This window comes from Globicephala melas, chromosome 2 (genome assembly GCF_963455315.2).
Source record: "Globicephala melas chromosome 2, mGloMel1.2, whole genome shotgun sequence".
NCBI lineage: Eukaryota > Metazoa > Chordata > Mammalia > Artiodactyla > Delphinidae > Globicephala > Globicephala melas.
Window position 1 is genome coordinate 23,865,677 of NC_083315.2, and position 288,358 is coordinate 24,154,034.

At 42.9% G+C, this 288,358-nt stretch overlaps 1 protein-coding gene and 1 pseudogene across 5 annotated transcripts; one reads left to right on the top strand and one right to left on the bottom strand.

The window, feature by feature from the left end:
- The first annotated feature begins 16,334 nt into the window (after positions 1-16,334).
- Positions 16,335-225,678, top strand: SFMBT2 (Scm like with four mbt domains 2). 5 transcript variants are annotated; one of them, XM_060293330.1, is made up of 21 exons: positions 16,335-16,422; positions 36,575-36,726; positions 51,607-51,701; positions 54,352-54,592; positions 113,220-113,308; positions 114,961-115,207; positions 122,562-122,659; positions 144,313-144,414; positions 148,543-148,690; positions 163,898-163,980; positions 170,342-170,468; positions 180,416-180,529; positions 183,390-183,432; positions 185,242-185,312; positions 187,923-188,062; positions 200,978-201,087; positions 206,847-207,022; positions 209,089-209,255; positions 209,642-209,905; positions 210,661-210,789; positions 220,812-225,678. In XM_060293330.1, the coding sequence occupies exons 2-21, from the start codon at positions 36,627-36,629 to the stop codon at positions 220,950-220,952; spliced, it is 2,685 nt and encodes an 894-aa protein (XP_060149313.1). In that variant the 5' UTR covers positions 16,335-16,422; positions 36,575-36,626; the 3' UTR covers positions 220,953-225,678. The 5 variants fall into 5 exon arrangements, with proteins under 5 accessions (XP_060149313.1, XP_030692769.1, XP_060149315.1 ...); XM_030836909.2 differs by lacking the exon at positions 16,335-16,422 and adding an exon at positions 16,750-16,886; XM_060293332.1 differs by lacking the exon at positions 16,335-16,422 and adding an exon at positions 18,515-18,576.
- Positions 225,679-248,459: 22,781 nt separating this feature from the next.
- On the bottom strand, positions 248,460-249,495 carry LOC115842340 (solute carrier family 25 member 36-like; annotated as a pseudogene).
- Between the last annotated feature and the right edge of the window lie 38,863 nt (positions 249,496-288,358).

Below are 288,358 nucleotides of genomic sequence, written 5' to 3' on the forward strand. Positions count from 1 at the left end.
TATCACCGGGCAGACTATAATACAGTGATGAAAGGTATATTCAAAAGGTGAAGCCTTCAGGGAATTAAGCACCGTGTCATCGACAAGACTACTAAGATTCATGTTGTAAAAACTTTAAATCAAATATCGTCCATAAGACTGAGTAAAATGAGATAGATCAGTCACATTATAACCTAAATGTAAGCCTTCTAGGAATCCCCCCAAACCTTTCAAGGACTCATGTTTTCCTCGTGCCTCTTGACATATCATAATTCATGCTTCATTTTTGACTCAGAAAACCCTTTCCATCCTTCCTTATAGACCCCTTTTATACCCTTCCTTATAGACTTTTTGCTTCCTAGTCTCCCTGCCTTGGGTTTCGGGGGATAAGAAAGGAAGATGCCATGTATGTTTGTCTACATAACTTCAGTTTAATTGGAACTTCACTTTGTGCTTGATAACTCTCCCTCAAAAAAATGGCTTATTTCTTTGGTCAATACACAGCCCATTTGGTGCAGAAAGCATCCAACTTTTGCAAAGTCTTGGGAAATATCATGTTTCATTTTGTCAAGGACAAATAACTGAAGCCAAAATATTCTTTCTGAAGACGACCTTGAGAGGTTGGCTCCGGAATGATAATTCCAGCTCTGACGGTAATTTCCTACACGGCATCCACCATTCTCTGCAAAAATACATGCATAGTGAACCACCAGGGATATGGTGGTCTGAAGGGACCATGGGTTCCTGGAAGTGTCTCTGGTCTTTCATTTTTTTCCAGTAGTGCTGATCGGTCTTTAGCCATAGACCATCAGGAACTCTCAAATAATAAGTCACTTGAGTGAGGAAAACAAAATTTCTTTGGAATAAATCCCAGATGAGGATCATTGTTTTTAGAATCTTGAAACTCATGGTCAATTTAAAAGGTAAACACGGACTGAACAGTCAGTGTGATAATGTAAGTGGAAGCACCCACTACATTGCTGGGTACACAGTAAGAGTTGAAAATATCCCAGGTGAATCTTTTATGCAGAAGGAAACGTGCTGAGAAAAGAGATGGATAACAATCTATTACGTGATATGGACAAATCCAACCAAATTCTCTTACGCAATGCGGGTATGAATTCAGGCGACTAGAGCTGGATGTTGTTATGAACTGAATGTTTGTGTCACCCCCAAAATTCACAGGTTGAAATTCTACTCCCCAGAGTAGATGGGGCCTTTGGGAAGTGACGAGGTCATGAGGGTAGAGTTTCATGAATGAGATTAGCTTGCTCTCATGCTGGGTGGTGTAAGGACATGGTGAGAAGGTGCAAAGTGAGCCCTCATCAGACCCTGATCTTGGAATTCCAGCCTCCAGAACTGTCCAGAAATCAATGTTTAAGCCACCCAATCTGTGGTATTTTTGGTATTAACAGGCTGAATTGACTAAGAAACAGGTCAACAACTATTTTTCTGTTCAGCTTTGTCAAACACTAACAAGTGTCGCGTTTTTCAGGCAAACTGTTGTACCTAATTACTTATCTCTAAGCATTCAGGGGGCTATTTCAATTTTCAATCTGCTTCTAAATACTAATTAATCATGAACCCCTCCCAAGAAGTTAGAATTGGGACCAACCATGTTTAAATAACCTATAATTGCTTTATCTCTCCCATGGATGAAAATATAAATGCTTCTGTCCTCCAAAAGGAAAAGAGAAAAAAATTCTAATAAATACCTAATTGATTTGATACTGTTTGGAAAATCAGTTGAGCAATGGAAATGATTGATAATCCTAGTGTACAGCTAAGATATTGCATTTCACATTTATATTTTTAGAAGAGGGTTACATTTAAAATATGGCAGTAATTATCATATCATGGAGAAAACAGCCTAAAAAAAATTTTTTTTTTGGCAGCTGTACCTGAAGACAGGGGAAAAAAACTGATGCTAGGAAAATTGCCCTCACTAAGGAAATACATTTTGCCCAAGACATTTTATCCCATTTGTAGAGATAAGCATGGCTAGGAGTATATTGATTATGGGGTTCAACTGGTTACAGAAAAGCTGAAGTTACTTCCTATTTCTACATCACCTCGAATTCCCACTTATAACCACAAAAAATATTAATATGCACAGTGGTAGTTTAGAACTCCGTGAGTAAAGCTATTTTGTATTAGTCCTTTTATATTTTCCCATTTGCATTTTAATCTTGTCTCTATGGAACATGAGCCTTTGAGTTTGGCTCCTTGGTAGCACTCAGTTTTTTCATCTGAAAAATAATGGAATTAAACTAGATCAGTGTGTCTCAAACTGTAATGGCGCATTTGAACCATCTGGGGGTGTTGATAAACTGCAGATTTGAATTCAGGAGGTTTCCGGGGTGGGACCCTGAGCACCTATCTACTCAGCTACGAAGCAGTACCAGTGATGCTGGTCCAAGGACCGTGTTTTGGTAATGATGGTAATTCACACCTTTCCTTTCCTCTTTATAAGATATGTCGTTAGACGACCCAAGGATTCCTGGGTCTGTCATCACGTTGCTTGAATTGTCTGTTGAATTTAGGACACTCGGTACCTCGACTGCTCTCAGCATCCTGGAAGAAAAAAAAGTCCAGCTTAGGTTTTTCTGTGAATTATTTACAGTGTCTCTCTGCCGTCTACATCGAATGCTGGATGTGGTTAAGTTTTAATAAAAACCACAAGCTTGGAAAAGTCTAAATTCAACTCACCTAAATTTGAGACCACAGACCCTGGCATTGATACAATGACCTCGCTATCCAGTAACTTTCTCTTTGACTCCTTGCAATGTTTTTTGAATACTCAACGAACACCTCATTAAATGGCAAGCATTCGTCATATTTCCTTCCAGTTTCTTGGACTGTGGTCTGTCACCTGTAAATGAGGCAACTCTTACTCTTACAGGTGAGGGAGTGTGGTCTAGATGCTGTAGAGCAAGAGGCAGAGATTCAGGGCTGTCCGCTCCATTGACAGCCCTGTCAATGTCAATAACTATGAAGATATCTATTTTAGGCATTACAACAAACAACAACGTTAAGTGCTGTATTGAAGCACGGTTTTATTTCTCTTTGTCTGCTATGAAATACTTTAAGAGGCTTAGGTGAAAAGTACTGGGCTACTAACATAAGCAACACCTCCCCAGAGCCCATGTGACCATCTTGGGTGAGTTATTTAATTCCTTCCATGCCTTGTATTCCTTATCCTTGTAAAATAGGGTAACTTTTTGCCAGGATTGTTAATACTGAGTTAATACCTGTCAAGTGCTTAGAACTACACTAGGCACAGAGTGAGTACCATGGAAGTGTTTGTCAACACTGCCACTTCAGATCAAACTGTCAGATCTTGTTTCAGACCATATGCACTTAGTTAGCTTTTAAGGAGTGATATATTTCTTGATTGCTGTATACAAATTATTATTTAGCAGTCATGATAATCTCTAGTATTAATAAAACCTTATAACATGAAATCTTGATATAGTATAAATATTATTTTAATTTATTTTATTGTACATAGGCGCTGTGGAGGACACAAAAATTGCATGACACCAACTCTGTCCTCAGAAAAATGTATATGCATAGTCTTATGAGGGAGAAAGACACATACTTAAATAAATGCAACATAACAAAGAAGGCCTGTTCCACACCCCAGAGTTGGGAAATATATTCAATATTTCCTGTCCACTGCTCTACTGCAAAACAAAGAAGAAAATCCAAGTCATTATATTACTACTTTGGGTCCCTGATTTCAAGTTCAAAGAGTTAATTTTAATTTTCCTGAAATTATTTTTTCAAAATGGAACCAGTATTATTGTTTTTCTGATATGGAAAAGTGTAGACTATCTCAGAAGATTAAAGAAGATAGAGGAAACAGTAATTGCCTCTGGAAGGGATTGTAAGAGGCAGGGAGTCTTAATTCTAATTGTTTTACTCTTGTGTCCTTTAAATTTTGTACCTTGTACAAGTATTATCCATGAAAAACATTTCTCTAAATTAATAGATGCACATTGTAATAGACATTACATGATATATATAGAAAGATATAAAGTAGAGAATGAAAGTACTCCAAATGCTACCATGAACACAACACTTTGGTACCCGATTCCTTCTTTAGGCATACATACGTGTATTGTTTTTACGAAGACAGGATTGTGGTATATATGATATTTTTAAAATGCTTTCCATGCCAATAAATATAAATGTACAACACTCATTTTTCATGTCTGTATTCTTATACACACCAGCCTTGGCTGGTTTAATTGACCCCGTATGGTCCTGTGAGGAACATCTTTGTACATACATATTTGTGTGATTGTCTTGTTTTCCTAGAATATACTTCTAGAAATTCAACTGCGGGGCAAAAGGTCTGCATGTGAAGTTGAGATTGAAAAGAAACATAACATGAATAAAGAAATGAGCTCTTTCCTTTCAATTCTCCGTCCACGGGAGAGAGGCGTATTGTGGTTTATAGGCAGGAGAAAAGGGATGGAGTCACTCTTGCTTCCCCATGGCTGGGAGGCGCAGGTGTTTGCCACTAGCATCACCTTCAGTACCCAGGTAGGGAAACGGTGGAAAGGATGAGAGTGGGTCTTGGCTTTAAGTTGTGAGTGAGTCCCTGGTTGAATTTCATTTCTCTTTCTCTGTTTTCCAAAAGGAAATTCACTGCTTCATCTTTGAAGTAGCATTAGCTCTCCTTCTGCTAATGGACTCCTAGGTAGTTAAGGTGAATATCGTGTTAATGCTTTCCTAAGGAGGGTGGGGCTAGAATTTGAAGGGGATCAGAAGAGCTCCTTAGATGGCTCAGCCTAGATGATAAGAAGAGGAGAGAAATGCGGGGGGGGGGGGGGGGCGGAATGGAAAATATTACATTTAGAAGGCCTCATTCAAACTTTAGTTCCCCCCTTCACCCCCCTTAATATGAGGAAACTTACACTGGAAGGTTACATCACTCATCAAACTCATAAAGCTGGTGAAAGGCTGAGCAGGAAAAGGAAGTTAAGCCTAAATTGTGGTTTAGAGTCATTTGCATTAAACCAAGCACCCTGATTAGGCTCATGTAGAGTTATTAAAGACTAGATGGTACTGCGCATGTCTTTCACCTAGGATTTGCCTTCCTGAATGGTGCAAAAGTTAGCTGGGCAGCCTTGAACTAACACCAATAGCAGCTCTAATTTTTTTTTTTTTTGCGGTACGCGGGCCTGCCACTGCTGTGGCCTCTCCCGCTGCGGAGCACAGGCTCCGGACGCGCAGACTCAGCGGCCATGGCTCACGGGCCCAGCCGCTCTGCAGCATGTGGGATCCTCGCGGACCGGAGCACAAACCCGCGTCCCCCGCGTCGGCAGGCGGACTCCCAAGCACTGCGCCACCAGGGAAGCCCAGCAGCTCTAATTTTTGCCAGCCTCCTGAATACTTGAGCCCTCCTGGGTTATTTTGAAAGGATCCACTCTCTTCAAGTGCTGGAGGATAATGTGGCATTGTATTCAAACTATTAAAGTCACTGAGGCGATAAGTCTGGGATAATGCCTGCAATCTACCTTCAAAACCTGAAAGAGAAAAAAAGTTTATGAGCAGAAAACACTTTAAACATTTTCTTTTGGAAGCGTGGGAGCTTCATGGAGAAAAGGAAGATCATTTGCAGCTCTGGCTTCAAATCCTATCTTGGAACCATGGCAAGGATCAAACAGAGGTGTTTTTTTCATAAGGTAAAGTGGGCAAGTGCGTGGGGTCGCTTGGTTTCTTGTGTGCTCACTGCAGAAGCCTTCCTCAACTTGTAAGCCTACCCTCTGCTCTCCCTCAGGGGTTCAGAAAATGCGCTGTACTTGAACATGTCCCTGGTTGATCCACATGTGCAGATTCTGTGAAATCTAGAATTTATGTAAGCCACGTTTCTTCAGCCTTATTCAGGTAGACTTTGTGGTCTTTCTTTCACCTTTTATTCAACAGCTATTTATAAAGCACCTACTATGTGCCAGGCTCTGTTCTAGGGGTGGAGGATACAGCCATAGTTAAGAGAAAGTCCCTACTTTCGTGGTGCCAACTAAAAATTGGCACTTGCCATCTGCCTCTACGAGGATGAGGTCACTGGCCACTGTAGCCGCTGACCTTCAACACAGCCTGACAGTTCAGGGCAGAGATCAGGAACGAGGCCCTCTGTGCTCCGGGAAAACCGGCAGAGCAGGCCTTCCGATAGTTAGATATTTTCAGGAGAAGATTTTATGAGCCCCAATTCTTGTATTTCCTCTCATCTAGAAAAGCACTAATCGTTAACAGTGACATCTGCTCCTTCTGAATAGCAGCGAGTCTCTGCCAACATGTGTGCTTGACGCACGTGCCCCTATTCACTAAAGTCATAAACAATACTGACCTCCCCTCCACCTCTCCGGAGCAGTTCCTCAGAGCTATCTGAGATGCTATCTCCTGGGCTACAGTCCTCATTTTGCCCCAAATAAAACTTAACTTGTTTCTTAAAAATAATATGATATGGATGATGGTAAGTCCTGTGAAGGAAAATAAAGCAGGATATAGAGGCTCTGAGGGAGGTGTGTTTTTAAATATAGAAGGAAGTAGAAACCTGGAGGAATTAAAGGAACAAGTGGGCCAGTACTTGAGCAACCGTAGTCCAGGTGGAGGAAGGGTGAAGGCAAAGGCCCTAAGAAAGGGCTGCGCTCAGCCTGTCCAAGGAACAGCTGACCCAGCTCTGGGAGAAGCCAGGGAGGGGAGCAGAGTGGACAGGACAGAGAGGCAGGCGGAAGTAGGAGGCACAGAGGCTGTGAGAGGATGTGAGATCTCACCTGGGTCAGGTGGGAAACCACTGGAGAGTTTTGGGCAGTGAATGGTGTGGCTTGATTTCCTCTTCAAGGGCTCTCTCCTGTGCCTCTGTGTAGGGACCCGACAGCTGGGGGGCAAGAGGAGAAGCAGGAAGGCTGGTTTGGGGGTCACTGCTGAGCTGGCTGACCTGGAGGCTTGGGGAGCCTGGCGGCTTGGACTAGGGAGGGAGGAGGTGATGGAGTATGGAATACATTCTGAAGGTGGGGTCGAAGCACGTTGCAGCATACAGTGACTGCCAGACTGCTATCTGTTTACCGAAACAAAACTGAAACGTACTAGGTAAAACATGAAAGTATCAGAAATGGGGACTCAACTATAGTCGTCAATATGGAAGTTTATAAATATAATGATGGATTAAAAAAATCCACCTATCTTTAGTCATTAATAATAAAATAATGTGGTATGATAAAATAACATGAATAAGTACCAGAGCAGAAAACTGGAATCAGATGGGCCATATACCATACCCAGGGGTTCATCTCCTAAGTGGCCCCGGAAGAGTCTAAATCAATACTTGGCCAAGCGTCGGCCAGTTGTGGCAACTCCACAGGCCCATATCATCGATGCCGAGATATGTCAGGTCAAGTCTAAGGCTATCCCTTGCAGAATTCCCCCTTGCTTAGGGGAGGCCAGCCTTTGCACTGCTAAAGCCATCAACTGATCAGATGAGGCCCATTGATACCATGAGGATAACCTGCTTTACTCAAGATCCACCGATTCAAATGTTTGTCCAATCCCAAAAAACACTTTCACAGAAACATCCAGAATACTGTTTGACCCAACATCAGGCACTGTGGCCCAGCTAAGTAGACACAGAAAATTAACTGTCAGAAACTCAAGTTCCTTTCACTCACACTTTTGCAAGAGGGAAGAAAGTTGAGGGGTTTAGGCATCACAGTGCTGGTTGCATTTATTTACCCCGGTTTTATCCTCAAGCTGGTGGTCTAAGGATAAACCTTTTTAAATAAATTAATTTACAAATGAATGTGCGCGCTTTTCCTGTGATAAACTGGAAAATTCACCTTTCTACTCCCGACCATGACTGCATAGGACCTTTTTACCATTAAAATTTCTGGCCTGGGGCCATGACATTGAATGCCAGGTGAACAATAAAGAAAGCCACCATAAAAAACATGAACAACAATGGGAAATTTACCTCTTGTGAAGAGGAAGGCTCACTTCTCTGAACTATTCGCTCTTTAGAGTGTCCGTCAAGGTGGACACCTTACTTTTTATTTTTGTGTGTTTTTTTTTTTTTTTTTTTGGCTGTGTCACACAGCTTGTGAGATCTTAGTTCCCCAACCAGGGACTGCACCTGGGCCCTGGGCAATGTGAGTGCGGAGTCCCAACCACTGGACCGCCAGGGAATTCCCCTCACCTTACTTTTTATTTATTTTTTTGTGGGAAAATGGACATTTTAATTTTATTTTATTTTTTCAATTTAATTTAATTAATTTTTTAATACAGTAGGTTCTTATTAGTTATCCATTTAATACAGATTAGTGTATATATGTCAATCCCAATCTCCCAATTCATCACACTTTTTAAAGCAATACAATCAGGGTTGTGTCGAGACGAAGTTGCCAGTGTACCAGCAAGTTCTCTCACAAGAGCCCAGCACTGAGGCTCAAGATGGAATAACAACAATATTAATAGTGGCTCAGACCTGCATCATTCTTTGAAGCTGGCAAAATGCTACTGCAGCGTTGGCGATGAGAAAGATTTTGAGGTCTTTACACCTCGAAGGTTCCCCAGTTTGAGAGTCATTTATCCACAGATTTTTAAGAGTACACACCACACTGCAGGGCACAGCATCCCCACATTGTTTTGTCACTAAAATTCAGTTTATAAAAATAGCTTTCTTATTAAAAGCATCGGCAGCCTGCTGCTGGGACTTCTACCCGGCAGTCTCTTTCCTCCTGTTCCAGAGCAACAAAACATAAAGTAAATAAACCCGAAGAGTGCAAGCAATGGGTCACTCAGAAGCTAGGCAAACAACCTTTGCTTTCAAAAAACAGAATCCTTATCATCCTTTTCTTCCAAGAAGCTAAAAAAGCGACAAAACTGATGACTTTCATACCATCTTTCCAAAAGTGTATGCATGATAATATCCCACTCCTTTTACAGAAGGGGAAGAAAGGGAGGTGCCTCACTCCATAGTTTACATTCAGGTCAAGGCCAAAGCCAAGACCAAATTCCACAAACATTCACTGAGCTTTTTCTGTGTACAAATTACTATGGTAAATGTCAGATTCAGGTTGTGATCTTCAGATACGTATTTTTTCACTGCGAAAAATTTGTCAGAAGCATTCTTTTAATTGACAAATGGAATGAAGAGAAAAAACCTGGCATTTTTTTAAACTAGAAAATATTGGCTCTTTCAATGTGATTTATGCTACTTTGAGTCAAGAGAAGAAAGATGGAGATATTTCTGTCTCAAAGAATTCCTGGTTTCACAGATTTTCTTTCTTTCTTTTGTTCTTTTTAGCAGCTGAAGGCACACCAACAAAAGGTTCTTAAGAAAGAACAGCCATACATTCCATTTTTATAGGTCTGTTGCTTCTAAGAGTCCAGAGCAGTTTGAAACCAGTACAAATATGAAAGCAAATAGTGGGTAGCACAGTGCTTAGAATAAAACAGACAATAACTTACAGTGACTTGGACTACAGCATTGCCTCACAACATGTCTTTTTCTATGATTTCTTTGACTCATGATTTGGGCTAGACTTGGAAAACTTAGTTTATTATTAAACAAAGCAGGAGGATTAAAGGAAATGTGTTTGTATTTTTATTTTTTAGTACCCAAGTCAAAGCTTTATATCACTGGGTATATTATTACAATACATTTCCTTAAATTCTCTCATTCCTATGAGGTAAGAAGCTATTATGTCCATTTCACAGTTGGTAAATTTGAGGCTCAGAGAAATTCATTGACTTATAAAGAATCTATTAGGGGACACCCCTGGGATTTGAATGCAAGTCTCTTCATTCCTTATACCTTTTCTCCACTATTTTGGGCTGTAGTATTATTCTATGATCCATCACATGTGAATCTGAAACAGTTTTCTAGGAGTTGGCTATTGTTGCTGTTATCTGCTTTTCGAACTGGGTGTTAAAATTCGTTAGACTTTTAGAGATGGACAACTTTTCACGGAAGTAGTATAGCATTGGTATGTGTGAACGCTTTGCTTCCAATAAGCAGAATGTAACTTCATATGAAGTTCATATGAATCAGTTGCTAGCCCCATTCTTGTTCTGGAATATTTTATTTGCATTTTCAGGAGAGGAAACTATTGAATAGTGAAGTAAGAAAGAGAAATTTAATCCAGTTTTACATAGAGACAGGTAGAGAGGGAGGAAGGAGAGAGAGACACAGAGACAGAGAGACAGACAGACCGAGACAAAGGGAAACCAAAGATGGCAGAGCTGGGATTTAAGTACAAGTCCTTCTGGCTTCCAGTCCAAGTTCTTTTTTTTTAAATTTTTGGCCGTGCCCCCAGAGTGAAAGCGCAGAGTCCTAACCATTGGACTACCAGGGAATTCCCTGCCCAAGTTCTTTCCATTCTAACGTACTGTCTTATGGGGCAGATGTGGATTCAGTAGAACCAGGGAGTTTTCTGAAGGCCCCTGGTGAGTTTGGCAAAAAGGTACCTGTTAGCTTTGAGTAATGCCTAATGCAGCCCAATCTTCAGCACGCAAACCTTTTTGCCTCTTAAATAACATGAATATAGACAGCACTCAATAAATATTTGAGGTTGATTTTTACTTACCAGGAGTTACTTTTCTTCTGTATCTAATTTTTAATACATTTACCTTGTCAAGAAATTGGCTTGGGAAACCTTGAAAAATCCTTGAGTCCCTCCCCGACAGGGTATGAAATTAAAATGAAAACCTCTAAGAACTTACCAACTTTATTTCAGAAGCATTTATAAGTGTAAAAATTAATCTTTACAGGGATAAGGAAAAAAATCACAGCACTCTACTAAAAAGCTACTTGTAATGACCCATTTTAAAAAATGGAAGAGGTTTTATTTTCCAAAGAAACATGTTATGTACTGTATATGTTATTCAAAAATGGAATGATTTCATATGAATATATTTCAGTTTACTTAAAACTAGAGCTGCCAAATTGTTATCTCTAATCAAATATAGTAAGCACTGAATTCTTCCTTTACCCCTGATAGCTGCATTCCCAACACTCCACAAAAAAACTATATAAAAAAATCTGAAAGCAAAAGTCAAAATTTGTTTCCAGTAGATGGCACTGCAAATCAAGGCTTTATTGGTCTATTAACTATTATTTCTTTGACCAGAATAATTATTTCTGTAGTGAGATGCACTAAAGAGACGTATACAGTAAAATCGAATAGGTTGGGGGCTTTGAGGCTACAATGAAGCTGCATTGTCCAGTGTCCTGACACTGATATTTCTTCTCTATTTAGTATAGTTGGGGATTTCTGAAGGTAGCAGGTGCATATAACAAAAGCTGTCTACTTGCTTTTACATGAAAACCACTTTTTGATGCGGGATTTTGGTTGCCCATTTTAATTTGTTTAGTCTATTTTATGTTATACGTCCAAGGGGACTTTTTCTACTTTTGTACAGTGCCTGATTCAATCTCACTCAGGTTAGTTAACTTGCAGAGGCAAAACTGAGCCCGGGTCATAAACCATACCCCTGACCTGTGCTGGTTTTTGGTGTGTGTATGTGTTTGTATTGGGCAATAAGTAGCCTCAGTTATAGAGAATGTAAATAATTGCAGACAACTCCAGTTCTGCCACGTAAAACGTGACACATGCTTACATGACACATGGCCACGGATCAGAGTCCTGCTTTGTATGTTAAGGAATACATGCTTAAAACATATTTAAAAACCATTTAAAGGAGACATTACACAAAACAGAGACTAGAACATATTAAATGCTATCACGTATGTAAAGACACCTAGAAGAGCGTCTGGCACAAAATAGATGCTAAATAAATCTCCCCTCCTCTTTCTACTTCTTTAATGGAGTGCAAGAGTGAAAGGCCAGGCCCTGCTCTGCAGCTGTAGGTGAGACCTCTGTCATTTCACCTCCCTGGACTCAGGCTTCCTTGCCTCTCAAAAGGGCTGGAAGCCAGGCTGCAAGATCTAGAATATTCTGCTTCATATAAAATAAGACTCACAAGTGGAGTATGTGATACTAGGCACCCAATGCAAGTAGCCTCAGAAGCTGGATGTGACTTTCGTCATAATGTTTGTTTTCTTCAGTGAAAAAGAAGCCATCAGTCAAAACTGGCACTTTCACAGCTAAACCATCTCTGCTCTTTAAATAAATGTCCTAGGAAAGTTCAGACATCACGATTTTTTTTTTTAATACACCCTGTGTGTGCGCTGTTATTTTTTTCTCTTGTCAAGGAAGGCTGAAATTTCTTCATACTGTACAGGAAGCAACGGTGGGTTTCTGGAATTTTTAGAAATGGATGAGAAAGTGCTCCAGGTGATATCTTTGTGGAGCCTTTACTCACCACTACGCTCATTTATCCATTTAAACAGTGAGCTCCATCACCCAGGCTTTTCTCAGTGACTCTCAGGTACCTCGGCTCGGACACTTAGATGGGCAAACAAAAACCCATACAGTAAATACAAAAACACAACAGTAATCTAAATGAGGCAAAAATATGACTCGAGCAATACCTTTACTGCTGATCAGGAGGGCAAAGAAGGTGTTTGCCCTACAGATCTGTTCCTTTGTTTTCCTCTTTGTGATCCCAGGGTTTACACCTTGGCTATTTTTAGTTGGTAGAGATGGTGCTGGGATATTACAGATAGCAACTTGTGGCTTTAGGTTGATAAGCACTCTTTAGAGTTTGAAAGGACTTTACAGAACATCTAGTCCAATCTCCTTTACCCATGAGAAAAGAATGGCTCAGAGACATCATTTGATTTACATAGGTCACACAGGAAATTAGTGATGAAGCGGCGATGAGGTCATTTGACTCCCAACCCAGGAGTTAAGTGCTTGAATGGGTATAGGGGAAAAGGGTGAAAAAATAAGGGAGTGTCTTCAGATTTCATTCTTAGTGACCTCAGGAGGGGTGATAGAAAAACACAATCTCACCTGGCCTAAGAGACAATGTGTTAAGATCCCAAGCCTACAGCAGAAAGAAGATTGCATACATTCTTCAAATATCTGTTTATTTTCAGGGGCTTTTGGGGGACACTTTTCCATCCTTCCGCTTTCATTTTAAGCTAATTTGTCTAATATCTCAGATTCTCTATGTTAAGGAAGCAAAATGGTTCATTTTCTTTAGGGCGTTTCCTCCTACGATAACTTAAACATGGAGTAATTATGAGCAAATTGACCGACATTCTTCTTGGTGTGAAGATTATGGTGACAAGATTTAAGTAATCATATGTCTTTAGCGTAAATAAGGTAAATAATATGCATATAGTTTTCGACTCTTCTGCAATACTTTTTGAAACACACAGAATAATGAGTGGGAAACTTTTCAACTGTTATTTTTATTCCTAAATATTTCCAGTTAGCAAATATAATTTTAATATTTTATATATTTAGCCTCATTCATAGGAAAGAATTCCAAAGTCCCTTGGAAGGCATAAATTAGATGTGTAGGTGTATTTTAAAAGTGATATAATTCATGGCGTCACCATTGTTTAGGCATGAAGTAAGTTACACTCAGTTAGTGTGATCAAAGCCTTATTTTTGCCAAGATTTTTAGAAAATGTTAACAATTTATAGAGAAATCTCGTGGCGTTTATGATGAGATTTACGTGGTTGAACTTCTCTGATTTGGAATGTATTAGACCTTCTTTACTTTGAAACAGTCCTAGTTTTTACCGAGGCTTTATCTTTGGCTAACTCTGCTGTTTTCTCTCCCTCCCACCCCACGCCTTTCTTTAATTGATTTAGGGTGGATTCTACATCTGGAGACTCACATCCCTAAAGTATCTGCTTCTGAAATAAAAATGAAAGTGGGAAGGTATTGGAATGGGATGAAGGGCCGTGTTAATTACCTCGGGGAGTCTTCGAACCAATTTCTTCTGCCTCATTGATGTCCTTGGATAGAGGAGAATGGAGACAGGATGCAAAATAACGAGCCAAGGAACGTTCAAGAAGTCACGTGGGAAAAGCAATATGAAAGTAGAAGGTTGCCGAACTTTGAGAAATTTCACCCTAGACAACGTTGAGATTCTTGGAGGTAACAATGTGATGACCATCGTGTATTGTGGCTTCATGATTTTATTTCTTAATCGCGATAACTATAAAAAATCTAAGTCCTCCACATAGTTCTCCAGACTCACGGGCAAAGTTATACAGGGGTCTGAGTACCAAAAACATAAAGAGACCCCAGTACTTTGGAGGAATCGTAAGATAATGTATACGCAGGCCATCGAGTTAGGGATTCGGTGTCCTTTTGCAATTGTTTCTTATTTTGATGAAATAACGTTCCGTTTATAATAATGACTCAAAACGGGTAAACAAACCTAGAGCCAGCGCAATGGCTGCTGCAGCTCACGTCGCCGCAGCTCTTGGAGAGGGAAAGTGCATCCTCTCCGTAAACTGGAGCCGCCCGGAAGTCCTGGCGGGGGGTGGGAGAGGAGCGATCCTCTGCCCCCTCCCGGGCCCGAGCCCCGCGGCGAGGTTTGGGGCACACAAGGGAGAACCACGGCCACCGCGGTGGACGCAGCGCGGCGGGGAGCCGGGTTGGCTGGAGGAGGGGATCCGCTCTCAGGCCCCTCTGCTGCGGCTGCGCTTCAGCGGTGCCGGAGCTGGTGACCCTGTCGAAGGGAAGGGCGCGCGGGGTGGGTCTCCCGCGCTGTAAGTCCCCTTGGGATGGCACCGTCCACCGCCCCCCTCCCTGCCTACGGGCCAGACTGTGTGTTGAAGGATCGAGAAGACGAGACCCGGAGGTAGGGTCCAGAAGCCTGCCTGGAGTCCCCATTCTGGATCCCTAGTAGCCGCGGTGCACACATGGACTCATTTGGGAGCCGTCTCAGAGTACAAGAGGGAGGCAGTTTGGAGGTGCAGGCAACAGGGTTAATGTGCAGGAGCGGGGTGTGGTCGGTTTGAGGATGCTTCGCCTTCAGTGACCTTCAGGTGAAAGGGGTCGGATGTCCCCAAGAGGAGGGTACCAGGAAGCTGGAGGGGATGCAGGCTCCGGCTGGAGTTTGAACTATGAGTCGCTTGTCCTTCCTGAGTCTCAGGTGGTACCTCGAATGAACGTGTGACAGGACGAAGGCGTTTTATACCTCGCAGAGCGCCCTCCAACATGTAGGGAAATACAGTTTGCCCAGTCTGCAAGTGCACTGCGTCTCACTGCCGCCGAAGCCCCCGAGGATCTCCGAGCTCCGCCCACCGTTTCAGTGGAGGGGCCCTCGCGACCGCGTGGCTTGGCTGGAGCAGTTTCCCGGCACGTCTCTCGCGCGGTTCTTCTAGACCAGCCGGGCCCCGCTGTCGGGGAGAGGACTCGCTAGGGCAGGACCCCGCCCGTCCCGCGCGCGCTCAGACTCTGACCTCCTCTCTCTCGGTCCTCCCCGCGCCCTGTCCCCCGCCCTGCAGAGCGTCCACCTATCCTCCGAAGACCTCTAGCGCCTGAGGTCTCCGGTCCGCGAGGACTCGCGGGGGTGGAAGGACGTGGAAGGACGGGGGAGGAAGGGCGGAGCTGCGAACTCGAAGCAGCCTGGGAGCGCAGGGTCCTCTGGCCCCCCGGCCCGGGCCAGGGGAGGGCGCGGCGAGAGACGTTCTTAAGAAGGAGATGGACACAATTGGGAGACTCTGGGGAATTTTACCCCTTGTGACAGTAGAGCAAAAACCCTGACATAACGTGTCAGTTCTCCGTTTCCCACAGAAATAAATTCTAGCCCCCAGCAGCGTCTCCTCGCTCCTTAGTACAGCAAAGCCCACCTTCGGAAGTTCTCCGTCTTGCCCACTCGGGCGTCGCCAGCATTTCCGCATTGGGTACATTACGTTCAGTCTCTGCCCAGCCGTTGCTCGGGCCGGGGAGCTCCACTTTGTCCTCCCCCCACGCCCCGGGCAAAGTGCCCGCGAACCCGCACACGCCGCCGGGAAACCCTGCCCTGCGCCCGTCTGCGCTGACCCTGTTTCACTCCCACCATCGCAGAGGGCCACGTTTTTCTCGGGCAAGATTCCTTTCCCGCCCTACAAGAGCCAGCCCAGGCCAGGTGCCCTCTGCGGTCGCCCCGGCCCGGACATTTCCCCAGGACACGCAGTGGCGACCCTCGTTACCTGTGTCCTGCCGATCTCAGCGGAGAACTGAATTTTCCGACCCCTCTGGGCTCGTTTCCCTGGAAAACCTTTCCCCGACCCCCTCCCGCCATCCCTAAGGGGCCAGGAAATGTTTCAATCTCCATAGAAAAAGCGCAGTTTAAGTGCCGGGTGGGGCGCAGTGGGCGGGACGCGGGTCGCGGAAAGAATTGGATTTCTCTCCGCTCGGAACCAGCCTTCGGCGGATAAAGCGCAAGTTTGTACATTTGGTCCACGGAGGGATTGCAAACCGACGAAACAGAAAGTGTTCCAGTGAGATGCGGAGTTTGCCCAGATTTCCCTGCAGATGGGTGTGCGGAAACGCCTGTGATGGGAACTTTGTGCAGATCGTGTATGGATGGGAGCTAAAGAAAAAAAGGGAGGGGAGCGGGGCGGGGAGGGGGCAGTGGGAGCGTGAAATGTGCCTCTGTGTGTGTGTGAGGGGGGGAATGTGCCCAGACGCGGAGGCGTCACGGGGGGGCGTCACAGCGGGGGCAATGGAAGGAGTGCGGAACGTCCCGCAGGCTAATTGGCTTAAGACGTTCTGCAAGCGCTTGGAAAAGGTCGTTGAAGGAGTTCGCTGCACACACACAAAATAATAATCTTAAAAAAGAGTGCCGGGCATGCGCACAGAGAGGATGCCATATTGGAATGAGGCTGTAGTGGGAGTCGGCGGAGTGGAGCGGGCGCGCTAGGGAGGCGGCGGGCAGGGAGCGAGCAAAGCAGAGCTAGCGGGTGAGGCCGGTGTCCCCCCCCTCCGCCCACGGCGGCGCCCGGGGTCTTGGTCCACGCCGCGGGGAGGACGAACTTCATCAGGTAGGACGCCGCGCGGTCGCTGTCCCCGCGCCCAGCCAGCCCAGCGAGCAGACCTCCGGCCCGCAGGTTGAGCGCGCCGGTCAGCTTTTTTCCAGCTCCGAAAAAAAGGGAAGCTGGAGCCAGCCCGGGGGTGGGGGGCTGGAGGAGGGGGTGCTGAGGGAGAGGAGCGAAAGGGAAGGACAGGAGGAGAAAGCGACATTACTGGAGCAGAGCCCGAAAGTCCGCTCTGCGCTCCGGGTTGTCATTTTTGCTCCCTCTGTCCCCTTCCCCCGGTCCCTCGGCTTTGCAAAGCCCGGCCTTGCGGGGGTCCGTCCGTAGTTGCAAAGTGTCCTCCTACCAGGGTGCAAGCTGTCCCCTCCCGCCGCCCACCTTCCTCATTTGTGCGCTCATTTTAGCGACGCAGCCGCCCTTGCTACCCCGCGCTCTCTCGTTGGGGTCTCTTTCTTCTTCTTCCTTTTTTTTTTTTTTTTTTGGTGTGTGTGTTTGGGGTGGCGGGGGGACGGGGGGAAGAAGATGTGGAGTGAGGACTGGAGACCAGCCATCAAGGGGGTTAAAAATCGTGGGCACATTCGGAATCCCCCCTTTGGAAACATTTGCCTGTGCAGCTGAAATGAAATTGTCAGTAGTAGTTTCGGAGCGTGCTCCCGCAGGGATGATCTTTTTGTTCTTTTTTTTTCTTTTCTTTATTATTATTTTTTCTTTTACGTTAAAGTAATATCCTGTCACTTGGGGCTTTCCTGTTGTACTCTCATATGACCTTTCAATTACTAATCTGATCTGGTTTGGGAGTTTATTTTTTTACTGTGTGTGTGTGTGTGTGTGTGTGTGTGTGTGTGTGTGTGTGTATGTGTGTGTGTGTGTTGGTAAAATCCGCCAAAAAAACAACTGTAGGAACTGCTAGATATATTTACTGATTTTTGACCCGAGGCGGCGGGAGGGGATTAACCGGAGAGAGGGGGAGCCTTAGGTGAGGGAAGTGGTTGATTTGCGGTGGCCAGACGCAAGTCCAGAGCCCGATCCGTACTCGTGTTTTCTTGGAAGCAACGGCGGCGAAGGAGTATTTAGAAGCTGTGCCAGTTTCAATATGGCGGGCTAAGGTGGCTTTTAAAAACTGAAAATAAAGGTTTTGAGGTGGGAAAAAACCCAACCGTAGGTGCCATCTCTTAGTTTCAACTCTCTTTGACTACTCCAGTAGCTGCTTTAGCGAATTAAATGGGAAAAAAGAGAGGGAATGAGCTGCCCCAGTTTTTTCCGTGGTTAGAGTCTGCGTGTGTCCAGTCCATTGCTAAAGGGCAGAGGGGTACCGCTGGCCCGGACCGGGGCATCCGAGCACAACTGCTCTGTGTGCCTTTGGATCAGTGTGCATACCTGTGTGTGCAGTTGGCGGGGAGGGTGCCAAAGAGATCCACCCTGAATTCGTGTGTGCGTCTTGGAACCAGACCCTACCATGATTTGACATGACAAACTGCTGACACGTGGTGCAAAATACATGAGGGCAGAGGGAATGATTTATTTCGGCTTTCTAGGAGACCAGTTCTCTTTCTCTGTATGCTGGATTCTGTGTGCGTAAAGCCCGGTAGGTGGAGCGGGGAGGTGCTTATTAAAAGGACTCACTGTCCAGGGTTTCGGGTGAAGTCGGACTGCAGACGTCCGTGGGGTTCTGTGTGCAGGGGGCGCGCTGCAGTTAGCGGTGGGCACCTGGTGCAGTTCGCGCCGCGCCGCGGTGGGGTGGGAGGTGGGGGGGCCGGCGTCCGGGGCATGGTGGGTGGGTGGGGGGAGTGAAAGTGCAGCGGCGGAAGGGCGGGGGCGCGCGGACCTCCGCTGCAGAGCGTGCATGGGGGAGGGGAGGAGTTGCTTTTGGAGTTGCGCTCTAGGGGCGGTGGGGGATGGGGAGAGCGTTAGCGTAAGAAAGTGTCCCTTGCTCTGATCGGGCTCCGAGAGGGCTGGATCCGCTAGGGGCCTTCTAGGCGAGCGAGCGGGGGTGTCGCCTTGGGCTTTGAGAGGGCGGCGAGGTGCCGGGGAAAGGCCGGCCTCCGGCCCGGGAGAGGGTCAGGGAGCGGAGTTTGAGGGCAAAGTCGGAGCTTGTGAGTGGAGCCCAAGGGAAAGCAAGCAAACCGAGCGCCCTTAGTTGGGAACTGGGGTCCCCGACAGGGGTCGCTAGTGGCCAGGATGCAGCCGCGGAGCGGAGGTCGCGCAACTGTGCCAGCGGGGTGGACCTGGGGGACTGGGGCCACACGGCGGCCGCGCGCCGTCCCCAGGGCCAGGCGAGGGCCGGTCCGGGGGACCTTCTCTGTGCCCGTGGCCTGATGGCGCGTCTTCCTAGTGCGCCAAGATGATTTTAAATCATAGGATTAAAAAGATAGCGCTGGCCAGGTCTGCAGTTACCGCAGAAACGTGGTCTCTGGGCATTTTCAGAGGCCTGGAGGGAGGACCGGTGGGATCAGCTTGTCTTCCCACTTAGACGGACGCCGCGCTGTCGGATAGGCCAGTCCCTCGCGGCGGCCCGTGGGTGGGGCCTGGGGGGAAGCATCACCAAGATGCGAGACCCCGCGGCAGATTTTCCCTCCGACCTGGGCGGCGGGGCTGAGCGATCCGCGACCCTCAGGCCCAGACGCTCTTCGCACCCCCAGCTCCGGGCCGAGCGCGCGGCGCGTCCCCGGCGCTCCGGTCCCGCGCGTCCCCCCGGGGACAGCTCTCCCGTGGGCTTCGCCCAAGTGGAAACCAGCCTAAGATGGCTCTGTGCTTGTAAACTGCAGTTTCAGCCGGGAACCCCTCCCCTCGTCCTCCTGACGTCGCGGCTGACAAGCGCACAATTCACTCCAACGCCCCGAAACCTGCGATTTTGCACCGAGCTGTGCGGTGGAAGCGAACATACAACCGACTGCGAAGAACATTCCACAGGATTCTCGCAGGGCCCAAGTTTTCCTTCTCTTGGGTAGGAGCGGGAGGAGGGAGGAACCGAGACGAGGCAGGAGCACGGCCGACCCCCGCCCCGAAACCGGGGCTGGGGACTTTCATGCGTATAAAACGCAGGGAGGTGCCCCGGGGACGCGGAGGGTGGCCTTGCGGAGCGATGGCCACTCTCAGGGCCGCTCGTCCTTGACCACATTGGTGGTGTCGGGAGTCCGGACACGACGCTGGGAAGCCTGGGAGGCCGTTTCCAAACTTCTGTAGACCTGCTTGCAGTTTCGCTTTCGAAATTTTCGGGATCTTTGGGTTTATAGAGTTGGGTGGGATTCCAGGAAGGGCAGGGCGCCAGGGGCTGGCCTCAGGGCTACTCGTTCCTTTCAGTGCAGAAGTGAGACTGCTCACCCACCCGGGCGTCCCCCGCGGTGCCTCCCTGGACCCCGAGCGCCGGCGCCTTTGAGGGTCTGGGGCTCCAGGCCCCGCGCTCCGCCCCGACTCCGGAGAGTTTGGTCCCCGCGCCGCGTTTTGTCGGTTCCAGCGGCGCAGCCGCGGCGGATCCGAGCCCACTGGTGGGAAACTGCCTCCGACGCGGGCAGACCCTGCCTGAATCCAGATCCATCGCCGCCGCTCTCTACCTTCCCTCACCCTTCCACCCTTGCACCGTAGCGGAGGGACCCGGGGGACCGATTGGCGTGTCTGTACCAAGCAAATGGACCCAGGTTTCACCAGGTCGGAGAAAAAGCGAAAACAGGCTCAAATTCGGCCCCGTTTCCTGGGAAGTCTTTGGGGGTGGGGAGCGAGGTGGAGCGGGTAGGTGGGGGGGAGGGGAGAGGCCTTGGTGGTCACATAGAATTGCTGGGTAGGCTGTCCTTTGAGATAGGAGATCTGCTACTTTCTCCGTTCGAAGCATTAAATTTGCACACACTCTGCTTCCTCCTTTCCATAAATAAGTAGTCTCAGATTTTTATCTTGGTTCATTGCTGGGACCCTGCCGCTGCCTGGAAGGTGGCCGGGGTGGGCGGGGGACCATACACCCATGCGCACCAGAAACCCTCCAGTCCCCTACCCAAGCTGTGCGCAGAACCCATTCCAGGGCCAGTGGAAACCACTGCCCAGTGGCAGGGCGATTCAGCAGCCCTTACCCCAGAGAAGAGTTCCATCAGCCAGTCTGTCTTGATGTGTGTTGTTCTAGAAGTGCTAGCTGAGACCTGCAGGGGTGACAAAGGAGTATTTCCCCTTTCCCATTAGGTTACCCACATCTTGAACCTCAAACGAGCCATCTGCTGGGACATGAATTTCACTAATGATGGGAGTAATTGATCAGAGAGGGCTTTTCCTCTTCATGTTTTCTTGCAGAAATTGTGGACTAAGTTTTTGGGAAACCTTGCTGGTTTCCCCAAACCAGCTTTATGATAACTAGCTTTATGATTCTTGACTTAAAAAAAAAAAAAAAGCTGGAAGCAGAAGAGGGACCTGAAGAAAGGGGAAAACCATGGTGATTTTTTTCCCTTTTCTCTTTATAGTAAGACTTTCCTTTGCTGTCCTGGGAGTGCTGTTGGGTCATCAGATCCCATTTTGCCCACTCCAGTTGAGGAGGCATTTTCCACCCTTCTCTCTGTGCCATTGTCCCCAAAGGACTTGCCAAATCTGAGCAAAAATGCTGGGTGATGGAAACATTGCTCTGAGCAGTAAGTGAATGAGACTTCCCTTGAATTGATAGACGGTGCTTTTGGGATCAGAGAAGCACATGTAGTGAAAATGCAGAAGATTTCAAAGTAAAAGAGTTCTTTTTTTTAAAATAATTTGAACAAAAGTAGTCTACTGTGGAATTTGAATTACCTCCAGTTCTAGTATTAGATACCATTTCTTTCTTAGTATTTCACTATTTTTGGAACTTTTGGAGTTCCCGTAACAGTGTAGAGGCCATAAAGGAGAACTTGTAAAAGGTTCTTGTCCCCAAAAGAAACTAGGACCATAGTTCAAGACACATTCAGTGTTTTTTTTCCTGACTGTTCTTACGTCGACATTGCCCTAGTAGTAACTGACTGTTCCCATTCTACAAGTAAGAAAAACTGGTTAGGGAAATGATACTTGTCATGACAAACCATCTGTGCATTTGTAGTGGTGACCCGTGATCTGACAGCTCTGTTTTGTAAGGAAGATTCCTGACAGAGGAGGCGATGACAGAATCAGGAGGAAGCCTGGCTTCTAGTTTCAGCGATGCTTCCATCTGGCTGTATGACCTTGGACCAGTTACTGGATGTCATCTTTCTGAGCCTCAACTTCCGTATCTACAAAATAGGTGCTTTGGACTGGAATCTCACTCAGAGATCCCCATGGTTCTATTTGGGAAAAAAAAAAAAAAAGATCTGTGGTTCGACACATCTATGCAGACCTGTTCAAGTGATTCATCTTTCAGACTCTTGTCCGGAAGGTAGGGTGGAAACATTACTGGCCATCATTACAGAGGATGTCTTTGAACGCAGGTCACTGTGCAGAAGTAACGTGGTTATTGTTAAGGGATGCAAGTTCCACCTGGGGTCATGATTTCACTTGTGCTCTGGAAAAGGAGAGGTGTAGAGAAAATCGAGGCACACCCCTCTAGCCTTCACATATAATCCCAATAATGGTAGGGCCTGGGCCAGGTCATAAAGAATACAGGCCATAAAGAAAAACCTGATTTGAGTTTGCTCTAATAATTCCTAGGACTAGAAGGGGCCGTTCCAAATAGCCCTCTCTACCCCGCCTGCCCAGACAGGGTGTGTGCTTGGACCTTATTCAATTATATTCATAGTGCGGGTGGATGGCTGCAGCCTCCAGGTAACCCAGCCAGTGAAAGAATCAGATCTGACCCTCCATTTTCCATTCCTGCCCTTCAGGCTGGGCCACTGGGCAAGTACTTCCTCTCTTTGTAAGACTGACAATGTCCTGGGACATTCTCAGAAAACTTGATCTTGTTGGCTAAACCAAGTGTTGGCTGTTTGGAGGTCCGTGTAAATAAACAAGATGTTTATAGACAGGACAGTGTACTGTAAATAAAGGAAGATACTCAATTTAGAGCTTGCGGTCTAAGAGGGAATGTTATATGATTTATATAAAGTTATCAAATAAAATCTTAAAGGATTGGTTTTGCATGATCAGTACAGCAGCGTTCTGATTAAAAGTTGCCACCATCCTACTCCCCATCTGGTTAGTCCGTAGAGAATTTTAAAACGTGCTAATTCTTCGCTATACATTGATAGTTAGGGTCCTTCATGTTACCGTAAGATGATACTCACTACTGTAAAGGTTTTGCTCTCTTGTCATGTAGGTTTCTACTCTTGTGATAAGATAGATGTCTTTGACACTGATTTAAAGAAAGAATCCATTGTGCTTTTGGTTTCATTCTTTTTGATTTTCTTAAAAACAAAAGTGACACATTTTGGTAGATGCGTTGCATTTGGTGAATTCTGAAGTGTCAGCGAGTGGCAAAGAGCTTCAGCAGTTGTGACTACAAAGGAGGGGTTTGGAGCTGGTGGGACGGGGGAAGGTGGGACAGATTTGTATCCTGTGCTATTTTTCCCCCTGCAGTTGTATTGGCTGAGAAAAGACACATTATAAGGTTATTTAAGCATCCTTTCTCATAAATTTGGCAAGTTGTTGTTTTTTTTTCTGTTTCATTCAAAACTGAATTATGAACTCAATCACTTTCAGCTACAATACGAGCATCTGAAATTCCAAGCGCAAGTTCCTACAAAGTCTCATGCAAAAGGTAATTCAAACAGATGCTCACTGAAAAAACACACACTTGGATTTGAAAGGGTTGTGGGATTACTCTGATTTGGAATTATCTGTTTACTCAGACTAATATTAAAAAAAATAGTAACTACTTATTTAAGCATCTACTATTTGCCAGCCACTCTTCGAATTGTTTGTATTTGTATATTCTCGATTTTATGAGCGTTGTCACCTCCATTTTGCACATGGGGAGATGGAAAGGGAGCCTGAGTCATTTGCTAGCAAGTTTGAGCAAGAGAGAGAGTGAGGATTTGAATCCTAGTCTTAAACTGTCTTGAAACTGTGTGTATTGATTATCTGCTATGTGTGAGACACAGCCTAGCAATTTAAGTACAATAGCTTATTTAATCATTATAGGTGAGTGCTGGTATCTTTATCGGTAATTTATTGAGGCTTTGGGGAGGTTATACAGGGCCACACAAATAGGTTTGTTTTTTTAAAATATTTTATTGAAACAGTAAGACTAGAGCATTTTCCTTTTGCATTCAGTTCAGACAGTCATGGGAGAACAGAGCTTAAGTCACTGTTTTTAAATTGTGAAGTGAAATTACGCGGTGTTCCTGGGTTGGGAAAGAATGTTGTTCATAGTCACGTGATTTGACCATTAAAGCTTTGGAAAGTGTTGAATTTCTGAAACTTCATCTTGATTTAAAAAATAATTGGGAATTCCCTGGTGGTCCAGTGGTTAGGACTCGGTGCTTTCCCTGCCGTGGGCTGGGTTCGATTTCTGGTCAGGGAACTAAGGTCCCACAAGCCACGTGGCGCGGCCAAAAAAAAAAAATTGGCTTTAATATAAGTCTGTTTTCTTCCCCCCTCCTCTCTGAAAGACACTACCCACTAAAGAGGGTGAGAATATGTTTAAAAATGTAGAAGTAGTGGAGAGTGGAAATCAGACAGCATGGAAAGCTGGGGAAGGAAGTATGAATTTTCCCTTCTAAGTAGCATTGGCCACTCGTGAGCACAGTCTCCTAGATTCTACTGAAGTTCTTGATGTTTTATTGGATTATTTTCTTCTGTGGTATGAAACTGAAGATAAAACCCCAAAGCTGTTCTCCCTGGGACGTCTAGGTCAACTCTGCTTCTCTTTGCTCCTGGGTCATCAGCTCCTTTCAGGCTCCTCCAGGGGTGAGTTGACGTCACGCTTGAAGCTGACAGCTCAAAGCCAGCTCCACTTACCCTATGTGAGTGGAAGTTGATTTCACTTCCTTAAAAGTCAAGTTCTGCCAACTCAAAGTAGCTGGATTTTCATAGAAAGTGGCTTTGGCATTATTTTAGAAAGTGCACTAAAGATGGTGTGAATACACTATGGCCGGATGGTTAGAATGAACCAGTCTTGGGAATTTAGAAACCCCAGTTCTGGTTCAGAGCTTTTCATGTGACCTTGGTCCAGTGGGTAAGACTCTGCTTCCACTGCAGGGGCCACGGGTTCGATCCCTGGTCTGGGAACTATAAGATCCTGCATGTCTCTCGGCCAATAACAACAACAAAAAAGAGTGGAATGGTAGAAAAATCTAGGGAGGTGGAGGGAAAAGCACAGTGCCACAATTTCGGTTGGATTCCTCTGGTGTTTGCATACATTTCTGTAGGGAAGACGCTGCCTTTCTAAGGGCAGAGAAGTGGACAAGGGCAGCCTTAGAATGAAGGTACGTGGGGGGTGTGGGGGGAGGTGAGGGTTTATCTGGAGAGAGTTAACCTGTGTCTTTGTGAACTGGAGGACAGGGGTCTTGAAGATGATGTTAAGAGATCCAGAGTGCAGATGTTTACTGTTCCAGGCATCCCACTTGTTTTCTTAATTAACATCATGGTTGATATTAACTCACTAGGTTAAAGTTCATCTGTTTCTAATCATAGTTATTATTATTATTATTTTTTTGCGGTACGTGGGCCTCTCACTGTTGTGGCCTCTCCCGTTGCGGAGCACAGGCTCCGGACGCGCAGGCTCAGCGGCCATGGCTCACGGGCCCAGCTGCTCCGCGGCACGTGGGATCTTCCCGGACCGGGGCACGAACCCGTGTCCCCTGCGTCGGCAGGCGGACTCTCAACCACTGCGCCACCAGGGAAGCCCCATAGTTATTCTTTCATAATGCATCATCTTTTATTTGTAAACATACAAACCGCAGATGTAAAATCACTACCCCAACCTCTAGCTGTTTGTTGCAGGCTAATGGTTGGACCCTGTTTTGCTCATTTTGCCCAGATCGATTTGCTAAGATTTCCACTGACCAGTCAGCCTGATTTTGGTCCTTTTTTGAATGCTGCAGGCCTCATCCTGCATATTTTGTCTTTGTCCATCTTATTCTCAGTTCTCAGCCTTAATTTTCCACGTGGCCTAATTAAGAAGAGGCTTTTTAAAGCCCCAGAAGATAAAAAGATGTGTGTTGGAGAGACTTACCTCCCAGGTTTTTTGATTTTTGTTTTTTGTGTTTTGGGGGCTGATTTTTCAGATATTTATCCAGTGGCAGGTGACAGGGAGAGGGCTCTTCTAGCTGAGTAGAGTTCTGGGAGGGGTCTGTCAGCCAGGTCCAGAGTCTTCCAAGAAGCATTCACCTCAGTGTGCTAACGAAACAGAAAAGAAAGTTATGCAGAACATAGCTGATGATGCTTCATACTGAAGCTGACAATTTCCCAGATCCTTCAGGGCCACACGCCTAATGGATTGAACCCCTGCCAGATGTGCTCCCCTGATTTCAGGGAAGGAGATGTGAACAGCTGGATGCCGTCATTTATTTATTTACTTTTTGTTGGCGTAGAGTTGTTTTACAATGTTGTGTTAGTTTTTACTGTACAGCAAAGCGGAGTTCCCTGTGCTATAGAGCAGGTTCTTATACCTATTTTATACGTATTCGGGTATATATGTCAATCCCAGTCTCCCAGTTCATCCCACCCCCCGGATGCCATCATTTTAATAAGGCTGATGGTTATGCAGCAACTTGTTTTTCTCTGCTCCCCTCTACCTTGGTCTCCAGCAGTCCACAGCACTGTTACTAAAAACAGCCAACTCTGGAATCAAACCTACCAGCCCTGGTTTTCTGTGTTTTTTGATGTTCTGCTTGGAGGCCAGAGAGTGGCTCAGCGGTAACAGAATGTTTGGAGCCTTGAGTTTGGGTCCTTGTCATTTATTGTCTTTAAAACTTTAACTTAAATATGCTTTATTCTTCCCAGCCAGCTTCAAAATGCAGACTTCCCTCTTCCCCTTTTCATCCCTGCACTGTGAACTAGAGCGACTTTGGGCAGTGTAGCAGATTGTACACTTTGAGTAGCCAGCTGGGCATTGGGGACCCGACCCCCGCTCTTTTACAAAAGCTTTTGGGATCCAGTTTAGACCATGGTGACTGTTTCCTTTTTTGAGCCTTTATTCCGTTGGAGCGGATGCTACATTGTTCTCTCCTACTACATACACTTTTAACCAGGAAGGTCTGGGAAAACCCAGATTTCCTGAAATGTTTGAGTGGGAGGGGAGACTTTAGGAGGCTTCTAGAACAGTCCCTGTGTTTTGCAGATGAAAACAGTGTTGCTTGTTGTTGCAGTTAAAAAGGCCAAGAGTACATTCTGCTAAGTGATGGTTACATTATGGGGTAAAACCGGATCTTCTGCAGTCTTCGGTAGGGTTTGTTACCTTTCCCAAGTTCTTTATAACCAAAGTAAATGAGGGTGTTTTTCTTGACTTTGCATAATGATTTGCAGTTGGATGGGCTCCACTTATTACTATCTGATTATTTACTATCTTATTACTCCAGTACATTTCCTTTCTGCATTTAAATGATATCACTGATACCATGTGATTGGTGCCCAGTTTTATGCATACGTAGCTGTGGCTTAAAGTCAGCACCTGAAATGCTCTTCAGTTCTTTTAGGAATCCTCAGCTCCGTTGCAGAACCCTGCAGGCTGCGGTGACTCTCTGGCCGCATCCTTCAGAGGTGGGCTTGCAGAGTCCTGATGGGTACTCTTCATCGTCGGTGTCTTAGTTGAAGGCAGGATGACCGCGTGGTATCCCCAAAGCATCACTGCTCTGCATCTGTCTTGCTCGAAGTCATCTGATTCATAAACATCCTCTCAGAAAATTAGATGCTGATGATTAGATGTTATCTATGCATGTCTAGCTTACAGAAGGGTCCTTTGTAAGGTTTCTTTACTTCTTGAGTTCTCATGACTGTGCGTACAACACATGGGCTAGCTTCCCTAAAATGACTCATGCACACGTGTGTGATGTGAGATGCAATTCTCCTGGAGAATATGAGGTTACTTAGCTTTGTTACAGCCTTGAATCGCTGCTCGAATTCATTCCTCCTAATATTTGTAGGTGACGGGGAAATCCTATGTTTGGAGTTTGTCCAAGATGTTAGCACTAAATGTCTGCGTTAATTCTGAAACATCATGCTTCTTTGATAAGGTCCCACAACCAGGCTCTTCTGTGTCAAGTACTTCATGTCAGTCATAAGCTAACCTAAGGTTGGTGTTTACCTCTGTGGCTTGGAAGTAAATTTCTGGTGTAAGAAACCCTGTATCACTACCTTGATGCAAAGACTGATTTATAGTAGATTTAACTGGGTCTTGAAAGGCCTCTGCCGTCTTGACAGTAAATAAGTAGTGAATCATACATAAATAATTGATAGATAAATAGTTAATAAATAAGTAAATGAACTTCCAGGATGGGGCACAGCTCGTCTGCAGTTGGATTAGGTGTTCTCTTCTCTCGAGCGAGTAACTTGGAAGGCTCATTTTCTCATTTTTCTCATGCCCGCTTCTGAACGACCGATTTTGCTCCGTCTGGAGTGATACGCTTGCCCTTTGGTTGGGAGGTTAAGAGGTGACAGTTAAAACCATGAATCAGAGGACACAATTTGCTATTGTGGGAATCGTAGGCCACCGCCAGCCCTGGTATTTCTTCCTCAACCTCCTCGTATCCCCTACATCTCTTATTTCCTAGGACGGAGGTATGAATCGGGATGTGAAAACTTAGCATTTCTTATGCTGGGGCAGCAGTTTGCGTCAGATTTCAATCTATTTAGAGTGAAAACCCGATGAAAACCAATTGCAAAATGGCCAGGAGATTGTGGTCCTAATCAAGGTAAATCAAGCTCTGAGCATATGGTAGATGGCAAAATTCCATGAACCTCGCGCCCCAGAGAATCAGTTCGTCTCCCTTGATGATGGAATCGGGAAGGCCTGTCTCTTCTGAGAGAGGCTGTGTTGGCTGGTGAGAGTGGGGAGAGCTGGGCTTCATCCTGCATTGTTAACAGAGTGATCTGCGTGACAGGGTGCGTGTAAAGAGAAGGGAGCCTTCCTTGATAAGTGCCTGGGCGCTTAACCCCTCTTTGCATCTTCAGAGCCATTTACAAATATGGGACTTGCAGATACTCTGTGATTCCAGGCTGTTATTTGCATGTTGCTTCTTAGGGAAATGGAAGCAGTGATTTTCAGAGATCAGGTTTTGGTCACAACGTGGGTTGTGCATCCTTCCGAATCCTCTGAGATTTTCCATTTTGATGGAAATGTTTGGAAAGGTCTTAGCTCAGATTAGGTGTCCTGTGCTCATTTTGAAATTCCTGGAGTGTGAAATGAGGCAGTTTTCTCTGTGATTTAGACATGCTAGATTTCCAAGGGCAGCTAGAGTATGTCTGGAATTCCATAAGCTTTTAGTTTAGGCCTTCACTTTTAATTTTCAGTTTGGGGAAGAGTCTCTCTTCAGAGTCACATAAAAAACAAAACAACTGCACACAGTTTTTTTCCCGTTTCTGAGTAGCAAGCTTGAAATTGTAAGCATGTTCATCGGTAGGAAAATTGCCCGTTCCTTGAACTAGTTTAAGGCAGGTCCCTTTGAAAGGACTGGATAATTGGGTAACTGAAAAGAAATGCGACATTTCTTTTATTGCTATTATAATAATGCTCACTGGAGTGAGTCCTTCTGAGTAGTACGCCTTTGGACCTTGCCTTTCAATGAATGGAGAGAAGAGTGATTTCTAATGCTAAGGTATCTTCATTAATCCAATGTAAAGTTTCACTTTTTCACCTGAACTTTGAGAATTTTGGTTTCAAAGTCTAGTTGTACAATGATAGTTTAACATGTATCACGTCTAATAAAGAAATCAAGGAGAAAAATGGGGTACTAGCACTAGCTTAGGGAAAGGAGAAAATTTATTGACACACGTCTGGAGATCTGAAATTGGGGCTGCACAGCTTTTTAGTGTTGTGGATTTAGGAGGGAGATCTTGTTTCTCAGAGCCTACACTGCAGGGAAGGAAATGACTGTGTTTCTGGGATGTTCCCTTCTAAACCAGTGTCAGGAGGTGGGAGACCCCCTCCCAGCCCTCGTGTTAGCATATGGGAGAATCCTCTTCTGTGTAATTTGACCAACCTAAGAGCAAAGACTTAAAGACACATTGGGGTTTCCTTTGGGAAGGACACAGCTGGGTCTCTGTGCAGTGGTTCCCAAGGTGTACAGTCTTCACCCCTGCGCGCTGAGATGTCAGTCAGCCTTTTCATTCCCCACTCATAAACGTGAGAAACCACAAAGTATTACCAGACTTCTGAGGTAGGCAGCTAATATAAAACAGTAGAGACCAAAACTAACCAAGGGAGAAAAATACCTGCTCTTACAAAGGAGAGAAGAAACATCTTACAAAAAAAAATCATGAATGGCCTCAGGGATATAATAGAAGATTTTACATCTATGGAACAAGGTAGGATGGAAAAAGGGAATATTCAAAGAGTTAAAAAGAGCCTCTTGAAATTAGATTGTAAAACTCCATAGAAGAGCTAGAAGAGGAATTCAAGGAAATACCCTAGATGGTAGATTAAAGAGTAAAGGGGCATAAAAGGGAAAATGAGGGAGGTTAACGAGATTCAACATTGGAATGAATATTAGAATGAAAGAACAGAGAAAACGGAGGGGAGGAAATTGGCAGTAATTCCAGGAAATATCCTGGAACTGAAGACTAGTTTCCAATCTTGAAGGAAGTCATTCAGAGCCCCCAAGCCACAAGCAGATCACCATTTGGTACCTCATTGTGAAATTTCAGAACATCAGAGGATCTGGTCATTAGGATGGGACCAGACTTCTCAACAGTGGAAGCTAGAAGACAATGTGGGGAACCCTCAGAATTCTAAGAGAGGATGTTTTCCAGTTTAGGATTTTTAACTGACATCTAGGTGATTACAGTGTTGTGTTAGTTTCAGGTGTACAGCAAAGCGATTCATATATATATTTATATATATTTGAAGATTCTTTTCCATTATAGATTATCACAGGATATTGACTATAGTTCCCTGTGCTATACAGTAGGTCCTTGTGGTTTATCTATTTTGTATATAGTAGTGTGTATCTGTTAATCCCAAACGCCTAATTTATCTCTTCCCCTGCTTCCCCTTTGATAACCGTAAGTTTTTTTTCTATGTCTGTGAGTCTGTTTCCGTTTTGTAAATAAGTTCATTTGCATCGTTTTTTAAAATTCCACATATAAGTGATATCATATGATATTTTCCTTTCTCTTCCTGACTTAGTTCATATAGTATGATAGTCACTGGGTCCATTCATGTTGCTGCAAATGGTATAATTTCATTTTCTTTTTTGTGGCTGAGTAGTATTCCATTGTATATCTGTACCACATCTCCATTATCCATTCCTCTGCTGATGGACATTTAGGCTGCTTCCATGTCTTGGCTATTGTAAATAGTGCTGCCATGAACATTGGGGTGCACGTATCTTTTCCAAATTAGAGTTTTGTCTTTTCCAGATATATGCTTGAGGAGTGGGATGGCTGGATCATATGGTAAAGAATATTTTTTACCCACCTAAACTATGGGTTAAAACGTGAGAACAGGTTAAAGACATTTTTATGCAAGACTGCACATGTTTCTACTAAATCTTTTCTTAGGAACCTTTTGAAGAATGTGCTACAGGAAAAGGTGGGAGAAAACCAAGTGAGGAAGACCTGGGACACAGAATAAGAGGAGAATCTCATAAAAGAAGTGAAGCAAGATCTCAGGATAACACCTGCTACCAGGCATAGAAGGCAGTTAGTCTAGATTAGAGCAGAACAGAAAGCCTTGGTAGAAATTACTTCAAGATGAAATTAAGAAAATACCTATATATCTCAGTTTATCGAGAGATTTAGACAATGAATGGAAAAATTGGCTTTGAAAGGGTGAAAAGTATGTAGAAAGCTAAGGTCATGGAAGAAACAAGGCCATCATTAACTCCAGGGAAAACTTGGGTGAGAAAGGAAAAGTAATCATAGTACACCACATGGATCTGCTGTAATGTCTTTTTAGAGCCATAGTAATGGGATCATACCTATTAGGAGGATGTATATATATATATGTATACACACACACACATATATATGAAAAGAGAGAGAGAGGTGATGTGAGTGGTAGAGTATCACCTGGTAAAGACAAAAACTGAACAATTAATAAGTAAGCTGTTATTCAGAGATGAGATGAATGCCAAAACAATCCGCTAATAGAGTTGGAAGTGATTGCCTCAAGGAGGAGAAGGGCAGGAGACTGCTGTTTCTTTTTTTTGGGGGGGAGGGGTGTATCATGTACAAGCCTTGTAGAATATTTGGCTTTTGAAATTATATGCAGACATAACTGATATAAAAAATCATCTGCTAGTCTATTATATCTCAATAAAGCTGGGGAAAATATCTGCTAGGAATGAGGGACCTAACACAAAGAGTTCCTAGAGATGATGTGATCCAATCTCCTCTCGACTCTTGAGAAAACTGAGGCTGGGAAAAAGAATTTGTCCAGATACATTGCTGCACGAAGAGAATGGCTCTGCCATGAACAATCAACACAATAAGTTCTTGGTACTGTAATTCTTGTCGAACTTTTACGGACAACAAGCTCACCTGACTTCAGGCAGATGGTAAAGCAAATCTTGACTTTGCAAAACAATGGCATTCAGAGAACAGGTATTCTATAAGGAAAATGATTTATAATGCAAAACTAATGCACGTTATTTAATGCAAAACCATTTCTACAAAACCCAACCTTCCTCTCCCCACATTTAAATGACTGCAGAAATATTATGTTCTCTACTGTACTTAGGATAGATACATTTTGATGAGGAACTATTTTTCTCTCTCTAAACAACCCAGGCAAAAATCTTCCTTTAATAAAGCAGTGGTTCTTAGGATGTGGTCCTTGGACCAGCAGCAATCAGCATCACCTGATTAGAGGTATCAGATGACTAGGCATTATCCCAGATCTACTGAAGCAGAAGCTCTGGGCAGGGGGCCCAGCAGTCTGAGTTTTGATACGCGCCCCCCAGGAGATTCTGCTCTTCCTTAAATTTTGAGAACCACTGAATAGTCGATGACATTAAAGGCAATGCTGACCCCCGACTTCTTTAGAAGTTAGGCTCATGGGGGTGAGTCCCCGCTGCGTGGGGATCCTTTTTCATTTCCTACAGACCTCATTCTCCTCGAGGTTTAAGCACCTGGTCAGAATTTAATGTGAACCGCGACTTTTTCGGGGGTGGTGGTGCAGAATAAACCAGAGGCAGCCTTTGGCGTTATTGATGAAAAACTTAGAGAACACTCTGAGTTCTAGAGTACAATCCAATCATCCTAATGACAAGCTTATTACAAAGGGGCGTGGTCCTTCTCGGGTGTATTTGTTGAGATTTGGGATTGGCTGTGTATCAGGGACCGTCAGATAGAGCCGTGTAAACAGGATAGAAGCTTATTTCTCTTGAAGTAATCGTCTGCAGCTGATGGCAGAACCAAGCTCTGCCATCAGTGGGGCCTTCCTCTGCGTGATCTCAGGTGGCTCTGGGGGTGACTGGTAAAGGCCTACCCCTCCTCCAAAGCGTGTGACCTTCTGGTTGAACTCATTCACTCCGCAAACTTCCCACTGGCCAGAACAGAGTGGTGCGACCACATGCAACTTCGAGGATGGCCCGGCAGTGTTTATTTTGGTTAACTAGTTAGTCCTCCCTGCACACAAAGGAGGAAATGGAAATTTGGGGTGGGAGATGCTTAACAGCCTCTGGTGCACGGTCATTTCTACCTGTGTGCAGGTTCTGGTACATTCTGTGCACAGTAGAATGCCGTGTGATGATCAAGCCATGAGTCTGGGTTCCCAGGACATGCAAAACCTTTGTCACCCCTTTATAAACCTACCTTAAATGGCCCCAAGTTCAGTGATCGCTGAACTAAGGATGGGGGAATGTATAAACAGTCATAGTTCCTATTTTGCTGACTTTTCTCAAAATTAAAGGAAAGTTTGGTGCATAGAAACACAGTCTTGTACGTGTAAGAATTTCATGGATGGTAAAGACAGGGTATTAAAAACCCAATGGGGTAGGAATGGATTATTAACTGCGGGAGGTGGTCAGCTCAGAACTGCACCGCACAAAGTATTTGAGCATAAACATACGGGGACATAGGTTAAAAATGTAAAACTTGAAACCCTAGGGAAGTTAAACTTCTGGTATCTTACAATGGGGGAGGACATTTTAGGAATACAGTTTTTAGAAGAAATAACGTGAATTATGGATTGGACTAAGTTAAAAAAAACAGCTCACGTTCCGTACATATATCAGAAGGACCCACTAAAGGGAGAATTGGGGAAAATATCTGCAAGAGTTTTGTGGGATAAGATACGTAGAGCTCTTAAAAATCCATAAAAGATACCAACAAAGTTAAAATGTGGGAAGGATGTGAGAACGCATAGTACAGTGTTCATAATGGTGAAAAATAAAAAAAAAACTTAATGGCCAGCAGTAGGGGAATGGTAAATAAACAACCTGTTCATATTATAATAAAAGTCATACAATCATTTCAAGTCAGGTTTTCAAAGAATTTTAATGATGTGGGGAAAATGCTTTCTATGTGATGTTTAAATGGAAAATGAATTAAAATTCTAAATTCCCTATGAAGTAAAAAAAAAAAAAACCCACAGAGAAGCTATCAGGAGGAGATACTATAAAAATAAAAGAGATTATCCCTGGGTGTTAGAATTACAAGTGATTTTACTTTGTTCCTTTGTAATTTTATTTTGCAAGGCTTCTAAAGAGAGTACAAAGTTGTATACCTTTTATGGGAAGGCAAAAAGTAAACATTGCCAAGGAAGCGAACGGTGACATGTCATTTGCCAAAATAAATACATTTTTGCAACCTGGGGGTAGACAGAGCCTTGCCACTTGCCCTTAAAGAATAATGTGGGGTTTTGGTGTTTATGTCGTTGCTTTTGACTTCTATTTAAAATGATGGGTCTGGTGCATTTAAATTGATCTTATTTTATAGTCACCGATTACCTTTTTATAGTATCTAGTTAGAGGCAGATGGATAGAGTTGAATCAATAGGAATCTTAAAAACTTGAAAAAAGTAAACTTTTTTCCTCCTTTAATAAGGGCTTGACTGATTTACTAATAGTTAGGTTTACAGATTTTTCCTTGAAGAAAAACTTTCTGCCTGGTTACGTTTTGAGGTGAAATGATTTTCTTGAATTTGTAAATGAATGAAAAAAGCAATAATAGTATAACATAACTTAGCTGCTAAGACTATTTCTCTTTTGAAATTGATGAAAACCAGCACATTCACTGAAAGCCTACTACATTAGGAAGATTGTGATGAAAGATTTGTGGAATATTATGGAGAAACTGCTCAGTCTCCTTTTGAAGTTCCTTAGGTTTTAAAATTCCTATTTTCTCTTTTAACTAGCTCGCTGTACTACAACCTTCAAGAGAGCCAAGAATTGGTGATGATTTAGGACATGTTCCAAACTCAAATACAATAAACTCCTGCCTGCTTAGGCAGTGGTCTGGCTGTTCACTATGGAAGCTGCTAGCCACATATGGCTTTAAAATAGATATATAATGGAATACTACTCAGCCATGAAAAAGAATGATATTTTGCTATTTGCAACAACATGGGTGGACCTGGAGGGTATTATGCTTGGTGAAGTACGTCAGACAGAGAAAGACAAATACTGTATGTTATCACTTATATATGGAATCTAAAAATATATAATAGACAAAGTGATATAACAAAACAGAAGGAGATTAACAGATGTAGAGAACAAACCAGTGGTCTCCAAGGGGGAGAGGGGATGGGGTAGGGGATTAAGAGCTACAAACTACTATGTAGTAATTTCTCAGTTTTTGTCTTAATCATGGGATGCCCTACCAGTTGGCACGTTTCTGTTTTTAGTCTGTTTCCATTCAGCCTCCCCTTGTCTGTCCATCTGTCTGGCATGCAGCTGCCCAAATGATTTTTCTGAAACAAACCTGATCATTTCCCTTCCTGGAATGAAACCCTGCAGTGCCTACTGCCACCTGCAGAGTGAAATGCAGGAATCAGGTCCTTATTTTGGCAAACCAGTCCTGAGGGGCTGACCCTTAGTAGTGAATGTGTCTGGGTATTTCATGGGCTGTGATGTACACAAACTAGATCATAGGGTTCGGTGAGAACCGGCTATAATTTTACCTGTTTTCTCACCCACTCTATCAGAATGTAAGTGTGAAATAGCCATGTTACTACAGGAAAAGTCCAGTTGGTCAAAAAGCACGTTATTTGCAAGCATTGATTCTTTAACTGGTTTTGGTAACGAATCACCTGTGAGACCGCGGACACCTTACCTGTGTGTGGGGATGCTGGGGTGGGGGCGTGTTCCTGCTTCACAGCATCCAACGAGAGAGGAGGGAGAAGCAGGGTGGTGGAGTGTCTTGCCAACGCTGCCAAGGTAGATTGGAGGTTGGCACATCGATTCTATTTATTGGTGAAAAAGTGTCCATCTTAGGGGTGATGATGACCTGTAGAAAGTGGATGCTTCTGTGCCGTGACCTTGTTGTTGACCGTGTGTAGATATGTGCTCTTTAGTCTTCAGTCCTGGTATTTTCTGTTACATGACATTGCATTTTGCCTGTTGTAATGAGGTGGTAGCAGTTCTGATGGGACACCGTTATTTTTGGAGAGTTGAAAAACGCGTGAATACAGTGTTTTCACAGTGAATTACAGTGCCCTGACTTCTGTTGTTGTTGGTTGCCCTTAGGTAACTCTTCCTTCAGGATGAATTAAGAGAGGACGATCCATAGTTGTTAAGAATGGAGAACAGCGTGTCAGCTTCTAGCATGCGGGACCCTTCGTCTTCACCCTTGGAAAAACATCAGAGCTCAGCTGACCGTAACGGAGATCTTGATTCAGGTGCGATTTTGTTTTCTAAATGCATTTGGCCTTTTGACGTCTTGACCAATATCTTCCTGAAAATGTTTAGAAAATATTGGGGCAGCTTTCTAGACCTCACATACTGCCTGTTCCTGGGATTTGTGGGCACGTTTATAAGCATATAGCAGCTCGAAAGTTATGCAAAATTTGGTTAGAAATACTGGGCACAGTGGGCTACATTATAGTGAGGTGACCCATCACTTCAAAAACTCAATGGCTTTATGATCCTGCAATCCCACTCCCGGCTATATATCCGGACAAAACTATAATTCGAAAAGATACATGCACCCTAATGTTCACAGCAGCACTACTTACAATAGCCGAGATGTGGAAGCAACCTAAATGTCCATTGACAGATGAATGGGTAAAGGAAATGTGTTACATATATACAGTGGAATATTACTCAGCCATAAAAAAGTATGAAATAATGCCATTTGCAGCAACATGGGTGGACCTGAAGATTATCATACTAAGTAAAGTAAGTCAGAGAAAAACAAATATCATATGATATCACTTGTATGTAGCATTAAAAATAGTACAAATGAACTTATTTACAAAATAGAAACACTCAAAGACACAGAAAACAAACTTATGGTTACCAAAGGAGAAAGAGGGGAAGGGATAAATTAGGAGTTTGGGATTAACAGATACACACTACTATATATAAAACAGATAAACAACAAGGACCTACTGTATAGCACAGAGAACTATATTCCGTATCCTGTAATAAACCATAATGGAAAAGAATCTGAAAAAGAATATATATATGTATAACGGAGTCACTTTGCTGTACAGCAGAAACTAACACAACATTGTAAATCAACTATACTCCAATAAAAAGAAAAAAACTCCATGGCTTAATGCAGTAAATGTTTATAAATGGTTCACACTGTTGGAGCACAGTCAGTGGATGCTCTGTCCCACGAGTCATTCCACACCCTCTTACAGGGCTGCCATCTCAACATGGTGCTTCAAGGTTTGTCCCTGTAGGGGATGAGCAGGGCTGCAGGGTCTTGAATCAGCAATTAAATACTCCAGCACAGAAGAGGCTTTTGCTCAGAACCTCTTGACCAGAATCAGTTGCGTGTTTCTTTCTTTCTTTTTTTAACATCTTTATTGGAATATAATTGTTTTACAGTGTTATGTTATTTTCTGCTGTATAACAAAGTAAATTAGCTATATGCATACGTATATCCCCATATCCCCTCTCTCTTGCGTCTCCCTCCCACTCTCCTTATCCCACCCCCTAGGTGGTCGCAAAGCACTGAGCTGATCTCCCTGTCCTGTGCCGCTGCTTCCCACTAGCTATCTATTTTACATTTGGTAGTGTATATATGTCAATGTTACTGTCTCACTTCGTCCAAGCTTACCCTTCTCCCTCCCCATGTCCTCAAGTACATTCTCTACATCTGTGTCTTTATTCCTGTCCTGCCCCTAGGTTCATCAGGACCATTTTTTTTTTTTTTTAGATTCCATATATATGTGTTAGCATATGGTATTTGTTTTTCTCTTTCTGACTTATTTCACTCTGTACGACAGACTCTAGGTCCATCCACCTCACTACAAATAACTCAATTTTGTTTCTTTTTATGGCTGAGTAATATTCCATTGTATATATGTGCCACATCTTCTTTATCCATTCATCTGTTGATGGACACTTAGGTTGCTTTCATGTTCTGGCTATTGTAAATAGTGCTGCAGTGAACATTGTGGTACATAACTCTTTTTGAATTATGGTTTTCTCAGGGTATATGCCCAATAGTGGGATTGCTGGGTCTTAATGGTAGTTGTATTTTTAGTTTTTTAAGGAACCTCCATACTGTTCTCCATAATGGCTGTATCAATTTACATTCCCACCAACAGTGCAAGAGGGTTCCCTTTTCTCCACACCCTCTCCAGCATTTATTGTTTGTAGTTTTTTTGATGTTGGCCATTCTGACCAGTGTGAGGTGATACCTCATTGTAGTTCTGATTTGCATTTCTCTAATGATTAGTCATGTTGAGCATCTTTTCATGTGTTTGTTGGCAATCTGTATATCTTCTTTAGAGAAATGTCTGTTTAGGTCTTCTGCCCATGTTTGGATGGGTTGTTTGTTTTTTTGATATTGAGCTTCATGAGCTCAATATATTTTGGAGATTAATCCTTTATCAGTTGCTTCATTTGCAAATATTTTCTCCCATTCTGAGGGTTGTCTTTTTGTCTTGTTTATGGTTTCCTTTGCTGTGCAAAAGCTTTTAAGTTTCTTTAGGTCCCATTTGTTTGTTTTTATTTCCATTTCTCTAGGAGGTGGGTCAAAAAGGATCTTGCTGTGATTTATGTCATAGAGTGTTCTGCCTATGTTTTCCTCTAAGAGTTTGATAGTTTCTGGCCTTACATTTAGGTCTTTAATCCATTTTGAGTTTATTTCTGTGTATGGTGTTAGGAAGTGCTCTAATTTCATTCTTTTACATTTAGTTGTCCAGTTTTCCCAGCACCACTTATTGAAGAGACTGTCTTTTCTCCATTGTATACTCTTGCCCCCTTTATCAAAGATAAGGTGACCGTATGTGCATGGGTTTATCTCTGGGCTTTCTATCCTGTTCCATTGATCTGTCTTTCTGTTTTTGTGCCAGTACCATACTGTCTTGATTACTGTAGCTTTGTAGCATAGTCTGAAGTCTGGAAGCCTGATTCCTCCAGCTCCGTTTTTCTTTCTCAAGATTGCTTTGGCTATTCGGGGTCTTTTTTGTTTCCATACAAATTGTGAATTTTTTTGTTCTAGTTCTGTGAAAAATGCCATTGGTAGTTTAATAGGGATTACAATGAATCTGTAGATTGCTTTGGGTAGTATAGTCATTTTCACGATGTTGGTTCTTCCAATCCAAGAACATGGTATATATCTCCATCTATTTGTATCATCTTTAATTTCTTTCATTAGTGTCTTATAGTTTTCTGCATACAGGTCTTTTTTCTCCTTAGGTAGGTTTATTCTTAGGTATTTTATTGTTTCTGTTGCAGTGGTAAATGGGAGTGTTTCCTTAATTTCTCTTCCAGATTTTTCATCATTAGTGTATAGGAATGTAAGAGATTTCTGTGCATTAATTTTGTATCCTGCTACTTTACCAAATTCATTGATTAGCTCTACTAGTTTTCTGGTAGCATCTTTGGGATTCTCTATGTACAGTACCATGTCACCTGCAAACAGTGACAGTTTTACTTCTCCTTTTCCAATTTGGATTCCTTTTATTTCCTTTTCTTCTCTGATTGCTGTGGCTAAAAATTCCAAAACTATGTTGAATAATAGTGGTGAGAGTGGGCAACCTTGTCTTTTTCCTTGTCTTAGTGGAAATGGTTTCAGTTTTTCACCATTGAGAATGACGTGGGCTGTGGGTTTGTCATATATGGCCTTTATTATGTTGAGGTAAGTTCCCTCTATGCCTACTTTCTGGAGAGTTTTTATCATTAAATGGTGTTGAATTTTGTCAAAAGCTTTTTCTGCATCCATTGAGATGTTTATATGGTTTTTCTCCTTCAATTTGTTAATATGGTTTATCACATTGATTGATTTGCGTATATTGAAGAATCCTTGCATTCCTGGGATGAACCCCACTTGATCATGGTGTATGATCCTTTTAATGTGCTGTTGGGTTCTGTTTGCTAGTATTTTGTTGAGGATTTTTGCATCTATGTTCATCAGTGATATTGGCTTGTAGTTTTCTTTTTTTGTGACATCTCTGTCTGGTTTTTGTATCAGGGTGATGGTGGCCTCGTAGAATGAGTTTGGGAGTGTTCCTCCCTCTGCTATATTTTGGAAGAGTTTGAGAAGGATAGGTGTTAGCTCTTCCCTAAATGTTCGATAGAATTCGCCTGTGAAGCCATCTGGTCCTGGGCTTTTGTTTGTTGTAACATTTTTAATCAGTTTCAATTTCAGTGCTTGTGATTGGTCTGTTTATGTTTTCTATTTCTTCCTGGTTCAGTCTCAGGAGGTTGTTCTTTTCTAAGAATTTGTCCATTTCTTTCAGGTTGTCCATTTTATTGGCATATAGTTGCTTGAAGTAATCTCTCACGATCCTTTGTATTTCTGCAGTGTCAGTTGTTACTTCTCCTTTTTCTTTCAAATTGGAGAAAGGACAGCCTCTTCCATAAGTGGTGCTGGGAAAACTGGACAGGTGCATGTAAAAGTATGAGATTAGATCACTCCCTAACACCATAAACAAAAATAAGCTCAAAATGGATTAAAGACCTAAATGTAAGTCCAGACTATCAAACTCTTAGAGGAAAACATAGGCAGAACACTCTATGACATAAATCACAGCAAGATCCTTTTTGACCTACCTCCTAGAGAAACGGAAATAAAAACAAAAATAAACAAATGGGACCTAAAGAAACTTAAAAGCTTTTGCACAGCAAAGGAAACCATAAACAAGACAAAAAGACAACCCTCAGAATGGGAGAAAATATTTGCAAATGAAGCAACTGACAAAGGACTAATCTCTAAAATTTATAAGCAGCTCATGCAGCTCAATAACAAAAAAGCAACCCAATCCAAAAATGGGCAGAAGACCTAAATAGACATTTCTCCAAAGAAGATATACAGATGGCCAACAAACACATGAAAGAATGCTCAACATCATTAATCATTAGAGAAATGCAAATCAAAACTACAATGAGATATCATCTCACACCAGTCAGAATGGCCATCATCAAAAAATCTAGAAACAGTAAATGCTGGGGAGGGTGTGGAGAAAAGGGAACACTCTTGCACTGCTGGTGGGAATGTGAATTGGTACAGCCACTATGGAGAACAGTATGGAGGTTCCTTAAAAAACTACAAATAGAACTACCATATGACCCAGCAATCCCACTACTGGGCATATACCCTGAGAAAACCATAATTCAAAAAGAGTCATGCACCAAAATGTTCATTGCAGCTCTATTTACAATAGCCCGGAGATGGAAACAACCTAAGTGTCCATCATCGGATGAATGGATAAAGAAGATGTGGCACATATATACAATGGAATATTACTCAGCCATAAAAAGAAACGAAATTGAGCTATTTGTAATGAGGTGGATGGACCTAGAGTCTGTCATACAGAGTGAAGTAAGTCAGAAAGAGAAACACAAATACCATATGCTAACACATGTATATGGAATTTAAGAAAAAAATGTCATGAAGAACCTAGGGGTAAGACAGGAATAAAGACACAGACCTACTAGAGAATGGACTTGAGGATATGGGGAGGGGGAAGGGTAAGCTGTGACAAAGCGAGAGAGTAGCATGGATATATATACACTACCAAACGTAAAATAGATAGCTAGTGGGAAGCAGCCGCATAGCACAGGGAGATCAGCTCGGTGCTTTGTGACCACCTAGAGGGGTGGGATAGGGAGGGTGGGAGGGAGGGAGATGCAAGAGGGAAGAGATATGGGAACATATGTATATGTATAACTGATTCACTTTGTTATAAAGCAGAAACTAACACACCATTGTAAAGCAATTATACTCCAATAAAGATGTAAAAATAAATAAATAAATAAATAAAAGAGGAAAAAAGAAAAGAAAAGAAAAAAAAGGCTTGGCTATGGGGGCGGAGTTTAGGCAGGGGTGGAACTTAGGCAGGGGCGGGGTTTAGGGTGGGGCTGGACCTATGCGTGTGGGGGTGGCGTTGGAGCATGGGTCGGGGCCTTGGCTCAGGACCCTCAGAGCTGGAAAAGGCCCTGGAGGTGGGGCCTAAGCGGGGCGACTTGGGGCCGGGCCTCCGCTTAGGACCTGTGCGGAAGGGGAGAGGCAGCATGTGGAAAGGAGAGCCTCTGGAGTGTGGGTTGCCTGAGTTTGGAGGTAGGGCCCTGGGCGAGGGTGTGTGGTTGGCGTTTAGGCCCAGCGCACTGGAGGGGGTCTCAGGGTGTAGAGGTGGGGCTCTGGGTGGGGGTGTAGGGGTGCGGCAGGAGGGAGGCTCCGAGGGCAGAGGATTAGGCCTGGGAGCCCAACAGGCTCCCCGGTGCCTAAGTGGACACGGAAAGCACTGGCCCCGTTCCCTTCCGTTCCTTCACGGCCCTCCTCCACTGTCTTCCCCAGGGTCTCCCCTGTCGCCGCTGGACCCCTAACCATGGGTGGGTCCCGCTGGGTGTAGGAGCTCCTCTCCTCCCCCAGCCGCCCCTCAGGGGTGCCGGTCCGGGTTTCCAGCCTTTACTTTTGCTCCCCCTTCCCTCCCTCCCACTCCCTCCGGACCCACGTGGCTGGAGGGGGCCTCGGTGGGCAGAGGCCCGGCATCTCAGCAGGTTCCTGGGGGCCCAAGTGGGCCGGGGAAACCTGACCACGCTCCCTTTTGATCCTCTGCCCTCCCAGGGGTTCCCCAGTTCCCCGCTTCGGGCAGTTCCCCGCTTCCCCTCCCTCAGCCGCTCTTCAGGGGCGCCAGTCCCGTCCCGCCTCCACTTCTCCTGCCCCTTCACTCGCCCGTGGCCCCACATCCTACCTGGTCACTGAGGGCTCTTCCGTCCCCTTAGGTGTCCGTGGTCCCCCACTGGTGCCTGGTAGGTGCCCTAGTTGTGAGGAGACGCGAATTCTGCGTCCTCCTAATAGCAATCTTGACTCCACCTCCAGTTGGCGTGTTTCTGCCACTGCAAGGGAGGTGGGGAAAATAGAATTTTCCCCCATGTGCCCGGAAAGAGAGGGCAAGAGGATCTGCCCAAGCATCGGATGCCCCTTCCCAAGACCCTTTCTTTTTTTTTTTGGCTGCACGTTGAGGCTTGTGTGGTCTTAGTTCCCCCACCAGGGATTGAACCCAGACCACGGAAGTAAAAACGCTAAGTCCTAACCACCGGACTGCCAGCGAACTCCCCCTAAGACCTTTTGAAAACCTGGAAGGAATCTTTCAGAAAAGTGCATGATGTAAAGTATTTAGGTCATGTGAATTTGCACTAAAATATTTCTCCTTGTAAGAAATCCCAAACAAAGCAAAAAGCAATCTTTGATTGAATTTCATGTTTAACCAAAGAATTTATAAATGTAACTACTGACTACTTACATGATAGTTTATTTTAAAAAGATAATTTTTTAAAAAGAAAGGATTGCGTTATTTTCATAACAGCAAATTATACAAGGACAACTCAGCACTCTGAATCGTAAACGTTTGCTGTGGTGAATTCATGTAAACAGAAAGCATTAACTCACTGGGCGATTTGACCCCCATCCAAAAGTTATGAGATGTGTCTTTGCATTTTGATGAGACCAGGCAATGACAGGATTACAGATTGCTTGATATCATTGAGTTTCTTAGATTATGTTTCTCAAATAATATCTGTACCTGGAATTATCTTTTTATCTGCAAAAAAAATCTGGAAAACCCTGAAATAATTGCCTAACTATGTTGAAAGATGTTAGTACCTGTTTCAAAAATGGCTTAGTTCTCCCCACTTGTGTTTTTCTGTACATAAAGTAGGAGTGAGAAAACTTCTTCTAAAAGGAGAGCTGAGCCTGTGTCTCCCAATGGAAATGTGGAAATTCTCTTTCAGAGAGAGCATAGCCTCATAGCTGAAGGTTCATCCTAATTATTCTACTTTTATTTAAGTACAACTATACTTTAAAAAAGTCTTTATTACGTTTGCTAAGTGAGGTTATCTTCCCACACTTGGAGTCACTGAGCTTTTAATGTATTTTTGTCGAGCACACATCTGATGCCTGTTACTGCGTTGTTTTCAGCAGTGTGTTTTCAAAGCTGTTTCAAAGCCAACCGTGTGTTGAGTTTTCATTTTCTTGCAGCTGCGGTATAACTCAAGCATGAGTAGATCCTGAAGCCATTAATGGTAACATGGTGTCGGGAATATTATTTGTACTGACTTTCTTTTGGGGCGATTCCATGACGGGGGAAAGCATGAGCGTCAGGTTTGGCACATCTTCAGTGGGGGGATGTGTGCAGTGGGGAAAACTTATCCGACACACGTGGTTAGTTCTTGCTCTTGTGTGGGGCAGCCTGCGTCAAGGTGTTAAGATCTTTAGTAGAAATAGTAACTCTAAATTACCTCTAAATGATCCTAACATTTTTCAGATCTTGGTCCTGACTCACTTTTTTTTTTCCCCTATATGCCTAACCTGTCCTTTCGCCTTGGAATTTCCCTATGTCCTTGTGTAGTGAGGAGGCATTTAGAAGGTGCCACAAAGATGGATTTCCTAGAGAGGAAACAGATTTAAGGCAGGATCTAAACCTTCGTGGCGAGCAGAGGCCGACTTGTGGAAACTCGAATCTAGTTTGGAACATAGAGATGTTAACAGAGTCAAGTATGAGTCTTCAAGTGGTTTATTTTCCCTAGGAGTTTCCTTTTAACCGGTTCATCAGTAAAATAGTTTCCGTTCTGGAATCGGTTGTGGGGCTGTTTTGTTCTGGGACCCGCTGTGACGTGCCTAGGGCTGGATGGCATCTTGGTGCCAAGGTTCTTTTCCCCAGAAGTTTCCAGATGAGATTCGTGTGTTGCATGAACCAGAGAAGGCACAGACAGCCTGCAGCTGCTTCTAAGTTGGCTGGCAGGTGCGCGAGGAGAGGTTTGTGGTCCTGAGTTCCAACTGTGTGACAGGCACTCTCTTAAGTACTTCCCACATGCTGGGTCCCTTCATCCTTCTGCAGCCCAGTGAGACAGCTGCTTTTATTAGCCCCATTTTATAGTTGAGGAAACATCGGATGACAAGTCACTTGGCTCTTGTGTTCCAGCCAGGATTTCATCTCAAGCATCCCGAGGCTCTGAAACGCTGGGCTGTCCCTGCCTTTCGGTGCAGGGAGAAGTTACCCTCATACATACGTGTTCCTGTGAGCACACTTCCCCTGCCCCTACCACCCCACACTTTATGGGACCAGGCGCACCTCAGATCCCTTCTTGTCCTCTCCTCCACTTGTCCCCCGTCCCTCTCCGGTCCCCATGTGTCATGTGACACACAACTGCATCTGCCTGAGAAGCAGCTATACTCGGGCTCTTCTCTGCCAAAGTTTTGGGGCCATAGGATGGAGTCTAATGTGGTTGCCCTGGGGGTGTGCGCATCTGGTGCTGCTGAGGTCCGCCCCCTCACCCCCAGCTGCTGCGATTCCTTGAATGATGGTCCACTTTGCTGCACTAGAAACTTCAGCTTAAAACAAATGACTCGTATGAACAGCTTTTTTATTTTTCACTTTTGCCTCTTTGCCTAAGGGAGGCTCAAAGAGTGTTGGGGTCCGTGACTGACACTCGCGTCCTGTCAGTGAAATCGGCAGCATGTAAAATTCCTCCTCCTCCTGGGGGGCGCCAAGGCTTCGCCGGTAGACAGCCTGGGCGACCCCGTTACAGGGCACAGAGAAGGAAGGGGACCGGGATTGGATTCCTGGAGTGCTCGGTTTCTCCAATTGCAATTTGCTTGCTGGTGATAAAAGCAAGCAAAATAGTGTGCTGACATAGTGATCAGTAGATTCCTTGACATTCTTTTTCCAGGCCAGCTAAATGTAATTTGCTGATGAAGTCTGCAGATAAAGTGGCATTGCACATTTAGACGGGGCAAGCCACCGAGTAAAAGAATTACCCTGGAAACGTGGGCTTGATTTTTTTTTTTTTTTTTTTTGGGACTAGGAGTATTTAACCAGAGTCCCATGGGCTCTTCTGTTTGGGAAGGAAAGGAGTCAACATTCTTAGTAGAAAAATCTGGATCTCTTACTCTTCCAGCTGGGGACTAGTTCAATGTGACTCAATAATATTTCTCCTCTTCCCCTTTTTAAAGTGTCTTTTGAATACTTGTTGCCTCCCCTAGCTAGGTGGTGGGGTGTTTAGTTTTTTCTGGAAAGTCTCTCTGGCCCTCTGGGGTCTGGGTGGCCAGGACACCCTCGAGGACCTTGTGTTCCGGTGTCTGTCCTCCGGCCCTGTCCCGTCCCCGCCCCTGCCCCCCCAGGTGTAATCTTGCAGCTGTGAACTCAGACCTAGGATTGATGTTGGCTAGTCCTTTCTGAGTTTTATCAGTACCCTGTGTCTGTTTAATGTACTCACAGTGCAAACATTTTCTAAACCTTGTGATCCTACCAACCGACTATCAGCAGTTAAAATGACAAAGATTGAATGTCTTCTTCCTTTCTCTATCCACTTAAAAAATAATATCTAGCGCACGAGAAGGTGCCCTGTAAGATTTCATTCATCGTGAACCTGCTGATTCTCTATTCCTTGACTGGGTGAGGATGACAGGTTTAATATTCTCCTCTGCAAGATTAGTCTTATTTCAGCTTGTTACATTCTACAACCCAAGATCTGATGACTTAAAAAAAGGTAATGAGTCCTGTGTTGATTCCATTTTTCACTGTAAAGTCGTTTGCACTCCCACTTGGAGTATTCTTTTTCTAGTTAACATGAACGATTCCAGTCACATACACAGCTCTCTGTGTTCTAGAATTGGATCGCCACTAAAGAACACTCCCGCCTTCTTCTGAGCTGTGACACTTCCTTAGTAGCTTTTCACAGTCTGCTTGCATGACATCGTGGGGAGATGCCTCTGACCATTTCCGATGCGGAGAAAAGAGGCCGTCAGAGTTTCCTTGATAAAGTGTTTATGGGTTTAAGAAGTTTATGAATCAGCTGTAAATATTTGCTCTGGGTTTATGAGACCTCCACTCATAAACATGGCGTGTCTGTCTCTTGCTCTTGGAAATGTCTTTAGAGAATCAGCTGCTCAGGGAGGGCATAGGTGGCGGAGGAAGTGTTAATATGTTACAGGTTCCGAAAACCCTCCATTTTGTGTTTGTTTTATTGTTAAAACAGCATACTTAGAGTTAAAGGCATAAATCTTTAAAGGCACAAAGGTTTTAATCTTTAAAATCCCATTCTAGGCCTGACTCTTGGTTGCTTTTAAAAGTGTTTGTTTTGATGGCGGAGAGCAGCAGAGTTTTCCTGAGCACTGATCTCACTGACTCATATGTGGGGCGGGGGTGGGTCCCAGTGGTACCTTTTCCTTTCTTTCTTTTTTTATGGATTTTATTTATTTATTTGTTTATTTATGTATTGGCATGTGGGATCTTAGTTCCCTGACTAGGGATGGAACCCGAGCCCTGTGCATTGGAAGTGGGGGGTCTTAACCACCAGACTGCCAGGGAGGATCCACCTTCTCCTTTCTTGATTGACGGGAGTGAATGCCGGAGTGAGCACCAAAGCTGCTGCAGCGTCTTTTATTGGGAGAAGAGACTGGAAACGTAGCTTGTAATGAATTAAAATTGGGTGGAAACAAAATTTTTGTTAACAGCCTAGATGAGAGTTTTAGGAAGGATCAAGAGCTCTGATGAAGGGTCTCAAAGTTGCAGTTGGGAGGTTTGAGCCTTGGTCTTCGCCTCACCACTGCCTCCAAGTGGTGGAATCATCAGGTCTCTTGCGGTCCTGATGAGGTTCATCACAGTGCCGCAGGCAGCTCCTAAAGGCTCAGTCTCCACCCGAGTGTCTCTGATTTGGAGGAGCCCGATCTGTTTTCAGCAGCTGGAATTCTCCAGAAACCGCTCTTCCGGGACCTAGTGCCTCGGTCGGCTCAAGGCCGAGTATCACAGCCACATCCTCTGCTGGCTCTCTCCTCCTTCTTTGCAAACAAGCCCCGGGAGCCCTGCCCCTTCTGTCCTCCTCCCCAGGGGTGGCAGCTGCCTCCCGCCCACCCCCCACCTCCTGGGTCCTCCTGCTGCCTGACTCGGCCCTGAACACATTAACGCTCACCACCACAGAGACAGATAAGCTGGCCCCGGGGCCGCCTCGGATCCTCCAGGTGGAGAAGAGGGTGATGGAGTGGGGCTGTCTGACCTGGGAAGGTGCCTCGGAGAAGTTCTGGCTTCCACCCCAGGCCACCTGCGTTGGACCCCTGCTTCGTAGCTGGACAGTTGTGCGACCTGGTAAGTCCCTTGAGGTGCCCGTCTGTCAGGGTTCCTGGAAGGCTTAAATAAGGTGCTGCATGTAAAGCAGTTAGAAGAGGGCTGACACCCCCAGTTCTCGTCACTGCTGTGACAGCCTGTGGTCTCTGGGTGGAAACGGAGGTGCCTGTCAGGGCTGGAGCTGCAGGGCCTGCAGGAGGCGTGGTTTGAGCTGCTGCTGGACGGGAGGGTGTAAAGGAGGCACAGACTTTCACTGCAACAGGTCAGCTACCCCAGAGATTCCGTACCAGGCCACCCTGGCAAGGAAACCGTGCTGCGTCCGTGCCTCCGGCTAGTGGGTCAGAAAACAGACTTGATCGCTGATGCCCAGTGCGGCTTGAGTGAAAAGGATTGTGGGCAGAACTGTTGGGTGACCCCCTGAGGCATCTTCTAGAGCCTGACTGCTTTCCCTTTGGGTTTGCCTCCCTGCCTTTAGTAGCTGGAAACCCACCTCACAGCCCTTGGTAACTGGTGGCTGCAAGACCTGCTGACTTTTTCCAGGGAACATGATTCTGATGGGAGGGCCTAAACCCCAGGGTGACTCTGCATCTCGGAAGAGCTCCAGGGGAAAGCTTTTCTCTTCAGGTGGCTTTTTCTGTTCTCGGACATTTCATGATAAACCACCTTATTAAAGTTGGAGGTGGAAGTTCTTAGCAACTTGGCTTTAGAAGACGACGTTTAAGGTAACTGCCTTTTGAGTTAGTGTCTTCTGATGTTACAAAAGCTATCCTCTTCTATCAGTTCCTGAGACCAGATAGAGTATTACAAGAAAATAACTTTCCCCACTTATAATTTATAACATTTAGGAGAAAGAAATAGTGATAGCCTCCAAGAAGTCTTTCTTCTACCCCCAGGCACTAATTCCCCCGGCCCACCTGCCGGGTTATACCACTTCTACATTAATACACGATTGATCACAGCATTTCTTCTGGGCCAATGAAATGGGCTCTTGCTAATAGAAGATACACACGTTGAACGTCAGCATCCATTGAGTGTTATGGAAAGAAAGGAGAGTCTTAACTTTTGAAGCACTAAATGGCCTGCATGTTTGGACAACCCTTACTACTGCGTGTTCCTTCCTTATAACAGCCTTGCAAATAGGTTAAAATGATGTTTACGGCTCATCAGTTTTTTCAGTGGAAACTATGACATCACATTTATGTTATCTGTATTTTAAAATGAGGTATTTGGTGCTTTTCAACTAAACCGATTATATCTTACTGTACAGTCTGAAATGTTTTGGGAATTGCTTGATTTCCTCCAAAACAGTGATGTTTTAGGAGCCACGTCGTACATTTGATTGCATTTCTCCTTGTTCCTTGTCCTTGGAGAAATGCGTGTCCTGTAGGTTTCCACCTGGGTGCCTTGTCCTGAGAGCTGTGTTTCAGGAGAAGGCAGGAGAGGGTCCCTGGACGGGGTGGGAGTGGGGTCAGCTGACAGCCGCTCAGTTCCTGTGGCTAACCGGCCGGGCGCCTCACACACCTGAGCGGTCCTTCTGGGTCTCAGTGTTTTTCCTTGAAATGACTTTGGAGTCAATGCTTTCTGAAGCCCCAATGATCTATGAGATTACTTTATAATCTCCAGCGGTTGTACTGTATATACATCAAGGTGCTCACTTGGTGCCCAGTGGTTTCCTTCACCTTGTCCTCCAACCTCCCCAAAGACCGGAGTGTCTCCAGTGGATAATCTCAAACAGGCTAACGTGCAGCAACTATGCCTTGAAGCAAATCTCATTTCATTTACTGAAGAGCCCTTAATCTTACCCTTGATTCTGTCAGGGTAGTCCAAGCAGAATTCTTCAGGGTTTTCCTTGATTTCCTTCCCTCCCCTCCCCTCCCCTCCCCTTCCCTTCCCTTCCCTTTCCTTTTTTCTTCCTTCCTTTTCCCTTCCCTTCCTTTCCTTGTTTCCCCTCCCTCCCTTTTCCCTTTCTTTTCTTTCCTTTCTTTTTTTTTTTTTTTAAAGAAAGATGTTGGGGGTAGGAGTTTATTAATTAATTAATTTATTTTTGCTGTGTTGGGTCTTCGTTTCTGTGCGAGGGCTTTCTCTAGTTGCGGCAAGCGGGGCCACTCTTCATCGCGGTGCGTGGGCCTCTCACTATCGCGGCCTCTCTTGTTGCGGAGCACAGGCTCCAGACACGCAGGCTCAGTAGTTGTGGCTCACGGGCCTAGTTGCTCTGCGGCATGTGGGATCCTCCCAGACCAGGGCTTGAACCCATGTCCCCTGCATTAGCAGGCAGACTCTCAACCACTGCGCCACCAGGGAAGCCCTCTTTCTTTCTTTCTTTTATGTGAAGTATAGTTGATTTACAATATTGTGTTAGTTTCAGGTGTACAGCAAAGTGATTTCTTTATACATATGTATATATATTCGTTTTTTTATTCTTTTCCATTATAGTTTTTTACAAGATATTGAATATAGTTCCCTGTGCTATACAGTAAATCCTTGTTGTTTATCTATTTTATGTACAGTGGTATGTATCTGTTAATCCCATACTCCTAATTTATTCCCCCCACCTTTGGTAACCATAAGTTTATTTTCTATGTCTGTGAATCTTTCTGTTTTGAAAACAAGTTCATTTGTACTATTTTTTGTATTCCACATGTAAATGATATATATGATATTTGTCTTTGTCTGACTTACTTCACTTAATATGATAATCTCTAGGTCCATCCATGTCGCTGCAAATGGCATGATTTAATTATTTTTCATGGCTGAGTAATATTCCACGGTGTATATAGACCACATCTTCTTTATCCATTCCTCTGTTGATAGACACTTAGGTTGGTTCCATGTCTTTCTTGAGTCACCTGTCTCTAAAATCAGCAAACAGAAGCTTTGCAAAGAATTCAACAGTATTCTCCTACACACTGAATTTGTTTCTCTCTTGCATGAAGGATTTTCTGGTTTATATGGAAGGCCAATGCCTTTCCATTCTTCACACTAGTATTGATATGCTTCTGTTTTTTGTTCTTTTTTTTTTTTGTCTTTCGACAGAAGAAGGCTCAAGCTTGGAAGAAACCGGCTTTAACTGGGGAGAGTATCTGGAAGAGACGGGGACCAGTGCAGCTCCTCACACATCGTTCAAACATGTGGGTGACCTCCTTTCTCCTTCTGATCTGTCTGTGGGGGTGGGAAGGGTGTCTTCAGGAAGATGCCAAACTTACTGGAAGAAAGGGAATGAGAAGAAAAGAGAAATTTGGCCAAGATTTCTTAGAAATGCAGAGGAGATGTGGAAGTGAGTTTGATTTTCACAGAGGGCTGCAGGAAAGGTGGGCCTTGCTTTAATCCAGGGCTGGGCCCCGGGGTGGTGCTCAGTATGAGAAATGGTGTGTGGTCTTAACCTCATTCTGTGCCTCAAAAAACCAGATTAGAATGATGTGTTCTGTGCTGTCTGGGGCGCACAGCCCAAGACAGGTAAGGTTGATGTGAATAAATAAAAAGCCAGCAAACTAGGCAAGTAGGCGTCAATGAGTAATGTCTTCTTAGGAGATGTAATGGCTGTATATTTTAAGTTTGAATTGATATTTTTCTTTTGAAAAGACACCTAAAAGCGTTAGAGCCATTTGTGGACAGACGAGTCAAATTACAGGAAAGACCATAAATATTCAGGAAATGTTTGGATCAAAGCAAAAAAAATCACCGTCATCTATACTGTTTTTTGAACAATGCAAATAGCATGCCAAGCAGAGGGCAAGTCCCAGGAAATAACAAAACTAAGTTTTTACCAGATGTTTGCTTAGATATGAGATTTTGGTAATATATCATTAGCAAGAAAAAGGTTGAGTTTCCAGGACCTAAGTTCTTAGGTATTACTATTGCTTTATTGGAAATGAAAATTTAATACAGAGGAACATTTTTTTCCCCCACTGGGCCTTTCCAAGGCAAAGATGTAGCCTCAGTATCATAAACAAATTGGGGGATTTTCTCAACCTGGTCTTCCTTCTGGCTCTTTTGTTGAATTAGGAAGCCACTTTATTTTAAGGTGACATTTTATTCTTTTTGGAAGTGAAGTGTTCCTTTGAAAAGGAATTTAAGACCTTATTAAATTTACATGACCTCGTTAAGGGTGGATCGCATTCCGATTCTCTTTTTATACTGACACTTATACTGTGATGATTGCTGGTTTATTATGAGTGGGACTGTGGTCATTTAGTGAAACCAAGAGTGAAATATTAAAACATAATAAAACTAAAACTCACCCAGCATACAGTGTGGATTCCGTTTTGCAAAAGCCATTGTAACATCTGCCTTTTACGATGCCAGGGTGACTTGGTTAGATTTCTCCAGGCGCTTTAGGAATGGGATAGAGATCAACAGCTTTTTCCTTCCTTTTCTGTACCAGGAAGTTCTCAGTATCTCTGCATACGGAGTCAGTCCTGTTCTCTTTCATCCAATCCATTCTCCTGCCCCACTTTCAGGCACAGTATAGTGCCCTGTACTGTGGATGCAGAATGTCCCCAGGCCTGTCTGCCAGGCTTAAAGGAAGAGTAGCCCAGGACCCATGGGCGAACAGTTCATAATTCCATCATCTCTTAAGCAGCAGCTACTCAGGGACATCCGATGTGCTGGCCTTAGAATATTATAACTCACCAGGATGGAAAGCTTTCTTTTGCAGGGAGGGCTGGCGAATATTAATAGATGATAACCCTTCATTAAAAAAAAAAAAGAAACTCCATTTTCTGAGGCTGCACTGTTCACGCAGTAGCCACTAGCCATCCAGCATTTGGAAAGTGTGTCATCTAAGTTGAGATTGAAACCAAGTAGGACCCTGCAGGGCCTTCCTGAGAACAGACCCCCCTGTGTCCCCACCTCCAAAACTGCAGCCTCCTAAGGCTTTCTCTGAGTTGCAAAGAGCAAATTTAATCAGAGAAGAAAATGTAGAAACTAAGGAAAGCAGTCAGGCAAGACAAAATAGTAACAGTTTAGCCATAACATAAATTCAGGGACCCTTAGTTCCTGCTCAGGGGCTATAGATAATATCCTGAGCCGTATCCTTGAGTTGATTTGCAGATACTGAAACCCCACCAGGTAGAAGAAGTTAACTGCATGCTGACCGCCAGCAGGTAGACCCCAGACTGGTTGGAACCAGAAGGTTGATGATTGAGATTCTCGAAACATCACCCTGTTACCTCACCACCAACCAATCATAGAATTATTCGTGAGCTGGTGACACGCCCTGTGACCCACACCCCTCACCTTGCCTTTAGAAACCCTTCCCTGAAAGCCACTGGGGAGTTTGGGTCTTTTGAACATGAGCTGCCCGTTCTCTTGCTTGGTGCCCTGCAGTAAACTCTGCACTTTCCTTCACCACAGCCCGGTCAGTAGACTGGCTTTGCTGCACCTCTGACTAACGGACCCAAGTTCTGTTCGGTAACAAGATGTGCTGTAAGTGTAGAATACACACCAGATTTCAGAGGCTTCATTGGAAAATAAAAATGTGAAATTTCTCACTACTATATTCTTATATTGGTTCCCTTTTGAAATGATGCTATTTGGGATCTGTTGGGTTAAATAAACTACATTACTAAAATTAATTTCATCTGTTTTATCTCTCTCTTTTTTTTTTTTTTAAAGTGGCCACTAGAAAATTTAACGTCACACCAGTGGCTTACATTACATTTCTTTTAGATGGTGCTGATCTAGGGCAACAGAAATATTAAGTGCTGTGTTTTCAGTCGTTCACATAATCTTCTGGGTGGACGTGTCTAGTGTAATGACGGATTTTCTGTGTTCCTTAAGGTTGAGATCAGCATTCAGAGCAACTTCCAGCCGGGGATGAAATTGGAGGTAGCCAACAAGAAGAACCCGGACACGTACTGGGTGGCCACGGTCATCACCACCTGCGGGCAGCTGCTGCTTCTGCGCTACTGTGGTTACGGGGAGGACCGCCGGGCCGACTTCTGGTGTGACGTGGTGATCGCGGATCTGCACCCCGTAGGGTGGTGCACGCAGAACAATAAGACCCTAATGCCCCCGGACGGTGAGCACGGGCTGGCCCAGCTCTCGGGTATCACTTGTGATGCTTGTAGAGAAAACCTTGTAGAGATTCAATAACTGATATCCTAGGAAGGTCCAGCACTCTCAGGGTCTCTCCTTGAGTTGCATTAGCCTGAGGGCACTGGAGTGAGGGGGGACTGGGTGCATTTTCAGATGTTGGAGCTGAACTCGACGGTTGAGCCCACCATGGCCTTTATGACTTTGAGCCTAATCCTCGGGTGGGTTTCTGGAGGTAGGAAAGGAAGACCGAAGGGATGCCCATGACGGAGGCCTTGTTCTCCCTTTGCTGATAGATTATCTTGCTTTTCTTTTGCTTTAGAGACTTGATGTTTTGAATAGCACTATAGTGCATCAGAAACAGGTTTCTCTAACAGGTTTTAATCTGTCTTGTGTGGGGAGACTGTCAAGTTGAGAAACATGTAGAAAACCAAACAGATGAGGAGAAATGACAGTACTCTCAAAGAGATTGCCAAAGCGTGTGTAGATTAGATCCATTTAGTTGCTGGAAAATGGTGGTTTTCTACTGGGGCGATTTTACCCCCCAGGGACATCCAGTGATGTCTGCAAGCATTTTTAGTTGTGAGAGGGGAGGAGGGGGGTGCTGCTGGCATCTGGTGGGAGGGGCCAGGGATGTTGCTACACATCCTACAATGCACAGCAACCCCCCAGACGGTGATGTTATTGGGCTCAAACTGCCAATAGTGCTGACTTCAAGAAATCCTGCTGTAAAAGAATGGGCTGCCTCTTAGGATGATCAGGAACTCATCCGATCCTGTAAGTGAGAGAAACTGCCTTACCAAAAAGCTGAATCTCAACAGCCTGTCCTCTTTGCACTTGAAAACTCCTGATGCTAATTCTCAAGCAGGTGTAATGTCTCCTTAGGACCTGCCTGCCTGTCTTAATTTTGACTTGATATTTTTATTTTGAAGCAACGCGTAAAGTATTAGAGCTGACTCCGAGGTTCCTTGCGTCCATCCTATTCACAATTGCTTTTCCCTTCTGAGCGTTTGTAAAGTTACGTAGAGATGTGTCATAACAAACGCACGGAGTCTGAGTTGCATTTACGTGACGTGTGTAAGGAGTGAATCCGTTGCCTTGGCCTTACCGAATGTGTTGGCCCTTTATCGTCTCAGGAAGAAGAGAGAAGGCCCTTCTTTCTTTACTTATTATTTTTTAAAATTTATTTATTTATTTTATTTATTTTTGGCTGCGTTGGGTCTTTGTTGCTGCGTGCGGGCTTTCTCTAGTTACGGCCAGCGGGGGCTACTCTTGTTGCAGTGCGTGGGCTTCTCATTGCAGTGGCTTCTCTTGTTGCGGAGCACAGGCTCTAGGCACGCGGTCTTCAGTAGTTGTGGTGCACGGGCTTAGTTGCTCCGCGGCATGTGGGATCTTTCCAGACCAGGGCTCGAACACGTGTCCCCTGCATTGGGAGGCAGATTCTTAACCACTGCGCCACCAGGGAAGCCCTGTAGCTTTATTTTTAATATAACACCTCACAGAGGGTAATATTTGTCCTTCTGTGCCTGGCTTATTTCACTTAGCATAATATCTTCTAGGTTCATCCACGTGGTAGCCTATGACACGATTTCCTTCTTTTTAACTGCTGAATAATATTCCATCTGGCTTTGAATTAAAACAACCACTGAGGTGAGACTATAAGATTATTTAATATCCCTGTGATTTCCGATCTGTCATGAAAAAAATCAGTCTTTTTTTCATTTTTCGGCTCCTTGTGAACTATATAGTTACTACGATTCCTTTAAAATTTTTTAAAAATTGAAGTATAGTTGGTTTACAATATTATATTAGTTTCAGGTGTACAGCATAATGATTCAGTATTTTTATAGAGCATACTCCATTTAAAGTTATTTCAAAACAATGGCTCTATTTCCCTGTGTTGTACAGTACATCCTCTCTGCTTGCCTGTTTTGTACACAGTAGTTTGTATCTCAAAATAAATCAGTCTTGATGGATGAATTGTACTTATGGAATATTGGGAAAATATCAGTTTTAGAGAACTAGACACTTTCCCACTTGCCAGCTCTGCACACAAAAGCCATGTAGATATGTCCACACACTCCCAGGAGGGTCCAGACATGAGTTGATCCGAGGGGCAGATACATACCTGGGGACACCGAGAGTGGGGGGCATGAGGGGGACCGAGAGGCAGGCCCTTCTCCTGTGTGAAATCTTGCCTTTTTGCTGTCCTTGCTTATCTCATGACTTACTCTTAAATTTTGACACTTTTTAAAACACCCGTGGAGAAGATGTAAGAGGGTTTTACTTTGTAATAGAGCCTCTAGTGGATCATTTTAGTGAGAAGTTCCAGGGTACAGAATTTTAACACTCTAAGAGCTAATGGGTTCATTTGGTAAAAAAAAAAAAAAAAAATCCATGCTGTTGCTTGAGAAAAGAAGGCAGAGTTGATGAATCAATTCTTCTTCCTTGCCTGGGTGAAAAATGTGGCAGCTGCCACAGTTTCAGAAACACCATCAGATTTGTATCCTCCTGACTCTGTGCTCTTAGGCAACATGCAGACACACTTAAAATGACTAATTGAAAATGAAAAATGGGGAAGCCCCATGAAAAGAGAAACCATTAATGTGAATGAAAGACTTGAAGTCTGTTCAGACCATCCCAAGTGATGCTAATTGGAGAATTTCTTTATTGCTCCTTTTAAAGAACTTTAAAAAAATTTAGTCGGTGATCGATACAGCTTGGAAATCTCGAGTACAGAGAACAAAGTCAGGAAGTAGCAGGTTCATGGGGCAAGAGGTTTTATTGATTGCTGTAGTGCAGGATAATTATTGCTTCGTAGCCAGAGGTGGCAGCTTGTTCCAGAGGGAATCGTAGAATCTATTCTTGCACAAGGATTCTTGTTGGTGTGATTTTCTGTCTTACAGAGCTCATTGCACTGTAAATCCCGCAGCTGTACCGGTCGATCTTTGTTGTGGTTAAACTTGAAAGGTGTCCCAGAATATTAACAGGAGTGAAAGCGGTCCATGACACCTCGTGTATTGGTTTGGGAGGCTCCGTGGTGATAGATTTTCTTACTGATCCCAGGAATCGGGGTAGTATGAAGCAGGGACATGGCGTTTGGAGCCAGAAGATCAGGTTTCTTTCCTTGCCTCCGCTGTTAATGTAGGTACCTCTCGCTCTCCCATTTCCTCATTTTTGAAATGAGGAGGTGATAATGTATAATCTCTAAAGAGCTTTCCAGTCTCACCTGCTTTGGTTTGTGATCTTTGGAAAGGAAAGAAGGAAGGAGGAGGGTGCTAGTTTTCCTATTGTGTGCATGAGGAATGGAGTTTCTTTTGGGATTAGGATTGATGGAAATCTAGCCCAGGAGTCTGTGCAAAGCACCCAAGTCAGGTTTCTGTGTGACTTTCTGGGATGGTGAAGTTTCAGTGGGTTGGGAGGCAAACTAGGTTGGGAAATTGTGATGAGCATTTGGGTCCTTTGTCACCTGCCGTGGATAGAATTTCACCCAATACAGAATTGTAGACTCTGGTTCCTCGATGGAAGCCAGAGACCTCGGAGTACTCAGTCCCTGAGAGATCGATCAGTATGCGGATGTCAGTTTCAAAATATCGTTGGGCCAAGCAAGAGGATGGGAGTTTTGGGTGGTTTTGTTCATTGATGGGAGAAAGGAGAGGACTGCCTTTTCTGGTCACACTTAGATCTTTCTGGTCATTTTTGGATTCTCCAAGTAATCTTATGTCTTCTGAAGTCACTGCCCTGAGAGTCATGTTTTAAAATTTTAGATGACATTTTACCAAGCACGTAGCATCCTTTGCAGTACTGTATTTTCCTGCCTTCCTCTTTTAAGTGAAACTAATCTTTGAATCAATGCTGGCCGTTGTTACTCCTTTAAAGTTAGGGGGAAGGAAACAGCACGGCAGCAGCTCTGTTGTACTTTGTTAAGAGAATTCCCTTAATAAAGACACGTTCAGGGAGACCTGAGTTTAGTGACCAGTTGACCATTCCACGAGCAGTGTCCCTGCTCCAGAGCTAATCGGTACTAATCTTTCATATGAAAAGTATTAAGAAACATAGTACATGAAAGCCTCATGACGTGCGGTGGAGGATGATAGCTCACATTAGGGGAGCGAAATGTAAAACGTTTTGGCTTTTGGTAAATCAGTGAGGCTTGATCTATTCATAAGCACGTGCAAACTTGCAAAGGGCAGCAGCCGAGTAATGATTGTTTATGGTGATAATGTAAGGAAGTCATTTAATCCAGAGACTGTTGCACTGTCATTTATTGAGAAGCAGCAACATTGCCTCTTAATGTCTGGGGTTGGGGAACTCTGGCGTCTGGAAGGTTCCTACGGAGTCCCAGGAAGGAATGCTCCGATAAGACGGCAGGTGAATTATGTGTGAGGACGACCGTCCAGATACCTCCCCCCAGCTTTTACACTGAGAAGTATTTATGTGAGCTTTCTACTGTTGCAATAAAAGTATTGGAATTCCGGCGCCTTAGGAATCATTCCACTAATTTTTATTCTCCCCATTATTAAAATTTCTGTAATTTGAATTACAAACTCTGCAGTCTTGCCAGAATGACTCTATTTGCCATTCAAAGTTGAATCAAAATTACTGGAGTTAGTTAATAGGTAACTTATTTGAATAAGGGATGTTTATTCATGAAGCCTTAGGAGAAAAGTGTGAATATGGCCTTCTGTTAGGTCGTGGAGGTGGATCCCGCCCAGTTCTGAAACTTGGTCCCAGACTGTTCTGGGGAATTGTTGTTTTCAGTATAGTTGACTGTGAAATGAGACATGTGGCAGTCGGTTCACAGGACCGTAAAGTGAGCGGGTGACAGGACTTATCAGTCTGTAACCATTGTTTAACCGTGGACTCAGAACTAGAATTTGATTGTGTTACATGAGATGATCAGCATTTAAAATTCCTATCTTTTTAAAAATTTAAATGATATTTTAGTAATACTGATGAAACCTAGACAATCACATTGTTTTCATTGGCCACCTAATACTGTAACTGGAATCCCATTTGTACACTAATAAGAAAATTAAATATATTTGCTAAAAACTCGAAGAGAAAAGGTAAACCTTAGTGGCCTCTTGGAGTTGAGGGAAGCACATACTCTCACTAAATATTAGATAGTTTGATGTAAAGAGAAAAAAGCCCATGTTGTAAGGAAGGGTAGGATGTTTTTGATAAATATGAGAGTAAATAAACTAAAAGACATAGTTAATACGTTGAAAAAAGTGAGTTAGTATCTTCTTGTCAAAAAAGCCATTTTTGATAATGGTATGTGAAAGAAGGAATATTCAGGTAAGAAATAAAGTAATCCCTTCTCTGTAGGCACTTCATGGCCCTTTAAAACGACACACGTGGTTTGGAGTCCTATCTGATCATGTGGAGACCCTGTGTCTAGATTCACTGTGGCGTGGACCAGAGTGGACCTGGCTTGCATGTGTGTGCGTGAGCGTGTGTGTGCGCTTGTATGTGTGCATGAGCGTATGTGTGAGCGTGAACATGTGTGTTTGCAAGCGTTTGTGTTTATAAGCATGTATGAGCATGTGTGTGCATTTGTATGTTTTGATTGGAAAAGCATTCGAAATAATTTTGGTGTCTACCATGTACAGATGACGTCATTTAACAATTTGGATGATCTATCGGCATCTCTTGAGAACTTGAGAGATGTAGACCCGTCCCTGCATCCCACACTGCAGCCTCTGCCTCATCCCATGGTCCTTTGCTTTCCATACTATCTGTCCCCTGCTTGGTTCCTCTGATCTGCTCGGGTCCTGTCGGCATCTGGGTCCTCACCTTGAGTGTCAGCCTCTGAGCCCGTGACCTCAAGTTTCCCAGGCGCCATCTGACAACATGCCACATTGGCCTGTATGGTCACTAAGGTTTCCTTCAGCTCGAGAATGTTCTGAATCTAAGAACTCAAAGAGCAATGGATGAGAATTTATGAAAGGGCTCTGAAATAAATAGGCTTTATGAATAGAAGCCTAAGAAACTGTGGGGTTTTTTTTTAACCTATGGAAGGAAAAACAAAGATGAAAAACACAAAGGCAGACTATAAATGGTCTTCATCTAAATCAAAAACCTTTGTATATATAGGTAGTGGTGAACTCTTTGTTTATGAGTAAAAAATTAGTCTTCTATAAATTTCTCTTTGGTGTTTGTATTTATCTCTTGAAACTCACTATACTCCACATGCCGCCTTTATCATTTTCTTGCCTAGTGAATAGCTGAATCACAAATTTTAGTGTTTGAGTCATGGCTCAACAATTAAAAACAGTTTCTCTCACCCACAAAATATTTTATGGTGTCCCTACTATGTACCGAGCAACTCAGCTTAACCCTCTCCTTAAGAGCAACACTGTAAACTGACTGGTGCGATTCTTACTTTATATCTGAAAAAAATGTTGCTTGGGGTGTGTAAATAATTTGTCTCCAGGATGGCATCTTGGATAGATTTTTAAGCCCAGAGCGATTTTTTTCCCTCCCAATTCTGAAATCAATGCTTTGAAAATAGCAAGGGTTGGTGAATGTTTGTTGATTGATAAAGTTGTGTCAATAAGACTTGACTGTTTAGACTTGAAATATTGGACACCTATTATTAAGAAAAATTGTGGAATTGGCTTCTTGTGATTTTTAAGAGGAGGGTAAAAAACTCCTTGTCCAGACTGTTATTTTGTACATTTTTGTCATTTTGTAGGCAAATAGATGGAGGAGATTCGGTCTGGAGCTTCGTTGCCAAATGGTAATCGTGAGATTATGTAAAGATATGTAAATTGTATCAGATGCTATTTGGGTTTTTCTGCTTACAGGAAAACTGTAAGCACAAAAAAGGACTATAAGATTTTCCTTTTTGGTGTTAGTCATAAATGCATTTATTTTCTTTTGCTTCCTAACCCAGCAGCATATGTACTTTAAATCAAGCCGGTGTTTAATTCTGTGTGGAAGTGAGGGTGATTTCGTTTTGCGGGTTTCCTTCCCTGTTGTCTGACTCGTTTCCTCATGGTTAATCCATCATCTCCTTTGCTGTCAGAGCCCCAGGCCCACCTGTCCACTCTCGGCCTTGGTCCCCCACCACCTGTCTGGGGATCCTGGCCCTGGGCTTCTCCCAACTGGGTTCGGTCCTGATGGCCCCATGTAGGGAGACTCAGCTTGCATCCGGCCCCTGTTTCTGCTCTGGGCAGACCCTTTAACACCCCAGTGACCCTAATGTAGAGGCTGCAAGAGAAGTCTTCAGTCGCCTTCAAACAGACTCTTCCCCTGGGCACAGGGGGTCCTCTGGGACCGCTGCTCTTCTCAGCTCCGACCCTGACTTGTGGACCTCCCTGTTCTCCTGCCCTGAGCCAGGAGTCTTCAGTGTGGGCCGTCCAGCAGCCCTCAGTGCCGACTGTCCAGAAGCCCTCAGTGCCGGCTGTCCAGGGCCCTCAGTGCCATCTGTCTGCTCTCCATCATGCCTCTACCTCCCTCTAGCCTGTTGGACAGGTGAGCTTCCACTTCTCTTCTTGCTTTGTGTTCCTGAACAAGTCTCTTGACCCCTCACTGCTTCTTACTAAGTCTCCCATCTTGGTTCCACGTTCCCAGGTCATGCTGACCTTCCAGGGCTGTGTCCCATTCCAGGTCCGTGCCCCACTTCCACGGCCATGCTTCCATTCCAGGATCATGCTTCCAGTTTGCGTCCTTCTGTTTGGCAGGTCCCTGGGAGAGTCTGCCTTGTTTGACTCCAGCTCTAAAGGAATGACTGATTTTTGCGTAGGTTGTCTCCTGAGCCTAGAATCTTGTTAAAGCTTGGTGAATACAACTAATATGCAAAGTCCTGGGGGCTTGGGCAGTGGGATTCAGAGTAGAGTTTGGTGTTGTGTTGATCAAGATTCTCCAGAGAATCAGAACCAATAGGAGGTGCAAATATATAGACAGATTTATTTTGATAAATTGGTGCAGAGAGTTGTGGAGTTTTGGCAAGTCCACGGTCTGATGGGGGAGGCCAGCAGGCTGGAGACCCAGGGAAGAGTTGCCACTCCAGTCCGGTGGTTGTCTGCTGGAGAACCAGGAAGAGCTGCTGTTGCAGTTGAAGTCCAAGGCCGTCTGCTGGAGAATTCCCTCTTTTTCTGAGGAGGTCAACCATTTGTTCTATTCAGTTCTTCAACTGATTGGGTGAGGCCCACCCAATCAGGGAGGGCAATCTGCTTGATGCAAAGTCCACTTATTTAAATATAAATCTCATCCCAAAACACCCTCAAGGAACTATCCAGCATGGTATTTGACTAAATATATGGGTACAATGGCCAAGCCAAGTTGACACATAAAATTAACCATCAGCGGTGTGGACTCAAGAGGTATATCCAAGTTAACAGGGCTGTTCTCCTCTACTATCTTAACACCTTCTTAGAGGAGGAATGTTCTATGTGTGTTTGTAATTGATATAGCAGTTTTCCCCTTAACAGATGATCTTCCACTGATACTGCCAAATGTCAATGCTCTTCACAGAATGCTCTGGGAGGAAGCTGAGAGATGGTGGAGTAAATATAATGCCTATAATGCATTGGTAGCTTTGAATTCTCTGAAAGCAGAAATGCCAGGGTGAAGGGCCAGATATTCTCCTGAAAACTGTTGTGAAATGGACAGAGGTTGAACTTCACTGGCTCACTGCCTGCTTCTCAGGAGGACCATCAGCCTTTGTCTAAGAGGTTGGCAGGCCCTGCCTGAGGCAGTGTCTATTCCATAGCTCTTGCTGCTGAGCAGACCTGCCTGCTGGGATTACTTACAAGGGATTTGGCTACTGCAGGTGTACATCCAGATACAGGGTTCTGTGATGTGTTTAAAAAGATAGGAGCTCATGTGCCTTTCTTCTGTCTTTAGCTTAGAGGGCATGCATCATAATTGATTAGGTAGCCTGACCTCAGCTCTGAGAGATGGTATCGTGGACCAGTGGTCTTTGATGTCAGTGCTACACTGACACCAGGACAAGAGGGGCTGTGGCCTAGGCTCTGCATTATAGAGACCCCTGTGGATCGCCAGCACCAGCATCTGCATTTATTAAAGAGTACGGAGCTGCCTTGTTCACTGGGGATCTTGCAGTCGGGGCTGGCACGGAGCCACCCTAATTTTGAGCATTCTCTCTAACTGTTCCGACACCAGACGATGATCCTATCTCTTGTGCCCTTGGAGCAAAGGGCTGTGTCTGAGTGCTGTGGACTGTGTGGGTTGTGGCATTGCCATAAAGGTAAAATAATACATGTATTAGTAAAACTATATTTAATAAAGACAAAACTCCTCTCAGATAATAGAATGTTTTAGAATATAATAGAATTTTCGCATACTGAAGGATCAATTTTCAGTAATGCTGAGTGTCCTTCTTTTTCTTCTTCACTCTTTTTGGTGGTCCATCTTGTGGTTCCAGAGGTACTTAATAATTAGTGCAGAATTTGCAACAGTTATACACATTGGCTGAAGAGTATTTCACAATATTTAACAAAATTTAATTTTGTTTTACAAAACCAAAAAATATATTTTACAGTGTAAATTCATACTGTCCCACATATATGTAGCTCTAGACATGACATGTGTTAAGTGTGATATTGAGTTATCACATTGGCAACTGAATGGATATTGAAAGCTTGGACTGGATAATTTTATTTTTATAACCACTTAGTAAGATTAAATTCTTAAAAAACTAGATACCATGTTCAATGTTATTTGAATATTTTATTTTTCTAAATTTGAGGTTCATGAATTATAATTTGTGAAGGCAAGGAAAACAAATTTTATGGAATATATATATATATATATATATAAACAGCTTACCAATTATGTAAGTCTTTAGTTTATCACTCATCCACACATTGCTAGCCTATCAGCAGAACACCAGACAAGTCATCATAATTAAATTTAGTAATCTTTAACATTTTGCCAACTTACAGTCCTATATAAACCATAGCTTTTTCCATCCTTTTTGATTCTGTCAATTATGAAGACGTATTTGTCAGTGTAGGTGGATAGGGCATACTTCACAGTTGGTTCGCTTGATTAATAACTTAGAAATATTTCCACATATTTATGTGGACCTGAATTTGTACTCTTGCCCTGGGCCCCGGACACATCATGGGCGGGCCTGTTCCGGGTTTCCAACGGGATTTTCCAGGTCCCCTGTGCACGGGAAGTCCTTCCAAGGTTACTCTACAGGGGTCGATTCAGGGAGGCAGTTTCCATTGCCTGAGGTGACACCATTGGTGTCCTTTCATGCCTCCCCTACCCCAGCCTTCCTTCTTCCGCTTTGGAGAAGAATGTCCCCGGGGTGCATTGCTTTGTGACACTAAACACAAACTATCAGTTTTAAGTGATCCCTCCTTTACTCGAGGCCTCATACCTACCCTCCAACCGTAAGAAACGACAATTTCCTTTTTATGTTTAATCATCAAACTTTGTAATGTTACATGGATTGTTCTGCTCAAGACTGAAAATAATTGCAATAGCCTAAGTCCAAAGAAAATTTTTATTTTGTGGTCAGAGAAATTTAAAAAAGCTTAATTATGTATTACAGTATCACATATGAATTTTTGTGGTTGTTTCAGAGAAGTAGGGTCAGAGGAACTATAAAACATTGTGGGGAACAAAAAGATGCTACGTTAGAGTGAGAGCCTGAGGATCTAGGATTTCAAGGAGAAAAAGGAAAACCACACAAACTGACTGCTAATATTCATGTCTGTTTTAAAATGTGTGGTGGAAGAGATCAGATCATTCCATTGACTGTATTTATGGGAGCGATATAGCAGTTTTATTCAAAATGGCATACATGCTATACATAGGAAATGACATCCTTTGTAACTGTTCAAAACAATGCAACATTTTAGAATGCCAAATTGAAAATACATGAAGTGGAGCCATTAGATTTGCAGAAGTAGAACCTGGGAGGTTTACATTCGTCCTGAGTAGCTGATGCCCCGACCTTGCGAGTCTCTGAGTATTTTGAATGTCCTCCCTTCTTCCGTCCCCCTCGTATGCATCCTGGAGATGGGATGGGATGAGATGTGACCCACCCTCAACCCACCTCTCATCCCTCCATCGCCCTGACTCTGCCGTGCTCCTTCAGCTCTCTTGTTCCCTCATGACAGTTTTTTTTATAATTTAGATGATTAGAAGTTCTCAGGGCTTTGGAAGTATTTACCGTCATAGGGCTTTTATGGAGTTATGTGTAAGTCATTGAATTCCTTTGGTTGTGATAAAGTGCACATCTTCCTCTAAGCTCTTCGCTGATGGGAATACAGGACCTGGCAGAGGAAGGTCTTGGGTTGATGGCCATCATGGGTGCCAGCAGCTGCTTTGGTCCATAAATGGCATTACTGTCATAGAATGGAATAATTTTTGTATCAGTCTATAAAGGATTATTTATTGAGGTTCTACTATGTACCTGTTCTGTTATTTTTTTGGTTTGAATATACAGTATGGTTGCTATTAAGTATTCAGTATGACGCACGTTTGTAATACAGTCCGCTTTTGGCTGACGGCATGTACTCATAATGATGAACTTATTTTTGGAAAGGATGTTTCATGCGGCGGTTGCTGTAATTATTTATTTGTCGGTCTTTTCTGCTTTGCTTTGGCTGTTCATTCTTGAGGCTCTCACTCTTGCCTGACTAAGAGGTATCAGAAGTCAATTTGAAATTCTGATCTCTGGAAACATGGATAACGTCTCTCTCCTTGTTTGCTTGGGAGCTGTTCTGAGCCAGCACTTCTTTTTTCTGTTTTTAAAATTTATTTTTTTTGTGTGCTAAGCGTTTTTAAAGGGTGGCTAGCCTGTAGTGGAAACTTACAAGAGCTGGAGACGGACCTGCTTGGTAATGGAGGTCTGAACCCTGATTTCTGGGGTGATCTGCCAGCAGCTAAGTTGAGGAGTCCTTCTCGACCGTATTCTGCTGGTATTTAAATAAAAAAATGTTGTGTCTCTGTGGCTGGCTTCTGTGCAATAAGAGTGCTTTTTGGGCCTGAATGGAGGCATGGAGAGGATTGGTCTGGTTAGTGGCTCAGTTATGCCTCTCGCTGAGTGTAACCTTGTAAAAAAGTCACTTAACCTCTTTGCATCAAACTCCCTGCATCCTTAAAATGGCTAATTAATACCTGACCTTGCTCTCTTGGTGGTGGTGTCAGCAGTAACTTGCATGGCAGATGCAAAACTTCTCTGTAATGGGTTGAACACTGTGAAGCGGGAAGGGCACTTAGCATCACATTTTTTTTCTTCTTTTTTAAATGAAAGAGGCCCTAATGGTCCCTCCCTTAATAGGCGAGGACAGAGGGGGCTGTGGGAGGGAGGACGTGCCTGCATCTAACATGGGGAGCCTAGGAAAACAGCTCCAAAGGCACAGAGACCCCTTACTTAGCTGGAAGCCCCCCACGCAGCTGTGCTCCGTGCCCAGGACACTGACAAGGAATGCCTTTTTTCCCACTGTGATCTTGGAGAATTTTGGTCGTATCTCTTTTCCGACAGTTATTTTTGCCTTGTGTTGTAATTGTTTATGGATCTGTGATGGCATCTGTTTGATTATAAAAGTAAGGCTTTGTGAACACTGTGTAATCAGAAACGCATCTCTTGGATTCTAAGTCTGCTGCGTAATTAAGTATGTGAACTTGGACTAGGAACCTCCTTTCTAAACTTCTTGACCTTCACTGTGCTCATTTGTAACCTGGGGATAATGATAGCTGCCTTTCAGGATTGTTTAGTGTATGAAGTAGGATTTGTATGACCACCTCAGAGCTGTGCTAAAAGTGTGGGAGAAGAGGGAGAAATGCTGGTTTTTCTCCCTTCATCCTTCTCGTTACAGATGGTAATTTATTCGTCTTTTTGTGTTTTTATTTATTTTTTATTTTAAAGACTTTATCCTTTTTGGGCAGTTTTAGGTTCACACCAAGATTAAGAGGAAGGTACAGAGATTTTCCTCTGCCCCTGCATCCCCACCGTCAACATCCCCACCAGATGGTACATCTGTTACAATTGATGAACCTACATGGACATGTCATCATCAGCCAGTCCATAGTTGACATTAGGGGTCACTCTTGGTGTTGAACGTTCTGTGGGTTTGGACAAATGTATAATGACTTGTATCTTCCATTACAGTATCATACGAAGAGTAGCTTCACTGCCGTAAAAAATCCTCTGTGCCCCACCTCTTCATCCCTCCCCATCCTAACCCCTGGCAACCACTGATCTGTCTGTCTTCTTTCTCCATAATTTTGCCTTTTCCAGATTGTCATAGAGTTGGAATCACACAGCCTCTTATTTTTACACCACGCACAGACTTAAAGCTCCATCCTTGCTATGTGGATAAAGAACAAAGCCTCTGAGCTAAAACAGTGACAACAACAGACGCTAATTGGTAGGAGTGCATGCATGTTGTTTATTGAAAAGCCCTTTTAAATCCAGCCGCACTTATGCACCCCGGTCACACTGCTTGATCTTGAAGCCTAGTGTGTGTCAGGAACAGCGGTTAGAGGCAGGGAGGAGAGCTGTGACTCATACATCCTTGTGTCACAGTTAAATGGTGATCGACAGCCCATTTGCAAGGGAGGAGAGAGAACAACGGGGGAAAGTGGGTACCAACCCAAGAGCAATATAATGTCATGGAGTGTAGGAGCAAATAACCCAGTCGTGGGTCTGGAGGGTCTGGGGTTATTACACAGTAACGTGTCGGCTAGTATATATTAATTGATCTATATGACTCTCACTCCTCAAGGAGGTTTTACTTACTTTGTATCTACTAAGTAGGGGGCAACAGAAAAGGCTAAGCTCAGAGGGGTATGGTGTGGAGAAATAGAGATTGTGAATAGGTGCTGCTCTTTGATAGACGGGTGCTCTGTGAGTTGAATGTTGTATTATTATAACTTCCATAGAGCTCTTCTTTTATACCTAGACTTAGAGTATAAGACAGTCAATATTCTGGCTCCTTAAACGTGGTAAAGCCCCAAGCAGCACAGCCTGGGGGCATTGACCCAGCACACAGATAATAGATGGAATCGATTTTCGAGATGTCCTGAGTTGTGTTGGTAAGCCAGTGGGATGGGTGTGGAGGCTAGGGTGGGGATCCCTGCTGCGCTGAGAGTCAGGCTGCCCCAAAGCATGGCTGGCTGGGTCCACAGTTGAGGCAAACTCTGTGACCCTTCAGCTGTCTGTTGAGATTGATTCTCTAAGATGACACATTCAGGTCCTCTCTGGTAGATGGTGCATCAGATGGGAGGTTCAGGACACATGCCCCAAGCCTGGGGACTTGGACTGGCCAGAGCAAAGCAAGACCCCAATCCGTGGGGTGGGCTCCTTGGAAAAAAATCTAGAACCTACAACAGTGTTGGGCACTGGGCTTACCAGGAGGGGTCAGGGCATGACCTGACCTCCCCAATGGCGTAGCAGAGTTGGGAAGAGGGAGCTGGGAAATGGGACCCCATGATGCTTCCTAGGGTCCTGAACAGATTCCCTGAATGAAGCAAGCTTGGGCAGGGCCAGGTGCATGCACCCTGGGAGGTTCATAAATATCAGAGGTTCTCAAGACCTCAGAGTCAGAGGGAAAGCTCAGATCACAGAAGTAGAGAACGGGGGGTGAGCCCCTAGACCGGGATCTCCAGTGTCCAGTGCTTTTTTCGAAAGACTTTACTTTTTAGAGCAGTTTTAGGTTCAAAGCAAAGTTGAGGGGGAAAGTACAAAGAGTCCCCATAGGCACAGCCTGCCCCATTTTCAACATTCCCCCCTTTTGTTGCAAGTGGTGAACCTACAGCGTCATCACCCAGAGTCCATATTTTGCATTAAGGGTCAGTCTTGGTGTTGTACATTCTGTGGGTTTGGACAAATGTATGATGACGTGTGTCCACCATTGTAGTGTCACACAGAGTAGTTTCACTGCCCTAAAATTCTCTGTGATTCCCCTGTTAATCCTTCCCTCCCCTCACCCCATGGTAACTACTGATCTGTTTCTGTCTCTGTAGTTTTGCCTTTTCCAAAATATCATACAGTCTGAACCATACACTGTGCAGCCTTTTCAAACTGTGTTTTTGCAGTTGGTAACATGCACTAGGGTACCTCCACGTCTTTTCTTGTGTGTCCAGTGCTTTTTTCACTTCAGTTCTTGGTCTCCTTCGTGGGTGTCTCATCTTTACCATGGAGATTATCACTTCACACACTTAAAGACCCTGCGGTCCAGATGCTGTAGAAATAACCAGGTCGTGTGCCCCCCTCCCCAATTCCTAAGGGTACCATGGAAGTTCCAGAGAGTTCACACTCAGGACAGGCCGAAATAGCCCGTGGGTTGTAGAAATTGACTTTCCTTAGATCAGAATTTATGTCAATAATTTTTAAAAAATTTGTCTGCTTTCCAAAGATGAGCACAAATCTAGGTCTATACAGCAGCTTGGAGGAAAGAATGATTACACAAAACTATTGTTCATCTTTTCAGATCTTCTTAGGGTATGCAGCAAGAACTTACAGTAGCCAACTGCTAGAAATTTTGTATTTCTAGAGAGATTTAATCAGAAGGAAGTGCTGCAGAATTTAAGAGACATATGATTTTAAGCATTTTAATAATCACTTTTCTGATTATCTGTTATCGACTGACAGAGCTGTTAAACATAGTTGATTAAACAATACAAATTAATAAAAAACCATAATGATGTATTTATACAACGGTGACTGATAGCCCCCCAAAGTCCATCATGGATTGTAGAAACAAGTTATAGCCATTAAAATAATCTGTAATTTTTTGTTTTAACCAGACAGCATGTCAAGTCATTAGCATCTGTTCAGCTCATTTCTTAGAAAATTACGTGATGAATATCTTTTAAGGCTGTCATAAAGCACAATAATCACACCAGCTTCCCCCACCACCTTCAGTCATAAGCAAAACAAAACTCTTGGAAAGACTCCAAAGAAAATAAAATTTACTGGGGACTTCCCTGGCGGTCCAGTGGTTAAGACTCCGTGCTTCCAAGGCAGGGGGCACGGGTTTGATCCCTGGTCGGGGAACTAAGATCCCACATGGCCGCATGGCGTGGCCAAAAAAATAAAAATTTATTTAAAACTTACTTTCTGGTTTAAATGTTATCTTGTCCTGTAGAGGTCAAGGGATGATTTATATGCCTTGTTGTGTGTTACGTGGAGCAATGCCTAATCACAGATACGTTTTGTGACATCAGTAAAGCAACACTCTCTTCAGATTCTTCATCTGCACATCTAATGTGTAATTTGGTAGCCCATCAGAATTAGTTTTCCATCCCTAACGTACGTGGAGCTTTAGAGTTATAAGTTCTGCCAATGGCTCTTTCAGTAAAGTGTATGTATTTACGTGTCCTTCTCGGGTGGATTTCTGTGAAGCATTTCTGCAGGCAGGATGTTCACATAAATAATCAACCAGCTAATAAATGTCAATTAATTCTATTAACATGGCTGGCAGGAGTCCTTTAACAAATATTTAAGTACAGTATATTTAGATTAAATTTAGTTTGGGGGAAAATGCTTGCTTGCCTAGCTTCCCAATGTAACTGATCTTTCTCCTATAGCAAGAGAATGTTTTATTTTACATTTAAGGAGTAAAGGTCTACACTGCATACATCTGAATACTGCATGTCAGAGTGTTATGAAGATTTTTAAGTGGTTTTTAGAAACAAAGAGATTTGATCATTTTTAAATTTTCTTCTCAATTTCGTGGTAACCTTTCTTCTTTCTTCCCTCTTTCTATTTTTCTTTTTTAAAATTTCTCTTTCCTGAGGGTTTTTCGCTTCCAGCTCACCTGAGGGCCTTGATCGCACAGTTTATGTATCAGGGTACAACGTTGGCTGCTATGACAGAAAGACTCTGAGATACTGTGGTTCATGTTGATTTAGAAGTTTATTGCTCTTTCCTGCAAGAGGCCAGGCTGAGCAGTGTGGGATGGTGGTACCTCTGTTCCGTTAGATCCATCAGGCACTGGGTTCTCTCCACTTTGCTCTGCACCAGCAGGTGTTCTGCACATCTGCGTAGCGGCAGCTTGATAGATAAGCAACAAGGACCTACTGTATAGCACAGGGACCTCTACTCAGTATTCTGTAATAACTTACATGGGTAAAGAATCTGAAAAAGAATGCATATATGTATACATAATATAACTGAATCACTTTACTGTACGCTTGAAACTAAAACGACATTGTAAATCAACTATACTCCAGTAAAATTAAAAAAAATTAGCCGTTACAATAAAAAAAAAAAGGGAAAGGAGCATCCAGGGCCCGCTGCTCACCTCCCATTGGACAGAACTTGGCACTTGGCCATACACCCTTGCAAGGGACGATGGGAGATGTACCCAAGTAGTTGACAGGGCCCAACTTTGTAGCCAAAACTCCAGGTGGAGTTTACTAACAGAAAGAAGGGGAGAAAGAGGCCTGAGGACACCTAGCGATGCCTGCCACACTTCATGTAGCTCACAAAATTTTTTAGGATGAGTATTTCATCCTTGCAGAACATCTCAGGGAAATGTCAAAATGCCTGAAAGATAGAACCAGACTACTTTGTTTCTTTGGGAGTCAAAATACATCTTCTGTAGCAGATACAGTACCTTAGATTTCTAACTGGCAGTATCTGCTGTTGATTTAATAGGATTTGTGCTTTCCCTGGTATTAACTTCTAAAGAGATTAATGACCCACGATATCATTGCCTTTCTAATAGTTGCAGTATGTTTTTAAGTTGCAGCCCATCTGGAACAGTACATAAAATCATTTATCACTTAGGCTAGGTTGCTGTTTATGTACTAAAACATAACATATTGGACCTAGATTAATTTTTTCATTTTTAGATTCTGTTTTTTTAAGCTTGAGTTTATCAGTTAATATATGCACAATATTTTAGAGACAAATGATTTTAAAATGCTCTTTAAAACAAAAACCTAGCAGTGTCTTACATCCTGCAAAATGTCCTCTTTCTCAAGGTAAGTTTAGAATACTGAGGTCAGAAAGATCCTACAAGCGTCTAGAAAGAAAAAAATTATATACAGGTTATATACAGACTGTTGACTAAAATATTTTGATTCAGTTACTTTGCACAAAGATAAAAGGGGAGGTTATGGGGTGTGTATGTTCTTTGATGTGAATGGTCAAAGTTAGGCTCAAAGTTAGGCCAGCAGCTCCTGCCATTTTGGACTTTTGTCTTTAATTAAGTACCAGTGAGGGAATTGGGGAGGTGAAGACCACAGAGTTCAGAGCCTTACTGTTGCCTTAAACATGGTAGGAACTTAGTGCTCGGATAGGTAGCGGAGATTCATTCAGTGTTTAATAGTATCAGGGCTGTTTGTTGGCACTAGAAGTACAGTGGTGAGCAAAAGAGATGACGTGTCCACTCCTGTAGGACTTACATTCCAGGTATCACATGTGTCCCTGTGAGAAATGGATGGAGGATGAACGCCATTTATGCAGATGATTGAGGCCTGCAAGCTGTGCTATCTGGAATCTCTTCTGTAAGTTCAGCCCGTCTTTGTGGGCCGGGAAGTGGGATTCTCACATTTCTGGTTCCTTCCTTCTTGCAGTTTCTGTTTCCATGAGGTCCCTTTCCAGCCCTCTCCTACTGATTGCCTGAGATCACTTCACAGCTTTCTTTTTACCCTCTTTATCTATGTGCCATATCATAAAAAATTCATTTTGATTTACAGATAAAACAGCCAAATGAAAACTGTCTTGTTCCCTCTTCAAGGTGGCATATCCCTACGTTGGGCTCCTGTTCCTGACCCATCAAATGCAAAAATGCCAGGACTTGAGTCTGAGGGAGGGAAGATGACAAATAACCTATTTTCCCTCCCATCATAGGAGGCGGGCAAATCAGTGCAGACAGAAGCAGAATAAAGGATTATGCCAAGAAGGCATGAAACAGCCCTTGACTAACTATACTCAAATTAAAGCACTAAAAGAAATAAAAGCATGCCACGGCTTCTTATCAGAAGCTGGGTCAGCGGATGAGAATAACGTGAAGGGCGAACTTTTTCTCCTCTCACTTACTGAAATCTCAGGAGATGTTATAGAACAACCCTGCTCAGAACTTGTAGAAGTTGTGGTGATAAAGTCATATTTTCTGCCCCTTCACCTGAATGTCCCCATGACCTTAATGGTGTGTTTCTAAGTTAGGATTATCAGCTCATTCTGCCTAAATCAATATTGGTTTCTTTTTGTATAGAAAGGTTCCTGGCACAATGTTCTTTTTTTAAATCCCTCTGACACATACATATGTCTCTCCTCCTTTTCCCCCCAAAAGGCTCATAGAATTCTTCAGAAGACATTTTATTGTTAGTAAGATTGCTTTTGTTTTTAATTTGGGTCAAAGTAGCTTATGATTTGGGTCTTTTAAGCAAATGTTTCCTGATAGTTTGGGATAAAATAAAGGAAATGTGGATATTAGTGATTACTTTTTCAAAATTGGAGTTAGGTAAATGAACTTAAATATATATTTTTTTATTAAAAGACTCATTCCTGGGCTTCCCTGGTGGCGCAGTGGTTGAGAGTCCGCCTGCCGATGCAGGGGACGCGGGTTCGTGACCCGGTTCGGGAAGATCCCACATGCCGCGGAGCTGCTGGGCCCGTGAGCCATGGCCGCTGAGCCTGCGCGTCCGGAGCCTGTGCTCCGCAACGGGAGAGGCCACACAGTGAGAGGCCCGCGTACAGCAAAAAAAAAAAAAAAAAAAAAATTAGTGGAAAATCCTTGAGCCCAGCACAGTGAAATGGGGTTTGTTGTGGTCTTAAACCTGTGAGATGAGGAATAGTTATGTTTGAGAGGTCCAGGGTGGCAAGGATTTGTATTCTAGAAAGTGTTTCAAGATAGACCTTGAACTGAGCTGAAAACATGAGTGATTGTGATCCTGGGTGTGAAAGACTGAGAGCTGCCTTCTTTGTCCTGGGGGTTCTCAGGATGGGTGCCCGGGACCCAAGACAGGCCATAAGGGGAAGTAGGTCTCAGATGGCCGTGGAGGCTGGACCTTCAAATAGAGGCAAACGATGTTCTGGCAAAGGAGCCTTTTCTCATGAAGGGCAACAGCCCACTTTTCATATCTTTGGGCCTAACAAGAGCAGTTTTGAACAGATACCCATACAGTGAGTAGGACCCTTGAGTAACGTCATCTTGCATATTTGCAGACTTTCCTACAAACTGCCGTTTTAATGAGAAATAGAGGCGCTGCATCTCTAAACCAGAGCACATATCAGGTCCATGGGCATGGTCATGGCGCACGTTATCAACGAACAGAAACGGACTCTTTTATCTTTTTCATGGGGTTCAGTCTAATTGGATGTAGAAAGTACCCTGTACATTGATACCGTAAACAGTTGGATCTAAGTCCGTGTTGTCTGTCTGGGATCCTTGAATTTTTCTCGTCTGACATCCTCTGTCTCCATTTCCTCTCTCTCCATCTGCTTTCTCCTTACTGCTCAATTTTCTGTCCATTGTTGTGCTAAAATTACACTGTCAGGGCACCAGCAAGTCTTACTGCCGAATTCGGTGGCCTTTTTCTGCGAACCTTCTCATAAGCGCATTGCATTTGTCATTTGTTCTTCCCTTGTTTTCCCAACTGTCTTTTTTTTTTTTAATCTCCCCAGTTATCTCCTCTCGATAGCTCTTTACATCCAATTTCCAGCTCTCCTTCACTTTTCTACCTAATGGCACCATTTTAATTTGCTCACACCCCAGAAAGTAAAATAAAATATCTTGTTTCCCCAGAGTAGCTCTGAAGGGGGGACACAGGCTCTGCTCTTTTGACCCCTGAGTGTTTATTCTTCCTTCCTTGGCCAAGCTAGTCATGGCTTGTGTTCAGCTCTGTCCTACTATTTGTGAAACTCTTGTAATGAGCCATGAATTCCTGTTGTATTCAGATAGAGTTCTAGCTAATTCTACTGTGAAGGAATTAGCGAGAAGAAAAGTAAAACATAATTATGCAGGGAAACAGGCTTGTATGATGCCATGAACATATTTTACACTGTTTTATTATTTTAAGGCAATTTTTCACTTACAGATGATTAAGGGTTTTAGAAACTGTTGGAACTGAGTGAGTTCAGATGGATTGAATTATTATTACGTCTTCGATTTTTATGTATATTCGCCTGACGTTTTACACTAGGAGGTGAAATACTTGTGAAAGACGTGTTTGTCCTCCCTTTGAGGATTTTTTTTTTTCTTTTTAGTGACTGAGAGTGTATTGGAAAAACTTTGGTGATGTCTCATTCCATAAGGCATTATAGCCCCAAATGTTTTAAGTACAGATACAGTCGCTAAAACCATCCGTTGAGAGGGTTGTAGCACAGAATTGCTGGCCAGTTGCTCTCGGGGTTAATCTTTTGTTACTTTATGGTGCCAAGAAAAGTGTCATTTCTGATTTGGATTGGATTTTAGCTCATTCATGGGATACCCCATATCCTAAAGAACAGTGTGGGAGGGATTCCTTTTCTAGCTAATGTGCCGCTTCTAGCAGTTGGTATATATGTTCCTATATATGGTTTTCAGGCTGTTACTTTTTTGAGAAAGAGAAGATATTTATTTGAAATTTTAATTGTGTTGGGCTGCAGATTCTTCATATGAACCGGAGAATGGGTGCTTACTCCAAAATCAAGTGACATTTGGGGTCACCAGGTACTCACTGAGTAGTGTTTGCATCTCCTGCCTCCCAGGGCATTGTGACATAGATGGATTGCAAGACATTGGGTCCTGTTTTTTTTTCTGATTTCTTAATTGTAAAATATAGCTAACATGAAATTTAACATTTTGGCCATTTTTATGTGTCCCTTTTGCTGGCATTAACATTATGTTGTTGGGCAACCATCACTGCATTTCTTCTCCCGAACTTTTTCATCTTTCCAGCCTGGAACTCTGTCCCCAGTAAACACCAACTCCCCACTCCCCCCAACCCCTCCCCCATCATTCTCCTCTCTGGCTCTATGAATTTGACAACTCCAGGCAAGAATCCTCTTCTCCTAAACTTTACCGAAATCCTCCAATAGATTCTGTTTTCTTTTGTTTCAAACATTGTTAAAAAAAAAAAAAAACTTCTGGTGAACAGCGTGTTTCTGGTTATAGTAACACTTCTACGCTATTTCGTTTTTATCTGTGTGTTTATCGCCCCACGTAAAGTCCTTGATGTCAGGTTCTAGATTTTGCTACTTGTATCTCTGGCCCTTCAGAGTGTCTGCGATACGGTGCCGGGCTCAGTAGGGTGGTGAACAAATGAAGCTGAATCCCACAGGCAGCCCAGTGGCATTTGATTTGCAATTTTCATTGATGGAAAATGGTAAGAAAAGAGGACAGCATTTTTAAAGCTGAATCAGTGTTATTGTATTGATGGAGGACCATAGAAATCCTTTTGTTTTGCCGTTGATGCTTTAACTACAGCTTGGTATCGGTTCTGGGTCATGCTTTTTCATTAGCAGCTTGACGTTAGGGTCTGTGTATGATGGAAGCCCTGAGGAAGACGGCGTTCTCGTGCTAGTTAGGAGATTTTAATGGTGCTGCCGGGTGACTCTCCGATTCCATTTTGGCTCAGTAAAAAGAGGGGAGAAGTAATTCCAAACAGAAGTGCTGTTAGCTAGTGAAAAGTGCAGCTACTTTGAAATCACGAGGCAGTGCAAAGCGGCCTTACTGTGTGTCTGAGGGTCACGTTTCTTGGCTGTTTTTGGTTTTGTTGTGAAGGGTCGGGGTGAGGTCCCTGCGGTTTCCTGAGTCCGTGATCCTGGTTATCCTCGCCAGGTGGGTGTGACGTGAGTTGCTGGACCAGGTGGGAAATACACTTGTGTTTTTTTTCTCCTTATACGGCATTATGTGCATCCCATAGACATCAATGAAAGGAATTGTTGCCTGAGGTAGAGCACTCGGGGTCTGTGGCTAAAATGGTAGAATAACGCACGGGAGGTTTCCACTGATCCTTTGTCGGGAGCAGTAAACAAAATACATGCTCAACTAAATTTGATTTTCCCCGATAAACTGTGAGGTGTGCCTTCCCCAGATTTTAGATGCTCGTTTGTTCATCACTCATTTCTCTCCTTCAGGGGTTCCCATAACACCAGGGCCTCCTATTGCCAGTCTAGAGAAAGATGAGATTTTTTTTAATAAAGAAGGGAAGGAAGGAAGGAAGGAAGGTGAGGGAGAGGACATATCTTTTCCTCCTGTCATGGAGAAGTTTCTGGAAGTGGAGGGGGCTGTTTGATATTCATATAGCATTCAGTTTGCCCGGGTCCCTCTCGGCAGAGTTGTTCACAAGGTTATCCGACAGCCTCCAAGGACATTCTCACCCCAGGGGCTCTAAACACTGCTCTTTGGACCCCTCCTTGAGTTAAGTCTCCAAGTTATCTTCATCCAACAGATACTTACTAGGAGTTGCTCTGTGCTGGGCATTAACAGCAGGTCTTTTAAGATTGAAAGACTTTCAATCTTAAAAAGATTGAAAGGCATTTAGCAGATATTTTAATGGTTCTCTCCATTTTTGTGCCAGTCTTCCTCTTTTCCTATCTCGAGAGGAGAACATCGTCAGAAAGCTGATATCTGGCCAGAAAAAGTGATTTCTTTTAGATGCACCTCATACTCTCTCTTTGGCCTATCCTGAGTTATTTATTCATGCGTCCCAGGCCCTGCATTGTGATGCAGAGAGCTGTGAAGGTTGGGAGGGGGCCGGCGGTGGGGACACCAGATTCCTCCCTCCTCCATGTGTGTTTGTGTCTGCCTTTGTGTGATGGACCTTCATGGAAATATCAAGGCTTTCGTGCAATAATTCTTTTCTCCAAGGGAATTAAAGCAACTGGCCCAGGAGCCTTGTTTTCTGGCTTGCTTTCATAAAAGCATTTTTGTAACTGGGGGTGGGGGGAGTGAAAGGTGTTAACGTTCCTCAAACATTTGTTCTTGTGCAAGGATAAATAAATATATGTTAGCTTAATTACAGAAGTGAACTATCGGACAATTCCAAACTTTTTCTATCCTTTTCCTGCCCAGTCAGGGGAAACTATTAAAGAATAAGCATATAGGGATAGGGGAGCAAGAAGTACAAACTATTAGATATAAAATAGGCTACAAGGATGTATTGTACAGCACGGGGAATATAGCCAATATTCTATAATAACTATACATGGAGTATATAACCTTTAAACATTGTGAAGCACTCTATCGTACACCTGTAAGTTATGTAGTATTGTACAACGACAACAAAAACAACAACAACAAAAATAAGCATAACCATAGAGGCGTCGGTTGATACTGAAGTGAATACCACTGTTGTAAACTTCTTTCATTTTGTCATGTCTTTGGGTAAAAACTACTTGTATTAGGGTTCTCCAGAGAAATGGAATCAAAAGGACGGACATAGGTAGATAGATAGATGGATAGATCAATAGATATAAGAGGAGATTTATTACAGGAATTGTCTCACAAGATGTGGAGGCTGAGAAGTCCTGTGATCTGGGAATGTGAGCTGGGGACCCCGGGCAGCCACTCTGTGGTCAGTCCAAGTGCAAAGGCCTGAGGACCAGGGCAGCTGATGCTGTAAGTCTTTGTAGCATCCTCCTCCCTCATCGGAACTTGGATGCCTTCTTGGCTACTCTCACTCACTTTATTAAAGTACGTTCATTGGGAAAACTAAAAGAAACAGAATAAAGCCGAATAAAGCCCAACAGTCACAGCTGGACCAATGCGCTGTCAAGTGTAGCTACACACAAAAACTTCACGGCCCATCAGTAACAAGAATCCGTGCAGGTAGCTTCTGTAGGTACCTGTTGCCATAGAGATGGTACAGGTTTCAGGTCCCATGTCGTTCCTGGAGGAGCCATAACTATTCTGCTTTCTTTTTGCTCAATACCTGTAGGGTTAGACGTGGAGGAGAAGCTGGGCTTCCGTGGGTCTTGGTTGCTTCATCTGTGAAATGGGAGCCTTCGGCTGGATCTGAACTTCTGTGTTGGCCACAGGATGGGGGTCTAGGAATAGATGAGTAATCCTGCAAAAAAAAGACACCACTGAGACTCAGGAATGGATGGGGTAGACGTGGATGGTCGTGAGAGACACACGCTAGTCTGAAAAAGCTCTCCACCTGGGAACTCCTTCGGGTCGCCTGTCCCCTCCTGGGACAATGACATTCTGTGCTTACAGGTGAAGACAGTTAGATTCAAGGGACTCTTGGGCGCGTACGTGTAAAGGTTATTTGCTGAGATTATTGTAATACAGTATTCACCCGGTCCACGTGGGTCGTGAGAATTCTTTTCCTGTTGAAGAGTAACCCATTCACAGACGCATGGTTGGACAGCGTGTCAGAGTTAATTATATGTGCTGCAGAGTGATGGAAGGTAGAGGGAAAACCTTAGCACAGGGGAGATGTCTTAGCCAGAGCTCACAATATAATTTTTATTTCTGTACAGTAGCTTGGTTTGTAATGAAGATTGGATAAGCTGTCAGAATACGAGCACAAAAGAAGTCACAGAGGAGTAGCCATTGAGAAGGTTTTCAAGGAAAAAACGACCAACAAAACCCCCTGCGCTGGTCTGTGCCCAGATGTGGTGAGAGAGGGACTGAGGCTTTGCTCCCTGCAAGGCTTGCTGTACTGGAGTCGGGCTGGGACTGGGTTTGAAAATGATGTCGGAGTTCTGACAGTCTCCTGCCACTGAGGGCTATTCAGTGGAAGGAAGCGGTTAGAGGAAAAGGCATCAGAAGTCTTTGTTCCTGTGATTCCTGCAGCAAAAAGGTGTTTCAGTCAGAGATTGGTTTAGTGGAAGTGGCACAGATTTAAAAAACACATTTGACTAGGGTGGTGGCTGGCAGTACCTAAAGGAAGGGGGGCGGTCGGGGGGAGGAAGGCAGGGGGAGAGAGGTACTTAGTTAAGGTGGCTTGGCTTGATGGAGTTTTTCTTGATTAGGTAATTATGGTGATTATCAATTAACAGGTCGTACTTACAGGGTGACACACCTTCTGGGGTGACCCGTGCTCCCTCACAGGACTAAACCGGGGAAGGGATGTGTCCATAAGGCCACTGGGTGCTGAGGTGCTCAGCTTACGTGCTTCCTCCCTCTGGGACAGGAGGGACTAATGCATGTTTGATCTTGGAAGCCGGGTGGTGGGATTCAAATTAATTACGAGGTTTCGCTGAAGAGAGGCAGTTTTAAAGGGAGTCATGAAATAGCAGCTTTGGAACTGGCTGGAGTGGTTATTTTTAATATAATGAGAAATGTTATAAAGTTAGTGGAAGGCATCGATGTATCTTTCAGGTCGTTGAGAAGCAGAGTCTTGAGGACTGGGTTGCTCCAGGGCTCTAAGAGGAATCATAGCCCTCCCCTTGTAAGAAAGCCTTCACACACCATATTTTTGGGCAGAATAAGAGGTTTCTAGATGCTGAGAGTGGTCCCTGGGGCCACAGAGCGTCTTAAGGAATCTCTGTCATTTCTGGAATTCCTGTTGGAATTCCAGAGGCGTCAGAAGCCTGTCTGTTCGGCCCCAGTGTGTTGGGCTGGCTTGTTACGCGGCTGTACCTCTGCAGCAGGGGCGTTGCCGCCTCTGCCCGGAGCGTTTCTCCAGCTTGTGTTAGCAACCCTCTGTGATTGATGACGCCATTTCTCCACTTCCCCCACTGCTCTTGTGTTTGTGGGGAGGTCCTAGAACCTGTCCTGTGTGGTCCCTGTGGCTCTTAAGGACTAGCTCTGCCAGTGCACAGAACGGCTCAGGAGAAGCACCCTGCAGGCCGGGACCCTGGAATCAGAACGGAAGCCCCAGGTTCACAAACCTGGGTGGGAGCAGAAGCCGGCATCTCAGCGCGTCGGCCCTAATACCTGTCCACTGTCACTCCATTGTCAGCTGTTAATGTTTGTTAGTCTGTGAATGCCCTGGGTTTTGAGGTGGTTTCATGGACTTTATGAACCCTGTTATCCCTGTTGTATGTGAAACCAGTGAGAGTGTTGAAGGCGCTGATAAAAACAGCCACATAGTCACAGTAGCAGTGGAGGTTGGGTGCCTGTTGGCCTAATGGACATTCAGGACCAGGCTGAGCCTGGGGGAGAAATGAGACGTTAGGCAAACTGTCCAAGGCTCAGGTCTGTTTGGGTTTTTCATGGCAAATGAGCATGATGGTAGAGATTTTTCAGAAATCATCAAAAAGGGGATTACCTGCTACTCCTGATTTGGAAAGAAGTTGCTCGAGAGAAAGACTCTAGGTCAGTAAGAAGTTGAGCCTGGGTTCAAACCATCAGAGAAGATCCTCCTCTTCTCCTGTTGAGAAGAAACGGATGGGAGCTTTGAGGGCTGTGAGTTTGAACTCTTCATAGACCCCTTGTTCTTAAAATCAAAATATTTTTTTTTAAGATAGAGAAGTCTTTGTATGTAGAGAAGCTTTTGTCTTTTAAGCGTTAAGAGAGGATGACCTCAGAAGTGAGTTCTATGTGGGACAAATAGAAGTTCAGCATTTACTTTATCAAAGAGGAGATTGTTTTGTTCAAAATCCTGCAGTAGGATACAAATATGCAAAGAACTGAAAGTGGATGTAAATCACACACACAAGTCTACAAAAACTAACTTGAAACGTATCAGAGGTGTAAAAGTAAAATGTAAAACTAGAGAACTTTTAGAAGAGAACGTGGGACAAAATAAAATCTTCATGATCTGGGGTTAAACAAAGTGTTTGTTGATGTGAGACCAAAAACCAGATTGATAAATTGGATTTAATGAAAGTTGAAAACTTTCACTGCGTGAACAATACTACTAAAAGAGTAAAGCGAGAAGCTACAGACTTGGAGAGTCTATTTGAAATTACGTGTGTGACAAAGGACTTGTATCCAGAACCAAAAGGACTTTGAAAATACAACATGGAGAAAACAAATAACCCAATTAGAAAATGAGTAAAAGACTTAAAAAGACAAGACAATCTTTTTAGCTGTTTGCATCATTAGTCATTATAGGAATTCAAATTCAAACCATAGGAGATAATTGTACATTCCTATTAGAATTGCTAAAGTTAAAAAAAAATTGCTGACAGTAATAAGTGTTGACAAGGCTGGGGAGCAACTGTACCTCTCAGACATTGCTGGTGGAATTGCAAAATGGGAAAGCCATCCTGGTACACAGTTTCGCAGTTTCTTATCAATTTAACCAGGTGCTTACCCTGTGACCTAGCAGTCGTACTCTTGGGTGTTTACCCTAGAGAAATGAAAACTTAACGTTCATGTAAAATCTGTGCACGAATGTTGATTGCAGCTCTGTTCACAGTTGTCCCAAACTGGGAACAACTCAGATGTCTTTCAGGAAGTGAATGGATCAACAAAATGTGGTCCATCTGTGTAATGGATTATTGCTCAGACCTGAAGTAGGATGGACTCTTGATACATGCAGCCATCTGGAATATTCTCAAAGGCACTAATCTGGGTGAAAAATGTTAGTCTCAGAAGGTTATGTCCTGTTTGATTCCATGATTGTGAAGTCCTTAAAAGGCAGAAATGTAGTGATGGAGAGCATCACTCTATGCAAGGGCTGTGGGGTTGAGGGGAGACGTGACTACAGAGGGACACAGGAAGGGACCTTTGGCAGGGGGGATGGAACCATGTCCCGTATCCTGATTGCGGTGATGACAGTGTGAATCTATACCTGTGTTAACCTTTATGCAAGTGTATACCCCCCCCAAAAGGTCAATTTTGCCGTATAATAGAAAAGAATTAAAGAAGCCGTCCTCGTAACTTCTTTTGTTGATTCAAGTGAGGCATGAGGAGAACTGCTCCTTACAAGGAAGACCTGGTTTCTCCCTGACAGCTGGTGGTCCCTGCTGAAGGGGTGAACAGGAAACTGGCTGGTGGAGGGTCACAGGAAAGTGCTGCTTCCTTTCACGATGACATTCCCAAGATTGTCTTCTTTTAACTGTTAACTCCCTAAAATATTACCCAAGGAAATGCATGGAGAAATCAGAAATCTCCTCCCCTCCCCCCCAAAAAGGGGGAATTTGATTTGGTTTTAAGGGCACATGTGGAAGAGAAAGAGAGATTCCTTTGGGACCAGAAAACAGCGCTTGACTTGATGTGATTATGAAGAGTGGGAGATTTGAAATTTTCCTTTTTCAGTGCACTGGGTGGAGATTTCACTGCATGATTCAAAATCATGGCTAATCAGAGTCATACAATTAAATTACCACGCACTGTTCAGAAAATTAAAGGGTAAACTCAGAAGTCTGTATAATTTGAAGGCAGATTTATTTTGAGACAATGCAAATGGTTATCTTTGGTGTTCAGACTAATAATAATATTTACATGGAATGTCACGAGTGTTCTGGGTCTTCCAAGCTGTAGCTGCCTAAACTGATTTCAGATAGGAATTGAAAGCTAAAGGTATTGAATAGGCGAGATCAGTGGTTCCCAAGGGTGCCCTGTTGCCGCTTGGGAGGATTTGGGAATTGGGGCAGGGGGATTGATGGGGAAGGGCAGCTGGCATTTTGGGGGCAGGAGCTACAGATGCCAGATGTCCTGCAGCACATGGAACAGTCCTGTACAATGGAGAATTGTTCCATGATCTTGGAATGTCCAGCTGGACATGAAGGTGAAACGTGTGTAATCCATGGAGCCTGGACTCTAATCATTTTTCTAGAGTTTGTTATGATTTTAAAATAGTATGAATTTTTCAGGAATGTGACTCCCTGATGAATTGAGGGAAGACTGCTCTTGTTTTGTTTGGAACCTTAACGAGAGTTGTTCGTTCTTAGAAGATCATCTTTGTACTGATTCCAATGTCCCTGGTAATATTCAAATAACATGCAACACACATGTATCCCTGTGCACCTGTGATAGTTGTATTCAGGGCAGGTATACACGTGACAACACGTATGAATACACTTGTGCTTCTTTCAAGATGTCACATAGAAAAGAGTGCTTCAACAGTGTTCAGTTTAATACTATATTCTTTTAAATTCCAGCTGATTTCTCATAAGTAGGTAAAAGCTTTGACTTCCTCATTCTACCCCCTGCTGGAGCATTTGCATACTGAAACTCACCTTAATTTGGTATAAATTGCTGTCCATGTATTTTTCTTTTATGTCAAAATGAGGACATTTTATTGATTTAAAAAAATTGCATGTAAGGTAGGTTTTGTTACTCATGGATGGCATTTCAGGATCATAAAGGAAATGTTGGAAACAAGTTTATGTGAAGAAAGGTTACAGAGGTAACCTTTATTTATTACAGAGGTAGTAATCAAGCACCAATACCTTGAGTTAATTAATGTATGGATTTTACACTTCTCACAAGTACAACTTTCTTAATCCATTTTTTTTCTCTCCCTTTATGTTATGGACTGAATATTTGTGTGTTCCCAGACTTCCTGTGTTGGAGCCCTAACCCTCAGTAGGGCTGCATGTGGAGAGGGAGCCTCTAAGGAAGAAACTAAGGTTAAATGAGGTCATAAGGGTAAGGCCCTGATCTGATGGGATTAGTGTCCTTATTAGAAGAAGTACCAGAGAGCTCCCTTGCTTTTTCTCTCTTCAACAACAAAGAAGGGCTGCCCTTTCCACCATCACTTCGTACTGTCCTTAGTCTGTTACTTGTCACCACTGCATTGTTATTGAACTGCAGGGTTTAGCAAACCTCCATTGCCTAGTCAACCCAGTATGCTGCAGAGAGAACTTTCTCCCACAAACACAAAAAAACAGATTTGTGTTTTTGTGTGTGTGATTATAATAATGATTCATACTTGCTGTAGAACATTCGATCGGTTTAGGAAAGGACAAAAGGAAGATAAAACATTCATGAAATACCACTATGTAGAGGTGCCCACCATTATCTTCCCAGACAGCTGTCCATGAATGCACTGGCCACACACCTCACGCCCCTCTTTAGACAGGCAGACAGTTTTACATTCATGGGGTCCTACCATAGCTGCTGTCCGGTAAATTGCTTTTAAATCATTGTTCCTGGATGTCCTTGGCAGTAAATAATGGATGCGTGTATAACATTTTAAATAATCGCGTGGAATTCCGTTCTATGCGTGTACTGTGGTGGATCTAACTGGTCTCTACTTGATGGACTTTTAGTATATACATATACACACACACACACACACACACACACACACACACACACACATCTCTCCAAATATTTTATATATTAATATATTTTTTTTTTTCTAAAAAGAAAAAACATTCCCGTGCAACATTCTTGGAAGACTGCTCTGTTTCAAGGAACTTTTTGTTGATCTGTATTTTCTTTTTTAAAAAACTGTTTTGGGGACTTACTGCATGGGCAGAAAAAGTACAGAGATTAAATAAAAAAGACCTGCACACTCCCTCTATAGCTCTGTCAAGCTCTCACATTTTGACATCCTTCAGATAGAAAAAATAATCCCGTGAAACCCCCCTGTGTGTTGGTTCCCTTCCCCAGTACCCTTCCTGTTGCATGGTAACCACTTTCCTGAGTTTGGTGTTTTTTCCCCAGATGTGTTTTATATCGCATGTCTACTTCTCCATTAGTAATGTATAGTGTTGTTTTTACATGTTTTCAGACTTTACATCAGTGACATCAATACAAATAATGCTTCAATTCGCTTTGTATGCACCTACCACGATGTATCAATTCTCTTCATGGTGGACATTTAGTTTTTTGTCCGAATTTTCACTCTTATAAACAGTCCTACAAGGAAGTCTTGACTGAGTGTTCCTCTTCCCATTTGAGAGAATTTCTCTGATGATAATAAAATAATTATTTCCCACCGTGGTTACAGTGTAACAGAAGCAGGTGGAAAGTTCCAGTTTTCCCACATCCTTGTTGACACTTGATTTTGCCCTGGTAGGGTTGTGAAATGCTGTCTCTCTATCCCTGATTCCTGCCATGGTTGTGCGTCCCTTCCTGTGTTTATTGGCCGTTAGGATTTCCTTTGACTGTTCTTCCCACCCACCTCTGTCCACTCTTTTTAAGTCCGTTCAGACCTTTCCTTTGCTGTTTGTGCTTTTTTGTGTCTTCAATAAGCATCCTTCCTTTATTCCAAACTCTTCTTGTGTTCTCCTTCTAGAATTTCTAAAGTGTTCAAGGTCTTTATTCCATCTGCAGTTGATGCCTGTGTAGGCTGGAGGGTTATTCTGTGACAGTGACCAGGTTTTCCAGGAACATACATGGAATGTCTCTTCCCTTCTCCAGTGACCTGCAGTGACTTCTCTGTCATAGTTTTCTCTGCATGCATGGGGGTGGTTTAGGGCTGCCTCTTCTGTTCCTTGAGTCTGTTTTCCTTTCCCTACACTGATCCAGGTGTCTTCAGTACTGCAGCTTTATATATGAAGCCCTTCATATCATGCCCCCGACTCTTCCTCTTCACAGGTAGCCTTTTCTCAGGGATGTGCCCCCAGCAGAGTCGAAGCCTCCCCGGCAACCTGATGATCCCGTCAGCTTCTGGGAATGCTGAGGGGAACATAGGGTTGTCAGTTTCAGGGCTGATCGCTTTCAGCTGGAAGCTTGCTCCCATGTTATGGGTACAGATATGATCATTTTCTACGTGTACCGTGATGTGGAAAAGTTTGGGAAGTACTAGTCTTGGTGATCCATGGTCTTTGACAGTCCGCATAAATTTAGAGGTCAGATTTATCATGTTCTCTGAAAAACCCCACTGAATTTTTGATTGGAGTTGCATAGAATTTATTATTAATTGGGGAATTGGTATCATTATGGTATTAAGTTCAGTTTGCATTTTCAGAAAAATTGTATCGCAGATGTAAGTGTTCCTATTTCAACTGTCAAAGACTCGATCTCCAAGCATCCAGATAAGTGATTAAGTTCTACCCTCAAGCAGTTTATATCTTTGAAAGTGGACGAGACAGAGTCACCAACTATTGAAGGTAGTAGTATATTGTGATTATCCTAAGAAATGTACGGACTCTTGTGTTAAACAAATAATTCAAAGGGAGAAGAGACCATATCCTACCTGTCAATCAACTTAATGATTTGGCAGACCGCTCCATCGTGTACGTAAGACAGGATGTTTTATCCCTGACGTTGTTTTTCCCTCCATTGCTGTTAGGACACTCATAAGTGCTTTTGTGAAACTTTGAATTACCCGCTCCTTTTTAAAGGAGACACACATTTTGTTTTTTTAAATGAGTTTTTTCCTTCTCTTCCCTCCCAGAGAGATTGTTAACTTGTTTTATGTACAAGTGATCCTGTAATAAAGGTTGTTGTATTATTACTTAAGAAGAACACACGCTGGACCCTGAGGGTAATCAGTGTTGAAGAGATTTTTGAAAAGGAGAGTTGTGTAGGCAATTTATTTCATTCCCTTTGCTGTCAGAACCAGTCGAGGAATGGGGTGTTGCCAGGGCTGTTAGGCCGGCAAATGGGATTTGCTGGCTGTCATACTAGGGCAGTTTGCACTGTCGAAATCAGCGATTTTAATCTCCCAATGCAATCTGGCACTTGGAATTAGCATGATGTCATAAAAAAAGTGGACTTTGGGGTTAGAAAAACCCTAGCGCTGAATCCCTGCTTCAGCTCCTCCCCCAAACTGAGTGTACCCCAAATTAGACTCTTGAAGCTTCATTTTCTTCATCTGAAACATGGGGGTGATATTACTTACATTCCGGGATGGTGGCAAGGAGGAAGAGAAACCATCCTGATCCCAAGAGCATCCACAACAATAAAATACTTAGAAATAAATCTAATCAAGGAGGTGAAAGATCTGTACACTGAACATTGCAAGACTTGGATGAAGGGAACCGAAGAAGACAGGCGGAAAGATCCTGCGCTCGTGGAGTAGAAGAATTAATATTGTTAAAATGTTGATACTACCCGAAGCCGTCTCAAGATTCAGTGAGGCACATGGCATAACATGTTTTTCCGTGCACGTGGTTAACACATCCATCCATGGGTTCTCCACCTCCCACCTCCTCTCTGATTTTGTCTTCTGCAGTTCATCTTTATGATCCTGCTTTGCTTGGTCAGTTCGGTTTTTTCCATCATTCCACAGACATGCCAAGTTCATTTACACCCCAGGGCCTTTTACCTTCTGATCGGAGCACCCCAATCCCAGATAATTGCACGGTTTTCTCTTCCTTTAAGTCTCTGCTAAAATGTCACCTTTTCAAACAAGCCCTTCCTTCCACTGTAATAATCTTGCCCATGCTAGCAGAGTTATTTTTTTTTAGCATGTATCCTTGACATACAGCATATTTGCCAACTGACTGTTCCTCTTCCCCAGCCCAGAATATCAGGGCACAAAGACCAGAACTTCCACACTTTTCCTCCCTGCAGTTCCCTCAGCCTCTAGGCTCTGTGTTTTACTGAAAGAAAGATTGACTAGATAGCCTTGGATTGATAAGTCGTATTATGGCTCAAGACATATTTAACAGAGTCAGTGTGTTAAACTTGTGCTAATGAAAAGTAAATGTTACAGAGCTCATTCACGTCATACAATTCATGACTGAGCCAGTGGTCCTGCTGAGTCTGAGAACTTGGCCTTGGGCGTCCTGGTGATCAGGCATTTCTAAGGGGGTGAAAAAAATCATACTTTTAAAATATGTAAAGCATACAGACATATAATACCTGAACAGATATAGTTTACCTGTGGTTTTAAAACGTCATGAGGGTGTGGTTTGGAAAAATGTCTAAAAGCGCTTTGTCTTTTAGACAAAAATGTCTAAAATGTCTAAATAATGTCTCAAAATGTCTAAAGGGTGGGGTATTGGGGAAAAAAGGGTGAAAAGCTCTGGTTTCTGAGCAGAGATCAGTGAAAACAGGCAAAAGCTTCCTGACAGGATGCCCCCTGCATCCCCGTGAATGTGCGAATTGTGGGTGTGCCTTCCTGGCTAAGTCAGACCTACCTGTAACAGGACCCAGACACATATGTTGAAATACTCTTACCTATTCAGTATTTATTATGAGTCTCAGAAAAACCCTCTTTTCTTGCTATGATGCCTATTTTTGTAACATTATGCTGTTACTTTGGATTATCTTCCGATTGTGATTAGGATAGCATTGCATTTGACTTCCTTGTTGTTCCTCAGGAATTTATATGAAAATCAGGTGTCTTTTTCATCCAGAGATACAGTTTTGTCTTCTGCTTCCTTCTCACCAGGGGCCTTCATGCATCTTCTTGTTAATTTAATAGAACTTGACACCTAATGTTTGATTAAAATTGGTACATGAATCAATATTTTTCTTAAGCAGGTTAGTTTCCACAAGGATCTGACTCTGATCTTTCACCTCGTCCTCTGTTGACAATGTCAGCTTGGCCGTTAAATGATGATACTGCTGATAGGTGAATTGTTATGTTGGTTTCTAAGGATGGGGTCTCATGACTATACCCATAAGCTCTCATTTGTTTAAACTAACGTGCTCAGGCTCTGCTCTGAGCCTCCCTGGCTCTATCAGCCAAAACGCAGTATACCTGTAGTACATAGGTTCTGGAACTTCTCGTGTTCCCAGATTATTCCGAAGTGGATGGTACCATCTAATGTTTTCCACGGCACAAGGCTGCCTTTTGGTGTAAAGGCTTCCAGTAGTAGCTGTTCCTTTGCTTTTGAAAGGGTTAACTTTTTTGGAGAAGCAACATCTGTATTTGTAAGAATTGGCAATGCTCTGCTACATGGTATATATTAAGGGTAAAGATTTAAATACTGTATATTCTGAGCATTAGGAGTGATAGCTTCTGGAGCAGCTGTTTTCAAGGAAGAGTGGGTTTTAGAATCATATGAGGCTTATTCCCTTCCAAACAGCCTGTCTCTCAGATGGACCCAAAACAACAAAGACCCCCCACCTCCAAATTCACATAACTAGGTTGTTGTGATTGGAACATGGATATTTAATAATATGAGAATGGAAGAGATTAAGGGAGGGCATAATAATTGCCCTTTTTTTTTTGCAAAAGAAAAGGCAAAGTCTGCATGACCTCAAAGGCTAGAATGTGGATTAGCGGGTAGAAGGTAGTGTGAGTAATTTTGGAACTTTTATAAAGAACTTTTCAGTGGTTGAGAGGAATAAAAGTTGTAAATTTTTAGTTACTCTGATGATTGAAAGGGAGGCTGGATGATCAAATGGATGGTTAACCTAGTAGATGAGTGACTTTTAGGCTCAGTAAACCCACACACACATACACAGCACAGATCCTTCACAAAACAGTTCTTCCCTTTAGAAGGATCATTGCATTGTGTTGTGAACTGACTTGTGTCCCTCCAAATTTGTATGTTGAAGTCCTAACCCTCAGTACCTCAGAGTGTGGCTGCTTTTGTAGAGAGGGCCTTTAAAGAGGTGCTGAAGGTAAAATGAAGTCATGCATGGGCCTTAATCCAGTTAGACTGGCGTCCTTGTAAGAAGAGGAAGTTTGGACACACAGACACCAAGGATGTAAGTACACAGAGGAAAGACCATGAAATGGTCTTTGGTTTCTCGGTCTTTGGTCTAATGGTTTCTACAGCAAAAAGAAATACTTTGGATGACAGATGAGCTTTTCAGAAGTGGTGGTACCAGCCTTTCTTCAGCTGTCCCCTGACTCCAGCATAAATCCTTTTTAGAGACTGTGGCAAGTGTCGTTGTACAGCAGATAAATTTAGCTCATGTATTTCATCTACATAATCTGATTGTAATTTATATAGTACCAGCCTAGATAAAGCACAGCCACTTCTTATTACCCAATTTTTCTTGTTGTCAGTGTGATGTGAGTGGGATATTTCGTCTCCCTGAAGGGTGGTGATTCATCACAGCAGTTTGCCAGGGGAGATCATTTGTTGCTTGGTGGAGCTGAGTGACCGCTGGTTAGAGCAGTGAGTCAATCAAGATAAACCTGGGTGGGTTAGTGCCTCTTGGATGACGGTGGATGATGTGATGGATTTATTAGTGAAATTCTCTTTTAAAAGTCACTTTACCTTCTTAGTGGGTGGATTTGCAAATAGGAAAATGACGAGTTTCCACCAGTGGAAGAATCTGCTAGTTTGCAAAATAGAGTGCAGCCAGCTGAGTGTCACAGTAAAAGATAAAATAGCCACTGGAAACCTCTTGCTCAAGATTTATCCTATTAAGTGCAAAGAAGGCAGTTATGTTCTTAGCAGTTCAGCTGTTGGATAGACTGGGAAGAAGACCTTCATCTTGGGTATAATGACACAGATGTTGTCATGGGATTTTATATTTTAAAATTAGCAAAATACTGTGGGTTTTTTTCCCCCAGAGAAAATTTTCTAACCCAGGCTGGCATCCTTTTTTTGTCAAGTTTGTGTGTGACCTGCCTTTTCCTCCCCAGAGTTAGCACGGATTCAGGAAATACAACTTAATATTAACCTTGATAAAAGACATTTTTAAAGAAGGTGCATTTAGGAAAAATCAGGCAGACGCTGCTGAAGTTCAGTGTCAGCGATTCTTGGATTCTTTACCCTTTTGTCATTTGCATCACCTTTTCTTCATTTGAACGGATTGAGAGTGGGCCACGTAACTGAAATATTTAGCGGTAAAGGTAGCATGTGAGTAAATTACCCTTTGTAACAGTCTGAGTTGTTTGTTGCTTGGGGAAACAGGACAGTGATTGTTGACCCCCATGGATGATAATTTGCATCTTTGTAACGTTAGTATGTAGGTATGTTTTAATAAAAGTTTCTGTGACCTTCCTGAAAATCTCAATTTTGAATCAACTTACATAGGTTTTTCTAAGTCTCCTGGGACATGAATCAATATTACGTTGATCTGCAATACTTATAGTTTAGTAAACAAATGAAATATGTCAAATATATGTAATACTGAAGGTCGATTACTTTCAAACTCTACTTAGAACCTTATATTTCAGTAATTGGGCAACTCTTAGCGATTGTTCCCTTGAGAGTCTCCACACCTTCTCTTTTCCTGAATTTATTTGTGATACAAATGTATGGAGATAAAATGTTGTTAACGGTGGATGGCACATACATGGGATTTAGTCATCATTCAAATTCCATTCAGTATATTGAGTAGACTCCTCCGGGTTGGCCTGGCAGACCATTCTTCCTAGTAACTTTGCAATCGCTCAGAATGTCTTAGGGAGTTCTGAAACAGGTTTACTAATGGACCCTTGAAGCAAAACCAGTTTGTAGGCTGGGCACTCCCTGTAACGGTCATAAGAAAACCGAGTCTTTAAATGAATGACTTGTTCGGGCACTCTCTGCCCTTTGACCCCTTACAGTGGAAGAACCATTCCTGTGGTCCCCACTCAGCCATGGAAAGAAGGTATCAGTAATGATGATCTATCCTCAGTTCCACCAGCACTTCCTGTTGGGCCAGCCAGGATCCTCACTAACACAGAGAAAAGAGGACTGAGATGAGAGAAGAATGTAATAATTGTGGTTTTCTGTATCCCGTGTAATCTTACTCCTTTTCGTGGTCAGCCAAGATAGGTTCCTGTCCAGCTCCTCTCTGGGGCCGTGTTTATGTAACCGCTTATGCAGTCTCCCTAAGATGATGGCATTACAAATATTTCTTTTCCCTTTTATTCCTGCAGAAATAGTCTAAAAAAATAAGAATTGTAACCAGGAATGGTTACGAAAAGAGGCATGTTTCCAGATTAATGCCATTTGGGGCTGGTTTTAAATCTTAGCAGTTTATTGTGTTGGGGGGGGGTTATCGAGATACTGGATAAAAATGACAGAAATCACCAAGAGCTTGTGATTTAAAAAATTTTTTTTTATTTAAAAAAAATTTTTATTAGAGTATAGTGGATGTACAATGTTGTGTTAGTTTCAGGTGTACAGCAAAGTGAATCAGTTATACATACACATATATCCACTTTTTCTTTTTTAGCTTCTTTGAGCTTGTGATTTTTTTGACAAGTCAATTCCAGGTTGTGGTGAGAATCAGTGTCTACACAGAAGGCCCCGTTTCGTTGTACACTCCCTTCTTTTAAAATCTCAGATTGCCCTCTCCTTCTTCTGTGGAGGGAGTCATGGTTGCAAAATGAGCAGGAAATTTATTCCTCTCCACTCATCTGGCCTGGTTTGTCTGCCCCACAGAAGTTGATGAATTGCTGCTTCCAAGGCTGACCTAAAAGTTTTTGTTTTGTTAAACAGCTATAAATCTGGTTTCAGTGATAACAGGAAGAAAACCATAAGTTAATATCTGTTATATTTCATTGCCTAAAAATAATTGTTACTTAGTAAAACTTCATTTCTACAAATATAATTTGATCTCACATAATTGATAGAAGAAAAGTCCAGGGAATTTGTCCAGGCTGTGTTTACAGCTGCCTTTTTCAAGAACTGTCACATGCAGTAATCCAAATGAATTCTGTTTATGTAATAGAGCAGGCCGGATTTATAGCGAGCACTCAAAAATGAATTACTGACAGCTGCTGGGACAGCCCATTCCTTTATGTATTGTGACCCTTTTGCAAAATTTTTATTGAAATATTTTATGATATACTATCATAGTATTTTGGGGTGGTTGGTTGGCTTTAAGAATTATAGAGGACAAAATCCTAGGCACTTTGCTTTTTTGAAATTTCCTGTTCAGTTTCTGAGGATCCTGAGAGAGAGAGAGAGAGAGAGAGAGAGAGAGAGATACTAAAATACACCTCCTTCTGTACTGCTGGTGCCTGCACATCAAATACAGCTCTTGTTTTAGGCACCATGACTACCCCAGTTTTCCTTCACTGGGGAGGGAACAGCATACCATAACTTGGATTCTTTCTGAACAGTCCATCTTTAATAACAAACTGGTTTATGGTTTTAAATCATGATTCCTGCACTTTGGAATGTTCCTTATAGTCAATCACTCTTATTCTCCTTTCTTTCTTATAACAACAAGAATCTGGCCAGCTAATTGCCAAGGTAGCTCTGTTTTTGGAATAGCCATTGGAATTCCTGTTTATCCTGTTCAGAAACTTTAACTGGGGAACACCCAGGGTCAAGGTTCAATGTCATGGCCAACTTAGGAGCTGTGAACTCCTACTCGGGTGCTTTGCTTAGGGAGTAACGTCCCTTCTGTCTGTGGTTAACTAATGAATGGTAATTAGTTCCCAAACTTCTCCTACTGGAGCAAATACTAAGATTGGGGTCATAGTAAGTGCTGAAGACGAACTCAAACTGAAAGAACTGGTTGATTTGTGAAATATTTTAAATGTATGAGTAGAAGAGAGAGGATGCCCAGAGTCTTATTACCAGACAAGTAACTATCTGGATGAAGGTTGCATGGCGACTTTGAAAAAGAAGGTGGTAGAAGGGGGTCGGCTGAAGCTGCAGTCAGGAAGATTGAGGTCAGAATTAAGAAGGTCCAAGTGTTTTCTCCCAGTCTGAGGGTTGTCTTTTCATCTCGTTTGTGGTTTCCTTTGCTGTGCAAAAGCTTTTAAGTTTAATTAGGTCCCATTTGTTTGTTTTCGTTTTTTCATTACTCTAGGAGGTGGGTCAAAAAAAAAAAGATCTTGCTGTGATTTATGTCAAAGAGTGTTCTACCTGTGTTTTCCTCTAAGAGTTTTATAGTGTGTGGCCTTACGTTCAGATCTTTAATTCATTTTGAGTTTATTTTTTTGTGTATGGTGTTAGGGAGTGTTCTAATGTCATTCTTTTACATGTAGCTGTCCAGTTTTCCCAGCACCACTTAAAGAGACGGTCTTTTCTCCATTGTATCTTCTTGCCTCCTTTGTCATAGATTAGGTGACCATAGGTGCATGGAAAAGATGCTCAACATCACTAATCATTAGAGAAATGTAAATCAAAACTACAGTGAGGTATCACCTCACACCAGTCAGAATGGCCATCATCAAAAAATCTACAAACAATAAATGCTGCAGAGGGTGTGGAGAAAAGGGAACCCTCATGCCCTGTTGGTGGGAGTATAAATTGATGCAGCCACTATGGAGAACAGTATGGAGGTTCCTTAAAAGACTAAAAATAGAACTACCATACGACCCAGCAATCCCACTACTGGGCATATACCCTGAGAAAACCATAATTCAAAAAGAGACATGTACCACAATGTTCATTGCAGCTCTATTTACAATAGGCAGGACATGAAAGCAACCTAAATGTCCATCAACAGAGGAATGGATATAGAAGATGTGGTACATATATACAATGGAATATTACTCAGTCATAAAAAGGAAATAGAGACACAGAGGTAGAGACACAAATGTATGGATACCAAGGGGGAAAGTGGGGGCGGGTGGGAGGAATTGGGAGATTGGGATTGAGACACTTACACTTTGGTACCACGTATAAAATAGACAACTAATGGGAACGTACTGTATAGCACAGGGAACTCTATTTAATGCACTGTGGTGACCTGAATGGGAAGGAAGTCCAAAAGGGAGGGGTTATATGTATACATATAGCAGATTCATTTTTGCTGTACGGTAGAAACTAACACAACATTGTAAAGCAACTGTACTCCAATAAAAATAAAGAAAAAGAATTAAGAAGGTCCAGCGACGGAGAAATGCAAGCATGTTACAAAGGCAAGTTGTGCAGTTGCCTCACCAGGAGTTTTGTTTTGTTTTGAGTGGATGGTGTGTTCTCTGACTTGGGGTTGTCTCTCTGGGACCATGTTGAGGTCTTTGAAAATCTCTCATGCTCCCCCCATCCCTTGTCACCTCTGCTCCTTGTGGTCAGTAGGTTCTGGTCCACATACCCACACTAGGTTGACTCTTGGAATCTCCCAATCTCGGCCTGATTTTTTAAAAATACTCTAACCTGAATTCAGTGTATTGTTTTTATATTTTAACCAAAATATAATGACTCTATACAGTATATGCTGATTAAGAAAACTGAAAAAGTAAAATAAAACCATGTCATTTTTCTACTGTGAATTGTGGCCCTGCAGTTAATGTAGATGTTTTTGTTTGCAAAAAATCATCTGCTCCAGTATGTAAGTGATGGAAATAAAATATTTTAAAGATATAAACCAAAAAACAATATGCAGAACATTTTTTCGCTTTGGTGATGTAGAGCTGTGTAGGTGTGTCCCCGTCTCCCTGGGCAGCCTCGAGGGGAGGACTCTTATGGGAGATGCCAGTTAACTTTGGGGGAGGCTGTTTCAAGAAATACCATGTAGCGGCACTGCTAGGTGCTGGGTTTCCTACAGCTGGAAATAGGTGCTCTGGATAGAACGTTGGTGAGGTCAGTAGGAAGGAAAATGACAGTGGCTGGTGGGACAAGAAGAGATGTTTTACGTGGTGGGGGTAGGATGTCCTCCAGAATAAAGTGCCATCTGAGCAGAGGCCTGAAGGAAGGGAAGGGTAAACCCACGCCTTGGGTATAACTGGGGGAAGAGCATTCTGAGCAGAGGAAACAGCCCGTGCAAATGTCCTGGGGCAGGAATGTGCTTGCTGTGTTATAGGGCAGCATGGAGGCCAGCACAGTGGGACAGGGAGGAACATTGGAGCTGTGGCCCATGGGGCCATGTAGACTGGGGTGAAGACTTTGGCTTTTCCTCCTCAGAGGGTTTTGAGCTGCAGAATCGCTCAGAAATGACTTGTGCTCTGAAGGCATGATTCTGGCTGTTCTGTGGGGAGGCCACATCCACGAGAAGATTGTAGCAATAATCCAGGCAGAGTGGATCAGGGTAGTGGTTGTAGATTTGGCAAAAAAGTGATTGGATTCTGGATTTTGAAGGTGAGTCAACGGGGTTTGCTGGTGGATCTGACGTGAGTGTGTTTGTGTGTGTCTTTGGGGGGGTGTTGCTAGGGGAGTTTGAGGGTCAGGGAGAGAGTGTCAGAGCCAGGGGTGACTCCGCAGGTTTTGGCCCGAGCAGCAGGAGAAGCACAGTTATTACAGAGCTGGGAGAGTCTGTGGGCAGAGCACGTGCTGGTGGTGGGGGACCAATAGGTTGTGTTTGACGTGTTAAGTTGGGGTGTTGGTGGAGCCGTCGAGGTGGACGTTGTGTGTATGAGTCTCGAGTTCAGAGAGGCGACCCGGATAGAGGTTTAAGTGGGTGTTGCCAGCATACAGCTGGTGTTTGAAGCCGTGAGACTGGATGAGGTCAGTTAGGGGATGCATGTAGGTGGAGAGGATGTCCCAGGACTGTGTGCTGGGATGCTCCAGGGTTTAGGGGGTGAAAAGATGAGGAGGAACAGCAGAGGACACTGAGACATGATGCCCAGTGAGGTAAGATGAGCAAGAGAGATTGATGGCTCAGAAGCAAGGTGTCTTGGTCAGTTGGGGCTGATTTAACAAAGTGCCATAAACTGGGTGACTTATAAGCAACAGATATTTATTTCTCACCGTTCTGGAGGCTGGAAGTCTGAGATCATGGGCCCGGCATGGTTGGGTTCTGGGTTGCAGACAGCCGACTTCTCTCTGTGTCCTCTCTTGGTGGAAAGGACGCCAAGAGAGGTGTCCTCACCTCTCAGTGGGGGAGCTCTCTGGTGTCCCTTTTCTAAGGGCACTAATCTCATCCATGGGGGCTCCACCTTTATAACCTAATCACCTCCCAAGGTCCCACCTCCAAATACCATCACACTAGGGGTTAGAATTTCAACATATGTATTTTTTGGGGGAGGGTGGGGCACAAGCATTCAAAACATAACACTAAGTGAAGAGTGTTTCAAGAAGGAGAGAGTGATCTTATCCAGTGCTCTTAATTACATCAAATACATACATGATTGGGAATTGACCATTGGATTTGGCAGTATGGAAGACACTGGTGATCTTAAACTACTACCTACTTAATCTTTTACACTCTGTTTTGTGCTCTACAAGTCTCGCCCCACTTGCTTCATGGTACTTGCTTAACCTGCTTCCAAATAGTTGTACCCTGGCATCAGGCAATTCTGTTCTGTTACAGCCTTTGCCCTTGGATTTGACAGATGAGAAATTGATCTCGGAATCTTGCCATATCGAGTTCTCAGAGCAGAAGGATCTTAAGGGAATAAATGTGTGAAGGAGGGAGGTTATATGTTGGGATTATTCTCCAGTTGGCAGACCCGTAATTTAGATGTCATTCCACCTCTGTGATTTTGAGTTGTCAGTGACTCTTGTCATTTAGACACACAAAATGTGTTTAAAAAAAACCCTTAAAATTCAATAATAGTTTTTTGCTAACAGGTTAAGAAAATTTACAGGTAATAATAATGTCCTCATAGAATGTAGGGACGGAAAGGACTTAAAACTACAATAGCTAGATAAGAAATCTATTTTCAAGAACATATTGTCTAGGGGCTCCATTTTTGCCAAGAAGCTCTGTTTTCTAGTCCTTCAGAGACAGAGTCTCGGTGTTTTTATAAGACTCATTGATAGAAGAGAGTTTATGTTTTATTAGTCTTCACACACATGGCAGGTTTAGAGAATTTAACCAGCTCTGGGGCTGCGTTTTATATTCAGGCATGACTCTTAGGTCACTGAGTTTGTCCATTACTTGTAGAATGCCTGCAGGCTGTTGGCACTCACAGTTGGACCTGACTCATTATGTATGAATCATGCCTCTTCTCTTGAAGAACATGTTCTGAATCTTCTTGAACTTGACTTTAATAAGGGGAATTTCATTGCATGTCATAAATATGTCAGATCTCAATGTTGAATGCTTACAGAATTATTCCATTTCTTTTCTCGTGTTATTGTTCGTATTAGGCACGCACACACTTTCAATGAGATGTATTTAAAAATGATACCTTTTTAATGATTATAATTAGCATGCTTACCAGATTTGAATCTCTTAAGAAAGTAATAGTTACGTATTTTCACAGAGTATTGCTCTTTAAAAAATTTCATTCTACGGGAAATAACATTTAATGAGGTGTAGTTGTTGGCAAACAGGAGTTTTATTTTTTCAAACATTTGTTTAAAATTTGCTTACCTAGTAATATAAATCTTTTAAAGTATACGAGAAGTAGATTGGAGAAATCTGATCCAGAATCTAAGGGTTTTTTTGAGTAATTGTGTTTTACGTCCTTGATTTCTGAAATAATTGGTGTTTTGCATCTGTTTTATTCTCTTAATTATATAATACATGTGTTTGGAGGAGTTACTGTTCTAAAATGGAACTTTTATGCATAGGATGTGAGTTAACAGAAATCTGCCTGTTACAAACGTACTCTTTAATATATTTGCCACCAACTGTGATAGGTCTGCTTACTCTGTTTGAGTCTTTTCTTGTTGAATGGGGATGAGAATAACTAGTTCATTGGGTTTTTGGAAGCACTAACTGAGATGCTGTATGTGAAAGAGTGCTTGGTACGTAACGAACACTTAGTAGGTGTCTTTGTAATCAGAACTGTAGTGTCTCATACCCGTTGGGTTGGAGAAAGGTGAGAAGTTGTTTCACTTTGGAAAGCTGTGTGGGGAGCATTTATTGGGGCCTCTGTGCTGAGTGCTGGGATCAACAGTGATGATAAGAAAGAGCATGTCGTCCTCAGGGAACTCAAGTCTACTGACGTATATCATAGCCGTGTTTTAATATGGTATCGTCTCTGTAATCGTTCTTTTTAAATTTAATTTTTATTTTATAGTGTAATATAGTGGATTTACAATGCTGTGTTAGTTTCAGTTGTACAGCAAAGTGAATCAGTTGTACATATACATATATCCACTCTTTTTTAGATTCTTTTCCCATATAGGTCATTACAGAGTATTGAGTAGAGTTCCCTGTGCTATACAGTAGGTCCTTGTTGTTTATCTGTTTTATATGTAGTAGTGTGTATATGTTAATCCCAAACTCCTAATATATCCCTTCCCCCCACCTTTCCCCTTTGGTAACCATCAGTTTGTTTTCTAAGTCTGTAATCATTCTCAGTCTTTCTGGGGTCATAGACTACTTTGAGAATCTGATGAACTCAATGCAACTTCTTGGAAGAGGCATTCAACACACACGCGCGCACGCACACACACAAACACACAATTTTGTATTCAATTTTATGAGCTCATTTATTCACTGTACTCAATTTCATGAACTCCGTGAAGGCAGTCACGCACTGTAAGTTAAGAATCTTTGCTTTGGGGAGATAATAACTGGTCAGTCTGAGACTTTAGTAATGAGCTTGTCTAAGATGAGGGGATTGACCTGGCTGCCAGGCTTTTGGTTGAGTGATGTTGCCAGCAGTCCAAATATGGCGGCCCAAGAGATGGAAAAGCCAAGCATGAGCTGGACTAGAGTCATGTGTGAAGGGTGGGTCTCGGTCTCCAGCATCTCTTCTGGGGCTGCTCCAGAAAGGTGAGTGGAGGCATAGTGGTCTGGCTTTGGAGCAAGGCTCTGAGTAGAAGCTCAAAGTAGTAATTTACATTTTCCTGATGATGTATGATGTGAGTAGTTTTTCATAAGCTACTTACCACATGTATTCCATTTTGGTGCGGTGTCTGTTAAATCATTTTTAAATTTTTAAAACCATTTTTAAATCAGGTTGTTTAAGAGCTCTTTGTATATTTTGGATAACTGTCCTTTATCAGATGTGTCCTTTGCAAATATTTTCTCCCAGTCTGTGGCTTGTTTTCTTATTCTATTGATAATGTGTTTTGGGGAACAGAAGTTTTAAATTTTAATGAAGTCCAATTTATCAGGTTTTTTTTTAATGGATAATATCTTTGGTGTTTTATCTAAAAAGGCATCACCATATGCAAGATCATCTAGGTTTTCTCCTATGTTATCTGCTAGGAGTTTTATAGTTTTTCATTTTATATTTAGGTCCATTTTGAGTTAATTTTTTGTTGTTGTTGCTGTCTGTGTTGGGTCTTCGTTGCTGTGTGCAGACTTTCTCTAGTTGCAGTGAGCGGGGGCTATTCTTTGTTGCGGTGCATGGGCTTCTCATTGCGGTGGCTTCTCTTGTTGCAGAGCATGGGCTCTAGGCACGTGGGCTTCAGTAGTTGTGGCGCACGGGCTCAGTAGTTGTGGTGCACAGGCTTAGCTGCTCCGCGGCATGTGGGATCTTCCCAGACCAGGAATTGAACCCATGTCCCCTTCATTGGCAGACAGATTCTTAACCACTGTGCCACCAGAGAAGTCCTGAGTTAATTTTTGTGAAGGGTAATTTTTTGTGTGAGGTCTGTGCATAGGATCGTTTTTTGCGTGTAGATGTCCAGTTGTTTCAGCATCATTTGCTGAAAAGATATTTTTGCTCCATTGTATTGCCTTTTCTCCTTTGTCAAAGATCAGCTGACTCTATATATGTATGTCTATTTCTGGGCTCTCTGTTCTGTTCCATTGATCTATTTTTCTGTTCTTTTGACAGTACCGCACTGTCTTGATTACAGTAGCTTCATAGTAAGTCTTGAAGTCACATAGTCTCAGACCTCCCACTTTGTTCTCCTTCAATATTGTATTATTGTATTGGCCATTCTGGGTTTTTTGCCTCTCTGCATACATGTTAGAGTCAGTTTTTCAATATCCACAAAATAACTTGCTGGGGTTTTGATTTGCATTGCATTGAATCTGTAGAGCAAGATTGCAAGAACTGACATCTTGGTAAAATTGAGTCTTCCTATCCATGAACAAGAATATCTGTTCATTTATTTAGTTCTCCTCTGATTTCATCATAATTCCCTCTTGCTCAGGGGAGGTCAGTCTTTTGTTCTATCTGAGCCTTCAACTGATTGGACGAGGCCCACCACATTTAAGGAGGGCAATCTGCTTTACTCAAAAGTCCACCAGTTTAAATGTAAATCTCATCCCAAAACATCCTCTTGTTAACAGGATAATGTTGGACCAAATATCTGGGCACTGTGGTCCAGCCAAGTCAACACATAAAATTAACCATCACGGACAGTAATGTGAAAGCTGTTGATAAACAGACTGACTCATGTAATTAGATATATACAAAGGGCATGTGGATTTAAATTTTTTTGCAAGCTGCTTTCTTTCTTTTTAAAACATTCCCCTAAGTGGATCATTGGGAAAAATTTGAAACTATTTAGCTGCAGCAAAGAAGGTAACTTTACAGAAAGAAATAAGTCATGTATGAGGGAGAGAGATATACCGATGAAAATAAAATCTTTAACAAACAATTGTCTTATTCCATTGAATTCAGAGCCCTAGACCTTTGTGATATGTCAATTCAGCCTTGACTGTTTCTCTGTAGTGATAGCCAATAAAAGACCTGTAGGAAATTTTTCCTAGTAGAGAGAAAAAATAGTTGCTGACTCTTTGGAAGGGTATTCTTTAAAAACAGGGAAATGTTTAAAGCAATAGCAGAAATGTCTATAAAGTGAGATATTGACAGCTAGAGAATAATTGAAGGGAAATGTGCAAGAATGAGAGAAATTCCATGTTTTATTGGATAAGTCTTTAACCAGCAAACAGTGATAAGGTTTTAAATTTCTTCTAATAGTTTTAGAGGCTATTTATCTTCTAGGCTCCTAAAGATATGATGCAGAGTAATATGAGTTATACCTTGAGAATGTCATAAATAGTTCTTATCTTTATGGCTTTTGTATTGTAAATTATGGCTGTTTATTGGGCTCAGAGGTCCTGGGGAACTTCAGAGAAAGCAGTTGGTCCCTTGGAGATTAAGCTATGGATATATAGTACCTTGTGTTTCTTTAATCTCTGGGTGATGCCCTTGTCTGAAATGAACAGTATCAGTGTTGCCTAATGCAGTAATACCATGTACTCACCCAGAAGGAGAACTCAAGAGAAATACTAAATTTCTGTCCTATCTCATAAGGTGTTTAATGCTGACTCAATTAAATGAATGATCTCTCGCTTTCTGGGTTATGTGTGCCGAAACTAAAATCTTAAACAGTAACTTACATCATATGTAAGCAGTTACGAGCCACGCAAATGTTGGGTTGGCCAAAAATTTCTTTCGGGTTTTCCATAAGATGTTGCAAAAACCCGCACGAACTTTTTGCCAACCCAATAAAAGAAGAAACAAAAAGCAATGGCAGTTCCTTTATGAATGCTTGTGGTGTACTATGGTGCTAAATCATATTTTATCGAAAGGTCTGTGTAATATCCATGGTAACGGTAGTTCCTAATCTGAATTCAACAAGTTCTCTTTCATCCAAAGATTAGTTAAAAAACAGACACAATTTATAAAACCATCTAGTCTGTCAGACCTTCCCTCCTGTGATAAAATTTTATTAAACACCTACTATATGCAGTTGTTATAGGTACAGGTATATAGTAGTAAGGCAGTGATATGATAATTCCTAGGCTCACGGAGTCATCAGGCGGGGACTCATTACACAAATGAGTGTGAACATGTCATTATAAATTGTACTAAGTCTAGGAAGGGAAAGAATGTGGGATTCCAGAAGAGAACACAGTTTATCATGGAAATTAGGGAAGATCAGGGAGGATGTGGGATGAGGAGGGGGTGGTTGGGGCGAGATGGGGGAAAGTGTTTCTATGAAGAAGGAAGAGGATGTGCAGAGCCCTAATGCAGCCCTTTGGAAGAGATGGGTTTAGAGAAAACCAGGATAGAGAGCAAAGGGAAGAAGAGTGGAGTGGCCCCAGTGATGCGGGATGTTGAGCCTGGCTTAGGAGTTAGAAATTTATTCCAAGATTCAGTGTCTGGACGACATGATCTCATGCCTTGTTTTAAAAGGCTCATGTTGAATATGATATACAAAGTTAAGACCTCTGCTATATCTAATGAAGAATTAACATCTACCATAAATAAAGAGCTCCTACAAATTGGCATTAAAAAAAAAAGGTATCTCTATAGAAAAATACATGAAGAGTAAGTTCCCAGAAAAGAAATCTGAATTGTCATCATGTTTTTTTGATACTAAGCCTCCCTGATATCAATAAAGTGAAAACTAAAAAATCAGTTTCGTATGGTTGAGATTGTTAACAAAATCAGAGAAGTCTGAGAATATAAAATACTGGCAAGAATGGGGGGAAATGGGAAATTTTATATACGCATGGTCATTGTTCAAATTGCAAGCATAATTTTGGAGGGCAGTTTGCTGATATCTAGTAAATCCTTTGCTCTTCTACTCCCAGGAATTGATCCTATGGAATGTCTCCTGTAAAATTTAATGGCCTAGGGCCTTCCCTGGTGGCGCAGTGGTTGAGAGTCCGCCTGCCGATGCAGGGGACACAGGTTCGTGCCCTGGTCCGGGAAGATCCCACATGCCGCGGAGTGGCTGGGCCCGTGAGCCATGGCTGCTGAGCCTGCGAGTCCGGAGCCTGTGCTCCGCAACAGGAGAGGCCACAGCAGTGAGAGGCCCGCATACCGCAAAAAAAAAAAAAAAAAATTTAGTGGTCTAATCTCAGCCTTACTCTTCCTTGTCCTATCAGCAGCGTTTGACACAGTTGATCATTCTCTTCTTGGTGGAAGTTCTGGGGGGTGAAGTTGAAGGGGCTGAACAGTGACTGAAGAGTTAAGTCTTCTTTGCTAAGTTTGGTTTTGGAGGGGAGCAGGGAGGTAGGAAATTGTCAGACAAGTGAGTTCGAGGGCTTTTTAAAAAAAAAAAAAAAAAAAAAAAAAAGGGATGAGTGATTCCAGAACTTGTGGGTGATGGTTTAGCCCAGTGTTTTTCTTTCCCCAGCAGTTATACGTCTAGTCGCTGTAGTTTTAGAGGGGCCTGGGTGGTGAGTCTGAGTGAGGCTTAGTGGGGACAGAGGATGGGAAGGTTGAAGGACTCAGAGTGTGTGGACCTGGGCTGGGCAAGATTGGGAGTGGGTGGATTTTTAAAAATTTCATTGGAGTAAAATTGATTTACAATGTTTCGTTTAGTTTCAAGTGTACAGCAAAGTGATTCAGTTATACCTACATATATATCTATTTTTTCTCATTTTCTTTTCCCATATAGGTTATTCCTATATTACATACAGGAATAAAGAGTAGAGTTCCTTGTGCTAGACAGTAGGTCCTTGTTGGTTTGGAAGTGGGTGGTTTTAAAGGAAGCAGAACAGGCATGGCAGTGGATCCCTTAAGGAAAGTGCCACCTCACCTCTTGTGTGTCCCTGACAGGGACATTCCGTGATGCTCCTCCAGATATTACGTAATCCCACCAAATCCCCTCAACAATCCATTCCTGCAAGTAGATACGTAGGGAGGTACTTGCCTTACTTAAACAGGCAAAGTAAAATACAAGAAGAGCTTATTAGAATCAATTCATTCTTCAGTAAGTTGCGACTTGCATAAGTTGTAGGAATAATTTAACCGAGAAGTGAAGTTTCAGAGCAACTGCTCAAGCCAGATTTGGAGTATAGGGGTAATGACATCTGGTTTGAATGAATGCTGAGTTCTGTGATTATCTCAAGTGGGCTGTTTTACTTGTTTCTATGTGCTTTTGTGCATAATATAAAGAACAGAAGTCTGATTTGGATGTGGAGGAAATGTACAATAGACTTTAGGAACTATAGTGTGCTCTGTTGTGTCAGTTTAAAATTATGTATAAATAGCTGTGTGTGTAAAACATTCATATTGATGTAAGCACTGTCTCATCTATTCACAACTGATCTCGTTCTCCTAAAAAATACCAGCAAGTTACTGTCTCCAATAATGATCTTTGTGCATGGGGTATCCTGTATATTGTGTTAAGACTATTATTTCTAAGTTTAACCAGAGAGATTGCATTTCACTACCATATAGCAGGTGATCAATTTTATAATAATGTGAAGCAGGAATAGAAGATAAAAGTGAATTGGATTCCCATAATGGTTTATACTGGGAATTATTTTCCATGAGGTAGATTATAATTTTTATTGAAGTATAGTTGATTTACAGTGTTGTGTTGGTTTCAGATGTACAGCATAGTGATTCAGTTACACCTATATATATATCTGTTCTTTTTCAGATACTTTTCCTTTGTAGGTTATTAGAAAATATTGAGTAGAGTTCCCTGTGCTATACAGTAGGTCCTTGTTGATTATTTTATATATAGTAGTGTGTATATGTTAATACATTTTTTTTAGATTCGACATGTAAGTGGTATCATATGATATTTGTCTTTCTCTTACTTGCTTCACTTAGTATGATCATCTCTAGGTTCATCCGAGATTATTATTATTTTTTGTGCCAGTTTGTCAGTGTTTCATGATGTGATCATGATGGCAAAATTAGCATTAACATCCAAGTTAGGGAGAGGCGGGTAAGAGACTAGAAGGCAAAAAAGTCACCCTTTTTTGAAAATTCTGGAAGGAATTTTTATTCTAATTATAATTTTTCAAATTAATAAAACATTAATATGTGATTTTATACTCATGGCCATCATTTTGTATCCATTGATTTGGTGTACAGGTTTATTCAAAGTTAAATTTGGATTGCAAGAAATTGTTAGCCTGTAGTTAAAACATCACTTGGAGACATTTCATATATGTGCTTCTGAAAGAAAACTTAGTATGTTATACAAACATTGGAGTGCATTAAAGAAGGAATGGTTGGCTACATTATCAAAGAATACTTCACTTTTTACAAGGGTTGATACTTTACCACTTGAGTAATAACTGCTAGGAAGCTTATATTTATTTTCTCATTTAATCCATACAACCATGTAATGAAGTAGCTGCCATTAAAAGTCACCTCTGACCCCGTGATAAGCTAGTTTCAACAAAAGATAACTTCTTATCTATTCCCAATATTGAGGAAATCTCTCAGCATTGTGTGGAGTATTAAGTAGCAAAGGCCTTTCTTTTTAAGGGATACATTAAATCATTTATGCAGAAATACTGACCAAGGTTTTAGTGAGTATGGCGTGAATGTTAAACGTTCTAATTATGTAGAATATTCTGAGGTCAACTTATTTTTTCTGTTTCAACCTAAGGTTATCATTGTCTCCATCATTTGCTTCCAACAATTCTTAGGTAATTTCTTTGTTGAATTCTGTTCTTTGGAGCGAAATAATAATAATATTTCTTTTTGTAATTATACAAGTATATTTATATAATGGAAAGAGGTCTGAATTGAAACTTTTCCTCCATTCTGTGTAAGTTCTAAGGAATGTGTGAGTATGTGTGTGTGTATTTTTGTGCACGTATATATGATTTTTATGACATTCTTCACAAGTTATATCTTAATTGAGGCTGTATTTATTATTAAAGACAGAAATACTTCTGTCTATATGTTTGAACCCCGGTAGTATGTAATGTGGTCCATTGCACTTAGTAGGAGCTTATCAGTCCTCTCCAATCATTTTATAATCTATTCTCTTGTTTGTAGGAACAATTTAATTTGAACCCTATGTGAAATATTAGTACAGATTCTTTCCTTTAAAAATCTCCAAGGGAGAGAACTCTACAGTCTTTTATTCTTAATAATATGTGTAAGTGCTTCCATTTATAATTCAGGATTCTCTGTTGCCTCATTTCTTTAGCAAACTCTGTGTTAAAGAATCTTTTCCCGATAAGTCAAAGGCTTGCTGCCTCACATTTTGTAACGGCCCAGTTCTCTGGTGAGCTGGGAGTAGCTGTGGATTGAACAGTCTTATTTATCTCTTCTTCCTCCAGAAACCCCATTAAAGTGATAGTAAAGGAATAACAAATACATAAACCAGCAACAGAAAGAATTGCAGAGGCACCAGCGCAGAAAGGAAATTTCACGTTTCTGGTGGCCTGAGAGCTGATGAAGGCTTGGTGACTGGTGATGCTTGGTAGGGGCTGCCGCAGCCCTGGACACACGTGCGGGCTGCAGCTGGGGGGGGCCCTGGGATCCCCCGCAGGCAGCGGACTTTGGATTGAATGCCCGGTGGGTGGGAGTCCCGCGTGGGGCTGAGAAGCACAGCGTTGAACGGGGTGCTTGTAATTGGAACACCTCCCAGGCTCTGTCTCCCCTACCCCTTTGGTACAACCAAGGACCAGAATCCACAGGCTCCTCCCTCAAGCTCACCTCTGAAGAAATGGGCAGAACTGACTGGGGAGAAGCAGGGAATCTAGTTTGGGAGTTTGCTTCACAGAGGGGAGTTGCTTAGTGCCCACTCTGAGTCAAAAACCTCTGTTCCAGGACACGAATCCCACTTTCAGGCTTTCTCTAGTGTCCAGTTTAAGTATGATGCACGACTAAAGGCCACCAGTCACTCCAGGAGAGCCTCTGATACAGGAGAGAAAGAGGCAGATACAAAAACAAAAAACCCATAGGAATCAGAGGATCCAGGGCACAGAAAAGGAGAACATCCTCTAATTACTATAATGAGGGGTTTTGAAAATGGCGTCTGGTAAGAAGAATGTTTAGAAGAAAGGAACAATCAAAGAGCAAGAAAGAACCATTACAAATTAAGAACATGACTGATACAATGGATTCAAGTTGAGCAAATGGCCAGAAAGAAGAACAAAATATCCCCTGTTTAAACTCTAGGACTGTAAGGAATGTGACTTTCCTTTTACCCACAGTGTGTTTGAGTGAAAGTGGCCTCACTGTTCATGGTAATTGTCCTCCCCATCTTTCAAATGAGCAGAAAGGCATGATACAGCCGACTTCTCCATGGACCTGTCTTTTCTATGTGGTGACAGGGAAGGAGAGCTAAGTGTGTCCATCTGACCCCAGCCCAGGTCTCAGTGCTCAGGATCTGCCTGAATGGGCAGCTCTGATGGGTGACTTTGTGTTCCCCCAGACCAATGTCCATAGGAAACAGTATCCTTGAGAAATGGTGAATTACTTTATGTTTACATGTGCTCAGTGGGGCTGGAAATCCACCAAGAGTGGTGGTTTCCCAAATTCTGAAAAAATGATGGTAATCTTCTGCCTTTCATTTGGAACTCCTGTTATAGACAGCTCTCTAATAAAGCAGTTGTAGGATTTGGGGGTCATCTAAAATGTCTTCATAAAAAGAGTGTGTGTGTGTGTTGGGGGGGGTGTTTCCTTTTTCTGAAACTCAAGTTCACGATGGCTTCCTTAGGTGAGATGTGGGTACCTCTCCAAAATGAGGCATGAAAATGAAAAATGTAACTGGGACTTCTAAAAAAGTGAAGTTGAATCTTTATATAATGTTGTAACAGTAGAACCTTGAAAACATGTTCATGAGAATGTTGTAGAAAGATCCGGATTTTATTCTTCTTATGGACTTCCAGGAGATTCTCTCTATAAGTTAAAGAAATGGGAAAATGATTACCAAGTTGTGGATACACTTTTATCCACCTAAAGTTGCGGAGTTTTTCCAGTTTAATCATTTCTTTCTTGCTGTAAAGTTCACATTTACTGTAGTTAGGTTGCGTGTTAAGTTTTCTGAGATTTAATGTCATTTGAAGAAAAAGATAAGGACCATAGGGCAAGCAATTGGTTTACATTTGAGAGAGATTTTTCTTACATTCATATGCCTTGATTTTGAGTCTTTGAAGAGAGATGTTCTGTAGTAAATTAAAATTCATAGTTTAAAATTTTTTAGTTAGAAATTTATATGTGGAAAATTACAGGGCAGCTTGTATTGCAGTGAATTCTCAGGGCTTTCTGGGCAGTTTTTATTGTACTAGAATTTAACTGAATTGAATATTGTCTAAAACAAACCCATTGCCTGGGAATTGTAAATTCATCAGGCATAGTTTTGTATATATGGCAGTACGTCTTGTCATCGATTTTTACATTTGAAAATTGAGAGTTTTCAGAACTAAATGTCCACTGAAATAGTTGTTCTAAAATTAGCACAGTTCCTGAGAACTGTTTTCTTTCTACTTTCTAACCTAAAATGATTGGTGTACCTTTTGTAGCTAAGATACATTTTTCCATGGAGAGCCATTTGTCTAGATATTCTGTGGCAAATAAAAGCGTGCTTCAGAGCCTCACGCAAAAGCATATTAATGGACAGTTACAGGACCTTTGGAGTGCAGGGCCCCGGATATGTAAATTTCACAGCCATCTCCAGTGTTCTCTTGCTGTGACTCAGACTATTTAAATTTCAACACTGCACAGTGTCTTCACAGGGTGCATACGTATTTCAGAAATTCTAATTTAACTTTGATTACATGGATGTTAGAAACAACCCTTAAATGAAAAACTGAGTTTTCTTCTCATAGGGGATGTAGACATAAGTTCTGTCAGTCACAGGACAATGTTTCCCTCGACTGTGCTAATTGTCACCCTTTTGGAATAAAAAATGAAATGCATATTTATTGGATGCTGTTGTATATTTTGTCCTAATCTTGAAACTTTTTTTAAGCAGTCATTTTCATATTATCTCTGTCATGCCTGCAATTTAAATGGTTGATTTCTCTGTATGCAAAAGCTTTGAGAATCATAGATGCTAGTGGAAAGACTCCTTATAAGTTTGGCATCTGCAAACTCGAGTTTGAGGCTGGCTCTGCCCTTGTTTTTCCAGTGAACTTGGGCGAAAGTTAGTTAAAAACAGCCACCTCGTAGCATTATTAGGATGATCAAAAGATACAAAGTAAATTAAAGGGCTTTGTAAAGTGAAAGATAAATACAAATTTTAATTAATTTATCTGGTATTCCATTGCTTTGGTCTTCTCAGTCACCTTAGGCAAGCAGCAGAGCTGTCTTAGTGCATTCGGGCTGCGGTAACAAAAATACTGGGCAGCTTGTAAACAGTGGAAATTCATTTCCCACAGTTCTGGGGGCTGGATCCAAGTCCAAGATCAAGATACAGGCAGACCCCATGTCTGGTGGGAACCAGCCTCCCGGTTCACAGACAGACGTCTCGCTGTGTCTTCACAGGGAAGAAGGGGCGAGGCGGGTCTCTTTGATGAGGTTACTAATCCCACTTATGAGGGCTTCATAAGTCTCATGAACTTATTTAATTCTAATCACGTCCCCAAGGTCCCACCTCCTAACGCAGTCACATTGGACATTAGGATTCCACAAATGAATTTTGGAGGTGACACAAACATTCAGTCCATAGAAATGGGTGTAGCATTGAAAAATGTTTGCTACACCTGCTAATGATGGAAAAGGACCCAATAACACAGTTTTCGCCCCAAGTATATGCATTTCCTTATAAGTATGTATGTAGAAGGTGGTATTTTATTTGAGGAAAAAAATCCCGAGTAGTAAGAGATGTTGAAGAGGTGGGTTGCTCTTTGCTAAGTGGGTCCAGGTCTAGGACATTGTTGTCCCACCCAAAGCTGGGATTTCCAACTTTGCCCAAATCCCTTTCGTCTTGCTTGAGTCCCTTCCATTTTGATGTTTCTCTTGGTCTTATGATCATTAATGGGTGATGGTGGGAGATATTGACTGAGCTGCAGGTTAGTGATTGAAATAGCAGGTTGCTGCCACTGTTCCCTAAGCTGTTGGCAGTTCTGCCAAAGCATGTTGAAAGTTTCCATCTGCAGTTTGTGGGAATCAATAAAAAATATCTGGTGAGAATGTGTAATAACTCAGTATATACTTATAACAAAACTAGGGTTGTTATTTATTAATTGCATAGATGTGCCAGGTATGGTTATATTTTTCTGACGGGTGTATCTTCTTTAATTCTTATAGCATCACACAAGGAAAATGTTGTAGCACTAGAGGAAAGAGTCCAAGAGAAATTGGGTGAATTACTCAAAGTCATGTAGCCAGTGATGGCAGAGCCCAGCTCAGAGTCCGGGTCTTCGCCACACCGTGAGCTTGCTTTTCCCACCACCGGTGTGCCCTATTTCCCTTGGGTAATAACTCTGTTCCTTTAGGTTTGAGCTAGAAATGGTTGCATCTTGCTTTGAAAGAACCTAAACAATCTATGAACTGCTTGAGTCTCGAACCTTTCACAGCGGCTATGTATTGAACATGGTACCCTGGGCAGTGTCTGGTCTTCATGGGATGTGAAGGTCGGAATCACAGTGGGTGGATGGGAGTCTGGGCCAGTGTGCTGTTCTCATGTGGCCGAGGTTGTGAATCCTGTGATGCCCTGAGAAGGCTTGGGGCCTCTCCCAGGGGTGGATGTAGCCCTAGCTTTGGGACATCTGTAGCCTGGGAGCTATGGCAAGAAAGTTACATCTTTCTCAAGTCTTGGGTTTGAAGCACTTGTAGAATGCAGGCTTCCAAAGGCCAATATTTCTTTTGCAAAAGATGTCTCAAATGCAGTGCTCTCACCACTGTTTGGGGCCCCAGACAGCAGCTTCTACCTTGGCTTCTCTGCCGTTAGCTTCCTTTGTCTCCCTTCAAGCCTTTATGCTATTTTCAGATTCATCTTATGCAGAGATTTGCTGTTTGTTAAACGTGTGTGCTGGCTTTCTGGGCTGTCCACCGTTTTATTCCATTATTTCCCAATGCTCTGTGCTCAGGCCGGGCCGTGTGTCCGAGGGCTGCACTTTCTCCATTTCCTCCCTCCATCACTCTCATTAGCATATGATGTTCCTCTCAGCCTGCAAATCCCTTCTTCCTCTTCTCTGCCTGTATAATAAATCTTAATATAATTCAGAGCCTGGCTTTATTTCCCCACCTGGAAATAAATAAAGCACCCTCATGGAGCTGTTTCTTCTTGGAACCTCCTAAATTCTGTGCTTCGGAATATTTTCTAGGTTTTTTAAAAATAATTTTGTTCTTAATGGTTAGTTAATTCATTCATCAATTTTCTTTCTTCGGGCTGCGCCGCGTGGCATGCGGGATCTTAGTTCCCCGACCAGGGCTTGAACCCTCCCCCCCGCATTGGAAGCGCGGAGTCCTAACCACTGGACCGTCAGGGAAGTCCCTCTTCTTTGTTGTTTACAGAAGTTTCTGAACAGATGATAAGACTTCAGGGCTTCACATTCTTTCATCTCCTTGGTGCCTAGCAAAATCTAGGCACGTGGTAGCTGTGAAGTCACCCACTGCTGACAGATTTGTTGTTGCCATTTTAGTACTTCACTTAAGCACAGCATTTAAAACGAAGAAAAGTCATGAAAGAACACATGTGTACAGAAAAGTGCTGGGATTTTTAACATGTTGAAAGCTCCACTGATTTGTTGAAGTGTGTTTTTTTTTTTTTTTTCTCTCCTTTGTCTCACCAGCAATCAAAGAGAAGTACACGGACTGGACGGAATTTCTCATTCGTGATTTGACTGGTTCCCGGACGGCCCCAGCCAGCCTCCTAGAAGGTGTATGTATTGTTATCCAGCTATTCTCTGTCTGAAGCAGCACAGTTACATGAGCTCACACCTAACAGCACCTTTGCATATATCCTTCTGCGGGTACATGCGTCCACACGGATATCGGTGTCCAAATAGCGTAACTTCCTGTTTTTTCCCAAATTACTTAGGTTACTGATTCTAATGGCACTGAAGAATCTTCACCTTTGGTCCAATCAATAAGTGGAAAATTCGCTTTTATGTGAACACATTTTAAAATAATAACATGTTAGGATAGGTATCCACTATCCTATATGTTTAAGACTCTATCTTATGTTAGTGAATGTATATAAAATCCTGTAGAATAACTGTTTTGTAGAGGTGATGACTAAGCCTATATGTGCTGGGCTGTAGTCTCAAAGTGTATTGATAAATGGTTCCATTAACTATTGTATTCCGGATGCATTATGCCGAAATTTAAACACATACACGTTAAGTAATAGAAATGGCTAACCATATTTAAATGTGGTTAAGGTCATTTTAAGGTACTGAAGTAAAAACAGTTTAATCTGCAATCTTGATGGTGATATGAAAATAATTTTATCATAAAACATTTTAATATTTACATTCTAGAACAGGAAGAGAAATGTACTGTTATAAATAATTATTGAGTCACCAAATCTGTTTGAAGAATGCCCCTGATAAAGGGGAGAACACAATGAATGACCAAGAATACAGTGTGGATTTTGACAATCTCATTATTCTCTTAACATTAACCATAAATTTCTCACCTGTCATAAATGATATTGATATTTTGGAACACCACGGTCTAAAATATAGTCATCTGGTTTTGTTTTGTGATGATTTTTGCCTCGTGTAGTTTTGTATCTCAATGGCTACTAATTTAATTGTTTGGTTGACAAATCAAAATGATGATTGTTCACCCTTTCAAAAGGACAAATTGTTTTACTCTGTTAAATTTTTTAAACATATTTGCCTGCAAGGCTGGCTGAACAAACACCCTTTTCCTATGCAAACATGCGCTAAGAAGGTTGCTTAAATGGGGCAGGTGTTATATATATTTTGTAAACCAACTATGGGGTTAAGTGTACAAATTACACAATAGTCTAATTTAGCTGATTATTAATGTGTATTAGGCATTCATCAAAAATGTCCTCTACACATATCCATGCATTACTCACGTAATCAAAGTACGAGAGTGTCCTGATTATGCGAGCGGGGCCATCGTAAGATAAACGTCTGCTGAGTCAAGGTATAAATTGATCGCCCCATATCAGATGTGTCCGTCTATGGGAAGAGCAGACATTCCGCTACCGCATGTTTTCTAGCTCGAGGCAAATTTGGTGTAACGCTTCTTAAAAGCACCCTCGTTCCTCACAAATGCAGTTTTATCTGGGAAGGGTGATTTGTTTGGTGAGAACTTAGCACAAACTGTCATTTTCTATTTACTTGTGGCTTTGTTGTTGGATACAGAGTCGGGTATAATGGATGTGTGCGCGGGAGGGGAGGGGAGGGCGGGGGCAGTGGGGTGGAGGGAAACACCAGACTGTTTGCCAGTAGCTTGGATGATGGTGTGAAAAAATATTATCTTCTGCTGTCATCTGTTTCCATGAGAACCTTAAAATAAAGTTTAAAATAAGGAGTTTTGCTTCTGTTTAAACAGCCTCTGCGAGGGAAAGGCCCTATAGACCTCATTACAGTTGATTCCTTAATAGAGCTCCAGGATTCTCAGAGCCCTTTTCAGTACTGGATAGTTAGTGTGATTGAGAATGTTGGAGGAAGATTACGCCTTCGCTATGTGGGATTGGAGGACACTGAATCCTATGACCAGTGGTTGTTTTACTTGGATTACAGACTTCGACCAGTTGGTTGGTGTCAAGAGAATAAATACAGAATGGACCCACCTTCAGGTAAGGGCCAGAGCTTTGGCTGCTCTCAAGCGTTTTAGAAAGAGATGTGATTATTTTCCTGGATGTCTCTCTGGAAAATGTATTAGCTCTGTGGTGTCTTTTACATCTGTACTTGTGGATATGAAGCGTTTTAACTTCAAATACTTTCTGTAGCAAATAGAACCCAAGACTTCTATGAATAGCGTTCAAAAATGAGAAAGCAGAGCTGGAGGCCGTGGAGAAGTTGATCTGGTTCCTTTGCAATCAATGGTTTGGAAATGAAACACACACTATAGTGGGACTTGGTGATATTCTCTCTTTTTCTTTAGGAATTTGATAGTCTTGCAAGTAGGTTCTAAAGTCTTTGTACTTCTGCCCGTCCACCCATCCACCCACCCACCCATCCATCATCCATCCACCCACCCATCCATCCATGCGTCTGAATATCCAAACCAAATGCTTATCATTATGTTATCTGTCCTGACCTGGAAATAGCAAAGAGAAAATCATCATGCTTTTTTCCCTGGCATATCATAGACTTTTAAGTAGCTTCAAATACCTTGTCAAATGACTTTCCAGAGACTTAATTGGGTAGAAGAGTGCATTATTCTTCCTGACATACCTAACTGGGCAAAAATCTCAATGTTTATGAAATAACCATTCTTGAATGTTTACTACATGCCAGGTGAGTTTACATCTGCTCGGATGTTTATTTTGATTCCAAAAAACTATTTCATGTGACTATTTCCTTTTACAGCAGAGAAAATTTGAGACTGAGTTTAAGCTACTTGTCCAAGATCACCCAGTCTGTAGGAGGAACGTGCTGTAATTCAAATTCCCAGGTCCCCTCCCTCTTCCATCCAGTTCCCCCTGCTGCCTCTGACTGGCCTTACCAACCTTTCGATATGTAGCTTCAGAACAAAAATGTTGGATTCTTATGGAATTAAAGACGCCAAGGAAGGAATACTCCTTTCTTCCCAAATTTGCTGATTTTCATTTTGGTCAATTTCACAGGTTTATTGGAAGCAAAGACTTGGCTCTTTCCTTCATTAAAATTGCCAGAGACTTTTTTTCCCTCCCATCTTAGTTGCCAGTGTTAGTCTTGAAGACATGAAGCTGAGGCGTTGTATTTCCCTTTTCCGTCAGTCAAGGGCTTTAATTGAAAAAACGTCTTGGTTCTGTGTGTCATGTGTTTGCATTTGAGTTGAATTTGACAGGCATATAGACATAGAACATGGTATTTTATTAGTATTATTGTTGTCAACGTTTTGAGAGGCAGCCAGGAAATCCATTTATACCCTGAGTAATGTGGGGATATGATGACAAACGAAGGGCCTGTCAGTTCCGTGAGAAGAGATCTAAGCTCACGTTTGCCTTGGGATTCATAACCTAGCAGGAGAAATTTACTCTGTGCAGAAAGTTGGGTGTATAAGTCTTAGCTCGGTATCTAATTGCTTTATAAATGTTAAGAAAAACATATATTTGCCAGTGTAAAAATTTATAGCAAAGCAAAGGATTACTACTGGCCCTTAGGTTCTGTGCAATGTACCCTTCCCGTGACATCATGGACTCATACTCAGCAGCCAGAATGGAAGGTGTCCCTGCAGAAACTAAGGAAATATTTCCATAGGAGAGTTCTCTCTCTTCCTGTAGATAATTTGATGTCTTTACAAGACAAGAATAAATTGTGTTTACTCATCTTATACCCAAAGAGAGACTTTGGGTATAGCGTCGTCCCTCGGTATTCACGGGGGATTGGTCCCAGGACCCCAAGGATACCAAAATCCAGGGATGCTCCAGCCCTTTGTGTAAAATAGCACAGTACAGTTGGCCTTCTGCATTCGAGGGTTGGAGGTGTTCTGCACCTGTGGTTTCCCCTTCCCAGGTTCCGCGTTCGCGGGCTCCTCCATCTGTGGTTTCTTCCATCCGCGGGTTCCGCCCACTGCAGGTGGAATATTCAGGACCTGTGGGCCGGGAGGGCTGACTGGACTTTGAGAGTGAGGCCGTGCCAGGTCAGCCTACTCTCGATGCCCTCTTTGCTGTGCTGACATCAACACCTTTGCTAAAAGTAACCATAGCTCCTCCTTTCCTTTCCTTATTCTTTCTACTTCTTGAAGGACACAGTATTTCTCAACCGTTTGGTGTGAATAGAGATATAGAAATAGGTGACAGAAAGTAGCTGGCTAGTCAGTCTTCAAACACTGGAGGAGAAGGTGCTGGCTTTTATGCTGTCCGCCAGCGAGGAGCCTGCATCCCATCTTTGGGTGGAATCAGAGGACACGGGGTGGGGGAATGGGAGGTTAGAAAGAGGGGCAAAGTCACCTTGCCCCACTCAACCCACCATCAGGATTGCAGTGCTGCCGGGGTAGGTGGAGTCCAGCTTCAGTGAAGACCAGGTGAAGGAATGGAAGAGGGTAAAATGCCAATAATCATGGGAGAGGCAGTGGCTTCCCGCGGTCCTTAGTGATTCAGGCGTTATCAGGACAGGACTGGGAATCCACGGGTGCCTTTTCTTCAGTGCTGAATGGAAGGCAAATCATGATTAGACAGACCTGGAGCTGTTTTTCCAGCTGTGTACCCCTAACGCCTCCCCTCATTCATTTATTTTCCTGCCCTGTGGCCTTCTCTGTGTTACTCGAGCTTTCTATGCGTGTCCCCTCTTTTGGAATGCTGCTTTACCATGCCCCCACTTCATCCAGACCTTGGATGAGAGGATTTCACTCACCGCTGAAACTGAAAGTGCGGGACCCATTCTCTGCTGTGTCCCCTGACACCCTGCCCAGCACATAGTAGGTGCTCAGTAAATATGTGTTGAGTGAGTTGACTGCATAAAAACTGGGTGTGTCTAGACAGAAGGAAGGAACCAGCCAAGTCCACCTTCCAGGAGCCAAATAATTGATGGGGATTTGGAAGCCAATTTGGAGGGGAGAGCCCAGGTGGACGCACCTCCACACAAGGAGGACTGTACTGTCCTCTTTCCCCTGAAGTGTTAGGGGGGCTTCTGAGCAAGTAGAGGTGTGATCTCTTGTTTAGCACCCAGGATGGCTCCAGGATATAAGATGCACGGGAATGTGGTCTGTGGGGTTCAGGATGAGAATTTCTTCCTTTAAAAGGGTCCACGTGTGAACAGAGCTTGAGAAACCCGACAGAGTGGAAGGAACATGGGCTTGGAGTCAGGGTTCAAGTCAGCTTCTCTTTCCACTTCTGTCACTGGCTACAAAGCTTCTGGGCAAGTTACTCTACTTTGAACCTCAGTTTTTACATCTGTAAAATGGGGATAATCATACATTTGCTGTGCTGCTAAGTATTACTCGGGTGATTGGTATTTTCTAAATATTCAATCTGTGATCAGAGTTTTAAGATTATATTTGATCTTCTAAGAAATTTAAGTAGGTCATTGAGGTCAGGGGTCATTTAGAGGCCCCACCTACTTTCATATTTTTGGATGTTTAGAAAGCAAGATAGAATCTGACATGGTTTTGCAGAAACTAAAGAGATGAAACTTTTTGAAGTTTAAGAAGAATCCTTATCTCTATATTCTTTTGTATATTTTTTCCCTTCATAATCTTTATGTCAACCATTTCCCCCCCTTTTCTTTCTATTTTAGGTAGTTTCTGGAGCCAGAAGTTTCTGAATCTAATTCAGATGCTTCTTACTTGAACTATTTCTCATTCAAAAAGAGTTGTTTGTTTTAGTTCAGGCTACCTTAACGAAATACCATTGATTGGGGGAGGGGGCTTGAAAAACACAAATCCATGGTTCTGGAGGATGGAAGTCCAAGATTAGGGCATCAGCATGGTTGAGTACTGGTGAGGGCTCTCTTCCTGATTTGTAGATGGCCACCTTCTTGCCGGGTCCTCAGCTGGCCTCTTCTTTTTTTTTTTTTAAATCTTTTGGCCATGCTGCATGGCATGTGGCATCTTATTCCCTGATCAGGGATCGAACCCATGCGCCCTGCATTGGAAGCATGGAGCCTTAACCAGTGGACCACCAGGGAAGTCTCCCGGCCTCCTCTTTATGTGTGCATGGAGATGTATATATCTATATCTGTATCTGTATCTGTATCTGTATCTATGGGGTATTGAGAGAGAGCAAGCATGCACTTGAAAGAGAGCTCTTTGGTGTCTCCTTTTACCAGGGCACTAATCCCATCATGGGGGTCCCACCCTCGTGACCCCATCTAAACCTAATTACCTCCCAAAGTACCATGGCATTGAGAGATTAGGCCTTCAACATACTAATTTTGGAAGGACACAAGCATTCAGTCCATAGCACTTCCCAGTGTCTTTTAAGAAGCATAGATGAGCCTTTCCTTACTGGTCAGAGCCTGGTGGAAAAGGAAGGAGAGGAGGGTGTGAGGTGCATGAATAAAGGGGATCACCCCTCCAGGCCTTCGATCACCCGAGGCTGTGAGATGATGATTTTGTTCACTCCTCTTCCTGCCACACTCTCTGTGAGATGTCCTGCCAACATGCACAGAGGGGGACACCTCGTTTTCACTCAGGCTTCTAGTTAAAGATGAATCAGGACAGGTTTTAATTGCTTATTACTTCCCACCAACAGAAATTGACATGATACACTCTATTAAATTACCTGCAACACGATCACTTTAAGAACCTGTTTTATGTTCTTTTAATGGTGCTATTTATTGTCCGTACACTTGCCGGCGTAACCAAGCGCCTCTCTGTCTAATGAAACACACGCATGGACTGTTGCTCTCTGCTTATTGAAACTAGGAGGTGTTTAGCTTCTGCAGGTGGTTGAGCGTACTGACAGAATTGCAGTTGCTTTTCACCTTTTAAGACAAGGAGTATGCCCTGCCATGGGGTTGAATTCCATATTAGGATTCAACGTCCTCAGCACGAAGACGAAGAATCTTAAGATTGTAGGATGGAGATAAAAGTCCCATGAGACTTCCTGGGTGTCTTCACCCATTCAGGCCGCTGTAACACAACACCACAGACTGGGTGGCTTGTAAGCAGGAGACTGATTTCTCGCAGTTCTGGAGGCTGGATGTCCAAGGTCAAGGCAACAGCAGGTTCAGTGTCCATTGAGGACCCACTTCCTGTTCATAGACAGCGTCTTCTCACTGTGTCCTCACCTGGAGGAAGGGGAGAGGAGCTCTCTGGGGTCTCTTTTATAAGCACTCTAATCTCATCATAGGAGCTCGGTCCTCATGACCTCATCACCTCTTAAAGGCGCCACCTCTTAATGCTGTCACCTTAGATGTTTCAACATATGAATTTTGGGGGAGGGGGGCATATTTAGATCAAAGCACCAGGCTTCTTAGGCTACTTTTGTTTGGTTTGGTGGAACAGACGTGGCATTAGGTGGATGCAGCCTTCTAGGGTGATGTGGCTGGTCCAGTCCTGCTCTGCCAGTGTGTGTGAGCCCAGGTGTCAGGAGAGGCTGTGAGCATCCCTCTGGGGGCTGCCTGTCTCCTCGCTCAGTTCTGAGTTTGGACCTGACCATGTTGGGTTTTCATGGCTCTGGCCTTGAGTAATTTTTAAGCCATTCTTCTTTTACCCTCTTCTCTGCTTCAGGGGCTCCCCTTCCCACCCAGAGACCTCAGTTACAGACTGCGGGAGCTCGGGCGCCAACACTTCCTCTTCCCTTTTTCTATCCCCTGTATGTCTGCAGACCCTTCCTCTGACCTTCTCTTTGGAGGTCACCATCCTTTTCCATGACTTGGTCCTCCTTTTACTACCATGTCGAGTTTGAACTCCCCATCGACCTGCTTCCAGAACCCTGGAAGAGTGGATTTGTTTCTGTTCTACTGAGGAAGTCCAGGGTCTTAGTTATTGTTTCCCTCCTGACCCCGTCTTGAACTGCTGCCCTTGGTGTCCTCTGGGCTTTGCTTCCTAGAATCCTGAATTGCCTTCCCTTTTCACCGGGACTTTGATGCAGTGCCCCTGAGCTGAGCCACTGGTATATTCCAGGGAATCTGCCTCACCGTCTCGGGACAATTGTAGGGCTCCGTGAATTGGTCCTTCTCCCTCCTTTGTGGGACTCTGTGATAAGCGAGTCCTCCCTCAGGACCCCCCCCCCCACCTGTGGAGGTTGGAGGGACCATTCATTCATTCTCTGTAGAGGTGTTTGTTGTGGGGACCTCACTATGTTCCCCCAAACTTGTATACCAAGGAGAATTACAGGCTATTTTGTCTCTGATAGAGAAACGCCAAATTGGGGGAAAAAATTCTGCAGCGACGTAAGAGCATAAATAAAAGGCTTGAACGCATTATAGACACTATACACAAGTAGAGCCTATCTTGTCATTAATTATCCTTTATGTGACTTGGTGTGTCTGACAACGAGGGGCGGTGGGTAGTGCATTGATAACCTGGCTCCTTCTGACAGCATCTCTCACCTAACCATAATTGTGATAGTCTGAAAAGACTAAGTAAACTGCTGAAACACAGGTGCTTCAAGCTCAAGGTGAGTTCAGAAGCTATGATCATCAAAATATATGGCCGCCTGCTAAAAAGCAGACATGCAAGAAATTAAAAATATAGCCCCAAAGGCTTAATGTTGCCTTTTAACTGTGCTTAAATTCATATTCATATCCTAGCTGTCTGTCTGAAGTAGCCTGGGTTGATATAGGGAAGGTATAAACATATCTACTCCAAGTGAGTGCTTCTGCAAATCCTATTTTGATAAGGTCTTAAATCTGTTGAGATCAGATCATAAAATTCCCCCGCAGTTTCAGCAATCGGTAAAAACAGTGCTCAACGAATTTGTTCTTTTAATTTTGTATTCAGACGGTGTAACCTCCTTTCGCAAATCCCTTCCTCCCACTGCCTGGGGGAAAACATGGGCAACGTGATGTGTTAGCAACATTTCAAGTGTAAATATTAGACTTGGTTGGTAAATTTTAATTTACCTTTTCATAATTTCCTGACTTAAACGCGGACTATTTTTAGCATATGAGAGCTTGGAGATTTAGTGAAAAATAGGCTGTCATAACTGCAAACGCCAGACAAGAGTCTTTTCTAGTTTGGAAATTTATCAGATAATAAGTTCTTCATCCATGGATCTTACTTCCCAGGTGTTGGAATGGAATTCGGGGCAGTGGATGGATGAAGTGTGGTTAATGTGATTTATACTATTCAATTATGCCCAGAATGCGTGCGTATATTCCCTGAAGAAGAGCCCTGTTAAGTTTATTCTTCGTTTCTGATCGCAGAATCCCAAATTGCTATTTAATTTCAGGAAATCTCTCTAGCAGGTGGCCTTTTATGGCGGGCAGGGTGTGAATTCTTAGGACTGCTGCGCCTGCCAACTTATTATGAAATCCTGAGAAGATGAAATCCGAGAAAGAACCACCCAGTAGAACATTTCAGCCCTTAAACTCTTATGTGATTTGCTGTTGATACAGAAATCTATCCTTTGAAGATGGACTCAGAGTGGAAAAGTGCTCTGGAGAAATCCCTTATTGATGCTGCTAACTTTCCTCTTCCAATGGAAGTGTTTAAGGTAAGACGTAGATTCATAGCAGTTTTTCTCTGCTTTTCGAGAATAAACTGTGTAAAAAGTTGCCCACATCAAATCATTTCCCACTATTTAAAAAGCTACCTTCTTGGCCGGTGTTCGTTTGAAATGTTTAAAATGTTATCTGTTCCATTTTGCTCTGCTTTGTAATCCTCCCAAATACCCATGTTCCAAGATAATGCTTAAAATCTTTTATCAAGTAATTAATAAGGATATTATAAGGTAATTTGAATCTTAATAAATTTTTTTTCAGATTTACATTTTTTTTCTCCATCTTGTATTATTATGGAAATCTCATTTTCACCCTCTCACTGCTTACCAAAGAAACAAAAGAAAATGGAACAAGTCTAATTTTGGTATTTGCTCGGTAAAGATGATAGAAAATGATGCTTCTCTTGATGGCTTGAGAAACTCATGAGTATCTGTTGGGTAGTAGGCCTTCCTCTAATAGACAATGAAAGAAATGTGCCACGACTGAAAGAGATCACCTAGTTCTTAAAACTCTTAAAAATTATGCTTAAAATTTATATGATGTGTAGAATATTAAGTTCTGGGCAGGAGTGATCCCTCCAGCAAGAGGGACCCATAAAACGGTCTCTATTTGGAGCTCGAGTAGGTGGGAAACAGCTCTACATGGACCGTTTCCTAGGAGACTTGTGGATGGGCTTGTGATGGGCTGATGTAAACCTGCTTTTCAGTTCCGAGCGGGCACATTTCTGCAGGGCCGTAGAAGTTTCATGTGGAAAATGAAATTAAAATGGTGTCTAGGTACCGCCTGCAGCAGGAGTGTGAGGCTCGGACTGGGGCGCTGGCTTCCTGGATTTTATTTACGAGGAAGTCCTCGCTCAGAACCTTAACCTAGCAGGGTGAATCACTGATACTCTTGTTCAGCACTTTTCTCATTGGCAACATTGGACTTAAGACCTCTTCTGAAAATAATTATTAAATTATTATTAGCAGTAATAATCACACTGATCATGCAACATTATCTTGGGCTTTTTTTTTTTTTTTTTTTTGCTAACTGACCAGATAACTTCTTTTTCCTCCTCCTTTCCTGCAAAAAATAAAATAAAATAAAAATTAAGAAAAATAGCATTTACTCTTCCGTGAACTGGCTCCACTGCCTCTTCGGAAGCCAGCCCACCACGCTTGTCACTCGTTTGACCTCTGCAGCTGGTGTCCACTGTCTTTTCCCAGTGGCCTTGGTGATATTAAAAAAACACTTTTATTGAAGTAGAGTTGAGTTACAATGTTGTGTTAGTCTCAGGTGTGCAGCAAAGTGATTCAGTTACACATATATATAAGTGTGTGTGTATTTATGTATTCTTTTTCAGATCCTTTTCCATTATAGGTCATTACAAGATACTGAGTATAGTTCTCTGTGCTATACAGTAGGGCCTTGTTGTTGTTTATCTATTAGATATATAGTAGTGTGTATCTGTCAATCCCAAACTCCTAATTTATCCCTCCCCCACTTTCCCCTTTGGTAACCGTAAGTTTGTTTTTGATGCCTGTGAGTCTCTTTCTGTTTTGTAAATAAATTCGTTTGTATCACTTTTTTAGATTCCACATATAAGTGATATCATACGATATTTGTCTCTGTCTGACTTTCTTCACTTAGAATGATAGTCTCTAGGTCCATCCAGGTTGCTGCAAATGGCATTTCATTCTTTTTTATGGCTGAGTAGTGTTGTGTGTGTGTATACACCACACCTTCTCTATCCATTCATCTCTTGATGGACAGTTAGGTTGCTTCCCGTAGTGATAGTTTAAATGTGTAAATGTGATCGTGTTCCTTGCCCTTGAGAAAATAAATTTTATTTCAAAATAAAGTATGAATATATTTATTTTAGAATATATTATACACATACATTTGAAATGTACACGTGAGGAGTTCACAGAGTGATATAGTGGAAATACAAATCCTCCCTGCCCCCCATCTAGACACGGGAAGTTGCGGGTCCATTAGCATCCCTCCACCTGACCTTTCCTAGCTGTGGGTAGCCAGCTCCCTAACTTTGGTGTTAACCATTTCCTTGCCTCTCCTTGTAGTATTACTACCTATGTATGTTTTCCTTAATATTACACAACTTACTTTTGACAACACGAGAAACAAGACCAGCCCTGATTGTTTCAGGAGAGGGTGTTTTCCTGCTCTCCAGAGTGGAGGATGACTGGACAGTGCCTGGGTCCTAAGATGGCCTCACTTTCCCACAGAGTTTGCAGGCGAGTTGAGTAGGCACAGTCCTGAGCTAATCTTAGGGAATTAGTTGGGTCATCAGCCAAACTGTAGCTTGAACTCCAGGTACCGGACCTCCCTTAGAAATGCGGACGGATCTGGCTCCGGTTCTCAGAACAGGCCCAGCACAGCATTTCTGTGCAGTGACTTGAATGTTCTCTAATGCTCCAGGCAGCGGGACCTCGAGGGGTCCCTGGGACCTTGCTCAGAGTGTGGTCAGGACAAGCCAGGTGCCGTTAACAATCTGGGTCCAGCTTACGTTGGCATTTTGTCCTCAGCTTACAAAGATGGTAAAACACGGCAAAGCATCTTAGTGCTGGCAGCCTGCTCTCCTCTCACCTCGAGTGACTGAAAGAATCCTGATTCTGTCCTCATGCTTCCCTGACAGTTTAGGTGTAGAATTCTAGGTCAGCTGTCACTTTTCTCAAGAATTTGGAGGTTTTGCTCCATTTTTCCTTTTCTCCTTGGGCATCTTATATTCTCCTTTTCTCCACTGTTGTGAAATTTCACGATGCTAGGCCTTTGCAGGTGTCTGTTTCCATCCAGAACGCAGGGTACCCCGGGTGTCTGCAACTCATACCTTTAATTTTGGGGATGCTTCTTCTAAAATGACGCCTTCCACCTCTCTTTTCTCTGTTGTCTTCTTCATCTGTGACCAAGTGGTAGTCCTGGGCTGGCTATGTAACTTTTTCTTCTTCTTTTCATTTCAGGTTTTCATTGTCTCCTCTGTTTCTGCTCTACCGTCAGAGGTTTTCTCCACTCATTTGTGCTGTTGGGTTTTTATGAGCCCTTGTCTGGTGCTTTTTCTCTGAATGCTGCTCTGTTTATGGCCTCCTCTTCTTGCAGCCTGGAAGCATGACTTTATCTTGTTGGAAGTATTGATTTGTTAAAGTTTTCTTTTCCCAGAGTAGTTTGTTTCCTCCATGTTGCTTTTAGTTTCTAACTTTCTTGCTAGAGGCTTTCCTTGGAGATCTGAGAATCCTTGACTGTGCGCTCTTGAGTAGGAGGGAGACCGGAAAGCTGAGGGCAGGACTGGTCCATGTAGGGGGACCTTCTTTGTGTGGAGCCTACTTCTTCGTATGATGGTTTTTCCTCTTTAGGTGATTTCCAAGGAGGAGAATTTCAACTTCCCACCTGGGGTTCAAGGTCGAGCTGCCCGCATTCTAGGAGCTGAGTGGCAAGAAGAGAGCCTGGGGTTTCCGTGCTGAGTTTGTATTTTCCTGTATCCACAGACCAGGGACCACCTGCTTCGTCCTCTTCTGAGGAAACTGGAGGGCCACTGGTCTGTAGAGTCAGGGAGGGGAGGATACCTGGGGTCCAACTGCTTCCTAGACAGCTCCCCACGCATCTTATTCTATCACCTCCCACTCGCCCCCAGTTTCATACATACCTGCTGTTACCGGTTTCTGAGTCTCCTGAAGGTCCTGCCCTGTTCATTAGGCTGGGTCTCAGCTTTTCTGTAGGAGGCTTGGGACTTGGCTCTGTTGAATATGTTAAATTAGTTGCTTCTTGTTCACCTGCATTTTAGCTTCTATTTAGTTTCTGTTCAAGGGGCTTCACGTCTTTAAAATTCTTTACTGTAATTTTGGTTAGAGTTTAGGAAGAGGTGAAATTAATGTGTGTTTTTAGTCAGCCGTCTTCATGTGGGACTCCCCTTTTTAAAGTCTTGTAGCTTGGACTGTAGGGTAAACTCCCACATCTTTCATTCAATGAAACGTAACTCCTTGGCTATAGTCATACTCAGTAAATATTTCTCAAATATACGATGAATTATTGAATGGACAAATGCATTTAACTCACCGATTAATGTAGTTACAGATTAATTGGATATGCACTTATTATTTAGAACTATGAATACTAAGACTCAAAATATATAAACATTAATAATCCTCATATATTTTAAACTAACAATTAAGTAACTCAGTAAATGTTTATTGAGCAGTTACTCTCTACATAATTCTCTTGACCCGATTCCAGGGTTTCATAATTGTTTATATTTTCCTCTAAAGTACAGTTGCCTCCTTCCCTCACTTTAATGTTTTTCTGTTAGAAATCAGACTACTATTTTTATGGAGTACAGGAGAATTCTCCCTGTCCTCAATATTTTGTTTATAATTTATGGTTGCTTTTTAAAAAATATTTTATTTTATATTGGAGTTTAGTTGGTTAACAATATTGTGTTAGTTTCAGGTGTACAGCAGAGTGATTCAGTTATACACACACATGTATTCTTTCTCAAATTCTTTTCCCATTTAGATTATGACAGAATATTGAGCAGAGTTCCCTGTGCTGTACAGTAGTTGCTTTTAAGAGTAGATACTGAATATTTTCTATTTTTCACAGGGCCTACAGGATGTATGGAGTGGGCAATTAATAAATAAAAATTAGCTGAATTGAAAATTCTGTGTTCTTAGAGCTTGTGAGACGCTTTTACAAATGTTTTCTTTTATTTCAATTTGACAGAAAAGAAAGGGGCAATTTTCTGAACCAGACTTTGTATGGAGGGAATATTTATACACTTAATTTTGAAATCCTGAGAACAACCACTATTAGTTTCCTAAGGCCGTTGTAATAACATACCACAAACTGGATAGCTGGAAACAAGGGAAATCTATTCTGTCATGGTTTTGGAGGCTAGAGGTAAACATCGAGGTGTGAGCAGGGCCACGCTCCCTCTGAAGGCTTTGCGGGAGACATTGTCCCGTGAGTCTGTTCTCACTTCTGCAGAGGGTTGCCTGCAGTCCTTACCATTTCTTGGGTGTGACAGCAGACCTCCAATCTCTGCCTCTGTCCTCACATGGCCTTCTCTATACGTGTCTGTCCAAATTTCCCCCTTAGGGACACTGATCGTTTGATTTGGGCCTGTGCTAAGGCAGTGTGACCGCAGCTTAACTCGAGCGCATCTGCAGAGTCCGTGTTTCCAAATCAGGTCACATTCGCAGGTTCTGGGTGGATATGCCTTTTTTTTAGGGGTTGCTGTTCCACCCAGTACAACGGCATTTCATGGATGTACAGTAATTTAAGAAACCACATAGTAATATTCTCTACCAAGTAATTCCACTTAAATGGAGGTAATTAAGTTCAGAAGCATTGCACGGGGCCATGGGATAAGGTTCAAGCTCTCTTAACAGTTGCTTCATTTTAATAAAAATGAGAGATTTATCGTCCTTAATTTGAGAGAACACTTTAAGTGACTTTTGGTTGCCATATTTTACTGAGAATTCTGACTTCCCTATTTGGAAAATGCAGGTAAATTTCAAAGCATATATTTAGAAGAAAAATAAGTAATTAATGAAATGAGTGCCAAAAAAAGGGGAAGGGATTAAAAAATATTTTTTGTTATTGAAACATGAATAATGAACATTTTTTTCTCGTAAACCAGTCTCATTATTTAGAGACCCAGTAGACTTGCTGAGAATAATCCATATATCAATACTAATTTATTTGAGAAAAATATTTAGTATATATTCCTGCACTGCAAATCAGCAAGGTCTCTCACTAGCTTTCTTTTTTACTTATTATATTACCTTTGCAAGCCATCATATGATTAACTTATGACACATCCCACTGTCAAATAAAGTGAAATGCCCCAATTTCAATAAAAGCTTTTTACTTTGTCTTCACAAAGGACTACTAGGGTGGGTTTCTCTCAGAGTTTGTTTCTGTCATGAAATGAAGTTAGTACAGGGCTAATCCAGGTTTTTGGCCAGGGATTTTTATACTGCTTCAGTTCTAATTCACTGAGTATTTACTACAATATAAGGAGTAGATGTGAGGTAATTTAGTTAAGTTTTAAAAATAGGGCCAAGGGAGACTAGACAATCAGAGTCTAACTATAATGAAGGTAGTATTTCATGTGCGAGGCGCTCATAAGCCTTTTATAATTACTGCTACTTTTCATTTTCTGCTGTTCTTGTAAGTTGTAATCTTCATTTGTGACCCCTCTTGTTTGCAAATGTTAAGTTATAGAAGTCACTGACAACTCCTATATACATCAAAAAGACCTGCAAATAAGAAACAGCAGTTCCTAATTTGCCAGGTAATTGAAATACAGTACTTTCCCCTTAGAGGAATACAGATGTTCAGTCCAGGGAAAGCGGGGGCTTTTCAGTGCACCTCATTTGTGACTACACCTTGTAATTGCAAGGAAAGAACATTATTTGAAATGTCACTAAAATCGTCCTTCATTTTTACCCCTTAAAAAAGTGAAGTTGTTTGAATTTTTTTTTCATTCTTTCTGTTAACAAAATATTAAAAACCTTTGGTGTTTGAAATACCAAAGAAGCTATTTAGAGATTTGCAGAAGAGTCGAAGGAACTCTAAATAAAGCATTGAGCTGGGGCCATAAACCTTGCATGCCTTCTATGTCGGGGTCCCTAGATCTGCCGCCAGGTTTGGTAATTCACTAGGACCCAAGGTTGTTATAATCACGGTTACAGTTTATTATAGTGAAAGACAGATGGCAAAATCAGCAAAGGGAAAAGTTTCATGGGGTGAATTCTGGAAACCCACACACACGCTTCCAAGAGTGGTCTCCCAGAGAAGTTGCCCAAGGCAACTTCTTAATTCTTCCCATAGCGTGTTGGGCCAACATGTGCTAGGGATGCTCATGAGAGACTCACTGCCCAGGGCTGTCACGGGGGGCCAGCTGTGTGGGTACCCATCTTGCCCAGCACGTACCCGTCTTCCAAACTCCCAGAGGAAAACTGGGGGGGGGGGGTCAGTATAAACCATATGGTTGGTACAAACCGTGTAGGCACAGTAGACCACTCTTACATTTAGGGAAGATTTCATGTCATTGTCGGGTTCAGTTTATCAGCTGTGTCCCCATAGGCCAGCCAAGACCTGATCCTGGAAGCAGACCTTTCTCGGGCCTGCAGTCTCAGGCCTGCTACATGTGTTGGTTCTTCTCTTCACACCTCCATTCCGTCCCTTCACACAGTCTGTTGGCTCTACTTTCAAATTCCATCTGGAGTTCAATCACCCTTCACTTTGTCCATCACCACTACCCTAGTGTAAGCTATCATCCTCCCTGGACTCGTGCATTCATTTCAGAATTTATTTCTGGGCTTGTTACTCACTGCCCCTCTACACTTTGTTCTTCCAAGAGCAGCCAGACAGCTTCTTCTAAAACAAAATTCAGATCATGTCACTCCACTGCTTATGTGGCTTCTGATCTGACTCAGGTGTGATGTGCCCTCTGAGCCGCTTTGCTGCGCGAGGTTCTCATACGCTCTGCTCTACCCGCCAGCTTCCTGCCATCCGTCCAACACACTAAGTCCTCAGGCCTTTGCAGTGACGCTGCCTAGAAAGTGGTCCCTCTGGCCAATGCCTCAAGGCTTCTTCCCTCTCTTTCTTCAAGCCTCTGCTTAAAATTTAAAAAAGCACCCTCACCTCCGTCTCCCCACAGCCTGCTCGGCATTTATCCGCCCACATAGTCTGCATCAGTTTGCTTTCTCTGCGTCTGGTCTGTTTCTTCTTCCTGGAATGTACCCTCCGTGAAAGGAGATTGTTTATTTTCATGACTGCGCCACCCGGTGCCTTGAACAGTGCAGCCCGTCTTAAGCACTCAATATCCATTCTTGAGTAGGTTAGTGAAAAACTAAGTACAGATCTCAACTTAGAAAGTTAAAGGCTCAGGAGAGGTCGTCAGTACAGCTTGAATGAAGTTTAAGTTCCCGCGAGCGGTTCCGAATAACAGGGATGACTTTGTACAGAGAGGAAGCAAAGGGCTTGATGGGTCCTGTTTGGCGGGTTCAGTACCAAACTGGTACTTTCATGATCAGCTAAAAATACCCCAGGTCAGTTCTTGGCTCAGTGGAGGAAATAGTTGAGAGCACCGAGAAGAAGATTAGGGATGAATTGAAATTAAGAAAACAGCTCAGCATAAAACCCCCCACGTTCTATGACACCCCATTGCAGGTGAGCTTACAGGGCCAATGTTTGCTTCTTGCTGGACGTGATCACAGAGTAGAGGGAATATTGCCTCCTGTATGTTGCCTGTGGGTTTTTTCTTTTCAAAGCATCTGGCCCTATGATCTCTCAGGGTCTTGACAATAACGTAGTGTCAGGTGCTACGGTGTATGGTGTATGTATTGTTTCCTCTTTAAACACGTAGATCAGTGGACACACAAGGAGCTTAAAGAACACCCTGGGGGGAACGTGTTAGTTTAGGGACAGACTTGGCCGTAAATGACAGGTTTCTGCCTTATGCTCCGTCTGTTTTTCCACTGCTGTGCATGCCTTCCTAATATCACACGCGATTCCTCTGATATGATTGTAGCTATGAACGGATGGGATGCGGTTGGACGGTGATGACGTGATGTTTCCGGGTTATTTCCGTTTCATTGGAGGCTGAGGAGAGATGTGATTTTCAGTGAGACGCGTACACCCACGATACTAGCTATGTTCCCTTCCATTGTTGCCTCCCTGACCAATTCCCCATCAATATCTGTGGCCAAGGTGGAGGCTATAGGGAGTCGAGGTTATGATAACTAAGGCTTTTACTTCATCAGGACTCACAGCAGGTAAAAAGTGTACCTGGTCCAGTACTTGGATAAAATACCCAGGCTCCTTTGACTTGGGTAGCGGTTGAATGGATCCAGAATTGTGTGTCTATAACTGATACGCATTAAAAGTGCCCTTGACATCTGTAAATAAAGGGCTTCCACTAATGGCAAAGCAGTAAGTTAAATTCAGCTTGCTTTGGTCTCAAGTGATTCCTGTCTCACTTGCTTCATTGCTTCTTGCTTTCCCCATAAGTCATGTTTAATAAACAGAAGGAAGGGGCCGCTGAGAGAAGGCTAATTGAGAAAAAAAGATGCTACATGTGACCATTATTATATTTTTACACAAACACATAAGGAAAGGCCTTCCATGCACATACTTCTTCTCTGTTGAGAGTGTTCAGGCTGTGCTCATAACACACGGAACAGTCCACATCTGTTATTTCTTTAGCTCTTTTCGGCTTTGAATTATGTATCTGTCGGTGCATTTGTAGATTCCGCCTTTAGGAGAAAACTCCTTGTCTATTTTCGCATCTGAGACCTAGGTTACAGTCCAGAGAGAGAAGGTTAAGAGTGAAAAGCTTTCCTTTCTCATTCCATCTGGTCCAGCCAAATGAATTAGTCATCTGGTCCAGCCAAAGGGGTAAGAAAGGGTGTGAGCCGCTGTTACCATAGATTGTCAGGTTGCGGTTTCTATGGTGACCGACTTTTGCTCTCTTTTGGTAGCTAAATACAGCAGCAATACAAAACTCGTAGCTGAGTTTGGCCTTCAGGTACTAGGATCCTTGGATTCTCCCAGAATTTGCTCGAGGCCACCTATGTAGGGCCAGAACTTAATTTCTTGAGCATGACATTCCCTGTCCCACCTGGCAGGGTGTCTGCTACCAAATAATTTAGCAGTAAGTGTTCGTGTGACTCTTGGTTGCTATTTCCTTCTCACCAACTGAAACCCCAGTGGTTCTTGGAAAGAGAGTCTGTCTTAGACAGTAGGTCATGTTGTGACTGGACGGGTGGCTCGACCCCTGTATCCTGCTGGTGTTGCTGACCTGACTTCTGAGTTTCTGCCCAGCAGCTGGTCCCAGGCTGGCTTACCTCCAGCTCTGGACCCGAACACCCAGACCTGGGAGCTTGCCCTCTGCCATTCCCTCGTTTGTCCTTCTCATCTCTTTAAAGACTTGGAGAGGTTTGTTAAAGTCTCTCGGGGATGGTGAATCGCAGAGATGTTCAGTTTGTGTCATGCCCATCCTTTGCCACTTTCAGAAACCAGAGGAGGGGCTTGTTTGTGTTATTTTTCATGTGCTCTGGGTTCTTGAACTGCAGCCCACGCATTACGTTAACTCAGAAAGCGCCGCGGGGACATCATGTTTTTATGCATGTTGGATAAAATCTGGTGAGACCTGCTAAAGAGGGCAACTTTGGTCCAACAGTAAAGGTAACGATGAAAATCGCAAAGGCCAGATGTATAGAGAGTTCACTCAACAATGGCTTGATTTCAGGGCCCCCTACACTGCTGCCTGCATCTGCTAGATAGCGACTTGCTTTTAATTCTAAACACTAAGAATTTAAAAATACAGTCCACCTTAGTTATCTGAGCTGTGAGTTATCCTTCCCAAATGGCTTCTGTTGGCCCCTGATTGTTCCGGCTCTCTCCAGTTCCTGGGTTTCAGGGAAAGCAAGATAATATTTGCATGAACTTCATGTCATGGGTGTTGGGATACGAGGAGGGGACATCGATCTCTTATTTATGAAGCAGATGCATTTCAAAGTGATTGTCATAGCATATTTTAATTTCTTCTAGATTTTCCATGCTACTCGTCATTAGTTAGAATAATTAAGAATTGATCATAATTCTTTTTTCTGTGGATGATTTGATAATACATGATAGTATAGTTGTATGGAGGCAGGGTTTTTTTTCCCCTCAAAACATGGACAGATTATTTTTTTTTGTAGGTTAGGTTGTACTTTTTTTTTTTAAGATTTTTTTTTTTTTTGATGTGGACCATTTTTTTTTTGTCTTTATTTTTTGTTACAATATCACTTCTGTTTTATGTTTTGGTATTTTGGCCACGAGGCATGTGGGATCTTAGCTCCTCGACCAGGGATTGCATATGCACCCCCTGCATTGGAAGACAAAGTCCTAACCACTGGACTGCCAGGGAGGTCCCCTAGGTCGTACTTTTAATCTCCGTCTTTTCTTCCATGGATAGGCAGTTGTAAATTGCAGGATCTCAAGTAGGCAGATGGATGTAAAGAGAAGTTTAAGTTCATTCTGTCTACAGAGGTTTAAAATCTAACGGAAAATGAGGACCACATATGATGGGGCCCCAGCTACTGAACCTTCCGCATATTCCCTCCTGCCTGAGAAAGGCCCCCTGGTGCAGAGGTTTGTGTGAGCTGCAGGTGTAAATGAAAGTGTGGGCATCCTTCCGTCCTGCGAGTTCTCCCTTTCCTTCCGTGGGCAGCCAGTGTACAATGAATTTCCGCGTCAATGGCACAAAGTCAAGGATAAGGTGAAACTCTGCCCCCTGTTTCTTCTCCAGCTCCATTTATAACCAGAAGAACCCACATAAACAAATCAGATAACCTTTTTTTTTAAACTGAAATTTTTATTGAGATAATTGTACATTCACATGCAGTTGTAAGACATAATAGAGAGAGACCCCATATACCTACTCTTCACCCAGTTTTCCCCAATGGTGACATCTTGGAAAAAAAACACAGTTTTGCAGCCAGGATATTGACATTGATACAATCCATGATCTTACTCAGATGGCCCCAGTTTTACATGTGTTCATTTGTGTGTGTGTACTTTTTACAAATTTTTTATTTTATTTTATTAAAAAATTTTTTTGACGTATGGTTGATTTAAAGTGTTTCAGGTGTACAGCAAAGTGATTCAGTTATACATATATATTCTTTTTCAGAGTCTTTTCCGTTATAAGTTATCACAAGATATTGAATATGGTTCCCTGTGCTGTACAGTAGGTCCTTGTTGTTTACCTGTTTTATATACAGTAGCGTGTATATGTTAATCCCAAACTCCTAATTTATCCCTCCCCCTTTTCCCCTCTGGTAACCGTAAGTTTGTTATCTATGTCTGTGAGTCTGTTTCAACAAATCACATAAACTTTTACATGAATAGATAATGTTCTGTGTTTAACATTAAATAAAAGGAATGGATGAGTTTAGAATAGTAGAAACCTGACTTAAAGCCCCCCCAGTATTTAAGAACATGTCATGCTTGGAGTCGGTAGAGAGATTTCCAGATTCCAACAGAATTACTTTTTGCCTGATTATCTTGATTGTGCTCAGAGTAAGCACAAGCGTACATGGCACACGTAAGGCGCCTTTGCAAAGGAATTTGGAACATTTGATCATTTCCCTTGTGGTTTTGTACAAGTTAGTCCACTTGCTGGACCTTGGTTGTTTCTGAGCTTCCAGGGCTCCTGGGAGACTTCAGGTCCGTCAGCCAGGGGGGTGGTGAGCAGGGCGTGGCCGACGCGTCACAATTCCTCGTTCTCCTGTAGTAAGTTACACACCTTTGGGATATCTTTGGAATATACAGTATATTAACGTGCTCAGACCCTTCAGGGTAGCGTACAGAATAAAAACGCAAATAAAGCCGTGAAGACTTCACCTGGACGCCCACATCATCCTCCAGTGGAAAGTCATTGCAGCGATGTCGCTTCAGTTGTTGAGCCCAGACAGGACGGAAGAAATGGTACCCAGCCACTCCCCACACTTAATCTCATTATCCTCACGATAACCCGACATGCAGGTATTATTAGTCTTCCTGTAACTTGAGGAAAATCAGAGAAGCTGTCCTACCTCACACAGAGCCTATGGTGGAAGCAGGACCCAAATGCAAATCTTAACCGACTTTAGGCTTAACTGTATCTAAATCAGTGGTTCTCAACGGGGGAGGATCTGGTAGTTCTCTCAGTGTCTGGGGGCATTTTGATGATGACACAGAGCTGGGAGAGATGCTACTGGCATCTGTGGGTAGAAGCTGGAGATGGACGGAACATCCTATGTGCACAGGACAGCCCCTACTAACAAGGCATCAGTTGCCCCAGGATGCCAGCAGTGCCCAGGTGGAGAAACCCTGGCTAGAGACTGGGTGCTTTTCTTACCAGGAGGTAGGTTGACCCATGGAAGGCAAGGGCAGCTGGGATTTGAGGACGATGCCTGAGATTTTCACTGTTCTTAGATCTGTGCCAGGCGGGCTGGCAGTTGGCACTTTCCCATTGGGAATCTTCTGCACCTGTGGCAGAAAGAACACAGATGGATGTAAGCCCCTGTGTTTCAGTAGCTCCTGCTGTGTCCAGAAAGGGCAGGACACAGAGTCAGCCTTGCCCATCACTGATTCTTCATTCTCCCTCTGAAAGCTGGATTCCACATGTGGGGAGACAGTTCAGGGCCATTGGCCTTGTTTCCATGACAACAGTTGAGTTGCATTGAGGGCTCTCAGTAGAAGGGAACACCCAGCAATAATTTTGTCAACGGCATCTGGCAGTGGGGTGTGAGGCTGGGGAAAAGCTAACCCCCAGAGCCCCGACTGTGGTTTTCTTTAGCCCACAGCCCTCAGGCTGGACACGTGTGGAGATACCCTAGCTCATTAGGAGAGAAGTAACTAAGCTTAAGAACAGACAGTGTAATCACTGTTTACCTGTACCCACAGCATAGGCTCTGTTTTTTTCTCATAGTGGTGCTGTAAGTAAGGTTGAATTTCTTGCCACTTACAATGCTTTTATGGTTAAGTGTTAATGAAAGGCATCCTCATTGCCCCTGTTTTTTTTTTTTTGCGGTACGCGGGCCTCTCACTGTTGTGGCCTCTCCCATTGCGGAGCACAGGCTCCGGACGTGCAGGCTCAGCGGCCATGGCTCACGGGCCCAGCCGCTCTGCGGCATGTGGGATCTTCCCGGACCGGGGCACGAACCCATGTCCCCTGCCTCGGCAGGCGGACTCAACCACTGCGCCACCAGGGAAGCCCTGCCTCTGTTGTTTTAAAACAACCAGTGTACCAGTTTTTGGACTTACTGTGGAAATAGTCCTGCTATAATCACCTGTTATGAATTCTTGTGGTTCAGGTTGAAGTATATAGTACTACATTTTCTCATGACTATTTTTTACCTTGATTGAATGCAGGACTAGTTGATAAAATTGCTGTTTACAGCTGTAAGTAAAAAAATGGAAACGCTTATTAGTGTTCAGCTTATAGATGTTTTATTACCTTTTTGTTATAAATATTTCATTGGCTGAGTTTAATTCAGTGCAATGGAATTGAAATATAATAATGCTATTGATTTAATAAATGCTGGCATCCTAATGTACATTTTTAGATGCAACTAATATAATGAGGGTAATTATCTAATGAACATGTGAGCACTAGGTCTTTCATAAAACAAAAAGAGGAAGAGTATGATGAACTGCATTGGATTTTTTTTTTTGGCATAACATAGCATGCTGATATGAATAAAGGAATTAAAGCCTAGGTCATTATATATTGATTTGAATGTAGTACTAAGTAAAACCTTCCTCTGACTTTTCTGAAGCCTGTTCTTGGAAATTATGCAGATTAATTGAAGCCTTTGAAAAGATGCCTATGCAATGTTTGAGGTCCCTACGGACCCAAAACTGGCATGTTGGAACTGAAAAAATTATATGGTGCAGTGTTTTTGTGTATGATGCACTCAAATCACTAAATCAAAGATTTTAGTGCTTAAAAAGAATGTGGAGGGGTGTTGAATTGCATTATCAGTTTTTTTGTCCATTTTTTTTCATATCAACATAAGCAAAAAGAAAGAACCGGAGGATTAAAGATTGAGGATCAGATGGCCACCATTAAGGAAATTCCTGGAGCATTTGATTGTGGAACTCAGGCTGTAAGAATTAGGTTTCTGCACAGGAAATGAGGCACTGCTTTTCTTACATGAAAATCCTCACCAAGTGCATTTTAATTGTGTTGTGTTAATTAGTTTGAACTCCCTCTCCCCTGTGCCACATTCTTCATATTTTTATATCGTGTGGGGTGTATTTATCCAATGAAGCAGGGCTGGCAAGAAGCATCAGCTGTCTTGGGAGTCTGTGATCAGCACATACTAAATTGTAAGACCGTAATTGGCAATGCTTCCAGCCTCTAAAGTACACGGAGAGCAGCGGGTTAAGATCCAGGAGGCATTTGAGAGATGAGTTGAACCTAAGATGATCGAATGTTCTTTCTTTTTCCTTGTCTTTTGTCTCTCAATTAGTAATACCTTCTCCTCCTTCCATAGATTAATACTCTGTGACTTATCTGTTTCATAGAGAACCTCAGTATTTACCCTGAAGCTTTGTCATTCTGCCAATGACCAATATTAAGGCAGCTCTGTACAGTAGTGTTTCTTAAATAGCGATGCTTGATTCTTCCAGAGTCAGGTTGTGCTTTCTTCCCAGGGCTGGTAGTCCCTTCAGAGGCACTTAGGGGACCAGTGAGTACCTGGGGATGCTCTGAGGTTGTCTGATGTCCTCTGTCTCACATGTGAAATAAAGTGGGACACCAGCCAAACTGTAAAGGCAGAACAACCAGGTATATTGTGTTTTGTCCAGACTTCTTTTGCCAGCGTTGTACATGTATTTATCACATCTCTGTCATTTTCTAACTAAATTTCAAGCTTCTCGATGTTGGGAACCACATCCTCCTCTTTTTTTTCTTCATTCAGTACACAGGTTAGTGCTTAACATAGAGTATTGAGAGATACCACTGGCAGGTTGAGACTCATGGGGACTTTGCAGCTGGGGACGTTTACTAGATGAACCACATTTATCAGGTAAACCTGTCTGGGTTAACATTGATAATGTTATGAGAGATAGGTATCGATGATGGATACCTTGTAGAGCATCATAGGCATTTACTGGACACATTTTTTAAATCTTTGTGGCTTAAAGAACACGAAAGCAGTTAGTAAAAATATAATGGTTCATTGTTGATAAAGACTGATTGACTTTATATCTAAACATTGGGAGGTAATTTTAGTGTCAAATTTTTCTCTCTGACGGTTTTTTCATAAACCATTGAAAAGTGCTGTGAATTGACAGCAGAAATTGGAGGTTTTCAGTAAGTGGTCGGTATTAATAGCTATCACTTTTTAACTTGGCAATATCTGTCTTTGAGAGCATCTTAGGAGCTTATAGGTTATAAGGGTTTTGTTTGTTTGTTTGTTTACCATTAGCAATAAAAAACGCAAAGATCCATTTTGGTCTTTGCTTCCTGGTCTGGGCCATAACCTGATAACTAATCACACACAACTAGGTAATCTGATGGCTAGATCGTGTCCTTAGCGTCAGACCACATGGATTTGAGTCCTGGCTCCTCTTTTTAGCTGTGTGTTCTTGCTTAGGTAACTTAACTTCTCTGTGCCTTAGTTTCCTCTCTAAGATGGATCCTACCCCGTAGTCTGTGTTGTGAGGGGAAAATAATAATACAAGGAAAGTGCTCACAAGTATTTACAGTGTGTTCATTGCTGTTACTCTTTCTACCGGCTTGAATATTATAAACCAAACCAAGCTACTCTCAGTGCAGTCAGTGTATCTTAGTAGGAGTGAGTGAAAGCTCCGTGGGGTCAGGAGAGAAGAAAGCTGATGAAATTCGTGTGGATTACGGAAGTTGATGTGTATATAATCTCTTTTACATTGTCATTCGACTGAAAATAAGGTTCCCTGAAGAGTAATTGTTAAGGTAGGCTAGTAAGACAGCCCTCCAGTAAAATGAATGGTATTTTTACTTCTGATCAATTTGAAACTACTTCAGGGCAAAAATAAAATGTGTAGCCATGAATGTAGATGCGAATGACATTGCCAGCCTGTCTTACGGAGTTTTTCTGTAAGCAGTTTAACGGGACTCCAGTTCGTTTGAATAAACAGTATCTCGTGAGTGTGACAGGCACGTTTGTAAATGTCCTGAGGATTTACTGCTCACTCCTGATCTCAGGAATAACATCATTCTTGATCCAATAATTTAGAGGTGTGAAGGATTCTCTAGAGCTTTGCAAAGGCCAGAACGTATCTTTCAACCCACAGTGCATTTCCCATTACCTCTTAGTAGATAATCGGTTTTGTGAATCATTTCAGGAACCAGGAACTCTCTCTCTGTCTCTCTGTCTCTGTCTCTGTCTCCCTCTCCCCACTTAGAACTGAGAATGATTAGCTGGTGTTTGTAAATGAACGCATGTACTCTGACTGCATTAACAGCCTGAAGTAAATGGTCTAGTAGTGATACATTTGTTTTTCAATGAGAATATCTTACATACTATGTACCCTTTCTTATGTACTAATATGGATGTACATTTATGCACACAAAGAGCTCAGATGGTCTGTGTGTTGGCTTATTTAGAAATTGACTGGCGTTGAATTTTTTATGATAAAAATCTGTTTGTTAGGAGTGCTGAATGACTCCTTTCGCCTCTGAAATCAGACTTAAAATCCTCAATCCAGTATCTTACGACCCAGTCTCCCTAACTAAATTTACAGTTCCACCTTCTCAGAATCTTTTCTTCGTCATTCTAAGTCTCATGCTTTTTATATTCAAAATTAAGTTTCACTCCTTTAAATCCCTGGACTGCCGTCATCTTGGTGGTTATAATATTTTGAAGCTACAAGTAAAAATAGTGTTTGTTCTGAAATTTTTTCTAAACCTGGATCTTCCATGGCTGTTCTTCATGTCTTTTCCTTCTCCCTTTTGACAAATGCAGTTTTTGTGTGTATTCTGTGCATCACCTAGTGGCATGGTGTGTGGAACCCCAGTGGTTTCTAATGAATGCCAAACGAGTGAACGAACGAATGATAGAATATAGAATCAGAATGGATGTCAAGAAATCTAGTTTTTGATGTTTCTCCAGCTTAATTCAATAATTATGTCTGGGCATCTTTCTTGGATGAACTGCATAACGTAAATGAGAGGGTTTGGCATTGACTGGAAAATATTGCATGTACTACATGGCTAACAGTCATGTGTTTTAAAGATTTCCAGTGACCAGAAATCTAATGGGCAAGTCCTTTTAGAAAATACTGCCCTTCCTCTCGAGTTCAAAGTTTCTGGCATTACCATTCATGAATAACATAAATATTGGAGTAGCAGATTTATAATCATAATCAAACTCATAATCATTATGGTCTTTGCGCTTGGATTTAAAAATTTTTCATTTTGTTGACTTGCTTTCGAAACTGGTGGGACTTGTACACATTATTACCAGTTTTCTTTTTTTTTCCTTTTAAATGCTGACTAAAAAGTGACCTTAAGAAAATGGAAGTTAGGGCTGGGGATAAAGGGATGTATTTTATAGTTTTCAAGTTCCTTTCTGAAATTTGGAGAGGTTTAATAAGGTATAACAGATAGATATGGATATTTGAGACCAAAATATAAAAAACCAATGTGTGTATGCAGCTACCTCTCAAAATGTCCGGCTTCTTTTTCAGTATATTAAACAAGAGAGTTTAAGAGTTTTCACATAGTTTGGAACAAAAACAGATGCATTTTCGCAAGTAAGAAATTTGTGTGCTTACAACTGAAACCTCGTAGAAATAATTCAAGGTGTAGGAAATCTGAGCCATGATTCGCAAGGGAAAACTTGTTTCTAAAACTTCGTTCACTAAGCATTATTTTTAAACTGTTTAATATTTTAATGTCACCAGGACAGAACATTGTCAACAATATTTTAATTGTTTAAAAATATTAACATTTTATTTTCACCCCACATGTGGCCATGGATGATTTTGAGGTGGGTGGTATTTCTTATGTATGAGCAGAGGGAGAGATTCTCAGAGGTTGACAAGGGAGCACAGGGACATCTATAAAGAAGTAAGAAAATGTGTGGTATCTGCACAAAGTGATCCCCTCTTAACCTAGAGGTACTGTTTGATGCAGGGTGCCCTGGAATCATTAATGATAAGCATTTATAACAGAGTCCACAGCCGTGAAAAGAGAAAGTTATCTGAGGACCAGATTGCTGTCCTAAGCTTGTACGCTTTATTTCTAAGGAAAGGTAGGTCCCACTAGACAACTGTGAATCAAGTAAGGCAGCAGGTAAAGGACAATCATTAGTGTAGGGTTCCTGGGGGCTTTAGGGTTTCCAGCCCAGCATTGGGAGCTGTGATTGAGCAACCTTCTGGCAGAGATATGAGATGGGTGTAGACTTAGCTAAAGACTTCAAGTCAGTGGTCAAGGTCACAGTGAGAGCCTGGGATATAGAAAGTGCCTGGGGGTTATGGGTCAACCCTACTTAGAAAGCTGGCTCTACTCAGAGTGCAGAGGGAGGGACAAAAGTGTGTGGGTCAAAGAGTGGGCACACAGTCTGAAATCAAGAGGGGATTCGGACGGTGGGTAGACCAGAAGCCCAGAATGCTGTCAGGACAGCCCTACAGCAGAAACGAAAGGAGAAGCAAATGGGAGAGCAGGTGAGAGATCCAAACTGCAAGCAGAGCCCTAGTGTTAGAGGCAGCCAGGGAACAGGCACGAGTTTCCTGTTATTGGTGAACCGCATCTCAAGAACGTTTAGCTTTGTAGCTGTGAGTAATGGGAGAGACACTGCAGCAAGGAAGGACATTGCTAGCAGAGGGAAACGGAAGAACTTCCATGAAACTAGTACATCATCTTGCCCATTTATCATAGCTACACATGTCACTAGTGCCTGAGGACATTTATGTAATACCAAATAGTACCATAACGACTGCTTGATAAACTTGTTGAGTACAGTCAGGCAACGTTTTATAGTATGTCTTAATTTTAGAATAATTCCTCTTTTCAGAAGGTTAAAGGCTTTTGTGCCTGAAATGGAAAAAATATTTATCTGCAAAATCCACTTATGTGATTCAGTTCTTACTGATAGATACTGGGGTGCGTTGATGTTTGCTGAGAGCATTAACTTTTAATCTTTTCTTTCAGTCATTTTGGGTTTCCTACTTTTGTATTAACACATGTGGTTTCTGGCTCTGCCTTGGTGTTTGGGGTGATGTGTGTTGATTTGCATTAAATCTCTATGCTGTTTCTTTTGATTCCTTTTCCAAGCCACCCTTAAAAGTAAATGCTTTATTTTCAGTAATAAAAAAAGGAAATCATCTCCTGTACCTAAGAATATTTTTTAATCAAGTGATGATTGTTAAGTTCAATGAGTTTTTGTCATGTAAGTCCTTGCCCACGGAGCACATCACCTTCCTCGTTCTGAGCAACCCCCTCCCTGCACGAGGCACCCTGTGCTCCAGCCAGACCCAGCATTTATTGCTCACCCACTGGGTACAGAGACTTGCAGGCAGCTGTGGCCACATGAGAAATGACAGGTCCTTGTGGTTCCATAGGCATTTACATTCTGTACCTGCTTTGGTAAAGCAAAGCGGTGGTGGTGAGTTTAATAAGTGGATCTGGTGTCATACACTGTCCTGTTCTGATCAGCTTTTGTGGGAGGGGCAGGCACAGCCCTGTGGGCTCTGCACGGTCCTCAGAGTTGGGTGTATTTAGAATGGCATCCTTGAATTAACGAAAAATCCACTTTAGGTTCCACATAGAGGCAATATCGTATGATATTTGTCTTTGTCTGACTTACTTCACTTAGTATGATCATGTCTGAGTCCATCCATGTTGCTGCAAATGACATTATTTCATTTTTTTATGGCTGAGTAATATTCCATCATATATATTTATACACACACACACACCGTATTTACGAAAGAGAAATAGAGTCACAGACGTAGAAAACAAACTTAGGGTTACCAGAGTGGGGGCTGGATAAATTAAGAGTTTGGGATTAAAATATACACACAACTGTATGTAAAATAGATAACCAACAAGGACCTACTATGTAGCACAGGGAACTCTACTCAATATCTTGTAATAATCTGTAATGGAAAAAAAAATCTGAAAAAGAATATATGTATGCATGTATAACTGAATCACTTTGCTGTACACCTGAAACTTAACATCAACTATATTTCAATAAAAATTGTTTAAAAATCCACTTTACATTGGCAGATAAAAGAAAGTCATAGATCCCCAGATATTTTTGTACTTCTCACCCAATTGATGTATTTAGAAACAGGAGGATTTACTTGCAGCTATTATTTCCTCAGGGACAGGCTGCAGAGACATTTATTTATCCACTACTGTTTATACAGACTGTGAGTTATGAGGTGACCTTCATCTCTGCAAGATAAATCCTGGTGTCCAGAGTCCCGCCAGCCTCATCTGTTGCTGTGTAGCTGAAGTGGTTATTGAAACTTGTTTTCTTGAGAAGGCAGGAAGGCTCCACTCACACACATAAGGTTGCTGTGAATTGTCTATAAAACTGCCAGGCACCTATTAAACAGGGGGTGTAGCTCATCTTTATAGAGCAGGAGACGGGTTCTGATTGGGCACAGGGCTGTTTTGGAGTCTTCTATACCCACATGTCCAAGGACCAGTATCAGTACCAGTAACTGATAACCTCAGTGCTCTTCAACACAGAAGACAAGCTGTATCCCCCAAAAGATCCTCCCCGAAGCCTGGAAGTAACTCCAGTAGCAAGAGGCCGTGTTTTCTGAGGAGGCCCCTGCCGTGTTTTAGGTGACTGATGGCTTCTGTTACTCTGCCGAGCTCTCCTGATGGCCCCTAGGAAGATCAAAGCTGTGCGGTGTGAATTTTTTTTGCTTAGTATAAGTTTAAGCCTGGCCACCAAGGCTTGTTTCTCCCTTGGAAAGGCAATTTAGCCTGCAGAAAATAATTAAATCCGTGATATCTTGCCATAATTAGAAATCTGAAATGGGGGAGGGTTAATGATTTCAATCCGATTTCAGTTGCCCACTAAAACGATCAAGGAAAGCATCCAGACAGTTACTGAATTCGCTTACAATACCATTGCGTTTAATATTTTCGTTCTTTTCCCCGTAGGACCATGCAGATTTGAGAAGCCATTTTTTCACAGTTGGGATGAAGCTAGAAACAGTGAACGTGAGGGAGCCCTTTCACATCTGTCCTGCATCAGTGACCAAGGTGAGGTCCCTCCCTTGCTTTTCACCTCCGTCTCCGTAGTGGATCCAGTAAGTCTTTCTACTCCAAGCCAACCAGAGGAAATAGGCTCGTGTGGGGATCTGTGGTGACGCAAGTAAACCCAAGGAGGAGGGCCTCCTCTCCAGTACAGTGCTGTCTCAAGCTCCCTTTTTATCACTGATATCCGAGTGAGTGTGATCAGATGCCTCCTCTTGCAATGGGTGGGGTGAACTTCACTTGTCCTCCGATAGTACAGGATGCAGACACTCGTGTCCTGCAGAGACTTGGAGGAAGATTCAGATGCTCAACTGTGAGTTCACAGCAGTGAACTCAGCCACTGAATAGGTGGCACCTCCTCTTACTAACCACAGTGACATGGAGACTGCCATTTGTCCCTGTGCTCGTGAGAAGAAACCGCTGATGAGTTTGTAATCTTTGTAATAGTAACTTGCTTCTCCTGCTGCACTGATCATATTTCATATGATCTATTTGGCAAATACTTGGAAATGGTGAAAAGCAAGTTCCCGTCTCCAGGGTATTAGCACCTCGCTTCCGTTCTCTCATCTGCTTTCATTGACTAAAGGAAAAGTCATACGTCTAATGTTCGTAGATTTAAAATGAAAGTACCGTTTCACGCAAAGACATTTTTATTATGGCCTTGATAGTCTTTTAAGATTATAATTTCCCTTCCGCATCAAAGAAATCTCAACGAAGTTACCTATCATAACATACAAAGTATGTGTTTCTACCTTAAAAATATATATGTGTATATACATACATACACACACACATACCATTTATGTCCTGTTAATGGCGCGAGAAACCAACAAACTAAGATTCTTAGCCAACATGTGTTTTACTTAACGGCCTTCCGTGCATTTCCTGGGGTTCAAACGTCAATTCCATTTTAATTTCTTTTTCTGAAGGAGACGGGATTGTTAATGTGGTGATTAATAGTATGAAGTTATTTGAGTCATGCTTTTTTATTTATGATTTTATTCAAGATTTGGTAAAATTCGAGAAATACAGTGGTGATCATGTATTACAGAATATGGGAAATGGTTATAATGAAACGTCCTTTTGTTCTTTGCTAAAGATTTTTTTCTTTAGTGAACATAAATTATTTTGTAACTATTAAAGCAATTTATTTAAAGGATAGCTGCGTAGAACAAATAATGACTTACGCTTTGAATGATCATCTCGGGTTGAAGTGCATGCTCTCGCTGTTCATACACCATTCCTTTATAACCTTTTTATTTGAAATGGCTTTTAGGGTTCTTATTGTGTGTTCTGGTAGTTGGCACATTTTTCTAGAACTAAGGAGTGATACCTTGTTGAACCCTGGCCGGAATTCCTCTTTGTCCCAAGCAGGTGATTCGGTAATGCCAGCTGCCCATTCATCTGGGTATGTGTCATTCCCTTCTCATTCTAATAGGCCGTGGTGTCATCTTCACCTGGTGTTTATAAAATAAACCAAACCGAGGTGCAGTCTGTCAGTGGTCGACACTCACATTTTTCTACCTTTAAATAATTGCAATACATAATATTAGAATGTGACATCCTAATTATCATCAGTTTCAGCCCAGGTATCTTCATCTCATTAAATAGACTTCCAGGGACAGTAGTTTGGTTTTCACAAAAAAGAATCTTCTCTCTAAATACATGTCATTGGAGGTTGGGGGTGAGGAGGTATTTTCTCTGGTTTTTAAGTCACTTTTCATTTTATTTTTTCTTACCCTTTGTACCTAAGATAAAATACTTAAGTCGGGCTTCCCTGGTGGCGCCGTGGTTGAGAGTCTGCCTGCCGATGCAGGGGACACAGGTTCGTGCCCCGGTCCAGGAGGATCCCACATGCCGCGGAGCAGCTGGGCCCGTGAGCCATGGCCGCTGAGCCTGTGCGTCCGGAGCCTGTGCTCCGCAACGGGAGAGGCCACAAAAAAAATACTTACGTCATTCTGTTTCACACTTATCCTTCTTCCTTCTCTTACTGGCCGTGTACTGCTGCCTCTTAGAACTTGGGTCGGCACCTCCCCAGGCACAGGACTCACCTACAGGTCATGAAGTAGTAGAATATTCTTAATGTAGAAGCTGTTTATAATTAAATTTATTTCTCTTAACATTGGAAAAGGTTTTAGAATATTACGTTTGAGACTAACACACTGTGCTGTGAAGTACTCATCCTAATGAAAATTTCATTTGTATCTTCCTTGGGGCTTTTCTTCATGGCGCAACTGTTGAGGAAATAAATAACAAATAGACAGGAAGGCAGAGAAGCACATAGCAGATTCAGTATTAAATGACCAACCTTTGGCCCTACAGGGGGACTATGTTGGCGTGATGGGGAGAATATCACCTGTGTATGTGAGATGCATGGTTTAGACAAAGTTTCCTGGAATTTGACACGTGTTGGGTTCTGTTTCTAGGTCTGCTCACTCTGAGCTGCACAGTCTTGGGCAAGTTGGCTAACTGCTCTGGGCTTTGATTCTGAGGCCTGTGGTTCTGGACCAGATGGACCAGTGTCTCTGAACCATTTGGGACCATGAACCCTGATGGATTTGAGGGAACTTAATTTAGCTTTTCCTCTGAAATGTGTGCACAGGAACGTGCATCTTAATAGGCTTGGAGGTTCCTTAGTGCCTGTTCTCACACAGTTCAGCTTTGCTAAGGGATCCTGCCTCCAGAACTATATGATACATCTCTGTGTGAGCATGTGTGTGCGTGTATGCATGAGGGTCTAGATCACATTAATTTAACAAATACTTACTGAGCATTTGTAGACACTGTTCTGGTTGCTGGAAACCTAAAGTCCCTGCTCTTACAGAGCTTATATTTTGATGGCGGGGGGAGACAGACAATAAATAAAATTAATAAGGAAATAAAGTATGTTAAATGCTAAGGAGAAAGGGGCATCAGGGAAAGGACCTCTAGGGTGTTGGAGTGGAAGGAAGGAAGATGTGATTTTAATTCAGGCTACCAGGAACGGCCTCCCTGAGAAGGGGAAGCTTGATCCTTTGCTCCTTAAAGGCTGTTTCCAAAAGCAAATCTCAGGCAGCAGATTTCTAACGAGTTACTGGAGTTATAACATCAAGAAGAACAGAAGTCAGTTCACTCTTCCTGCGTAGCTTTGAACCAGGTTGCTTCCACAAAGTGTTTTGTAAACCAAGGAGCCAGGAATCAGAGCTTAGTAAGAGGGTTAAGTTTCCTAAGAAAGACTGGTTTATGTCTGTTGAGTTGGGAAAGCGATTTTTTGCCTCTGGCCTGTTTTACATTCTACATTCTTTAAATCCATCATGCTTTTCAGTGTGGCTGTCCACCTGATTTTTGCACTCTGCTTTTTCCATCAGCATGTCTTGTTCTATTTCTTTTCCTCATTGACTTTTTTCCTTATACTCAAGTAGGTGTTCAACCAGTTCCTACGTACAAAGCGTTTGCTATGCATTGTGGGAATATCTTGATGAGTAACAAACAGGATGCTGTCCTCAAAGGACTTGAGGTCTATTGGGAGAGATAGATGTGGTATCAGACCACAGGAGGGAATGAGAATTTTCGGTTCAGAGGTTCACGTCTGATGCTGTGTGCCAGAACACAGAGTGAGGTGGGGGCGGGTGGGGGGGGCGTTCCAGCAGTAGTGGCTTTGGGGACACATCTTGAAAAATACACGGACGGTGGAGTGGGCTATTTAGACTTGTGAGAATATTGAGTAAGGACATGCCCGGTGTGAGTGATTTCCTCTTGGGTTGGAGGGGTGGGACGCAAGGTGAGGCTAGACATCTCTGAGCCGGATGGTGGAGATGGTCCCATCTTGGCTAGGATTTGTCTTACTTGTTTTCTAGCTTGTTTTTCCTCTGGCTTTGGCTGTTGGTTTACTTCTATAAAGTCATGCTGATGTTTTTCCTTCTCTGTCTCCGACATAATTCTGGTTTGTTTACTTTCCATCAATATGACCACAGTGATCAACTAACTTTTTCACAACTGGACCACTTTTGTAATATACACTGAAATTCCAGTTTGTGCTGTGGTCATTGGGATGAAATACGCTTACTGCATTTGGAAGCTGTGCCACTATTTCTTACGAGTCTTACATGTTAATCTCAAGGAATTAACCCCAGGCTCTATCGTCTTTTCTTTCAGGTTTTTAACAATCGTTTTTTCCAAGTGACTATTGATGACCTCAGACCAGAACCTAGTAAACTCTCGATGCTGTGCCACGCGGATTCTTTGGGGATTTTACCAGTACAGTGGTGCCTTAAAAACGGAGTCAATCTCACACCTCCCAAAGGTTTGTATTCTGTGAAAATTTACAGGGTTTGGGTGATTCAGGAGGGCGTCGTATCGTCACTGAAGTGATGCTTCTGTTAATCTGGAGAAGTTTACGCTGTAAAGATTTTAGATGTAGTGAGAAAATAGTTTGTTTCATGGTTAGCCTGACGTAGGAGTCTGTACAGCTCCCTCCCCTGTGGAGGTGTGTGGCCCTGGGCTCCTCCATAAACCATTGTTCCCTGTCTGTTATTGTATGATTGGCAGCTGTGTTGCTGCTGTGTGTTGAGAAAGGGTACAGTATTGCTAAGTGATTGGGGTTAAAAACTTGAACGCGGAAGAGAAGTGACTTTAAAAAGGCAACAACATACCAATGAAGCATTTCTTTACATTTTTATTTCCAGTAAGTTGAATTTTCCCCAGAGCCCAGTTGCTTTCAGATTTCCAACACTTTGATGCCATAAGACATGACAATAATTAAGTTGGGAACCAGGTTGCATTAAAGTCGTTTTAAGTTGAGACCCATAAACCACATGTCAGTAAGGATACTTCAGGAATGTGATGTGCTGTCCCTATAGGTCTAAGGTTTATCCAGGGAAGATGCAGCAAGGAGAAAGGTGAGAAGATGGGAAGGAAAGAAAGGGACTGATAGAAGACAAAAGCAGAATGAGAGTAGAAAAACAAACTTCAGTGGAGATTTTAACAGATAATCTCAAATAAAGCAGGGGTTTTGTGCTAACCTTTTCAGATCACCAGAGATTGGATTACTTGTACTTTAATTGTGCTGCACCTGACTTACCTATGGCGTGACTGTGCTCCCCTGGGCTTTTATCCTAACTTGTGCTCCATCCTCATCCCTATGGAGGAGATTCTTTTGAATTATTTCCATGCAGCTGGTGCTTTTTCCCATTAAAGTTCTTCAGTAATGGAGTGCATTCTAATTACACTATGGTGAACCTTCTGCAGAACACTGATTCCAGTGTTCTCAGTGCCAAACTCACTGAATCTTCAAAATGAGGATTGCCCTCTGAGGAGACTTAGCTCCAGAGAGTTTATATAGCCTGCCCAGGGCCCCAGGCTTAGTAAGTAGCAGGACAGGAGGTCAGGCTTCTGGTTCTGTGCTCAGTAGTGGGTGGTGAGGACTCCAGTTCACGTGGCCTCAGTGTTTGTGTCCATTTGGGGGCCTAGAGGTGACTATCCAAATCAGTGTGCTTCAGTTATTCAAGACGGTTAGATGAGGACACCCCTGATATTCCACAGGTACTCTGCAGAATCAAAGACATGATACACGTCCAAATATTTTTATAATCTTTTAAATGATGATGCAAGTGCTATGCTGTAAACATCTATTGGTGGTAAGGAAGAGAAGTCTTCTCCTGCTGTGAAGTTTCAGCAGCTGGTCAGTTTTAGAGTTTGAAAGCCCTCAGGCCAACTTCTAATCAGAGCATGTGTGTGGATGGGTCCCATGTCAGTGAAGAAAGATGTTTTCTAGATATCTAAAATGCTGCTCGGGGGACTTCCCTGTGGTCCAGTGGTTAAGAGTTCGCCTTCCCGTGCAGGGAGTGCATGTTTGATCTCTGGTCAGGGAGCTAAGATCCCACATTCCTTGCAGCCAAAAAACCAAAACATAAAAAATGCTGGGACAAAGTGAGAGAGTGCCATGGACATACATACACTACCAAACATAAAATAGATAGCTAGTGGGAAGCAGCCGCATGGCACAGGGAGATCAGCTCGGTGCTTTGTGACCACCTAGAGGGGTGGGATAGGGAGGGTGGGAGGGAGGGAGATGCAAGGGGGAGGAGATATGGGGATATATGTATATGTATAGCTGATTCACTTCTGTTATAAAGCAGAAACTAACAGACCATTGTAAAGCAATTATACTCCAGTAAAGATGTTAAAAGCATTATTGTAACAAATTCAATAAAGACTTTAGAAATGATCCACATTTTAAAAAAATTTTAAAATGTTGCTTGGTTGGACTTTGCAAATTCCTAGTTAGTTCCTAGTAAAATAGGATCTGTTTAAGAATTTTTAAAAAATGAGTTGGGTATCTCCTCACATAGTTAAAAAAATAGGAAAAACATTTATATATGCATTTTGGATTCATGGATGGCAGAGGTTTAACGTTTACCAGCATCTTTAGATTTTTAAATGTGTTTCAGACGAGGTTGTTCGCATAGCTTGGACCTTTGCTAGGAAATGGGTGTGCTTATTTGGATAATGGCATTTCATGATATTAAGAAAATTGTTTTATATTAATGTAATTGAACTCTTAAGTGTGCAGTGAAATGACGGTACAAATATATTTATGATATTAAATATTTTTATGTCTTAAGCGTTTTATACCTACCGTTTAGCCGTAATTATTGCTTCTTCTCTGTCACCCAAGTATTTGTGATATTTGGTGAAATGAAATTGTCTTCATGTCATCTTCCAAACTCTTCCTTCCCCTTTTGAAAGTGAAGCATACCTTTTCTAAGAGGAAAGTTTCTTTATGGATATTATATATTATTTGTAAAATATTGAGTACCTTCCAGTAAGAAAATCTCAGTGGTAATAACCATTTTTAAACCCTTGAAGCATTCAGGAATTGTGATCCACCAGTAATCTGTAGAGGTTGTCTTTTGGCTGTGGGATTGTTGTCTTGAAATAGTAGAGCTTTTAGTTATAAACCAGTGAGAAGAAGAGCAACAACTTACAGAAAAAGGTTTATGAATATGAGCAGACACTTCACAGTAAGAGAATCACGACTCTTATGTAAACTCATCATGATAAGAGAAATGCCCGTTAAAAATCATACTGAGATGGCATGGATTTCTCAGATGAGGAAGAAATCCAAAAGAGAAAGAAAGAAGCGGCTCTGTTTTGATGGGAGTCTGGAGGAACAGGATTCTCAGATTTGCTGGCAAAACGCAGGTAGGCACAAACCGTATGGAAGGCAGTTGGGCAAATTTAACCAAAATTGTAGATGCGTTTAGCCGTTGCCTTAGCAGTTCGACGTGTGGAAATTTCTCTTAAACTTACAATTTACAGGTAATATGCATAAGAGTTTGGTTTTTTCTGCAGCATGATATATAATAGCAAAAGACCGGGGAAAATCCAAGTGCCTGTCTGTATGGGATTGGTTAAGTCGATTTTGGATGTTTATATAATGAAAACTATGCAGTTGTTAAAAAGAATGAGGATAATCTCTACATACTGACATGGGAAGCTCTCCAAGATGTACTGTGAGTGACAGATCAGTGAGTTATAGTATGATGTCGTTTTTGTTAGAAAAGAGGTTAATGAGGATATATATTTATGTTTGCACATATTTCTGGAAAGAGACACTGGAAGGTTCCGTAAGAAACTAAGAGACACAGATGTAGGGGACAAACGTATGGACACCAAGGGGGAAAAGTGGCAGGGGGTGGGTGGTGGTGATGGGATGATTTGGGAGATTGGGATTGACATGTATACACTGATATGTATAAAATGGATAACTAATAAGAACCTCCTGTATAAAAAACTAAATAAAATAAAATACAAAAAAAAAGAAACTAATGAAAATGATGACTTCTGTGTGGGATATTGAGGTGGCGACCAGGGCAGATGGGAATGAGACTTTTCACAGAATACGTTTAAAATCTTTTTTTTTTTTCTTTTTGATCTGAGTGTGAATGTATTATCTATTCAAAAGGAATCATATGATATTACAAGTAGAGAGTTTTTATACCTAAAGGGATCTTAAAGATTATCTCATCAACTCCTGTCATTATATATGTGGGGAAATTGAAGCTCAGTTGTGTTAAATGATTTTTTAAGTCTTGGGGCTGAACTTGGCTTAAAACCCCAGTCTTAAGATCCCAAATTGAATGCTTTTTCTGTATAACCAGATCCACCCTTTATTGCTGTTTTCTCTCACTGGTACCTTCGTAAAAGCCATCCTTCTCAGTCATTTGGGGACTTTTTGGTGGCCTTACACAGGACTGAGGGATGTCAGTGGACCATGACTTACCCATGACGGGAATGATCTATGTGTCAAAGCATTTGGAGAATTTCAATTCTAGAGAATAATATTCCAAGTGTTTGCCATTATAACAAAGCCACAGCTTTAGTTACTGAGCTCCCTTACCATTTGGGGAGACTGTATATTTATGTGTACCATATATGTAGTAAAGTATATTTATTTTTGTAATTAAAGTGAATTAAAATTGAGAGATGCTGGTGGTTTCGGTAGTGATGATTTTATGGTTTCTTTTTGAAGTAACTTGTTACGTGTCTTATGTGTCAACACCTGGTCTGGGAATCATGCTGTCGGATGTTTTCCAACACCATTCTTTGCTTTATTAATGTATGAAAGTAGATGCTCTTTTTAAAAGTTTGTTGTTTTTCACTCGAATTTTGAGAGTATGTAGGATTTATTACACATGTTGAGAAGTGAGTTTAGATGTTTTCTTGTAGGGATGTTCCCACAAAAGTATTACATTGTTTAGATTTCTGCTTATAGTTACAGTGTGTTGCCTGATCCCCCAAAGAGAGTAACCCACTCATTCCCCATTGGGAAGCAGCTGATGAAACAAGACACCTGGGTGGTAGAGGAGATGTGCAGACAGCATACATCCCTACTCACATTATTTTGACTCCTTTCCTATTAAAAACATCTATCCCCAAACTTTATATACAAATAGTCTAAGCTAGAATGAATCGAAATGTTTTATTTTTGTCTTTGAGCATGTGCTTTCTTGGTAAGCAAACGACAGAATCTTGGAGATTTCATCCCATTCGCTGAAACCCAACAAACAACAATTCAGTATTATAGGCTCTCTGAACCGGGGTCAAACAAGTAAATAAATCAAGCAGGCAGAAATGCATATAGGTTGCCAACCATGACTTGCTACTTTTAAATCATTTCCTTAATCTCCTTGGCATGTAACACCCAAGATTAGTCACAGAATCAGCAGGGGGATCTTGGTAGACAAGTGAAGCCTATCCATTTCTGTTGTAAAATGTGTGAGCAAAAGCTAAAGTAAGTCACTTATTTTTGCACTTCGTCTCTGCTCTTTGGCCATCTTAATAGACACACAAACTTCACACAATTTAAGAAGTAAAGGTGTTTTTTCTTTTAATTTATTTTATTTATTTATTTAATTTTTGGCTGCATTGGGTCTTCGTTGCGGTGCGCGGGCTTCTCATTGCAGTGGCTTCTCTTACTGCGGAGCACGGCGCGCAGGCTTCAGTAGTTGTGGCGCACGGGCTTAGTTGCTCCGCGGCATGTGGGATCTGCCCGGGCCAGGGCTCGAACCCATGTCCCCTGCATTGGCAGGCAGATTCTTAACCACTGCGCCACCAGGGAAGCCCGTAAAGGTGTTTTTTTTAATGATTATCAAGACCCACATTGGTGAACCCTAATTGGTATTCTCTTTTCCTCAGACACTGACTCATGTGACCTAATCCTTTCTGTCATCTCCTATTTCAGACATATTAATGGGGACAGAAAATAATAAACATACTCATGGATGTCCCGCCTCAATTGAGCAGATGCTACCATTTTGCCGTTTTTGATTCAGAGTTTTAAAAAATGAAACAGAGCGTCATAGATATAATTGAAGACTGGGTCAACCTTGACTCTTCTATTTCTTACCCCCTATGTAATCCGTCAGCAAATCCAGACCATATTCTCAGGATCTGACCAGGTGTCATCAAGACCACGCTGGTCCAGGTCACCATCCTGTCTCTCCCTGGTTACGCCAGTGACCTCCAGTTTTCTCAGCCTACTGTTAACACAGCAGTCAGACTGATGGTGTTAAAACCTAAAGCACGCACACCCCTCCTCTGCCTAGCCTTCCCGGGGCCATCCCACGCGGCTCAGAGGCCAAGTCAGGGTCCAGGTCATGACAACACCCTTCAGCACCTACCTGGTCTGGCCTCCTGTCTTAAGACTTCCCCCAGTCCTCCCATTCACACCAGCCTCCTTGTCCTTCCTGGAACATGGAGCACGTCGCCCCTTTAGGCCATTGGCACTGGCTGTTCCCTCTGCTTGGGTCACTCCTCCTGCTTCTTCAGTCTTGACCCCGGTGTCCCCTAATTGGTGTCGTCTCTCTTGGCAGCCTTGTTTAATCAGCAAATCGCCACCCCCAACATTTGTGTCTCCTTCCCTGCATGGCTTTTCTCCATAGAACCTTTTATCATGGAAAATAACAAGTAATACATATTTTACTTCTTTTCTTTTCAACTGTCTTTCCACTAAAATGAAAGATGAGGAGGGCAGGCATTTCTGTCTTGTTCTCTGCTCCAGCCCAGCAGCTAGGAGAGTGTGGGGTTCTCGGTCATTGTTTGTTGAGCATTGAATGAATTGAATTGAAGTCCCGTCCCCACTCTATTCCCCTCCCTTCCTCTCTCCCGGAACCGTCTCCACCCTCCTCCGTAAGACGACCACCTTGCTAAGGATTTTATGCTTTGACTGCATGACTGCCTTGGCTTCTGCAGCAGTCTCTCCTTGTTTTTTATTACAGTCACTTTACGGTAGGTCTTGTGTTGATATATATGTAAACAGCATCATGCTCTGTGTATCCTCTGTATCTTTATGTAACTTTTTTATTCATTAGCATTTTGCAGATTTTTTCCACATTGCTGTGTGTAGATTGTTTATTCACTTTAGCTGCTTTTTGAATATAATTTTTGAAACCATTTCCCATTGATAGACATTTAAGCTATTTCCAGTTTTCCCTGTTGCAGATCTACAAATGTAGATCTTTGCACATGTACCCAAGTGTGAGAGATCCTTTGGGAGCTATACCTAACTGGAATTGCTGGAATTCCCCGGATATTACCCCATGCTCTTCTGTGTTGTACAAGTTTACGTTTCCACCAGTAGCGTCTGAGAATTCCCAGTTTACATTGTCCACCCTGTTAGGTGATAATTCTTAAGCTTGAATGTTGCCATTCTGATGGTGGGGAAATGGGCTCCTTGTGTGAGTGGCGTGTTCCTGATCACTAACTAGTGCAGCTGCACACTTCATCATCTGCTTGTTGGCAACTTGTGTTCCCTTCGAATTGTCAATTATATTTTTGCCCTTTTTTCTTTTGATGATGGAAGTCTTTATATAGGCTAATATGAATTCTTTCTCAGCAATGTGTTTCACTAGTCTGTGGCCAGTTTCTTCACCTTTAAATGGTGTTTTATATTATATTAAAGTATTAAATTATAATGTAGTCAAATATCCATCTTTTCTGTTCTGATTTGTTTAAAAGTCATTAGAAATCTTTCCTACTGATGTTCTTCTATGTATTTTTTTTAAGTCTTGCAGTTTGGTTTCCATATTTCCATATATGGCTCTTTAACCTACTTGGAATTAAGTTTTGCATGGCATGAGAAGAGAAAAAAGTTTTGCTTACTTGTTTTTTGTTTTTTGTTTTTTTTTTTTTGCTTGAATTGAATTGGATTTTCAAATTCGCTAATTGTCTCAGCATCATTTATTGAGTAATCTTCTGTTTCCCCTCTGACTGGTAATGCCACCACTGGCATATAGCAAGTTCCTTTATGGTTGTGAACCATATCTCATTCTTAGTTATTCTGCTTCATTGGTCTATTTGTCCATCCCTGTACAAATACCTCAGTTTATAAAATTGATTTTACTTTATAATATGTCTTGATATCAGGTGAACGCCTCTGCTTTCTCCCTTTTCAAAATTGACCAGTTATTTTTGGCAGGTTATTCTTGTACGTGAATTTTAGAATCAACTTAAAAGGCTCCATGAAGAACCCCATTGGATTTTAATTGGCATTGCATTTATAGATTAATTTAGAAAATTGGCATTTTATTTTATTATCTTTCTATAACTTGAAATCTTTTTCTAGAATTTTTTTCTAGAATTTTTTCCTGGGTACATTGTCCTTTAGCTTGCTGTTATGAATTAGATTTTTACATTTTTTTAGAATTTATTATTTTTTATTGGATGTAAACCATCTAATAGAATACCACTGATTTTTGTGTATTTATTTCATATCTAGTCACCTTCCTAAGCAGTGTGTCTCAGGAACAATTTGTAGAAGATACAGTTTAGCTGATTCTTGAAGGTTTGGTGAAAGTAGCTTGTAAAACCGTCTGGAGCTGGTTCTCCTTTAGTTTGTATTTTATGGAGTATGAATGTATTTCCTTCAATGGTTATATATTTAGTCATGGCTACCACTTCTGCTTGAGACAGTTTTGGTCATGTATATATATGTACAGAAGTGTCTGTTTTAGCCGTGTTTCCAAATTTCATGTCAGATCATTCTGTTAGGTCAAACTTTCATTGAATTGTTCAAATATTATATGTTCTCCCTATATTTTTGTTTGTTCTATAATTTTCTAAAAGGTGCGTTAAAATATTCTGAGACTGAGGGTTTGTCAGCTTCACGAGTGTGTGTGTGTGTGTGTGTGTGTGTGTGTGTGTGTGTATGTGTTTGAAGCTGTGTAAGGGCATTCAGGGTGAGGATGGTTAGAACTTCCTGGTGATGACCCGCTTTATCCCTAGTGAAGCGTTTTGCTCTAAAGTCTGTTTTGTCTGACTCTCATGTTCATTTGTTTCCTTATGTGGTTTGTGATTTTTCATTGTGAGCTCATTTTCAGTGACGATTGTTATTTCTGTGGGAGTTCCAAAATCTTTAGACCGAAAGATTCGTTTCTTTGGTCTGCTTTTGCGTTAGTGTCTGGCCAGTGTTTTAGGGTTTTCGCAAGTCCTAGAGTATTTATCACTTTATCTTCCTACTAGAAAGTGAGGGTTTTAAAAATCTTTTTATTCACTTCCCTTTCCCCAGCACATAAAACAATGCCTGGTACACGTAGGTGTCCCTGATGATTTAAGGAACTAACGCGTGAATCTTACATTAATTTCTCAGTCTGTACCATACAAAACTGTAAAATTGGACCTTACAGCTGTGTGTGCCACTGCCTTGGATGAGCAAGTGGTTCCTCTCTTTCTTCCCCTAAACGGAACCCTGGGCAGGTGGCAACCATGTCTGCTCTGCTGCTTCTCCCTCCAGGGACAGGGCTAAGATGGTCTGGTTACTTTTTTGTTGACTGAGGCCAGCCATTATAATAATCTCAGCTTCTGCTGCTCACCTTCCTTGAGCACAGGGTTGTCTTCCATCCCTGGGCTTTCGTAAGTAGTTTTTTATTATTATATTTCATCTGGCATCTAAGAGGGGACATTGATCAGCCCACCTTGTTACTGGACTTGGATGCATGGTCTCATTTCTGGCTCTGTGATTCATTCTCGAGCAAAAAGCACTTTTGATTGAATATTTGGGGGGCTAAAACTCTGGGTGTTTTTTTTTAATATCTGAAAACATTTCTGATTGTTGAAAACTAAGCCTCCCTCTTGTTCACTTATCTCTGAATTTACTTCGTTCTTCAGGACTCTTAAGATGGTTTTGCCATTGGCAGTTGGCCTTTACGATGTTAGATTCCATCCTGGGGACATAGCTATATCTCCTAATACTGTTTATGATTCAGAATAACATTTTGAGCCTGCCCCCAGTACATGTCACACGGTGACCATACGTGCATTAAATACTTCTCAACATTTATTTTTATTCTAAAAGATGAGGAAGTTGGAATGGCTGGTGTTTATACTAACTTGACTTATTTGTTTCCCTCCCCTGTCTTTGTTTTTCTTTTTTTTTCTGCACTATTCCATGAATGTAAAAACAGAATAATTCGATTGGAAAATGAATGTGTAAACTTTCAAGATCTCCATCAGGGAGGTCTGGAAAATGAACATCAGCTGAGAATGTGGAGGGGTGCTGGTGGATTCCAAAGGGGGCATGGTAGCTCTTTAAAAAACGACATGGACAAAAGGAAATGCTTTAATCAATTACTAGGGTTTGTATCTTGCTCCCTATAAGCAAACTCATGAAACAAATGAGGAGGTTGTTGAGAACCCTTGCTCAGGAATTGACCTAGCACTCCTGCACCTGAGGACTGTGTGGTCCTGCTGCCTCACCTGTGCGGTGGGCACTTGCATCCTACTTATCACTCAGGGTGGCTGTGAGGCTCACTCAGGAGATGCTATCATGGGCTAAGCCTGAGTAAGTGTTCGAGGGACTCGCTGAAAGCCTCGGGCTTGAAAGGAGAGAGGTCACCATTCAGTAAGGAGAGCAGTGCCCTGGAAAAGTGCCCAGTAGGGCTGCTCTCACGATTCATGAGATTTTCTGAGAAAGGGTTAAGAACCTGCTCTTATTATAATGTGGTTTCTGTGGTGTTGTCTCTCATTCCTGTATCTCCGTCCTGCTATTTGCTGATCTTTGAAGATGATTGTGTCATGTTTCCTTTCAAAGAGAAGTTGGACTAGAAGCTAAAGAAGCTTCCTGTGAACCCCAGGTGCTCCAGCACCTCAAGGATGTGAACGTTCTCTGAGTTGTGGAAGATCTCCCTGGAGCTCTGTGATCTTCCATCATGAGGGGTGGTTTCTTCAGGGCTTTCCTTCCTCATTCTCCACGTCTCCCTCCAGCCTTGCCTTTACCCACTGCGTCACTCTTCCCATGCCGTGTGTCTGTCACTCTCTGAGCTGCCGGAGCAGGTGAAAGCAGAGCACATGCCTGTTTCATCCCCGTCTTACCAGTAACTAAGCTGGAGACGTACAGTGAATTGTTATGAAGTGGATGCATTTCCTTGCTTTAGAAAGTGTTGCCACTTTATAGGACTTCAGGGTATATTTCTAAATACTTTTTTTTTAACTGCAGATTTAATATGCATTTATTCTTTAAAATTCTGATAAAAAGTAGAAAAGTTCCCTATCCTGAAAAAATAACTTTTGGTGTATATTCTTTGAGATTTCTGTTTCCTTGAATATGTAACTTTGTATTTCTATGTAATTATTTTAGACAGCCTTTACAGTGGTGGATTTGTATCATTGTTTTTCATTTTGTCATTCAGGTAGATGTCAAACATGATATTCTTTTGCTATTTTTATTTTTTTTTAAGATTGTACTTTTTTTCATATCCACCTAGCACAGAACAGGACCTTTTACTCCAGTGGTCTCTTTCTTTTTTGAGAGAGAGAGAGAGAGAGAAATCTTTTTTAAAAGCCCTGCCCTTCCCTCCATCCCAAGTCACTGGCAAGGGGTGTGAGACCGCCATGATTGCCTCAGGGTTGTCATGATTCACTTCCTGGTGCTGAGGAGAGACCTAACTTCCTCTAGGAACTGGATACAGTCAGAATTCTGTTAGCAAAGAAGAAGCAGGAGGACGGCTGAGGGGAGGTCGTCATGCTGTATTCCTGGATTGGTTGACTGGTGCTTTGATTATCTTTTTAAGATAGAGTGAAGATGCTGTGCTTTCAAAATTTTTGTATTATTGAAATAATTCATGAACATTAGTGAAAACTTGGAAAATACAAGGAGGTAGAAGAAAAAGGTATCCAGGAGTCCCACCACACAGATAATTATTTTGTTATTTCCTTGTAAGTTTTTCTTACATTTCTTCACGTCTTTTCTTTTGCATATTTTAATGTCAGTTTGATAATTCTGTGTATGCTTGTAGCAGTCTTTTCATCTAAACTTACAGTAATCATTTTTTCATAACTTTTTTTAGTAAACTAGGTGCAATTTTCATGCCTGCGTGACTTTCCATGGACTTGGCTAAGTTTCACATTATTTTCTACTTTTGGATATAAAGATTGTTTTAAATCAAAATTATTAGTAATGATGCCATTGTATCTTAATGTATCACATTTTATCAGTTTTGGGGTTTTTTTTTAATGGGTTACATTTCCAGAAGTGCAATTGCTGTGTCAAAGTTCATGGACGTTTTTCCTGCCAAACTGTTTTCCAGAATAATTGTCCAATTGCACTGTCAATAGTAATGTTTGCAAGTGGAGCTGTTTTATGTCAATTAATTTGTATCATAAGGAAAAATGGGTCATTGACCTGTTTCCTTTTGGACCTGTAATAGTTGGAACTTCATGCAAAATAAACACTAATTAAAGCTTAAATAACCCTAGTGGTGGAAGTTCAACAGTGTTGCAAATTTTAATAGCCCAAGGGGTTTTGATTTCCTTTAATTTTCTTTTCCCCTCTGGTGTTTTCCTCCCTCCTGGGTTTAAAACATGCTTTCCTGGCTGTGGTTAAGCCTTAGTACTTCTTGTTCTGTCTTTGTTGATTAATGAGCATAATTGACCCCTGTTGTCTCTATTATAAGAGCCACAGCAGTTTGTTTTTATGTAACAGTTATTTTCTGAGCTGTCACAAAAATGCCTTACAAAGCGAGCTCATTATCAGACTGAAGGAGAAGAATTTTAAGTGATGAAGCGAATAAAGGTCCCTAAGAGAAGGAGGAGGCAGAGGAGTTGAAGCTGTTCAAATATTCAAGGAAAGGAGAGAGTTCTGGGGACAGAATAATGGCTTGTTGCTTAGGTACCCAGCAAGAGTTGGATATATCCTGAAATTATTAGATTAAAAGTGGCTCCCCACAGAGAATTTTGGAGACTGGATGTAGAAAGATTGAATATAGGTCCAAGAAACCGTGAGCCTGGCATTTATGGAGCGGGTTGAAAATCCATTGGAAGTTGGTGGTTATGAACGTGATAGGAAATCCAGCTAAATGTCTATCTGTATAGGGTGTAGAGGTGACCCCTAAGTTGGAAAGTTTTATCTGAACAGATACCGACCATACAGAATACCTAAATTTGATGTTATTTCAGAAGATGGTTTGCTGTGCATTTGTATGGGTTTTTTCCTATTTCTCCCCTTCCCACGTGATCTTGATAAGATTTTCCTTTGCTCACAAACTAACTCAGGAAGTAGCAGAGGTCCAGGGAAGAGATATGTAACAGAACGAGGTCTTGACCTTAACAAAGCCAGTTAGCCGTGGGCCTAAACCACCAGGGTCCTTCTGTTGTCAGGATTCAGCTTGTTTCCAGCTGTTCACTTGAGAGCTCTTCTAGGGAATGTCTTGTTATATATCCGTTCTTCATCCAACCTGTCACACTTTTCCCCTAGGAGAAGAGAAGGGAATTAACCGCAGAGGGAAGGGAAATAATCCTAAATAGCAATGGTAATTAGTAGTAGTGGCTCTGAATCATGAAATGCAGCAGCTTGAGGAGAGTTTGAAGCTCTTTTCTTTCTCTTGCGGATTAGTAGAGAGGGAAAGCCAGGTACAGAAGACTTAATTTATTTCGACCTTGGTTCATCCAAGTCCTGGTAGAACTGGGTCCTTCGTCCAGTTCTCCTTTCTGGTTCAGTATTTTCATACAGTGAGGTGACTTCTCACCAGTTTGAGGTGTCTTTCGGTGAATTCTTCTATTCTTATATATTAACGCAAGGATTTGCTCCAAAACAGTTACAGAGAAAGTACTCGAAGTGGACGATTACATTAATTGTAAAGAAACTCGCAGTGCCTTGATTAAGACACGTTTGCTTTGTTTGCAAATGTTCAGGAGAAGGTTGGTTTGGTTGCTTCCAGAGCCCTCTGGCTGGAGGGACAGCTCTGGACAGAAGGTCTGGGGGGAAGGGAATGTGGAAGAATGTGCAGAACCTCTTCAAAACCAGCTAGAAAGATTACACAGCATCTCAGGACTCTGAGACGTCTTATCTCCTCGTTGGAAAGTAGTGAGGAGCTGTCACTCTTTACAGGGACGTCTCAGGAGCAAGTTGGGGGTGTGTGTGCTCTGTCACTGATGGTCGGCAGGGGAGGAGGGAGGGGGGAGGGTCAGTCCCTGGGCCAGGAAGACAACTGCCTTCTTGGTTAACCTCCACCCCCATCTTTTAAAGAATTGAGTAAATTGAGCTTACTTAATGAAAAGCATACTATTTTGTACAGGTGGAGGTAGGAAGCAAACAGTATCTTGAATTTCTTCAATATGGAATTTCTGTAGTCTTTCTGCAAGTGTGGATTTAGTAACAGAATTCCCCATGTTAAGTGAATTTGCAGGTGTAGAATTTATGATGATACAGGGCAAAGAATCAGGGGCTTGGCTTAAAAATATACTTAAGAAATCCCTTATAGATTTATTTTACATATACTTAAACCAGTGAAGAGAGAACTGTTAAGTGATGATTATAGGGGCATTTTGCAGTTTCAGGTAATCCTGATGGGTGCCGTATTTTTTGGTTCCATTCCCTTCCTTTGTTCACAGGAAATGCAAATGACACATTAAGAGGTATTTTCCTACCTAGGTTCAGCCATACACTCAACTCCTTTCTTGTTTTATGTTTTTTTTTGCGGTATGCGGGCCTCTCACTGTTGTGGCCTCTCCTGTTGCGGAGCACAGGCTCCAGACGCGCAGGCCCAGCGGTCGTGGCTCACGGGCCCAGCCGCTCCGTGGCATGTGAGATCTTCCCAGACCGGGGCACGAACCCGTGTCCCCTGCATCGGCAGGCGACTCTCAACCACTGCGCCACCAGGGAAGCCCTTGTTTTATGTTACAGACTTCTCCCATGTCTTGTTTTGGAGGTCACGATAGATCGATATATATTGTATAATTATGTACCTCTTCCCCCAACCCCAAATGAAATGAATAAAGAAAGAAAGAAAAAAAAATGTTAAAGTTAGTACATATGAATAGTTGGTTCTCAAACTCCCCCAGTATCTCAAATATGCCCCCAAAACTTCATCCGGCGAGGCGCACCTTCCCCAGTTCTCATTTTCCATCCTCCTCCGTGATTCAATTCTAAGGCAAGGTTTATTCCTCCCTGACTTCCATGTCTTTGGAGGATTTCCCGCTAGAATCTCAACTCCTTTTTGGCCATTTGTCTTACCTTCAGTTACTCTTTAAAAAGTATTCTCCTCTAGTGTTGTTTTCCAATAAAATCTCACGGTTTCCACGAAGCTGTCGAGATGTAAGTTCACCTGAACTCAGAATTGATATGAAGGCACGTGTTGTGTATTTCTGCCAAATGCCTTGTGCGGGTGTGCTCTGTGGAATGCTCTGTCTCATCTGTTCTCCCCCAGAGCAAATCTATGCCCCGGCATGCACTGACGGGGTAAATTCCCCCCTTCTTCACCTGGTTTCAAGCACCGAATTATGATAATGATGGTACACCCTACCTATATTTAGTACTTTACACTGTCTACAATATTTCATTGAACCCTCATAAAATCCAATGTGTTGTCACACATGAGAAAGGGCTTCACCTTTTGGGGAGGGGCCCTATACTTGCTGCCCTGATTACTTTAAATTCCCGACACATCCTGGCGCTGTTCATTGGTCTGAGATGCGGCTTGGTTAATGCGTCTTCTCTGCATTTTCTCACGCACAGGTTACTCTGGCCAGGACTTCGACTGGGCAGATTATCACAAGCAGCATGGGACAGAAGAAGCGCCTCCCTTCTGCTTCAGAAACGTAAGAAGCCTGGTTCTTGCTACGCCTTTACTCATTAATGTTGTCCACCTTGAGCTGTGTAAGTTGTATAAGTTGCTTTTTATTTATTGAACAAGATGAGGTTAGGGTGCTACCCTGCACCATGGGATGCTAAGCCTTTTTGTCAGTCTTGAAAAGTCCTCCTTTCTGTTTTTGTGTCAGTTAGGGAGACGCTGGGCTGTAGTGACAGGTTGACTACTAAACATGTCGTAAGTTTTTCTCTCACTTGTGGACGGTCCAGGTTGTTCCTGATTACCAGGTGGTTCTTCTCCTTGCACTGAGCCTTGGTCTAGGTCTGTACTCGGCTTCGTCTAGTGAGCAGATAGGAAAAGAGAACCAGCAGAAGATAACCCTAGTTCTAGACACTGTAGCTTGATATTGACGCATATGACATCTTACTCCTGTCACCTTCTGTCGTTGAGAACTAGTCACTCGGCTACACCATGCCATGAGTGAGACTAGGCAGTGTGCCCTGGCTGGGCTGTCCCCCCACCTTGAGCCTGTACACTGGCAGGAGGAGGACAGAGTTTGGTGGACAGCCAGCCACCAGGGCCACCATTAGCTGTGCACTTGCTGTGGAGTATGATATTGATAAGTTCATTGAATGGGAGATTCTCTGCTCCTGAGGTATATTCTTAAAATATGTTCCTAAATTTTTCATTGGATTAAAGTAATAACATGCTAACCCAACAGTTTTCTGCTGTGCTTACTTTAAGCCACCTCCTTCTTCAAATACAGCTTATTGGCACAGAGACATATAAAATAACTCCGTGTGTGTGTGTGTGTGTGCGCGCGTGTGCGTGTGTGTTCAAACGTGTGTACTTGCTTATTTATAGGAGTTTGTTGTAGAAAATAGTTTACAAATTATTCATGTAAACTTTATCAACCGTAGGAACTAAAAAGGGATGTGAACTATCATGTTCGTTTTGAGAGTGAGGCAGAGATGTATAGCCTCGTATGTTTAACATGCCTTTAGTTATGAGAGTTAATTTTTTATGCTAAGAAAAAAGATGCAGTCCTCCGGTTGGAGACTCCAGATACTACAGTGCAATGTGCTCCCACACCAAAGAATCGTTTTCTGGGCACGTGCGCCTAGAGCTGCTGATTCATTGCTGCCCCACCGATAATTTTTACTCCAGGGATTCAGTTGGCAACGCTTTCTGATGGGAAGAGCTAGCTTAATAGAGAGAAACTCAACAGTGAGCATAAATCATAGTCAGATTTTGGAGAATTAAGTAGGTTGATGACGAGGTCAGCTTGTGCTCATAAATACGGAAACACGTCAGTGGCAGGGTTGGAAATCAGGGCTCCTTACATGATTGAATGAACTTCTACTGGATGACATTGCCTTTCACAAAGGTAGCTTTTCTGAAGCGTTGAAAGAGCTGTATGAAGGGTGTGAGGTGGTGTGGAGACAGCTGTGCGACCTGCCACCATGGGAACAGCAGCTGGTTAGCTCTTAAGGCATATTAAGTCCGTGGAGTCTTACTACGCTTCAAACTGTGTTGACATCACTTGTCATGGAATCTGCTGGCCTCGTTGCCTTTTATTTGTGATTGTGGAAACTCCTTATTGCATCCTCAAACCCCTTTGAGGTTGTGCTTTCTTCCAGACGGGAGATTGTCCTTCCCTAACTCTTTAGCCTTGGGAAGAAACTCCTCACATCTCCCCCTTGTTCTGGATTTAGGGAGTTATTTCTTCTGTGACAACAACATGGTTCCCCCAAGATGTCTTTTTATCTGTCTTCTGCTCCCATCAGCCAGCCGTTGTCCAAATGGATCTTTATCGTGGAGCCAGGAGCCATATCCCCAGGTGGCCTCTGAGCTTTCAGGATTCAGCTACCGACATGAAATCTGTATTAATGAAAATGCTGGCGTATTCATTAGGAATGCACTTGTTACAAAGATGCCCCCTTTGTTTCTTGCTGTCCGTTTATTTAATCGACAGGATTGTTATCTGCCTTGGTGGCACATGCATTGCATTACTGGTACTTTGCTGGATGATGTTAACAGGCTACAAGTGCTCTTTAATGGAATGCTTATCATGAATCATTTTTTAATCACACATCTCGTGTGTACCAGAGGAGGGGTCGTGTGGAAGTGGATGCATGGAAGACGTTACCCTGGGGATGTTTAGCAATCCGAGGCTGTTCTGGGATGGATTGACACAGGCAAATGCTTAGTAAAATAAACTCAAAGGTAACAGTTTTGCTATTGATCCTTTATAAATTACCCTCAGGCAGTGAGTTGAAATGAAAATAGGTTACACGGTTGTAGCTTTCCCTTATTAAGTAGGATAAAATGCATTTTAACTTACTTAGAGGCTTTTCAGGCAGTGTATCGAGTCATGTCATCAAAAAGAAACTCAATACCTAATATGCATGAATGAGGCCAGACGACTTGCAGAAAAACAGCCAACGTAGAATTCCTTTGATTTCGATTTCTGAAGAAACATAAAGGAAAGGAGCATATTGGTTTCTCAACATACATTGGATAATTTTGTTCTGGTAACATAAAAATATAATTGCATTTTCAACTTAACTTCTATAAAAAGACATGGAAATGTGAATTACCTTGGTTTCTTTCCATGAGTCATATAAAGATGTAATCTCTCTTACTTACAGGAACCTGTTTATCTCAGTTTATCTATTTCAAAGTAGATACATTTATATAGTATTGCAATGTCTGATAAAAAAATTTATAGTAGTGGGTAATTTTGGAAACTTTCATATTTATTTTTAAAGTGTTAGGAGGGAGTTTTGCTTCTAGTATTGCCTGAGTAAGCTCATACTGAATTGATCCCCCTGCAGATAGCAACTATAAATTCTGGGCAGGATACCAAAACTAGTACCTGAGAGACATGGAAAATGAACAAAAGCAGAAGGGTTTTAGAGGGGAACAGATGCTTGGAAGAAAGTAGTAGCAGGAGTGGTCACCCATTTTTTACAGACTTTTGGCTTAAGGTCAGCCACAGTTGACAACATAGGGGATAATGAAAACAGTGATATAAAATTCAAGGTCTTTCTGGCCTGATGAACCAGTTAACAGAATTTGGGCAACCACAGCTACTGGAAAGTGAGGGAAGACTCAGACAGGGGAGAGGCAGGAGGGAAGACCACAAATCCAGTGTATAAACTCTGCCTAAATCTTTAACTGATCCCTGAACCATGTATGGGCCAGGAAAACTCCAAGAAGCCTTGCTAAGGATGAAAGAACTGAACTGAGATTTGAGCTGCTTCTCAAGAGACAGAGTGTATAGTTTGAGTCTAGCCAAGTTAATTGCTTGCTAAAACAGAAAAATCAACACTCTTGGGAGGAATATAACACAATCCAGAGTCTCTGTGATATATATTTAAAACATCCAGGTTTCAATCCAGAGTTGCTCAATGCATGAAGAAACAAGAAAGTCAGACTCATTCTCAGTAGAAAAGATAAATCAGCACAGACCAAATCCAACATGTCCCAGATGTTGAAATTAGCAGACAAGTATTTTAAAGCCCCTATTACAACTAAGCTCCATGGTGTAAAGCGGTGGTTCTCAAAGTATAGTCTTTGCACCAGCAGCTTCAGCATCTCCTGGGAACTTGTTGGAAATATAGATTTGCTGACCTCACCTCAGATCAACTGAATCACAAACTTTGGGGTGAGACTTAGCAGGCTATGTTTTTAAAAAGCTCTCTAGATAATTCGGATATACTCTAAAGTTTCAAACCATTGATGTAAAGGAAAATATTCTTGTAATGAATAAAAAGATAGGAAGTGCCAGAATAGAAGTAGAGAAGATAAAAAAGAGAAATTTTAGAACCAAAAAATACAATATCCAAGATAAGCAAATTCATTGGAAGGGCTTAATAGCAGAATAGAGATGACAGAGCAAAGAGTTCATGACCTTGAAAATAGAAATTATACTATCTGAAGAACAGAGAGGAAAAAAATGATTGGAAGGAAGGGAGGGAAAGATGAATAGAATCCCAGGGATCTGAGCAACCATATCATGTGTACTTGGTGACTCAGAAGATGTGGCCACAGAGATTGTGGAAGAAAAAAATAGATGAAGAAACAATGACTCCAAATTTACCAGAGTAGCTGAAAGATCTAAATTAATGGGTTCAGGAATCTCAGTGAATAAGCAACACAAATACAAAGAAACACAACCTAGTCAAATTGCTGATAACCAAACATAACGAGGAAAATCTTCAAAGCATCAAGAGAAAAATGATATATTCCTTATACAGGAACAGCAATTTAAATAACAACAGACGTCTCATCAGAAACAGTGGAGACTAAGAGATGGTGAATTAATGTCTTTAGAATGCTAAAAGAAGAAAACTGTAATTCTATATCCAGCGAAAATATACTTGTGGAATGAAGATAAAAAGACATTTCATCCAAGAAGATTGTACAAGTGACAGACACGTGAAAATGTGCTGAACCTCATTGGTTACAGAGAAGATGCAAGTTAAAAGCACAATGAGGGCTTCCCTGGTGGCGCAGTGGTTGAGAGTCCGCCTGCCGATGCTGGGGACACGGGTTCGTGCCCCGGTCTGGGAAGATCCCACATGCCGCGGAGCGGCTGGGCCCGTGAGTCATGGCCACTGAGCCTGCGCGCCCGGAGCCTGTGCTCCGCAATGGGAGAGGCCACAACAGTAAGAGGCCCGCGTACCGCAAAAAAAAAAAAAGAAAAGTACAATGAGATACCACTAGACCTACCTATTAGAAAGGCTAAAATTTGAAAAACTGGCAATACCACGTGCTGGTGAGGCTGTTTAGCAGCTGAAACTCTGTACACTGTTGATGGGAGTGCAAAATGGCATATTGGAAAATAATTTGTCAGTTTCTTAGAAATGTGCATTTACCATATGGTCCAGCAATCCTTCCGTTTCTAGAGAAATGAGAACTTAGTGTTAGAGGCTGAATTTTGTCCCCCCAAAATTCATGTGTTACGGCCCTAATTCTCAGTATCTCAAAATGTGACTGTACTTAGAGTGTTTAGAAAAGTAATTAAGGTAAAATGAGGTCACATGGGTAGGCCTTTCTCCAATATGACTGGTGTCCCTATAAGAAAAGGAGATTAGGACATAGGCCACATACATGGAGGAAAGACCATGTAAAGACACAGGGAGAAGATGGCCATCTTCAAGCCAAGGAGAGAGACCTCAGAAGAAATTAACCCTGCTCACAGCCTGATCTTGGATTTGCAGCCTCCAGAACCATGAAACAATTAATTTCTGTTGTTTAAGTTGCCCGGCCCATGGTACTGGCTGTGGCAGCCTGAGCAGCTTAATATGCTCACACAAAACTTTGAATGTCCATAGTGGCTTTATTCACAACTACCAAAACCCGGAAACAACTCAGCTGTCCTTCAGCTGGGAAATGGATAGATAAATCATGGTGCATGTGTAGAAACCACTCAGTAAAGTAGACTGAGGTACCCATCCGTGTGATGGCCTGACTGACTCTCAGATGCACTTTGCTTCGTGAAAAAAGCCAAACTGACAAGGCTAAGTAGGGTAGGATTCCACTTAGGTGGTATCATAGAAAAAGTGGAATTATGGGAACAGGAAGCAGATCAGTGTTCCAGGAGTTGGGGGTCTAGGAGGGACTGCTCACCGAAGGGCCGGTGCAAGGGCATTTTGGGGGTGATAGCACGCTCTGTGTCTTGATGGTGGTTATGGCTACAGGATTGTGTGTACGTTCACCTGACAGCCCTGCTTTCCTAGAACAGCACACCAAAAAGTGAATTTCCCTCTGTGAATTTTTAAAAATGAATTTTAAAAGTAAATAAAAATAAACAGAGAACAAAGGGAAAATAGAGACCATTTCAGATAAAAGAAAACTGGGAATTCATCACCAGCGGACCTTGTACCAAAAGAAAAGCTAGAGGACAGACATCCAGCTGAAGGAGATGATCCCAGGTGGAGGTCGCCGTCTCCTTTCACCCTCAGATACGCCCGGGGGGACCTGAGTGAGGAGCGCAGGGACGTGGGAGGAGTGATCGGTACCACAGTGATTCTGAGGTTGGAATGACGCACATGGAACTGGGAAGCCAGAGTGGACTCACCCTCGTGCTCATTCAGCAGATATTGTTAGGCACCTGCCGTGTGCCCAGCGTAGTTCTCATTTCTGGGAAACAAGCGAAGGGTGTGTGGTTCTTTCCTCGTGGATGGTGGGGAAAGACTAAGCAGGCGCGCTCGCCTGTCTGTCTTATCAGTAAATCTGTGTGCGTGCACGTGTGCGTGCGTGCGTGTGTATACATTTCTGCCGTGCCAGCTGGCCACTCCCTTGCTGCGCGTTATCTGGCTGTGGTATCTGCTGGCTCAGTGTCAGTTCTGTTTCTGTTTCAGACGTCATTCAGCCGGGGCTTCACACAGAACATGAAACTTGAAGCCGTGAACCCCAGGAATCCGGGAGAACTCTGCGTGGCCTCTGTCATTGCTGTGAAGGGGAGGCTGATGTGGCTTCACCTGGAAGGTACTCACAGTTCATAATCGTTCTGAATTCAGGGTCCACCTGGAGAGGGCAGGGTGCAGATGACGTCAGCACTGCTCAGAAGTGCCCCTTTTGCTTTCCTTTTATTTCAGCTGTCTTAAATTATTCAGCGTTCTTAAATAAGTGAAACTAATCAAATATGAATTTGTTCAGAGGCTCTCATCTTAACTAATAATTTCATGAAATGAGACTCTGGTGCAATAATTATGTTTGGAGCACAGTGGTCTTTGTACATCTCTGATTATAAAAGCTGATGTCACGATTAAGTTAATATGAGTCACTAAAAGTTGGTATTTGAGGTCTTAGTTATTAAGCGGATAAAATTATATGTTTGCATTTTACTGTTAACCATACCCTTTACTTTGGTTTCTTTCGTAGATGTTTAATTTTTCCTTAAAGTAATAACTGGACATGACTTTCTCCCCAAATATATAATAATTTAGGCTTGTTTGTTTAATGATGTTTAAACTGTTCTTCATGGCTGCGTTTTATTTCTAATCATCCAGGTAATTCACAGAACCATGCACTTTGTAAGCAGAACCTTGATCAGATTGTGGGCTTAGATAGGAGACTGTCTTTTTCAGATGTTATATTTTCAATGAGGAAGAATTAAAATGAATTTGCTCTCTAAGGTTGTGTCATCTTTCTGTGATTTAAAATTCTTTGGGTCTTTTGTTTGTTTGTTAGTTGTTTGATTGTTTTTCAGTTTCACAGCACTTGGTAGTTATTTCAAATGAATATGGAAGAAGAATAAGATGCTGTAGATGACTAATGAAGTGATGTTAGCTTTCCTAGTCCAGATTTTAAATTTTATGACCTGGTCAACCACCATTGGAATAGAAAGTTTGGAAGGTCATAGAATTGGTGCCAGTATCTTTATCCTCTTTCGTCAGTAAACAAGTCTAAAAAAGCACTGAAGGTTCTTTGATAGGTCTACCATCTAATAAATATTATAGTCTAAGAGATTGGGAGGGGCAGAGAACAGTGATTTTAGCTGAAAGTCCAGTGTGTTGTTAATTCCCAGAAGATAGTTTAAAACATAACTACAGTTTAGGATTTGAAAATCAATCTGAAATAAAAGGAAATCCTCAAAAAGTTGGTAGCTTTGTAGATTTTCGAGTAGAATGGCCTCGAGTTGGAATTAGCCAAAATGTGTACACACGTGTCATGGTGATACTTCTGTAGGTACTGGATTAGGACATGAACTTACTTTCGTTACTGCATATAAAGTTGAATCAACTGCTCTTGGAAAAACAAGATCCCTTTGGTGATTTTGAATCCCTAAATTGAACTTGCTACCTAATACTGTGCTAGGCCTAATATTATGAGAGATTAGAGTCTTGTTTACATGATTAATTTGAAAACAAAAGTGGTAAAGTTCAAGGCCCTTGTTTCATCACTATTATTTAGCACGTGACGGTTAAAATTCTTTGGCAGTCATAATTTATTTAGCAGTTTGTACTTCCAAAGTGCTTTTAGCTGTTAATTACCTAACATAGAGAGCAGTAAGAGTGTCCTGATTTTTATAGATGGAGAAAGTAGCTAAGCCATTACCATGTGCCTGAGGTTCAGTTTCATTGCTCTTGACCTCTTTGTTGCTTAATTCAACATACCCTACAACTTCCCAATTCTTAAAAAGAATGATGAGCAATGTCTAGTGTATATTTAACATTTTTGACAGTCTTGCTTTTTCTTTGGTTATAAACCTCTGGTTTTATAGCAGAGAAATGTAAATCAGCTCATGTCACCTCTTTTTCTTATTCTCCGGAGTGCTTTCATTGGGAGCAATGAAAATTAGTTAACGTTAGGAAGCAGGTCAGAAAATTGATTGTCCATTTTCCCAGACCTTACGTATTAAAAAATTCAAAAAAAACCAATCTGTTGAATATTGTTTACCTGATGCTGTTGGTCAACATTATGCATTTGCCTCATCAGCTAAAGTTAAAATTCATTCAGTCTGCTGATCTTTCTTGAATTGGGGGTTCTGCGGGGAGTTTTGTGTTGATTTTGGGCCCTTCCCGGTTGCTGACCTTTTAAAGTGACGAGCTTAATGGCACTTCTCATTATCTCCAAGTTTTATGTATTTAGTGTTTTCTTTCCTCAGTCCTGGGGACAAAATGTTAGAGAGTCACTCCAGTCACTTTGGGGCAATTAAATTATTTTTATGATGATGGTGATTCTTATTATAGACCGTTTATATGACAATTTATAATGTACTTCATACCAATTTGTTAGTTATTTTTATGTAATAGATTGATCTGAAATATTTTCAACACATGGCTAATTGACTACGTTTAGTAATTAAAATGATCATTTTAATTTAGTATTTGACTTCTTTTAAAGTCAGATAGTTCTTTAAGTGCCTCTAAAGGAACTGATGTTGAAGAGGAAGTGATAAATCAAATACGTGAGGTTAGTGTAATATTATTTTGGGTGCATGTTTGGAAAGAATGTCAAGTTCTCAAAAACCGCTGACAGCGAGCCAGGGCCATTTCTGATGATGCGGTTTTGTGCTTGGGAAAGGACGTTGTGATGTTTTCTCTCATGTTAATTATCTGCTCTAGGTTATCATCTCTACAGTTACGAGCATTTATTCATATTCTACGAATTACATTCAGTTTTAGTACCTCTCGTATCGTAGCCCCACACACTGGCTCACACCCTGGTACATCTGCATCTCACGATCCAGGTCACGTTACATTCACTGGCGATCATTTTCTTACGGGACAAATAGGGGGCGGGTGTTCTATTCACTCTCAAAGTGCATTCATTCACGAAGAGGGTTGACATCTTTGCGTTGCCTTCCTTGGTTTCTCTTGTCTCTGTTATTATTAATACTGTTTTCCTCCTGTTTCAAAGAGATGTGATACGTATTCCCTTTATTCCCCAATATTAGGTATTTCAGCCTTTTAGCTGAGGCAGAAAATTCCTTTTGTGTCATAAAAAGTATCACAACCCACAGGCTTCATTTCCACTGGGCTGTTTAGCTCTTTTATTGTTGCCACTACAGGAATTTTTATAGAGAGCTTAGAACATGGGCAGCAAATCCTGGTTTTGACATTGGGAGGCCTGTTAAAAATGAAGAGGAGGGGGTTCTGGAACGGCATTTTTGCACTTTGAAGGTGGGGAAGGAATGATGGCCTTCCCATCATTTGTTTCCTGGAGCTTTCCCTTCCGGTTTGTTAAAAACAAACATACAGAGAACAAAAAAATGAAGATGACCCAGAGGTCTGTGGAGAAGTACCAAAATGTCAGTTCAGGGAGCTTAACTCAAACCGTCAACTTAGGTTATTACTAGCATCTCATGATCTTCACTTTCTGCTACCCTCCGAAACAAAATTTAGAGAAAATAAAATTTTTCCACAGTCAAAACTAGCAAAACATAGTGTATAAATTTCAATCTGTGGGTCTGAGCTGTATATCACTTTGGATGGTAGCTTTTTGAGGAACCGTATCCTTTCACCGTGAACTTCACATCCCCATTGACAAGGACCGAATGTGCAGGGACGTGGTCCCTGATTTCCGCAGGAGATGACCATCGCGAGCCATGCGCGGGCTAAGTAGACTTTCAGCGTAGGTGTTTAAACACCAGCGACGATTCAAGGACGGATGTGATCTCTCCTTTTCCCTCTTCAGAAACGCATACGCTCTGCAGCTGTCCAGTGGCATTTCTGATGTATCTGATTTGCTCCCAGCTTCTTGGCTGTGGGGAGGTGGATCTCGTGGCACTTTGTACTCTGCTGGTTTCCTCTGCTTGCTTTCAGTTTCATTCACCTTTCAAGGTTGGAAGGCAGCAGGCAGCTTGCAGGGACCATGTCCTCGCCTCCTTCACCTGATACCACAGCGTCCTAAGCCGGCTTCCACCTCTGTTATTAGGAGTGCTGGCGTAGGGGTGTAGACCTTTCACTTTTGATGCGTAGACTTTCCCACAACCCTCTCTTTTTGCCCTTGTCTTTCCCATGTACTCATTGGTCATCTGGTGTTTCCTTCTCTCATACGGGAAGGTCAGAATTCTTCAACATCCTTTATATCCCCATTCAACCTCGTCTTCCTCTGTGACTCAAGCAGCGGTTCTGTGCTGACGTGTCCAGATGCCCAGCGCTCACAGCAGACACGTTCAGAACTCCTGTTTCCAGCTACCTGCAGAGCGTCTCCCTGGGGACGTCTGCGTTTCCCAACCGGAGGCCACTGTTGTAACCCCTGTGTTTGCTCTTCTCCACTTTCCCATCTCACCCAGAGGCACTGTGATTCTACCCAAGTTAGACACCAAAAAGTCATCCTCTTGTCTGTTTGCTCTCCCACTGCCCCCATGACCAGTAGTGACTCCAGGCCCCCCCGCCCCCATCTCTGTCCTCTCCCTGCCACACTCTGGTTCCAAGTCTCCACCCCTTCCTCTTAGGATGTCAGTAGTCTCTCAACTGCTTTCTCTCCCATCCTCATAGAGCAGTAAGGCTTAGCTCTGTATAATAGAGCCCCTGCCTTCTTCTAAGTATTCAACGAGTTTGTATTTCTCACGGAGCAAAGACTCAAATTGTATAACTCAGCATTCAGCCACCCCCTCCCGACATGCACATCTGCTTCCTAGATGTGTGATCCTGAGTACTTTGTGAGTTTAGACCCTCCTTTTTCTTCGTGCAGTTCCATAAAAGTAGCGTAACGGGTTCTGCCTTACAGGATGGTTATGGGTGAAGCCCTATCTATAAAGTGCTCGAGCTGTGCTGAGCGCATCCTAGGAAGTGGGGGAGGTTGATGAGCAGAAAGAAGGCAGCGCCCTTCCATTTCAGCCTCCCCGCCTGGAGCCCGTGCCCCAGCAGAGTGGACCCCTAGTGTCTGTAAACATCTGCGCGCTCTGCCTGTTATCCCACAGCACAGTGTTTGTATGAGAGTTCGCGTGCGCTCTGCTTGCTAAAGGCTTGCTGAATAGATACGAGGAATAAATAAAATCAGTGTCCCTTAACGAGAAAGCGATTTAAGATACGAGCAGCCCCTTAAGAACTGCTGTTTGGCTAACCGAGTTTTGAGACAGTGAGATGTTTTATACTTGTAAGCTAAAATTCAAAAACTCCTTGGTCAGTTTTTTTTCCGTGTGTGCTTGGTTCAGTTCCAAGTGAACTGCCTTCTGCATCATAACACACGGGAGTCCTGTGAAAGTGCACATTCCTGGGGCTGCTCCAGACCCATGACTTCTGAGTCCCGGGAGCAGGGTCTGGGAATCTGCATTTTCATGTCACCCTCCCTGGATGACTCTTCTGCACGGAGAGTTTGTAAAGGCCTCCAGAAGATCAAATGGGCAAAGAAACTCAGGTGACGCAACCTCTTCTGTCTAGGAGACCAGGTGCAGAAAACTGCTCTTTAAGCCTTTTCTGTAATTTGTGATAAAGTCAGGTGGTTAATAGCATTTTGCAGAGACCTGCAAGAATGAAACAAGGGAAAATGCAAATGTGGAAGTAATTATATTTCAAGCCAGTGTGGGTGGTTTTTAAATCTTTAAAAAGGGGTATGGGCTGCAGGAGGCATTTTGGGGAGAAGCTGCTTTAGCAGATAAGGGTATATATGGGAGCAGGACCTGTATTCTTGCACAGAGGAATGTGGCCCAGGAGTGGGTGCTGTCTTTGAACAGGCTTTGAAGACTCCCAGTCAGTTACACAGGTTCTGAGTGGTCAGCGACAGCCCTGGCTCTGCCTTTCTTAAGCAAAATGGGAATTTGGGGGAAGGCTTTTGATGGGAGGCTGGAGCAGGGAATCTCCTCTCCAGAGGGCTTTGCAGCAGGAACCAAAGGAGAGTTTGGGCTTTCAAGCTGCCATTGTGCTGAGTGTGACTTCTGACTGACCACGTTTTCCTCACGAGCCCGCCTCGATTGCTTTCTTAGGCTCTGGAGCTAAATTGCTTAGGTTCGAACCCTAGATCCCCCTCTTACTGGCCGGTTGATCTTTTCCTGACCCTCAGTTTACTCATCTATAAAATGGGGATGAAAACCATCCAATCTCTTAGGGTCGTGAGGATGAACCACTTAGAAAAGTATCTGGTCCAGAGTAAGTGCTGTAAGAGTTTGCCATTCTGCGGATGGATCTCTCCCTCCACTCGCGCATGTAGTCCCGTTTCTGTTGTTTTCCTTCAGATGGCTTCCTATCACGTGTCGATCCTGCCAGCCACAGTTCTGCCGTCTCTTGACTCCTTAGGAATTTATTCCAGAGCTGACAAGGGATCTCTGAGATCTTGTTCTGGGGGTCCCCATCTGCAGATGGAGGGCCCAGGATAGATGGCGGGTGGGGTTTCCAGCACCCAGTTCTTGCTTTTCTTTCTTCCAGTGCTTTACCTTTTCATCGCACACTCGAGCCCATTACAACTTGGTGTGGCCTTGAACTCTTGATGAGGGCGCTGGAAGAGTTCCTCAATCCCTCTCGCCTTTCTTCCTGTGCTGGCTCTCACCTGAAATGCAGGGGCCATTCGGATTCTATTAGTGTAGTCAGTGAACTTCCTCCATAGTTGCTCCTAGCCTCTGCCCTCACAGCCCTCCTGCCTCTGGTCCCACCAGCATCTCCACTGGTGCTCGCCCAGGCTCATTCCCATCCATAATTTGCTGGGAATGAAGCAGTTACTACCGTGAGAAGTTTGATTGGATTGTGTTCCTAGGAAGACACTTTAGCATCATCACAGCCATCCTCTTCTTTCATCCTGATGTTCCCAATAGAAGGGGCCGCCGATTCTATCACAGTGCCCTGCATCCTCTGCTGGGTTAAGCTGGATACAGTCTCTGCAGTCAGAAGGGCCAGAGGCACTTTGTGGAAGTGGATGGGATGCGCTGGTCCGAGGACAGAGTCTCAGGATGTCACAAACTGCAAAACCGTTTTAAGGTTCCAGAGTGATTCCTCCAACTTTACATGCTGGTACATGGGCCCTTTGAGTATGGAAAGTCTTTCTCCTGTAGCGGTGAAATGACATCATAGTTTAATTTCCTTTTAAGGTAACTTGTCCTCCCTTAATCCGACCTCTGTGGCCATACCATGTGAGAGCCTCCTTTCTTCTCTGAATAGCTTTGTTGTGTGGTTGTCATTGTGATGATGGCGACGTTGTAGTTGTAAGATAGGTAATTCATTCACAAGGGCTGAAAATACATAAAGTATCTTTGGTCATATTGTCTCCCCCCACTCCTGTCCCTCAGGCCCTTTCCCAGCAGACACCCACTGAATTAGGGTTTTTCATTTCTTCCAGATATATCTCATGCACATGTAAGTATGTTATTTTCCCCTTTAAAGCAGATGGTAGCATACTAAATATACACAGTGTTCTGTGCCCTGCTTTTCTTTTACTCAAATATACATCTTTATGGATAAATATATAAAGAGGTTTCTCATTCTTTTTTATAGCAGCAGGATGGCTATTCCATTATAGGAATGTACTGTAACTTATTCAAGTATGGCCCCATAGATGGAGGTTTAGGCTTCCCAGTGGTTTTTGAGATGAAGGTTTTGGGTGAGAATGAATAAGTAGAATCCATGACTCGATGCAGCTGAAACAAACTCAGAGATTGAGTATGGCCTTGTGTTGTTCATCCGACATTGTTCTATAAAATGATAAGGAATATTGCAGAGGCGCTTAGCGGAGTCTCTCTCCACATAGGTAGTTTTGGCCATCCTGGAATAATCAAGAAGGAGCCTTGGCAGCATTTTAATGACTTATTTTGTAAGCTACTGAGTCTCTAATCTTGGGAACTAATGGGTTATGTTTTAAAAAATTATTGTGAGTCCAGCCAGATATTTCTAGATTCATAAGATTGATAAAAGGAAATAAAAAATTAGTACTCATCATTCAGAAGAGGATTGGAAAAGTTTCAGGTTCACAAATACTTTCCTGGGTGATAAATACCCCACTTTTCCATCAGTTATTATTTAATAGATGCCTTCATGGGCCAGATTTGGGGGTGGAAGGAAGGCAGGACTGTAACTTTCTTGAGAACATGGTTGCTGACACATTTGTAGCTCCAAAGTGTTTGTTTAATTGAACGGAAAGCATGATCGAAGAATATTAAAAGTATGGTAAAGGCGGCCTTAGAAATATATGAATGTATATATTGTTATAGAAGTGTATATGTTAAAGCATTAGTATGAACTAGCAGAACACTGGAAGATAGAAATAGTTCAGGAAGGGATAAGCTATAAAGTTCACTTTATGCTCCCTTTTGAAGTACTACTTTGACCTTGAAAATCTTTTTTGTACCTAAACAGAAATCTGGAAATACAAATGTATCTAGTAGATGAATTCAACCTATTAGCAAAATTGCTGAGTAGCTAAGAAATATGCTCTATCTTTGTGTTTTTGTGAGTCTGAAGCTGAGGCTGTGCCTTGTGAATTGGGAAACAGCCTAGTGACCCTCTTCGTTGGCCCCTCTGCAGAATCCAGCACGCTTCTCGACAAGAAAAGTCACTTCCACATTTGAAGCTACTTGGAGAGTTTCTTTACCTTTTGTCTGTTTTGGATGTCTTCTTGTTTATTTGATGATTTCTTTGGCAAATAGGTTAAATATTGTCTGAGTCATATAATACAAGACAGAAATGCTTTCTTTCAGTCAACCGTGTTGGAAAATAATCTCTATAAACCTCCTTGTATTCTTGTAGCTTATGTATCCTTCAAATTATAGGAGAATTCAGTGAAAAGGAAGTTAGGATTGATAATCACAGTAATGACTTCTCTCTGAGAACAAATCAAAAGTGCAGCGTGACTAATGTTGATGATAATACGTATGTGGAAGTATCCACTGTCAGAGTGTTCAGGGCACTTTGTCTACACCAAAATAACGTTTTAGCGCTAAACTGGGTACCTGCCTTTATCAAATAACGTACTCTAGGAGCCAGCGTAGCTAAAATGGTTAGGACCTTTTGTGTTTGCTGGTATTGAGCTTCAGGAAGTTATGTTTTGAGGGGGAGACTATTCCAAATTCATCACGTGACGTGTGATGGAGTTTCTCCAGTGTTATTTTCGTCTTGATTGGCAGTGAAGAAACCAAAGCACAGCAGGATTAAGTGGTCAGAGCCAGGGAGTCATTCTATTAATAGAGCTCTTTATCTTTTGATTCTTAGTTCAGGAGTGTCTTCCCTCCAAGTGTGTTTTTAAAGAACTATTGATTCGGTGTAGAACTAGTCCTTCTTTTCACTAGTTTGCTGGGTTCTAAATTTACTCTCTCAGTAAGCAGCATTCCTTGGAACCTTTGCTCATATTCCATCCAGATCTCTTCTCTCTTTCAGAGTCTCTCAGCTGCGATACTGATTTATCACAGGCACCGTTATGATTATGAAACAGGAGGTGATACGTAGGCAGATCCCCACTAAAGAGACATTCCTGTATAGGTGATTTTTGTGTGAAATGGCGAAAGTACGCAGACTGCAAACTGAGTTCAGGATGAGTGACTTCCATCACAGGATAAACGAACACGCTCCCTAGGAAATTGTGCTTTGATGCTCACTACTTATAACTAGTGTTACTGAGCCCTACTAGTTCCTTTCAACTGGAGCCTTTAACTTTCTTTGGTTGAAGGTTGACCTCTACTTGATGTTGGGTGAAGAAGTCTTGTTGCTTCTACCCCACAAGCTGGACCACTTTCCTTAATTTCAAAGCTGTTCTTAGGAAAGAAGGACGCTCGTTCCTTCTAGCCTTTCTGGCTTAGATGCCAGTTGTCCCCAGATTCCTTCCTCTTCCTCCCATTTTCAGGGGGAAGTAGCTCTCCTTTCCAGACCCCCACTTCACGTGAAGGCCTTGTACTTCTGCTACTTCACGTTTCAGGCATTTGTATCTGTTGTAAGATACTGTCGGCTTTGTGCTTAACATTCAGAGGAATGTCTTCCTCCATCTCAGGGGTGCCCTGTATTTTCCTTCCTTCTTCTGTGTCTTTTTTGGTAAAACCTGTTTGCACCTGCTGTCTTGACTCCTTGCAGGCCTGCAGAGTCCGGCTCCAGAGTTCATTGTTGACGTTGAATCCATGGACATCTTCCCCGTGGGCTGGTGTGAAGCCAACTCCTACCCTCTGACCACACCGCACAAGACAGTCTGTAAGTATCGCTCTGCTCGGAGCCCAACTGGGTAACATCTGGGACTTGGGTGAATAAACAGGCAGTTTGGTAAAGATAGTTAGTGGAACCAGATTGTAAAAATCAAAAAAGGTTGTTGATTTCACACAGAGCACCAGTACTTTTGTCTCATTTATCCTTTAAATGTCCGCGTGAGATGAATATTCGGAAACATTTCCCTGGTTGACGAACTAAGTCACATGATGAGGCAGAGAGAGGATCTGGAATCTTCACTCCCCGTTTTGTGTACAATTCATGATCTTGATTAGAAAAAATTTCAGCTAAATACCATACGTTTGTATGATCATATCTGAGAAAGAACTGCTTTTCCTCATGAGGTTTACCCCAAAATAATCATAATTGGTCCCAGTAATTTACTGACATAGATATAAACACTTAACTACTCTGAGCACTAACTAAACCAGTGAGATTTCAACTGGACTTTGAAAAGTGCATCATATCTTCTGATCACAAAAATGCCAAATTAAAACAATATTAGTAATTAAACAGCACAGCATCACACACACACACACACACACACACACACATACCACTTAAATACCTACAAGTGTGTGTTTTAACATATATTATTGTAGGTCATTTTCCTGAAAATGGTAACCATTTAAAAATCTTCAAGCCTAAACCATCTCGGCATTTATTACTCCCCGCTAATGGATAACAGAAGTATTATTTTAAAATGTGAGTCCTTAAAGTTAAGGGGCTTTAAGTTTTGTGAAATATATTATATTTCTAATGTTTTCTTTATTAATTTATATGCTAGCTGACTTCTTTGTAGCATCCTACCATAAAGTCCGCTTACGTAGGTGCTCAGAACTTTGCCATAAAGGGAGTTCCATCCCATAGTCAGCGTCCTGTTCCCTGATGTCAACAGATTCTGAAGGACACTTAGGAGACCTACTACATACTCATTACGAGTTGGATGGGGCACTATCCGTGTGAATCAAAGTAGGGGGCCCAGGTTATAGACAGAGGTGGATTTTAAGGGATTCTTCTGTACCCATACTGCACACTGAATCTGATCCAATAACAGTGACATCACTGCCCCTCACTTTAAAATATTTCTAAAACTTTGAGCTTAGAATAATTATTTCAGTCTCAAGGGCATTCTTTTTCTTTTTCTTTTATTCTCACTTAAAATGACGCGGTTCCTTGGCCCTCAGTCTCCACAGCCACTGGGCAGGTTCTCCCCGGGTTCTCCGGGTTCGGGCCGGATCCCCTGTGCCTGGTTGTGCCTCAGACAGAAATCTATGCCCTGATCCTCGTCCTCCTTCCTTCACATGGATTTGGGAGGCGACGAGCATTCTGAGTTTTGAGTTTTTCTGGATGAAATCCCACAGGGTTAAGATGAACATAATGATGTTTCCTTTCTGTTTCGCGCTTCGCTTCCCGGTCTGTCGTGTGTGGCTTCTCATCAAAACATCACGCACGTCAGGTATCTCAACCTAATTAGCAAAGACTGAGTTAGGCAAGTGAGTCTACACTCATTTTTCACTTTAGAGATCACAGAATTCATACTTTTTCGTAGTAATTACAGGCAGACCTCTTGTCACAGATACTGCGTTTTTTACAAATTGAAGGTTTGAGGCAACCCTGCATCGAGCAAGGCTATGACGCCCCTTTTCCGACAGCATTTGTTCACTTCGTGTCTCTGTGTCGCATTTTGGTAATTCTTGCAATATTTCTCACTTTTTCTGTGTTATTGTATTTGTTGTGGTGATCTGTGATCAGTGACCTTTGATGTTACTACTACGACTCACTGAACCTCAGATGATAGTTAGCATTTTTTAGCAATAAAGTATTTTTTAATTAAGGTACGTACGTTGTTTTTTTAGACATAATGCTATTACACACTTAGTAGACTACAGTATAGCGTAAATATAACTTTTATATTCACTGGGAAACGAAAACGTTCCTGTGACTCTTTTATTGTGATATTGACTCTGTTGGGGTGGTCCGGAACTGAACCCACCATATCTCTGAGGTCTGCCTGTACTGGCATTGGGTACTAAATAAAATCAAGAATAGATGAAATTTGAGTCACTATTTCTCTTATTTATTTTTGTTTTCGTCTTATTTCTCACACATACATTTTGCTTTGAAGAGGCAAAGTCTAAATGAATCTGCCAAACTCTGACAGCTTTAGAAGTTCTGTTGGAATTAATTTTTGCTCATGTTGGAAGACGCAGGCTTATCTACGCCCAAATTTATATATGCCAGAAACTCTGGTCTGTCTTTGTGAAGGTGACTCTAACCAGTTATAAATATAAACTGGAAATGTTCTTAACCCCAAGTTGATTATTGGCTGGTTTATGTCACTATTTGACAGACGTATATGTTTGCTAGGCACCAATCCTCCTTTTAATGATAAAACGTTGTCGTTTCTAAACGCGCCTCTAATCCTAATTTGGGAGCACGCTGCTATGGTAAAATGTTTTGACTTATCACATTTTCTGCGGGGATAAAAGTCATCTGGGTCATCACGCTTATACCAATCCATCTTACCAGCCGTGTTCCTGGGAGGTCTGATGTGTGTGCTCTCTTTCTTTTTATTAGAAGCACATTTTAGAATAAAGTAGCCAGTGTAGTGATAAAGTTAGATGTACTAAATCCTATTTAGAGTTCATTTCTGAAAAGTCAAAGTCTATTTTATGCTAGAAGAAATTAAGATAAAATTGTGGCCTGAAGGAAATAACTTTTCAGTTTTTAAATTGTTACTTTAAAACAGACAGTTCCGTACCTACCGAGCCATTTTAAAAAATGCTTCTTCCTAACTAGCTATCACAGCTGCTTTTCTTTTTTTCCCTTTTTGCCTGTTTTACAGCACAAAAGAAGAGAAAGATTGCAGTTGTGCAACCAGAAAAACAGTAAGTTTGTTTTTTCACAAAAACTCCGTGGTAAACTCTGAAGTGTCTTTCAAGAGGATGGGAAACAGGGCTGTTTTCGTTAGGGAGCTAGTCAACACCTAGCACAGTAGTAGAGGGGACAGTAACACGTAGCTCCTGTTATTTATTGTGCATCTATTATGTGCAGGACACAGGTCTTGCTTCTAAAGCAGTTTCTTCTCCAGATCGTAACTTCTCACTTTCCTCCCAGCTCAGCCGACCTGAAGGATGCCCAGTGTCCAGCATTGCTGGTAAAGGCACTCTGTGCCCATGGTTCTTAATGCCCCCAGGGGCCCTACAGAGCTGCCCGCGTCCAGGCCTCGGCTCTGCCCGCTCCCAGCCCAGTGACCTGGAGCAGGTTGCTTTATTTCTCCCCATCTCAATACCCTCCTCTATAAAATACCCATTTCTCAGGTGTTTTCGGAAGATTAAATTAGATTCTACGTGAAAATGTGTGGGCCCTCCGTTGCTGAATAAATGTAGGTTACGCCACGTTTCTATTGTAATTTTATGAGGAAGGAGGGTATTTGACAGCCTGTGGACAGGCCGGCTGTATATTTTTTGGAAAATCGTCACTCTTGGTAACATTCTTATATGTTGGAAAAAGTCTGGAATATACTACGATGCACATCCCTTACCAAGTTATTATGTTTTCTGAGTAGACTGTTGGAAAGGGAATTGAAAACAGCGGGGTTTTTTTCATGTACCTGAATTGAAACATAAATAAAATGAAATTGAATAATAACTGCATGGTTATTTGATGCAAATAACAGTTTTCTTGGTATCCTTTTTACATTTCTAACAGTGTTTCAGGTTAATAATCTCACTCCAGTTTTATCTGGATAACATTGAAATAGAGAGGAAAAACTAAACTAACAGTCACGTCATGGAGGCCAAATTTGAATTCATGACTCCTCAATTTGCAGTCCGTGGATCAATGGTTTTCACCCTTTGCTCACATCTGTCACTAGACAGCTCGTTAAAACACAAGTTGCTGGGCCCCGTCTGCAGAATTTCTGACTCAGGATGTCTGTGGTGGGGCCTGAGCATCTCCAGGTGTAACAGGTTCCCAGGTGATGCTGATCTGACAGCTGGGGACCCCACTTTGGGAACCAGCACCATAGATGACCCCACTAAGATCTCTCGTTACCGTTTACTTGGAGTTTATGTAGTTTTCCAGCTATGCAGTTTCTACACAGCCAACCTGTACATCCCCGGGAAAGCCAAGTTGCCTCTTTTCCCCTAAGGTGACAGTTTTTATATTTGTTCAGCAACTTTTTACTGAACAACAGCACAGACTTCTGTCATAGACTCATAAACCTACTTCACATTTTAAGAATCATCACTTCTTAGATTTTCTTTGGAGATTTTGTTTTCAGTGCGGCCGTGGCCCACACAAGCATGAACGCCAGAAATCAAAAGTCAGCAGAAAGTCATTGATGAGAAGTCTGACTTTAATCAAAGTCGATGCAAGCTGACTTTCTGCGTGTCCTAAATATAATTAAGGACATTATTATAATTCTGTAACAAGCGACAAGCCCAGGAGTGACCTAGAGAAATCTCAGTGATCAGTGATGACCCCTCCAGGGGCTGGAGACCCATAGGCTTCTTGGAATTATTGTAAGACTTGCCCGCAAAGATCTTACCTGTTGTTATACATGCACACATTGTATCTGACCACATTCTTAGCTTAGATTTCTCTAATAGTTGCTTTAAGTTATGAAAAGACTTTGCAAGGTACCAGTTTCTTCTAAAGCGTGAAACCCATGGGAGTTTTTTCTTTATCCACAGATCATCGTCCACAGTGCCTGTTGAGAAAATACCTCACGACCTTTGTTTATTCCCTCACCTGGACACCACAGGTAAACGAGCTACTTAGGGTGCCCTGACGCTTCCCAGTATGTCGCTGTGACTGGACACATGGATATATTTTTAGGTCAACGTGAGAATACTCAACTTTGAGCCAACTGGCTTTTTTTCTTGCTGCTTATTTACAGATACCTGTTCTTTTAAAAAAAATTCTAAGCTAAATTCCTGGTGCCTCTTCTTTTCTGCTTCTTGATCAGTAGCTCTAGACACTTCCCTTGGTCTGAGGAAAAGGGTCTGTGTGTTACTTGGAAATTACGAGCCCGGTTAGGACTGTGTATCATGAATAATCATGTGGAAAAAGAAGGAGTTGAAAATATCGTTATCAGGCATTTCTTTTTGGACATTTTATGCCAGTTGCACTTGCATGTTTACACTAGTGGTTAATCCTTAAGTCCCTGTGAGCTTTTGAATTGTTCCCTAAAACCCTCTGTTTGAATAGCTGGTTGGGAACAGTATATGTGTTTAATGTATAAAGTCTTGCGTCTTACAATAACCTTTAAAAACACAGACGTGAATTACCCTTTGACCACAAATCTGATTATAGACATCTTTGTACATTAAGTAACATATTTGATTAAGAATTCTATTTTCCAGCCAAAACGAAGCCTGTTCTGAATTCCAGCATTAAAACCTATATACCGTGGAAGAATCCTATTAGGCAAAGGTTTCTTTGTAGTAAAGAGAGCAGTTTGTGAGTAGACTTACTAAGGTTGTTTTTTCCTAAAGGTCTGGGCAGAGTAATCCTATCCCCAAATTTCCATGTAAATGCAGCTATGGACATTTTTTTTTTCTGTTGTATAAAATTCAAAACTTCAGAATGGTTTTAAAAGAACCATGTCATCTTTCAGAGTTGGTAATTGTTATGTTACTCCTTTTTTTTTTTTTTTTTTTTTTCCGGTATGTGGGCCTCTCACTGTTGTGGCCTCTCCCGTTGTGGAGCACAGGCTCCGGACGCGCAGGCTCAGCGGCCATGGCTCACGGGCCCAGCCGCTCCGCGGCATGTGGTATCTTCCCAGACCAGGGCACGAACCGGTGTCCCCTGCATCGGCAGGCGGACTCTCAACCACTGCACCACCAGGGAAGCCCCTACTCCTTCTGTTTTATACCCAGAAAAGTAACATGTCTCCCTCCTTACCCATTGGTTCTCAGTTGAAGTCCTGTGAGAACAAAGCTTCCCAGACTGTCAAATCACCATCCCAAATGAATAACAAGTTTTTATACAGAAAGAAAGTTTTCATGCTGTTAGTGCAGCTTGACTTGGAACAGTGGCGGGAGAAGATGAGTCTTAGCTGGCTGTGTGACCGCAGTCCGTGTGTGTCGACATCAGGACGCGTCCCAGTGATGACAGCGATACCTCACCATTTAGTTGTTCTGCGTTTTCCCCATGGCACCTTGAGACACAATTAGATCAGCACCTTGCCCTTTTGCTTTATAGGTAGGAAGGCTAATGAGGAAGATGCAGAGTTAAGCCCCTGGGAGGCGCATTTCACATCCATGGACTGGCAAAATGAGGAAGCTTGACCATACCTAGGGTTGGCCTGGGTGTGGGGCAAAGAGTAACGGATACACACTATTATATACAAATAGATAACCAACAAGCGCCTACTGTATAGCACAGGGAACTGTACTCAGTATTTTGTAATAGCCTATAAGGGAAAAGAATCTGAGAAAGAATATAGATATATACATATATATGTATGACTGAATCACTGTGTTGTATACCCGAAACTAACACAACATTGTAAATCAACTCTACTTCAGTTGAAAAAACAAACAGGAACTGGGCAGTGCTTATTCGAGTGTAATTTGGGTCCCTGTGGTGAAGAGCTTGGCTGCTTCTAGTAAAAGAGGGTACACAGACCCGGTGGCTGAGCGGCTCCACCCCGTGTTGTAGACCTGGAAGAATCTCTTGTCCGTAAGCAGAGTGGATTTTCACAGTTGTGTTCATTAAGGCACCATAGGTAATATTTAAAAAGTAGAAACAACTAAATGTCCATCAGTAAGAGAATAGAAAATTCAATTGTGTTATATTCACACAGTGGAATACTACACAAAGTGAAAAGTGAATGAATTTTCTGGGTATGCATTCACCCGTTTGGGTGGATCTCAGAAACCTCATGTTGAACTGACAAAATGTTGCAGAAAACCTGTATGGAATATTTTAAAAATAACCTAAGTATCCTGAATTGCTTGTGGATACACATATATGTTGTGTGGTAAAGTTTCTAGACTCTCGTGGGAATGGTAAATGCCAGCTTCAGGGTAGTGGGTTCTTTCTGGGGGGTTGGGTGCGGGATTTCCTGAGGTAGGTTAGGGGAACTTAGCTGTGTAACTGGTGTTTTTCTCTTTAAGCTACGTTGGAGGATACCTTAGTTGTCATTGTCTTATTTTCTGTGTTTTGTGTGTGTGTTTTGAATCCTGCATAATAAACAGAAGGTTCATTTATGTGGTAGAAAAAATAATCAGGATTCCTAAGATATTACTGTGGATGTAAAACGTTCTGATATGAAGACACAGTGCACCTCTGGGTAGTTTTGCCAACGCAGTGAGTTAAGCAGGTTTCTCCGGTCCGAAAGCATCAGCTGTGTTTCTCTTCCCTGCAGGTACCGTCAACGGGAAGTACTGCTGTCCTCAGCTTTTCATCAACCACAGGTGTTTCTCGGGCCCCTACCTCAACAAGGGGAGGATCGCAGAGCTGCCTCAGTCTGTGGGACCAGGCAAATGTGTGCTGGTCCTTAAAGAGGTAAAGCACAGCCACGGGGGACTGGTTTTCACGGGGTGGTGGCCGCGTGGGCACAAGCCCTGAAGAAGGGGGTCATAGGAATTTGAGTCCATTCAGGCAGCATGTACCATGACATGCACCTCTTTCCTCTCAATCCTGCGAGCTGGAGGCTGGCGGTACAAGGATAGAAATGGCGTTCCTGCCCCGGAAACGCTCCCTGTCTAGTGGGAGGGATGTGCCTTCCCTGCTCTACGTTTGAGTAAAGTCTTTTGTGAATCATCGCTTTTTTGTTTAAAAAAATGGCCTATTTTGAGCCTTTGTGTAGGTACATTCCTATTTTTTGTGACAAAAAAGCACCCCCGAAACATCAAACTATACCATGATGAACGTGTTTTAACTCCCTGGGCACAACGATCCAGTTATCCATTTATCCGTCCATTTATCCATTGAACAAATGTGTGTTCGGCAACTTCTGGGAGCCAGGCACGGCATCAAGTATCAGGTCAAGAAATGAACACCCCCTGCCCTCTGCCCATTTGGGTTTCACGGTCCTCTTGGGGAGATGACATAATTCTAAGTGAGACGTACAGTCGGGTGAAGGCTCGGTGGAGACCAGAGCGTGTGGTCTGGGCGCAGGGGGGGATGTGACGGATCTCTGGATGTGACACTTGATCTGAAGGAGGCAAAGTGATGGCGCCTTGAGTGCACAGCACAGATAGGGCTGCACCGGTGGAGTTCAGGGTGGTCACGTGTGGCTGGAGGATAGCATTGGTCCTTACGTATAGGTGTAAAATTCACTGGTATAAAAGAGTATGTTATGTTTTGAAAAGAGAAAATGAGAAATCTGGCTGGCCTTCTGCCTCAGCAGGAGGCAGGATGGAGGAGAGGGTCTGCCTGGGAACGGCTTCCCTGGCATCCTGAGGGATATGGGGCTGAAGCTGTGGGTGACTGGAGCCTCCAGGTGACACCACGCCCGTGCAGTTCCTGCCTTGCGAGAGCCCCTGTGAGATTTCACATTTCATTTCGCCCAAAGAGGATGAGATCATTGCAGCAAAGCCAGAATGCGTTTACCTTTTCAGGCCATCAGCAGTATTCGCAGTTAAAGACTTTCTCATATTTCAGAAAAAAATCTGTCTTAGAGAAAAAATTGGGGTTACAGTTGAGAAGCAACCCTGTAAGAAAGGGACCAGGCTACTGCTGTTGTTATTTGCTCAGGCGAATTTGACGTAGAAGAGGCATAGCAGGTGCTTCCTGCCCGTCCTGAGCTCTCAGTCGTGGGAGGGACGGACAAGCCGGTAGCATCTTCAGGGCAGTCAGGATCTCAGGGTGGGCTCAGGGGTTTGGAGGTCTCAGGGACTTCCTGCATGGCCTGTGAGGTGGGGGAAGGGGGCAGCCTGCTCCAGGGGACGGAAAAGCATCCGGGAAGCCTGGAGCATTGGTGGGATCACGGGAAGGAAAACAGGAAGGAACGCTTGCAGCGCCTTGAATATGAGGACCGTAGGGACAGGCGTGGAAAGTGCAGAGATTCGAATCCAGAGTCTCCTGCGGGCCGGGACCCCGTCCTGGGCGCTTTGCCTGTGTCCTTATTTAGACTTGCTTTTCTTGAGATCTGTCACCTTCATGCTTTACGTTCTGAAATCAAAAAGTGCAAGGCGGGCGCCCAGCCTGAGTGGCGAATGGACCCCACTGATGAGAAGTTAAAGGGAGATGGTGGCCGAGGAGGGGGTGGGGCAGCCCCTCTCGAAGGCCATCGGGGATGCTGGGGAGTGAGCTCCAGCCAGCAGCCAAGACATGGTGCACGGCCCCAGCTTGGCCCATAATGGTTATTCTTTCCATCTGACTGTTTACAGGGTAGGCAGGCGACGAGGAGCCCTCCCTGCAGGGTGAGCCCAGAGACGTCGTCCTTTGTAAAGAACACGAAAACCCCACATAAATAAGGGTCACTTCTTTTTTCTTTTTTTTATTAACATCTTTATTGGAGTATAATTGCTTTACAATGGTGTGTTAGTTTCTGCTTTATAACAAAGTGAATCAGTTATACGTATACATACGTCCCCATATCTCTTCCCTCTTGCGTCTCCCTCCCTCCCTCCCACTCTCCCTATCCCACGTAGGGTCACTTCTTTTTTATTTTTTTTGCAGTACGCAGGCCTCTCACTGTTGTGGCCTCTCCCGTTGCGGAGCACAGGCTCCGGACACGCAGGCTCAGCGGCCATGGCTCACGGGCCCAGCCGCTCCACGGCATGTGGGATCCTCCCGTACCAGGGCATGAACCCGTGTCCCCTGCATCAGCAGGCAGACTCTCAACCGCTGCGCCACCAGGGAAGCCTGGGTCACTTCTTTTAAACTCACCTTCCAGCCCCAGATATAAGACTGAATTACCAAGGTAGAACTCTTTATCTGTTGACACCTCTTTTGTTGCTGTAGGATGAAAGGGGAAGGTATCAGCAATTCTATTTACACATCCCTAACACGCACACTGAGAAAGAGAATTTGCTCACTTAGTGCAATGAACTCTGGATCACTCGTATTCTTTCTGGGAACCGATAAGTACAGAAATCAAAATATCCAAAATCCAAAATGATTAACGGTTAATCCAAAGTTTGCTTCAAGGATGGCAAATATAATTAATTTCTAAATGACTCAGGACCCCCGCCCCATTATTAACATCTGTCCTTTGTATCATGCTGTTGTAATACAACGCCGAGCACGTCGCAGATACCCAGTGAACGCACGCAGATGAACACACACTGAGTTCTGCACTGCCTGACCGTCCTCTCTTCTTGGTGCCGTTTCTCACCATGCTACTCACTGGGTCAGCCTCTGATGTTCCCAGTTCCTTTTAGGTTTGCTGCCTTTACTCCCTCAGGCTGGGAAATCAGCTAACAAATTTAAGTCAACTTCTATCCATCGACTAAGCTTTATTTATTGAGCTCCTACTCGCCATAGAACCCTTGAATAGAACCGTTGAGGGTGTTCAGCTGCAGCAGAGGTTACTTCCGGGTAGGGAAGGTTAAGGAAGGCCCAGTGAGATCTTCCCAAGAGTCAGCTCAGCAAGCTCGATGCCCAGAGGCCCTTCTTACTGCCAGGGCCGCTGCCTCGGAGAGTGGAGGCTGCTGGAACACTACCCCTAGACAAGCGAGCGCTTACTGTGCATTTAAGTCGGCACAGACCACAGGTCCCGCAGATGGTAGATCTGGTCTAAGAAGAAAGCAAGCCCAGGTTACATGTAGGGATACCTGTCACTGTATAAAATATAGCCCCTAGACCTAATGGACTCTCTTGAGTTCCCCCAGTGCATTCAGCCCTTGAGGGCAACCTTGCCATGGCCGTATCACCTGCCTGAATTTGTGCCTGGTTTTGTTGCCAGTGATCAGAATGGGACAGGGAAGCTCACAAAAACCTGGTGAATGGATGCGCTTGTGTAAAGTCCCCACAAGACCGTTTCACACCCACGTCCCAGTGGTTCCAGTGAGGTCCTTGGGCACCTGCGGACCCTGTTAACAGACACAGTGGCCTTAGGGTCAGTCTCTCTTTGGGGCTTGGCTAGTTTACTACATAATATTTTTAGAATTCAGCAGTAGTTACCCCTGATCAGTCCTCTGATAGGTCCCAGCAATCAAGTTTAAAAGCTAGGCCAGAGGGACCTCCCTGGTGGCGCAGTGGTTGAGAGTCCGCCTGCCGATGCAGGGGACACAGGTTCATGCCCCGGTCCGGGAGGATCCCACATGTGCGAGCAGCTGGGCCCGTGAGCCATGGCCACTGAGCCTGCGCGTCCGGAATCTGTGCTCCGCAACCAAAGAAAAAAATAAAAGCTAGGCCAGAGCAGTTTTCTGATGACAGGAACTAGTTTTTTGCTGATGTTCAGAAAATGCATGAAGCAGGAAAGAAAGAAAGGAAGAAAGCAAGCACTTCAGTTCCGTGAGTGCAAGAAAAATGTAAGTCCCACCAAGCCAGTGTTCATGCTAATACTCCTGCTTCAGCCCAGGACCTGGGCATGGTTTCCAATTGCATTTCACTTACAGAGAATGAGGGCATTAGAGCAAAGACAGAGCACGTTCGCTTCTTCAGGCCATCAGGTGTGTTAGTAGTTAAACGTTTTTCTGTCTTTGGAAGATGTAGAGTGATGGCCGTTTTCCCTCTGTCTGGTTCTTGGAGAAATACACGAGGTCTGTGGGCATGGATGTGGAGCCGGCCTTTGGAGAGGGGTCCTGAGGGGTCCTGAGTGCTGAGAGGGCGGTGGACCAGAGGGGAGGAAGTTTCTGGCAAACGGGAGGATGAACGCCTGTTCACTTTCTGGGCAGTGAGCGTCCTGAGCTTGAGTAGGGTTGAGGGCGTAGGGACCTGGATTCCAGAAGGAGGGCGGTGGAGGGGGCGCAGGCAACCTCTAAGATCAGGAGCCCAGTCAGGTCCAGTCACCTCGAACAAGGGGCTCCCAGCGAGTAGCCTGGAGGGGAGGGGCAGGTCGAGCCCATCCACAGCCCCTCAGGTCCCCGGGGCGTTTTGTGGGACCCCCGGGTGCAGTCACAGGGAGAGTGGGCCCTGTGACGACAGACAGGAAGTGATGGTGTTTGTCATAAATGAAACTCGCAAGATCAGGATGGTCGTCGCCAGCCAGGACTGTCCTTTTCTATCCCCAGTACTTTCCCATGCACTCCTGCCCCAGTAACGCCAGGGTCTCCCCAAGTCAAATAAACTGCAGGTCCCTGGGGGCCCTCGGTGAACTTGGGAGGTTTTGCATCCCAAGCGTCCCACACCTCTGAGATCATCAGCATCGTGGGATGGAGTCTTGTCGTCCATTCGCAGAGGCATTCAAAGAACTTCTGCTTCATGCTTTATATGCAAGCTCGTGAGTGGCCAGGTCTGCGGTATTGACTTTGTCTACAGTGCAGTAAGGCAGGCGTTGTGTGCCTGCGTCGGTGTGTGAGAGAGAGAGAGCTGGTGAGCACAGGAGGAAAAGGTGGTGGGGGGCATCTGATGTATTCACTCCTGTCCATGTATACTGCGATGGAAAGTTCAGCTTCTAATGCAGACACACAATGAGATGGGAGAACACCGACCGGGTCCTACTGGCAGAAATGGCTCTGAAAACGCCCACTCAGGAAGAATGGGAGTCTGTGTTTTCATAGCAACTCTGAAGGCCATAGGTTTGAAGGCAGCCTGCCAGGATAAAATCCCACGTGCCTTACAGAGATCTGGGGGGAGCCCAGGGTTTTTCTTAAACATTATTTGGTTTAAATTATTTGCAGTGTGTAACCCCTGTTTTTAGCAAAAAAGAGAAATGTATCATTTTCGGTGGGGAGTCGATAGGAGTCCTTTTTCCCATTTTCCACATCACCTTCCGATGCGTGAAGCTACAGGTGTTAACAGAATTGCTCCTCAGCAGCAGGGGTGACCTGTGTTTCACTTGCTGCCTTTGGGCAGCAGGGTTTCAGCCGTTTAAGAAATGAACATTTATAGAGGGAAAATCGACAGGTTGTGCCTTTTCTGTGGAAAAGCAAAAATATGGCACTGGATTTTTATTGCCTTTTCTTTCTGATGTGGAACTTAGGAGAAAGCAACATGAGTCCTGGACACTCAGGAAACTCTCTGGATCCGTGAGCCTCCCTGGTTGCTTCTTCCCCTCTAGCACAACTGTCTGCCCCACTTAGTGGAGATCGCCAGGCTTGGGACCTCTGACTCACCCTGACACCGAGGGACCAGTCTGAATACGATGGGCTAGAGGGATAAGATAAAATAAGTGAGGCTGGACACAGCTTCAGCTCCACCAAAGGGGGAAAGTTGTTCCTGATTCGTAAAATACAGAGACACACAAATGCACGCATCCACCCTACACTATCCTCCCCTCACTCCACCCACCTACCCACCTACCCATCCATCCACCATCTGTCTATATCTATCTTTCTATCATTTATCTCTATGTATCGTATTCATCCATTCATCTCTCCATCATCTTTCATCTTTCTATCTATTAATCGTTATCTATCTATCTATATCTAGTGTACCTAAAAGAGTCACTTTGGTACTCTTCATCACAATCTGGTCCAGGGATGCAAAGGTATAGACATGACCCATTGAGCCTTCTTGGGTTTTTAAGAGAGTAGGTTGTGATTAGTGTAACTTTGCAAACAGTGACTGCAGAAATGACTAAGAGCCCTGAGTACTGGTTTGATGATGCCAGAGTTTGGGGTAACTAATCGGGTTGCCACCAGGGCACAAAGGAGCCAGGCACGTTCACCTTTATTGAGTAAGATTTTTCTCTCCCTCAATCTGCTTCTGTGGTCTGAATAGCTCTTTAGCCTCAGAAAGTGCAGAGGTCAGTGGTGTGGGGACTGCTGGGTGTATGCGTATTGTTTTTTGTCCATCCGCACCTTCCCAGGGTCTTTCATTCTGTTATCTGACACTCAGCAGCTATTACTGTGCATGGTCACATCAGATACACTCCAGCTCTGGGAAGCCAGCAGAGAATGAAACATCATCCATCCGTCCATCCCATGCATCCATTTAGTCGGTTCCTAAGCAATTCCTGAGTCATAAGCGTGTGCTGGTGGGCGCTGTGCTGGAAGCTGGGGAGTCAAGGTGAGCAGGAGATGTGCCCCCCAGGTGAGTTGACAGTCCCCGCTGCAGAGCCTCACGGGGGAGGACTTAGGCATTTCAGGTTATTCTGGAAAGAGGAAGAGTCTTGCCTAAGTGACATCCAGTTAAGTCAGTCAACAAAATCAGAGATGCAGACGTGCCTCTGGACAGTATTCTCCGGTGTTCTTGTTGCTGTTGTTTTAAACTTATGCTGAACATGAACCCATTGAGAACAGTGTACCAAGCCTGTGGGTGGTATAAACTATAGCACATACATAATGTATGATTCAGGAATTAGCTAGACAGTGTCCAGGAAGGTTGGCAAAAAAAGTACAAAGTTTTTTTTTGTTGTGAAGCTTTTATGATTTGCCTGTAAAGATGATGAGATACTTTTGCTGAAATTTCTTATTGTACTGTAGGGTAGGATTCTGTAACAAGGAAATCAGTGGCAAATGCTACCTCCTGGGCCTCCGTTGACATAGAACATATGGTACCAGATAAATTCTTGGAGTGAATCAATCATTAAGTTTTAGATGTACAGAATAATTTGATCCAATATCAGTGCCCATCTTGAAATTCATTGAACAAATTCCAAAAAAGTCTTGATCGAGCGCCTCCTATTGCCAGGCATGGTTCTAGCTACTATGAATAAAGCAACAAACAAAATGTAGTCCCTGATTTCTCATCAGGAGGGCAGGTTGGTGAGGCTCCCTTCCTAAGGTTTGCACACAGCTGCCTTCTTGCTGTGTCCCCGCATCTGAGAGGGAGGGCAAGCTCTCTGGTCTCTGCTCACAAGGGCACCCCGTCATGGAGGATCCATCCTCAGGACCTCATCTAAACTTAACCACCCAAAGCCCCACCCCCAGTACCATCACATGGGGGAGGGTAGCACTTCAACGTAGCAATTTGGCGGGACATACTCAGTCCATAGCAGAAGGGAAAACCACAGGTGGAAAAGAATACTCTGGAAAATAGTCTAGAGTTTAAGGGCATTTTGCTGCTGACGGATCATGAGCTCAGAGGGCATCGTGGGTGGGTTTGGGAAGCCGTGAGGAGCTTGAGGTTGGGGCAGACAAGGGGGAAGCGCAGAGCCGTATGGGAGTGGGATTCTGGGCAGAAGGAAAGTTCTAAGAGTGTTGCGTTTCTGGTGACCAAGCTGAAGGAAGGTACAGGGTATGATGGGATTCTCCTGTTCGTCTTCCAGGGGGAAGTGGATAATTCCTGAAAATATAGGCTTCTTCAGAGAGTGGTCTTTTAATCAAATTGAAGTGATAAAGTAGGGAGTACTTTGGTGCCGGGGGAAGGGGGCTGCCTACCAGGGAAGCACTGGGCTCCCCGACCTTGCCTTTGAGCCTGGGGCGGGGGGAAGGGCCTGCTCTCCGGGTGGTGGGTTGTCCAGGGGAGGTGAGCCTTCCCTTAAGAATCGAAACAAAGGTAGAGGGCAGTTTCAGCCCAAGCAATAGAGTCCACCTGGGAAAGCACGTCAGATTATTACCGTTCTTATTACAATTTTTGTAACTAATAACCAAAGGAGAGATGAGCATAGTGATTATTAGGTAATATTTGGGGGTATATTAGATGCAGCAGTTGCATTAATTTTGGGGACGTGCCCAGAGCAGTCAGTGATTCGGGAGACTGAATGAAAACACCTACGTTTAAGGGTAAATAACTTGGAAAAGTCTTGTTTTCTTTTCCAAGCTTGTTTCGTGCTTTCCTCTGGCTTCTTAGAAGGTTACGTTTGCGCTGCAGAGAAGGAAAGACCCTGCTGCTTCCTCTTTGCTCTTATGAGAACGTCTTCCTTTCTTTTCGGTTTTTGGTGGCGTTTACTTTTGTGAGCGTTTAAGAGGAAGTGCTGCGTACTCCATTGATAACACTGTGGACCTCTGGGGGGTGTAGGATAAATGTGACTTCACTCTGGGAAAAGAAGCACAGCTGCTTACAGTTCATTTGAAACCCAAACTCCTTCTTTGGGTTTGGAGACGTGTTTTAATTAATATTCTCCATTTAAATCTCGTTACAAAAATAAAACTCTTCTTGTCTGTCTGCTCTGCAACTCGCCGGGCCTCTCATTGTATCGACAGCCCAGGTGCTCACATCAGAGTCTTGTCTCATTTTGGTCCTCTCGCACTTTATGTATCCCATCCACCTGGCGAAGCCCTACTGATGGAGTAATGGCTGGTTAGGCAAGAGAAATTTTTTATCATTTTATTATTTTAAAAAACCCATTCATAAAATTATCTCCATTTCACCTGATTTTGAAATTGAAAGAAATCATCTTTGAGGCCCGTGAGGGCCTTTGGTGGTCCCGATTTCTATAAAAAGCTAATTATTGTAACTGTGGCTCTTGGATAGACTGCAGAGCAGAAAGGTCTGCTGTAACAGTGAACATGTTGAGGGGGGCTCCTTTGTATCCAGATCCTTCTTCTGACTTCGCCAGAGAGAGAATATCCTCCTTCCTGTTTCCCTGTGGGCCAGTCTCTCTCTAAATGTTTGCCCTGAAGAGACATCTCCCGCCCTGGCCACTAGAACTCAACAGATGACAGACCTTTGAGGTCGGGAGCCTGTCTTCTTTCCATTAAGTTAGCCCAGCCTGAGCTGTGGGAGCTTATATTTGCGTTCTGAAGTGTTTTCTAATCTTAACACTCAGAGAACTAATTTTCCTATTAAGTGGTTTCCTGCACTTTCAACATTGTTGTAACTTTAATCATAGGATATAGTTGAGGTTGGAAACGATCTTAGTTACTTTCGGTGTTCGGGGAGAAGTTTTCATGATAGTGCATATGGAAGGAAATAACGGAATTCCGTGATTTCACGAAGTGAACAGAAAAACATGCCATCGATTTACGGAATCCTTTGAGTGCTGACCTTGTACCTGAAAGGGCAGGGGCAAGAGAAGGAGACACGCATTCACTGAGGGGCTCCCGGGTACCAGACGCTTGGCGCTGTTTGCCTCTTCCCCTGCCGACACCACCTACGCTCTGTTCTATTTGTCTCTTCCTCCCTCTGAGGACCCTTCTCTCTTCTCCTGTAACTGACTCACTCACCGTTTTCTGAGCAAACTTTTGCGCCTGATGGAGCCGAGGTAGGAGAACAAGAGGCGCAGCAGGACGGGGCCGTGGAATGCACCGTCGGAGTCCTCGGAGGTTCAGAGAGATGGGAGCGCAATTTGGATTTGAGAATTAGGTCATTGGTGCCCTTCAGTTTTGTGTACTGCTTGGAGAAGAAGCCAGATTTGGGTGGGTTGAGAATTGGAGATGAAGAATTTAAAAGTGTAGACTTTTTTTTTTTTTTTTTTGAGAAGTTGGGTTCTGGAGAAGAGGCAGTAGCAAGAAAGTCAGGAGCTTCTAAGGAGAGTTATTTTGCGAAGGTGCTTGACTGAAACATAAATACAGGCCGATGAGAATAGAGAGATGAAGGCTCAGGGAGAGTTTGTTTTGTGGGTGGATGAGGACTGCTTGGATATCAAGAAGAGGGCTACCTTAAACATTTTTTATATGCCGAGCTGTTACCTCCTTTATTTCTCGCAACATCCTTATTACAGGGGAGAAAATCTTTTCCTCTACCCTCTTAGGTTCAGTAGGTAGGGCCTGTAAATTAAACTGACAAAAGACAGATTAACAGGAGAAAAGGGTTGCAAGAAATTAAAAACCAAAGAAGCCATTAGGCTTGAGATTTTTACATACCATTTTAATAAAAGACAGTACATTGTGGAGAGGTGATCAGACAAAGGGAAAGGGGTCTGGGCTCCGAGGACTGTTAAGCATATGCGGGAATCTAACGGAAGATAAGGGGTTTTTTTTCCTAGTAAGATTTGTTTGTGCAGAGTCATCTCTGGGCCATCTTTGTTTCTCCAGTGACAAGGGTTGTTTTCCTCCCGGTCCCAGAGCGGGGAGGGGGACACTTTCACAGTGTTTTAGGCAGAAAAGGGGAGGGCAGAGAGTTCCTGCAGTGTCTGCTGTTTCTCAGTTGTGTCAGGGAAAAATTAATCCTATGCCAAAGTGGCATATTTTGAGGTGACAAGTTCTGACCCCCTTCATTGTGAACCAGGTAAATGGCAGCGCCCCCATTATACAGATGAGGAAAGTCAATCAAGCATCTTGCCTAAGCTTGATTAGCTTCTAAGGGATGGACCTGGGATCCCATCCCATATCTGTCCAACTTTACAAAGGCTATTGCTCCTCTGTTATAATATACTGTGGGGACTTCTGTGTAGAAGGGTGTTCCCAATAAACATTTCGTGAAGCCTAGGAAATCCAGTGAGGCATTGCTCTAGAGCTAATTTCCTCCTTGAGATACTCAAAGCAATCTTAATGCCAGTTTATTGGGAAGAGTGTTCATCAGCTTCACAGCTAACATCCTGTTAGTTAATTGGGGACAGGGTCTGAGCTACCCTTTGTGATCAAGAGTGTAATAACTTGAATTCTGATGTTTTGCAAGGTACAGTAATTCAGTCTAACTTGGGTCATAATAACAGCTGTCAACTTAGCTATTTTCATGGAGTAACTATAATACACTAAGATGTCAGGTACATAAATTATTCAGCTCACAATTCCAAAGTTTTATAGAGAGCTTGTTGAATTTAGAGACAAATGATGTGACATTGGGAAAAGCCAGGGGAAAATTATTCAATATCACATGCCTTTTACGATTTAATTGCCGCCTGTTTCCACTCTGAATTGAACTCTGGAAGGCATTTTCTTTTCACAGTCACAAAATGCATTTCTCTATGCAGCAAATAAGATGTAGCTCTGGGGCTTTCTCAGCGAAACACAATGAAAAGATTCAGTTGAAAGTTTATTGTCTGTTGATAAACACTGGGTGCGTGATTTCAGCCAGTTTCAAATGGATTTATTTTTAAACTCGGTTTCTGTAAATTGTACTGACAGTAAATAATAAAATCAGATGATTATTCTAATAGAGAAAACAAACACAATAGAACTAACTGCTTGTATTGCTGTGTCCTGGCCTTTTAGCGTCTTGGCTGGAACACGTTCTCTGGATGGGGCTCTACAGGGACCTGGGAACATAGCAAAATGCCACTCAGGCAAGAAAAAGACAGTTGCCATGCTGACTGCAGAGGATAGAATATTTCAAGATCGAATCCTCAGTTATGAGAAGGCTTTGTTTCTCTCAATTAAATCAGGGTGCAGACCACACCAATTACATTCCAGAACATACCGGGTACATGAAAACTGGGACTTGAAAATTTCTGCAGCATACTTTTCATCTTCTTTCTTCCCGTTAACACTGTGCTGGTCTCCTTCACAAAATAGTAGGCGCTTCAGCAATATAGCCAGTGTCCTTCCAACTCAATAGGGAATTTTTCTCACTCTCTCAGTGGGGTTTTGCTCCGAAACATGGCACGTGAACTCAGTGCCTGGCTCGTTCCTCTTCTGGACGGGGAGGGGCTTCAGGAACGGCGGGTACTGTGTGCTGTCTGTATGCTCCAGGGCTTGGCACAGGGCAGATCCTCAGCGAATGGGCGTTTCATGGAATGAAGCCCCCGAGGTCTCAGTGTTCCTTTATGTGCTGCATTGCATCTTCACATTTTTTTGAGCTCTCTATCCAAATAACAGCAGCTCACGAGCATGCCAGAACTCATGAATGTTCATTGCTAATGAGGATTTGCTTATGGGAAACGAGTGCCTCAGAGCGTGAAGTTGAGGCTTTAGAAGGGAGATGTCTGGTCCCTCTGGGACTGTTGCAGTGGTTCTGACCACGTGTTCATTTTCTCGCACTTGGGACTTGGGAGTGAAGGGGTGGCTTGAGGAAGCTGTCAGATGGTGTTTAGACGCTCAGACTTCCTTTTGAAACACTCATGTCTCTGAGAAATGTCCTAATGTTAGATGTCCATAAATTGGGTCAGCGTCAGGTGAGTTTCAAGTAATTTCTTAGCCCTCCGTACAAGTATCTGAAGCTTATCCAGAAGCGTTGGAACAAACCTCCCATCTCCATCTTAGTGATTCCTTTTGAAATGTATTTTTAAGGATAAAATGGAATTCTTAGTAACCGATACTACTGAAGAGGAATCCAGTTGAAGGATGATCTGTGGCTCTTTGGAGAAAATGGTTCAGTTTTTCCGCAACCAGGAACATTAGTGAGAGCCAGCCATCCCCTCTGGCCAGCGGTTCACACTCTCCCAGGCAGAGGCGTCGGATTTCACGCCCTTTCTATCCCCTTGATGGCGAGCACGTCAGTGCCAAGCTGCAAAACATTCTCTCTGACTCCATCGCAGCCCATTGCTGACGGGAGGTGCAGGGCAGACAGCTCTGAAGTATCAGCGGAGCGGTTTCTAAAACATTCTCGTTTTAGCAGAAATGGATGCAGTGGACGTTCACGGCGATTCCTTTTTCCCAACAGGTTCTTAGCATGATTATCAATGCAGCTTACAAACCTGGAAGGGTATTACGGGAATTACAGCTGGTGGAAGACCCACACTGGAATTTTCAGGAGGAGACACTGAAGGCCAAGTAAGTGTTTTCAATTCTGGAAAACCAGGGTTCTCGGCATTCTTTGCCTGCCACTTTGAAACTTGTCCTTCCTCTTTTTCACATGGCCCAGAGAAGTGGAAACCAACAGAAGGCTTGTTGTTCTGCAGTTCTGTGCACCACACACAGAGTTTATTGTGTTAAATATTCAGAATAAAAATGTACTGATGGGTTGTTTGATCCAGAGGGAAACATTTATATAAAGAGAGGATTCCTCTTATCATTATTATACGTTTTTCATTAACAGATCTTAATATCTGTTACTGTAGAGTTTATGCCAGATACAATGTTCCTTACTCTGCGACTTGACAGTTTTAAAAAATAGGAAGAACCAATACCTCTCTTTGGTTTTGGTTAATAGGCTGTGGCTAGACATGTAGTTGGTCACTTATTTTATTTGGAAACAGGCTAATTGGAAAGGTAATGTTTGCTTTGCTTTAAGTTTCTTGAACTCTGAAATTGGGAACACCCCCTGGCCTGCTTTGCGAGAACTCAGTTGTTTAGGAGACAGATAGAAAAAGACCCATGTCTCAAGATAACTTTATGTTTAATAATAGTTTTGGTGGTTTGAGAGGGCTTTTAATATCCACTTCATTCTTTTCAAATGGAATAGATCTTCATCGGTCCACTTCCTGTATAATGGTGTCAAAAGGTATCACTTAGCTGTAACATTTGGAAAATGATGCTGTTTAAACAGTGAACAACTTTTCAATGGCTAGAGCATACCTAAGCCCTCCTTTAGGGAAAGTGCCTGTCCTATTTGTAGTGAAAATTAAGGAATATTAAATAACTTATATGACCAGTGGTATTTTCCTCCATGGTTAACTTACACCAGAACTGAGTACAGACGTGGAGAAATTCACAGTTACTCGCATTCATGGTTAGTTATCCACTCAGCCTTTCCTGTGTCTTTTTTGAGCATCTCTATAATTTTAGATTCAACAAAAGTCATGTATGGTCTAATGATACTCCACTAAACCACAAAAGTTAAAGGGAATACATGTAAATAAGGAGAGTTTTGGTTTGTTGGAAGGTGTCGTGTCAATGAAGGGTGACACCATACCTCACCCTTCCCTTCCTTCCCAAGAAATATTTAATTGAGCTTCACCTGTAGCCCAGAAAAAAATAAAACATGTTATTTTTCCTATCTAACATTCTGTATTTTTCTACTTTATATAAGCTGGAGATCATCAGACACAGTAGAATACTTTGTTATAATGTCGATTCATACTGGTAGTGGTGGCAGGAAACACGGGCAAGTATTTATAGAGAGAAACCCTTCTTACGTCTTGTTTTAAAATGTTTCTGTAAAATTCAGTACATCCAAAATACACCCAAGGATATGGAAATAGTAAAAGTACAACGACCTTAAATTCCATTAAAATCTCCCCTGCTCCCTAAGCTAGCCAGAAACTCACTCCGGATTCCCAGAGTGACAGGGAGAGTTCATTTTGCACTGTTGTCACTCATTTTCCCATTGCCAAGTTGATCAGAGCTTTTATGAAACCAGCCTGATACAATCAAAACAGACACAGCACGACCCAGCCCTGCTGTATCGTAAAGGCAACGTTATTACCTATTATATCAAACCTGACAGCGCGTTCCTTAGCAGAATCTTACACAGCAACTTATAATGAGAAAATGTGTGTCTGAACTGGATTTCAAGTGTCTGGATCACAGCAGCATCTTAAAGCAGCTGCTAACAATGACAGATTTACAGTCAGCGGGAATATCCCTTATAATACTACGTGCTGAGTCACCTCTTTCCTTCTGATGTAAAACGACAACGTTTTAGATCTTGATAACTTTGATGTTTTCATTGGTGCAAAAGGGAGGAGAGAGAGTTGACTTCTTCCCATTTTGCTGAAAGGCTAAGATGCTTTCTTTCGTGAATAAATAAACTCAGCGAGGGCGGAGACCTGCGTTTAAGGCATTCAGTTGTCTTGGTTGTGGTCCTTGAATTATAAAACCACAGAGAGTGTTCTCAGTAAGAAAGGGCATGAGATTCTTCTCTGTAGAGCTTTGGGAACGCTGTCACTTAGCATCTGGGAGTTCTGATTGGTTTTTTCCTCTTCTGAAAAGACCCATTTAGTTGAGAGGATAGGGGTGACATTGACAAGGGTTGATCTGTAAGTAGACGAAAAACGAACACTGTCATCTACAGTTGTCCCCCAATGATTTTGCCTATTTAGCCAGCAACCATACCTTTTATGCTAGAACAAATTATCGAAATGTTTGAACAGTGTATAAGAAGCCTATCATATAATGAGTCTTCAACACGGACTGCAAGGCAGAACCAGGAATAGCTTGTGCTAAAGGAAAAGGGGATGCTAGTGTAGTTCACTTCAGCAGCTCTGGAAGAGAACATTGTTTCTTTCCGATGGATTGAAGTTACTAAATTGACCTACATTATTTAGAATTTCTGGAGGAGGAATTTAGGCTATACCTGGCTATACCTTAGGGGGATTAAAAAAAAAATCCAGTCCTGTACTTTTAGAGACATTTACATGTGTTTTCCAACATGTTATAGAATCTTCCTGAGGGGGAAAAATTGTTGACTCTTGTTTGAATGGCTTTTGTGACAACCTTTATAAAAGCCAGGCGGAGGTTTAATAGATTTTCCCAGTCTCCTTTTGTTACAGTTATGCAGAATATTTAAAGTGGAAATATCCTGATGTAATTTTGAGTGAACTAGATTTCATGATCACTTAGGCAGAAGCAACAAGATAAAGTCAAATCTTTACTTTTAGGTGAGTCACGTTCAGCTCTATGGAAGTGATATTTTGGTTTCTTTTTTCATAAGCAATGACTATTTTGTGTGTGTTTTCATTTATTTTACCTTTTGGGGGGCATTTATTCATGCCCATGCTTTATGAACAGTAAGATGTAATATTTGACTATCAAGGAGACTTATGTGAAAAAGGATTCCCAAACTGAGAGACTTTTCACTGAAGAAAGATTTTGTTGGTTCATGTGTTAATTTTTACTTTGCTCAGACTTGTGAAATTTGCTCTCGTGAAAATGTATGCTGTAAACATTACGTTAAGCAAGAGGGTGAACCCGTTTCTGAAGAGAAGACTGAATTTCGGTGTGTAATAAATTCATCAGGTTATGGGCGTGGCGTTTCTGGGTCACACACAGACCAGTTTAGGATGTTCTGAATTAGAGGTTGTCTTTCATAAAATAAACGCCCACCCCATTTATCACACAGAGTTCCCATGACTTGAAATACAGGAATCAAGAAGGAAAAGAGAAATTTCTGAGGTTGAGTACCTTAAGACTGAAAACTAGTGTTGCACTGACCCTAGTTGTAGATTAAGAATCTACAAGTAAAAGCTTTGTTTTGAAGGAAGTCGGGGCCATCTCTGACTATTTATTGCTAATGAGAAGAGCGATTTTTCTCACTGTGAGCCACGCATCCTTATTTCTGCAGTTATCATCTTTTTTCCCCCTTGTAATTCTTCCTTAAATATTTGAGGATGTGAATTCACCTTGACAGACAGGAGCCTTATTCTCCACTGTCATCATAGTCCTGTCACAAGTAAATCTTGCATCACAAGATTTTTTAAAAAGGTCCTGATATGGGTCATGTTGAAAGATGAATGATACAACTTAGGCCAAATTGAAGTCATTCTGCTTGGATCAGTGTTGGCGTTTTCACTTTGTATTTCTTTTTGACTCAACATCCGTTTTGATTTTTCTCAACTCTTTAACTGAAAGAGAAGAGACCGTTTTCCCCAGAACTCTTGTTTGTCCATCTTCATCTGTCTGTCTCCACCCTGCCACATGCACTCACACGTGGACATAAATCCCTACTTTGGCTGATGGGAAATTATTGGAAGGCTACCCACACTTCCTTATTGATGTCAGGGGGAAAACCCCTTCATCTACCCTCTTAGGTTCAGTACCTGGGAGCCTGCAAACTAAATTGACAAAAGACAGGGAAAAAAAAAAAAAGACCATTTCTTTCCTGGTGCAATGGATGTACAGAAGAAGTGCTCTATGATGTGTAACTCAAAGGGACAGTTAGGGTTTGGAGCTTATACCTAAGTCATCCCTAACCTAGTGGGGGGGAAAGGAGTGGGGAGAAAAGGCCTCTGGGGAAGAACAAATAGGTTTCTTTGGGAAAGACAAGTGGTTTTTAGGAGAAACCTGGGAGATAAGAAAGTTTGGAATAGTTTGTTATGCAGGCAGGAGTGGCCTTTCTGTCTTCTTCAAGGCCATGAAACTCCTCCAAGAGAGGATTTATGGTAGGCTTATCCCTAGGATGAGAAGCGACCCCCAAAGAGGGGATTTATGGCGATCCTCATTGCTCAGAAATTTCTGCCTTTAGTCAGATAATGGAAACTCCAAGAAAGCTGCCTTCTGCATCTGTTGAACCGTAAACATCTTCCTCTTAAAACAGTCTGTGTGTGCACTCTGAGACTCTGAGTGGGTCCCCACGTTCACGGCAGGGAGGCAGTCCTTCCTGGTCCCTCCATCGTGCTGCCTTCTTGTACTGTTTCAAAGTGTGCTCCCCGTCGACCCTGCAATCACGAGGGCGGACAGCAGGTACTCTTAACAACCATTCTGGAACCAGACAACCATTCTGGTTTTCACTTCCTCTATTCAGTAAATTACACGAGATAGTCAACACTTTATTATGATATAAGCTTCGTGTTGGATCATTTTTCCCAGCCATAGGTTAATGTGAGTGTCCTGAGCACGTTTAAGGTAGGCCAGGCGAAGCTCTGATGTTCGCTAGGTTGGGTGCATTACGTGCATTTCCGACTTAGGATATTTTCAACTTAAGGTGGATTTATTGGGATGTAACCCCCATCGGAAGTCAAGGAAGATCTGCATACAGCTGTGTAAAGGAGCAGGTTGACACTGCTGATGAGGAAACCGACAAGGTCAGCCTTCCTTGGTGGTTCTTTCTCTCTCAATTTTGCTTAGTTTTCCAAAAATTAACACAAGTGCTCTCAGCCAGAGCTACCACTACGTGCAGTTTTCCTGGAAAATAAACTATTGTTCAGGATTTCAACTTGAAAATTAGGGTGCACATCAAGGACATAGTTTACTAGGCCCAGCTATTTTGATGTATTCTCATTTCAGTGGACTCTTAAGTTTAGTGAGATGTGAAGTAAATAAAGACATATGATCTGTTGCCAACTGAGAAATTTATCATTATTTTGTACCAATGATAGTTTTAAAAACTGTATTGAAAGGTGACTCAAACCATTTCGAAGAGCTCACCTTTTCAGCCAGCATGGTTTACATCATTATTAAATAGGCATTTGGATGAGGGCTATAGTACTTATTTTTAAAACAGGAGTCCATCCAACCTGCTTTCCAGAAGATCTGGTCTCTAGTTTTTCGCTGGTGACTTCATGTGGTTTTTCTTGGGGAGGAGAAAGGTTTTATTTCTCAAAGGTCATGAGCAACGAGTGACACTATCTAGATTCCAGAAGCATCCTGGAGGGGTGTTCAATTACGTAGACCCCGGTGAGAATACGCCAACTGGGAATCTTTATTTTGGAATCCTGTTTTAGCCCGGTCGCCACATACATTGCCCATGGCGCTGGGCATTTCTTAAAAATATTTTTGTGAACTCATAAGGAACAACGAAAACAAATGACAGAGAAACCACACACAACCTGCTTTGTTTTTAGAAAGTGAATGGGCCGCTTTGGAATCCACTGTACAAAATAGATCTGAGTCAGTGTGTGGTCTCTCCATCACTTTTTCTTCTTTGTTTCTAGGTATAGAGGCAAAACATACAGGGCCGTGGCCAAGATCGTCCGAACATCTGACCAAGTAGCGGATTTCTGCCGCCGTGTTTGTGCCAAGCTCGAATGCTGTCCAAATTTGTTCAGTCCTGTGCTGGTTTCTGAAAACTGCCCGGAGAACTGCTCCATTCACACCAAAACCAAATACAGTAAGTGCAAATCTGAAAAGAACGTTGGTCTGTGGGCCTACCCGCAGACCATGTAGTCATGTAGCTGGTGGGCTGTTTTTTTGTTTGTTTATTTGTTTGTTTTTGTTTAAACACCTTTTGCATAGTTTTTCCTAGGAATTGCTACGGGAGAATTCTTTAAGGTTTACTTAGTAGATACTTGTTTCTCTCCTAGAATAAGGAAGGGATGGGGATGTCTCCAGCTCTGCTGCAACCACACTCCAGGATGAGCTGCTTTGTGGTTCTCTCTAGGTGTCAGACACTAATGGATAAGTGTTTGTTCACACCCAAGAACCCCATGGCGTTTCTTGACGGTTTTATAAGTGCCGTCTTTACGGACCAAATTCAAGTGGAAGATACTGGAAATAGACAGCTTTAGTCCTGAAAGAAACCTACACTAGTCGGTCATTTTGCATATAAGGAGTTTGAGGTGTGGAGGCTGAGTGACTTTCCTCTCAGGTACAGTGGTGTGGGGATGTGTGGACACGTGCTTCACTGCAGGGTGGGAAACAGCCGCCGTCATCCAGGAGCCGTGCATTTGGCATTTTCCTTTGTATGCCTCCAGCCGTAGATAAAGGTTCCTTTGCTGCATCTGGTCCTTTTCTGGAATAATGGGAGTTCCATAGGGAACAGTTGAGGCTTTGGCTAATGAGGAAGCATCTCAGTGTTGATCACAATTGAAAACTGGACCCATAATAGGTTTCAGTTAGTTGATTATACATTCAAATGATAAAATATAGCAATCATTATTGAAAGTTGGTAAATAATTTTCTAACTATTGCTCTAGGAGGTAATACAGACGTATAACTCTGTTATTGAATTCAGAAGTAATGAAAGTCTCCACTGAGAGAAAAGAATAAAGTGTGTAGTTATGTAGTAGGGAATGAACACTATTTGAAAAGACAGAAGGTGCCCCGTTAATTTGGGCTGTGTGTTTGCCAGTTGGTCTTGGTCAGATCGAGAGATGGGGAAATCCTTCGTGACCAGGGCCCTCCAGTAGGTGTTCACTGTGCTTGTTCATTCTTCAAGCTTCAGACTCGGGGGCAGCTGTCGGAGCATCTCCAGTGGGCGTGGTTGCCACCACGGTGTGCAGTATTGGGGGCAAGGAAGGGCAGCAGAGAGAAACTCCTGAAATAACTCTAAGCTTGTTTGGCTCACCTTCTGTCTCAGTCTGCTCGGGCCGCCACAGCAAAGTCCCACAGACTGTGGGGCTTAAACAACAGACATCCATTCCTCCCAGTTTTGGAGGCTGCAAGTCCAGATCGAGGCGTCAGCAGGGCTGGTTTCTCCTGGGGCCTCTCTCCTTGCCTTGCAGTCGGCCGCTTCCTCGCTGTGTCCCCACAGGGTCCTCCCTCTGTGCGTCCCTGTTGTCTCTTCCTTGTCTTGTCAGGATATCGGTCCTGTTGGGTCAGGGCCTCACCCTTATGACCTCATTAACTGTAATCACCTCCCTAAAGGCCCACCTCCAGGTGCAGTCACATTGGGGGTTAGGGCTTCTACATTTGAATTTGCAAAGGGTTGTGCGGGTGGCAGGTGACACTGTTCTGTCCGTAACAGCTTGTAAACACGAGGGCACTGGGGACAGGTTTCCCTCCTGTGGAGCTGTTTTCTCAGAACTGTTTCCTGAGGTGTAAATGGGATGTGAATTTTTGGGGTTTTTTTTTTTTTGCGGTACGCGGGCCTCTCACTGTTGTGGCCTCTCCCGTTGCGGAGCACAGGCTCCGGACGCGCAGGCTCAGCGGCCGTGGCTCACGGGCCCAGCCACTCCGTGGCATGTGGGATCTTCTCGGACCGGGGCATGAACCCACGTCCCCTGCATTGGCAGGCAGACTCTCAACCACTGCGCCACCAGGGAAGCCCCGGGATGTGAAGTTTCGATGGTCTCAAATGACGGAATGATCTCTCTCTCACTTTCCCCCTCCCTCTCCCTTTAGTTTTCCTTCTCTCCTCCTTCTGCCTTGCTCCTGTCTCTGTCCTCCCCATCCATGCATGCCCGTGGGTGTAACCTTTTAATGACGTTTGTAATCTCATCATCTCTCTCCCTGTAGCTTATTATTATGGGAAGAGGAAGAAGATCATTAAGCCCCCGATTGGAGAAAGCAGTGCTGAAAGCGGACACCCTAAACCGGCCAGACGCAGGAAACGACGAAAATCCATTTTTGTGCAGAAGAAACGGAGGTCCTCTGCCGTGGGCTTTGCCGCAGGCTCCGGGGAGGTACGTTCTGCTCGGAAGCTTCCCACATTCGATCGGGAAGCGCCGCCCTGGCTTCACAGCCAAGGCCAGGTTGAAGTCTGATGCTAAATGCTGAGAATCGTGCACTGCCAGAACCCCCTCCTTCGTTGTCGAACGCAGACTTAACATTGCAGCGTCTCGGCTGGGAAGGGGCTGCAGGTGGGACCCGGGGGGGGACCATGGGATCCATCTTCCGAGGCCTCCTTGGACACATCTCGGTGGGAGGGTGGCACCGGCACCTGGGGTGGAGTTGCGGGCCCCCTCCCCCGCCTTCCCGAGGCCCCCTCCCCCGCCTTCCCGAGGCCCCCTCCCCCACCTTCTCGGAGGCCCCCTTCCCCACTGCCTCAGTGCATCTTCCGTCCTCCTAGGAAAGTGAAGAGGAGGATGCGGGCGCCCTGGACGATGACACCGGGAGTGAGGAGACCGGCTCCGAGCTCCGTGATGACCAGACGGACACATCCTCGGCCGAGGTGCCCTCCACCCGGCCCCGGAGGGCCGTGACCCTGAGAAGCGGCTCGGAGCCTGAGCGCCGGGCGCCCGTGGAGAGGACGCGGAGGGGCCAGAGGGCCCGGGCCACCCCCAGTGCCGAGGGGGCCCCCAGGGGCCCGGCCTCCAGCCAGGAAGCAGCAGAGGTAAAGCTCAGGCCACTTCAGCTGGCCCGTCTGGTGTCCCCAGTGGGGCAGCACGGGACCTCACTTGAGGGACCCCTGTTTAAGTTAAACACTAGCAGCTGCTCCGGCTGTGTTGCTAAATCAGGGGCAGAAAGCTTGGTGATTCCACATCCCACGGAGCAGGACGGTGAACCTCAGGATGGGGTTCTGGGAGAAGTAATAGCACCTCTTTTTCCGGAAGGTTTTAAAACCACAGGGATCAGGAGAACAGACAGAATAAGTCCTCAAGGTCTCATTAAACACTAGGCTTTCCCTCCTCAGGAGACCTTGTGGTGCTATAAAGTGTGTAGTCGGGGTATCTGGTCTCCCCTGAGCCCACGTGTTACACGATCATCTGGAAGGTCGCTGGCACCAGCGTCACACACGTAACTGGGGGCATAACGGCCTCGCGCGCCTACACCGGCGCCTGCCCTATCTCCTCCTCGACCAGAGATCCCGCACTCAGCCCCAGAGCTCCTGAACTTGGGGGTCAACAGCGGCCGTCACTGTGCCTTTTTTTTTAACCTCTAAAGATACACAAGTCTTTGGAGCAAAGTCATAACCCAGACGAGTTGCTAAGAGCATCCCTGGATACCGGTCGCCTCTGCACCTGTCCAGGTGCCTCGTGAGGAGGCCGCGAGTGGTCCAGAAAGCCCAGGTCCAGCCCTCAGGGTTCAGAGAGGGTCCTGCCATCCGGGAAGTGAGAAAACAGCCTCCTGCTTCCCTTCCCTCTGCAGGCGGTGAAGCAAGAGGAGGAGGAGAGGCTGGTCCTGGAGAGCAACCCCTTGGAGTGGTCGGTGACAGATGTGGTGAGGTTCATCAAGCTGACGGACTGTGCCCCCCTGGCCAAAATATTTCAGGAGCAGGTACGGGGTTCCGCTGCGCAGCAGCTCTTCTGGTTCTGAGCCTCCGGGTCTTCTGTGTCACCTGGCTTCCTGGGGCTTGGCCTCAGCAGGGGGTGGGGGGTTCCTCGTCCCTGGGGGCAGGGGAGCAGGACACCCGGGCTCCACGTGCGGTCCCACCTGCAGCTCCGTGGGGGTCTCTTGGCCGTGCAGTGGAGACGGCAGCTCCGGCCTCTACTAGGGGTTCTCAGATGCCCCTTGGTGAGGGCTGGGTCTTATGCAGCCTGGCCTGGCTGGAGGTCAGGGCTCCCAGCTCTGCCTTGGCTGGAGGGTGCGGTGCGCGTTGTCCCGTGGTGGAGCAGTTATCGTCTGAAAGACTTTTGTCTCCCCAGCTCCCCCTTTCCAGTAGAGAGAACAGGCTTCCGTTGGCCCTCTTTTCATTTGTGCCCGTTGGCATTTCTGGGCTGCCAGCTTGTGTAACACTAAAGACATAGGAGGCCAAAAAACAAAAGCTCAAAGGACTGGCTACCGTGTCAGATCTGGAGTCCCACTGTCCCTGGCTGGTCTGCCTTCTTTTCTCCACCTTCCAGAGTCTTCTTATGTTTGTCTTATTTATAACATTCAGGGCTTTTACTTCTCGAGAGAAAGAGGGAGAAGTCTACTTGATCTTCCCAGAGGCAGAAGCCCTCGGGCCGTTGCGCTTTATTTAACGCTGCTTTTGTCACGGTTTTCTTACTTCCTTCACTTCTTTCTTTGTAAATTATTTTAAAGCCCATGGTATGTTAGGTACTACGGTAAACTATGGATAAATGGGCGAACTATTGATATAATTTATACCTTAAAAGTTTTCAATCTAGCAGATGAAATGATATGCCATAAGGAAGGAGGGTTTTTAATCTATATTATCCCTTAAGTTAGTATGAAAATAAATCCCCACTCTAAACATAATCCACCTTGCACACTTCTCACTGGCCTCACATGAAGGTTCAGGTGGAAGCCTGTCACGTGCTCTACCATGTTTGCTCAATTTGTTGCATCGACATTTCTTGCATTGTTTCACAGTGTAAGCGTCTTTCACGACCTTGCATTTCACTAAAGTACTGTTTTCCACGTCATAAATTAAATATATGTCCATCTAGCTTTTTTTTTTAGATTATACAAACCAATAGTCTAGAAAGAGGGTAATTCAACATTAAATCATTAAGAAAACAAGAAAGGCCTCTGATTTCCCCTGTAACCAGTGAACTTCTCAGATTTTCTCCCAAGGCCACCAAAATGCAGTAACGAATTATAAAAAGCAAATTAATGTGGTTCCCAGCTCCTCCCAGGAGAGGGGAGTTCTCAGTGTTCCCAAGGTTTCCACTGATGGAATATTAGCGTCTTCTGTAGACACCCAGTAAGTGCACCGAACGAGTGAATGGTGGCTGGAAGGCCAGGCCACCTCCTCGCTGTCTGACAAGCTGCACTTCCTCTCGGGGCGACACTTAAAAGCAGACAAAAAGAAAAAGGTTCCTTGTCCGTAAAGAACGTGGTAATGAGCATGTCCCTTCATTTAAACACACAAACAGGAAAGAAAGAGAATTGTGAGAAACGTGAGGACTCACGTGATTTGGGGCTTGTTGAGAAACTGCATCTCGGTCTTGCAAACAAGAACAGAGCAGAAGGTTGAAATCCTGCTTAAAGCATATGGCCCGATGCAGCATGTTTCCGGTCTGGTGTTTATTACTAGCAGCACCTCGAAAACAGCGTCACATTTGTATACGTGACGAGTGCTGATGACACGGATTTAACACGTGTTCCAGCCGGTCCTATGTTCATTCAGTCTGCACCCACTGAGTGTCTGGTACAGACCTTGCAGTATCCACGAGGCAGATACAGAAGGTATCGGTCTGTGTTAGTCTCAGGGCTTGTTTTGAGACTCACGTGCCACTTTGAACTGACAGATGCTTTCCAGTTGGGCCTCTCGTGGGACAAAGAACAGACGCTATTTGTGCTGTGAAGGGCAGACAATAAATATAAATATATATAAATATATATAATAAATATAAATATCTGGTAATAAGCAAGAAGGTGAAGACAAAGCTGATTTGTGAAAAAGGCTAAAATACTACTTATACTGAATCATCCTTAATTGGATTTTAATCCCTGTTTATAACAACATCTCGGGAAGTTTCGTGCCTTCCCAAGCCAAGGCATCTAAGAAGGAAACATTCCCGACACTCGGCCACTTCTAGGATCAACAAGGGGCATCTGTTCACATCACCTAAAAGCTTGGCCTTACATACCTACTTATTTCTCTCATAAGAGAGAAAAATAGGTAGAATTTAATTGATTATAGCCTTATTTCTATTTAAAGTTCTATGTTAGACCGTTTCATCTGTCACAGTAAAAGGCTGTTCCCGGCGGGGCTACCTGAAGTCCGTGGGCACCTGAGCGTGTATTTTGTTCAACCAGACCTTTAATTACTAATTTGTTCTATCACCTTTGAGGCCAAACGCCACAGCTCTGATTTGATGGGGCCTCCAGTGGGTCACTCCAGGCGTCGTATGAGTTTTTAGATGAATGAGGAGGAGCTGGGGGTTTATCCACCAGCATGTGAGAGAAATCACAGCGGGTGGAGTCACAGCTACGCGCCTTCACTCCCTGGATTCTGAGTCATAAATTCAGAGACTACCGTAATCATGGAGCATTTAGAAAAATTATAAACTTCCCATTACCAGAATATATGCTTTTTAACTTGAAATGTTATAGTAACTGCTTAAAAAATCTATACTCTATAATTTCATGTTGCAAATATGTACATTATACAGGGAGACTCCACACGTCTATAAAAAGCAGGAAAGTCTTAAATAAAATTTTGCCTATTCATTCACCTTTTGTGAATCAGAGCCATGCAATAAGCAAACTACCCAAATTAGTGGTTTACTTTTTTTTTTTTCACGGTACACGGGCCTCTCACTGCTGTGGCCTCTTCCGTTGCGGAGCGCAGGCTCAGCGGCCACGGCTCACGGGCCCAGCCGCTCCGCGGCATGTGGGATCTTCCCGGGCTGGGGCACGAACCCGTGTCCCCTGCATCGGCAGGCGGACTCTCAACCACTGCGCCACCAGGGAAGCCCTAGTGGTTTACTTTTAATGAAGAAATTCCAGGATGCTTCAGGTGTAATCCACATTTAGACTAATTCCCTCCTCTTTCTACTTCTGTAAGCCCTGAATATCCCCTCTAAGGAACCACCAACTCCTAAACTGACCTCTGTATCAAAATAAATGTGATTTTCCCATGTACTAAGTATCACTTTTATGTTCTGTATTTTATCTTATTTCATTTCTTAAAAATGAGTAGTCCATTTATGGTAATTCTGTATTTAATAGAACAAGTGATTTGCCAGCCATTCTGAATTATATGGGAGCATATTTCTAAAAATTAAATCAACTGTGAGGTCTGTAACTACATGACCAATGAAAAAAATAACTTCTTTGGAACCAAAACAAAAGCTACGATGAGAGGGATTATAAGGGGGGGGTCCCCCCGCCCCCTCAGTTTTTCACTCCTTACAGTGGTGACTTGCATGACTTCACTCCAGTAGCTGGAATTTAGCACATTATTTCTCACAACTCATTTGCTAAGATAATTCTGCAGAACTCAAACTACAGTTTGCTGGTCCTTCTATAACTTGCACACCTTTATAGATTTAAAAAAAAAAAACCTAATGATGCAATCAGCAGGTGGAATTTTCTTGCTAATTTTGTTTAACTCTCCCTTTAAATACACCATTCTTATTTCTAGTTAAACCACATTTTTAGATTGCCAGCCTGGCATCTGACAGACAAATACCTCTCTGCCTTTGTAAAAATGCTGAGTACCCCTGAGCTGTATCCATTTTAGCATTCTCATCCAGAGTTTCCAAGACAGAGGGCTGAAATATATCCATCGTAATAAACGACAGGTTAGTTCTCCATGCCGGGAACCCCAGTTCTAGGAAATTTGAGGAAGCTCACAGATGCCCCAGCCTGTGTTCTCCTTGCCTTAAATGCCATTTCGAAATCTCCCATCGCTCTTCCAAGGATCAGCTGTCATCCGAGCACCTACATGTGTGCTGGCATGGTGCTGGGCACTGTGGGCGTGGGATGGGAGGTCACGACCTTCTGATGCTCAGGTTTCTCCAAGTCGAAGGAGGTGAATCATTGAGAAAGCCCTTGATTTCCTGTTAGCCGATGATGTGTAAGATCTCTCCTCAACTCAACAAAAATTTACAGATAACCTACGTGCAAGGCACTCTATTAAAAGCTGCCTGAAGACAAAGGTGGGTAAGATGCTTGCAATTCTAAATGCTCCCGATCGACTGGGGACAACAGACACATCAGCAGCTGGCAGCAGCACATAAGAGACTGAAACAGTGTCATCCTCGGTGCAGGAGAGGACACAGCTGTAGGCAGAGAAATCTGGGAAGATATAGCCTAGAATCGGGCCATAGAAGGCGATGCCGACTGCGGGAGTGAGGCCGGGTCAGCTGAGCCAGAGCACACACGAGGGGTCTTTTCAGGAAGGTGAGGGAGGTGGGCTTACAGCTGAGGTCCCTGGCGCAGCTGCTGGCTGCGAGGTTGGAGAGCAGGGCCGTGGTCCACGTGCCTGATAGTCAGTCATGCTACCTGTCCAAACAACGTTTTCCCAAAAAGTGTCCCGGGAAAGAGTCCAGATTCCTTATCCAACTTTGTAAAAGTAATTTGGCAGTTTTAGCACTTAATCTTGAGGCCCCACTTTATCTCAGGCATATTTTACGACACCTCATCATTTTGGGAATCCTTGCGTGTCCGTTGTGCGCTTCTGAACGCTGCGCCACACACTTGGAAATGCATCTTGTGTTTCTCGAAGTCATGTCACTCTTCCGATGAGCTTGGAATTTGATAGCAGCAGCCACCCTGGTGCTGACTGCACAATCAATTATAGGACCGCGGGACCAAGCACATTTGTCCCAACAGGCAGGAGGTCAGAGTTCGGGGAGTCATTTATGGAAGTGGATCAGACTCTGTGCATATGTAAACCGGCGTGTCTTCATGGTTGATTTAAGGCGCTGTGGATCCCCCAGGGTTAGCACTTGGACCGTATGGGAAGGAATCCATGGTCCTCAAAGCTCCATAAACACTGCGTTTACTCCGACTCTCTGCCCTGGAAAAGACAAACTGAAGGACCATCTCTGAGTTTCTGTTTGGGGATTTGGAGACCCCCTCCCCACTGGATGTGAGTTTTTATTTTGAGGCTATATGCAGCTCAGTCAGTTCCCTGTCATCGTCCTCATTTCTTCCCATAAGAGAGTAGGGAGTCCTCGGGAGCTGAGGACTTGACTTAAAGGAGCTACTCCTGGTCCCTGTCAGCCTGCTTGAGGCACCTCGCAGGAAGCACTGGGGGGGGTGCATTCTGGTACATTCCAGCGCACCCGACAGACGGCACAGCTCTCCCTGCAGGAGCCTCCTGACACTGCTTGTGGTGTCTGTGCTATAGACTGAATGTCTATGTCTCCCCCAAAACCCATATGTAGAAATCCTAACCTGACTCACTGGAGGTGAGTCTTTTGGGAGGTCATGAGGGTGAGGCCCTCACGATGGGATCAGTGTCCTTAAAAAAGAGACCTCAGGGCTTCCCTGGTGGCGCAGTGGTTGGGAGTACGCCTGCCGATGCGGGGGATGCGGGTTCGTGCCCCGGTCCAGGAGGATCCCACGTGCCGCGGAGCGGCTGGGCCTGTGGGCCGTGGCCGCTGGGCCTGCGCATCCGGAGCCTGTGTTCCGCAGCGGGAGAGGCCGCAGCAGTGAGAGGCCCGCGTACCTCAAAAAAAAAAAAAAGAGACCTCAGACAGCTTCCTCCCTGCTGTGAGGACACAGCGAGATGTCTATGAACCTGGAAGCAGGTCCTCACCAGACACCCCACTGGATCTACTTGATCTTAGAATTGCAGCCTCCAGAACTGTGAGAAATCCATGTTGGTTGTTTATAAGCTACCATCCCATCCCATGGTGTTCTTTTATAGCAGCCGGAACAGACTAAGGTAGCCCAAGAATACCCTATTCTTTCTCCTCCACTTCTGTTCACCTTCCAGATTCTCTCTTACCCTCTCCTTTATTTAAAAAAAAACCCAACTTTTATTGAGGTACAGTTGACGCACAATATTGTGTAAGTGTCAGGTGTACAACTAGTGATTCACAATTTTTAAAGGTTATATTATGTTTATAGTTATTTCAAAATATTGCCTATTTGGGGGCTCTTAATCCCCACCCCTGTCTTGCTCCTCACCTCCTTTTCTCCATCTTTTACCCTTTTCTTTTACCCTTCTGTTGACTTTTAAGTTTACCGAGGCCAATTCTTCCCATTTATTTATTCAGCAGATGTTTAATGAGCACCTATTATGTGCCCGGCAGGCATTTTTCTAGGTGCTGAGGATAGAGCAGGGGAAAACAAAACCCCGTGCCTACATTGATTTGCCTTATCGCAAGGCAGTCAATCAAAGGTGAGGCCACCCTGGCTCCCCCAGCCGGGGCGAGTGTCCCAGGGCCCATCTCTGGCTCTGGGTATCTTTCCAAATTTGCTGTTGGTAGCTACTTGCGCAGGTGTTTCTGCTCCCCGCTGCAGAAGGCGGAAGCCGAGTCTCACTCATTTTGTATCTCCCACATCTCCTTTGGGGTCTGACATATGAATAATTTAATAAATATTTGGCAAAGACATGAAAACAGCTTTAAAAGGCTTATAACACCTCCCCCAAAATTAAGATCCATGAATTTAGGAGGGCATTCCTTCTCTTTCCTTGGCTGTGGTGTGTCAGGAAAGTGTAGAAACTTTCACTTCAGAAAGAAAACCAGTGAGAAATACCGATTCACATCAGAGATGCAGATGCACTGAAATGCTTTGATTGAGAACTAGTCTGTGCCTACAGAAGAGTATGTGTACTGTTTGTACATATGGGGCCTATTAATAAAAGGGACACCCATGAAAGCCACTAACCCAAGGAAGAATCAGGAACTCTGCAACATGGCTGCATGTACCAAGGCCAGCCTCCCTCTCACACTCCCCTTTATTTCCACTGGTGGTTAATGCTACTCTGAATTTTGTGTTTATCGTGCTCTTGTTTGATTTCCAAAATGTTTCCCGGACTAGCATATGAAGGTGCCTTTCTACTCGTCATGCAGAAGCTTCTGTGTCAACACTTAATATTGTCAGACTTCTTAACTTTTGTGGGTATAGAATTATATTGTCGTGTGGGCTTAATTTGCACTTCCCTGATTCCTGATAAGGTTAAGCATCTTTTCTTCAATTTTTCACCATTTTTGTTTCATCTGTGAAATACCTACTCGTGGTTTTTGCCTAATTTAAAAAAAAAGTTCATCTTCTTTTTATTGATTTGTAGTAGCGCCTTCTGTATTCTGGATACTGCTGCCATGCTTTGTCAGTTGTTTACGTAGCAGGCTTTTTCCCCCCGGTTTGTGGTTGGTTTATCTGCTTTACAGTAAACTTTAATGCATCCGACGGGAAGCAGCCGAGTTCTGGCCAACGCGCTTTCTCAGCAGACTCAGGTTGCCACCTCCTAATAAAGGTCCTTGCCTTCAGCCTCTCATCCCTTCCCCACCCTACCGCCTAATTCATTCTGATACCCTGTGGCCAATATTAGGTTGCAGACGCACCTGATAAAGTCACTTATCTGCTTAACGTCCTTCAGTGACTATTTATCACACATCTCCAGAAAAAGTCCCCAGTTCCTGTCTGGGCCCATCTCAATTCTGCCTTCAGTGTCTCCCTGCACCCCTTGAATTCCATGCACTGATGAACCACTTGTGTTCTCTGAGTCCATCCTCACCTTAATACTTCCCACTGGTGCCCTAGGTCTGAGTACCTCATCGTCCAGTCTCTGAAGCCTTCCTTGACTCCTGTAAGATCGGCTCTGTAGCCTGGCCTGATGGGGCCTGTAGCACTACGTCCATACATTAAGTTCCCTATATCATAGGGGTCTGCTTATTTGTCTACCTCCCTTAAGATTCCTGGCGTCTCCAGGGCAGGAGTCTTTGTTTTGTTCAGTGTGATGCACCCAGAGGCCTTCAGAGTGCCTGGCACCTAGTAGGTGCTCAATAAATGCCCACTGAGTGATTAAATCAGTGACATCCTCCACTCAATGTGGTGCAGGCATATGGCAGCCACCTTCACTGAAACTGACTGTGGAGAGTTACACAAATATTTTAGGGGTGATTTTCAATTGTAATTAATCTGTGTGTCCAAGGATAGCCATCACAACCTGGTGCAGATGTGAAGAGCTAAGCTACAATTTTCCCCCCAAAGCTGAATTTCAGAAAACCATGATTGTAGTTCCACCGCTGTCTCTCACCAGCTATGTGATCTTAATTAGATCAGCCAGTGTTGCTGGCCTGCACTCTCCAGGTCTAGTTTCAATAGAATATATGTGGATTTGGCTCTGAAAGTGGACTCAGCTAACAGGCCCCAGGCCACGGGGTACCATTATTTGCTTCGTGGTCTTATAGGTAGCATGTGAAAAGAATGTAAAATAGCGTGTAAAGGCACATGTAAAGGGAAAAAAGATACAGCATCAGAAATTCATTGACAGTTTTATGAGCTTGTCTCCTGCTTTCAGGGCCTACTCAAGGCCGCTCTGCTCACTTTGTGGTTTGACGAGGTCAAGTTTGAGTCTTGGTTGAGACGTGGCTTACAGTCGCACACATCACAGCCAGTGCTTGTCCATAATTTAACAATAATAACTGGCATTTGCGTTGATGCTTTTTAAGTTCTTTATGGCTTCCATACGTCTTAGGGGATAATAGTGCATCAAGGTGGCTTTCAAAACCTATCAAATAAATGATGTTGTTCATCCTTAACATTAGTCTTTGAAGGCAAGGCTAACAGTTATACCCATTTTGGGTTTTTTTGCTTTAGTTGCTTTCAAGACAGCTAAATAAACCGTTAGTTTGAGAAAAAAAGCTGCCTGTGTGAAACTCACCGACACGTGGTCTCTGAGATGCGTGCCTGCGTCGATGGTGGGGCTGCCGCGTCTCTGTGGCTCACGGCAGCCCTGGGGCACTGCTTCTCTGCGTGGCGGAGAGCCTGGTGCGTGTGCCGGCTTCAGGGTCTGCACCTGTTCCACCACGACCTTTATCATTACCTCGGGCCTGCAGGCTCTTGGGCCCTCGTTTATTTCCTCCAGAACATGAAGCCTGGGTGAACAGGAAAAGGGGTTGCCCTGACACTCAGTAACCCAATCAAATGATGTCTAGATAAATAAACCCGATTCTTACAGGAAGCAAGCTGGTGAGAGGCAAAGCCCACTGGGGTGATCGTAAAGCCTTGGGCTGAGCCTTCGTGCCCTTTCTTTCTACAGTGAATGCAGTTTCACGGTGATTGAGTGAATATCTCCATCGTGGGGACCCCTGGGTGTGGATGCAGAAGGGCTAAGTAAGATAGCACAGGGAGTAGACCTCAGACTCCTCATTCTGGGTGACACAGCTTGTAAATGCGGGGGGTGTGTGTGTGTGTGCACGTGCGCACACACACACATGTCCAAGTACATGTGCCCCCCTCTGTGGAAGATCGTGCTGTGGCATCTTCTCACCCCTTCTGATGGTAAGCTGTCAGGGCTTGGCAGGGAAGAGAGAACGTTTCTCTTGTTCCTGGAGAGCCCTTTCCAGGGCTTAGGTAGTCACAGCAGAGCAGGGGAGGACACCAAAGCCCAGGAAGGATGGATCTGGGGGCCTGGGGCTTACCAGCAAGAGGCGATGGGCTTAGGGAGAGCCCAGTCCAGCTCTTCATCCCCTCCAGCCCAGGCTGGTGAATTTCACAGCAGCCAGTGTTATCTCAGCAGAAAGATTTCATTAGCCGCGAGATCAGGCAGTCATCAAGCCAAGTCGCCGTCTCGGCCCGCTCTCTGCAGGCTCAGAGGGCACGAGAGCCGCCCCCATGCCCTGGGCCTGGCATGAAGCCCGCCGTGGCTCACGTGTTCCCCACCCCCTACCCCCGTGCACCTTGTCCCGCCTGGGCGCTAACCCGGCTTTGTCTCCTGGCAGGATATCGACGGCCAGGCGCTCCTGTTGCTGACGCTCCCCACAGTGCAGGAGTGCATGGAGCTGAAGCTGGGGCCCGCCATCAAGCTATGCCATCAGATCGAGAGGGTCAAGGTGGCCTTCTATGCCCAGTACGCCAACTGACCCCACCCGCTCCGCCCGCTGTCCCGGTGACGCAGCGCCTCATGTCTCGAAAGGTTTCCGGGACTGGAACTTCCTTTTCCCCGGGACGTGTGAGGCGGTGCACATGCTGTGTCCCCACAAGGCGAGAAGCGCGAGGGCCTCCTCTGCCCACCAGCCTGCTCGAGGTTTCCATGTTTCCAAAGCACCCCGGGCCCCGCAGCAGTGGCTCCCGGAGGGTGTGAATTTCAGCTCATACCCTGCAGATGTGGACATGCATCTCTGCAGACCACGCCCCGCCTTTTTCCCACCCCAAACCAGGCAGCTTCCTCGGAACAAGGTTTCCTAAACCAAGGCCCACACTTCTTTGAAAACTAAGGTGCAGGTGATGTCTTTTAGGGTGTGACCCAGGAGGAGGCCTTGCAGACGGCTTTAGTGTCATTGTTCCCAGGCACGTCCATAGATGCTTCTTTCAGGTCGACACGCGTGGACCTGTCACTGCAGTTTGATCTGGTGGTGACTCATTTCTCACGCACAGCTCTAGGCGATGTTTCAGGATGGCGGTTAGCAAAGGAGGGACTCCGCCTGTCGGAGGAGACTTCAGGAAGTCTGGGCAGAGAAGGAAGGCCGGGTGTCATGACAGGGAGATGGGCATCCAGGAAGTCTGCAGGGAGGAGGTGTGCTTGCAGCCTTGTACAGAACCTCCGATGTGCTCATTTAACTGTGACCAGGTGAGGAAGGGTCTCCTCTAGCCTCTGGGGCATTTTGAATTGTGTATTGAAGGCAGAGCTTCATTCCAGAGAACAAGAGTGGAGAAAAAACCCGAGGGAAGCTGTTGATCCAACAGCTCCTTCCCTTAGAGGGACACTGTACCGGGTCTCCCGAGGAGGTTCTCTCCAAGCCCCGTCCTGCTCAGTCACCCCTGCCCCAGCACACGCCTCTACCACAGGGTGACGAGGGGCCCTGGCCCTGGAGGCAGCCCCACGTTCTGCTGGCTCGGCCATTGACTGACCCCATCATCTGGGCTGACTTTGAATCACCCTGGACCTCCTTCCGGTAGAGTAACCGGTTTGAACTCTTAGGCGTGTGGCACTGACACGTGTGCCCCTGTCCCTATCCTGCTCCTGCTGTCAGGGAAGAGCCCACGTTGGCCAAAGCGAGAAAAAGAAGAGTGTAATTCCTGCAGCTCACTCCGGCTCTGGTTTGCTTAGGACATTTCTTGGCTGTTTTCATTAAGTGGATCTAGTGATTTGTAGAGAGATGCGTGGCTCCGGGGACCAGCTGGTCTTTTGTACCAGGTGCTTCGTCTGTGTGCACCCTGGACGGATCCAGTGTATTCTTTGAAGCCCAAACGGACCACTGTATTCTGTGCTGGTTGTTGCCCAGATGCCTTTTTAAACTTGTGTGAGGGAGCTCAGGCTCCACGTTGCCCAGGAAGAGCGGGTCCTGCACACCCTCCTCTTCCTCTGGGAGCGTGGTTACCTTGACCTCTTCTCTTTGACGACAGTGCCAGCAGTTCCAGGCAGAATATCCTGGGCTGGCTGACGAGCTGTTCATGTTCCTGCCACGTGAGGGCTGGTTACCTGTCAGATTTCGAGAGGCTCCGTCACTAAGGCTAACCTTTGTCAACGTTCTGTCACCGTTACCGATGAAAAGAGACAACATACATTTAGTGGTCGAGACTGTGGTCGCCCTGTAGCTGATGCTAAGTCAAGTTTAAACGTTTGGCACTGGGCTTGCCCGGTTGCCTCTGCTGGGAGGCCCAGTGCCTGGCCTGTGCAGACGGGCAGCGTCCGTGAGGACCCCAGCCTGGCCTGCGGTCCCGTTTCTCTCTTCGGTTCCCCACCGCTGCCTCCTCAGCCGTGTGCTTTTGGCCTTAAACGCTCAGTCCCGTGGAGTTGAACACTGTCAACCAGTTGGAAAGGGCATCCTTTCCATGGTGTGGGGCATTTTCCCGTTGCTGACGCGTCTGTGATCCTTCACTGTGGCCTTTTTGAGCTGAGTTCTTCCCGTTGCCTGTGGGACGGGAATGAAGGGATGTGAGGGCTGCAGCCTCCTTTCAGAATGCATGGCACCTTCTCGTGCCCGTTCCAGGAATGGCCCAGAGGAAAGGGTGCTGCATGAGAATAAGTGGATCTCCGGGGCGTAGGGGGAGTCCCTGGGGCCCACCGAGAGGAACTGGAGGCCTCCCGCCCGGCAGCCCAGCCACCATTGCTCGGGAGGCATCCTCTTCCCGAGGGACCAGATGCCCAGAACTCTCCTTGTGCTCGGTCTCTTTGTGGGATCCGCCCTGTCAACCACATGCGCTCGGCGTGTGCCTGGCGGGGAGACGGCTGCGGCCGAGGCATAGGCCACCCGGCTCTGGGGCAAGCGTCCTAAAGGCTGTCTGCGTGCCATCTCCCTGCCCTGCCGCGAGCCAGGAAACATTTTAGGGGCAGGAAGATGCTTTCGCTCTGAGTGTTGCCAGCGTTGCCCTCCAGTTCAGATTCTTTGGGGACATCCGTGATGGGGGTCTGTGCTTCTTCACATCAGCAGGACTTGGGCTGCAGAAGTGTCAGGTGGTGTTCATTTCTCTGTAGGATTCACCTCTCACCAGCTTCTGCCTTAGAGAAAGGACCAGTTTTCAAGGAACATTTTACAGTGTCATTACTCTGTCTTCGTCCCTTATGGCGGGAAGAGTTGCTCTCACACCTGTAGCCCCCAATGCACCCCAGCCCCTAAGATAAACGTTTCTTGGTTGAAACACTTCAGCTGGCAATGCCCCCTCCCCTCTTCTTCCCCAGATGCTCCTGTCTCCCCACTGTCTCTCTGACAGCGCTTTGGGGTCAGAGTCCTCTGCTCTGTGTACCTGCGTCCGGCATACACCAGGCTGCTTATTACCTCTGGGAACGGCCCGAGAACTGTGTTCCCCTTCCCGGCCGAGCAGACCCTGCAGTCTGTATGTACGGTGTGTATCACTTGAAAAGCAGAAATGCCACCTCATCTCTAAGGCCGAGAGTCCACCATGAGTCCCGCCCTAAAACTAATGGAGCTTGTATCGACCTCTGACCTCTTGCCTGTTTTTGTCCTGTGTGAGGAAAATATCCTGTCCACAAAAATAGAAACGTAGAAAGGCCACCATTCCGGAAGAACTTCTTGGCTTTAAAAAGAAAAATAACAGCAGCAAAAACCCAGTTTCCTTCACCACAGAGTTGCAGAGCGTGGAGAAATCCATCACTTTTAAAATTAGGTTCATGTGATCAAAGTTTGATGACTCAGAGTGCTTGAGCTGTACAGCTATTAGGTTGCGTCGCCTTATTTGATCATATTTGAAAGATGACTTCTTGTGTTTGCTTTGATTCGTTCCTCAATAAATTAAAATGACTCAGGCCTTTCACACTGCCCCCTTTGCCCCACACTGAAGTCTCTGGAAGGTTGATTTTGATCAGCCTTTGAAGATTGGTCTTAGTTTCCTTAATTTGTGTCACAGAATCCTGAGTGTTGTTATCAGGCAAGTTCTGAGATTTGCCTTTTATCTTAAACCAAACGCCCCTTTCTAAGGGCTGTTCTCCCTTCTTTTTGGAAGCGTTAGGGGTTTCATACTTCTTTTGTCGAGCACCCGTTTGCATTTATTTCTGTAGATAGAACTATAAAAACAGTAGTGTTAAGTCTTTGTGGTTTGAGCATCATGGTTGCTTTTTTGGTTAAGATGGTGAGTCTAGGCTCCAAGTCCTACACTATTGTGTCTTTAGAAAGCTGTGGCTAAGCGTGCAATTATTTGAAGGGAAAAATAGTAAATTTTAAGGTATCTGTAGTTTTTGAGGGAAAAGTAATCGTTGGGGAGACAGACATACTGCCCGTGTCTCTCTGGTGCAGTAAGTAAATAGCAAGGGAGGCTCTATTGGCAACGATTACACTGTAATGATTCTCTTTTTCCTTCACTTGTTTTTTTCTGTTAAAGAGCTTTCTGGAAATTGCTTTACTCCAACTTAGTTGAGTTTCTACGTTGGGCGACTCTCATAGCTTTTATCACTAGAGTTGATTTATATGTATCCCAGACACGAGGTGGTAAGATCCAACTGTGCTATTTTAGACCCACCAAATTCACCTAAGAATTCTAAGTGTTGACACATGATGCTGCCTTGGGCTTTGGTTAAGAAAAGAATCTCTGGTTTAGATGTACAGTAATAATACAATTTCCTGAGCTGCAGACTTGCCACTTTCTTGGTTTTGTTTAAAAAAAGGCTAGGATACCAGGGAGTCCCGGTAGGCCAAGACCTACATCACCAGGCAGAGTGGGTACTTCATGTGGACCGAAGAGATGTGTTGAAGAAAAAGTAAAGTCCTAACAAACGTTTGCTGAAAATCACTTTACGATGGGCAATCGGAGATAAAAGTTTTTAAATGACAGAAAAAAAATCATCTCATTTGTTGTTCAAAATGGGAACCAGCATGATATCTAGAAGCATAAACTACCCCTAGTTGTGACGAAAGCCCTCTTACTGCTTTGCATTCCAGTTTGAATAGTTTGTATTGGAATTTGATTCATATCTTGTGTATGTTTTGGTGCATAAAAGGGAAAAGTTGGTGTTTTTACTTTCGATATTTGCAGGACAAAGGGCATGTTGTGGTTTGCTGTAAGATTGTATTCTGTATATATGTTTTCATGTAAATAAATGAAAATCTATATCAGAATTATATTTTAATTTTTATTCTAAATGAAAAACCCTTTTTACTTGAAAAAAATTGTAAGCCACGTTGTTAATAAAGTGAGAATAAATTCTATGGTGGTGTTTGTGTCTTTATGTGGGAAGTTATTAAATATTGTTTTTAAGGTTTGCATTAAGATTTTTTTTTTTTCTCACCATGCACGGAAGCAAATGTTTATAGGGTTTTAATAACCATGGCTCTCAAAATCCTATGTTACCTTTCAAGGTCACCTGCTAGCTCTGGATCCTTTTACTCAGGAACTTGGGTTTATTCTTTTTATTAAAACATTACTATACATCCTCACGATCGCCTCTAGCCTTCCCATTTTCCATTAGTTTAGTTATTTTATGATTACCTGGTGTATTAGTAGAAACACTCCTTTATGTCTATGAGAACAATAAGTAAACAGCCATATTTACATTTTTCATTGTCCCTGAAGTGTCACAAATAGGTCTTAGGCATCCAAGTTGGAAGAGGAAGAGATATCTTTGCACCATCCTGCCGTCTCTGTCTCTGTCGCCAGATTAGGATGCTCCTTTCCCCTCCCCCACTGCTGCTTCTGGTAGCATCACCGAGGGACAGATAAGGTGAGGGAAATGAGGGGCATTTAGGGAAGGGAGGTGGGGGAGTGCTGAGCAATTCTTCCTTCCAACCACAGACAATCTCCAGCATCTTACTTCGCTTTAAACATTTTCTTTTGCCCTGCTGGCAAGTTCTGCATATAGATTGTTTTGTTTGGTTTTTAATTATGGGAGCTTTGCCTCCTAGTAAAGATTTAATAACAAAACAAAGCTGACGAGGGCAGACAAGAGCGGGAAGCATATTGTTCGTTTTCTCAAAATCTTCTAGAAGCATCTAGGGCAGGATTATGTGGCCAAGTACATATGACCATCATATTTCTACTTGTGATGAAGACCCTTGACAACAAATCTAAAGACTAAATTTATAATAAAGTGAAAGCCGAACACGTTTCCAGACTTCTAGATTGAATGAATTAATGCAAAACAATATCTACGTTTCTCTCCATGTGGCCACCCAAAGCCTATTTCTAATTCTTGCGCCATCTCGCAAGGCTGCTTACAGCTCCCAGTTCACTGGAAGCTGCTTCCCCTTTGAGCCGGTGCTGCAGCTTTATTCCAGGCCTCTGGGACAGCATCCTGCTTAAGGGGATGCAAAGACTGCACTAAAAAATACTGTATGTAGGGCTTCCCTGGTGGCGCAGTGGTTGGGAGTCCGCCTGCCGATGCAGGGAACACGGGTTCGTGCCCCGGTCCGGGAAGATCCCACGTGCCTCGGAGCGGCTGGGCCCGTGAGCCATGGCCGCTGAGCCTGCGCATCCGGAGCCTGTGCTCCGCAACGGGAGAGGCCACAACGGTGAGAGGCCCGCGTACTGCAAAAAAATAAATAAATAAAATACTGTATGTGGATGTGACCTTGGGTGACTGCAGCGTGAAGGCTGGACATTTAACCGGTGGGTAAAAATACTCCATCAAGATAATAGATGGGCCACAAAGATTTACTAGGGAGTAACTTCATCAAGACCTTTTCCGGAAGTCAGCGCAGCCCGAGCTGCCACACATCCCATGTAATGTGGTTCCTTGGTTGTGTCAGAAGTGCCCTCTGCCATGTGGATTCTCCAAGAACGCTCTTCCTTTGTTATTCTGAAGTCCGATCAAAGCACGATGACCACCACCCCACCTTCCCACCCAGCCTCAAGATCTGCTTTATTGCCAGATAACTGGCTTCAAACTGGGAGTGACAGATGCGCTATGTCTATCTAGGTGTACGTTGCAGAGAGAGAGACCCGGATGGAGACAGATGGCACTGGCTTGCAGGAAAAGTACAAATTGTACTTTTCGGACAGTCCTAGGTTCAAATCCTTTTTCTCGCGTTTGCCAGGTATGTAACATAAAACCTCAGTTTTTGTTTCTGTAGAAGGTAGAGAGTAACATATCCATCCAGGGTTGACAGGACTAGAAGTCGTGTGTGATTCTAGGCGAGTCTGGCCCACAGTAGGTGACTCATATCCTCATTCACTGGGCACCATCGACTCCTGGGCCCTTAACCACTTATTCATTGGAATGTCTGGGCCACCACTAACTGCTTCCTTCACTCCCTCCTCAGTGGGAACCTCAGATACCCAGGCCCAAACCAATCAAACCCTTGAGAGCTGGTGCCCGTCCCACCATTTCTGGATTCAGATGAAATACATACCACCGGCTACAGGATCTGGCTCCTGGGGACAGCAGTTGACCAGAAGGGCTGGGTGATCCAAGCTGACTCTCCAGGCATGAGTACCTTAGAACAACACCAGCTCAGATCCACGAAGGAAGTGGGAGGGACCTGGCAGGAACGTGGTCGCTCTGTGTGGCCTGTCCAGAGGGGTCTCACCTACTGGAGGAACCAGCTTTGTTTTCTTAGAGGCCAACTCTGACGTAGCACCTTTATATGTTTTCCCTCCTTCCCCTGCCTCGATTTCCATATTCCCTCATTGCTGCTGTCCTGGTATTTTATTCCACAGTAAAAATACTAGCATACGAGCATAGCCTCCTACTCTGTTATCTTCGGAACATCGAGTAAGATCATAGGTGCCAATGTTTTCTAGAAAACGGAGCCTGCAGACGGGATCTGGGATGGGATTGCCACCCGTCTGAAAGCAGTAGGGACCCCGTCGCTCTTAGTACAGGGATGACAGATCCCCACAGCAGCATTGCAGTCACTAAAGCTTTGGCCTCTGGATAAGCAGCAGGTGGAAGGTAAGGCTGTGGGCGAGAACGGTGACATTAATAAAGAAAAAGGGAAGTGGCGGGCTCAGGAAGGCGGTTTTCAAAGATGCCAGCCACAGGGAAGACCCGCTGAAAAATCAGGCAACAAGATGGCAGAGCTGCAAAGGGTGTGAGATGTGCAGACCTGACAGTTTTCCTTCTGCAGAGTCAGGACCCCGATGCTGAGAGTGTGAACCCCTGAAACCTGGGCTGGGGTTCCTGGGCACGTGAGCTGAGAATCTTGAACCTCACATTGCCCCGACCCCTCCTTTGGCAGAAGCAGGCCCCTGGCCTGAACACCGTAGAACAACGTTACCTGAGGGAGGGGCTTTGCAAAATGACGTTATTCTAAGATGTGCCCCTACCCTTTTCCTGCCCACCATCGCTTCCACGGTAACCAGACAGGTCTCGGCGCAGCCGGGCTGGGAATGACAAAGCCTGATGGTGGAAGGACAGTCCACTCACCGAAGGAAAGGCAAGATGTGGCCAGTGCCCCCTGGCAGAAGCTGAGGGACTCTAGTGGGGGTAGATGAGGGTGTTAGACCAAGCCGGACAGAACACTAGACTGGATCTGGGAACTTCAGGACGTTGGGTGTTTACCTGCGACGTGGGGTTTAATATTCTTGTAAGGATGACTTGGTTTAATATTCTTGTAAGGATGACTTGGAATCATTCTGTGATCACCTGGAATGGTTTCCAGATGTTGGTCTACAATAAACAAGGTGGAAAACCAGAGCATCATGGTACTGAGGCAGACGTCAAAAAATATAGGAATATGATGGATATGCTATGTAAGTCAGGGCTGTGCTAAGGCTCATTCTTTTTTAGAGTTTGCAGGGACTTGCACTTGCCCTCCTGGGGAAAAAATGAGGGCATCTTGTCCTCAGCCTGTGAGAGTTGGGAATCACGGGACAGCGTGGTGCATCTGAGAGGCACAATGGATTGCCGGTGTTGGGTCAGTTCAGTTCCTCCACTGCTCCCAGGCTTGCAGCTCCTTTGTGGATAAACTCGGCCACTGCGGCTGTTACATCACCTCCCGACGCCGCCAGCTGCTGTGGCCACCCCCAGGGCGAGGGCTGTCATGGTGGCAGCCACAAGCCTTCTGGCGTTCAGGGTCCATTGCTCCAGACCCATCAAAGCTTTCATTCCTCCCATCATCCCTGGGCCCAGATGAAGGGCTGGGGCATGGACTGTGGCTGCTTCAGGTGACAGAACCTGGACGTGCTCGGGGGTTCTTGTCCCACAAGCAAATGTTGATTCATAAGAGACAGGATGTAGCCAGCAAGGAGATTCCTCTCCCATCCTCCCCCTAGATGGACTTCCCCACATCCGGTGGTCTGTACAGTCGGTCCAGAGACACCCCACGTGTCTGAACAAGTACCCCTGCTCTCTCATGAAACCGTGGCCGGCTCCAAAATGCACTACTTTGCACTGACTTTCCTTCCTTCCACACTTAACTTCCCACAGCCTGGGATTCTACCAGCAAAGCCTCAGCTTGTAAGCTTATCTTCAGGATCTGTTTTCTAGGGAACAAGCCTGAAACGGGAGGCAGCTATGGTTACACTCACATAGGCAATGTGCAAATAATAAGAACAAAATATGCTGGTGTAATCCAGCCTGGGAAACCTACCAGCCTCGTGTAATTGGGGCCGCTCGTAACACGAATCCTTTTGGAATGACTTTACAACACGGGTTGAAAGTTTAAATTGAAAATGTTCTTTCTGGTTATTAAAGTAATATGTGTGCGTTAAAGAAAATTTGGAAAGTAAGGGACAGTTATTAAATTGCCCTGTTATCTCACCCTGTCCAATTACCACTTTATCGTATTTCCATGTGTATTTATAACACAATCTTGAATCCAGTTGTTTATACCATTTAGAAAACTCCCACTAGCAGTTATTTTATAATCATGTTCTGTGGGGTGGAGTTAAACATCTTTATCTAGCTAATGGTTTTAATGTTTTGATAAATGTTTAAATAATTCAACATTACAAATGTTTATGTACCATCCTCCCAGCTTCTAGAAATAATAGCATTTTGCCGTATTTGCTTGAGATTCATGTATTTTATAAAATCCTATAGATGGAGTTGAAAACCCCTTTAACGCCCCGCTGATTCTATTTCCCTCCCTCACATCCCAGAAGTAACCACAATTCCAATTTTTCCATTCCTAGGCACAATTTTTATACCATTACTACGTTTTAATAGGACCATAGTAATGTACACCACTGTTTTGTGGGTTTTCAATCCTTTAGTGAGTGTTATCATGCTTCTTGCATCATATTACAATTTACTCTTTTTGCTCAATGTTATACTTATGAGATTTATGTGTGTTCATATAAATATATCTAATTCATTCATTTCCACTGCGGCATGAATTCCATCAGCTATACCGTGATTGACTTATCCAGTCTCCTGTTGGTGGACCTTTACATTCTCGGTTCTTCTGCTATTTCCAAGAATGCTGCCATGAAAGTTTCCACACGATTCTTCTTATACACACACATCACAGTGTCTCTAAAGGACATTTCCAAAACCGGAATTGCTGGGCATGGACTGTGCACGTTTTCGACTTTACTGGGCACTGCAGTGGCGTCCCACGTGGTGGTACCAGTTTGCACTCCTGCCAGGAGTGGGTGAGCTTTCCCTGCTCCACAGCCTTGTCCATACTTGGCAGAGGTTTTCATTCTTGCCCATCTGATGAGTGTGGCAATGGTAACTCAAGATAGTTTTGACTGGCACAGCTCTAATCATGAGTGAAGTTTGTCATCTTTCATATGCTTATTGGCCATTTATGCTTTTTCTCTTGTGAAGGGCTGCTCATCACCTGTACCAATGGTACTCACTCTCTCTCCCTCCTTCTCTCCTCTCTCCTTCTCTCCCTCTGATTTATAAGAGTTTTAAAAAGTAACTTCTTGGTATTAACCCCATATCAATCATCTGTGTTGCAAACGTGTTTCTCCGCTCCGTTTTTGTCCTTTAACTTCATTTTGTCCCTTGTAATCCAGGAAGGTTTTAATCTGAACGTACTTCAATATGTCACGCCCTTCCTCTATGATTCTTACTTTTATTCTCTTGTTTAGGAAACCATTTCTACTCTGAAGACTTTAAGATGGTCCCTTTTATTTCCTTTTAAAAGTTAATGAGTTTTCCTTTTTCCAATCTCTCTAGAATATTTGGGGGGGGGGCTGGTATTTCCTGTGTTATCCAAAGTGGTGGTACCAGTTTACACTCCTGCCCTGCAAGGTGGTACCAGTTTACACTCCCTGCTTCACATCCTCACCTGTACTTGGCCATATTTTAAATTATTGCCAATCTGATGAGTGTGGAAACGGGGTGGTAATGGAAAGAGTAAGGCAGTTAAATTGCCCTAATTGCCCAGAAATTTATGCTTTTCCCAGTGACCTGCCATCCACCTGTTTCAAGTTTACAAATATGTGTGGGTCTGTGTCTGACTCTATATCCTGTTTCATTGGTCTGTTTGTCTATCCCTATGCAATTACCACACTAAGTATTATGGCTTCGTAATACCCTTGATGCTTAGAAAGGGAAATCTCCCCATCTTATTCTTCTTATTCAAGGTTGTCTTGGCTATATTTGACTTGCCATTCTTCATCATGAATTTTAGGCACAACTTGTTGAATTCTGTAGAAAACTCTGTTGGGATATTGATTGGAATTAAATTAAATTTATGGGAAAATTTGGAAAGCATTGACTTCTTTTATCCTGTTGAATCTTTTGCACCAGAAGACGGTGTAATCCTTTATTTATCAAGATTTATGTCTTTTATAAGTCCTTCAACAAGGTTGTGATTTCTTTCTCCATAAAAGTCTTACCCATATTTTGTTAAATACATTCCCTATATACATTTTATAATTTTGGGACTACCTTTTTTTCTATTAGGTTTTGCTAGCTATTACTGGGAACTCTATTGATTTTTATATGCTAGTATTCTATCTAGAAACTTCTGTGAACCCAACTGAAAGAAATTTCCATCCTGAATGTTTTGCCTTGCTTTTCGTAGAAGTAGGTGTTTTTTATGGTTTTGGAATTTTGATGTGCAAGATCACTTTGAGTGGAGGTTTTTGTTTTCTCTTTTCTTCTCCTGCTTATTGAATTAATGGTTTTGCATGTGCTTCCATCCATCCTGTAGACCAACAAAACAGAACCAGGTCTGATATTGTTGGGGAGGGCAGCATTCCTGGCCCATGGCGATGTTGCCATGCTATTGTGTATCCAGCCATTGAGCTAATCAATGGTCAACTTATTTCATTTTCCAGCGGTTAAGCTTTGTCCTCATCCTCCTGCTTTCCAAGCCCATTGCACCAGGGTCAGCCTTTCCTTGCCGTTGGAGAAAATCCGCCTTAGCCTTGCTCCAAGCCCTGAGCTGAGCTCCCGCCCCATCCCTCATGGACCAGCTCCTGCCTCATCCCTCATGGACCACTTTCTCCACAAGGACAGAGCTTCCAGTTACACCTGTTTGGGCCCTGCTCCAGAGCCCAGCAAGCCTTTGGCTGCAGCCCTACTTACCACTTTTTGTTTCTCTACCTTTCTGGTCAGTGGAGATCTTCACCTTATTTTTGAGTTCATCCACGATTTTCTAATTTATGTGTCCTTGTTCCATGTTTTGAAGAGAGGATGTGTGTCTAGGTTTAAACTTACAGAGCTATCTTGACTAAAAGTCTCTCCAAAATTACCTTTCAAAAAAATTCTTCAAGAAGCAGGTGGTATTAGAGCATGTTTGGAGACGGAAAATAATTTTTGCATTATTCAGACTATTTAGAAATGAGATCTTTAGCCCATATGAAAATTCATATTCACATGGGGTTCATTTAAGTTACAATTCCCAAAACGCTCAGCTAGTTGACATTTCTAAATGTTTCTTCTGCATAGTTTAACTCTTAGTAAAACCTAGTTTTTCTGCAAATGGTTTGAAAAAACTGCTTTGCATTTTATCCCCTGTGACTTTTTGTCATAAATTCCTGAGAGGCGTGAAGTTGGAGTGTTGTTAAATGTGAGAGTGGTCTGGTCTGTTCTAGATCACACACTAATAATGCTTATGCCTGCCATAATTTGAGCAAAGTGATCCATTCTCTCCCCACTGTTGGCATGAATGATTAAGTATGGATACTGTCTAAATACAGATATTGGTGCTACATGCTACCTATCAGCTGACCGACCTGAAACCGGGTATCCTTCATATATAAATGAGCTGATTTATGCTGTCCCAGTAATTCATGCGAGTGAACAGAAATGGAAACATTTTATTAGATGCTTAAGCATATATGAAGCTAGTCTTTTTTTTTTTTTTTTTAATGGTACGCTGGCCTCTCACTGTTGTGGCCTCTCCCGTTGCGGAGCACAGGCTCCGGACGCGCAGGCTCAGCGGCCATGGCTCACGGGCGCAGCTGCTCCGCGGCATGTGGGATCTTCCCGGACCGGGGCACGAACACGTGTCCCCTGCATCGGCAGGCAGACTCTCAACCACTGCGCCACCAGGGAAGCCCGAAGCTAGTCATTCTTATGGGAATCTTAAGAGAACATGAATTCATAGAACAAAAATGTTTCATACTTCCTAAGTGGATATATTGTGCTAAGCCCATTAGGAAAAAGAACAGCCTTGTGTTTGCTGCTCTTAAAAGGGCAGAAGCCACCTAGAAGGGGTGTAGATCAAGTCTCGAAATCCCTGTCAAGGAAAACAGGAGCTGATGTGTGTACAATGGCGGGTCAGGCTGAAACTAAGGAGACAGGGGATGTTTATACTGCTTCCCAGATTCCCGTGCAAGGTCCCAGCCTTTGTTACTGGCTGTAAAGTGGGATTGAAAACTCAAATGCCTGCAGGGGTCAGCAGGACACATAGATGAGTGCAGGGAGCTGGTGGGCACCTGGGAACCAGAGAGGACACGCCTGCCCTCTTAGCCGCCGTCAGGAAGACTCTGGGCCAGTTGCTGCTTTATCTTCTCATTTTCCCAGAGGAACCAGAAGTCTCAAATTGTTCAAGGCTGGAATGAAATTCCAACATTTTAAGGATGATGGTGCACCATAAATCCTAGCCTTCTAGGCCTTCTGAACTCTGTAATCTCGACACATTGAGGTCACTGAGTTTGAGTTCCTTCTTTGGGGGCAAGGAGGGGACCAACCATTCCATTTTGCCTGGGATGGAGGGATGTCTGGGGGGCACTTCCAAGTGCTAAAGCCAGGCCAGTGCTGGGTAAACTGGGACCACTGGTTCCTGGGAGTCAATCTGGACGTGACTCCAAACAGGAAGTCCAGGTGTCCACAGGGATGACCTCTTTTGTCTCCTACTTCTGAAAATTATTGTTTCCTAAGTGTTATCCTCTAATTGCTTCCAGTGGGAGGCTGAGTCTATAACCACCTACTCCCCACTGACTGTAGGTAGAAGTTAATATTCTTTATCATTATGAGTCTAACTTTTTCTCCTACAAATAAGGATATGGAATTGAATCTCAAATTGACGTGAAGATTAAGAGCTTATATGTATAAATGTTTGAAAATAATAAAATGTGATATAAATGTTTAAATTTTTATTTACCAAGATACTACATTCATTTTCATACTTACAACAGCATTACTTATACATATATGTATAGATGTTAAGCTTAAATAAATTCAAGAAGAATTAAAGATTGGAAGGCTAAGGTAATGAATGTGCACCAAAATAGGGCAATATTTTCATGAAAGGTAGTCTTTATATAACACCAAAGGAGAATAAAATAACAAGTGTGACTTTGAGAGACACGGTAAACAAAGTCTAGAAAATTGTTTGTGCTTTTATGACAGAAGATCACTATTATTAGTAATCAAAGAGTTCTCAAAAAAATAAATGAAAAATATGGACTCCCAAAAGAAGAAAAATTGGAGAACATTGTGGCCAACATGGCTTGGAGAAAACTAACTTTATATGGTAGTTTGGAGCTGTCCCAACCTGCTCTTGTAACTAGATTTGTCATTCACACTAGTTAATGAATGTGTTACTGGCTATTACTGGGTTCCCCCCCTCTTTCCTTATGCAGATCTGATCATCACATCCCAAGGGTCTTTTCTCAAAACGAACAAATAATCATCCCCTCTGGGGCGATCTTGCCACCAGAGAACCACCGACCGACTAAAGCATGTGCTTTTGCATCTCTCACAAGGACCTGTCCCATGAAAGGACCACTTGCTTTTCCATAATTGTTTCTCATCAGATGCTAAATGGCATACAACGTGGAACACGTTTAGATGACATTCTAAATGACAGCAAGATTACAAATAGAAATACCCAGGGCCAGCACGTTTGGTTACTGAGTTAACACTACACCACAATCCGGGGGACTGGGGGCAAACTTGAGACCATTGTCTCTGGTGGCTGAGGAGAAGAGAGGAAAGATTCTCTCCCATCTCTTCTGGCCAAAAAACTCCTGGAATTCCTAAAGCAAGAAATAATTTGATCTGATCTTTCCTTTTGCATCCTTCCACCCTCTGTTTTTTCATGCTTGCCAAGCTTTTGAGCATGTCCTTCCCAGCTTTAGTCAATAACTGCTCAGTGTCTACAGTGTGGTCCCTCCATGCTGGCTGCTGAGGGTGGGACCCAGCTGTGTGATCCTGGGCTAGTCATTCAACTTAGGCCTCGGTTGTTCCTTCTGTGAAATGGGAATGAGGACTAACCTGGTGGAATTGGGACCCTGGGATGGAGGATTTTGTGAGCTATGGAAAGAGCGACACCAAGAGCCAGTTCTCTAAGGGCTTCTTGTGTGGTCGGAGAGACGATGCCAACAGGTGGATGAAACGATGCTGACTGGTGGATAAAGGGAAAACAGGATGTGGCCAGTTGACAAGGAATAATGATACGAGTGACTCCAAAATGAATGACTCACTCAGAATGGCTTAGCTGTCTCTTCGGACCTAGCAAAGTACTCGTGTGTGAAATTAAGATCTTTAGTGTGTGTGTGTGTGTGTGTGTGTGTGTGTGTGTGTGTGTGTGTTAAGGATTAACAAGCTCCCTGTATATCTTTTAAAAATAGAAATACAATTGTCATCTTTTCAGACGACAAATAATTGTCATAATTTTGTAATCCCAAGAGTAAATCACACTGTGGCAATTTGTTTCATGTTTTTTCAGATTTTTAAAATGCAAACATCAATATAAATTACATATGTGCATATATATATATTTCTTACATATCATCTGACAACCTTTTTATACATAATAATATCTCAATAAAGTAAAAATCTACCTTTTCCCTTTTAACAGTTGCACAGTGTTTTCCTACATAGCTATACTGCCATTTATTTAAGCAATCCTCCAAGAGAGATACTTAGGTTGTTTCTAATTCTCTGTATTGTAAACAATGATTCAGTGAACATCTTTACACATACTTTCTACACATACACATTTATTATTTTAACATTCCAGTCTTTAATTCTTCTCGAATTTATTTTGGCTTAAAGTCTATAGGTATAATAAAGCCATGATGTACAAGTATGAAAATATATGTAATATTTTGTCCCTTATGTTCTTTTATTTTTCTATTTCCTTAGGACAAACTTCTAGGTAAAATCATTAAATCCAAAGGTTTGCATATTCACAGTCCTAATGCCTTCCTACAGGTTGTCCCAACTGATATTCTGATCAAACTGTACAAAAGTGTCGTTCTTTTTATATATTTTCATTGGCAATGGTTAGAGTCTCCCTTTAGTTTTTGTCAATTGGTAGGAGAAAAGAAATCGTGACTCCTAATTCTCTATTTGCATTCTTTGAATAGTAAAAATATTTTAGCTTTTCATACACTTATTGGCTATTTATGTTTCTTCTTTTCGGAATCTCCTGGATTCCAATTCCAGAGAAGTGGCACAAAGGTGTGTACTGATAAAATACCTAAACTCGACCGCGTATTTACCTGTACCAGGTGCTTACCCCTCGGGTCTTTGATCGTTTTCTCCCTTTCGGAATTTGAATAGGTGCTCAATTAATATTTATTGAATAAATAAATGAGACAAGATCTTTACATGAATCATCTTCCTGAATCATCACAACGATTGCTTGAGGTGGGTATCGTTTTCCCTCATTTATAGCCGAAGAAAATGAGGTTTAGGGGATGAACTTGACCATGATCAGAAAGATTGTGTCAGGATATAGAAATCGAGTCTCTCCAAGTCCAGGATGCTGTTACTCCTCCAAGAGTCATGAGCCAGAGGAACAGGAGCTTATGTTAGAATCAGTAAACAGACCCTTTTGTAGAGAGATGTTTTCACCCCGTTTTCAGGGTGATCAAACTGTGTTGCGAGGCATATAGTGAATGTAATACAACCTGGCCTATTTCTAGCCTAAAATACCAGCCACATCAACCAGTGCTCTTAAGATCAGCATAAAAAGCAGCTTAATTTATTCTAGCAATAGAGTCCTTTGCAGCAAGGATAGGTGAGAAGGAAGAAGGTTCTGTGAATGAACATTTGTGGAGCAGACACCTGTGCCAGGTGCCCGGTATTTATTACGTCATCCAGTCCTGACAACAACGATATGAAACGTGCCACCTGGGCTACGCTTCCCTCCCCCATGTTCACCCGGAGCCCTGGGCTTAGCTTTATCCACAGTATGTCAAATTCTGGCTCCCGATCCATCTTCCACACCACACTGGGAATTTCTTGAAGGTGGGCACTGTGTCTTGTTCCTTGTCTAAGGAATCTCCACGTTCTAGCATGTTGCGTGACCCCTCTAAGGCTTTAAAAATGTAAATTAATCACTTGTTGTGTATTGTCCAATTTGGAGAAAGGACTTCAGCTCACCTTGAGGGTTTTAAAGTTTAGAGAAATTAGATAATCATGTATATGAAAGAGTTGGAAAATAACCCAAGATATTTTGTAGTGCAATGCTTGATTTTGTGGTATACAAAATTTAAGACGCAAAGACTTAAAAGGATGGAAGTACCGTTGTGGGTGGAGATTAATCCTGGAAAGATTTATCTCTTTATTCATTTATTCAGTCTATTACAAATGCTTGTACTATATCGTGAACTCTCTTGTGTCTAAACATTAACGTAATCCTCAACCTCAAGGCACATACGTTTTAATGGAAAAATCAGATATAAGAAGATCTGAGGCTAAAACATAGTCTTCTAATAGTCTGGTATAATTTTAATAAAAACATAGGGTGCCACTTTCACTTTACAAAGGCCAATTCTGATTATTTGTTTTTTAAAAAATAATTTTTAATGCCATTTGCATCAACCTTTGGCATAATTGAATATGCTTAAGTTTTCCAGTCTGTTTGAATTCACACGTCTTACAGATGGCAACTCAATAATCTGGCTCACGCTATGATACTAGGACCCAGAGTTCAAACAAGTACAATGATATCATCATCATCAATGACATCCTTATTATTATCATCATCATCATCGACATCATCAGTGGCATCATGGGAACATCCGTCGAGCATTTACTATGTGCCAGGCTCTGTGCTGATTTCTTGTTGGCCGAAGGATGATGGGTGCTCAGAAACAGCACACTGAGATACAAATATAAATAGTTTACGGGGCAGGAGTGACTTACAAGCAAAGAGGAATTAGAGCTCATACCATCTCCTGATGTCTTAACCTATGTTTCAGAGCAGGCATAAATGGGCTGCATGGGACGACTATGTGACTGTGGAAGCCTCCTGGGTTGGGGGACCCTCTGGAGATGAACAGTTGAATCAGCTCTTCCTTTGCTAACTCAGCCCCCTAGAGCCAGCTCTCTGCCTAGTGACCCAAGTAAGCCTCTGGGCCATCCAGATTCGCTGTCTCACCCCAGTGGATTGTAGGGGTTACCTCATCTCATCCCCCGACAGCCTTAGGAGGCATTCTCTGTTATTATTTCCATTTTACAGATGAGAAAACTGAGACTTAGAGAAATTAAGCTAGTTTATGGTCATCAACCAGTAACGGACAAGTCAGGGACGCGAGTCCAGCTCTCAGTGATACATTGGCATATAGATTCAATCTAATTGATGGCTTCTACATTTGTATATATTTATAATTTTTATTATATCCTACATATTGTACTGCGCCTAGGCAAAGTGTTGAACTCAGGAAAATTACTCCATAACAACACTAAGGGACATGAAAAATAAAGTTAACTAAAGCTTATTGTTAAACAAAAAAAAAAAATCTGTGTTCTCTGGTTCGAAGAACTGAGAGCTTAAACAAGCCTGAAAAAATCCTTAAAGGATCCAACCAGCCAGCAGCTCACAATATCGCAGAAAAGAGTATTTTCAGCATCCAACTTCGAGAAGACATTCAATACACATTTGCTGACTGGATGGAATCAAACAAACAGACTTTCGTGATTGATACAACATGGGAACTAATTGCAAAACCTATTTGGGGAACAACTTGATGAAAGAAAACAAAACTAAATGGGCCAGTGTGAAGGCCGTGTGATGGTATTTGAGCATCTTTGTTTCTGGACTGAAAGGCAGTTGAAGAGAATGTTGTTAAGTGTGGACAACGTGTGAGCAAGGGCCAAATAGAATTTCTTTAACAATCGTTTTGGAAGCTGTTTATACAGTCGGCATATGAAATGCTGTGGAAATCGTTTTTGCGTCTTTGCAAGAGTGACTGCATTCAATGTCCCCAGCAATCTCTGTGCATTTGTAAGGTATGCAAACTTGTAATAACTGCGTCGCCTGCATCTCTTATTTCAGCATTAAAATAATATATTTAAGAGGATATTCATGTAAATGGTATCATTGCAAGATGAAATCGAATAGTTAAGCTTCACGGGAGCGGGGAGGAGTGGTGTCAAATGGTAATGCTGAGCTTGGGTTCCTGAGGAAGGAATTTTCCATGGAAATGCAGCCCTCCGAGATTCTTCTGGTGTTTGGGAAGTCAAATTGTCGTATTAAATGGTGCAGAAATTGACAGATTCCAAACAAATAGAGAGAGTAAGCATTGGAGGGTGCACAATAATCTGGCAATATGGAAATGACAAATTATAATGTTCTCCCCTTGAGTAAATGAAATATGCAAAAGAACAACTACATAACACAATAGAGTTTGTGTAAATCCCTCGGTAGCTACGGTTAGCAAGCTACTTTGTCACAGTTGCATACGTCTCAGTTAATAATTAATGCACAAAATTAAGTTTAAAATCAACTGTGAAACGTTTTTCAAGTTCAGCTTTTACATGAAGTACCATCAGGAAGTATCAGAAGGCTCTGGCAACCCGTGGCATAAATCTTTTAAAATATCTGCATTTTTTTCTGAACACTCTACTTCTTTATGGTTATGCTAACTCTTCTTTATATCAGGGAATTTTTCTACTCTGTTTTCAGCCTATCTTTTTTCTTATTTTTTAGTTTTTATTTTATATTGGAGTATAGCTGATTTACAATATTGTGTTAGCTTCAGGTGTACAGCAAGAGGATTCAGTTTACATATACATATATCTATCCTTTTTCATTTTCTTTTCCCATATAGGTTGTTACAGAATATTGAGTAGAGTTCCCTGTGCTACACAGTAGGTCTTTGTTGATTATCTATTTTCTATGCAGTAGTGTGTATGTGTTAATTCCAAACTACTAATTTATCCCTCCCCCCAGCCTTTCCCGTTTGGTAACCATAAGTTTGTTTTCTATGTCTGGGAGTCTGTTTCTGTTTTGTAAATAAGTTCATTTGTATGTAGTTTTTAGATTCCACATGTAAGTGATATCATATGGTATTTGTCTTTCTCTGACTCACTTAGTATGATAATCTTTAGGCCCATCCATGTTGCTGTAAATGGCATTGTTTCATTCTTTTTTATGGCTGAGTAATATTCCATTGTATATATATGTACCACATCTTTACCTATTCATCTGTCAATGGACATTTAGGTTGCTTCCATGTCTTGTCAACCTATTATTATACATGGTAACCTTGGTCCTAAAGAAATAGAAAAGTTTAATTCTGCCAGAAATATTTTTACAATCTTGATAGAATCTTAATAAGATTGTGTCTCATTGTGCTTTTCTGTGGAATATGATATGGAAATCCGATACTGGTGGGGACGATAATGTTAATTCATTTTAGTCGACAAAACTTGGGGGAGTGTTCTCTACTTTAAGACCTCAGAGCTCAGTATCATGAAGGATGCAGTAAGCACACAGATTTGCCTTTTAGGAATTTACAGCTCTTTAAAGAATTGTTGGAACCAGAGTTTTTAACACTGGTCTGGTTCTCACTCTCAAAGCAGCATTCACTGCAAGATCCATGTCTTTTTTTAGAGATATATAGGATGTTTATTGTAGTTTATATATAATATAAATATATTATAAATATATATATTTATTGTATATATATATACAATGTATGTATATATGTATGTTTTATTGTAGTTTATATATAATATAAATATATTATAAATATATATATTTATTGTATATATATATACAATGTATGTATATATGTATATATATATATACAATGTATGTATGTGTATATATATTATATATTTATATATAATAATATAAATATATATAAAAAAATATATTATGTATAATACCAAAATATCCAATGGTGGAGTCCTGGTCAAATACAGTAGTATATCAGATAATGAAACGTTTTGATAGATGAGCTGTTAAAAAAACATGCTTACAAAGAACACTTAATTGTAAGGGAAAATAAAACATATTGTGTGGGAGAAAAAGCAGTTCAAAGAATAGCAGGTAGAATTTTTAAAAATGCATAGTTAATATGTATGCATATATAAATGCATACATATCTAAATGAGAGAGAAAAAATGATGTTATAAGGGAAAAAACCAAAAAAAATGCATGTTGCAAGATCCACGTCTTCAGTCAACTCCTGATTATTTAAAAAGCTTGTTCATCTCATCCTCTAAGGCCTTGCCTTGTCAATTTCACGGCTTACAGTGAAAGGACCCAAAGAAGGCAAAACTCACATCATTATGGATGTGAGAAATCTGACCAAAGATGCATAGGGAAATGTCTGACTCCTGTGGGTGTTGATCATTTCTTTCTTTCATTCACATGAGTCACCTGCAATTACCATATTCAATGCAAGGGTGCATGTCCTAGGTTTACACCAGGTCTTTGAAGTGGGCAATCTTTGTTTATTTCTGTCTTGCCACTGCCAATTCCACCTTCACTATAACTGTTTCTTTGAAAGTTTGGGTTAGTCTTAACTTCCCCCTACATGGAGTTGGAAGATTTTGCTTTTCACCTGCTCATTTTCGAACGAAAGTGAGTTGCCTCCTATTTACAGAGACAACAGGTCAGCCCAGGGGAAGTTTCTGAAGTGTGTAGACAGGCATGATGCTGAGATGGAAATACTGTACCAGAGGCAACACTTAAAGGACCAGGGCAAGCCAAGTGGCCCTGTCCTCATGGTCAAGCCAGTCTTGGATGCCAGGGGAGGATAAATGCACTTAGCATAGCAATGATTCTCAAACATTTCCTCTGAAAGTGGTTCTAAGCAACCGTTACAAAGGTACAGAATCAGCGAGACCCAGATGTTATATCAATACTTGGACTTAACCAAGGAGACTTTATGTGCCTTCTGACTGATGCTGGGCTGGTTACCAAGCAACGAGCGATTGAGAGCAGAATAGCAGAGTTTTATAGGAACTTGGCAAAACTAGAGCAGATTCTGTTGGGATGTCCCATAGATGTCTACTCTCTACTCAATCTTTGTTAGGCTTGAAATGCATGAAAACAGGAAACTGCCTTTAAATGGATGCAACGTATTAGGAAAATGAATGCCCAATTACTAGGAAGGGAAGTCTTTGGTACAATGTTGGTGGATTGTTCAGAATTAAACTTATGCAAACGGATAAGAGTAAATCGAAATACAGTAAAGCATGCACTTCTAAATGTGCTAAAGAGTGTTATTCAGAAATCATTTATCAGGGACTCATTCTTTAAGTTGAACTCAGTAAGCATCCATTACATGATGCTCTCACATTGGATGGCGGGTGAAAAATGAAAGATACTGATCCTCAAATACTAACATGGTATAATGACAAAGTCAATGAATAAAGCAGAACAATTGATCCAGGTTAGGAGAGTTGAATACAGCTCACTTGGGGGTGTTTGGGAGGCTGCTGGTCAAGGAAGGGGGTTTGGAGTCTTCTGGAGAAGACTCCAGATGGAAGGGCTGGGCTGGTTGGTGCTGACTGGACGGAGGAAGCGTGAGTACAGGTAGGAGGGGCAAGGAGGCCAGCTCACCTGTGGAGCGTCAGCAGGAATATCGATGGAGGGTGATGTATGCACTCTTGGAGTAGTTTGTACACTGGGTAAGTGCACTGAGGAAGGCCTCACGTGGGTGTATGTAGAGACGCATGTGGATGGAATTGTGGCTGGTGATGGGGGCTGATTGATTACAAAAACATACTCAGTGTAACATGAGGACAATTTGCTACTGCCACCTGGGTTAACCTCTCCTGGCAACCTTGCAGAGGGGACATTATGGGAAACTTTTAGCAGAATCCCTAAGACAAGGCTTGGACCTATAGATGAGACAGTTTCTATGGTCTCTCTTGGCTCTCAAAATTTCACAGTTTCAAATTTTCTCTAATTAATACCACTTATAGCCAAACATCCAGGATCATTCCTATTGCATCCCTTTTGTTCACTGTACCCTTGTTTGTTGAACTGTTCTCCCCACTAATCTGTAAACTCCCAGAGGCCACAAACCATATGTGCTCTTTCTTCTCTGAATCTCCAACGAGGTATGAGAGTTGCATATTATCCCATTGGTGCTTCACCAGTTCTTGTCCAGTTTGGGGGTTGGTATCAGAGCCTCTAAACGCCTGTGTTATTTGTTTTTGAGCATCCACAGAAGAGATGGTACGTCTCCAGTCTTCCACGACCTAATGAGCAAACTCATACCTGCTGTAGCCCAGAATTACTCAGCCAGAACCCGGCGCCAGCATCTTTATTCCCCCAGTTCGAAGTCTTTGATGCAAATTAAATGGAGGGACCCGGTACAGCTCATTTACTTACCCTGCCATTTTAACTGAATGCTCCTTGACTTAATTTTATCCCAGTGAGTATAAGGCATCGAGAGACTCTCCCATAAACATGGAGTTGCCTCTGACAGCTTCTGGGAAGGAGCCCCAAGGGGGTAGCTTGGTGATTTACTGTACTAACAGCACTGCAGAACAGCTTTGGCACCAGGAGTTTCTAGGGCTTAATTACTGCCTTTAAAATTTAAGCCAGAGTTAGGCACTGAGCAGTACCCAGCAGAGGAGGGAAAAAAAGGCATAATTACATAGCAAAAAAAAGACGTGTAAGATGAAGTTGGTGTTATTCTTTGTCGTAGGTCCTGTGGAGACACCAACCTAAATATTTCATCTTTCTTTCTATGGTTAGTATTATCCATTCTTTGTATGGCCTCTATTATCTATACAGAGAGACCTGACCCCTTTGAATCCAACTGAAGTATTCTCTCCAGAGGTATTACAGGACTTTTACCTACACCTTAAAAAATCAGGATTTTTCTACTCCTTTCAGACAATCTCTGGCCAAGGACATAAAAATTCCAGTAGTCTCCGAAAAATGTTCATATACTTTTAATTCTCTGAACCACCCATAACCCCTTCTCTCCCATTTAACTGTTGAAAATATACTATATTTTAAGTACAGTTCAGAGTTCCAAAGACAAAACACAGGAAAAAACCCCACAAATAACGCTGGCCTGCTAGCTATTTTAAGAAATAACAATTTGAGAAATACAGACTTTTCTCTAAGGGGAAAGCCTTTCTTCGAAGTGGGAAATCCCTTTTCATTAAGAAGGAGTTGGTTAATACCCCCCAAAGTTCTTCATCTAATGGGGAAAGGACGCCTCTCATGTTCGCTTCTGCGCTCTGTTGATTGTGCTTTAAGAATTTAGCAGCTGTGTTGGGCTTCCCTGGTGGCGCAGTGGTAGAGAATCTGCCTGCCAATGCAGGGGACATGGGTTCGAGCCCTGGTATGGGAAGATCCCACGTGCCGCGGAGCAACTCAGCCCGTGAGCCACAACTACTGAGCCTGCGTGTCTGGAGCCTGTGCTCCGACAAGAGAGCCCGCAATAGTGAGAGGCCCGCGCACCGCGATGAAGAGTGGCCCCCGCTCGCCGCCAACTAGAGAAAGCCCTCGCACAGAAACGAAGACCCAACACAGCCAAAATTAAAATAAAATAAAATAAAATAATTTAGCAGCTGTGAACCTGAGGGCAATATTCCAAAAACCAGGCACTGATTGCCCCGCGTCCTTGGGAGAGGTGGAAAACCTAAGTGAATGGGAGCTGAATTTTAAAGATGTCTAGAAATTCTGAAATGTATTTTGGGCAACCAGACTAAACAGATCGGGTCATCTTTGGCATTTGGGAGCTAAGAGCTCTGCGGAGAGAAAACTTCAGAAGAGGAAGGGGTGCTTCAACCCCTTTTACCTGCTGCACCCCATCTGCTGGGACTCCTAGCTCCTGAGCCATCTTTCGGTACTATTAGAGCTACTTATAATTCCCCAGTTTGGTGTTGTTGCCACTGTCTTCTCTCTGCCTGGCTATCGGATAAGAGCTCAAACATCACCTCCCCCAGGTAAGATTTCACTGACTTGCCCAGCTGGCCCCAGACACTCCTCTCTGTTTCTTTGGTTCCTCATTTATCTCCCTTGTCACACTGAAATCTCCATTCAGCTTCCTTCCCAAGGAGACTGAATTCTAGAGATCTTGAAAGATGTCTTGATTTCTGTAGCCGCACAGCTTAGCGCACGCAGGTGCTCAGCAAATATTTACTGACAAACAAAACTCCTAGTCACAGGAGCTCTTTTACTATTGACCTAATTTCAAGGGCCACCATTCTGCAAGTGTAATATCAACTTTCCAGTGTTCCAGAGATATGCCTGTCGGAAAACAGCAAGTCGTTTTAAAGTCTGTGTCTAGTGCGTGGATGGATGGTGACCTGAAATAGTCTCTCTTCCCAGAAGATAAAGAGAAATTGGGTGTGATTAGGAAAGATGCATCCCCACCCCTAATTATGTTAGTATGACATGAAACAGATAATAGGGAAATAATAATGTGGTTGGAAAAGTCTTGGCTAAGGAAGGACCAGCAGTGAGTGGGGCTTTGAAAGAGGAGGAGAAATGCATTTAACAGAACTGATGGTGCTATGTTACCAGCCTCTTCATCGGGTTGAATGTGTGAGTCATGTGGCCCTTGGTGGGCTGGGGTCCTTTATCCCACCGAGTTCTCTGATCCTTCTAGCACACAGTGTCAGTTACATGCTCCAGGATTTACATCAGACTTGCCAGGAGCCAGAAATTGTTCTGTGAGATAGAAAACTGAATTCCTGGGCATAAATAGCGGCGGATGATATCTGCTTTCTATTGTGTGTGGCTGGGAGGGCTCGAGAAAATCGTTTTTCTAAAGCCTTGGTATCATTTTTGTTGTTAATTCACTTGTGATAGAAAGACTTAGGGAAATAATTACGATCACTTACGTATATGTTTCTAGCCAATCAGAAAGCACTGCAGTGAGGGACTAGGACACAGGTGCAGCCCAATTGGGACCCTGTCTTGGTACCATCACTACTGGTTGACCTTGGGAATGACACGTCACCTCTCTGGACTTTAGTTCTGTCACCTGTAGAATGGAGAGTTTAATCTAGATGATCTCTTCCTAGCTCTAAAATCCTGCAAGATGAAATCTCTCTCTCTTTTTTTTTTTTTTTTTTTTTGAGTACCACACTGGAGATTAATTGTATAAGTTTCACACACCAGTATAGCAACATCCATAAGTGAAAGTCTTTTCATAGAATTACAGCAAATATCTTAATAAGGGCCATACATATAATACATTTAAAGTATTAAAGGGTGCAATTGAACTCAACAGCAAAATGTAAAAGCTATATCCTGTTAACATGCTTAATCTGAATTAACTTGAATCTTTCTACGATTTACCATTCAAGAAATTATGATGGAATAAATTCCTTGTCCAAAGCAGTTTGTTCATTTATAAAACTATAAGTTAATTAGGATAACTACCTGCTCAATCAGATAGCAGAGGGTCCTTCTTCATAATGTTTATGCTGCCCCAGATATTCATAACGTGGCCTTAAAAAAAAAAAACACTTGGTAAGGGCAAAGCTGAAAATTACCATTTTCTCTACTAAATAAATGCAATGTATGCAGAGCTTCTGGAAATAATTCAAAGGTTCAAATTCTTAATGTGAAACCAAATAGAGAAAGATTCAGAAGCAGTAAATGTTTTCCACTTTAAGAAAATGATACCTAGGGATGACAGGGGATAATTCAAGTTCATAATTAATAAGTCACTGAAAAGACATTGCATTCATTCATGTATCATTAGGTTAGAAAAGATAAGAGGACATGCTCAAGTCACTGAACTGGCCAAGAATCAACATTTTACCGGTTTATTGTGTCCCAGACTATTACCATTTGAGTTGATACGTTAACAAACAATTTAAGTGTTCAATTATGCTAAACGTAAAGCACCTGTGAGCAGTGGCAACGAAAACATTTTAAAGCTAAAAATAAACACGTTTAGACGCTACTTCATTTGTCGTCAAAAACGGTGATTACTAATGCCAAGCGATTAACTTTAAAATACAGTGCCAGATTCTCTCAAGGAAATGTAAAAATACTGCTATCATTGTTATTTTTCAGTTTTATAGGAGTTATACAGAAGTTAGAAATTTATGACTGCCAATACTATCTTTGGACAGTTATAGTAGAGTGTATAGTTACAGATGGCTTTGTCTAGATGACTGCAAAAGTGCTCATGGAATAAACACTATACTCTGATTGCCATAAATCAACAAAATGCCAACTGTGTCCTGTGGACGTGGTAGAGGAAATGGCAATTTTGAAGAAGGAGCGCTTCTAAAGGCTTTCTCTTGGAGGCAGCCAAGGGTTTTTTTCACATTACTAAAAGACTAAGTAATGTGGTTATGATTACTTTAATTCCTACAACCAAACTTCCACTTAGGTATAGTTCCGTGTTCCCACACTACTTTCCTTCTGTCCACCAAGCTGGCTTCGGTACTCCATGGTCCACTGTATCTTTTGGTCTTCCCCCTTTATAGCAGCAGCCTGGTGGTGCTATCCGTTGAGCAGGGAGACCACTAATTCATAGGTGGCCATCATAATGGCCGTGTTTGGAAACTATCTCACCAGATGAGCTGTCAGACCACAGTAAAGAGACCCATAGCCTTCTTCTTGAACAAGCAAAGACAGCGTCTGAAGAAAGGATCTAATTTTGTTCCCTCTTCACGCAGTCTTGTTCTTACAGCTTCATGTGGATATGCTATAGCTGTGGCACACATTGTTGAGGTGGCAGCAGCTAGCATCATTCCCACAAAATCGGATGCTTCTTTTACAGACTCTTCATTCTCCATCATAGAAGAAATCTTATATTCCAGTAGTTTTTACTTAATACTTTCATAAATAACAAAATGGATAACAGTCTCTGATATGCCAGCGTATGAAGCCGACATGCCCCCATAAAATCCTCTAAGTCCATCTGTCTGATACACTTTACGGACACACTCAAAAGCGCCCATTTGCTTTTCCCCACGGCTCCTTGCGTCCAGCTGTCACCGAGTCTCTACCAGCCAAATGGGGTTGGTCGCTGTGATTGCGGTAAAACGAGGTTTAAGTTAGTCCATATCTCTACAGGAAGTGACCTGCGGATGGAAAGCATGAGATGACACAATGTCACTCTTTTCTCGGGAGAAATGTACAGTAAATGCCTGCCAGTGCAGCTGAAATCGTGTACCTGGGTAGAATCAGGATCGAATAAACCATTCAACTTTTCCGTGCAGTTTGAATAAGCAGCAAAGTATATTGCTCTGGAAGGGGCCACCCCCAGTAAATTGCGGCCGAATCCTGTAAACAGAGAACGAGGCCCTTCTTTTTCCGAGATCACCTTTAGACAATGGAGAGGTCCGGGAGACACCGCTCGATTGACACTGGCTCCAGCCATGGTGTTCAGCTGAACTTCAGAGATGTAAAGTGTCACAGAAGATGACTGCAGCCGTGTTTTTACAACTTCCAGTGGACATGTCAGAATAGCTCCCACTGGGCCACCTCATCCTCCGGCGGCAAACAGACGCACCCGCCTGGCCCTCTGGCTCATTCTCCCTCCCGCGTGTCCTCCGGGCGCTGAGGCGGGACCGCAGCTTCCGCCCCGGCCCAGGACTGGAGCCGCTCGGCGCCCCTGTGACGGCGACGGGAACTGACGGAGACGCGGCTGCAGAAGGCGACCTGAGCCGCCCTCCCCGCGGCGCTGCAGCCACGCCGCCTCCCACTCTGGCTCGGTTTTCATCAGGGAGGGCAACGCCAAAGTCTCTTCTTAACAGTGTTTTCAGCACTTTTATAGAGTATTTGTGTTTTACCCTCTAAGAATCATCTATTATATATTGCAAACGTGTAGGTGGTTAATAAATAGTTAAGTTACCGACTTTTTACTCTAAGTTTTAGGAAGTGAGGTTTCTACCCTAGATACACTTGCATGTAATCTGTTTGCTAATGAAATAAAGGAAGGAGGTGGGCATTGAATGAAGTATATCACATGTTCATTCTTTGTTACTTTAAGAAGAATTGGGAGATTGGGATTGACATATATACACTACTGATACTATGTATAAACTAGATAACTACGTATAGCACAGAGAACTCTACTCAGTGTTCTGTGGTGACCTAAATGGGAAGGAAATCCAAAAAAGAGGGGATATACGTATAGCTGATTTCACTTTGCTGTACAGTAGAAACTAACACAACATTGTAAAGCAACTATACTCCAATAAAAATGAAAAAAAATAAAGACATGAATAGTTCAGCTCACCGAATAAATCTTTACCCCGAGAAAAATCTCTAGTAGGGAATTTTCAGGAAGTGCAGACTCTAGGGCACTGGAACCACTCCCTCTAATTATTTTCAAAACAACTGTAAACAAAATACTCTTGATTTGGAAATGATTCCCATTTCCTGGGGCTTTGTGTTCATGACAATCAGTTAAAAAGTGAACGACATAAAGTACACTGCGTTTTTGCTCCATCGTTTATGCATTTGAACATATATGTGACCAATGATTGGAAATCATTGAATGAGTGGGTAAAAAAGCATAGATTACTTGTCAATATCAAAACGAAGGAGCAATGAGGAGCAGGGGCTTTTTGTAGGTGAGCAAATGGATTTAAAAAAAAAGGCTTCTATTTTATTATAAAAGGAATGGATGGGGTGGGGGGAGGGTTAGAATTTCTGACCATCTAATCAGATCTTCAGCCCTAAAACATAAACCCCCGGTTAGACCTGAGCTGGTGTCTCTGAGTCCATGTGCAGAAATGAAAAGCTCTCTGCCCCACATCCTGGGCTGCACTGGAGGAATTTTAGTTTCGTGGAAAAAGTGAATGATTGGAAATAGGCTTCTACAAACTTTTATTGTTCTGTGGGTAAACAGAGATAATCGGTCTTCAAAGGTCTTTTTGCCAGCCGGGAACTCAATTATAGTGTAGCTATAACTCCAGAAGTCTCTGCCCTGCACCTACATATTATTCTCTGCACAGATCTTTAACAGCTATTCATTAGTTCAAGAGACCTTTGCTGTTACATGAATCACTTTTTGGTGGTTACCGAGAAAGTTATTCATTCTACACAGCTGCTACTTTATTGCAACCCTTCCATGCTTCATTTAAATTACACTCTGACCTTTTGAAAATGGGACAGAGATTTCAAAAGTTTATTGGATATTCTCTGAAAAGCCGTTACCCTGTTTTGCTTCTTGATTTATAAGGTGTTCTTATTCTAAAATGCAGAAACTCACACTTTAAATGTAGATACTCACACTTTAAAAGGAGATTAGCTGTAAATAAACACCACACACACAATACCTTCAAGGGAAAGGGCGGTAAAACCATCTGTGATGGCTTCGTGTGGGCAAGGAAAGCCGACAGAAGGGACCTGGGGTGGAGGGTTTATTCCATAGGAGGTAGAAGAGGGGCAGCAAGTCAGAGTGAGACCCTTTCTACACAGACTGTTCTTGGCTATCATTTTAAACAGAGGAGTAATGATCCTTGGATTCTAGAGAGGTCTTGGGGTGTAACGAAAAGAATATTATCATCAAACGACAATGTCTAGAGTACAGATATGATGCCCAGAGAAAAGGTGAGATCAGTGTTGACTGGAGTTCTGGGGGGGCAGCGGGGGGAGCCTTTCAATGGGCAGTAGGCAAATACAGAGGGAGGGCATAAGCAAGTCATTAACATATGGGAAGAAATGTTTTAATGCTATTTATACCAAAAAGATATGAAAGAAATTAATCTTTGGAGAATGTTTAATGGACACATTTACATTTGATCTGCAGGTCAGGTGGTCATGTGGCTTGATGGTTTCTGAGTTAAGACCAGGCATTCTGCTGGGTCTTATTCTTCCTTTTGCTTCCTATCTGCATGTTGAGGAGTCATCAGCTGATTCATGCCTGGGAAAGTGGTTTTATGCATTTACACATTTTAAATATGTACACACTGCTGTTTTTAAATGGATAACCAACAAGAACCTACTGTATAGCACAGGGAACTTTGCTCAATGTTATGTGGCAGCCTGGATGGGAGGGGAGTTTGGGACAAAATGGATACATGTTTATGTATGGCTAAGTCGCTTTGCTGTGCACCTGAAACTATCACAACATTGTTAATCGGCTATACCCCAGTATAAAATAAAAAGTTTTTAAAAAGTAGTAGAATATTTAACATACTTTGTAAAGATAAGGAGTGACTGTAAATATCTTTTCTACCACCCAGAGGTTTGCTGCTTATTTTGTGGCAAAGTTAAAACAGTTGGGAACGGAAAGATGAATTGCACATTTTTTTTCTTTTGCAAAAAGACAAGAGCTTCGAGCTGTGAGCATTTCCTGTGATAAAAAGTGGCTGTCAGAGTGTGCTACCTAGCAATAATAGATGCACTTAATCCATCCTTCTGTGGCCAATGCAACTTAACATTGGAAAAAAAATAAGGACTTTTGTCTAATGATTAGTGACGTTGAGCATCCTTTCATGTGTTTGTTGCCCATCTGTATGTTTTCTTTGGAGAAATGTCTATTTAGGTCTTCCGCCCATTTTTGGATTGGGTTGTTTGTTTTTTTGATATTGAGCCGCATGAGCTGCTTGTATATTTTGTAGATTATCCTTTGTCAGTTGCTTCATTTGCAAATATTTTCTCCCATTCTGAGGGTTGTCTTTTCGTTGGTGGGAACGTAAATTGGTACAACCACTATGGAGAACAGTATGGAGGTTCCTTAAAAAACTAAAAATAGAACTACCATACGACCCAGCAATCCCACTACTGGGCATATACCCTGAGAAAACCATAATTCACAAAGAGTCATGTACCACAATGTTCACTGCAGCGCTATTTACAATAGCCAGGACATGGAAGCAACCTAAGTGTCCATCGACAGATGAATGGACAAAGAAGATGTGGCACATATATACAATGGAATATTACTCAGCCATAAGAAGAAATTAAATTGAGTTATTTGCAGTGAGATGGATGGACCTAGAGTCTGTCCTACAGAGTGAAGTAAGTCAGAAAGAGAAAGATAAATACCGTATGCTAACACATATATATGGAATCTAAAAAAACAAACAAAAAAAATGGTTCTGATGAACCTAGAGGCAGGACACGAATAAAGATGCAGACGTAGAGAATGGACTTGAGGACACGGGGAGGGGGAAGAGTAAGCTGGGATGAAGCGAGAGAGTAACATTGACGTATATACACTACCAAATGTAAAATAGATAGCTAGTGGGAAGCAGCTGCATTGCACAGGGAGATCAGCTCGGTGCTTTGTGACCAACTAGAGGGGTGGGATAGGGGGTTGGGAGGGAGACACAAGAGGGAGGGGATATGGGGATATATGTATAGCTGATTCACTTTGTTATACGGCAGAAACTAACACAACATTGTAAAGCAATTATACTCCAATAAAGATGTTTTAAAAAAAAGAGCTTTTGGAAAGAAGCTAGTGCTATGGAGAAAGCATTTTGAAAATGGGTCTTGGGAAATGTTACTATCATTATTGTGACTTTTCTGAGGAAAATGGTTTACATGAATCACTTACAGAGACGTTCACATTTTTATACTTAAAAAACTTGGAAACAATGTTTAAACAGAAGAGTTTCAGAGCATTTTGAACCGATTTGTTGAAAATAAAAAAATGTAGCACCTTCCGGCTAGTAAATGAAAACATTTTCAAAGAGAGAAATGTATTAGCTGAATTTCAACAAATTTTTGTGTGCTTGAAGGAAGGGACTGAAAACAGAAGATTCGGGGCACAGGAAATGACTTCCTCCACCTGGGTTACAACAGCCATTAAGACTGCATTGGGGAACAGGCTAAATTTAGTAAATTGTAAATTTTGTAAATTGAATTACAATAAACTGTAGGTTGTTCAATCACAAATGTTAAATCAAAATTTTCAAAAATAATGACGTTCAATTACATTATGGTCCCTAGAATACTAATAATAATTGCTTATAAAGAACACACTTTTGTACCTTCAACAAATAATCCATTATTAAATTTTAGTTCATCCTTTTCAAATTTGTATCTGTATCTATTTTGTAATATACATGGGATATTTACATGTCAATACATGTATTTACATGGGACAATATACATGTAATATGTGTATGATATATATGAGGATAGTACTACATGTATACACATATATTTTATAAGTAACTTGTATATGTGCATATCTTTATAATTTACAAGGAAAATATATACATATGTTGAGAGTATGTGCTCAAAACCATTTTTTTGTTCAAAGTTTAGAGACCATGGATATAGAGGAAAGAAAATTTATGGCGGATTCAGAAGACCCAAGTCCTAGTCCAAGTTCTGCCATTAAGATGTGGTACCTCATACAAGTCAGAGCTGATGGGTGAAGAGCAGAGCTGTCCTGCAGATTTTGAGAGGATTGGGGGAAATACGATTATGTGTATTCATTGCCTGGCATAGAGCAGACTAGAGCCTCTGTAACTCTTGGGGGCCAATGGAGGGGACACTGAGACCACTTGGCCCATCACTTAATTATCCAGGTGAGGACATGGCAGGAAGAGGGAAGGTTGGATTTGCTCCATCTCTTAGGGCAAGTGCTGGCAGGGCCACCACTGAACTCCACCTGTGAGCTCTTCTGAGATTTCATGTTAGTCCTGGTGACAACGTCTGATGGTGAGTTTCTTATAACAACATTTCCTCCAAGGGTCGGCTTTTATGGTATCACAGAGGAGGGCTATGAAATCTATATGTAAACTTACCATATATACGGGTTAGCTTTTCATATTAAAAGACCACCAGGATGACATTTCTTGATTTTAATTTCTTCTTCCCACTATCTTTAATTCCCCAGGATGGAAGCATTCTGGGGAGACCAGAAGAACAAACGGTGGGACCCCAAAAGTTCTGGCAGGCTCCAGACAGTATCAGAAACAAGGAAGACAGTGAGGCATGTGCTTATTGATTAGAAAGGGCCAGGGCTAAAGATAAGACTAGTCTGAATCAGTGACTCTGAACTTTTGGGGTGTCTTATGTTCCTCTGAGAATCTGATGAAATATATGGGTCATGTCCCTAGAAAACACACATATGAACGTTCATATGATATTTTACATGAGACTCCAGGAAATCACGCAACTTCTGGAGTCTACCCATTGACCTCACTTTCTGTAAGTTCCAGCTCCGAAACTCTGTCCATTTATAAATATTGAGAAGAGGAAATTCCTTTCCTAAGGTTTGACTGTTCACACCCTCATCCCAACATCACCCATTTGTACATGTTCCCCCTTTAATTAGGTTTGGTGGCCTTGGTGATAAAATCAAATGCGTTTCAAAGGTGTTCTTAATTTCCACCTGGATCAATTCATCCCACCAACACCTGGGCAAGGGTTTCTGAAAGCATATGGCCCTCACATCAGCATTTCTACTTTATTTCTCCTTTATGCAATCTTTTTTAAAAATGTTTTTTATTGAAGTGTAGTTGATTTACAATGCTGTGTTTCCTTTCTGCAATCTTCATCATGACTCTTCCAAAATGTTTCCTTCTTGAAATCTGGCAACGTGACTTCTTTGTCAAATTTGGTGTCATTGAGGCAGGCAACATCACTTCAGAGTACACCTGTTCAGAAAGATGTCCACTGGTGTCGAAATTTTTTTATAACTAATGGAAGAGATTTAACATTTATGCACTGCTTACCCTGTACCAGACCCTGTGCTAGGGGTGTCTGTTGAATCTCATCATTATTTCTTGTAATGTGACTATTAGGTTTGTTGTTACTGCTTTTATATTAGAGATGCAGAAATTAAAGAGAATTTGAGTAATTAAGGAGCAAATTAGATGCTCAGACTCCTAGATTACAATTCTAGAATTACCCCTCTCCGTGTAATTCTGATGGGACTTCAAACCCATCACTGAACCTTCTCTTTGCGTTTCTGCATCTGTAAATTTTCTCTCTCTGCCACTGACTTTGTATATTTACACAGATGAGTGATTAAAGAGAGGAGGTTTTGACTTTGGCAATACCATCTGTTATTCTGACACAGATCTGAGTTTTACTTATTAGTCAGCAAAATTTTTCTCCAGTCCCTCAGCCTCCAACTGAAGTTTTAGGCGTGATGCCCTTCACAGAAGGGAGCATTTGTAGCCCTGAGGAAGTCTAATTGGAACCAGCTCCCAAAGTCATGGAAAAGCCATTCCTGCCCCAAATCCGAAGAAGGAAGTCAACGTGAAAAACCCATTTAGAGAAGGGTCTGCCAGTTTATTTGGAAACTTCAGAGGGCTGTGTGGTCTGTCTGGAGTATGGTCAGCTAACAGCACAAAACCCTTAAAGTTGCTCTGTCGTCGGCCAACAAAGCTGAGGGAAAACAGTAAACATGTCGTAACTTCAAACTTATGCTGGCAAGTTTTAGTCATTTCATTGTTAGTTAAAGAACGATTATGTGTGTTTATATGCATTTGTTTCTCTGCTTATGAACTTTGGAAGTAGAGACTATAAGTTAATGAAAATTCTCAAGTCTCTATATGATGAGTATAACGCGTCGATAGAGATGGTGTTGACAATGATGACACATATGCTCTTAAAGAGAATTTTTGGATAGCACTAGTGTATTACAAACCCATGGTAGCCGTATATAAAGACAATGATAGAACCCCCTGCCACAGGGTCTTTGCACATGCTAGTTTCTCTTTCTGGAACATCTACCCTCGGCTTTCTTTCCATGGTTAGTCCTGATGCAGCCTTCCAATCTTAGCTCAAAGGCCACGTTCCAGCCCACTGAGACGAGATCAGATTCCTCTGTGATAAGTTCTCTTTGTTCATTGTTATTTTCTTTTAAAATGCTTAATTAGTAGTTATATCTTGGTTGATTTAACAGTTTGATTATTTGCCTTAGGCTGTAAGTTGTATAAGAGGACAGTTGTGACTAGTACATACAGTTACTTAATAAATGTTTGTTAAAGGAATGAATGAATGAAGAAAGAATACATGTGACTTGACCAAGCACAAGTTTTCCTAAGGAAGTGAAACAACAGAGATTAAAGAGAAGACACGACTTAGATGATTCAGTGAACAGATAATCAAGGGCGCCAAGATATTGGAAACAGCTTCCCTCCTGCATATCCATTATTAATCATTATGGCTTCCACAGCTATGTTTGTGGCTTTTGTTGATCAAGATCCAGATTGGCCCCCCTTCTTCCCCAGGCCTGCTTCATTTGTTCTTCCCTTGTGTCTTTGGGCCCCTCATTCTCTATGAATAAAGTACCTTGCATCTTCAATCTCTTCCCATCCACCTAATGGAGAATATGATGGTCTGTAGGAGAGCATAGCCTTGAGGAAAGAAGACCTGGGTTTGGATGTTGGGCTCTATTACTTGGGCACATAGTTCTCTATTTGCTTTTCTCCATCTGTAAGATGGACCTTTATTAGATAGCTATTGGTGCAATAATGCTACGTAACATACAACCCCAAACAAATATTGTTCTTTCTCAAGGGTCTGTGGATTGGCTATGGTTTGGTGAATCTCAGCTGGGCTTGGCTCTGGGCTGAATGTTGAGTTCATATCTTTTCCACGTGTCTCACTGGGGCCATAGATGGGGGGATAGGAGGTATTCAGGCCATGCCTTCCTCTGGATGGACAACAGGACTGTAAGAAAGTGGTAGGGATACCCACGGCTCCCGATGGCCTCTACTTGGAAATGGCACAGTTACTTAAGCCCACATTCCATCAGTCAAAGCAAGTCTCAGAGCCAAGGCCAATATCAAACAGGAGAGCAGTTCACACCTTCCACCATGGGAGCTGCTGCAGAGTCACATGGAAAATATAATTTTATAATAGGGAGGAAGTGAAGAATTGAAAACAATGTAACCTACCACGGCAATCTACACCTATGTGGGAGGGTCAAATAGGGATCCTTTGAATGGGTTAAAACATCTGTTTTTATTGCTATTGTGAAAAATAACTACATTTGTCTTTCCTCTAATGAAACGTTGTTCCTTGAAGTATGTCAAAGTGGGTGCCCCGGCTGTGCTGTTGGTACTTGACCTCACGTTTGGTCTTGAACCCCTACTTGACTGTTCTTCATGGCCCATTGAATCGAGCACCTCTTCCTTGGCCAAGCATTCACAACTCTTCACAACATAAAGTCAACCTAAAGTTTCAAACCTTATCTCACTCCAATATGTACACGTTAAGCCTGACAGACTGGACTACTCAATGTTCCTGAAAACTCTGTGTCACCCTGGAGTCGTGTACACAGATCTTTCTTCCCAGAAGACCCTCTGTGGTACCCTGTCCTATTTGTCTGAAATGCTTACCATCCCTCTCCACCAGGCCCATCCCTAATGGCCTTCCTGACATTTCTCTCATCCACTGACATCAGTGTCGGCCACGTGACTTGTTCTGGCTATTGAACCGTGAGGTTGATAGAGCAGAGGCTCTCAGAGCCATCACAGGGTTCCCCTGATGGTGTTTGCTCTTTGCCATGAGAGCAGCATGTTTCAGACAGTAGCTACTCTTCCAACCGAGTCCTGGAGTCAAGAAGACGTACAGAAGAGTGAGTCAAAGCCAACCCACACCTGACATGTCACCTGAGTGAGAAATAAACCCTTGTGATGACAGTCCACGGAGAGGTGGGGGCTGGTTGTTACTGCAGCGTGACTTAACATCAGACTACTGACGAACGCTCCCACCAATGTGGCAGGACAGAAAGAACAGGGGCTTTAAAATCAGACAGACCTGCATTCAAATCTTGTTGGCATCCATCACTTCCGTAGGAAAGAAAATTGTGACTCTCAGCTTCCACATTTGTAAGATGAGGACTAGCATATCAACCCTCAAGAATGTTGTGGGTGGGCTTCCCTGGTGGCACAGTGGTTGAGAGTCCGCCTGCCGATGCAGGGGACACGGGTTCGTGCCCCGGTCCGGGAAGATCCCACATGCCGCGGAGCGGCTGGGCCTGTGAGCCATGGCTGCTGAGCCTGCGCATCCGGAGCCTGTGCTCCGCGACGGGAGGGGCCACAGCAGTGAGAGGCCCGCGTACCGCAAAAAAAAAAAAAAAAAAAAAAAGAATGTTGTGGGCTTACTGATGGTTTAGGTACAGTATCTGTGGTGGAGAAGCCCCTCTTGTAGAGAAGGTCTTCAGTTACAGTAGTTCTAATTGTTTTTATTGTTAATGTTACACTTCTTGTTGGAATGCCACTTACTTTCTCAAGGATTGGATATTTGTCGTATCACAGAGGTTTGTTTCTCTGGATGTCTCGAACAAAATCAATCAACACCCCACCCCCACCCCACCACCAAGAAGACTTCCCAGAGAAGTACTTCTCAAAGAACCTTCTAGACTTCCCATTAGGGAGCATCAGCAGTCACTGCACTTTGCTGTCCCCTAGAGGTGTTGGCTGGGAAGACCACCATAGAGATCACAGAAGCAATGGATTCCTAAAGAAGCAGCTGTCACACCATGAAAAATGGAAGCTATTATAAATATAACTGTAATGAAAGCTACCATTTATTGAGTGTCATGCATCAGGTGCTACGCATAACTTTATGAATCAGGGTCTACTGCATACTAATTTTACAGTTCGGAAGAGGAAGGTACAGAATAGTTAAATCTCTCGCCCTGGAAGATGCAGCTATTATGAGATAGAGACTTCCGTCAAACCTGGGGCAGACTGATTCTATAAAACCCCCGTCTTCACCACTACACTGTATTGATCTTACAAGCTTATGCTCCTATGCTTGCTACATCTGCTCAAAAGACACTACTGCCAACCACAAATAAAAAACAAAAGTTCTTTGCCCCTACTTTATTCTTTCTCTTGGTGAACAAATAACTCTTCTAAAGGCCAGTGGGGATTTTATGTTACAGAGACAGGGAAAAACCATATTGCTTCATTCTAAAAGAAAAAAATAACAATAAAACCAGAGTCTGCCCTGGCTTAGGTTAAAGACCAGGTTTACTAGACACCATCTTCTCTCACTGCCGAGGTGGCAGCTCCAGTAATTATTTTGAAAGGCGAGTAGTCACACCCCTGTATGACTCAGAATGAACCTGGGATCAGGGTGCCCCTTGGCCATTCTGTTACCATAATGATTTCAGCATTTATGAAAGTGACTAATGACGGAAATTGCTATCAACACTTGCAGCAGAGAGACAGCAAGTTGGAAATTGGATTTTCCTCTCTTCTTGCTAATGAGTTCTTTTCTCAAGGTGCCCATCCTTGGAGTGGGACGGGAAATTGGTAATTCTTTTTCTGTGTTGTATTCTTACTAATGCCTGTGCTGAAATGCCGGCAACACACCTGTGACAGTGGAAGGTTATGTGAAACCATAAAAATATTGTCAGAGGAAATGGCTTAGCTGGGGACACTGTAACCCACTTAAGAAGTGGAAACTTTAATTGCTCAAAACATGAAGGGTTTTCAAGTGGGTGTACACGTGTCAAGTACTTCTACCTCAGGAGTTTCAGTGACCAGAGTAAAGTAACTCTTGATTTGTTTGTTTCGTTTTGATGGTATTCTCGGGAGAAGTTGCCAAACAACAGATGTCAGATGGTTCTGGAAGAATTGTTTCTAGTGGTACCTTTTCTTTAGGTGACTATTGGCAAGGCATAGAGGCCCTCTTTGCACATGGGAACTTGATGGACCCATGTAGTTCTTGCTCAGTTACAAAGGTACATCAACTGTTGGAAAAAACCCTTGGTTTCCATAAACAAAACCCAGAGCAGCCCTCAGAATTCATTCCGGCCTTTCGTGAAAGCGTTCCTCTAAGTCTGGATGGAGGTGAAGTGTGAGTCATCAGAAATTTTCAATGTGGCTGATTTCTTGCAACAAAGTGTGTGATGAGAGGTTAGCATTTTCTTGGCCATATCCTCCAGCACTTCACTCTATGGCTCCCTGGTAACCAACCCCACCCTTTCAGCCTGACAATTTCCTTGAAGGAGACAAGGTATACTGGTGACAACGTTGATAAGGGTCCAATCCAGAAATGTTTCAGACTCAACCAAGGTAACCGTAGGCTCATTTTCAGAAATGACAATGTTTCTGACTATACAGGCGTTACAGATAATTGCGGAAAGCAGTGATTTCCTCGGGAGAGATCTGAGGCGTAAAGCAAGGAGCATTCCAAAGCCGTTTTGGAACAGCTATGTGATCAGTGTCCAGCTAAATCGATGTGTTTTGAAGTTAAAAAAAAAGAGAGGAAAAAGAAAAATCACTCCTAACCCCTCCCCCCCATTTTGGTCTATTTCCTTCCATTCTCTTTGGTTTTTTGCCCTGTGCGTATTTTTCTTCGCCTTAGTCATAATGGCTTGGTTTGCCAGTAGTTAACTCACTGGCTGCACATGCCTTAAATAGGGCAGAAGGACTGACAGCTGCATTGATGAAATGGTCCAAGAATGTCCCTCTGAAGCCCTATAGAACTGTACTCTCATACGAAAAACAACAGCAGAGCGATCCAAATAGGCAGTTGAGGGAAAAAGGAAAACGGGAGGTTGTTCGGATTACGTGCTACTGGTTAACTCCTTGTTCTTAACTTTTCTCACCTTTCTGAATTACTTTGGGTCTATTTTCTCAATTATATCAAATAGTAAAAAATTCTGAGGGTAATGACCCTTTAATCACCTAGAATATAAATTCCTTCATGATATAAAATGATTTTCAGGAAGAAATACAAACAGGCGAAATTGGGCTTCACCTGTGCATGTTTTAGAATCTACATTTGTGCGTCATCTCAGAGCCTGTTTATGTGAGATTCTAGCCTATAGCATAGTCGGTCCTAAGTCTGGGGCTGTGAGCCTCTGGCAGCTCACGACAAATTTTCACTGGTCAGTAGCAAAATGAGAAGAGAAAAATGAGAGTTTTTCATCAGGCTAAATTCATTCAATTTAAGGAATTGCTCTTTATTCCCAGATTACGCTCTTCTGTCCTATTCAATGATGGGGTTTTGTTTTTTATTTTATTTTATTAAAAAAAATTTATTTGAGTATAGTTGCTTTACAATGTTGTGTTGGTTTCTGCTGTACAGTAAAGTGAATCTGTTATACGTATACATATATCCCCTCTTTTTTAGATTTCCTTCCCATTTAGGTCACCACAGAGCACTGAGTTCCCTGTACAGTAGGTTCTCATTAGTTATCTATTTTATACATAGTAGTGTATATATGTCAATCCCAACCTCCCAATTCATCCCACCCCCCTTCCCCCCTTGATATCCATAAGTTTGTTCTCTACTTTGTTTTTAATGTATTTACTTGACCAAAGCATAGACTAGTCAATCCTGCAATAATATTCCAGATTTAAAATTTTATGCTTGATGAAAGCCTACAGTCTAGGGACCTCTGTCTGCTGCCCTCATGAGCTCTCTGCATACACAAGGTCTGGAGGGGTGGAGAAAAAGAAGGTCGCAGCAACCACCGTGGTGACCAAACAACAGCTAACACTGTAGAGGTGCTTACTGTGTGTCAGGCACTGCTCTGAGTGCGTTACACTTTACAGATCAGGTCATTTAATTAATCAGGTCATTAATCAGGTCATTTAATCCCCCCAAAATCCTCTGAGGTGGGTGCAAATAAGCATTCTCGTTTTCCAAAAGAGGAAACTGAAGCCTAGAGTTCTAGAACTCTGAAACTCCTGTGTTCTAGAAACAATTCTGTGACCTACTTTAGTTTTGAATCAAATTCCACAACTCATGACTGGAACTCAATTTATAGGATTAAGCATGATATTAACATTGTCTGCTTCCCATCTACCACCTGGTTCTCCCCTAAGAAGCCTTCAGTGGCTAGTCCTTGCTATTACTTACTAAGCAAGCTTTTTATTCAGATTTGATTCCACTCGATTTAGGCTACAGGAACTACCCATAGTCTTCAGAAATAGCTCATTCTGTCATCTCTATGCCGACAACCAAGCAACACGTTCCACGCAGAGATCCGTCTGGCGAGCCGGAGGACTTGTGAGCATCGTGCTGAGGTTGAGAAATGAGGCCCTTCATTTCCTTCTCCATCCTGGTTACTTATGGCAAGTAGATTTCCCTGAGTGCAAATTAGTTTCAATATTTATTTAGGACTTGACACTCTATTACTGTGTTCAGAAATCTGCAAAGTGTACTTTTCCTCCTTTTTCCCCATATGTGAGCAGGGAGCTCAGCCTCTGCACACATCAATGAAAAGAAATCCTCCCAAACATATATGTTTACATACATATATATATGTTTACATACATATATGTGTTTACACACACACACACACACATATATATATATATATATAGTTGTTTTTTTTTTCACTGTGCCATGAGGCATGTGGGATAGTAGTTCCCTGACTGGGGATTGAACCTGTGTCCCTAGCACTGGAAGTGTGGAGTCTTAACTGCTGGACCACCAGGGAAGTCCCCCAAACATATATTTTTTAAAACTTCAGATACTTTTAAAATAATATTGAACCTCAACGGAAACTTTGTCTATAAATTTGTATGGTATGGATGTTGTTTTCCTCTCGACAGACTGTTCCCAATGTACTTAGAGTGTATGAGAATCAGGGCTGGTCATCATCAGAGTGAGCGGGCACTTCTTTCTCTCTTCAAGGTGCAGTAAAATGCTGTTCTCCAGACACTAGCCATGGCCTAGAATTCTGGGGATTGGGTGGGAAGCCACCCATTCTGGAGCCGTCACAGTAGCTATTTTTGTTATTGTTTTCTTCAAAATAAATCTCTGGCTCAAGTTACACCCCTGGGATCCTTGCCCTGTATTGAGCAGGTAACACAAATAAAATGCAAACCTGTCTGTTCAGAAGAGGTTGACCCCCTTGGTTACAGTTAAGGCATTGATGGTGTTAAATGCAAGACAGTGTCCTGGTCTATATATTTTCATGTGATTGTGAACAGCTCATTTACTGTTAAATCCTTAGTGTTCATTGTTCTGTACAGGGAGAGTTCAACAAGAATAAACAGTTTGGCATGGTATGTTCTGATTTATTTTTTTTAGTCATGTTGATTTAAAATAATCTATTCCATTGTCCCCAAAGTACTCTGAACTTTAGAAACCACCTATCCTGATGTTGGGTTTTGAAAATATAGAAGCCACAGTCAATAACTAAGAAAAGTGTATACAGTTTCCTGTGAAAAAGGGATTTCAGGTTAAAGCTAGTTCTGTACTTGCCTATATCTCTAGACTGATATATAAAGTACGATCCCTTACATTGACTGAGGATTTATGGGTGTGAGTAATTGTGCTAAGCATTTTGACCAGCTTTATCTTCATTTGATTCCCTACAAGATTGGTACTATTATCTCCCCTGCTTTACAGATGAGAAAACACAGAGGGAGATGTTAAATCCCTCACCCAGGGTCACACAGCTGAATAGTAGTGGAGCCTTGCTATGAATTTCAGAGCCCTTGATCTTAACCACTTCGCCAAACTGCATTTCTACAAGAACGTGGATAGACTAACATCTCTTTTATTGTTTTCAATTTCTGAATTTAAGAGATTCTTTTCTTCTCCTTCCTTGCAAATCAGACCTTTCTCCTCCTAGAAACTACCGTCTTGCTCACAAGACAGGCTATGACTTGCAACCCTGCCAGCATCCACTAGAATGTCCTACCTGTTGTTTGGTGTCCCCATGTGTGGCCCCATTTCTCTCCATCTGGGGCGCCTTCCCACTCTCGGTTTGACATGTGTAGAGAATAAGACACTTAAGTGGACTGATTTGTCTTGAAAGAGAAATGAGGTTCTGAACAATCACTTCACCATGCAGGTTCCAATTCAACCTTCATAGGCTAGAAAAGAGAATGACCAACTTTGGAAACACATGCTCCACTGGTAGATCTCAGGAGGAGAGGTTACCGTGGGAACATACTCTGAAAACTGTAGACTTTCCCCCGCAAGATGCCACTGTTGCACACCTCCTAAGAAAGAGTCAGGCTGGCTTGCTGGTGGACGTCACTCCCTGAAGGGAGTCAGGTCCCTTCAGGAAGAGTAGATGCATCCACAAATCTGCACACGGTGTTGGTATTACCGTCATTCGTACTTGTAGACTCCGTTCCTTTGTAAACCCAAGGTTGAGATTTGCATTGCTGGATGAGGGGATGTAATTCAGCTTTGCCAGCAGAGGCAGGTTCCTCAAAGTATCTTGTTGCAAGAGTGGAAGTCATCTTCTGCATTTGTGGGACACCCAAATGAGGTTTGAGAATGCTTGTATCTTGAAAGACAGCCACGTACCCTTAGAGAAGAGTTATTTCCATTGTACTGAAGTTAACTGAGAACTGAAATCACTCCCAAGGAAGGGAGAGAAAGAGACAGAATGATGGCGCTCAAAGGAATATCAACTCAACCGATCCCTGCATTTTCCAGATAAAGAAACTGAGCCCATAGATAAATGACTTGCCCACAAATATAAAGTGTATCGTTTATTTATGTCAGAGAGAGGTCTAGGATGTAGGTATTCTAACTTCTAGGCCAATAGCAACCCTTACCACTACCCCACCCCACTACAGAACTGAGCCTTACTGGGAGGATTCATTCATTCATTCATTCATGTATTATTATCCACAGGCTTACACAAGTCAAAAACCTAGAAAACTTGGACCCTTTATTATTCATCACTCCATATATCTTTCTACGAAATATTGACAGTTCTACATCCTAAACATCTGTCAAATCTATCGCTGACTATAATCTCTGCCATTATCTTATTTCAAACTCTAATTACCTTCCAACCAGACTACTGATAGCCTACTCTAAAAATAACATTTCTTCAATTATGCAACAAAAAAAAAACACATGGGGAGCAAATGCCAAGCACGGGGGACCCATGATGAGCAGGACTTGTGGCCTCCGCAAAGTTGCTGACAGTCCAGCGAGGGAGAAGGATGTCCGCTATCTTATTCTAACTATGGAAGCCCTTCCATATGGCAAATCAATAGACAGATGGCTGCACTCTCCCCTTCCGTCTCTTGCTTTAGAGGAAATCTACTCAACATCCCCCTGGACTTGATTAGCTAGAGAAGACCCACTTATGGACCAGCCTCTATTTTCACGTGGTCATCGGGAGATGAATGACACTCATGTACCATATAACGGGACCAGACCAGGTTTAGAGTAAACAGCTGGGAAGCGTCAACGTGCAGTTTGGGAATTGGGAATGAAAGCTCATTCTGCATAGTTGGAAATCCAAAGGGAATTTAGGTAGTGGGATGAGTTACAATTCTGCAACCTGGTGTCAGCCTGGATTGGAAGAGATCTGACATTGGTCATGCAATATTTTTGCAAACACGTGGCTAAATTAGGCTTCACAGACTTCCTGTAACCCCATTTTTTCCTTTTAAATACACATACAGATATGTATGTTGTGTGCCTATATACATATATATGTTATTAATTTATTTTTCCGATATGCCCTCCCCTCTTCACTTCTCTTACATCACAAATATGTATTTTATGGGTTGAAAGAAAAATAATAGTCAGCACTTTCCCTGGATCTTGGTAATAGTAATGGAAGCTGGGATCCACAGAGGGTTTACTGTGCACTGTGCTAAGAGCATCACACACATTCACCGTTTCATTTTTGCAAACAGAACTATGAAGTAACTACTGTGATGACACTTTCTCTGTTCATGATTCTTCATAGGACCTCAATCTCCTAATGCTGATCTTGGGTCCACCTACTTACTTGTTTTCCTTTTAACTTAATTATGAAATAGAATCTATTTCTCTTTCCTGATGCTTTCCTCCTTCACTTGTTAGTCCTCATATCTTTTTAGTTCATCCCATATTTCAAATAACCATGGATTGTAACAGAAAGTGAGACCTTTGTTCCATATTTTTTTCCTAAAAATCGGAGGAATGACATTCACTGAAATATGTAGGTTCTAGAAATGTTGAGGTCCAAGTCATTCCAAAATAACCATCAAATTAAAATTCATTAGCAAGTAATGTGTTTCAATGCTGCCTGATAGATTGTTTGTTAATTCTTTGGGTGACACTGAAGATTCCTGATTTTGCCTGAAAATGAACATTTAATTCTAACTCTTAGCAGCATCTACTAGGGTAGATTTTTTGAGGCTTTGAAATTTGTTGTTCATCCTTCGTTGTCAGGATCAGCTAATGATTTAAAGTCCCTTAGCTGCTATGGAAGAGACCAAAAAATCTAAGTATATACCAAGAATTCAAGAGTTTCCATTACTTTATAGGGTGAATCTATTTATAAAGGACAGTGTGGAAATCTTGGGCTGACACCAGGTGAATTAAATTAGAATATCTCTAAGGAGCTTCCTTTCAGATATAACCTACCCAATGAACTCAGACAGGATTGAAGTATTTGTTGTAATTATCTGGGATCATGAGGAAGGGCCGGCTCTGGAAGGAATACAGTGTACTCTACAGACATTACCTCATTCTGTCATGGATGGCACTGGGTATAATTTCCATTTTTCAAGGGAATGAGCAAGGTATATGAAGGCCAAGTGACCTATGCTGGGACACTGGCGTTTAGTCTCCAGTACAAAACTAGCCCAAGAATCTGGGTGATCGTCCCACTAATTCAGGTAAGGCAGTGACTCTGTTTATATTATTTCAGAGAAAATTCACTTTTTGCTTTTCACTGTTAATAGATCTAAACTATAAGTTAGTGGGGGATCTATGCATGTAGATTCCCTGTATATCAAGGGGATTTAAGAGAGCTTGAGGGCCCCCAAGTATGATTACAGTGTGAAATAAACAGACAAATCCACAATATCCCATATTTTAAATACTTCTACACCTACAGCTACTAGTAGCTACCATTTATTGAGGTTTTTTTTCTATGTTTCTAATGATTAAGGCATTTATTCATTTCTACTAAGAAAATATATTAATATGGGCTCATAAAAAACAAAGTAATAGCAACTGGGATTTCAATAATCTTTTTGTACCGTATGCATGCTGGTTATTTTGCCCTGAAGACCTTCCTCACTTCTCTACATGTTAAAATCCAACCCTTCTTTCAAGGCCCATCCTGAAACCATTTACTCCAGGGCAAGCTTTTCAGATGACCTCATTCTTCCCTGAACTCACATAGTATTTTAAACCTCTCCAATAACATTGTGCTGTGTAATATCATTGTGTGTATTTGTCTTCTTTCCTTTCTAAAATGTAACCTTCCAGGTGGTAGTTCCCATGTGCATTTACTTTGTTTTTCATTCCTTGGCATGATCAATTATGGATAGAGTAAGCACTTGTGACGTAATGAGAAATATGTTATTTGGTCTCTGCCCCCAGCTCCTGACAGAGAGCTCCTAAATCCCTTGTAATTTCCTCAGTAATAGAAGTGTTTTTGTTCTAATGAGACAACTCTGGGCGGGCTCCTGATTAACATTAGGATGAGGGCTGGTCACCAGAGAGACCAAGCCATGATTAGAAGCTTGGAACTTTCAGACCTCCCCACCCCATCCTCCAGGGAGGGGAGAGGGGCTGGAGATTGTGTTCATAATCAATCATACCTAGGAGATGAAGCCTCCACAAAAATCCATAAACTATGAGGTTCAGAGAGCTTCCAAGTTGGTGAACACACGGAGGAGCTGGGAGGGCGGTACCTGGAGAGCATGTTAGCCCCACACTCTTCCCGTCTACCTTGCCCTCTGCACCTCTTCCATTTGGCTCTTCCTGAGTTGTATCCTTTATAATAAACCAGGAGACAAAGTGTTTCCATGAGTTCTGTGAGCCCTTCTAGCAAATTAATGAATGGGAAGAGGGGGTCATGGGAACTCCGCATTTATTCAATCTTAAGTACAGGAAACCAGGACTTACAATTGGCGTCTGAAGTGGGGTTGAGAATTCCTGTGGGACTGAGCCCTTCACCTGTGGGTCTGCATTAACACTGGGTAACTAGTGTCATAATTGAATGGTAGGACATACAGCTGGTGTCTGGACAGTTGGAGAATTGGTTGATGTGGGAAAAAAACCCACACATTTGGTGTCCGAAGTGTTCTATGGGTAGAGAAGAACAGTGTTTTCATTTGGTACTCAACGTTACTCTCTTGAATTAATGAAATTAAATCTCAGAGTTGGAACACAGAGTCCATGGAGCCCAGCTTCCTCCTCGATGTGGAAATGACGTCCGTGGCATCACTGAGGAGGTGGAGATGCAGGGAAGTCCTCTTCCTTATGGAGCTGCCCCTGGCAGGAACCCTCTCAGTTGGGATGGATGATGTGTCACACATGTCCTAGCCTCTCTTGCATCCACACACAGTCATGTCATTGGCTTTTGCTGGCAGATGTGCACAGAACTAATACGGGCTTGGTTCTTTAAAAAGCACTTGCATTTTCTCCACTTTTTACTTCCTCTCCATTGGAGGGAAGCAGAGGACTCCAGAGCTCTCTAGGGGGTCAGTGCAACGAGATGCAAGAGCCTGGGATCCTGAGTCACAATGTGGAAGAAAGAACTAGCTGACCAGGAACACTGGCATCAAGCCATTATGTGGGCAAGAAAGAAACTTCCTTTGTGCTAAGCCATGGAAATTTTGGGGGCTATTTGTTAAAGCAACAGAATTGCCTTAACTTTATTGATTACTTTCTTTGATGGAGAGTTAGCTGTTCCAGCTCTAGTTGTCAGGAAAACCTTACTCATTATCTTAGCTCAGGCTGCCGTAACAAATACCATAAATAGCTGGCCTAAACAGCAAATATTTATTTCTCACAGTTCTGGGGGCTAGAAGTTTGAGATCAGAGTGTCAGCATGGCTGGGTTCTTGGTGAAGGTTCTCTTCCTGGTTTACAGATGATGGTCTTCATGTTGTATCCTTGTGTGGCGGATGGCAGAGCAAGAAGCAAGCTCTCATCTGTCTCTTCTTATAAGGGTACCGATCCCATCATGAAGTCTCCACCCTCATGACAATCACCTCCCAAAAGTTCCATCTCCAAATACCATGACATTGGGGATTAGGGTTTCAACATATGACTTTTGGGGGGACACAGACACGTGGTCTGTGATGGTTAGTTTTATGTGTCAACTTGGCTGGGCTAAGGGATGTCCATACGGCTGGTAAAACATTATTTCTGTGTGTGACTTTGAGGGTGTTTCTGGAAGAGATTAACATTTGAATTGATAGACTGAACACAAAAGATCTGCCCTCCCCAATGTGGGTGGGCATCCTCCAATTCCTTGAGGGACCCAAATAGAACAGAAAGGCAGAGGAAGGGGTGAACTCCCTCTTTCTTTTCAAGCTGGAATGTTCATATTCTCCTGCCTTCTGACATCAGAATGCCTGGTTCTTGGGTCTTCAGACTCCAGGACTTACACCATCAACCCCTGGTTCTCAAGTCTTTGGACTTGGATTGAATTCCGTTACTGGCTTTCCTGGTTCTCTAGCGTGCTGATGGCCGAAAGTGAGACATCTCAGCCTCCATAGCCACACGAGCCAATTCCTATCAAAAATCCCTTATTTATATATGTATCTATCTGTCTCCTAATGGTTCTGTTTCTCTGGAGAACCCTGTCTAACGCACAGTCCATAACACTCACATTGAGCTGAAAGTTGTCCTCCCATCACTCCAATCCATGGCTGTTGTTTTGCCTTTTCAGTCTCCACAAATGTATTTCCTCTTCATCGAGACACCTTTTCCAATATTTAACGGCAGGTATTATATCAGCCTTAGGATGATATTTCTCATTTCTTTGTGCATTGCTGGATCAGCAAATTGGCTCTTCCAGAAACTCAGCAACAATTTTAAGGCTACCACACCAAGAATCGTCATGACCTTTGAATGGAACCATAGGCTTCATGAGCCAGGCCTTCTATGTCCAAAGAGTAACAGCAAAAATCTACTCACTTGGTTGCATCCTAGGGAGAAAAATTCGCACCTAGACACTTTCAAAGGAAAACCGAAAGAGTTAAAGATGCAGAACATGGCACAGATAAACCAACACAACAAGCCCTCGTTCATTCATTCAACAATCATTAATGGTGCTCCTAGGTTTTCTAAGAGAGATAAAGGTAAGCCTGGAACATACCCTGTTATAGGGAATCTGACATGGTGGTGAAAAGATCACTTTTAAGCTAAAAAAATGAATGAAGATGGTTGCTTTCAGGTTAAAATTGTCACTGCCTCCAAATTTGGAGGCTAATCTCTCTGTGAAGTGCTGAACTGATTCAACTTGCCCTACAGACATTTTGCAAAGTCCCAAAGGTAGTACTTGATAGCAAAGCCCAAGTACGAAGAATTTGCCTTTCCTCCCTGCAGTTCTTCATCCTCTAACTAAAACCTAAGACCAGGCAGTGTGGCCAACGTGGGCATTCAGCTCCTGTTGAATGACAGTCTTCAGCCTAGGTAATCTGCATGTCTCTTCACAATAATTATTTTGTCTGTGTGCATTTTCTTATGAGCTACAGAATGTTTGTTTAATCATCATCATCAACAAGTTGACTAAAAATTACGTTGAAAATGCAAATACCATTGGACATTATCATTCTCATTGTTCAAAGCAGCTTTCTCTGGTCAGCTAAGTGCCATGTGGTTTTTAATACAACCTGTGATTAACATGAACTCAAACTTCGAAGCACATTTTGTTCTGTCTCTTGCATTTAACATTATGAGGATGTACTGTTCGGTTTAGAGAACTGTGGGAATAAATAATAATTCTAAGGTACTTTTCCTCTGGACACATCCCATGGCAGCTGTGGATCAGGTATGAGGACAACTGATTACCCAGCACGTGCTCGAAGAAATGGGTAAGATGATGCCGCTAATTAAATGTGAGGATGCTTTAGGAAACCCCAAGAGGACAAAAAGAAATTCTCTTTTGCTTGACTGTTTCTGTGTCTGTTCTCAGGGGTAAAGAGATTTCTATCCCCAAATAATAACAGCTTTAATTATTGCCTTATTTTTTAATATTCAAAGGTTTCAGTAGAGTTAAAAACTCTGTATAATATGTTTGTTTTTGTTTTGTTTTGTTTTTGTCAAGGGGAGTCAAAAAGTGTCAGCTGGACAAAGCTTCAAATTCTATCCTGTTCTAGATTTCCTTCTTAACTGTATTCCACCTGAAATTTCAGGGTAAGACGGTTTTTTCATGCCCTGGGGGTGAGGGTATAAATTGGTTTGGAGGGCTGGGAAAAATATGCTTCAAAATTTAAAACACACACAGCCTTGACCCTGGAATTTAGGAAGGTAGGGATTTAACCCCAGAAAAAAATGAGCCAGGTATGCAAAGGTGCATGTCCAAAGAGCTCATGAAGTTTGGAAAACGTTAAAATAACTTGTAATACAAATATATATGGAGTGCTGATGAAGGGTGTGGTTCGTGCACAGAAGGGCATGAAGTGTGACAGGTTCATGGGCAGCTTGAGGACTGAGCGGATCCACTGATGGTTGTTTGTCTCTTGAGGCAGGGTCCAAGTCTCCTTGCAAGAAGTTGAAAAAAGACATTAACTAGAGAGTACAAGGGTCAGCCCAGGATGGCAAGGGCAGATTGAGTGGAAAAGGAGCCTGGATAGCTCTGAAACACTGGGAGGGACCATGTGAAAAGTCAGGTAGAGGAGGAGCTGGAACTTAATAAGAGAGTGAAAGCTTAAAAGAAAATGTGCTCCTTTCCCATTTCTGCTCATTCTGATGCCATTTTGTCCTCATTTCTGTTTTGTTTGTTTTTCTCTTAAAAACCTTTTCTTTCTGCATTTAGCTTTACCATCCTACGACCCCATCTTTCACTAGTTCGAAAACATTCTCATGAAGATTTGAAAGCTGTCCACACTTTCAGGTCTGCCCTGAGGTTTAGCAAAGCATGAAATGGGCTGAGATACTTCTATTTGCCTCTTGCTGACTGTGTACCTCCCTTAATTTCCTCAGTGACTGACAAGGCTGAGATGAAGAAGACAGTCCCTTCTTAATGGAGCCTGAGCTCCCATCCTCATTTCGTTCCAGACAGGACCCTGCCCTGGCCTGGGAAACAAGCTCTTGGTTTTGAGTACAAACCAGTGAAAAAGTGTATAACCTATTTTCCCTTTGAATCCCCCCAAATATGTTTGGCCAGTCTACAGGCCACATGAGTGTGAGTGTGAGTATGACAGTGTGCGTGGGGTTCTTAATTCAGGAAAGTGGTGGTGGAGAGTGTGGATTCCTGGCTTAAGTCACCTCTACAGCTTGGTGGGAACTTTCTGAGAACCAAACAAGGGGGGCACCTGGGTCCACAGGCCAAGTCATCTGATCTCCATTTGCATCTAAAAGAACAGTGAGGACCCACTTCAGGGAGATGGGTCCCTTGGGACACCTTCAGCGGATTTCCACATTCCCTCATCTCCTTTTTGGGGAACATGGGAAATCACCTTCATTTCAACTTCTTTCTGCCAACAAAGAACCACAGTCTTTGCTAGCTCCATTCGTGTTTTCTATGGGAGCATCTAGATCACCCTTTCTTTATTGTTTCTCTGCCCTTTATTGTTTCGAGGTTAATCTGCAGACCAGAACTTCTGTCATATAGAATTGCTTCAGATTAATTAAGGAGAAATGAGCAGTTCTGAAAGGATCACCAGGACATTGCATAAACCAGCCAATGATCAAATGTCTATGGCTTTCAATGCAGAACTGAAAGAGGTGTCACAGATCACCCAGTTTAACTCCTTTGTTTTACAAACGAGGAAACCTAGACAGGGAAGAAAATGCAGTTTACCTAAGGTCACAGAGCAGCAGAACTTGGATGATCTGATTCCTGTTCAGAGGTGTTTCTCCAAGAAAGCACTGATTGAATCTGTAAAGGAGCCTCGTTTAGACCTATGGAGATGTACTGGGTTTCCATCTGGTCGGCCGGTTGGTCATTCAACCAGTAAATGTTACTGAGCACCTTCCACCAACTCCAGGTCCTGGGGATGGAGCGGTGACTACGAATTCTGTGGCACCATATGGATTTTACAGTCCGCTAGGGATTATGAACCTTAAGTAAATATTTACCAGCGTAGTGAGTGCTAAGAGGAGAAAGCACAGAGTCTTAAGGGCGTATATACATGGGAGCAAGGCTAAAGATTCCACAACTCTCTTTTCATGTTTGACTCAAGCCTCCAAATCAAGTTTGAACCAGAGCTATGTTTATTTTAAAGGCGGATGCAGCCTTTTGCATACAGTATGCTGGGAGAGCCTATGTAATTTATCTGACACATGGCCTGTCTGAGATAGTACAGCGATGGCCCTTTGGTCAGAGAAGAAACTGAGGTTAAGAAACTTTAAATGATTTTTTGGTTAAATGATTTGGCAGTGCAAGAAGAGTGAATGTTGTGTAAGTGGGAAACATAGGCAGTTTCCTGTGGCCGGAGTGGAGAGTCCAAAGCAGGGAGATGCAGGAATGTGTTGGTTTAGAGCTGGGGACCACCTCCTCTGGGGAAATGATGCGTAAGGCCAGCCTTAGGCAAGATGGTGGGGATGTAAGTTCTGTCTTCTGAGGTTCCCCACTCCCCATGTGGCAGGTCAAGTGCATTATACCACAACTCCCCTTTGGAGTGGAGTCCTCGTGCCCACCCCCTGACACCTCCACCCCTCATCTCCTTCCTTCACTTTCACTCCTGGGAGGATGGCCCTAACCAGAGAGAGGCTATCTAGGGTCAGGAATTGGGGAATGTGGGGGGACAAGGCATTGACACTTTCCCAGAATCAGCCTTGGTTTTAGGTAACTTTAAAAAAAATTATTAGTATTTTTCCAGTTTTATTGAGGTATAGTTGGCAATTAAAAATTGTATATATTTAAGTGTATAACTTGATGTCTTGATATGTATATACATTATAAAATATTCACCACAATCAAACTAATTAACATTTCCATCACCTCACATAGTTACTATTTGTGTATTTGGGTGGTGAGACCATTTAAGAGCTACTCTTTTAACAAATTTCAAGTATACAATTATAGTATTATTAACTATTGTCATTTTGTTGTACATTAGATCTGGGGAACTTAGTTATCTTGTGTTACTGGAATGCTGGATGGTAGTTTTTTTCTTCCCAGTTTTTTTCTATTGCGGTAAAATGCACATAACATAAAATTTACCATCTTAGCCATTTTTGAGTGCACAGTTCAGTGTGTTAAATGCAGTCATTTAATTGTGCTACCATCACCACCACCTGTCTCCCATAATTCTTTTCATTGTGTAAAACTGAAACTCTATACCCATGAAACAATAACACTTGAGGGCTGTTTAGAACAGGAAATACAGGACTTGTAACGAACCTGTGATGGCTTGTTTGCACCTTTAAAAGAAACTTAAAAGCTTTTGAACAACAAAGGAAACCATAAACAAGACGAAAAGAAAACCCTCAGAATGGGAGAAAATATTTGCAAATGAAGCAACTGACAAAGGATTAATCTCCAAAATATACAAACATCGCATGCAGCTCAATATCGAAAAAAACAAACAACCCAGTCCAAAAACTGGGCAGAAGACCTAAATAGACATTTCTCTAAAGAAGATATACATTGCCAACATTGTTTCATTGCCAACAAACATATGAAAGGATGCTCAACGTCACTAATCATTAGAGAAAAGCAAATCAAAACTACTATGAGGTATCACCTTACACCAGTCAGAATGGCCATCAACAAAAATTCTACAAACAATAAATGCTGGAGAGGGTGTGGAGAAAAGGGAACCCTCTTGCACTGTTGGTGGGAATGTAAATTGATACAGCCACTATGAAGAACAGTATGAAGTTTCCTTAAAAAACTAAAAATAGAACTACCATACGACCCAGCAATCCCACCACTGGGCATATACCCTGAGAAAACCATAACTCATAAAGAGTCATGTACCACAATGTTCATTGCAGCTCTATTTACAATAGCCAGGACATGGAAGCAACCTAAGTGTCCATCGACAGATGAATGGATAAAGAAGATGTGGCACATATATACAATGGAATATTACTCAGCCATAAAAGGAAACAAAATTGAGTTATCTGTAGTGAGGTGGATGGACCTAGAGTCTGTCGTACAGAGTGAAGTAAGTCAGAAAGAGAAAAACAAATACCGTATGCTAACACATCTATATGGAATCTAAAAAAAAAAAGTGGCTATGAAGAACCTAGGGGCAGGACAGGAATAAAGACGCAGACGTAAAGAATGGACTTAAGGACGTGGGGAGGGGGAAGGGTAAGCTGGGATGAAGTGAGAGAGTGGTATGGATATATATACACTACCAAATGTAAAATAGATCGCTAGTGGGAAGCAGCCGCATAGCACAGGGAGATCAGCTCTGTGCTTTGTGACCACCTAGAGGGGTGGGATAGAGAGGATGGGAGGGAGATGCAAGAGGGAGGGAATATGGGGCTATATGTATACATATAGCTGATTCACTTTGCTATACAGCAGAAACTAACACACCATTGTAAAGCAATTATACTCTAATAAAGATGTTAAAAAAAAAAAAGAAAAGAAACAATACAAGAAGTAACATTCTTGCCTCCGCCCCTAGCTTTCCCAGAACAACATCAAGGTTTCTGCTCTCTTGTTTTTCCTTTGCAATTATTCTTAACTAGTGACATTTATTCCTGATTGTTGACATTTATTGAATACCCACTATGTACTGTCCACAATGCTTTTAATATCAGAATTATCCCCAGGAAAAAAATGGTAGAGAAGATGTTAGTGGCATTTTTATTTTCCAACAATGCATGGTGCAGCCTTGTAGAAATGATAAAATAAATAAATGAGAAGGGTATGGACCCCTGTTGGGTAATTCTCATTTCACAAAGATAAGAAGCTAAAACCCTGTATTATTTGAATAGCTGTCTCCAAAAGTCTCAGTCCCTTCGTGGTTTAGTTAAGATGGATGTGGACAGTATTTGGTGTTAATGGGGCAGAACCTTCTTTTTTTGTTTGTTTGTTTTTTGCCATTAAAATACTTTGCCATTTTTTAACTGGGTTGTTTGTCTTCTTATGGTTACGTTGTAAGAGTTCTTTATATATTCTGGATACTTGACCCTCATCAGATATATTATTTGCAAATATTTACTGCCTTTCTGTGGGTTGTCTTTTCACTTCTTATTTGTCCAGAGATTCTTCTGTTTGGGGCTCCTCAAGGATCACAAGAGTCATGATGCTCTATCATCATCACCCCGTCAGGATTAGCTTTTGGAAGAAATTGTGGTAAAGGGAGTTGTGAAAGAAGAGCAGGGGGATTCAGGAGGCACACGCAGAGCATTGTGGATGTCAGGCTACAGGGATACCTTCCTAGAATCATGGGGAATTACCACTGGATTTGGGTTCCCACTTGGATGTAAAACTGGCTCCTTAGAATGCTAAATATAATATCAAGAAAGGAGAAAATAGAACCCCCCCCCCAAGAAAAAAGACCAGAAGAATCATTTGGGGAAACAATTTGGACATTTGAAACTGTAGCAATTGAGTTATTTGTATTTACTATGTGGTTAACCCTGGGGAATAGAGAGGAAAAGACAGGGACCCCATCTGAGTCCAATAATTCAAATGCTAAGCCTATCTGGAAACACCCTCACAGATACACCCAGAAAAAAATGTGTAATCTGGGTGCCCTGTTGGCCAGTCAAGTTCACATTAAAATTAATCATCACATAGACCTGTCATAGTTGTCATCATAATCATCACCACCACCACCAGCAGCATCACCGGCATCACCAGCATCATCACCAGCATCACCACCATCATCACCATCACCACCACCATCACCATCACCACCACCATCATCACCATCACCACCATCATCATCATCATCATCATCGTCATCATCATCATCATTATCTATGCTTAACTCAACTCTGTCCTTCTTTCTACACTTTTAAAACTGCTGGAGGGAAGCTCACCAGAGGATACTATATTATTTTACAGACCTGAAGGAGAGAAACAGGTCTATGTGAGTAGGGAATAGAAAATGGCCTATTCATAAATGTTTACTTTTCTTGACAACCCTAATTATTTGTTTAAACTAACATCTTCTTCATTCTTCTGGAGTCCTCAGTACTTCAGCAAATAACAATGTGCTTGAATTTCCATAAGCACATTTAGACATTACACCTTTGAGGCTCAGACAATATTTTTATACGCTGATAGCTATAATCAAAGCATGGGGATTATTTAAGCTAACAAGTGATGATCCGTCATAATAGAAATGCAAACAGAACTTTAATTCATCATTTTGCTAATGGTTCTTCCCTGGTACATTCATCAGCCTCCACTCCATCTTTTGCCCTAATAAATATGCTGTATTGTTTTATGACCTCTCTTCCGAGTGTTAATGTAAGGAGAGAGTTATTACAGACTGTATTACACAGACGCAAGATAGAAAGAAGGACTTGCTGGAGATTATGTTTTCCTATCACTGTATAAGTCTTCTAGCTGGATTAATGCCAGTTCTTTCTCCCATTCTCAGCCCAAATCCCTTCCTCTGGCACTCTCAATTTCCTTTTATGTTCAGAATGAATCCCATGTTCATATGTTTATGCCCTGAATTAGCAAACCAGCATTCTCTTCCAAATGAGTGCCCTTAATGTCAACATAAGAGAAATGAGACAAAATGGCAAGGCAAGATCCTTTACTTAAACCACTTTGTAGCCAAGATGCAAACTAAAACCGTAAGCTTAGTCTGCACAGTAATCACATAAGCATAGATATTGTCCAGGAGTGACATTTACCCTGAAGCATAGTGAATTTAGGCTAAGACCTGCTTTAATGTTTTGATTTTTCTTTCTCTGCCATCTGATATTGTTGTATGCGTGAATGTATTAGTCAGCTCAGGCTGCCATAACAAAGTACCCCAGACTTAAACCACAAACATTTATTGTCTTATAGTTCTGGAGACTAAAAGTCTGAGTTTAAGGTGCTGGCAGGGTTGGTTTCTTCTGAAGCTTCTCTCCTTGGCTTGTACATTGCCATCTTCACATGGTCCTTCCTCTGCACTTCTCTGTGTCTTAATCTCCTTATATGCACGAGGGTCCACCCATTTTCCTCATTTTAAATTAATTACCTCTTTAAAGACCCTTTCTCCAAATACAGTAACATTCTAAGGTACAGGTGGTTAGAACTTCAACATAGGAATGTTGAGGGGGACACAGTTCAGACCATAACAATGCAGCTGGTGCTTATTTACCCAGAGGAACACAAAGTTTGGGGACATTTTTTCAAAAATTTCTTTTATTGAAGTATAGCTGATTTACAATGTTGTGTTAATTTCTGCTGTACAGCAAAGTGATTCAGTTATACGTATATATATTCTTATAGTCTTTTCCATTATGGTGTATCACAGGATATTGAATATAGTTCCCTGTGCTATATAGTAGGACCTTGTTGTTTATCCACCCTATATATAATAGTTTGCATCTGCTCATCCCAAACTCCCAATCCATCCCTTCCCCACCCAGGTTGGGGAGATTTCTGAAAGGACAGGAGAATTACATAAGCGATGTAGCATAATCTGATAATTAGAAACTTCGTTGTACCTATGAAGTGAATGCTTATGGCTGTCATGGTCTTAGAAATAAAGGTAGCTTTCATAGAGATAAATTTGACATAGATTTATAGAATTCCTAGCTGGCTAATGCAGGAAATAGATTAGAGTTACGTACCCAGAATTTTAGAATTTCGGAGATTTAGGATCTCCTGTATATCCTTTCTTCAGCAGCACCTCCTACTGGTGGCTGTTAAGTACTGTCAACCTAGAGCAAGTGAGGGGGAAGAGCCGAGTTCTGGGAGCTGCCTCTATGCGATGCCATCTTTCGATACCGGGAGCTCACTAGCGGTGGTTCTCAGAAGCAGGCAGTATCCCAGGTCCCTGATACCGTGGACTCTGTGCAAGGGAGCAGAGGTGAGCAGGAAAAGTAAAGGCAACAGAGAAAGCAAAGTAAAGAATAGGGCCTACAGTCCTCTGCGTTTTGGAATGCTGCCCACCACTTCATTGGCTCAGCCAGCATCTCTACAAATTATCCAGTTCCATCTGATGGGGCATTTTTCTTTCCTAACCTCCAGAGAAAAATAAGTATTTTTTTGGTAGAACCATAGGTGGAATTCACTCTTCAGAAATTGATATTAGCAATATCTCAGCCAGGTTGCTACTATTCAACAAAGTAAAGAACCCTTGAGTGACGGCTCCCACGTCTGGGCTGTGGTTTGGGGGGAAGGCAGGGAGGGCTGTTGTCACCTTGCATCTCAGCATGCGCCTAGCACACAGTAGGTGTTCATGACACATCTGTTGAACTGACCTTTTTTTTTTTTTTTTTTTCGCGGTACGCGGGCCTCTCACTGCCGTGGCCTCCCCCAGTTGAGGAGCACAGGCTCCGGACGCGCAGGCTCAGCGGCCATGGCTCACGCATGGGCCCAGCCGCTCCGTGGCATGTGGGATCTTCCCGGACCGATGCACGAACCCGTGTCCCCTGCTTCAGCAGGCGGACTCAACCACTGCGCCACCAGGGAAGCCCTGAACTGACCTTTTTGAACTGCACTTCGGTTTACCCAGTAATGATGGGTGGAAGAAAATGTCGCTCCCATTTGGTGGTGAGAGTAGATGCCGGCGAGAGTCTTAGACTAAATGCAGGGGCTGCTGTGAAGCAGGCTGTCCTTCACCCCCTGTCCCCTTGGCCCCCGCCCCCGCCCCGCCGTTGCCTTCTCCTTCCCACCACAAAATGTTTTTACGGGGATTAAATAGGCTAATTGGAGGCAGAGACAGTAACCCAACCAGAATCCCACCACACTACAATCGCGTTTGCCTCTCTGAGCTGGACTCATGCAAATGTGACCTCCTACAAACAGAGGTCGAATTATAAAGGACTGGGCTCATGGAATCCTCAATTTCTGGGTTTCCATGTGGGGGAGAAATCAGAGCTGGTCACATTCCCAGTGTGTGCGTTTTCACACTGAATCCCACTGGCTGCACAGCACAGCCACGGGAGAGCGATGAGAAGGAGAGAGGTCAGGGTTCAAACGAAGTCGCTGGAGTTCTGCCTTGAGATTGTTTGCCTTTGTTGAATTTTAAATATTCAGACTCTCGTGCCCGGGTCGACGAAGAGTGACTTTCAACTGTAGGAGGTGAAAACAGCGTCACAGAGAGAGCGGAAAAACAATGCATCCATTTACGGGCCAAGTTGCCCTCCCCTCCCCCAGGCGGGCACAGTCAAGCTGTAACCAGTGGCTCCGGGGAAAGATGTTCTTCCCCGTCTTTTTAAGGGAATGACAAATACCATTTACTAAAGAAAAAAAAAAAGGAGCTGGTGTCCTTACCACAAAATAACAATGTTGTAGCTCACCCAAACCGTAGGCTCCGCGTTTTATAAACCCAGCACACTGCCTTACTCAGCGTTGAGTTATTATGTTCCTTGCAGAGAGCACCAACTCAATGTATTAATGATTCATGCCTGCCTTGGCAGGACATAATGTATACTAATCACAGGGAACCTGGGTGCAAGAGCACTTGAAATGCATTTGTCCCGTTAATAGTTTGACTGAATCTGATATTTCATTGGGTCACCGACCTTTTCATTGTAGGTAATGCAGAGAGGAAAATGTAGGGCTGACACCCTAGTGAATCAACAGAGGGCTTTCTGGTTACCAAGCAACCTCTCCTTAAGCTTTACCTCCACGTCATTCTGCCAAGACTTCTGCTTCTCTCAGCTGATGAACTTAAGTGTGGTTCTGCGAGCGCATGTGTGTGTGTGTGTGTGTGTGTGTGTGTGTGTGTGTGTGTGTCTTTGGGGGGAGGGGAATACCGCAAGCACAGACTAGCTCATTTAGGCTGCTTTTTTATAGGTATTAGGCAGTAAGCTCCCATAATAAACAACCACGCCAGAGCTAATACTCAATAAACAGTATGGTTTATAAGCAATTAGGGACCCAAATCTCAAAATGAGACAGTTCAGCAGAATGAGAGCATCTACCTTAACAATGCTTAGTGAGATATGTGGCTTGTTAAAAGTGTCATCATTCTCCTTTAAGAAGCAATGAACAGCTTGGTGTATTTAGGTCTGCCAAGCATGGAGTTTCTTAATCAAGTGTGAGCACAATCAAAGAGCCACTTCTCAGCTTTACGTAGCCAACCTCTGTTTACCCAGAAAGCATGGTGGAAAATAAAAGGATGGATTGATGTTCTCTCCTGTTTGTTTATCAACCTGGGAGTCCGTGGAAGACATCAAGATGAGTCAGACCAATGCATTTTGTCAGGTTTTCAAAGAAAGCCTGCTACTCTATTTTGCCAATGTCTTTGTATTTCTTAGTAACTTTGTAGGTTAAAAAAAAAAAAAAAACGCTGTTTTCCAGCTCCTTCTTTAAATTGCAGTAGGTGATTGGAAAGACAACACGCATTTGCTGTGTCTTGTCTTTTAGGACAATAAACACAAGTGCGTGGCCCTCATTCTCTGCAGCTGGGATTGTTTTGAGGTATTTTGAGATATTTCCCAAGAGAGTTCAAAACTCAGCTACAGATGTCCTTGACCCACTGCCTTGGAGCCTAATGAAGCATATTTTTAAATGCACTATTAAATGATGTAAGCTTTCGATGCCAGGCAGAGGTGTGGGGAAACTGGGCAGAGATAGATGTGTTTCCTTGCTGGGACTCCCCATCCAAGATGGATTTATAGTCATTTCCTTTTAAGGCACCATGAAACGAGCACATCACAGATCAATGCTGGCCTTCAAAAATCACATATTGACTTTCTTATCCAAAAATCGAACAATTTTTTTAAACTAAGGAAATGTACAAGAGAGGAAGAAAGGTATAATGTGCGCTTAGGTCGTTGGTCACGTCAGATTAACACCGAATGAGAGACTCGGTTCACCTTTCTCCTGTTCTCACCAGCTTTAGCCGTTTCTGAATGTCGCTCTAGGAAGCTCTCTGCTGAAATTCTGCCGTTTTAGGACTTGACCCCTTTCTATCCAGTTGAATATGAGGGTAGTAAAACATAAAATGTGTTCATACCTGTCAGCTTTAGAGACTCTGATTTCACCTGTAAAATTATCACATTGAAAGGATCATCTTTGGTGTTCTCTCTCTGGCGATTGCTAAATCACTGAACTCTGAAAAATTTTCGTAAGTTATATGTAGGTTTAAGGTAGAGAAATCAATATCAGGAAAAGCAATAAATAAGAAAAAAAAAGAGGTCTAGGAACTTTGACAGGCAAGTGTAAATATGCAGACTGAAAACCAAACTTCAAATGAAACTAGTTTTAGAAAAACTTCCAAGCAAAACTTTTGGGACATTAAGTTAATTCTCATAGCCAGGATGAATGATAAATGAATTCTCATTTATCAAGTATAGGCTGGGGAAATTCTGTTTCCCTCCAGTGGGGTATTTAAGAGGCCACTATACCAACATGACATCAACCTCCACCTGGAAAAGTACCATTAGTCCCGAGCCCATGAGTGTGTGTGTGTTTTATTCATATCACCAGCGTTTTCTGTTCTGTTGCACGTTCCCCTTCCCAGACCTTATTCTCTGGGGTTGTTCTAATGGACAACTTTCCTGTACCCACTTCCTAATTCTGAACATGGAAGATGAGGAATGTCTCATCTTCTGTGATGAGAAGCCCTCAACTCATCACACCAACTGTGAAGGAGCATCCCTTAGCGTCCAGAGAGAAGAAGACACTCGTAGAATCTTAAGGACGTATTCAGCAATGTAATATTTCCTCTTCCTTCAGCAGAGTTTAGAGTTTGAAGAAACCCCTGGTACTCTCTGGAACTCTGCCCGTAGAATGGACCGCCCCATTCGCATCCTTTTTACAGCTCCTTGTGAATGTGGCCATTTATACAAAATTCCCCAGTTAAAAATGAATTCCTCTGTCAGTGAGTTATGTCAAGGCTATGTGGGAGGGGGGGGGTCCATTAAGCCCTAGTCAGCTACTAGCTGTAACTGAGCAGAGCCAGTTTTCCCCAGTATATGGAGCTGGTGGATTCTGAGCGATTATTATGAGTGGTGGAGAGAGAGATGGTTCTCCTCGATCGAGGAGGGAATGAGGTTAAATGCACAACACGTAAAAGAAGCAAGGACTTGAAAACAGAGAGGGGGCCATGCCGAACGCAGTGCACTCGCCAAACACGTCTCTCTAGAGTTCGTGTGCTGGCCAGCTCCCCGCTTCCAGAAAAGACAAGTGAAGTTAGGATGTGTTCTCTCCTCCCTAACTTTCCTTCCCTTATAACTAGTTTGGTCACAGCAGGTGCTGATGGCAAGTTTGATCGAAGGAGCGGCACGGTAAATATTGACTGTGGCAAAGAGGAAGTCAACATTTACCTCAAGGGACGATAAAGCCTCATATTCACTGAAACGTGAAGTTGATATTTTGAAGAAGGTGTCAGATGCATCTTAAGTTCGCTGAAGTAGAAGTAGCTGGAAATAGTTCTTTAACGGGTAGGTTTCCTTAGCTTGGCTGTTTTCCATTTATATTCCTGGTTTAAAGAGTAGAGGAATGGAGAGATGGGGGAGATGGCATTGTGACTTTTTTATTTTTGGAAAGACAAAGAGACTCGCTATTACGCATCAGAAACAGCTCTGTCTTTTCATTTTAATTTTTGAATTAAAAAAAAAATCATGGACTGGGACTTCGCCTTCCATGTGATGAACAGAGAACACGTGGGAGAAGCAGGAGGGACTCGCTGGGAATGGATTTGTGTCTGCGACAGAACTTTTCAGAGCTCAGGCAGCCGGAGCCCATTTTATTCTCACCAGCAGTGATGTTCATTGATTTTCCATCCACCTCCTTTAAGGGTAGCTATCCTTGCCCTGATTAATTATAAAGCCATTGAATAAAAAGCAATATCAAAAACAGTTTGTTAAAAAGGAAACTTCCTTGCAGTCCACAGTTTCATATAAATGGCATAGCGGCGCTCTTTTGGAGAAAAGGATTCTTCAGATCCTCATGGACTTCAGCTCTGAAGCACCGACAGTTGCTGATTTGGGGCCCAGCTCTGCCCAGGGCTGTTTCAGGACCAGGGACGCAGCACAGACCGCAGCTGCGGTAGATGACCATTGCCCACATTGCCCAGACAGCGCTCCAGGCTCTCTGTGAAGCCATCTCTTCTTCTTAAAATCATTTCCTTTGTGGCCAGTGGTGTCCTTGGCAGTCGGCAAAACCTCCTACTTCACAGTCACTGATAATGCTTTAAAAGCAAGAATAAATGCTGGAGAGGGTGTGGAGAGAAGGGAACCCTCCTACACTATTGGTAGGAATGTAAATTGGTGCAGCCACTGTGGAGAAGAGTATGGACATTCCTTAAAAAAACTAAAAATAGAGCTACCATATGATCCTGTAATCCCACTCCTGGGCATATATCCAGAGAAAACCATAATTTGGAAAGATACATGCACCCCAATGTTCATTGCAGCACTATTCACGATAGCCAAGACATGGACACAACCTAAATGTCCATCAGCGGATGAATGGATAAAGAAGATGTGGTACATGTATAAAATGGAATATTACTCAGCCATAAAAAAGAACAAAATAATGCCGTTTGCAGCAACATGGGTGCAACTACAGATTATCATACTAAGCACAGTAAGTTAGACAGAGAAAGACAAATATTATTTGATATCACTTATATGTGGAATCTAAAAAAGATACAAATGAACTTATTATAAAACAGAAACAGACTTTGAAAACAAACCTATGGTGACCAAAGGGGAAAGGTGTGGTTGAGGGATATTAGGAGTTTGGGATTAACTTATACACACTACTATATATAAAAGATAATCAACAAGGAACTACCTACCATAGAGCACAGGGAACTCTTCTCAATATTCTGTAATAACCTATATGGGAAAAGAATCTGAAAAAGAATGGATATGTGTATATGTCTAACTGTATCACTTTGCTGTACACCAGAACTAACACAACACTGTAAATCAACTATACTCCAATATAAAATAAAAATTAAATGAAAAAATAAAAAATTAAATGAAAAAATAAATAAAACTAAAAAGCAAGCATCAGCCTGTGACAAATTCATATTCGGTAGGAGTGAGTGACAGCTCATTTCTCCCCGAGAACAGGTTTTGCTGGAGGAGAGGTAAGCTGGGGCGGGGGGGGGGGGGTTGGGGGTGGGGGGTGGGCATTGCTTTGGGCACTTACAGTAAGGCTGGAAAAGGTTCCTAGAGGCAAAGTTCAGGGGACCGAATTTCTGGAAGTGCCAAGACCAGCTTCACTGAGAGTCATTGCAAACAGGTTCTGAGCAATGATTGTGCTTCAGACTCTGGTTAACGACTTCACATGGGTTATCATGCCCATTTCACAGATGGGGGAATGGAGGCAGAGGAAGTGCATACCTTGCCCAGAGTAACAAGGCTCATGCTTGTAGCTCAGCTGTGTCTCAGTTGCTCCCTGGGGAAGGTGGAACAATTCAGATCTCATTTCATTCTTGTTGACCCACATGGGGTGCAGCCCTGTGCTGAGGACTTGAGTACAAGTGGACAGACAGACAGGCTTCACAATTCAGGAGAGCTGGTGTCACACGGTTGGTTCCCAATTTGCCTGTTTTCTTCCTTCTTTTCCTCCCTGTCTCCTTCTGCCTTCGTGCTCTCAACTCTCCATGTTGGGGAGGGATCCGGACCACTTCTCTCTGGGTTTTTGTTCACGTCAGATTTGAGTCCAACCTTTGTGCTTTCTTCTAAGCTTGGGGGACTTTGGATTTATCCTCGGGTGGCAAAAGCTAGAGGGAGAAGTCTAGAATTGGCCCCAGCTCCTGGTACCCTTCCTGGAAATGCCGCACCAACAGGGGGCTTCATTTGTATCTTGGAGTTGGGAAGCTCTAGGCGGGGCGTGCCCTAGGACAGGCATGGGAAGAATGTTGCGAGGGCAATAGCATCGAATAGGACTCATTCAACAAACAAAACCTCTCCGCCTGCTGCCGGGGAGTCAGAATTTGCAGTTCCAGGAGCGGTCTCCTGAGATTTCCTCTCCACTTATTTACTTCTCGAGTAAGACTTCCCTCCTTGTGCCCTTGCAGGGGGGAGGGTGGCCCCACCCTTCTGTAATGATTTATAAGGGCAAGCAGTCTGGGTGATTCCAGAGGCTTCTACCAGTTTCGTGCATACCAAAGGGAAAACCCATACTCTCAGACTTTCAAATGCAGGAGGAGAAAGCTAGTGCCAGGAGAGCATCAGTGCACAATTTTCTTCCCTGTTTGCAGAGCTGCTAAAGACACAGATGATCCCAGAGGAAAATTCTCTGTTAAGAATCCTGCAGCACACATCTCGCTGACAAGAGTGTGATGTCCCAATCACCGTTTGAAAACTGGGGCAAATTGAAAGGCCCTTGTTAGGACCGTCACGACTGAGTCTCTTCCCCTTGTTTCTTGTTCCCGGGACACTTGTGACTCTGGTTTGCTGACCTGCTGGGCACAAGGTTTTATGCTTAGCATGTAAAACATGCAAAACATTCCTACAGATATTATGCCTGTTTGATGCGTAAAAAGAAAACAGATAGAAAAACTTAAAAATTAAGTTGCAACCCAAATGCACATCAAGGGATGAGTGAATATACAAAACGTGGCAAATGTATGCAACGGAATATTACTGAGTCTTAAAAGAGAAGGGAATTCCCTTCTAATTATGGCAGTGCTTCTGAGACCCAGTCTGTGAGCTTATTTACTGACTTAAGCTCTCCATCAAAGGAGCTCGGGGGCCTGAATTCAGAAGAACTGGGGCATGTGTATCTCCTCCTATAAAGGCCCTCCCTTCCTTTTTAACAACCCTTGCCCATTTTCTGATGGGAAAGCCAAGCAATTAGGAGTTGAGCTGTTCTCCGTTCTCTAGGCCAATAGTTGACATTATATTAATTTTCGTAAGCAGCAGACCTGTTTATTTCCAGTCTGTTTTGTCCCTTGACATTTATTTTTTCTAATATGCATTTTATTTTTTTGTTCTTGGCATTTTTCCTGAATCTGAGTTCCTCCTGGCCCGTAGACTTTGGACACGACTCTGAGAAGTTGGTTCTTCCGGTGAATTCTTCGTGTAGTGGTTATGTGTGAGCTAATAACCCTTCCTTTACCTCCTGAGCAGTGATGCTCTTGGGAAGTTAGGTGGAGATGGTTAAACTCCAGGCTTGGTAAAGCGAGTGTGTGATGTTGTTCTGGTAGTTGAGGTCTCTCTGGCATTACTGATCCGTGTCTCTGGCTGGTGTTTGAGTCTAGATATGGGGAGCACTTCCCCAGGTCCAGAGAGCTGTAAGTTTGGCTTGATCACCACATACTGACCAATGAAGTCCTTGTCTGGGAACCCTGAGGGACCTGATGGTAGCCATGATAATGCAGTAAAGAGTCTTCGTGTGAACTGGGGACAGATTAAAAGTATCAGGCTATAAGCCATAGAGCATTTTAGAAAGTAACTACAGCACCATTACGAAGAAAGATGGACATGATGGTGGGTGATAAATTCTAATCAACTGATCGTCACCCAGCCCTTGGTGAAACTCCCCAAACAGGAACACTGTTATAGGTCAGGAAATAAATATGCTGTGACGTTTAGTTGACACCAAAATCTATGGAGGAAAAA

Coding starts and splice junctions, on each gene's coding strand:
- SFMBT2 (XM_060293330.1), top strand. CDS start 36,627: ATGGAGAACAGCGTGTCAGCTTCTAGCATGCGGGACCCTTCGTCTTCA. Junction 36,727..51,606: donor TAACGGAGATCTTGATTCAG/GTGCGATTTTGT, acceptor GTCTTTCGACAG/AAGAAGGCTCAAGCTTGGAA. Junction 51,702..54,351: donor CTCACACATCGTTCAAACAT/GTGGGTGACCTC, acceptor GTGTTCCTTAAG/GTTGAGATCAGCATTCAGAG.